Source organism: Hemicordylus capensis, chromosome 3 (assembly GCF_027244095.1).
Source record: "Hemicordylus capensis ecotype Gifberg chromosome 3, rHemCap1.1.pri, whole genome shotgun sequence".
NCBI classification, from domain to species: domain Eukaryota; kingdom Metazoa; phylum Chordata; class Lepidosauria; order Squamata; family Cordylidae; genus Hemicordylus; species Hemicordylus capensis.
In genome coordinates this window covers 20,694,974-20,907,147 of record NC_069659.1, presented here as the reverse complement: position 1 = coordinate 20,907,147, position 212,174 = coordinate 20,694,974, and the positions used below count along the sequence as shown (strand labels likewise).

At 44.8% G+C, this 212,174-nt stretch overlaps 5 protein-coding genes and 7 non-coding genes across 22 annotated transcripts; 8 read left to right on the top strand and 4 right to left on the bottom strand.

Annotated features, from left to right (window-relative positions):
• Positions 1–257: 257 nt before the first annotated feature.
• On the bottom strand, positions 258–19,467 carry MED17 (mediator complex subunit 17). Its single transcript, XM_053311980.1, has 12 exons — positions 19,029–19,467; positions 16,604–16,770; positions 13,904–14,123; positions 13,301–13,437; positions 13,135–13,219; positions 11,257–11,409; positions 10,569–10,699; positions 8,149–8,333; positions 4,871–5,008; positions 3,829–3,946; positions 2,616–2,775; positions 258–669 (listed from the first exon to the last, which is right to left on the bottom strand). The coding sequence occupies exons 1-12, from the start codon at positions 19,273–19,275 to the stop codon at positions 461–463; spliced, it is 1,950 nt and encodes a 649-aa protein (XP_053167955.1). The 5' UTR covers positions 19,276–19,467; the 3' UTR covers positions 258–460.
• Positions 19,468–20,769: 1,302 nt separating this feature from the next.
• On the bottom strand, positions 20,770–44,434 carry C3H11orf54 (chromosome 3 C11orf54 homolog). 4 transcript variants are annotated; one of them, XM_053309927.1, is made up of 9 exons: positions 44,279–44,434; positions 41,524–41,613; positions 38,498–38,596; positions 34,203–34,276; positions 32,773–32,874; positions 30,998–31,174; positions 29,526–29,675; positions 23,752–23,868; positions 20,770–21,798 (listed from the first exon to the last, which is right to left on the bottom strand). In XM_053309927.1, the coding sequence occupies exons 2-9, from the start codon at positions 41,579–41,581 to the stop codon at positions 21,625–21,627; spliced, it is 951 nt and encodes a 316-aa protein (XP_053165902.1). In that variant the 5' UTR covers positions 41,582–41,613; positions 44,279–44,434; the 3' UTR covers positions 20,770–21,624. The 4 variants fall into 4 exon arrangements, with proteins under 4 accessions (XP_053165902.1, XP_053165900.1, XP_053165903.1 ...); XM_053309925.1 differs by having other exon boundaries at positions 44,180–44,286; XM_053309928.1 differs by having other exon boundaries at positions 44,144–44,280.
• Positions 44,435–44,501: 67 nt separating this feature from the next.
• On the top strand, positions 44,502–62,285 carry TAF1D (TATA-box binding protein associated factor, RNA polymerase I subunit D). 3 transcript variants are annotated; one of them, XM_053309931.1, is made up of 14 exons: positions 44,502–44,580; positions 47,924–48,076; positions 49,598–50,018; positions 51,239–51,414; positions 52,084–52,129; positions 53,692–53,753; positions 54,942–55,282; positions 56,876–56,925; positions 57,500–57,568; positions 58,563–58,596; positions 59,620–59,679; positions 60,154–60,213; positions 61,444–61,530; positions 62,059–62,285. In XM_053309931.1, exons 2-7 carry the CDS (start codon positions 47,943–47,945, stop codon positions 54,982–54,984), a joined length of 882 nt encoding a protein of 293 aa, XP_053165906.1. In that variant the 5' UTR covers positions 44,502–44,580; positions 47,924–47,942; the 3' UTR covers positions 54,985–55,282; positions 56,876–56,925; positions 57,500–57,568; positions 58,563–58,596; positions 59,620–59,679; positions 60,154–60,213; positions 61,444–61,530; positions 62,059–62,285. The 3 variants fall into 3 exon arrangements, with proteins under 3 accessions (XP_053165906.1, XP_053165907.1, XP_053165905.1); XM_053309932.1 differs by having other exon boundaries at positions 44,526–44,666; positions 59,620–59,674; XM_053309930.1 differs by having other exon boundaries at positions 44,526–44,666.
• Positions 54,621–54,693, top strand: LOC128352710 (small nucleolar RNA SNORD5). Its single transcript, XR_008320604.1, has one exon. It is a non-coding gene; the product is annotated as a small nucleolar RNA SNORD5 (small nucleolar RNA).
• Positions 56,246–56,371, top strand: LOC128352703 (small nucleolar RNA SNORA40). Its single transcript, XR_008320597.1, has one exon. It is a non-coding gene; the product is annotated as a small nucleolar RNA SNORA40 (small nucleolar RNA).
• LOC128352690 (small nucleolar RNA SNORA8) lies at positions 57,015–57,152 on the top strand. The gene has a single exon (XR_008320585.1). It is a non-coding gene; the product is annotated as a small nucleolar RNA SNORA8 (small nucleolar RNA).
• LOC128352692 (small nucleolar RNA SNORA1) lies at positions 57,637–57,767 on the top strand. Its single transcript, XR_008320586.1, has one exon. It is a non-coding gene; the product is annotated as a small nucleolar RNA SNORA1 (small nucleolar RNA).
• On the top strand, positions 58,814–58,888 carry LOC128352689 (small nucleolar RNA Z40). The gene has a single exon (XR_008320584.1). It is a non-coding gene; the product is annotated as a small nucleolar RNA Z40 (small nucleolar RNA).
• Positions 59,971–60,100, top strand: LOC128352696 (small nucleolar RNA SNORA18). The gene has a single exon (XR_008320590.1). It is a non-coding gene; the product is annotated as a small nucleolar RNA SNORA18 (small nucleolar RNA).
• Positions 62,286–63,908: 1,623 nt separating the features above from the next.
• CEP295 (centrosomal protein 295) lies at positions 63,909–130,787 on the bottom strand. 6 transcript variants are annotated; one of them, XM_053308310.1, is made up of 29 exons: positions 130,552–130,787; positions 121,948–122,080; positions 118,541–118,741; positions 116,244–116,368; positions 114,177–114,270; positions 109,220–109,333; positions 107,006–107,146; positions 99,819–100,002; positions 98,110–98,268; positions 96,324–96,548; positions 94,717–94,814; positions 93,231–93,449; positions 92,452–92,552; positions 91,347–92,364; positions 89,593–89,785; positions 88,913–89,065; positions 87,424–87,648; positions 81,554–81,663; positions 80,252–80,399; positions 79,814–80,050; positions 79,010–79,164; positions 78,177–78,321; positions 76,948–77,618; positions 73,521–73,709; positions 71,689–71,809; positions 69,241–69,429; positions 68,258–68,348; positions 64,983–65,082; positions 63,909–64,202 (listed from the first exon to the last, which is right to left on the bottom strand). In XM_053308310.1, the coding sequence occupies exons 2-29, from the start codon at positions 122,065–122,067 to the stop codon at positions 64,146–64,148; spliced, it is 5,583 nt and encodes a 1,860-aa protein (XP_053164285.1). In that variant the 5' UTR covers positions 122,068–122,080; positions 130,552–130,787; the 3' UTR covers positions 63,909–64,145. The 6 variants fall into 6 exon arrangements, with proteins under 6 accessions (XP_053164285.1, XP_053164284.1, XP_053164286.1 ...); XM_053308309.1 differs by having other exon boundaries at positions 68,258–68,354; positions 130,552–130,786; XM_053308311.1 differs by having other exon boundaries at positions 68,258–68,354; positions 73,536–73,709; positions 130,552–130,785.
• LOC128352701 (small nucleolar RNA U2-19) lies at positions 80,718–80,801 on the bottom strand. Its single transcript, XR_008320595.1, has one exon. It is a non-coding gene; the product is annotated as a small nucleolar RNA U2-19 (small nucleolar RNA).
• Positions 130,788–130,815: 28 nt separating the features above from the next.
• CMTR2 (cap methyltransferase 2) lies at positions 130,816–145,097 on the top strand. Its single transcript, XM_053308316.1, has 3 exons — positions 130,816–131,156; positions 132,691–132,787; positions 140,415–145,097. The coding sequence occupies exons 2-3, from the start codon at positions 132,741–132,743 to the stop codon at positions 142,723–142,725; spliced, it is 2,358 nt and encodes a 785-aa protein (XP_053164291.1). The 5' UTR covers positions 130,816–131,156; positions 132,691–132,740; the 3' UTR covers positions 142,726–145,097.
• The last annotated feature ends 67,077 nt before the right edge of the window (positions 145,098–212,174 follow it).

Here is a 212,174-nt window from a genome sequence, read left to right as displayed (position 1 = left end):
GTAGGGTTCTGAGTTCCCCTTGTTAATCTGGCCATGAGACCCTTGTCTAAGGAAGCATACATCTAAGCAGCCTCTTGGGTGCAAAATGTGGGTTCAAACCTGATATTCTTTATGCAAAACTCTTAATCAAATATTTGCCAAGAACTTGACTTGAAAGAAGGCAAAAGATTGTCTCTAATGTTCAAATTCAATTCAACATTCAGAACCTGCAACATAAATCATATCCAGAATCAAAGGGGGAAAGGATCACACTCAGGGAGATTTAAGATTTTTATTTGAAAGCATTTTATTAGGGTTTTTTTTTAAACTGTGTAGAAAAAAGTCCATGTAATTATTTGGACCAGACAACACCACGCAGAAATACAACATCAACATTTTCCTAAGCTTCTGTGCTGCTCCTTCATTACATTCCCTTTTGTTATACGTGCATCAAAACAACTGTCCTGTGTATTGCTTCAGCCTATGAGCAGGGAGTCAGGGCAGCCATAAGGAGTTCCATTTTGTAGACAAAGTTGCGCCCTTCCATTTTGTTCCACTGAACCTCTTTGAATGGGCCCCGAAGATAGTTCCATTTGCTGTCCTGCAGCACATCACTTTTGGGGAGATCTTTGCACTGGCACCGCGGGAACTGGACCATTATCTTGCTGCCGCTTTCCGGACCATTGCGGACTGCAAGGCAGAAGAAGCACAGAAAGAGATACATCAGTATGAATACTTGGTTGGTTCTACCTACAATAGCATAGAAATCAAGCACTAATCGCCTCTGCACAGTATGCTACTATATTTTGGCCTTCCAGTGCGCATGTGTGTATGTGCTTCCTTATTAAAATATTTTCACCCTGTTTCATTTTCTAGCTCCCTGCTTCAGCAATTAATTTTTTGTTTGCAGGAAAGCAACAGTAGCCAAGAGCCAAAGAACTACGTACTTTAGGTACACACAAAATGGCGACTAGTCTTGATGGCTATAGGTTGCTTCCAGGCTCAGAGGCAGGATGAATACCAGTTGCAGGGGAGCAACAGCAGGAGAGAGGGCATGCCTTTATTTCTTGCCTGTGTGCTTCCAGAGGCATATGGTGGACCACTGTGAAAAACAGGAAGTTGGACTAGATGGGCTTGGACCTGATCCAGCAGGGCTACTCTTATGTTCCGTGTATCTAGCAAACGTTTTGATCTCCCCACTCCCCAGCCTTTTAACAGCAAACCCACATACCATATCACAATGTTTTTAAGTCACTCTGGATTCAGAAAAGGCATATAGGCCATGAGCCCAGCCCCAAAATTTGGGCCGTTGGTACCATCTCAGGGGACAAATGCTCATAGCAATATTTGGCAATGTCTAACCCCCAAGAGTTCCAGATCAGCAAAGGGGTAAGATAAGGCTGTTTCCTTTCCCCTTATTTATTCAACTTATATACTGAACACATACTGAGAGAAGCTGGATTGGAAGAAGATGAGTGTGGTTTTAAAGTTAGAGGAAGAAACATCAATAACTTGCACTACGCTGATGACACCACTTTGATAGCTGAGAATGCAGATGATCTGCAAGCTCTAATAATGCAAGTCAAGGAGCACAGTGAAAAAATGGGACAATGACTAAATGTAAAGAAGATTAAACTAATGACAACAGGCACAGCAACCAGGCTCAGAATTGATAATGACATTGAAGTGGTGGATAGCTTCTGCCTTTTAGGATGGATCATCAACAGTAAAGGATCCAGCAGTCAAGTAATACACCACAGACTTGGTAGGGTTGCAATGAAGGCCTTGGAAGGGATATCTAGATGCTGTGATGTGTCTGTACCTACAAAGATTAGAATCATTCGGACAATGGTTTTTCCTGTGACACTTAATGGCTGTGAAAGGTGGACTTTGAAGAAGCAAGATAGAAAAAGCATTGACACTTTTGAACTTTGATGCTGGAGAAGACTTTTGAGGATACCATGGACAGCCAGGAAAACAAACCAATGGATCACAGAACAGATCAATCCAGAATTTCTCAAATGACCAGGCTCAAACTATCATACTTTGGACACATTATACAAAGACCCAGCACCCTTCAGAAGTCCATAATGCTGGGAAAAGTTGAAGGAAAGAGAAGAAGACAACCAGCGGCAAGGTGGATGGACTCGATTATGACAGCAATGAATGCACCACTGAGAGACCTTAAAGGCCCAGTTGAAGACAGATCATCCTGGAGAGAATCTATCTATGTGGTCGCTAAGACTCAACACCGACTTGACAGCACTTAATCAATCAATCAACCTCCAAGAGATGGAAATAGGTGATAACTTTCTTGCACTTATAGCCTTCTCTGTGTTATCACTCCTCTTTTATCCTTACCCCCCAAAGATTATGGTAAAATTGCAGTCACTTTTGCACAGAGGAAAGAGTTAGGGTAGCAATGAAAAAATTGTTATACTCTTCCTGACAAAAGAAGTACCTCTTTATTCTGGAACCTTTGTTTCAGCATTCCATGGCTGCAAAGTGCACCCGCTCTTTGTTCGGGGGCGAGGTCCAGACTTTCTCCTCAAAACTGACATTTTTAAGCATGCCATGTGGCCCCTCCCAGCACCTTCACAATACATAACAGGAGCTTGCAGAGGTTCTGAAACTACCTGAAACAGAATAGTCTCCATTTGGCGATGCCACAGTTATGGCGGACGCATTGCCAATGCTCTCTACTGGGCCCAGACCCACATGGTTGCTGAAACTGAGCACATGCCATCCCATCACTTTGGCCAACTGCTGAACTGCATGCACTTGATGCTGCGACATCTAGAAGTTAGGAGGAAAAAAAGATAATAATGAAAGCTGGTGTGTGTTTCCACTTTGCTTATTTTCCTTAGCTTCTGCTATGTTTTCTGAATACTCTCCCATTTCCAAAATATAGAACAGTTATTTTATTAACTGGTAACAGAGAGTAGCTCACAAAAACTTACTCTTCAAACCTTCATTAGCTGAAGGGGTGCTCACAGGGGTGCTCCACATGATTACTGCCAAGTCAGTAAGGTACAGTGTGTGCATGCTTCCAGCGGGCGTGTTGTGTGACGCCTCCAATTATTGGTTCCCCACCTACGTTACCAAGATCTTCCCAATTTAGGAACATAAGAAAGCTGCCTTATACTGAGTCAGATCATTGGTCCACCTAGCTCAGTATTGTCTACACTGACTGGCCACAGCTGTTCAAGGTTTCAGGCAGGAGTCTTTCCCAGCCCTACCTGGTGATGCCATGGACTGAACCTGGGACCTTCTGCATACAAAGCAGATACTCTCCCACTGAGCTATAGCTCCATCTGCCTGACTCCTGTCACCAAGATTTGAAGTTGGGTAGACAACTTTGGCAAACTCTTGGTAACACAGCATGGGAGCCAGTGGTCAGTGGCTTCATACAACACGGCTGCCAGGAAAACACACTCACCAGAAACCGAAGGTTCCTACGGTACCTTACTGATATGGCCGCAGAAGTGTGAAGCCACCCATAGTGGAAAGCATCATTTAGGTCTAAACGTGTGTCTAAGGACATTCTTGGCAGAACCAATCCACACCCAACTTGTGGGGAACCCTCACTTTTAGCTGAAAATAGGTTTCTATTGCCTTCCCTCATCTGCTTTTTGTTTTGTTTTTTGCTATCTGTCACTAGTTTTTGTTTTTTTTTAAACACCTCTTTCTGCTGTCACATTAGGCTTTCTAACTGCTTCTTTAAAAAGATAAAAACATGTCCAAAACATATGCCTGGAATCAGAGATATTTCATCAAAAATAATCCCCACCCCCTGTGGCCAGAAAGTCCCACAGAACACACACCAAGAGGGAATCTCCTGGGAATTACCTGGGAGAGAAGAAAATCTTGTAGCTCTTGTTCTTGATGGGACAGGGTAATCACTCTTCCATCCCTGTGTACGACTCTGATCTGCTCAACACCAATATTCAGCTGCAGCTGAATTGACCTTTGAAAGCAATAAGATATTAGCACAAGTTGAATTCCACCCAAGGGGATGGGGTAAACCCCCAAAGAAGTCGAAAGCACACTTGCTTGGTGCAGCAGACTGCAGTATGACCTAGTTAAAAGCCATCCTTTGGCACGCTCCCTTCACCATCATGCTCCTCAGGGATAGGGAAATGCCCATAATTTCCCAATTATAATATGCTCCCTTGCATTGTATACAAGGCAAACATTTAAATTAAGCTGGAGGAAAATTGTAGTTTCCATTTGTTATATGCATCACCAGACATGGAGTTGTTAATCTTCCCCATTTCTTTGCCCCGAGTTGCCTGGACAAGGAGTCACTGCTAATCAGTACAAATTCTATAATATGAATTGGCAGGAAGCAGAACACACAAAACTGTTTTCTTACTAGGAGAATTAGGAACTGGTTGCACTTCTGTTCTACAGTGCACAGTACTCTGAGATGGGGAAGCAGGCAGATTACTGACTGGAATGATTATCCAATCATTCAAAGCTGCTTTGAGCCTACTGCTTCAGAGGGGTGGGGGCAAAGAAAGAGGCAGCTCCGTGAAGCAGGTGTAAAAATGCCCACCCACCCCCGCCTTCCCCCTAAAATGTATATCTCCATATGTTGTATGCATCATGGACGGAGGCTGTTATTAAATGAAGAAAAAAATGTGTTACAATTGGAAAATTACAGTAATCTCACAATGGGTCGGACTCAGCAAATGAACACTGAAGGCACCTTTGCAAAAAGTGTGCACTCTTTCTTACAATTTTCCATTTCATAAAAGGAATTTCAGTTCCTGGATTCCAGGAAGTGCTATGCAAGGAAGATAAAATACCAGCAAATGACAACGTTGCTCAGCAACTGAGAAGTTACTGAGACATCCAATCACTAAAGAGAGACTATCTTCACACTCACTTGCATATCTGCTCGTAACCTTGGGAGGTGATTAGAACTTTGACACTCGATTCATAGACATCGTTTATGTTGGACCAGTGGGCCTGGATTTGTGGATCCTCAATACGGCTGGCAAGACTGTCAATCGTACGAGCAGTTCTAGAACAAACAAAAGCCCAGAAGGTTTCATGGTAATATTTTTCTGCACCGCCAAGAAAACGTTTAATAGGTGCTGTCTGCTCAAATTATTTACACACAATATAAACGTGTTACTAGTATAAACAGGTATTGATAATGTTTAAGATAAACAGAGTTGACACATCATAAATGCTACTAAGGACTCTGGATGCCCAGTTGAGCATGTATACAAAAACATTGATTTTCAATATAAACTCCATTTTCAAAAGTCAGTATTACTAATTTATTATTCAACACATCAATCAGCACCACCTGTTATTGTACAAACAGTAGAGCAAGAAATGCAGGGAAGATTTATGAAACATCCCAAGGAAAAGCCAGCAACATCCATCAAACATATTGCAAAGGAAACTGGAGAGGATGTTTCAGTTTCTCATATGGCTAGCAATCATTAATATTTTATAGTTAAGCTTCTTAGCCAAAAGGCACAGGTAAATATCTACTTGCTCTTCCATTCTAGATTTTTCTGTATGGATATCAGGACTGTTGACCTTGCCCCTTTACAAGTAGTAGGGACTTGATAAGCGGTGCTCAACTTCAGCCCTCCTGCAGATGTTGGCCTATAAGTCCCATGATCCCTGGCTGTTGGCCACTGTGATTGGGGATTACGGAAGTCATATTCCAAAAACAGCTGGGGGGCCTAAGTTGAGCAGGCCTGGCACTAGAGACAAGGCCTTTTTGATTGTGGCCCCTCAACGCTGAGACGCCCTCCCTGTAGAGCTTTGCCATGCTCCCTCCCTCAGTGTTTTTAAAAAACAACTAAAAATACATATTTTTTAAGAGGCTTTTTAATGTTTCACCTGTTGCTTATATCTAGTAGGTTCTTTAGTTTTTACAATTCTTAGTTTTTTAAAATAAGCTTTAATTTGAAATTTTAAACTCTGAAATTCTGATTGTGGTTTTAGCTTGGCTTTTTAACTGGTTTAGCTTAATTTGGTTTTTTAAATTAGTCTGATTTTACATTGTAACTATTTTACAAATGTTGTGAGCTGCCCTGAGCAGTAGTGTACTAGGGTTCGAACCAAACTGGCTCGCACATCCCTAGTCTGCTCTTTTTATTAATTCTTGTCTTTTTGTTTTTAGTAGACTAAAAATGTATACACACACACGCACGCCTCTCCCTATCAACTTTGCAATGCCTGGACCAATATGAACCAAACTGGGTACAGTTGTAGGGACACCACAACAGCATAGTTTGTGATGATGTCATCCACCCCAATTCAAGATAGTGGACGTGTGAACGTTTGAGGCACAAGTGGGATAACTTGTGAACTGCCTAACTGATTTGGACCAGATTTAGTCCAGCTGCATGGACAGTGAAAGGAATGTAGGCAGATCAGTTACTACTAGAGCTACTTCCTGTTACTGTGTTTGGTTTTCACTGGGCAGTTCCAGACTAGTTACAAACATTATGGGCAGCATCCAGACCTAAGTCCCATCAACATTAATGGCACTTAAGTTAGTCATCACTAACTTGTCTTATTGATTTCAATGGTGCTTCATCACTAACTTGTCTTATTGATTTCAATGGTGCTTCATCACTAACTTGTCTTATTGATTTCAATGGTGCTTCATCACTAACTTGTCTTATTGATTTCAATGGTGCTTAATCATTGAAATCAATGAGACAAGTTAGTGATAACTAGAGTGGCTATGCTCCCCAAAATTCCAGGTTTCACCCAGATTTTAAGCATCTCACCCAGATTGCTTAGCCCACCCAGATTCGCCCAGATTTCAGCTTTCATTTTTTTAAAAAAAGCTAAGCTCTAGCCCTTGTAGAAGTGGAGTTATGGAACAAAACGTGCAGTCACTATTCTGCTCAAAAATTATTTTCAAACCTATTTACATAATATGCAAAGTAGGCACCCGGATTTGGAAAGCCAAAATATGGTAACCCTAGTGATGACTAACTTAAGTGCCATTAATGTCAATGTCATGACTAACTCTGGATGCTGCCCATAATTTTTGTAAGGTGCCTTGGCTGTTATTAAAACAGACAGATGTGATATAAGAGTCCATAATAATACATAAAATATATGACTCATGACCCATTCCAAAACTCCAAATCAACCACAAGCCCTTTCTTAGTCCCATATTGTCTCTGGAACTCAAGGCCACCAACTTAGAAGAACTCAGAACACAACAGCTCATCACAACTCTCCCTTTGGGGAACCACTGGCTGACATCCAGGCTAAGCTAGTCAATAGTACTACTCACAGGTTACTTTAAAGCAGGGCTGTGTTACTTCAGCCCTCCAGCTGTTGGACTACAACTCTCATAATTCCCTGTTACAGTGGCCAATGGGGTGATGGGAGTTGTAGTTCAACAACAGCTGGAGAGCTGAAGTGGTGCAGCCCTGCTGTAAAGGAACACTTAATTTCAAATACGGCTACTAAGCAGTAATCAGCTGTGGTGGCACAGCAGGGAAGCAGCTTGACTAAGGAGCAAGAAGCTGTTAGTTTGAATCCACATGGTTGTGCTTCCCAGACTGTACCTAGTAAATTTATATTTGTAGTCACCTATATAGGGCAGCAGCGGTATAGGTGCTGGAGGCGGATGCTCAAGGCATCCTCACATACCGCGCAGGAGATGGCAATGGTAAACCCCTCCTGTATTCTGCCAAGAAAACCACATGGTTCTTTAGTCACCAGGAGTCGACACTGACTCAATGGCACAATCTTTCCTTTACTAAGGAGTAATCTAGGCTGGATGTCAGCCCATGTGTGTCACCTGTGTAATATCTAAGCGACACCAGGGATTCTCAACGTTGGGTCCCCAGATGTTATTGGACTTCAACTCCCATAATCCCCAGCCCAGTGGTGTTTGGTTGGTGATTATGGGAGCTGAAGTCCAATAACATCTGAGGACCCAATGTTGAGAATCCCTGTGCTACACTCTTCTATCCAAGGTATCGACAGAAACCAATGTTGTTTAAGATAGAAGGTGAACAATTGCAACTTCAGTTATTGACATTTAAAGGAAATGACTACCAGTTCCGCCGGGGTACAAGTAGCTCCCTACAGAAACCTGCTTACAGAAGTTTAATTTTCAGTGCATTTAATTCACAAAGATAACCATGTCTAAGGAAGATACTGAACTACCTGCGTCTCAGAAAAATGTGTTTTGCCTGCTTTATGATTTTCTCCAACAGCCCCTCACTTGGTTGCAAGGAGTTGATTTCATTTTTATCGAAAGCCTGAGGTCCTGCCAGTCTCATTCTCTTATGGCCAAAAGGTGCGCTCGCTGGGTGAGGCATCATGGTGGAACTCAGGGTCTGTTTGTGGAACTGTACAAGAAAAAGCTGTTAAGGAAGCTAGAGGTACGACCTCAATAACTGCCCATTCTAATCTCAAACTGGAAACTGAACAGAGATGATCACTGTGACCTGAACACCAATTGTACACAACACATTAAAAAAAATACATCTGATGTTTACTCTGATAAAATATGGAAGCAAGCAGTCAGCTACTGATCTGTTTCCAAACATGGTTTTGGCAAGATTATCAAGCACAGAGTACATGGGTCCTGAAAGCTAGGATGTTCTGTTTAAATTATGTCATCTAAATGTGGTCTCCAAGCAACTGATTCTCCTTGGATTCAGAATAAATGGAACTGAGAAGAACAAGATGTAAAGGAACATTGTTGCTCAAAGCCTTGGGGTCTTTATTCCATTACCTTTGTTAAATTCTGATATACTGCTGAGAAGTATCCTCGTAGGCTAAATACAGGGATTCTTCCCGTATGGGGGAAAAAGCATTGCCTCCTAGAGTTTCTGATATGGAAAGAACACAAAGTAATATACATGCATCTGCAGTCTAAGGAGAAGTTTCCAAGACACACACCAGAATCAGGAAAAGCTAATGGAACAAAGACTTAAGCAATTCTAGTAAACAGTTTCAACATGAACTGTTGCTAAAACCCAAAGAAGCCCACTTGCATAGCTAGGAAGTTGTAGAGATATGGGAGGGAAAGATCTTCTTACGCATGACCATTGTATCACAAGGAAGGGAAGTTTAGTGTCTGTGTCAGGATCTCAGCCATGAAATGCTATGTAATGTGGTGCCTATGCAGGCCCCCATTCTGCTTATGAATTGGTAGCTAGTGTAGAGCATTGTTCTCTCTTTCTTCTGCTGAGCTCCTTGTTTTGGTTAGTGACAGAATTAGCTGCATCGCCTTATCAGCGTTCTTTGCAAGAACCTTGCCTATTATAATGTCACGCTGTGCACCTGTGTTGGCCATGCGTGTCTATTCGCCAACAAGTGAAGCTTATTTGTAATCAGGGATAAAAAGCAACCCCTTTAGAGTGCTAACTGGATCTCCCCACTGGACTAGTGCGCAAAGTGCCATGGGCCCCGCCAGAGCCACATCCCCTACTGCAACATGATCCCCAGTAGTGTGTGCTTCTGAGGGATGTAAGCCTTTTGACCCTTTCTCTTTCGCCGATTAAAATGACATCTATTCACCTTCGACCTGTGTGCGCGCGTGTCTCTCTGTCTCAGACAAAAGCAAAGAACTACGCCCCTGGCGCAACAAATGTGGAGTTGTTTCTCAGAAACACAAACAAGGTTGTAACATGGATAGAATGTGCTCTAGCATTTGATGGTACAACTCCTGCTGGCACAAGAAGAATGGAAGCAAGGATTAGCTCTGCCCTGGTGCCACAATTCACCGGCACTGAGCTAGAAAGAGTGTTTGCTGGATTATACTGATTGCTATTTTGTCTAACTGGCCACTACTGTAATAGAAAGTTTACATCTTTCTTTTAGGATACCCTGTTTTTGTAGGGGGGCTTTTTTTAATAGAGCCATAGTATCCAAGACAAGCCACTAAAAAATGCAGCCTGGATAACAGCATCTTTAAAAATAAAAATTACAACAGAGAGACCTTCTATGGAAAACCCTACAGCTCTTAAACAATTGCACCGTGAACTTAAAATTTCCCTTAATGAGGAAAAAATGTATATTATTAATCTCTAGAAAACATTCTAGCAGGACCCAGACAGAGTCACTTTAAATACCAACAAAACAAGGAGCCCAGCTTTTTGATGCTTTTGACAGACACACCAATCTGTGAACCAAATGTTGACTAAACAGTCTGTCTCACACCTCTTCTCATACTTCAGAGTGGCCATCTGCCTTGAAGTGCTACTTACAAGTTTATCTATTTGCAATTGTTACTATTTTAACACATGTAATAAGAGTTGAAAACTTGAGGGCAAGGTGCCTCTAAACACCAGTTGCAAGGGATCACCAGCAATAGGGAGGGCATGCCTTCATCACCTCTTGCCTGTGGGCTTCCCAGAGGCATCTGGTGGGCCACTGTGTGAAATAGGTTGCTGGACTAGATGGGCCTTGGGCCTGATCCCACAGGGCTGTTCTTATGCCACTGAGTAATGGGGTGTAGGTATGCCTGCTCTAAATCTTGAAAGTGCCAAGTTCCGAGATCCCCTGAAAAGACACTAAAAAGGAGGAGAGTTTGGATGCAATCTTTAGTACATACTCAGCTATCAAAAGTGCATTACCTCTCTGATCAGCTGGTGCAAATTATGTTCTAGAGCATAAAGATGATCTTCTGGACTTTGCTTCTCAGAAGCAGATTTTTGGGATTTCTTGTCATTTGAAGAGTGACACAAGGAAATAGACAACTGTAAGCCTACAATGGAAACGGGGAGAAAACACTGCTTAATTCCCCATACAACCTATAGAAGGAGTTCCCAACCCGAGGTACTCCAGAGGCTGCTGAACGACAACTCTCATCACCCTCAGCCACCATAAACTGTATGTGTGGGTGAAGGGGGTTGTTTAGCAACATCTGGAGTATCACCAGTTGGGAACCCCTGACCTATAGCAACAAGCATAAATTGGTTTTTTGTTTTCTGTTTACTAGACATTTTGGGAATTTTAACTTAAATAAAAAAGCAGGCAATTAAATAAAATACTAAATTATATTATTTCACTCCATAACCCCTGTACATAATTACTTAATCCTTAAATATATAAAAAAAGGAAACATTCACCCCAGAAAACAAGCAACCATCAGTGGCTTGGTCTAGAACAATCCTTTTGGGACAGAGGACCATCTTCTTTTATGTAAAGTGCTTTGAGGATTCTTGTTGAAAAAACATATAAATATTCTTAACAGCTGCAATAGCAGCATGGAATCGATCTGCCAAATTCACCACCACCTTTTCTTTTTCTTGAAGTTTTTACCTGGGAAAGGCTGGGAAATTATTTGGTTCTTCACCACTATGTGGGGAATTTGAGATTTAATTTGCACAGCTTCTCGAGAGAGCTGGGCAAAGATTTCTTTACACAAAAGGACATTCTGCGCAGTCTCTAGCTTGGTTTGCCAATGTGGAGCCCCTGAAAGGGAAAAAAATGTTTAAAAGTCACTAAAAATAAGAGAAGTAGTTGATTTATTTAATATGTCAGTATTTATCATATGACGCAGCCAAAGTGACAAAGACAGAAAGGGCTGATAAAATGCACCAACAACCTGAATCTTCTTAAGACAACTCAAGTTATCACACAAAGGTTAACACTATCTATACAGATCTGGATTAAGAGGGAGCCAATGTTCTGTCTGCACTAGCCCTATGTGATTTCTAGACAATCACCCTACAGCAGAGATCTGCGTGGAAGCAATTCACAAGAATTTCCCCCCACCAAATAATTCCATTTCAAGGGGGTTGCTTGACATTGCTGAGAAAAATGACAGTGCCAGTCTCTTCTTACAAACATAATCCACTGGAGCAATTCCATTTCATGTCCTAATAACTGGTGAGGTGGCCAAATCTGCAGATGGCAGCAAAATATTTAGGATAGTGAAATCCCAGAGATTGCAAGGAGCTCCAAAAGGATCACTTCGAACATAGGAAGCTGCCATATACTGAGTCAGACCATTGGTCTATCTAGCTCAGTATTGTCTTCACAGATTGGCAGCGGCTTCTCCAAGGTTGCAGGCAGGAATCTCTCTCAGCCTTATCTTGGAGAAGCCAGGGAGGGAACTTACAGTGCTCACACATCAAGTCTCCCATTCATATGCAACCAGGGTGGACCCTGCTTAGCTAAGGGGACAAGTCATGCTTGCTACCACAAGACCAGTCCCTCTCCCTGGGGGGGAGAGAGAACTGGGGGAGTGGGCAACAAAATAGCAAATGCGGTTCAATGCTAGCAAGTGTAAAGTGGCTGGGGCAACCCCCCCAGTTCACATATATGCTGATGGGGTCTGAGCTGTCGGTGACTGACCAGGAGAGGGATCTTGGGGTTATGGTGGACAGCTCGTTGAAAGTGTTGACTCAATGTGCAGCAGATGTGAAAGAGGCCAATTCTATGCTTGGAATCATTAGGAAGGGGATTGAAAATAAAACTATATTATAATGGCCTTATACAAAATTATGGTATGACCACATTTGGAGTACTATGAACAGTACTGGTAACCCTATCTCAAAAAGGACATTAGAGAACTGGAGAAGGTGCAAAAGAAGGCAACCAAGATGATTGGGGCATAGATTACCTTCCTTATGAGGCGAGGCTATAACACCTGGGGTTTTCCAGTTTAGAAAAAAAAAGATGACTGAGGGGAGACATGATAGAGGTCTATAAAATCATGTATGGTGTGGAAAAAGTTGACAGAGAGAAATTCCCCCCCCCCCTCATAATAACATTAACCCATGAAACTGATTACCAAGAAATTTAGAACCGACAAAAGGAAGTACTTTCCCCACACAATGCATAATTAACCTATGGAATTCTCTGCCACAAGATATGGTGACAGCCAACAGCCTGGATGGCTTTAAGAGGGGTTTAGATAAATTCATGGAGGAGAGGTCTACCATCAGCTACAACTCTGAGGGCTATAGACCACCTCCAGCCTCAGAGGCAAGATGCCTCTAAATACCAGTTGCAGAGGCATGCCCTCAGTTCAGCTTCTCAGAGGCATCTGGTGGGCCACAGTGTGAAACAGGATGCTGGACTGGATAGGCTTTGGGCCTGATCCAACAAGGCTGTTCTTATGTAAAGGACTGAACTATTTTCAGTGTCAACCAGTTTTGAGACATAATATCTGAAGAAATAACGTAACTGTACCTGGCTTGGATTTTGGAAGAGCTCTTTTAAACAGATTTACTGTACCAAGATCCCCTATATCTGAAGCTTGTTTCTGAATAGACACCTGTATTTTCAAAGAAGAAGATTGGGTTATTGGGTATACTGTGAACATTCTAACAAAATACAGATTATTATCCAGACAAACCTTAATATAGGCAGATCCCTCTAAATCGCTTGGGATTTGAACATCCAATGGACAGTAATCTTCAGGAATCTTTTTATCCAGATCAATGTCTGTGTTTTTTATTACTTCAAATGTGCCATGATGCGGAAACAGAGACCCTAAAGAGGAAATGTTGCAACAGATCAGTCTCAAAACCGCATGGTCTACAATACATGCATCTGAAAGAGTAGACTTTGATATTGTACTTAACCATATAGGACTCCAAATTTAAGATGACCCCCTTAAAAACAGAGGTTAAATATAGGTTACGCCTGTATTTATCTGAAAGGATGAGAGCTCTGAATTTCTAAAATCAAAGAACATAGGAAAAAAACTAGTCTTGGATTCAGATAAATATACTATTTGTCATGTTTGAACCACAGAAATAATAAAAACACAAAACAAAATGCCAACATTCTCCTCTCTTTCCATGCTTTTTGGAAGGGCTCAGAAAGAGACACAAAGGCCTAAACACAAGACCAAAGGTGGTATCAAAGGTATGTTATTGAACAAAGGCTACAGGAGATGTTGGAAGGCATATTACTAGATCCACAAAATTCTAGGCCAAATCTTTGCTGACCATACCTGCACTTTTATAACTCAAGTCCCCCAGGATTTTGTCTCCCACTTTTCTCAGCTTCCAGTGCTGTCGTAGTCTTAGTAATTCAGAGTTGAAGTCTCTCTGCCGCTTGTTTTCCTGGCTCTCTGCAACTGATTTTGATAGCCTTTCTGCTCCTTTCATTAGGATTTGGGCTGCTCCAGCTAATGACTTCTTCTTGGACATCAACTGTAAAACTTGAGGATTCTGGAAAGGAAGAGACACCTCAAAATCATAAGAGATTCAAAATGAGATCTTGTCTACTCACAGAGTTTTAAAACCTCAAGCATAATAGAAACTTGAGTTGTGGCTATAATGGTGGTGACCAAAAAGATTTCCAAAATATGAGTCAGTATCTTCTTTTGCAAACTTGAGCAAGTACAGTTTCCTATGTCATGAACCAAGTTTATCTGTCCAAAGGAAGCTGGTTCATCTCTGCCATGAATGTGAACTAAACTACATTTCAGCGGCAATCCAGACTTCCTCTCAACATGCACAATGGTAGAGACATTCTCTCTAGAAGTTAGAAAAACATGTACAACTTGTGGAGCATGAGAGGAGATGAGATGCCAGGCATGTCTATAGCAGAGTGGGTATTTAGCATGGGGAGAGTAACTGGCCCTATCCATCCCCAGCACAGTATCTCCAGTGACTGTTGCTGGTGTCTATCTTGTGTTTCTTTTTAGATTGTGAGCCCTTTGGGGACAGGCATCCATCTTATTTATTTATTATTTCTCTGTGTAAACCGCCCTGAGCCATTTTTGGAAGGGCGATATAGAAATCGAATAAATAAAATAAATAAAATAAAAATATAAACACCCCAAAGCTGCAATGTTTTATATAGGTTTTTTAATTTTAAAATAGAGATTATATTTATATTAATAGCTGTACTTTCTGCATTTTAATTGTATATTGTTTTAATTCTATCATAAACTGCTTTGAGATAGTTATAATGAAAAGTGGTATATAAACCCAATGATAATAAAATAAAATGTGTCATTCTAAAAACTTTCTAGTGACTGTAACATAGCAGGTCCACACAGTCTATTCATAAACTTAGGTTGTATTACAGAATTGCTACTAAATGGAAAGGCAGGCTATATGCTGCCTACAGTTAGCGTGGAGACTTTGAAATTTTGGCAATCAATTTAATTCCCAAACTATTTTAGCAATCACCCCACTGATATTCATAAGATTGGATGGAAGGAAGGGAATTGTGGACTGTAGCCATGGTCAACAATCCACTACTCCTTTATTCCAATCTAATCTTATCAATGTGTGTGCAATACACAAAGGCATAGTGGATTAACTGGGCAGATCAAATGAAGAACTGGCATAACAACCCACTATCTCTTTATCCCAGTATGATTCTATTTCTTTCAACAGGGCTACTATGAGCAGAGGGGAAGTAACTTGCCTAGGGAGCAAGAGGTTGCTGGTTCAAAGCCCCGCTGGTATGTTTCCCAGACTATGGGAAACACCTATATCGGGCAGCAGCGATATAGGAAGATGCTGAAAGGCATCATCTTCAGTGTGGGAGGAGGCAATGGTAAACCCCTCCTGTATTCTACCAAAGAAAACCACAGGGCTCTGTGGTCGCCAGGAGTCAACACCGACTTAATGGCACAACTTTACTTTACGTAACAACGCAGAAAATGAGCTGGAAACAGTAAGGCACCTGGGCAAGCCAGTGGCCCACTACAGCCATTATGCTTAACAATGATTGACTCTCATAATGGTTTGTTGCTGCAATGCTGGTTATATATGTCAAGCATATAGTGAAAGTATGGTTTTGCTTCCTGAGAAAATACAAAATTTTGGGGCGGGGGACAGGGAGATACTTGGGAGACCTGCTTGCTTCCTTCTCAGCTGAAGGGTTGGAGAAGCAGGAAAACTGCCATAACCATGGTTTGCTAAGTATAGACAAAACACTCTACCTGGGTTAAATGCAAGCCATGGTTTGCAGATTTACTTCAAACCATGGATTTACATCCTGGTTTGCAGCCAGTGGGTGGATTCAGACATCAATTGGAACCATGGTTCATTTTGTCAAAAGGTGGTAGGGAGCGCTTGTATCTGTTTATTTCAAGTAGTCAAGTAATCCAAACTCAAAATTTGAGGTTTGTTTGTTTGCCCTAACCATGATCTTGCATGATGTCTGAACTGCTCCTGAAAGCAAGAGTAAAAAAACCTGCTTACTATGTGTGTCATTCTCTACAGTTGCTTATCATTCATAGATCAGAGGGAGGAGGAATTTATATCCTTGATAAGCAACTATAGAAAATAATTTGCTATATGCTCTCATTACAAATAGGAAGTCAAATGTATTATTAAGAGAAGAGAACACTTGGTCAATATTGGGGAATATCATTTTATTGACAAAGTCTTCAACATAGAAAAATTAAAAAATTAACAGTGTGAGCCCAGAAGCTGTAGTAAAAGGGACAACTTGAATGCAACCACCACTTTGATCAGAAAGCACATTTGACCTTGAAATTACTCTCTTCCACTTACATCGGCAACATTTTCAGTTGAAACACTGGAGATTAAAACGCTTGCTTAGGAACGTACTTTCAGTTCACAAAGCTTTCAAAGTGAAACAAGTTAACTGAGTGGAGTGTTAATTTGTTTCAATAAGTAACGATAATAGTACTTTAACCAGAATAAGCTAAGAGAGGGGCTTGTACCTGCTTTTGGGAAAGTTGCTCTTGCACAACTGGATCCAGAGTCATAAATTTTTTATCTTTTACAATGCTGAGAACATCGTAGAGCACACACATCTCGGTCAAGGCACTTCTCAGGTTATTTCGCACTGAATCCCAAGGCCAGAGAGAAGGCTGAAATTTTACCAAACCTAGATAATGCAAACAAAGGAAAAGCACGAGAAAGACTAAACTATTGCTGGAACAACTGAAACATGGCTATTCCTTTGTCACCAGGTTCTGCCACAGCTCTGGAGAAGATGTTCAGTGCTGTGGCACCTCTTCTTTGTCTGTTCTCAGACTCAATGGATGGTGGTTCTAATCATTAACAGGGTCCCAATGATCAGCTGCAACTAAAATTTATTGTGGCTGGGGATGGTGGGAGTTGTAGTTCAGCAACCTCTGGAGTATGAGGAGCTCCTAAACTGATAACCAAATGTCTTCCTGTTTCCCCTATATAATTTCTACCACATTCTGTACAGATAATTTTGTTTTTAAAAAATACCCCTCCTTTTTGCTTGCGTAGGATCTGTCACATCACCAACGGATGGCTTCCAGCAGGAGTTTTCAAACTGTGATCTGAAACCCTGTAGTTTCTTGAAAACTCCACAATGAAAATAATAATAATCAAAAATAGAAGACAGAATGCCCTGAAAAACAATTTGCTCATCCTGCTTGTTTCCACTCGTAACGTGTAGCTGCAGGAGAGAGCACTGGGTGTCTTGTAGTTCATGTATTTGATTTACACAGAACAATGATGACCATAAACCTGCCTAGTATCTACACAAACTGCATGTGTGCTAAAATATTATCATAGCCCAGAATCCTCTGCAATGTGTTTCTGGGTGAAATAGAAAGTGCTGGTTATTACATAAAAAGCGCTTAATGGCTTGGGTCCAGGCTATTTAAGAGAGCAACTCCTTTGTCATGAACCCTGCTGCCTGTTACAATCCTCTGGAGAAATCAGGTCATGGTTGCCAGCAGCTCCTCTGGTGGTGACTCAGGACTGGGCTTTCTCTGTGGTTGCCCCAATTTTGTACACCACCTAGATATGTACATATCAGGCAGTATAAAATATGATAAACAAACAAATAATAAGTGTACTTGGATTATTTGCTAGAGCTGGAGAGGTTCCTCAGCAAGCTGATGTGGAAGAGTGTTCCAGCCATCAGGTAATTCACCTGCCCAGATGGTATGTGTCTTGGTTTTGATACTTGGTTCACTAAAGCAATGTTTTGAAGGGAGTTATTTTTGTTCCTTACAAGGCAATCCACTAGACTACACCTCTTGAAGTGTCAAAATGCACCAATTCACCCCAGAGAATCCCCTCTGATTCCACTTACTGATCAGGTATTCTTAAACCCAAGTTGGCAATTCTGAGAAAAGAGGAGCCAATAGCACCTCTTCCTGCACAGATTAGCAAGGAGTGGTCCACATGTGCAGCAGAATGAGACAGCTTACACAGTATCACTTCAAACTGCATGTGAAGGGATCACATTTCTGAATGATTCCTTGTATAAAAAGCCAACTCCACCTTTAAAAATGTGCTTCCTTTACACAGGACGGGCCAATGGACTCTCTGATTTATGGAGGCGTTTTGCTGGGGCTACTATTTTGTTTTGTTCTATACTTCAATTAAGTTTGTTGTTATTGTGTTTTCATAAGGTAAGCCATGTTGTGAAGCAATTGCAGGAAAATAAAGTAGAAAATTTTAAGAATATAGTTATGGATAAACATTTAAATATACGAGTTCCCCAGCCTCACTCCAAGCTGCCCAGTTATTAGTCCCCCTTTCTTCTAAAGAGTTCTGGCTGACAGCCACACTAAACTGCTTATGAGTAATTCACCTAAAACGAGACCATTAATCTGACTCATTAATGCCAATGGGAGCAATTAAGTTTCGATCAGAGGTTCCCAACCTGTAGTACTTCCAGATGTTACTGAATGGTAACTCCCATCAGCTGCAGCTAAAATTTACTGTGGCTGGGGATGGTGGGAGTTGTAGTTCAGTAATTGGACTTCAACTCCCATCATTCCCAACCAAAGGTCTGGGGGCTGGAGATTAGGGGAGTTGAAGTCCAATAACATCTGGGGACCCACACATTGAGAAACCCTGCCCTAAACTGTGGCTGGGGGTGATGGGAGTTGTAGTTCAGCAACATCTGGAATACCAGAGGTCGGGAACCCCTGGTCTAGAAGTCAGTCTGCACGCACGCACGCGCACACACTCACATACCGCACCTTTAATTCTTACAACAACCCTGTGAGGTATGTGGGGATGAGAAACGTTGACTGGTCCAGGGTTGCCCAGTGAGCTTTGGGGCTAAGCGGGGACCCGAACCCGACTCTCCCCAGAGTGCATCCCGCCCCCTTGACCGGCCGCCCCCACCCCCGCTCTCCTCCTCCTCACCCTCCTCTTCCTCGTCGTTCTCTCCGCCGCCTCCGCCCGGCCACTCTCGTCCTCCGGCCCCGGCGGGCTCGTCCTCCTCGGAGCCGGAGCTGCCCTGGCTGAAGTCGATGCGCTGAGCCAGGCGGGCCAAGTTCTGCGACATGGAGAGCGGCTGCAGGTAAGTCTCGCTCCCGTCCAGGCCCACCTCCTGCACATGCTTCTCGCAGGCCGACTCGATGCTGATCCGCACCGCCGGGACCCCCGCCATCTTCTCCGGCGCCCCAGCAGGACTCAATACGGCAGGAGAATACAGAGCCGGGGAGTGGGTGGGGAAGGGAACTCACCAGCAGCACTAGCGAGCGTGCGCGTGGGGAGCTACGGCGACCGCTAAGGGACACACGGGGCAGTTGAGTTCTGTGCGTATGCGCACGCGCCCTGCTGCCCGCCGAAGGCGGAAGTCTGGGCTCGGGATTCAAAGAGAGGCGGGATCTTTGGAGGCCTGTCTTTAGACCCAGCGGTCAGGGTTGGCTAGTCTAAGGCCCTCCAGCCGCAAGTGGACTACAGCGCCCATAATTCCTTGCTATTTGTCTTTGTTCCTGGGTATGGTGGGAGTTGTGGTTTCACAGCCGCTCTAACGCCTTTGGCCATCGCTCCTCTAGAAGATTAGGGGGTAGTGGAGACAGTAGTAATAGCATGTATTGCATATCTGCTCTGTGTTCAAAAGGTACCTAGGGACTTCTAACGCCAGCTGTTCAAGATGCAGAAAATCCTCTGGTTGTGGGTGAAGAGACAGTGGGACCTGGGGGTTTTGTGTGTGTGTTTTGTATTAGTTGTGAACTGGACGAGGGAGAGATAATATGCAGGACTAAACTTAACAAGGTGTACCGATAGCCTATCAGCCCCTCACTTTCTGGAAGTATAAAGGCAGCTTGCTTTTTAGAATTCCACAAATAAATGTAATTGGTAACACCCTCTTCCCTATTTCTCCAGTGTGTAAACTGCTTTCTGAGCTTTTAGTTGAGAAAGTGGCATGTGTACTTCAATTAAATGGGAAAACAATAAGTAGGATTCTTTTTAACATCTGAAGTTACACTCATTCCACAGGGATACAATATGTGGGCTGCCACCCTAAACAGAGGTCCATTAAATTAGTGCAAATTAGTTGCGCTAATAGTAACTCATGCTGTTAGTCTGAGCTGTATTTTTCTGTGGGCACAGTGCTATGCTACTAAAGTAAAGTGTGCTATCAAGTCGATTTCAACTCCTGGCACCCACAGAGCCCTGTGGTTTTCTTTGGTAGAACACAGGAGGGGTTTACCATTGCCTTCTCCCACGCACTATGAGATGATGCCTTTCAGCATATTCCTATATCACTGCTGCCCAATATAGTAGCAGCAGCAGGGATTTGAATGGGCAACCTTCTGCTTGTTAGTCAAGCATTTCCCTGCTGGCTACTACAAGGGGCAAATTACCTGAAGTTGTCTTCTCTTGCCACGTGAGGCTACTATTTACTGGACTGGAGAGGGACCCAAACACCCTAGCACAGAAGTGCCAAATATGTGCTTCCTGTAACATGTAGTTTATTGTTTAAAGGGGAAGCAAACCTCATACACGTTGAAACTATAAATTCTCAAGGAGAAATTATCTGAGCATCTCTGAGTGACCACCTCACCTTTTCCATACTTGATTAGGAAGCATAGTTTTTGTTTTTTACACTACAAGAACTATTACTATTTTTTAAAAAATCACCAACAACCCCAAACATAGTGTATCAAATTTATTTTTGTAGTATCAACAGTCAGATCAGTTTGCTAACTTCTGAATTATCTTGATTGCAGCAAAAAGATTACAACTTAGTGAATCAATACTTTTATCTGCATCTTGTGAGAGGACATCCTGCTGAGGGAATACCCACCCTTGATCCCAAACTCTAAAGTTAAAAAGAAGGAAATGGAAACTCTTATCACAGTAGTGATGTTCACCTCGTTTCACTGCTCTAATTCTTCCTCACAGTGGTGGAATTCAGCAATTAAGCCAAGAGTGCCAGGGAAGCTCCCAGGCAACACAAAAGCCTTGATTAACACTCATAAGGTGTTTCTGCATAAATTATGTGTGCCCATTCACAACAGATTCCCACCGACTCCTATAAAGATCTCTTTATATAGCACCATCCATGTGTATTGTGAAGGAGGTGGTGAGTGGCAGCTGCCTGCACACCCCACTCTACTCCATTAAAAGGAGAAGGCAGAGAGGTGCTTGGCTTATAGCCTCTATCCTCCACTCAGAATAGCCTGCCACTAAAACAAAGTGGTAGTGGTGGTGATGGAAGGGGGATGAAGACCAAAAAAAAAAAAAAGGGTGATTATTTGGCTCCTGATGTGCTCTCTCAGACTAAATTCCATTGTATTTCCAGCTGCTAGTTAATCCAAACCCACATCGAATGCCATTTTTTAAAGTATATGCAAAATAAGTGCTATCTTACTGTGGTGAATAGATTTAAGTTTGTGTGAAGGATATTTCAATAGCCTTAGTGAAAAAGCAAAATTCCAATAAATGACTTGGCTTTCTGTTCTGCTGCTAAACAGGCCTTCCTCCCCTGACGGAAGCCCATGTCGATTCAGTCACGCCCAACCAAATGTGTTTCCTTGGGTCTGTCAATTCGAAAGAGATACTCGGCAGGCATAAAATATCCCAGGTACTCTACGATCTCTGGAGTAGTGTCTGTATGATAGTGGCCCCCTTCACCATGATGGCTGAAACAGTGAGTGTGCTCCACACGAAGATCAAAGCCCTTGGAAATAAATTAAGAACTAGATTGAATTCAGGCCCTGAGCCATGGAGCTCTACAAAACAGTCCGTTTATATCAGGGCCTGCATTGCCTCCCATGTCATGAGAATATAAGAGCCCTGCTGAATCAGGCCCAAGGCCTAGCTAGTCCAGCATCCTGTTTCCTACAGTGGCCCAACAAATGCCTCTGGGAAGTCCACAACCAGGAGATGAAGGTATGCCCTCTTTCCTGCTGTTGCTCCCCTGCAACTGGTATCCGGAAGCATCCTGCCTCTGAGCCTGCAGGCAGCCTATAGACATCAAGGCTAGTTGAAAGACCTGTCCTCCATGTATTTGTCTAAGCAGCCCCACTTGAAGCCATCCAAGCTGGTGGCCATCGCCACATTTCATTAGTGATGTGCCCAGACCGGTCCGGAGGCCATTCTACAGGCTTCCGGACCGTTCATGAGTGGTTCGACAGGACTGGGGTGGGGGTTCATTTAAGTGCGGGAGGAGAGTATACTTACCCCTCCTGCCGCTTTCCCCCCTCCTGTGCACGTATTTTAGTTAGCAATTGGGGTGGTAGGATACCTCCCTGCCGCCCCTTCCCCTGCTTGGCTGCAAAAGGCTTCAGGAAGCCTTTTGCGTGTGTGCACATCGCATGGCGCAGAGACGTGACGTGCGCACGCGCAAAAGGGAGGTATCCTGCCGCCCCAATTGCTAACTAAAATACGTGCGCAGGAGGGGGGAATGCGGCGAGAGGGGTAAGTACACCCTCCCCCTGCCCTTAAAGGAACCCCCACCCCAGTGCCGGACTGCAGCTCCGCGGTTCCGTGCACATCACTACATTTCATGGCAGAGAATTCCATAGGTTAATTATGCATTGTGTGAACAAGTACAATACTTCCTTCTGTCAGTCCTAGATTTCCTGGCAAGTTTGAGATGGTTTGAATGGTAACTCTACTAGCCCATGCTAAATGCCTGGGGGGAAAGCATGGATGTGCATGTCTTGTCTTACTCCAACAGACACACTGCCTCCTAATTGCACTACTTGTGAGTCATCTAAATCCAAATTTAATTTGCATGTTTAGGAGCTATTTGCATGAATTCTCCCTCCAAACCCGCACAATTAGGAGGCAATGTACTAGCCTAGGTGGGGAAAGTGGAGATACCCTCCCCCCCATGTTGGATTGTTTCCCAGGCATTTAGGACAAGTAACTTGAGAGTATCTTCTGAATCACCGATTCTCCATACGTTTGTTTCTCAACACACCAAACCCCGTTAGCAAAAATCTTAAGAGTGAAAAAACATGAGCAAAAGCAGCAGATGATGCATCTGTTTCTAGGTTATACCATATCAGACTGTAGATGGCCGGGGGTGGAGGGGATCATATGTCTGAATGCCCTCTCATAGATAACACTCCCTACACATACATAGCTATTTTGTCACAGAGAAGGTTCTATCTAAGTTAGGCTTTTCACTGTCTACCACTTTTGTACAAGCTAGGATTTTTTATGTAGGGGAATATTAAAACTTGCAATGCTCTCACCTGTAGTTTTAAATGGCACGGTGATGCAAATGTAAAAAGGGTCAATTGTACATACAGGTCATGTGTACTGTGCTCCTCCATCAGTCAGAACCCCAGCCAATCAGGGCAGGGCATACACTTGTACATGTGAAGGGCACCTTAAGTGATGAATGTGCGGCTGCTAGCGGTATGTGGCCAGTGGTGTGGACGTCTGTTAAGTGCAGACCTGCTTCCACCTCATGTGTTCATGGGATGCATTGTGGGGGAGTGACACGCTTGTGAAAAGGGCCAGTTTTGCCCAGCATCTGCATGCCTGAGGAGACCACTTCACCCTACCTCATGGAATAGGTTGCCCCCAATTCCGCCCCTTCGCAAGGAAAGAAATGAAACTCAAGCGTTACACAATACTGCAGAAGGATCTTCCATCTCCTACCCACAAATGGACTTACTGGATCTCGAGAAACTAACACGGGCTGACAAATCAGCGGAGCCTTCATTTCAAAAAACTTGAGCCAGTTGTTCACTTCCCCATCAGTGTTCAAAGGACAGGCAGAAAATTCTGAGGGCTGGAAGAAAAGAAAAAAATGTTACCAAATGTGAGTAAAAGAAAAAAAGTGAGAGCACTGGAGCAAGAGATAACATTGTAAGTTGTTCTCCCTATTGGTCAAAATCCTTAGCAAAGAGTCCTTCAAACTGGGCATTACCTGGAGCATCCCCCATTACTGGCACATTCCCACATTTTTAAACATAGATCCAGGCAACCCCATAGACTAATATCTACGGTTAATCCAGAGCAACAGGCCAGACGATGTCAGGCACAGGAGGGGAGGAACCCTACAAGTGGAAAGGAATAAGAGGCAGACTTATATAAGAGCTTGCCCTAGAACATACTGAGAGCCAAAGAACCCAACAATTAAATTAAAATGTAATAAGTTAGACTAGGATATGGAAGAATATGCAGATTATAGAGTGGAAGCCTGCAGGCTGACAGAGATCCCTGTCTCTCAAGGGGAATTTTGTGCATTTCCCCCCTAAAACGGCACCCATCTGATCAGGCCTGTCCTTAGGGTGGGGTGATCGCTCCGGGCCCCACGCCTGGAAGGGCCTCACAGCAGCATGCACACCAAACAAGCAGCCTGCCTCTCCACTTGCTTGGCAGCCTCCTCATGCCCTCCTCGGCTCCCATGGCAGCAGCTGCCATGTTTGCTGGGGGGCGGGGCTGCTCCTGCTCTTCTTAGCCTGCCCTGCGCAGAGTCCATGCCTGGAGGCACGTGAGTCCTGCGTGCCAGCAACACAGAGGCCATGAGGGAGGGAGGCAGGCTGAGGCGAGAAGGAGTGCTGTGCTGGGGAGGCTTGGAGCTGGCAGGAGAGGCACGGCAGCAGGCAGAGGCTGCCCACCACACAGGAGCAGCGGACAGCAGCGAGTGGAGACTGAGCCCAAGCCGGTAAAATCATTTCGTCTCTGTGCCCTGCTGTGTGTGATGCTGTGGTTGCAGCGCTTTCCTGCTCCTGGCGCTCTGAAGAGAGAGGGCTCCTCCGTCTCCCTTCAAGGGCCCTCCCAGCATTGAGGAAAGTGCAGAGGGAAATGGCTCTTGCGTGGAAGGGAAGCTCTTTCTTCAGAAAAGCAGCTCCTGCTGCTGAAGTGAACTCTGGACAAATGCTTCAGTTGCTGTGCAAACTAAAAGGAGTCCTCCTTCCTGTCTCCCGCTCCCTGGAGTGCCTCATGGAGTTGGGGAGAAAGGCTTCCTCCCTTGCCAAATACAGGTGAAACTCGGAAAATTAGAATATCGTGCAAAAGTCCATTAATTTCAGTAATGCAAATTAAAAGGTGAAACTGATATATGAGACAGACGCATTACATGCAAAGCGAGATAAGTCAAGCCTTAATTTGTTATAATTGTGATGATCATGGCATACAGCTCATGAAAACCCCAAATCCACAATCCCAGAAAATTAGAATATTACATGGAACCAAGAAGACAAGGATTGAATAGAACAATATCGGACCGCGGAAGAGTATACAGTGTACTGTGCTTGATTGGCCAGCAAACTTGCCTGACCTGACCCCATAGAGAATCTATGGGGCATTGCCAAGAGAAGGATGAGAGACATGAGACCAAACAATGCAGAATTGCTGAAGGCCGCTAATGAAGCATCCTGGTCTTCCATAACACCTCATCAGTGCCACAGGCTGATAGCATCCATGCCACGCCGCATTGAGGCAGTAATTGCTGCAAAAGGGGCCCAAACCAAGTACTGAATACATATGCATGCTTATACTTTTCAGAGGTCCGATATTGTTCTATTCTTCAATCCTTGTCTTCTTGGTTCCACGTAATATTCTAATTTTCTGAGATTGTGGATTTGGGGTTTTCATGAGCTGTACGCCATGATCATCACAATTATAACAAATTAAGGCTTGACTTATCTCGCTTTGCATGTAATGCGTCTCATATATCAGTTTCACCTTTTAATTTGCATTACTGAAATTAATGGACTTTTGCACAATATTCTAATTTTCCGAGTTTCACCTGTAATCTCTCAAAGGCTAGCGGGCAGTTTCAGCTCCCTGCTGCTGACTGGGCTTGCATGACACAGAGTGGCTGAGTCCCTCCTAATGCAAAAGGAATCCTTTCACGTTGCTGTCTGCGATGCTCCTCTGTGACACACACACAGGTACCCTGTATGGTTACGTCCAACATTGTCACCTCCAAAATAAGAGGCTCAAATAAGCCCGGGGGGGGGATGTGTATTTGTTTTTTCAAGCTGCTGCTTGGGACTTTGAGTGCAAAGGACTCACAAATGAGTCCAGGGGCAAACGAGGCTTCAGAACAAGCCCCCTGTTGCCTGAAGAGTGGGGTGAGCAAATTCTGTCTTTGGCAACGCATCTGCTCAAATATGGCTAAGCAGACGTGTATGGGTGGGGAGAGGGGCCGCAAGCGGTGAGCAGCCTGCCTTTCCACTGGCTTGGTAGCAGGCAGGCAGCCTCGCGAGCCGCCTGCTATGATGTACTGAGGAGGGGGTCGCCAATCTGATTCGCCCACAGCCCCGCACCCCCCTAGGGATGGCCCTGCACCTGACAGGCAGCTGTTCTCAAACCTGGGTCCCCAAATATTGTTGGACTACAACTCCCATGGCCTTTGGCCACTGCAGCTGGGGATGATGTAGTCCAACATCTTCTAGGGACCCAAATTTGAGAACCCCTAAGGGCTTTAAAAACATAAACTATGGGGGGAGAAATTCTCTCCTAGTGAACTTAAAACCCCTTCTCCAGTAGAGCACCCTTTTCACTCTGTCCCCCTTCCTTGTTCTGAGGATGTGGGCTCCTCTGTCCCTCTAAAAACACCCTTTTTGCTGTGTTTGGTTCCACCCAATGTATTGTTCGGAGTACCACAGACCAGGCCTGCAATACCTAGGAAGAGATGGAAATGGGCCACCCTTTAATGCTACAAAGGTCAAGAAGAGGCGCGCCTTGGCGACACCCAAGCACACGTCCTATGAAGTCCTTACTGCCAGAAGGTGCACATCCCCTTGCGCCTGACCTTCCGATGTAGGCTTAAGACCTTTCTGTTCCCCAAGGAGGTTTGTGTGGTGAAGGCTAGTTTTTGATCTGCAGCATAGATCTTCTGCTTGTGAGGTTTTAGCTGCTTTTTCCTGTTAAATTTTCTAGTTAAACTCTTGACATTTTTTAGGATTGTTTCTTATTTTATTTATTTATCAAATTTGTATGCTGTCCCACACCTCCGTCTCTGGGTGGCCCAGAGCATTGGTTGCATTACATTGCATTGGTTGTTTTTCTGTATAATTTTTGTTAGCTGCTTTAGATGCATTTATAAAAGAAAATCAGGGTATGGTGTGTGTTGGGTTTTTTTAAAATAAAAAAATTTATCAGTATCAGGGGGTGGGCGGTTGTGCCCAGGGCCCTCAGAAAGGCCCCCTGCTGATCCCTGAGAGAACCTCTTTGCCCATTGTGAAGGAATGAGGCCTAGAGACCTCTTGGGTTTCTGTAAATAAGCCCCTGTATTGTGTAGTGTATTGATATTCCCAAACCTCTTCTCATAAATAAGCCCTGATAATTGTGTTATATTCTTTAAAACCTCAGTATTGTTGTAATTAGGATTTCTGTGCTTGCACGAAGGAGGTGCAGGGTCAAAAGTTCATTCTTGTTTCACTTTTGGTTTAGCATTCTGACAGTTGTTTTGGGGAGGGAAAAGGGATTTCAAGAAATGGAGGGGATTTTTGTTTGTTCTAATTGGATGGTTTAAAAAACTGTTGGGCCAGAGAAACTATATATTGGGAGTGTTTTGAGAGGGAAGACTGAGAAGTCAGGATAATCTGCTGGAGCAAGTCAGAGCTAGAGGCTGCAGAACAGGAGAGGGGTGAGGGTGTGGGGAGAGAGAGAGAGTCCTGGAAGTCAGCATAAAGAAAGTCTGTGTTGGAGCAAGCCAGAGCTGGAAGTTGCAGAAGAAGCAGTCTGCAAGTCAGAGTTCTGGAAATCAGAGTCAAGTCAAGTCTGCTGTAGTGGGAAAGCAGAAAGTGAGCAGCCAGCACGAAATGAAGCCTAGCTGAAATCACTAGAAGAAAAGGGAGAGCCAGGCTGGATTGAGCCCCGGATCTGTGCTGTAATTACAACAAGAGACTACCCAGCAAGCCAGAAGCTGAAAAGAAAGCACAGAGGACTTAAGAGTAGGGACCAGTATAAAGTCAGGTAGTGGTTGCATTTTTCTAGTTTTTATTTTTCCCTGACCTGCTCTGTTAATAACGGTTTTGAATTTGTATTTTTTGCTGCAGAAATGTTTTCATGGAACCAGTTTTTCTAAAAGTAAACTTTCTGGTTATTAAAATAAAATAAAATAAAATAGAAGCTTGTTGCTCTGTCTCCACCCCATGCACACTACTAAAATTTTGGTAATTTTTGAAGAGCTGTTGCAGCCACCATTGGGCAACCAGGTTCAAAGAACTCGGGCCACGACCAATCAGGGTCTGTGAGCGTGGCCCCAGACAGGCCCCCTGTGTCTGATGTTAGACATGGGGGGAAGTATTATTTTGGTCCCAAATGGGGCTACATGGAACTGAAATCTGCTCGTGCTGTGTTGGCAGTGCGCCGGAGTAACTCTCCCTGTCTTAAAGGCAGGGAGAGACACTCCTGTTCTTTCTGCCAATGCAGGGGCCTGGCTAGCCTCCCAAATGGGACCGTGTGGCCCTGTTTGGAAGGGAGATCGGCCTGCGCTGCATTGGCAGTATGTCTGGAACGGCCCTCCCTGCCTTTAAGGCAGGGAGAGTTGCTCCGGCCCACGCTGCCACAGCATGGGCCGATTTCCCTTCCAAACAGGGCAACGTAGCCCTGTTTGGGAGGCTAGCTGGGCCCCTGTGTCTGATGTTAGATGTGGGGCCAGAAGGCCACGGCAGCCGTACATGGACCACTGCCAGCCTCCCTATGCTGCTGCTTGTGACCCACCCAGGCTGGAGGGGGATCACAGGGGGCACTATGCTGAGTACATGGAGCCACATAGGAAGTTGCCTTATACTGAGTCAGACCATTGGTCCATCTAGCTCATCAGGGCTAGAGATCATCAGGGTTTCCAGACAGGGGTCTTTTCCAGCCCTTCCTGGAGATGCCAGTGATTTAGCATGGGACCTTCTGCATGCAATGCAGATGCTCTACCACTGAGCTATGGCCCCATCCTGCCTGAGAAGATCTGTTTGTGAGACAATATACCATGGGACTGCTGTCTGAAGAACACTGTAGCCCACAATACAGAAGCTGGCCATCTCTATCCTAAGCCAGTCCCCTACAGAAGTCCCAGACCATGCTCTAAATGAATACTATACACCAACATCATATCTTAGTATCACCACAAACATGAGGAGTGACCAAATGCTATTGTGGCTTGTTTGATATTTAATTAATATTTTGTGTATATAGATATATCTCCACCTTGGGGTATTGGGATGAAAAGTGGTATACAAATGTTAATAATAATAAAGCCAGACTAGTCAGTATCTGAATAGGAGATCACTTGGGAACTTTATGCATGCCACCATGAATTCTGTTGAAAAGGTCGGACATAGATGTAATAAGTGAACAATTTCTGTATGAATGAATTATGTATTACAAAGTTACGTACAACAAACAAAAGGACATAATACATTCATACAGAAATGCAAAACATGTTCATCATGTACTCCCAAAGGAAAGCATCCTTTATCAAGACCAACTTACCATGATATGAATTTTTGCTCTTCCTTTCTGAATAATAAATGTTCCTCCCATTCCAACTGGCTTGTCACCATAATATTGTTCTAAGACTTTCCTTATGCAGGATATGAAGTTCTGCTCCCCAGTTCTTCTATGTGCTTTCACTTCAATAACCTTAAAAATATTAGTACACAATGATATGATGGTAAGTACTTGATGTGGAAAATTTATTCCAAGGCATTTCAACTTAAAATCCTTTTTCCAGGAGCACAGGAAGCTGCCTCCTACTGAGTGGGACGATTGGTCAATCTAGCTCAGTACTGCCTGCATTGGCTGGCTGCAGCTCTCCAGGGCTTCAGGCAGGAGCCTGTCCCAGCCCTACCTGAGATGCCAGGGAGTGAACCTGGCACCTTCTAGGGATGTGCATGAACCTGTTCAGCATGTTTGTGTGCACAAGTGCGACATGTGCACACTACTTCCTGTCACTTCCGGTCTGAGGAGTGGACGGAGCAGCAGGGAGGTACGCTGCCGCCCCACCGGACCGGTTTTTCAGCGGGCGCCAGCAGGGGAAGGAGGAGTGCACCCTCCCCTGCCCTTAAAGTTATCCCCCCACCTGCTGGTTCCATGCACATCCCTAGCACCTTCTGCCTGCTAATTATTATTAATAATAATAAACTTTATTTGTTGGCTGCCCCATAACAAATTGTTCTCTGAGCTCATAACACAACAGTTAAAAAAAATCCAATTAAAACACAGAACACAAATTACAATATATGAAACAGAAAATACAATACAAAACATTAAATTAAGAAAAAATAAAATAAAAAGCCAGAGTAAATAGAAAGATCTTCACCTCACATCTAGAAGAACAAAGTGAAGACACCAGGCAAGCCTGACTGGGAAGGCTATTCCTTTTAAAAATATATTATTTTTATTGTTTTAACAAAAACAAATAGAAATAAGAAACAGGAAAAAAAGAAAAATGGGAAGGCTATTCCCTAGGTTGCCACCAAAGGCCTTCTCCCTAGCTGCCACCTGCCTTTCCTCATTTGGCAAGGGCACTTGGAGCAAGGTTTCTGAAGACCTTAAGGTCCTTGCAACATATGGGGAAGGCAGCAGTGATCACTCTAATTTTTTTCATCTCTGTGCAGAATGAGTTTTGTTCCGAGCAGCAGTATCAAGGCGGTGTGCGCGCATGCATTCAGAATGGGGCCCTCCTGATTCAACCTGAGTGGGATCTAAATTGAACTGAGTGGACATCCAAAACCTTGTGAGCACATGCATGTGCTCACGCCTTAGAGGGAACAGTGGAAGGCGCTCTCAGGGAACCTGGTCCAAAGCCTTTTAGGGCTTTAAAAGTTAATCCCAGCACTTTGAATTGGGCCTTGAAACAGATTGGGAGTAAACAGATGCTCCCTCACTAAGCAATGGCCCCATCATAAACACATTACACCTGCTTCATGGGTTCTGAAGTAAATGCAAATGAGACCACGCACCTTTCCAGCAAGGCCTTCGCTGGCATACAGATTAGCCAGCAATCCAAATTCGCAATCTTTATATTTGGTGCTGTACTTCTCCAACAGGCACCCGTTATCCTCAGGATTAATCATGGCAATGTAACTTCCGTTGACGGCTGCTTTTGTCTCGTTTTTAGCTTGAACAACAGGAATAAGCTAGAAAGAGAAGGCACAGAGGTGTACAGATGAGTTCCCTCCAGCTAGCTTTGCAATTAGTTAAAAGTGCCACGAGTCTTAAAAAAAACAACCCACAGGTGAAGGCCTTGTTTTCAAAAACATCAAGGATAATCTAGAAGGAGTCAGGCATTATTTTTTAATATAGAACCATCTATGGGCATGGCACTTTCTACAGAATGAGAAAGACAAAGTCTCTGCCCCAAGGGGCTCCCAATTTAAAATCAACACTCAAGAAACCATGGAGGAAGGGGAGGGAATTGGAGGCAGGGATAAGCTGGGAAAGAATGTGCGATTATTTCATTTGCACTTAATTAGCCTGTGTTAAAGGAGAGTAAGGTGATGAGGAAGCTGGCCCAATGGCTTCAAGAGAAAGTTGGGTTTTGAAGAGAGATTCAAAGGAAATAAGAGGTGGCATTGTGGAGGCATTCTAGGAGTCCTTCCCAGGCATAAGTGGCAGCCAAGAAAGTTTGGAGGGCGTATTAAAAGGCCATTTGGCTAGACAGCCCCTATGTGCGATCAAGGAATGCACCGAAGGGAGCATGAGGACATCCATGGAGGCTCTTTGTGCCCCCCCCCCACCCTTTAGGTGTGTTGCCACCAGTATCGTTTGAACTGGCCCTGTGTGAATGACAACACAGATTGTCTATGCATTGAATGTTGCGGGTGAATAGGGCTTAAGTTAATGGCCAACATCACATCTTGAGGCAGCGGATTCCATACATTAGTTATGTGCAGTATGCAAAGAAGAGCGTCCTATCCCGATTCTCCTGATAATCCACTTTACTGGAGGACTCCACGTTCCGGTAGTGCAAGAGAGGGAGAAAAACGTTGCTCTATCTATGTTCTCCATAACCATGCAGAGTTTTATGAACCACTATCCTTTTCTGACCCCGCTCCCCCCACCCCGCCCCGGGCTTTGACTTTTTTTCGTATTAGAACATCTCAGGTATTTTATCCTTTCCTTGTAGGGAAACATTTCTGCAAGCTCTCTCTTGAGAAGACATGGCTCCTGCCATCACTGATGTTTTGTTTTGATTGCATGAGGAAAGGCTAAAACATTTAGGGTTAAGTTTGAAGAATCTATCCCAGGGCTGAAGTCCAGAGCATAATCTAAGGGTACAGGATGCAGCTACCTTGCTGAAGCTAAGCAGGTCTTGATGTGGCCTGTGCTTGGATGGGAGACCCACATATGGCACGTTTGGGGATGGGGCCGTAGCTCAGTGATAGAGCATCTGTTTTGCATGCAGACGGCCCCAGGTTCAGTCCCCGGCTTCTCCAGGTAGGGCTGAGAGAAACTCCTGCCTGAAGCCCTGGAGAAGAAACTCCCAGTAAGAGCAGACAATACTGAGCTGGTCTGACTTGGTATAAGGCAGCTTGCTATATTCTCATGGTTCTCAGCCTTGGATTCCCAGATTTTGCTGGACTACAACTCCCATCATCCACAGCTATGATGGGGACCAAAGGTTGAGAACCCTTGCTCCATAACCCTGAAGACCCAAGGCTGAAAATCCTTGCTCTAACCACTATACCACACTAGCACTCTTCTTTCAGTCCAGCATATCCCAATGTTTGTTTACCTCAGCATTGCCACCAACAATTCTAGATGAAACTGCTCCAGCTCCAAGAAAAAAGGCTCCAGGCAGCTGTATCTCTTTTGCCACTGTGTTCAGGTCATAGACCTAAATAGGAAAGATGAATTCATGTTATCATAGACATAATCCTTCACTGCTGGGCAATCCTCCATTCACTGCCAGAGCACATGGTCTGATGATGCAGCAATCTTGCAGAAGCTAAGCAGGTGTGGGTCTGGTAAGATCCTGGATGGGGGACTGTCAGAGAACTCTACAACTGCCTAGAAAAGGCAAGATACAAGATGTAACAAGCAAAGCATGGCTGACATCTAGACTAACGTGCAAGTACGAGGAGGTTTCACCAGCTAGCTTCACTACATTGGGAGCTTGCATTCCAGACTAGTGATGTGCTGGTCTTGTGGTGACAAGCATGCACTGTCCCCTTTGCAAAGCAGGTTTGCCTTTTGATGGGAGACTACATGTGAGTGCCACCTTAAGTGGAGCAGCGGGCAAATGCTTGACTAATAAGCAGAAGGTTGCCGGTTCGAATCTTGGCTGGTATGTTTCCCAGATATAGGGAACAACCTATATCGGGCAGCAGCAATATAGGAAGATGCTGAAAGGCATCATCTCATACTGCGTGGGAGGAGGCAATGGTAAACCCCTCCTGTAGTCTACCAGAAGAAAGCCACAGGGCTCTGTGGGTGCCAGGAGTCAAAATCGACTTGACGGCACATTTTACTTTACATGTGAGCACAGTAAGATATTCCCCTCAGGGATGGGGCTGCTCTGCTGGATCAGGCCTGAGGCCATAGAGGCCTACCAGATGCCTCTGGAAAGCCCACAGGCAAGAGATGAAGGCATGCCCTCTCCCCTGCTGTTACTCCCCTGCATCTGGTATTCAGAGGCATCTTGCCCCTGAGCCTGGAGGTAGCCTAGAACTATCAAGATTAGTAGCCAATGATAGGCCTGTCTTCCATGAATTTTCTAATCCCCCCTTTAAAGACATCCAAGCTTGTGGCCTTCACCATATCCAGTGGCAGATAATTCCATAGATGAATTATGCACTGTGAAAAAGTACTTCCTTTTGTCGGGCCTAAATTTCCTGGCAGTCAGTTTCATGGGGTGACCCCTGGTTCTAGGGTTGGTGTGGTTCTAGTCTTATGTTGTCCCATCAAGTAGGGGTTCTCAAACTTGGTCCCCAGATGTTGGACTACAACTCCCATCATTCCCATTTAACCATTTAACCATTGTGGCTGGAGATGATGGGAGTTGTAGTCCAACAACATCCGAGGACCCAAGTTTGAGAACCCCTGACAGAAAACATTTCATTAGGTAGCAAGAGAGGCTCTCCCGAAGGAGAAACAATAACACGTTATAGCAGCATATATATTTGGGGCAGTAGTACTAAACAGCCAAGGATGTTAACTATTCACCTTATCTTTTTGAACAAGAGGCACAAGGTTTGGAACACCACCCACATCTGCAATTCTAGGCTTGCCACATATACCTGCAAGAAGAACAAAACACAGGGTGAATTACTCCTTCAGAACATTTTAAAGACATTCCTTCACTGTGAAATACAGAGTAGACCAGAAGGTTTTGTTTTTCTACTGGCTTACCTGTTTTCAGACTTCCTGCTTATCCAGGAACTCTTCATACTTACACAGCACTCTTTGAGTGTTCAAAGTGCTTCACGTGAATTATCTTGATGCGATTCTTATTATACTCCCATAAAGGAAGTAAATATTATCCTCATATTGTAACCAAGGAGCTGAAGCTAAGAAGGAGTAGCTTGCTTAAAGCCAACTAATGAGTTTATGACAGACAAAAGATTTGAAATGGGCGAAGTGCTGATTTGCACCTCAGTGCCTTAGCCACCAGATTACACCAGCTTGCAAGTCAGCTAAGGAACCTTTCTACATCAGCTGTGTTACTATCAGCTGAGGATTCTGGGCCATAGGGAAAAATAGGAACATAGGAAGCTGCCTTATACCAAGTCAGACCATTGGTTCATCTAGCTCAGGATTGTCTACACAGACTGGCAGCGGCTTCTCCAAGGTTGCAGGCAGGAGTCTCTCTCAGCCCAGTCTTGGAGATGCCAGGGAGCGAACTCGGAACCTTCTACATGTAAGCATGCAAATGCTCTTCCCAGGGTGGCCCTATCTCCTAAGGGGGATATCTTAGTATTCACATGTGCTCCCATTAAAATGCAAACCAGGGCAGACCCTGCTTAGCAAAAGGGAAAATTCACATTTGCTGCCACAAGAGGTATATATTCAGTTATCCAGGACATTCACCAGACCTGCTGGGCTTCATGGTTGTCCTCTGAGAACTGAATGTGCCCCTCAGAACAGACTTGACTCCCTTAAACTAAGACTCCCTTATTATTATTTTAATAATAAATAAATAAACCCCTGCTAATCGGGCAAAGAGGCACCTATTTAGTGTGGTGATGCTGCTTATTTAGCAGGGGGAGAGAAACTGGCCCTATCCACCCCCAGCACAGTGTTGCTGGTGTCTAGCTTACATTTCTTTTTAGACTGTGAGCCCTTTGGGGACAGGGATCCATCTTCTTATTTATTTATTTATTTATTTATTTCTCTTGGTAAACTTTTGTTGAAAAGTGGTATATAAATATTTGTTGTTGTTAAAGCTGCAGAATGCAAAGGAAATGTGATAAGAGAGAGCAAGTATCTTCCAGGGAAGTTTGTCTTGCTTCTTTCAGCAAATTTGGGCTTGCCTTTTGCCAAATATGTTTTAGTGCTTTGGTTCCTCATTGGCCATTTCACTTCCTGTTCTGTATGTTGTTTTTAGTATTGCTGTCCATATTGCTTTTATTGTGTAATTATTTCAGTTATGCCTTCTGCACTTCCATCTAATGGAAGAAAGGTGGGATAACAACATTCAAAATCAACCAATAAGAACATAAGAAAACCCCTGTTGGATCAGGCCCAAGGCCTATCTAGTCCAGCATCCTGCTTCACACACTGGCCCACCAGATGCCTCTGGGGAGCCCACAGGGAAGAGCTGAGGACAGGCCCTCTCTCCTACTGCTACCCCCCTGCAACTGGTATTTGAAGGCATCTTGCCTCTAAACTCATCATTCACTGCCAGTTAAATGCAGCAATGGCCACTAGCTTAGGGGGCTAAGAGATCAGAACAATCAAGAAGCTGCTTTCTTTATCCTGAGTCAGACCACCTATGCATCCAACCCTTGACTCTGCTCCAACTGGCAGCAAATCTTCAGGGTCCTCAGGCAGAGGCCTCAAAAAATCACAGAGACCGAACCAAGGCTTTCTGGATTCAAACCATGTACTCCACCACTGAGTTACAGCCACTCAGTTATGGATGAGTTATCCTTCTATCCTGAAGGATAGATTTATCAGTGGCGGATAGCCATTGCTACTGAAACTGAACATCCAGGGGTAGTAAAGGTAAAGTGTGCCATCAAGTCGATTTCAACTCCTGGTGCCCACAGAGCCCTGTGGTTTCCTTTTGGTAGAATACAGGAGGGGTTTACCATTGCCTCCTCCCATGCAATATAAGATGATGCCTTTCAGCATCTTCCTATATCGCTGCTGCCCGATATAGTGCCAGCAGGGATTTGAACCGGCAACCTTCTGCTTGTTAGTCAAGCATTTCCCTGCTGCACCATTAGGTGGCTCCAGGGGTAGTACACCTCTGAATACTTATTGCTGGAAGACAAACAATGAAGGGAGGGTAGATTATTTTGTGCCCTGCATTTCTCAGAAACATTTGGCTGGCCACTCTTGGAATCAAAAGGATAAATCCTTTTGATCTATCATATATCATATCATATGACAGAGAGCTGGTCTTGTGGTAGCAAGTGTGACTTGTCCTTTTAGCTAAGTAGGATCCATCCTGGCTGCATATGGGTGGGAGACTTGATGTGTGAGCACTGTAAGATATTCCCCTCAGGGGATGGAGCTGCTCTGGGAAGAGCAGAAGGTTTCAAGTTCCCTCTCTGGCTTCTCCAAGATAGGGCTGAGAGAGATTCTTGCCTGCAACCTTGGAGAAGCTGCTGCCAGTCTGTGAAGACAATACTGAGCCAGATGGACCTATAATCTGACTAAGCACCTTTTAAATATGCTTACTAAGCACCTTTTAAATATGCTTACTAAGCACCTTTTAAATATGCTTACTAAGCACCTTTTAAATATGCTTACTAAGCACCTTTTAAATATGCTTACTAAGCACCTTTTAAATATGCTTACTAAGCACCTTTTAAATATGCTTACTAAGCACCTTTTAAATATGCTTACTAAGCACCTTTTAAATATGCTTACTAAGCACCTTTTAAATATGCTTACTAAGCACCTTTTAAATATGCCAGCTTCCTATGTCAGCATGTACAATATCTTTTAGGAGAGGAGAGCTTGTCTTGTGGTAGCAAACACGACTTGTCCCCTTAGTTAAGCAGGGTCTGCCCTGGCTGCATATGAATGGGAGACCTGATAAGTGAACACTGTAAAATATTCCCCTTAGGGGATGGAGCCCCTCTGGGAAGAGCAGCTAGGTTCCAAGTTCCTTCCTGGCTTCTCCAAGATAGGGCTGAGAGAAATTCCTGCCTGCAGCCTTGGAGAAGCTGCTGCCAGTCTGTGAAGACAATACTGAGCTAGATGAACCAATGGTCTGACTCAGTATAAGGCAGCTTCCTATGTTCCTATCTTTGTTCTAATCTGGTAGGGCTTTCCTTGTATTTTCATATATAGGTGCAGAGGGCCTTCTTAATAATCTAGAAATGGTTTAAAGTCTCCTTCCAGACATGAATATATTCCAACACGTGCAAATTAACCATATAAAAAAGAAAGGGGGAAATCCACACTAAGAAGAATGAGGTTTTGATATTTTTTGCACCATCTGCTGGCAATCTACTACTACTACTACTTATCTACTGCTTTCAACAGAAGCTTCCAAAGCAGTTTACATAGAAAAACAAACAAACCTATGAAAGAACTGTCTTTATTCAGGTCAGAATAAAAGGAGGACGAAACAGTTGTTTCACACTTGTTTCATGGACTGCAGCACACTGGTTGCAGAAGGCACTAAGAATATAATGCAACTCCCTTCTTCTGGGTGTGGATTCCCCATTCCCCACATCCCGCATTGTCATTTGTGCCAAAGTTAGAATGTATGTCAGCTTCTGGAAGAACCCTTAGTAGGGATGTGCAGAACCTGTCTGGTGGTCCAACGGTTCGGTCTGGGGGTTCGTGGGTTCGTGATCGAACTGAACCACACACCAATGGTTCCGTCAGACCAGAACCGGACCGCCGGGTCCGGTCCAGCAGGTCCGTGACCCACCCCCAATTTTAAAACGTAAAACAAGTACCTGTAGCCCCTTCGGGGGGCTTGCTGTAGCCGTGGGGGTGGGGGTTCCATGTGGGTTCCCTCTCCCCCCGCCAGCCTTCCTCATCACCGCTGCGGCTGGGTAAGCAAAGCTTTTTTGGCCCTTTCGGGCCGCCGTACAAGCAAGCGGCCACCATTTTTGCGGCGGCTGCACATGCGCAAATGCCCTCTGCGAGGCAAGCATTTCCCTGCTGCGTCATTCTGATATTACCCATAAGAAAAACCAGAAAAGGCTTCCCCAGCTTTTTAAAAAGAAAGAGCCATAAAGCCCACTTTCCTTTCATATCTTAGACAACAGAAACTAGACGAATCAAGAACCTATGGCATGTTTGCCCCATAAAACATTTCCATATTGTACTACCTTTAAGTGGAAATCTGAAGGGTTCTTGAGTCAGATCAGGGCAGTCCACCACAGAAACGTGGACTTCTGCAAAATTTTCTTTGAGTCCATCCTGCAGAACTGGAAGAAATAATTTAAGAGTGTAGGGAAAACCCCCGCACCTTAGAACAGTTTATGCGAAGCTGCACGAAAGAGCCATCTCAGCAAGGCAAGGCTATTGCAACAGACACCCCCAGTCCCTGCTTCCAGCAGTAAAATGGTCTCTTCCCATTCGGCACAGACCTTCTGATGGGGCAGTCCTTCCATGAGGCAGGGTCAGGGTGAGGTGGTTACCTCAAGAGCAAGTGCAGGGAAGAACATAAGGGGTGGCAAGTGCCAGGTTCCTGCCACTATGGGTACCACCCCATCTTCCGCTGCCCTTCCTACCCCATTGAGGCATGCTGCTTATGTTCCCCTCCTTGCCCTTCACAGGCAAAACAGGAAGCTGCCTTATACAAAGGCAGACCATTGGCCGATCTAGCTTAGTACTGTCTACACTAGGGTTGCTCAACTTCGGCCCTCCTGCAGATATTGGCCTACAACTTCCAGAATCCCTGGCTATTGACCACTATGGCTGGGGATTATGGGAGTTGTAGTCCAAAAACAGCTGGTGGGAGGCAAAGTTGAGCAGGCCTGGTCTACACAGACTGGCAGGGCTTCTCCAAGGTTGCAGGCAGGAGTCTCTCAGCCTATCAGGAGATACCAGGGAGGGCACTTGGAACCCTCTGTGTGCAAGCATGCAGGTGCTCTTCCTAGAGTGGCCCCATCCCCTAAGAGGAATATCTCATGGTGCTCACATATGTAGTTTCTCATTCAAATGCAACCAGGGTGGACTCTGCTTAGCAAAGAGGACAATGCATGCTTGCTACCACAAGACCAGCTCTCCTCTTCCTTAACCAGTGAAGAACTGACCAATTTAAAACTATTTATATATTTATGTGGCGATGTGCGTGCTGCTGCCACACAGGCTGCAGGGACCGGTGCCACAGCCGTGTGCGGCCTTTTATAGAGTGAGTGCTGTGCCAGAAAGGGTAAGGTGAATAAAGTGTGCCGTCGAGTTGGGGTCAACTCCTGGCGACCACAGAGCCCTGTGGTTTTTCTTTGGTAGAATACAGGAGGGGTTTACCATTGCCTCATCCCGTGCAGTATGAGATGACGCCTTTCAGCATCTTCCTATATTGCTGCTGCCTGATATAGGTGTTTCCCATATTCTGGGAAACATACCAGCAGGGATTCAAACCAGCAACCTCATGCTTGCTAGGCAAGTCATTTCCCCACTGCGCCATTAGAAGGCTCTGCCCAAAAGGATAAAGGTAAAGTGTGCTGTCAAGTCAATTTTGACTCCTGGAGCACACAGAGCCCTGTGTTTTAGTTTGGTAGAATAGAGGAGGGGTTTGCCATTGCCATCTCCCATGCAGTACAAGATGATGCCTTTCAGCATCTTCCTATATCACTGCTGCCCGATCTAGTGCCAGGGGGGATTCAAACCAGCAACCTTCTGCTTGTTAGTCAAGCACTTCCCCACTGTGCCACTTAAAGTGACCTCAAAAAGCAGGTCCTACCAGAAAAGGTAGGACCTGTTTTTTAAGGGAATAGCTCTTTGCCCCGCCTGCAGCTTCCTGAGCTGGTTTGAGCACATCCCTACCTCAAATTCCTGCCTTGGTGGTACAGTCTAAGAGTGCTTGCATTTGACTGCCACTGCACTGGCAGCATGGCCTGAGAACGCTGAGCACCCTCTCTCAGATGGGGGAAGCATCATATTGTCCTTCACTTGAGCAGCAAAATGTCTTGGACCGCCCCTGTCTTCTGGGATGAGTGGAACAGCACAGGAAGATTACGCAAGTAGCCAACTGATCAAACAACTCTGCTTTCTTACATGGCAGGTGATAAAGCAAGAGAAATAGTTAATGCTTTTCAATTTAGTGAAAATGTAGGTAAGGTGGAGGGGGGAAATCCACATCTTGATTAGCAGATCCGAATGTTCAACTCATTCAGAAAAATAGCAAAAAGATTAAGCAAGGCACAATGTAGAACAATGTTGTTTGAGAACTCTCCCCCCGCCCCACCATACAATCCGTTATGTATTTTGAAGAATTGGTTGGTTTGTGCGAAATATACTTCTAGATGACCTACAGATACCAAATCCTGCATACACAATCCTGCCACTGAAATTAGCTGAATGTGCTATTTTTCTCAATGCACCAGAATACGCTTGCTGAAATGTTTACATATTTTTTAGAACAGAAGAAATTCCGAATATCATACTTTCCTGTTACCTACAGATGTCCAATTTTGCATAAACAATCCTGCCACTTAGATTAGCTAAATGTACTACATTTTACACTGGAATATGTTGGGAGAGAGGTTTATTTATTTTTTGGCATTTTAAAGATGAAATTCTGAATATATTATCATATTTTAAATGATATGATAATAACTAGATCAATAATTCCAAAACATCATGCCCAAGAGAAGCAAAAGATCTTTCTTAGATTGAAATTTACTAGGATTGGAATTCACGTATGGCCACTATTCAATAAAATGAATAATGTTTGAAGTTGAAATTCTACAAATTTCAAACTGTTCTTTTACTTTCCTTTTGCAAGCACATTAATAAGAAAATTCTATTACATATATTTTATTTCTTGAACTTTCCTATAAGTGTAAAGTGTGCCATCAAGTCGATTTCAACTCCTGGTGCCCACAGAGCCCTGTGGTTGTCTTTCGTAGAATACAGTAGGGGTTTACCATTGCCTCCTCCTGAACAGTATGAGATCATGCCTTTCAGCATCTTCCTATATCACTTCTGCTCAATATAGTACCAGCGGAGATTTGAACCAGCAACCTTCTGCTTGTTAATCAAGCATTTCCCTGCTGTGCCACTTAAGGCGACCCCTTCCTATAAGTGTAACCTACCCAAAAACGATTTTGCCTGATCAATGACCGGCCTCACCTACTACTTTTGTATATTACAACATTTTGTAATATTGAAGAATCACAGTACTCACCCTCAGCAAGCTCTTCCAGAGTCGGTACATAAAAAGCAAACTTCTCAATTTGGGCCATTTTTATTCCATGCAGCAAACTGAACAGCCAAGCTACAAAGAGATCAGAGTACACCCCAAAAGCGGTTACAAGTCTGTTAATGAACACACTGGCTTAGTGATTAAACAAAGGCTGGGTGAGTTTGCACAGCTCTTTATGGTGGAGTTTTTCCGGGTCACCTTTAGTTACAAAGGCACTCTGGACAGAATTTGCATCTCTGTCCCCTCCACGGCTTTTGTCTCTTTCCCCCCACTATTTCTCTTGGATGTCATTAAGACACCACAACTCAGATCTGCTAGGAAGTTTGCCAGTTCAAAATAGGTCATATACAAGTTACTCAGGATCTTTTCAATTGCTCAGCAGCCATAGGACATAACTGTATTCCTCCAACCAAAACCTTGGGGGTGTATAAGAACATAAGAGCCTTGTGGATCAGGCCTAAGGCTTATCTAGTCCAGTACCCTGTTTCACAAAGTGGCCCATCAGATGCCTTCGGAAACCACACAACCAGGAGATGAAGGCATGCTGCCTCTCTTGCTGCTGCTCCTCTGCAACTCGTATTCGGAGACATCTTGCTTCTGACACAGAGGTAGCCTATAGCCATCAGGTCTAGTAGCCATTGATTGACCTGCCCTCCATAAATTTTTCTAAGCCTTGCTTAAATCTATCCAAGCTGGTGGCTATCACCACATCTTGTGGCAGAGAATTCCACAGATGGATTATTCACTGTGTGAAATCATACTGCATTTTTTTGGTCCTAAACTGACCTGACTTCTTACTTAAGATAGGATTAGGGATCTAAGGCTGCAATCCCATAGACACTGACCAAGAAGGGCTTGACAAATCCCAGGTGTCAGGGAGCCATGGTGCCTAGAAACTTAACCATAGCACCTAGACTGGGATATTCAGAAGCAGAGTTATTTAATAAAATATTGATTTGTCCAAGGCAGACCTGTTTCTGTTCTACATTTTCTGAACAACATTTTCCCTGCCCCTCTACATTGTCTATCACTAAGACTGGTAATTTTGCCAAATGCCCATTGTTTAGGTCCTAAATTTTTTGACTAGCTCCTAGATCCAAATAAGATTTGTCAAGGCCTGGAGTAAGCCCCACTGAACTCAATGGGATTAACTTCTCAGTAAATATGCATTTTATCCAGCTACATAGCTGCAATCCTACACTCACTGTGCCTTAACAGCAGTTGACCTGAAAGGACTATCCAGAACAGAAGAATCCCTTAAGAAGTAGGAGTTTTAAATCCTTTTGGTGAAGAGAGTAGCTACACCTTGCTCTTCATCCATTTAGTTATCCCCACCTGCTTCTTGTCTATCTAAGACCTTTTGTAATTGGGAAGGAAAAATTTACTAACTGGGAACATATGAAGTTGTCTTCAGCTTATTGGTGCATTAAACTCAGTACTGTCTGCACAGAACTACCTGAAGATACTAAGAACTGAATCTTCTGCATGTAAAGGACATCCCTACCACTGACCATAATTAGGATTTTCGAGATCTTCAAGTCCAGCTCTCTACTCAGGGTGGGGATCTGCTAGCATCAGTAATAGAAAGCCAAAAAGGCTGTTTGAAAACATCACTTTAAGGGTTTGAAAAGCATCCCTTACTGGCAAGGTGAAAGGATCTCAGTACATAATTTATGCCCCACCTCTCCACCTCCAGGATTGAGGTGCTCACACTGGCTTTTTTTTTTAAACTAATAGAACAATAATGAACTTTGCTAAAATCACAACCAAACCCTACCCCCCCAAAACAGTATTAAAAGATAAAGCGCCAAAACCAAAATGAAAAAAAAATCATATGCAGCAAACATTAAGTGTTATCCAGAAAAGAATACCAAACACTAATGCAGGGTTTCCCAACTGTGGTTGGACTACAACTCCCATCATCACCAGACACCATGATCGAAGGCTGGGGATAATGGGAGTTGTAGTCCAACTCTTATTAATCTATCATAATTATATACCATCCCATATAAAGTCTCTGGGTGGTTTATAATTCACTGCTGTAGGGGAAAGAGTCTGTTCTCAGGGTTGCCGGTTTCCTATCTTTAAAAAATGGACCATTATCAGAAACACAAAAAATGTAACTGGCAAATTCAGCTGCTCTCTGAAGTGTTGCTTCCTTTCTCTTCGCTATGGAACCTAACTGCTTGGCACTACTAACTTTACTAAATACAGTAAAGACGGAATAAAAGATAAGACACTTCACGTGCTTTGCATTTCCTATTTTTCCAGCGTTTCATAACAGCACTGCACCGCCCACAATAATAATTAGTCTGGTGATTGCCATCATATCCCGCTAGCCGTTATCAAGGTCCTACAGCGCAGTGTCCTGGTTAAGCGCTGGACGCAGCTCAGGCTAGAGATCTGGGTTCAAATCTCTATTCAACTACAATCTCCGCGGTTCTCTCTCTCAAGAACCATGTTCACCCCCTTGAGCTGGGATAAAAGCCTGACAAAGAACGAAATCGCGGCTCAGAACCTCTGCGTGTCCTTGAAATCACGCACACATGCCAAGGTAACTTAAGGAAAGTAATCCGAGATCCAGTCATCCTACTACACTTACTTGAGAGTAAGTCCCACTAAAGTCAAGGGGACTTACTTCTGAGCAAGCATGCACTGGCTTGACCACAACGTCGGCCGCTCACTACTACAGGTCTCAAGTCATGCAAACCATGCCCTGAAACCATTGCACTATTACCTTGAGAAATCCGAGATGGTCTGTCTGCAGAATGGCATTCCAGACAGTCCAGACCACACCTCCCCTCCGCTACTTCTCCCAGTCAAAGCAACTTTGTTTTCCTCCTCCAATAAGCTTCTCGCAGGTGCTCAGCAGCCAATTACAGAGAGACATTATGCCTCTCTCAAGATGGCGTCCCGCACCATCAGCCCCTCCCCGCTTTCCCCCATCCAAACAGAAATCTCGCGAGAGCACCGAGCCTACTTAATTGCTCCGGTGGCCGTTATGCGGCCTTGTTGCGTCGCGCGGGTGAGAGAGAAAGGGTGAGTTTTCCGGGTGTGGAGGACTGCCTCGAGAATCCGTTGGCATCCGCGTAGTTTATGCCGCGGGCAGAGCGAGCAGCATGGCGGTAAAGATTTTGGAGATTCTCATCTAGCTTGTGGCTAGGATATGGGGGGTGGCGGAGTGGGGGAAATAGTGGGGCAAAGAAGCATGATCGCTTCTGTGTGTGTTTCAAATTAGGGCCCGTCGGTCTCCTTGTTATATTTTTCTTCTCACTAAACCTAGTGGGTGGGAAAAGTGCTAATAGACTTAAAGGGCGGCCCCTGCTTGAGAGAAGCTGCAACTTGGGGAGAGCTGGTCTTGTGGTAGCAAGCATGACTTGTCCCCTTAGCTAAGCAGGGTCCACCCTGGTTGCATCTGAATGGGAGACCAGAAGTGTGAGCATTGCAAGATATTCCCCTCAGGGGATGGAGCTGCTCTGGGAAGAGCATCTAGGTTCCAAGTTCCCTCCCTGGCAGCATCTCCAAGGTAGGGCTGTGAGAGATTCCTGCCTGCAACCTTGGAGAAGTCGCTGCCAGTCTGTGTAGACAATACTGAACTAGATGGACTAATGGTCTGACATTTATTTATTTAATACTGCCCAAAACTTAGTCTCTGGGTGGTTCACAACAAGAAAAAACAGAAGTAAAACAGCAGTTAAAAACAAAAACAAGCAATTTAAAACACAACAATTAATTTTTTTTAAACCTTCTAAAACAACATTAAAAACAATCAAAACAGTATCAGTTAAAAGCCTGGGACATGGCAGCTTCCTATGAGGCGGCCAACCCTCCAGAATTGGCCCGGGGTATCTAGGAATCAGCATTCCTCTCCGGCTGTCTCTGGAATGCCATGCTGGAGCTTTTAATGGCTTGATCAGAAATATTGGGAGAAGGGGAAAGATCATCAGGAGTAGCTTCTGGGGAGGAGAGCTGGCCTTGTGGCAGCAAGCATGAATTGCCCCCTTGGTTAAACTGGGTCTACCCCTAGGCAGCTTTCTATGTTTCTAACCTTAGCCTCAACTGGCACAACTCCTCTCATCCCCAACTTTTCTGAGAGGTGCAGTCCTGTACTTATTTTCTTAGGGGTACCGTTGCCAACCTTTGAACCGGCCCTTATAACTAGGCATCGAACAGCAGTTAGCCTGAAATGCTGCACATGTGGCTTTTGCAGATCATGCTAGCGGAACAAAAGCACCTTTTAAAAATGGCGATTCTCTTTATTGAGCAGGGGGAGCAACTGGCCCTATCCATCCCCAGCACAGCATTCCTTCAGTGGCTGTTGCTGGTGTCTAGCTTGTTTCTTTTTTAGATTGTGAGCCCTTTGGGGACAGGGAGCCATTTTATTGATTGATATTTATGTAAACCACTTTGAGAACTTCTGTTTAATATAAATGTTAGTCATATTTTTACCATTTAAAACTGAAGATGCAAGTGTGTGTGAGAGAGAGAGAATCCTGTTGGGACTTATATCCAAGAAAACCTGATTGGGTTGCTATTTTGCAGCTTTGGAAACTAACAGAGGAGTGTAGGAAGCTGTCTTATACCTTACACTGATTTGCACCTCAGTGCCTTAGCTACCATATTTCACTAGCTTGCAAGTCAGCTAAGGAACCTATCTACATCAGCTATGTTACTATCAGCTAAAGATTCTGGGACACAGGGAAAAATAGGAACATAGGAAGCTGCCTTATACCGAGTTGGACCATTGGTCCATCTAGCTCAGTATTGTCTGTGCAGACTGGTAGCAGCTTCTCAAGGTTGCAGGCAGGAGTCTCTTTCAGCCCTCTCCTGGAGATGCTGCCAGGGAGGGAACTTGGAACCTTATGCATGCATGCAAACAAGCAGGAAGGTGCTCTTCCCAGAGCAGCCCCATCCCCTAATGGGAATATCTTGGTATTCACATGTGTAGTCTTACATTAAAATGCAAACCAGGACGGACTCTGCTTTGCAAAGGGGACAGTTCGTGCTTGTCACCACAAGATCAGCTCTTCTAACTAACCACACTCCAGTTGGATGTGTGTAGGCATTTGTACCCAGCTTTCCTATAAATTGTGGTCAAGGCAGCTTACAAGTTAACTCTTTAAAATGGCAGTAAATTTAAAAACTCTTCTAGCAGTAAAGCAAACTTACTGTGCTAGAGAATCTTCACCGGAAGGAATTGTCGTTAGCAAGCAAGCAAGCTAAAAACGTCGTCTTGGTGCACCCTATAAGAGTGCATTTGATTAGAGAAGCTTATATTTTTGAATCTTCCCCTCTAGTGTCTCCTATCCCGGAATAGACCTGATGTGCTCAGTTTCCGCAAGGTTGCTTCATTATGTCCCTTTAGACCAGGGTTTCTCAACGTGTGGGTACCCAGATGTTATTGGACTTCAACTCCCATAATCCCCAGCCCCAGTGGCCTTTGGTTGGGAATTATGGGAGTTGAAGTCCAGTTACATCTGGGGACCCACACATTGAGAAACCCTGCTTTAGACCATGCACCAGGTTGGAGTTGATTAAGATTGAGGTTTTTTGGTGTCGCGTACAAGGAGTTGATTTCTGCACATAATGGCATCCCTCTGGAGTAGCTAGTAACTGTAGCAGCTGCTTGGACACAGACCCTAAATAAAATTGTCCTTGAGGCTGCCTATTCATAGTACTTCCATTCTCTTGGCTGTGTGGTAGTTGGCTTGCTTTAGTGTAAAAGGACAGTAACTCAATGGTAGAGCATCTCCTTTGCATGCAGAAGGTGCCAGGTTCAATCCTTGGCATATACAGGTAGGGCTGGGAGAGACTCTCCTCCTCTGAGTATGTATATACTGCTCTTCAGTCAAAGTTCCCAAAAAGGTTTACATGGAAAAACAAAAATAAGATGGTCCCCTGTCCACAAGGGGCTCACAATCTAAAAAGAAACATGCAGATACCAGCAACAGCCACTAGAGGGATTCTTTGCTGGGGTTGAATAGGGCCAGTTGTTCTCCTTGCTAAGTTTAAGATTTGTCTAGAATAAATATCCGAGAGGCATTTGTAGATATACATTTCCAGCCAAGAAGGGCAGGAGGAAACCAACACAAGACAGAAAGTGGTGAGAATCTTGGGACTCTTGTCTGAAATCCTAGAGAACTGCCAGTCAGTGTAGACAATATTGAGCTAGACAGACGAATAGTCTGACTCTGTGTTAAGCAGTTCCATGTATTCAAACTGGCTTTAAGATGGTTTGAGACTGACAGTGGAATCTGTTGCGTGTTTTCTATGAAGTCCCACAAAGCTCAATGAGGCCTACTCCCAGGTAGCTGTGTATAGGACTGCACCCTGAAGTTCTTGGCTTTAGTAAAACACTCCTGTGCCATCTTCTCCCCAACAGTGCAAACTAGAAGCTGAACATGGCTGATACTGATGAAATGGAGAGCTCATTGTTGGAGGACTTGGACGGTCTTACCAATGGCCACTCCTCCCAGAGTTTGCCACAGGTGCACACTTCAACTGGAGCTGTTCCAAGAAATCGCGAACCAGAGATGTGAGTGTGCCCTAATGTTGGTGGTTTTGTGGTTCCCTATTTCATATCTGGAATGCTACATCTAGCCATTTGATGAACACTAAGCTTCTTGGTGGGAGTGAGGGCATGTCCTCAGCTCCTGCCTGTGAGCTCCTCAGAGGCATCTGGTGGGCCACTGTGTGAAACTGGATGCTGGACTAGATGGGCCTTGGGCCTGATCCAGCAGGGCTGTTCTTATGTTCTAGCTTGCAGACATAGAGCCATTCTGCATTTGCAAAAGGTCAAGTATTCATAATCTTGAACAACCAGTGCTCTAGTCCAGGGTTTCTCAACGTGTGGGTCCCCAGATGTAATTGGACTTCAACTTCCATAATTCCCAACCAAAGGCCACTGGTGCTGGGGATTATGGGAATTGAAGTCCAATAACATCTGGGGACCCACATGTTGAGAAACCCTGCTCTAGTCATCCAAGCCTGGCCAACAGCTTTCTTCCAGGCTTCAAAAGTGCAAATCTCTTTGCTCTCCCATCTTGCTGCTGCAGCGTTATCCAGGTGTCTGTCTCAGCCGTCTAACACACTTCCTGTTCATCAGCGGACTCGTGCTAGTGTTTCCAGTTGGTGAGAGACACTATGGAGCATTTGTATGCACACATGCACTTGTTAAAGGTATTGAAGACCAGTGCCTTTTCACCAGGTTCACAATGTAGCTTTTGTCATAAACTTCAACTGTAGAGAGCACTCCGTTGGCATCATAGAGGAGAGCCTTCTACCTGTGAGGTGTCGCTACTGCAAAAGACCCAATTCTAGTGGATGCTAAAGGAGGCACCTGGAGCAAGACCTTGCCTGAAAAAGATGGGGAGTGGGGGGAGTAGCTTCATTTTGAAGAGTGAATGTACCTTCTCTCTAAAACGATTTAATATTTAAACCGCCTTGGGATTGTTTAATGAAAGGCAGTATATAAATTTAATAATAAATAAATAAATAAAATTAAAAACTTGAAACAAACTGATAATTTTAAATGTGGCCTTTTTTAGCTTTAACCGTATTAATCTTTTTACTTGTCATTGAATCTCTTTTATTACTCTTGTGAGCTGCCCTGGAAAGTAGTGTTCCAGGGGGGCAGGGTATACACTTTAAATAAACTAAAGCTTTCAAAGCGAATAAGTGAGGGATTTAAGTGCCTTCAGAGACGAACATGGGAGTGCCTTGTGTGGTCGAATGACAGATTTATCTGGCTCCGTATTATCAGCAGTTCTCCAGGCTTTCTCGGATTTTGCTGGAGATTGCAAGACCTCTTGCTTGCAGAACGTGTGCTGAGCCGCAGCCCCTGTGTCAAATGTCAGTACATGAGCTTGCCTTGTCTGAGCCGTGCTAGCCCAGAATGGTCTGTTTTGACTAGCAGCAGCATCTTCACATATTCAGCCCGGTGAGTTCCGGCCCATCACTAGAGAACGTTCGAGGTGAAGTTGCAGGGAACTGAACTCTGAGCCTTCTCTGTGTGAAGACCCCGTCCCCTGACAGTCTGCTTTTGTTGTTGCCACAGGACCGACCCTGGCTCGCCTTCACTGCAGTGTTCAAGAAAGAAAGCCAAAACCCGGAGATCAGCAAGACGTAATGGGCGATCCTCGGAGAAGACGTCCAACCCTAAAACACAGGGGGGACCTTCTACCTGTTCATCTGTGAAGTCTGGAGGTCAGTTGAAGTTGCCAAAGCCCAAACTGGACCTGAAAGCCCTATTTGACTATCACTTCAGGAGAAAATCACAGAGGCGCCGCAGAAGTTGGAAGCTGACAGAAGAAGTCACTAGACGCAAACGTCGACGAAAGTATACCCTGAGGCCACGATTCAGAATTTCAGCTGAAGAGCGAAAGAGGAGATATAGAGAGAGGGGCCTGCAGTTTCCTTTTGTAGAGAAACTTTATGGAAGGAAACATATTCCCTTGAAAATGGTGTGTCGGTATGAGGTATGTTATACTAAACGTACTTTGAACAAAGAAATCCTGTGCAGAAGGATGCTCTAGGCTTTGTTTGTAAGACAGCCCTGTTGTTCTGTGTAATGGAGCACAGGGCGTGTTGTCTGCACCAGGGCTGCTCCGCTTCGGCCCTCCTGCAGATGTTGGCCTACACTTCCCATAATCCCACGTTATTGGCCACCGTGGCTGGGGATTGTGGGAGTTGTAGTTCAAAAACAGCTGGGTGGCCTAAGTGGTCCAGGCCTTGTCTACACTGACAAGAAGCAGCTCCCCGGGGACTGGCTGGGGCTTTTCCCAGCCCCTCCTGGGATTTTTCTCTGCACTTTTTTTGCATGCCAGATGGAGGAGCAAGCGTTAACTCTTACATTTAAATTTGGTTTTAACCGAGGCTTTTCGTTGGTTTCATACTGTTTTTATAGTGTATCTGGCTTACTGGTTTTGGTTAGCTGCCCTGAGCAAGAGTGTACTGGAAGAGCAGGGTATAAATGTTTGACATAAATCATGCTCTACCACTGAGCTACAAGTCCCTCCTAGAACCGAACTACAGCCCCTTCTTGCAGTCTGAATGTACATGAGGACCTGCACTGTACTGTTCACAGGTCCAGCACTCGTGGTTTTGTGTACCCAAGGTCGGGAAATTAGTACTCAACCTCTGTATATGGGGGGGGGCAGGATGGTGGGGAAGGTTAAACCTGTGTACCTGTGGGTCGGGGTGGTGGTGGCTGGAAATGACCTCAGAGGTCATTTCTGGCTGCCATTCTGTTTTCGGGAGCCATGTTATAGCTCATTTTAACAGAAATGGGGCCAAACCAGGTATATTTGACCAATTTTCGGGATGGTGGAGTACATGGTAGGGCACTCCAGGGGGTTACCTCTTTTTTGGAGGGGACGCATATGTTTGGCCTGGGAACCTGTCTGGGAACCTGTCTGGGAACCTAACCCCCTGATTCCCATAGTCCTCATGAGCCATCCTTCGTGAATTCACTATCCACCCCACCCCTGGCAACAGAACCCCTGTGAATGATGGGGTTCTCCTGTACTGCCAATACCGCTAACCTCCTGCCTGTTGCAAATATTTAACTTTTTTTTTTTTTTTGCGGTGGCTGCATGGGGCAGCTTATGGGTGTACAATTCCAACAAAGGAAATTGATTGGCTTTCAGCAACTTCTGTTTGGGTTTTGTCTGGCATAATTTAATTTCCTTTTTTGAAGGAAGCTGCCCTGAAAGGATTCTTGAAATACGTTAAAATGCTCAGATTTGAACACCAGCTCAAAACATCTCTGACCCAGCTGAATGCTGGAGATGATCTAGAAAAGGAGTGTCTAGAGTCAAGGAAGCACAAATATTTGGATGAAGATGGACCTCTTTCACCTATTGAGGAGGCAGAGTATGCATATTTTAGTTCTTATAGTTAATACTACTGTGGTTGTATCTGTGTACTCCAGCAAGTTATACACATGCTGATTTAGGCTTTCTCTCCCCAACTTTGGCAGGCTTGTACCAGTAATTGGTCAATATCACAAGTTTTTGTTTGGCCTGTATTTTCTGGTCATGTACAGAAATAAAGATTTTGGTTTCAGTTTGCTTGGATTGAAATGCTGGAAGGAGCATAGCTATTAGCCAGTCAATATCCCCCAAATTAATACTGGGGTGGGAACCAAACCCTAGAAATAAGCTTGGATATGTGTCATACACATTTGCTCTGGCCTCCTTATTTAAAATGAGTTGACAAAAAGATAATACATTCCAAGGACTGGAATTTTTTAGTGTGTCTAGGGTTTGGTCACAACTTGTAGGGAGGCAAATGTGAACATTCATGATTGTGTACAGTAATGAAAAATGACCCTTGCATTTAGGTTAATTATAGAAAGCAGCATTGAAAGAAAGACAATCCTACAAGATCATCCTCTAGATTTTGGCTGCTTGTTTTGGTAGTGCAACACAGACAGGCTAGGTGCAAGTTAGGACCAAAGCCAAAGAGGAAAAAGTAGACATGCTGCATGCTATTAACAGAAGTTACAGAGCACTAACTCAACTATGTTTTGGTGTGTTTTAGTGGAAGTGACCAAAATGATGATGAAGAAATTGGTGCCAAGATAGTGGTAAGCCATCACATCACTTTAATGTATAACCATGATTTGAAACGTTAGAGTGGAGCCCTGGGTGGATTGCCTAGTACTAATTCTGGTCCTGAACCAGTGTGTTGCTGCATCATAACCTCCCAGATCTTCCTACTTCCAGGACAACACAAGAGTCCCTTAGCTTAAATGGACTGTGATAAGTGGGAAAATATTTATATATCCAAAGAAAACTTTTAAAAAGTTTTTTAAAGGGCAATTCAGATGTTAAAACTGAATCCTGACTACGTGTCAAAAACCAGTGCTTCTCTGCTGCCTGGAGCCGAAGGCATCTCTGATAGGGTTGTCCTTCCCACGTGTCCCCAGGCAGGACTAATTGCAAAGTATTACAAACCTTAAGAGCCTGAGACGAATAACCCTGCCCAGTTCTTTTAATCCTGCTGCACTCCTAGGCAGACCTCCATAACTTTTGCTGCTCTGCCCAGCTGTCGCCCATCTACTTGGCCTTGCTATGGGAAGTTCTGGACACTTATACCCAATCCTATACAACTTTTCTTGAAGTAGATGCCATTCTGTTCAATGGGAGTTCTAAAATAAAACGTCTGGGCTTGCCCTAGCCTTCTAGAAGTAGTTCTTGCTTGTATTGGCACAGTGTCAGCTGGACACTAGAACCTAATCTAACCCTCGGCCAGTCCCCCCCCCCCAATAGTCTGTTAGTAGACAGTAGGGAGTGTAAAACTGGTTTGAGTTCACACCTGTCTGGCCCCGGAAAAGAGGAGTGCCCCTTCCTCTAAACCTGACTGGCCTGGTTGGGCATGGACTGCGCACTTGAAGTAGGCGTGCTATTGTGTTGTTGTTGTTGTTGTTGTTAATTATTATTATTAATTTGATTTCTATACCGCCCTTCCAAAAATGGCTCAGGGCGGTTTACATAGAGAAATAACAAACAAGCAAGCTGGAACCCTGTCCCCAAAGGGCTCACAATCTAAAAAGAAACATAAGATAGATACCAGCAACAGTCACTGGAGGGAATGTGCTGGGGGTGGATATTAGGGCCAGTTACTCTCCCCCTGCTAAATAAAGAGAATCACCACATTAAAAGGTGCCTCTTTGCCCAGTTAGCAGGGTTGGCATGTATGCAATTTCCCGTTGGCATGTGTGCTTGTTCAGAAGAGAGATAAGTAGTATTGATTTCACCACAGTCATCCCTTGCCAATTGTGAGGGTTCTGTTCTGGGAAAACGTTGCGGTTGGTGAATTTGTGGTAGACGGGCCATTGAGATCAATGGCAAATAGGGTTAGGGGAATCAGTTGCAAAAAGACTGGAAAATACAGTAATAAAAACTATCCCCCCCAAATCACCAGGAGTCAGTAAGAGGAGTGAAGGGGGAAATGACCCCCTGACCCCCCAAAACTGCAAAAAAACCCCACCCCAAATTGGAAAAACCTCTCCAAACCGCAGATACTCAGGGCATGGTTGATGAGACCTGCGGAAACCTGCGGTTGGTGAGGGATGACAGTATATTGACCTTCCCTGATACTGCCATCATTTTCTGGTTCTTTGCGAATACTCTTTCTCTTTCACAGGACAACAGCTGTTTCATATTAAGTAGCAACATTCCAAAGAAGAAATCCAAGAGAAGGACAAAGTGAGTGGCTTGTTTGGTGAATGTGATGGAGGATGAACCAATCTGAAGCTTCCATATTGGATGCTGCTTTGGCAGGGATAGGCTGGGCAGCATTCATACCCTGGGAAGTGAAGGCAGTAGAAGTGGAAGAAGCCGTGGAAGACAAGGAAGCCATGGCTCAGGTTTTCCTGCTTGTAGAACTACAAGAACTACAGAGTTTTGCCCTCAAGTAATACATTGGCAGTAAAGGTGCATCTTCCCCAGAGCACATGGCATATTATCAAAGTTGCTTCAGCCATACGGTGTGATCCAGTCTCTCAGCTGAGTTGCGCAGCTTCCAGGCAAGAGGTTGAAACAGCAGGAGAGTGCATGATTGCACTCCTAAGGCCTGCAGGAACAAGCACAATTGCTTGCAAGTACTCACTTCCTACTTGGTACCTCGGATGAAAGAACAAAGTAGCTTGTAATCAGTCTTTCTAGTTTCAGTCACATTTGAGCAGAATGGTGTAGAAGATGGGTGGGATGTGGGTAGACTTAGAGGCTGTTAGCTGTGGCAGATGCTAAGTTTTAGTTAAGACCTCCTTTAGGAAGGCCTAGACAACTGCAGCTATACACAGTTTTACTAGAGCTGATGTTGATGATCTGCTGTTCACATAAGTTAGCCAAACTTTGCTTGACTTGATGAGTTCTTCCCATGCTGTGATTGCATGTATGTTAATTACTTTGGTCTGATTTGCTGTGCAGTGGTAAGGTGAGCTTGAAGCATCTTATGATCCTAACTACTAAGCACTTCTAGGCATGAAAGGGACTAGATTCTTAATATGGCTTTGAAAAATGATCAAGCCTTGGAATGGCTTATATATGTCTCCTCTCAGATTCTGCACCATAGTTCATGTGATGATTGTTTCAGTTCAACTGCTGAGTGATTCAGAAATGAACTAAAATTAACACTCTGATCAGAACCGAGTGCAGAATTAGTGCTGCTTTCAGCATTACTGAGACACACACTTTCTGGTACGTGGCAACCTCCCTTAAGGGTTAATGTGAAGATATACTTCCAGTAAAATGTTTGGAAACAGAACATAAATCTTCACAATGAAATAGGTATCCAGAATGAATAAATGATGGCATATCCAACACCTATATTAATTGGCTTCTAGAGATGTCCATGATGTATAACTGATGTGTAACATTGCTCTTGCTTTTCAGTACCAGCAGTTGCAAACAACCATCATGTAGCAGTGCTTCCTGAAGGATCAAAAACCACGTGGGAGCAGCGTTCATTTATAGGCATCAAATTGTAGCAAGTTCTCAGTGGAATAATTGGTTCCCTGAAGAACCTTTTCAATCTTGGTGGCATTGAATGGAATGTCTTTAGCTTGGAAAAAATCCACATAAAATCTTCTGTGGTTGACTGTTAGCTCTAGGCTAACAGCTTCGGCTCAGACCCTGCTGTTCAGCTTGTCTCTTGGTATGGAGAACAGTTAAGTTGTTGACTTCCTGGACATGTTGGAACCGATGAACAGGTTGGCAGCCCAAATCTCCGTTTGGTACGTAAGGCTCCTTAGTGACTTCTACACCATCTTCAAATCTAAGCTATTGATACTGTGGGAAATCTGGCAGACTTAAACTCCTGGCTCTCAGATACGCAATTATGATCAGTGCCTTCTCAAGAGCCTCCGGCAGGGACTTGTGGTTGGGCTAAGGATGGGACATGGACTGGGAATGTGATAGGGACAAGAATTGTCCAGGGCTTGCTGGAAGGGACAGTCCCACAAATGTGTCCCTTACAGTGTCTCCCTGTTTAGCAGCACATGCTTAAGGGTGAGTGTCCTTTAAATGCTCACCAAACCTTTCTACAGACAAGACATGGGTCTAGCTTGTCCTGGCTGGGGGAAAAATTGGCTTCTAAAATTGCTGCTGGAAAAATGTTTTGTACATTAACTGAATAGACATGAAGACTGCTGGGAGCATCTAGGGTGTGGTGTGGTGCAGTGTGGTCTGGATGCTGCTGTGCCACAGAAATCTCTGCCTACTTCTCAACTTCCTTTCAGCTGTAAAGGGGGAAACCTGCTGGGTTGGCAGCTGGTGAAAGATGCAAGTCCATTACAATTCCAAAAATTCTGTACCTTCTTCTGGCCAACAATTTTGTTACTGTGCAGCTAGTTTGGACTGTGGGGAAGGAAGCAATGTAGAGTTTGGGCAAGAAGTGCTGAAACAGCCAGCCCTTGATACTTTCAGTCATTGTCACCCTGCTCCTGCAAACATGGCTCCTCTCGGCACATACAGTAAACAAATGCAGGGTAGGAGGTAGCAGGCTTTCTCTTCTCTCCTCCCATTCATTCCTGCCTGCTTTTTCAGGGTTCCTGATCAGGTGAAGCACCCCCTATATGTGTTGCAGATGTGCCTTTGAATGAGTGTGTGGTGGTGGAGCATATCCCCTCCATGCAGAATGGAGTCTTGTTTGGTAGGGGGTTCAGGGTGGGGGGACATGCAGTTCTCCTTCTACCCTAAGCACAGCTTCAGGTTCTGGCTAGTCTCGTAGACAAAAAACCATGGAGCAAGTGCTAAGAGTCAAATCTTCCTTTGCAACCCACAGCTGATCTGTATTAGTTGTGTTACTTATAGGAAGAGACATGCTTGGATGAATGAGTAGAACAGAACGGTGTTGAATGCCCTGCCACTTGCATTGGGCAGCTTCAGGCTTTCTGAAATCCTGCTAAGGCTGCCAGCCTTGCTGCCCATCCCAGAGTAAGTGCAGCATGTCTTATCAATGGGAGGCAACCTTGGGCACTCCCGCTGTTGAACTACAACTCCCATGAGCCCAGCCACAACAAATTGGTCTGTGGATAATGGAAGTTGTAGTTCAGCAACAGCCAGAGTGCCAAAGGCTTGGGTAGATGGGCAGAAAGCTTGCTCTCCAAGGAGAGGCAACTGGAACTAGGTAGTGATTAATCAGTTGTAGCAAGTAATAAAGTAAGCTGGTTCTTTTTACCAGTCCCCGTGGTAATTGTATATCAGTATCCTACATGTTAACATGCAAGTCTATTTTATGGCCTCAAGACAACTTCCATGAAACAAAATTTGTCTTTAGAAAACTCAGGATCTTTTTCTCCCCCCCCCCCCCCACTTCTTTCTTTCAGAACACTGAAAATGCATGTTGGTAAAGGTCTTAAGAGATGGTTTGGTATAGGTAGGTACAGTCATTCATTTTTCTATTATGCCTTTGCCTATATAGTGCCTTGATGTATTCAGTGGGGAGAGGCATGGAATTAAGCCAAGTGCACTGTATGGTATCTGCAGCCAGCAGTTTATCCCTGATGGCATGTTCAAAAAGCAGTGCAATATTAAGTCGGCATGTGGCATCGTTGGTTCTCAAGCTGCTGTGCTTGCTAAACCTGGTATTTTGCTGAAACAAGTAGTAGCAATTACCTGGCGGCTTTGTAAGGCATGCTGGATTAATTGCAGGGCGTTCTTCTTGGTTCCCGAGTCATTCCTTTAAATCATCCTTTAGATGGATACAAATGTAACTTTTCCATTGGGAGTGGATTACAAAGATACTTGACCAGGTCTGGTGCTGTGATCAGGGCTATAGATTCATGGCACTTCAGAACAGGTTATAATTAAATGAGGGTATATATGCGCCTATATTTTATAAAGTGAGAACTTTATGCTTGAGTCGGCTGCTAGTTGGTACATGCCATTGTAATAGTATGCAGTCTAGGGTATCCATGAAAAGCTCACAGGAAAATGTTTCTCTCCTGAAGGACTCTCCATGAAATGGTCTCGAGAAATGAGGTGTGGTGATAGCTGTTGGAAGCAACTTCTTTCTGAAGGTAACTTCTCAGTATTTTTAGAACCTACAAGAGAAGCAGGCAGGTGTCAGCCGAGTGAGTTCAGCCTCTGCCTCGTTAGCACAGTAAATGGGCACAACTCATTGGTGTCTGAATTGAGCAATGGGGCTACAGAAACACAGGTTATGCTTCCATCACTGTAAAACAAATTACTCTGGTGACAATGAGACCTGTAACAAACATGTCCTGGAGGTTTGCCTGCCAACGGAAGGTTAGGCTATACCAGGGGTTCACAACCTCTAACAAGTGTACCCCTTCTGTCACAAACATTCAGCTGTCCCATAGAGATTTGCCTGCATGCATGCAGTGGACACCTCACTGAAGACGCATCTGCTTCAAGCCAGCAATCCTTAGCTGGAGAACAAATAGCACAGCTGCAGCTTGGGGAGGCAGGAGGGCTCAGAGAACTCCAAGGTGGTCCCTGTTCAGGACCCCAAGGCTGTATGATATGTTGGAATATCTCTAAGCAAACTTGTTGGCATATCCAATAGAGAGGAGAGGAGAGCTGGTCTTGTGGCAGCAAGCATGAATTGTCCCCATAGCTAAGCAGGGTCTGCCCTGGTTGCATCTGAATGGGAGACTAGGAAGTGTGAACACTGCAAGATATTCTCCTCAGGGGATGAAGCCGCTCTGGGAAGAGCAGAAGGTTCAAAGTTCCCTCCCTGGCAGCATCTCCCAAGATAGGGCGGATAGAGATTCCTGCCTGCAACCTTGGAGAAGCCGCTGCCAGTCTGTGAAGACAATACTGAGCTAGATAGGCCAATGGTCTGACTCAGTATATGGCAGTTTCCTATGTTCCTAACAATCACAAACCAACTATCTACGCAGATTGGTCTGCTCACTGTACAATAGTAGGGAGAAGGTATAGGATTGGGAGTTGATGATTTGCATTGCATATGACCAAGATGTGATTAGAAAGATGTTCATGGCAATTAGGGCATTACTTACCGTAACTGTTAATCCTTTGTTTTTCCAGAAATCTAGATGCCATGCATCTGTCTCCTGAGTGGGTAAGAAATTGATCTTTCTAAAGCTTTATTGCATAACTAGTGGAGAAGCTGTTGGGACTGAAAATGCCCTTATAGGCTACTGTTTATCGAGCCCATTCAAGGGGATTGTGCAGATAGATCCCACGAAATTCCTTTGCAAGAGGCTGAATCTTAAATAAGCCATTTGTATCAAAGTAGGAAAGCAATGACTACTTCCTTTATGAAAGCTCTGGTAAGGAATTGTTATGATGATTGGCAAGATGTTCAACTGCTCTGAAAAGAGTGAGTGATAAAACAGCCATTCTGAACAAATTGATAAAACAGCATGTTAAACCTGCTGGATGTTAAATTGTTCTTACTGAGCAAAGGGAAAATTCTGAAACTGCATTTATTTTACATTGTATATGTTAGAAATTGCGGGGAGGGGCCGGGGATCATACATTCAGAGTCCTTTTCCTTGCAGGCAAATACCAGTATAGCCTGTATTAAACATGTATTTTTAAGGGGGGGTGTCTTAAATTCAGAGTTGTCATCTTCTGTTTGGGTAAACAGGTAGTTACTGAGTACCTGTGTTGTGTAGTAAATGTCTGATTAGAAACGGGGAGATGAGGTTCAAACTTCCACTCAGCCATGAAATGAAGTTCATTGGACGGCACTGGGTGGACCATTCTCCCAACCTAGCCTACCTCACAGGGATGTTGAGAAGAGATGGGGGGCAGGGGGCAAAGCTTACATGCCACCCTGAGCTGCTTGGAAGAATGGAGGGAGGGATACAAATGTAACCACTAGCTCTGAGTTCCATGACATGTTTGACAGGGTATCCTGTAGAAAGAGGGAATGGGCAAGCTAGATTGTCCCTTGTTAGCTAAGCATAGGGCATGTCTCTGATGTACCAGTCTCAGGCCTGAATTCCTTGCGCTACTTGCTCTCAGAGGTCAGTCTCTTTGGAGAAGGGCTGAGTAGTTAGTCAGTGATGTGAGGTCTCCAGCAAGCAAAATAGCATTTTGCTTTTGCTCTGTGCTAACTGACAACTGGCTCTTTCAGGTGAAAAGTAGGACACAAGGGAAATGAAAAGCCTCGGACTGTGGAAACGTGCATGGTGAGGTATGAACCCTTTGTATTGGCTTGAATGTTTTTGGTGGTGGTGGATGGAGAGCATGTAGCAGGCAGAGCAATATTTTAGCACATTTAAAATGAAGATGGCTCTTGCTACACACAGACAAGATGACTTCGTATTAGGGCATAGTAGAACCTACATACTATTAAATTGTATATGTACAATCTAACATGTAAATTGAACATACAACATTCCAGAAGGGTACCTGTGTGGGGGGCAGCTGACATTACCATTGTGTGACATCTTAAAATGTGAAAACAGTATTGGAGAAGCCTAAGGTTGAGGTCTATCCCGATGGACCCTTGCTGTAGGTTCTTGTCGTTGGAAATGCCTCACAGAGCAAACTTGTGGTTTCGCTTTACCCACTGAACTATATGTTGATCTGTGGGATAAAACTGCAAGACAACATTGGCTAATTGAGCTTGTTTTAAGAATGGGCATTAAGGAACTTTTTTCTGCAGGCTGATGGCATTCCTGTTGGTGTAGCTGAAAAACACTTTTTCACCAAAAGCAAATACTAGGTAAGCCTTGACTAGAACAAACTAAGCAAGAATACCTACAACCTTTAACATGAACATAGATTTTCTTAGATCAAGCAGTAAGGATAACTTGCTGCTGGCTTTGGAATGTTATGAAGATTATTTTAAAGAACCTAAAATTAAGACAGTTTCCTGTCATGAAGATTCATGTTCTGGCTTATACATTTGGGAGTCGTGAATTTAGTAGCTTTTTAATAGATGGTTCTTCTTGCTTGATAGTGGGAAGATAGACCTGATGTCTGGAAAGTATAGACCCTTTAAATACAACTGATTAATAACAGCCCTGCTGGATCAGGCTCAAGGCCTGTCTAGTCCAGCATCCTGTTTCACACAGTGGCCCACCACATGCCTCTGGGGAGCCCACAGACATGAGGTGTGGCATGCCGTCTCCTGCTGTTGCTCCCCTGCAACTGGTATTGAGAGGCATTGTGCCTCAAAGGCTGGAGATGGCCTATAGCCACCAGACTAGTAGCCACTGATAGACCTTTCCCCCATGAATTTGTCTAAGCCCCTTTTAAAGCCATCCAAGCTAATAAAGCTTTCATCTGGTGTAGAAGGCAGAGGGTTGGGCCTAGGCCACAGAGACTTGGGTTCAAATTCACTCTTCTTGATGATTACTAGGTGACCACCTCTGGCTGGTTGAGAGGATAATCAGAGGTGCATTTGCTACCCTAAGGTCTGAAGGAAGTACAGTACACAAATGTTAAATGTCAGTGCCTTGTATTTCCCCATGACCTATCAAAAGTATATTTAATCACTGTTGGCCACAGCTACAAATGAGTCTTTCATCCTCAAGACCCCATGCCTTGTCAGTTTAGCACATCAAAGCGGATACCTAACACATGGCAGTGTTCAGGGGCTGTTGGGAATTGTATGCAAAACATGGCTCATTCTGACACTTGCATTACTACAAAATGTGGTTTTCAACTTAAGGACTTAATGACATAGTACATTACCTGGTCTCTACCAAGGCTGCTATGAAACATCATTTCTGGTATGCTGTGGACGTGACCACAAAGTAACTCCTTCAGATTTTTTTTATAGTGCTACTCTGGTAGCCTCAAATCTGTTGGAAACAGCCAGTGCTGGCAGAAAAGGTTTAACACTCTAAAGAAGCTTCCCCGCACTTGTCTTTCTACATTGGTAGAACTGTATTTTCTAAACCTTGTCTTTCTAGAGCTTAGTGCTAACTGTGCCAACCTTATTTTCCAGCTTCTAATGGCTTGAAGTCATGACCAGAAAATCCACAACTCTGTCTAAAGTGGGGTTTCCTCACAGGGTGTCTATCTAGTGCTAAAGGTAAAAGACTGATGCCATCTGGGCCACTTATGGAAGGTCGTTTCAAAGAGGGCTGTATGCTGTTGAACAAATGGCTCTTAACGCATTGACCTAATATGGAAGTCCTCTGCAGGATACTAGGGGCACTTTGTGTGCTCTGCGGTCTATTACAGAGGAGACACTTTGTCATCTTTTCAGCCACAGTATGGAAGTCTGGGCATAGAGCAGTTAGAGTTTATATTTCTCTTTCCTACCTTGGTGTTATGAGACCTTTAATGAGCTGGGGCATAAAAGGATGCCCATAATAGAACAGGATGGAGAATCTTCCTCCCTGCATCTCATCTGTTTTCTCTACCATTTGTGCAGGTAGGGAAGGTGGGGAGAGAACTACACACTGCTACTGTTAAACCATGCAAGTCTGCTGCAGCTTTAGCTTTCCTCCTTGTGTGTTGGGGGGCAGATGTGTGAAGAGGGCTCCAGAATATTTGAGCTTAGGTGATGCTCAGTATATATACTGATTCTAGAATTTTTTTAACCTTGTTTTTTAAGGTATCTGACCTGAGGAGGCTAGAAGAATAACTTGGAATCAGTTGGCGTTGCATTTCTCTACTACACTGCTGAAAATTTCAGATGTTCTAATGACTAACTACCTGTATCATGTCTTTATTACTTTTAGTACTTAACTGTCCTTGTTAAACTGTTAATTCTTTAAAAACTGTTAAAGAAAGTGTTGTTGGGGTACTTTGTTTCCTTTATATAAAGCTTAACTGCTCATACTTCAACTGCATTATTATTATTGTTATTATTTTATGTTTTATATCCCGCTCTTCCTCCAAGGAGCCCAGAGCAGTGTACTACATACTCAGGTTTCTCCTCACAACAACCCTGTGAAGTAGGTTAGGCTGGGAGAGAAGTGACTGGCCCAGAGTCACCCAGCTAGTTTCATGGCTGAAAATGGATTTGAACGCAGGTCTCCCTGGTCCTAGTCCAGCACTCTAAGCACTACTTTAGGATCCTGAACAGCTGTGGGAGATGCTTGACCTATGCCAGGACCTCCAGCTGCTCTTGGAATACAACAGTGGTTATTAGCCAGAATGATGGTAGTTCAGCATCTTCTAATCTTTCACCTAAACTAGCATAGTTTGTGTTCTATGAGAAGACATCATCTCAACCATGTGAAAAGACTGGTTAAGTATCTGCTTGTAGAGGGATATATGCATGCATGGAGGAGCCATACTACATCTAAGGGCTGCTGTCCACTAGCCATTCTATTCATGTTTGGGAGTAACTACCCTTAACCTCAAATAGCCTTGTAAAAGCCTTGAAGTGACTAGTGCAAAAGCACGGACTTTAGAAAACCTCTACATAATCTCTTTAGTATAGGTATGCCCTATGTTTTGCAGGACAAGCTAGTTTAAAGAAATTAAATAGGCTCTCATGGCAGAAGTATAAAGGCAAAGGCTACAAGTCTTGATTCTCTCCATTTGTTGCTCTCCAGTCTGTTTAGTACAGGGCTGTTCAACTTTGGCCCTCCTGTAGATGTTGGCTTACAATTCCCATAATTCCTGGCTATTGGCTACTGTAGCTGGGGATTATGGGAGTTGTAGTTCAAAAGCAGTTCAGATTTTATGGTTTAAGATTGATATTTGAATGATACTTGGTTTGTAAACCACCCAGAGCCATTGGATAGGGTGGTATGAAAATGTAATAATAAAAACAGCTGGGAGTGGTGTCTAAGTTGAGCTGGCTTGGTCGTAGATGGCAGGTTCTCTGAAGCAAGAGTTGGATCAGTTGTGGCTACTTTCCCTGGTATGAGTAGAGGCATGTTCATAGCCTGAGCAGAGGAAGAAGCTATAACTGGCTATTCCTCTCCCTTGGTTAGGCAAAAAGACTAAAGAGGGCAGGCTAGTCCTATTCTGCTTTAAAGGGAGATCTAGCCAACTCCCAGCAGATTCCTTTCCCTTCAGGGAGCCTGAGGGAGGAGTATGCTTAGATTCAAGCTGTACCAGCAGCACAGGATGGAACAGAGGCCCATGTCTCTCTCTCTCTCCTGCTATAGATTTATATTTATTTATGTTTTATACTGCTTTTCTGTCTTTATAAAGGCACCCAAAGCTGTTTAGAATATTTAAAAATGCAAGTTACAGAAGACTAAAAAAAGTTGTCTCAGGCTGTTGACCTTTTCAAGAGCTCCCTTGCCTGGGTGCCTCCCTTCATGCCTTCCTCTTTGGGAGGGACTGCCCCAAAAGTCCTCAAAGGCCAGAACTGGTCTCTATGGAGTCTGATGTTATGCTCTCCCCTGGCCTGGGTACTAGTCCCTTCCCCCTCTTCATGAATCTGGGGGTGGTAAGAGGGCTGGGGGAACCCATTAGGCACAAGGAAGCCACAGGAGCTGGATACAAATTAAAGTTTAGATTTTATTAAAAGATAAGGTTGTTGAGCCAGGGCATATTACATGTAAAAAAACACTTTACAATCATTAAGTCATAATTGAAGAAACTCAACACATACCTATACAGCTTTGATCTGTTACCCAACAGTTAGTTGTAAATGTAAACCACTGTGCTTAATCTTACATAATTGTACAGTTACCCCTCAGTGCAGTTTACCCTGCACTAGGAAGTTATCTTCAATTCTCAAAGTGCGGGAATGCTTTTCAGTGTCCTCTTGGCTCGTAGTTTTTCAAGTGTTCTCTGTAAAGAGAAGGAAACAAGTCAGTTCCTATCTAGCAGCAGGTAGGCTAGATAAAGCATGAGTCAAATTTGACAAGGTCAAACACTGTAGATGGCCCACAGTCTGCTTGTGCACATTCTTCCAAGCCTAGTCATGCCCCACTTCATTGCTGGCCAGTCCCCACTGGTTGCAGCGAGCCCCCTCTAGAGCTGTATTTTGGGTACCAGCACCTCATCCATTCTGCACACCCTCTTCCTTCTCTTGCAACAGCATGTACCCTCCCTAGAGTGTTGAAATTGCTCTGCATGCTTCTGCAGCTTCTGAAAGCCACCTTCGAGTAGTGGGCTGTATTTTTAGTTGCTGTCACCTCCACATTGCGTGACCTTGTCCTACTCCAAACACCTGACTTGAACTTTTGGAATACAACCCATTTATAAGTTGGGGGACTTTTGTTACAAGAACATTTGGCCTACCAAATGGCTTTTCAGACTTCCCATCCCATAGCTCTGCCAGCACCTAACAGCAAAATTCCTTAGCCCGATTTTCATTTTAACTTTTTTTCAATAGTCAGCTGGAGGATCTTGTGATATCATGGGTAATCTTACATAATTGTAAATCTGCAGTTCTGCAGATACTTAAACCACATGCTGGTGCAGAACTTGATGTAAAACACACATTTACAAGGAGGAAAAAGGCACTGTCCCAGGAATGGGTTCTCAAATATTCCCTCAATGGAAGGGTAGAGATGCCGGTAAAGTTACAAACTGAATGGGGAAAATGCAATGTTGCAGACAGTTCACCTTTTGAAATTCCCTTGCCCTTTCCCGGTTTCTGGCATAAGTTTCTTGTCTGTCTTTCTCTTCCTTTCTGATTTTCACTTCAGTTAGATTATTATACAATCTGGAAAGGCAAAAAGGTGCTTACATTACCAGAAAACCAGACAAGAGTCTTTGCACATTGAGTGGCTTGGCAGCAGAACAGCAAATGATACAAACACGAGACTTTTCACAATGTTCCTTTGCTTTGAAGGCATCCCAATTTAATTGACTCATGGTGGGGTGCTGCTTCACTTCAGTCTATGGCCCTCTTTAGCTTTGCTTTGTTACCTCCCCCTCCAAATATTTGCAAGGTTGGCCAGGAGATAGGCCAGTTTTCTGTAGCTTTGCTCCTGGTGTTGGAGCAAGCAGCATCTTCTGGTACCTTTATTTTAAGATTTCCCCCCCTCAATTCCCCTAGAGCACTGGGTATTGCTGCCTTTTCTGAGGCTGCAGCAATGGCACCAGTCTTAGAAAAGACTACAATTGCCAGGATTGGGTGGGGGGGAGAGATAATTTTAATAAAACCACTGAAGGAGCACCTCATGAAATATCAAGTTGACCTTCAAAAGCAGTGTGGGATCTGGTCTAAGACTTGTTTTTTCCTTATAGCTCAAGCAGATCTTTGCTAACAGAAAAAAGTATAATTATCTGAGGATATGACTACAAGAAAAAGCTTTCTGTGAAAGGATTGTCAGAGGTATCTTTCTTATAAGTTCAAACTGGTTTGAGAAAAACCTTTTTTGGCTCCCAATTCAGCCTCCATCTCTGCAGACTTAAGGGGCTTCTTGCCCAAGAATGGTGTGGACAAGTTAATGTGCATAATCCTGCCTACTGGAGTGAGTGGGAGGTACCACCCACACAAGGATGCCCCCACTCAGAAGGAGAATCGATGCATATAAAAAGTAACTTCTTGCATGTGCTGATGGAGTCTAAATTACCTATGGCTATCAACAGAATTATAATGAAAAGCACACTGAAAAGGTCAGTTCACAAAGGCAAATCAAGTGGTAAGCAGTAATATAATGCCATTATAAAAATCTACTGTGCAGCCATGGCTGCTGTATCAGTTCTAGCCAACCCATTCTACAAATCCTGAAAGCTGGGAAAATAAAGGAAAGGCAACTAGAATGAAAAAAGGTTAGAGCATTTTCCCCATGAGGGAAGGCTAAAATAGGAGTCTATCTGCTTATAAAAAAGAAAATGTTTCCCTCTCTATGTTTGGGGTGCAAAGATCTACAAAATTCTAAGCAGATGAGAGAGCAGAGAACTCAAATCATGCAATGAAACTGAGCACCAACAGGTTCAAGACAAAAAGAATAACTCACACCACATGACAGCCACCTAAGTGAGTGTTTAGAAGGCCTGAGCAAATTTGTGATAGATTCTGAATGCTTTAATCACAAGCCTTCATGTGCCAAGATAGTGTAGCCAATATCTGAGACTCTGAGAATGAAGTAGTAGTAGTAGTAGTAGTAATAATAATCTACACCAATGAAAGAAAGCAGGCCTACAAGAAAGAACAAGTCAAGAATCGAGCAGAAAAATGGAAAAAGAAGCCCCTGCATGGTCAGTATTTGCATAATATAAGTGGAAAATCAGACATCACCAAGACCTGGCAATGGCTTAAGAATGGCAACTTGAAGAAAGAAACAGAGGGTTTAATACTGGCTGCACAAGAACAGGCACTAAGAAATGCAATAAGAGCAAAAGTCAAAAAATCCACAACAAACAGCAAGTGCCGCCTTTGTAAAGAAGCAGATGAAACCGTGGACCACCTAATCAGCTGTTGTAAAAAGATCGCACAGACTGACTACAAACAAAGGCATGACAAAGTAGCAGGGATGATACACTGGAACATCTGCAAAAAATACAAGCTGCCTGTAGCCAAAAATTGGTGGGACCATCAAATTGAAAAAGTGGTAGAAAATGAAGATGTAAAAATATTATGGGACTACAAACAGACAAACATCTGCCACACAATACACCAGATATAACTGTAGTCGAGAAGAAAGAAAAACAAGTTAAAATAATTGACATAGCAATACCAGGGGATAGCAGAATAGAAGAAAAAGAAATAGAAAAAATCACCAAATACAAAGATCTACAAATGGAAATGGAAAGGCTGTGGCAGAAAAAGACCAAAATAATCCCAGTGGTAATTGGCGCCCTGGGTGCAGTTCCAAAAGACCTTGAAGAGCACCTCAACACCATAGGGGCCACAGAAATCACCATCAGCCAATTACAAAAAGCAGCTTTACTGGGAATAGCCTATATTCTGCGACGATATCTATAACAATTGACAATAACGTTCAGCCATCCCAGGTCCTTGGGAAGGACTTGATGTCTGGATAGAACAAACCAGTCAATAACACCTGGCTGACTGTGTAAACAAGAAATAATAATTCGATTTCTATACCGCCCTTCCAAAAATGGCTCAGGGCGGTTTACATAGAGAAATAATAAATAAATAAGATGGATCCCTGTCCCCAAAGGGCTCACAATCTAAAAGAAACATAAGATACACACCATACAAACATAAGATAAGTACTTTGTATTTATAAGCACCCCGTCTCAGTTGTGTGCATGTGTCTGTGTCCATCACTGTTAAGGCGTGCACATGTATGCACTGACATCTTATTGGATGTCCGCTCAGTTCATTTTAGATCCCGCTCAGGTTGAATCAGGAAGGCCTCATTTTGAACACAGGTGCGCAGCACACACTGCCGCCCAGAACAAAAGACATTCCCCACAGAGATGAAAACAATTAGAGGGACCCACTGGTGTCAATCCCTCAGAAGTGAAGTGTTAGCCATTTCAGATAGTCACAACACACAGTGCAATATAGGAGGCCCTCGATTGCCCTGGGAGTTATGTTCCACAGTACCACTGTGAATGCCCAAACTGTGATAACTGAAGCCTTGTGCCTATGGGAATGGTAGGGTTAGGTTTCTTAGTACATTAAAAATTACAAAAAAGGAGGGAACACAGAAATGAGAGGAGTATAGCACTGGCCTCTGGCCTCCAACTTCTCCAGTAATGTCCCCCAACACAAAAACCCCTCCATATTACACAAAAACACACCCTAACATGGCTCTACACTACCTCCAAGCCAGAAATACCACTAGAAGTGTGAAAAACATGCATGGGAACTGCAAATGGCATAAAAACCCCACCCCTGCAATAAGCTAAATGGGATATATATAGCTGAAACTGCTGATAATTGGGGGCCTCCTGTATCTGCCAAACACATACAGTACCTTGAAGTACGCTGGTATTTTTGTATCTCCGATGTCTTCCTGTCATCTGCAGAGTATATTTTTACTTCTACTTTCTTCAAATGACTAACAGCTGCTCCTTGGATTTAATCAGAACACATTAAAAATAACCTAGTTCATGAGATCGAGTTCAACATGCAGAATCTTTCCACTATTATGGTATTTACCCAAATTTAATATGAGGTTTTCCCCGTTATTTCCTGTTAAATTTGGGGGTAGGGGCTCTTAAAGTCAGAGTAGTCTTTCTCTTGGTTAAATACAGGCATAACCTTGTCTTAAATTCAGAATCACCTTCTATTTGGGTATATATGGTACTTATACAAAAGATCTTGTATCTCCACATATGTTCATCTGGTACCTTTGCTGCTATCTTTTAGGTGCTTGGCAGAGTCTGTCCTGTTCTTTCAGGCTTTTCATGGCATTGCATTAATCTGAGTTTCCTCCCCTGCCCCCTTTTAAATCTGGATGCCGATTTTAAAGTTTGTAGATCATGTTTATTATTGTTTTTTTGTATTTGCCTGTTGTTTATTGGTTTAATTACAGATTGTGAGCCACATTGCAGCTTTTGAAAAAGGTGGGATAGAAATTTCTAATCATAATGAATAAATATAAACACACATAGGGGACCATTGTCCTTCCATGCTTTCTTCAGCTGCTCAACTTCGGCCCTCCTGCAGATGTTGGCCTACAACTCCCACAATCCCTGGCTACTGGTCAGTGTGGCTTGGGATTATGGGAGTTGTAGTCCAAAAACAGATGGGGGGGGCAGAGTTGAGCAGACCTGGTCTATGGACTCCACGTTGTTCAGGATAAGCGATCTCTTTTACAAAGCAACTCAGTGTATGAAAAAAGACTCCAGAGCAACTACTGTGAGCAGAAAACCATTCCAGTCAATGTTTCATTGCTTGGTGGATGTCCCCTCCCACTCAACAGCTTAAATTTATGTGGTTGATGATAAAAGTTACCAGCAGTTGGAACGTTCTCTTTTGGTTTATGAAGATGTCTTTTCATCTGATGAGATGCCTTCTCCTGAGGCTTTTCAGAATTTCGCTCTCTGCTTTTCAGTTTCTCCAGTCTCTTAGAGGATCTCTCAATGAAATCTTTCTTCCGCTTCAAAAATGCCTCCTGCAAGCTCCCAGAGGCAGATGTGAACTCTGACAACATTAATTGAGGGTGGAAGGAAGGGGGTGGGGGGAAGTGTTTAACTCATAAGATCTTTACTTGTAACAATATGATTGCAGAAAGCTTGAAACCAATTCTTACTTTTAAAAGCCCACAAGAACATTACTGATTCCTCAGAATACTAGTTGCAAGGGAGCAACAGCAGGAGAGAGGGTGTGCTTTCATCTCTTGCCTGTGGGCTTCCCAGAGGCATCTGGTGGGAACTTGGCTAGATGGGCCTTAGGCCTGATCCAGCAAGGCCCTTATGTTCTTAATTCCACAAATCTTTAATAAACTGACACAATAATTAGAAGAAACTAATAAAACTACAACCTGAAGTTTGGGCTTTTTTGGTGACCATAAGTACAGTTCAGCTGGATCAGGCCCAAGGCCTATCTCATCCAGCATCCTTTTTCACACAGTGGCCCACCAGATGACTCTGGGAAACCCAAGGAGGTGGCTATAGCTCTCAGGCTAGTAGCCATTGATAGACCATGAATTTAAACCCCTCTTAAAGCCATCCAGGTTGGTAGTCCACCACACCCTGTGGCAGAGAATTCCACAAGTTGATTATGACTTGCCTTTGTTGGTCCTTAATTTCTTGGCAATCACAAGTTTCATCGGATGACCCCTGGTTCTAGTGTTATGAGAGAGAGAGAAAAACTTCTCTCTATCCACTCTCCACACCAAGCATGATTTTATTGACTATAAGTCAAGCACAGTACAGAACCTTTCACATATATTAAAAAATGAATGGAGAATTGCAGTTGTTTTCACCAGGTAGATGTTGCCAAAATAGCAACCAAGCAAATGGTAGAACATGTTGGATTTAAAGTGAAGGGGTGGTACTGCTCTGTTCAAAATCTGCTTGCATATATTGATCCTGGGCAGAACTAGCAGGATCTACAGGTGAAACTCGGAAAATTAGAATATCGTGCAAAAGTCCATTAATTTCAGTAATGCAAATTAAAAGGTGAAACTGATATATGAGACAGACGCATTACATGCAAAGCGAGATAAGTCAAGCCTTAATTTGTTATAATTGTGATGATCATGGCGTACAGCTCATGAAAACCCCAAATCCACAATCCCAGAAAATTAGAATATTACATGGAACCAAGAAGAAAAGGATTGAAGAATAGAACAATATCAGACCTCTGAAAAGTATACAGTGTACTGTGCTTGACTGGCCAGCAAACTCGCCTGACCTGACCCCATAGAGAATCTATGGGGCATTGCCAAGAGAAGGATGAGAGACATGAGACCAAACAATGCAGAAGAGCTGGTCTTCCATAACACCGAAGCATCCTGGTCTTCCATAACACCTCATCAGTGCCACAGGCTGATAGCATCCATGCCACGCCGCATTGAGGCAGTAATTGCTGCAAAAGGGGCCCAAACCAAGTACTGAATACATATGCATGCTTATACTTTTCAGAGGTCCAATATTGTTCTATTCTTCAATCCTTGTCTTCTTGGTTCCATGTAATATTCTAATTTTCTGGGATTGTGGATTTGGGGTTTTCATGAGCTGTACGCCATGATCATCACAATTATAACAAATTAAGGCTTGACTTATCTCGCTTTGCATGTAATGCGTCTGTCTCATATATCAGTTTCACCTTTTAATTTGCATTACTGAAATTAATGGACTTTTGCACGATATTCTAATTTTCCAAGTTTCACCTGTAAATATTAGTCCTCCTTGTTCCATTACCACCTTGCGTTTGGGGCAGTATATAAATGTTCTAAACAAACAAACAACCCTTCTGCTGAATGCAAATGCAGCCACAAAGGGAAAACCATGCTGATGATTGCTCAAGGGATGAAACCAGTTTGGTGTACTCTGAGCACGCGCACATACACACTTTGTTAGTTGTTGCGAGGGTGTGCAAGCATTTATGTGCATGAAGGCATGCACCCTCCCCCCAGAAACTGATTTGGCTAATATAGGCCTTTTGGAAGACATCTCCATGGCTTTGTGGCCTGTACATGACCTAACACAATGCTATCAAACACAGCTGGGTAAATCTGTTTTAGTGTGTTTTTATTATTTTTGTTCTGTTCCTTTCGCTTGTCAGTCACCTCAGGCCGTAGTTTTGGCAAGACAGGTGGGATATTAAAGTTTTAAAATAAAAACCAAAATTCATCACCTTGTCTCAGCTAGTCAGATTTTAAATTGCTATGATGCTTAAGTATTCAAAGATTCTGCTTTAGCTCTTGGGTTTATTCTGAAGTTATTGCATATGTACCTGTTGGCTTGCATTTTTTACTCCAATCTTCTTTGGGGTTTTGAGCTATTACTGGATAGCTTTCAGGCTGAGTGGAAATGTCATCATCCACTTCGAAATTTAAAGGTAAAAATCTTCTCCTCTGTAAACAAGAAAATTGGCTTTAATAAGTAGTGAGCTTCTAGGTGGTGCATTAAAAGATATTAAGGAACTCCCAAGAAGACTGTTCCATCATTGGTACGCAAGCAAAAGAGAAGAGGTCCAAATAAAAGCAGCAATTCAGAAGAAGAGTTTGGACCATTCGATGTATCCCATCTTAACACAGCTTCACTTCAAGAATGTGCTGAGTGATCTGAGAATTGGAGTGAGCAAGCAGGCACTGCTTTCCAGTAGTTTGACTGGACATAGTACGTAACCTCACAGAGTTTCCCAGAAACCACTGCATGTATGTAAAGGAGAGGAGAGCTGGTCTTGTGGTAGCAAGCATGACTTGTCCCCTTAGCTAAGCAGGGTCTGCCCTGGTTGCATGTGAATGGGAGACTTGATGTGTGAGCACTGCAAGATTTTCCCCTCAGGGAAGAGCAGAAAGTTTCAAGTTTCCTCCCTGGCTTCTCCAAGATAGGGCTGAGAGAGATTCCTGCCTGCAACCTTGGAGAAGCCGCTGCCAGTCTGTGAAGACAATACTGAGCTAGACAGACCAATGGTCTGACTCAGTATGGCAGTTTCCTATGTTTCCTATGCATGTCAGTGTGCTAAGCAGTGTACCACAGTGGTTCTCAAACGGTGAGATGAGTCCCCGGGGTGCACGTGTGCACAAAGTTCCAGTGAGAGAGAAGATTCTCAGGCAAACAATGCCTGCCTCCCACGGGCAATGAAGACACAGATGCACGGAAGAGATTAAGGCCTTCCCACCCCCAGCATCCAGCTTGGGTTCGTCGGGGGTTACTTCTTTTCTCCTTTCTCCATCATTACAATCTGATTTTGCTGCTTTGTTTTAATGACGTTTCCCTGTAAGCACTTTTAGAAAGGGTCAGAGCTTTCCCAATAGTCCTATGCTAGCAACCTTATTGGAATTATGTTTCTCAGGACAAAAAGATCCCTTTAACACCTTGGACAAACTAAAAATTATTTTCTCCTGGTAAATTGCCCTCTACTTTAAGTTATAGTTTATAATATGTTTGTCAATCTTTGTACACTTAACAGTTGGTATATTATGCCACTTGGAGTTGATGGGGTGGGGGCAGGATTTGGGTTGGTCACAGGGGCGGGACTGTAGTAATACCATTTCCTATGATACAGACAGACCTTCCAGTCTATGCTCTGTATTGTTCTTGGAAAAACAACAAAACATATTTTAACAATTCCTCTGATAGCAGCAGTTTGGGCATTTACCCCTCCTTCCTCTTAGCAGGAAGCTGAACGCACTGTAGTGGAAGGATCTCTGCAAGCTCACCTACTGTTGGATGGTGTTGAGTTGAGCACCCAGAAGGCAGAGTGTGTTTAGAAGGGGGAGATGGAAGTTTTAAAGGTTGATCTACAGGACAAGCAAACACACTCATGCCGGGCCAAAATGCTATGCTCTAGCACCCTTTCTCTGCCTATCTTAATTCCTTATTAGAGGTGGATTCTGCCTTAATGAGCCACATGGAATTGGGGAGTTGGAAGGAAACCTGGAGGTCTTCTAATCCAATCCCCTGCTCAGTACAAGAACCTGCTGCAGCATCCCTGGCAGACGGCCATCCAGCCACTGAAACTGCTCTAGAGGGGGTGTAGTCTTGCGAAATGGTTGAGAAGGTGTGCAGACTCAAAACCATATTCCCAAAATAAAATGGGTGCTGCTGGAAAATAATTACCATCAAGAGATTTACCTCGGGACAGCTTTTAACTTCAGAATGGTCACTGTATGATAGGTTTTCCGTTTTCTCATTTCTGTTGTCTGCTTGGTGAAAGAGGTCCAAATCCGATTCAGCAGTGCTGATGTCATTAGAGCTTATCATAATCAATTCAGATTCTTCCATAATGCCTCGCCCTGTCTCAGTCTCCTGGAAAATAGGTTACAGGAAGCGACATCAGGTGTTGGGTTTTTTAAAAAAATAACAATCGTTTCTAACAGATAGCAACTATTGTCAATCTGCCAAAGTCAAGGATTGTTGGCAGGTTTGATAAAAATCAGATTTATTGTTTTTAAAAGCACAGATTTTAAATCTGTTTTTAGCCTACTTTTCAGTAGGCTTAAGAGATCACCCGGCATTCTTTGTGTCTGCCCGCCCACCCACCCGCCTCATCAACTTTGCAATGCCTGGACCAAAATGAAGCAAACCAGGTACAGTTGTAGGGACTCCTCAATGGCATAGTTTGTGATGTCATCCACCCCAATCCAAGATGGCAGATGCATAAACTTTTGAGGTGCAAGTGGGCTAACTTGTGAACCACCTAACCGATTTGAACCAAATTTGCTACAGCTGTAGGGACACATAGGGATGCCCTAATGGCATTGTATGTGATGATGTCATCCACTCCAATTCAAAATGGAGGCTGCGTGAACATCGGAGGTAAAAGCAGGCTAATTTGTGGATGGTCTAACCAATTTAAACCAAATTAGGTACAGTTGCAGTGAGTGACACACACAGACACCTGAATAGCAACGTTTGTGATGATGTCATCCACACCAATTCAAGATGGCGGACGTGTAAACTTTTGAGGTGCAAGTGGGCTAACTTGTGAACCGCTTAACCAATTTGAACCAAATTTGCTGCAGCTGTAGGGACACATAAAGACACCTCAATGGTGAAGATTGTCATGTTGTCATCTACCCCGATCCAAGATGGCTCACATGAACATTTGAGGCGCAAGAGATCTAACTTGTAGACCTCGATTTGCACCAAATTTAGTCCAGATGTAGAGATAGTGAAAGGAAAGTAGGCTGATTAGTTCTGATTAGAAAACAACTTGTTTTTATTTAAATTGATTTTTTTTAATTCATAAAGAACCTAGATCAAAGATATCATCATCAATACTAATATTCATAGTTATATCCTATTAACATGTTAACAACAGTATATTGGGATGAGAGATAACAGACTTGATCATTCCTATTCTGAAGATGGTGTACATGCAGCATACACACACAGTCAAGCCCTTGCTGCCACCCCGCCCCAAGTGCAAAAACAAAGAAGGTCAATGAATGGAGGATTTGGGGGTGTGTGTGGAATAGATCTGAGTGGAGGAGGAGTCTGGACATAAATGCACAGGATAGGGAACGGCAATAGAGAGTGATACCAAAAGTGAACAGAACACATTCATGCAGTCCCAAGGAAACATTTTGAAGTGTTTCCTCCATTGTAGAAGGGAAACACCTATCATAGCAAAAGGCCATAAAAGAGACCCCATTTTGGAATATTTTAATGAAGTTCCTGTACTTGTGGGCAAGATGGTTATGGTGGACAGCTCATTGAAAGTGTCGACTCAGTGCGCGGCAGCTGTGAAAAAGGCTAATTCCATGCTAGGAATCATAAGGAAGGGGATTGAAAATAAACATGCTAATATTATAATGCCCTTATACAAATCTATGGTGCGGCCACATCTAGAGTACTGTGTACAGCTTTGGTAACCGTATCTTAAGAAGGATATTGTAGAACTGGAAAAGGCGCAGAAGAGGGCAACCAAAGTGATCAGGGGCCTGGAGCACCTTCCTTATGAGGCTAGGCTATAGCATCTGGGGCTCTTTACCTTGGAAAAAGGGCGACTAGGAGGAAACATGATCGAGGTGTATAAAATTATGCATGGAGTGGAGAGGATGGCCAGAGAGAAATTTTTCTCCCTCTCTCACAACACTAGAACCAGGGGTCACCCCATGAAACTGAAGGTCGGGAAATTTAGGACTGACAAAAGTACTTTTTCACACAGCACATAATTAATCAATGGAATTCCTTGCCATGGGATGTGGTGATGCCCACCAGCTTGGATGGTTTTAAGAGGGCTTTGGATAACTTCATGGAGGAGTGGTCTATCATTGGCTACTAGTCCGAGGGCTATAGGCCATCTCCAGCCTCAAAGGCAGGATGCCTCTGAGTACCAGTTTGTAGGGGAATAACAGCAGGAGAGAGGGCATGCCCTCAGCTCCTGCCTGTGGCTTCCAGCAGCATCTGGTGGGCCATTGTGTGAAACAGGATGCTGGACTAGATGGGCCTTGTGCCTGATCCAGCAGGGCTGTTCTTATGTGGCATGCGTGCAAAATGCAAACAGTGCAATGATGAAACACAAGGCCTGGTTGCCCAAATCAGGCAGCATTATGAGAAGTGTGTACCTATTATAGTGGGCACCTATCTTCTAAAAATGAAACCTACAGATATATCTGAATACGTATCTGAATCAAAGGTTATATTAGGCAATAAGAATGTACTTTTATAGAAAATGATTAAACAGAATCTTCCTGACTAGTAAATGTCATCCACCACAATTCAAGATGGCTGACCTGACCATGCATAGGCTCATTTGACATGCGTAGCGGTCTCCAAAATGGCCATTGCCACAGGGGTGAGGCCCCGAACGGGCTGAAGACTGCATGAATCAGGCAATTTACCACATAATAGAGACTGGTAGGGGGAAGGGGAACCTCTGGAGGATCTCCCCCACCCCTGTGGCCTCGGAGAAGACCCCCGAAGTGGGTAAGCACCCAAAAGAAAATGATCGTGAACCCCGTCCCCTCCCCTCATCCCCCCTGCGAACAGCCGGTGGGTCTGGTAACGAACCAAACTAGGGTGGGGGGTTCGGTTCGATACCAGACCATCGAACAGTTCAACGTCGAACCTTCGCACATCCCTATTGTGAAGATGGCAATTATCAATTAAAATTATAGTGAAACGAAAGTTAATTTTTTGCCACGTCTCTGGGGGCTGTGGCAGCTTCGGCAGCACTTAAAACACTGATAGTGTTCGAGGCTGCTGGGTAATTTTCTGCCTCACTCTAGAACAGGACTGCACAGCCTTGGCACTCCAGCTGTTGAACTACAACTCCTATCATCCCTGACTACTGCCACTATGGCAGAGGATAATGGGAGCTGTAGTCCAACACCAGCTGGAGGGCTGAAGTTGTGCGATTTAAAGTGATGGCAACTAACAGTAAAAGACAGCAACCAGCAGCCAAGAATGCCATCGGCACTTCAAGTACAGCTGAAGCCGCTGCTGCCTCCAGAGATGTGGTGCAGGGGAAAAATTTTCTAACAGCCCTAACCCAAACAGTTAACCCTTGACAGGCAACTCCAGGTTTTAATTCACTCACCCATACTGGTATGCTGATTGGCAACACACTGGAGTTGGAGTCTTTCGCTTGCGTCGTTTTCACATTTGGCTGCTGCAAAGCATCTGGCACACAGCCACTTTGTTGTACAGAACTTTGCACAGGACTGAGAGAGGCTTCAGAGTTCATTTCTGGAGGCAAACTTAGGATGGTCTCCCTTCTTGGAGAACTCTGTCCTCCTACAGCATGCAAAGTGCATCGCGACAGCACCATTTCCAAATCCCCATTCACCATCACATTCTCAGTAACCATTTCACATTTCCTGTTGGTTGACACAACAGGTAGTTCAACAAAGCAAAGGTTCTCCTCTCTGGATGCCAGGTCCTCCATCCTGGAATGGGTTGGCCCAAGAGCATTTTTCACTGCACCATGATCTGGAAACAGCTGATAAAATGAGTTCTCGTTTTCCACTGGACTCAGACTTGGGCTACGAAAGTTTTCAGTGGGAGAATAGGGATGGAGGTTCGCCTCATCTCTTTCTAGCGCCCTACGTTGCACATCCTCAGGTGAACTACACACATCACTCTCGGCTGATTTTCTTATTTCAGGGTTTTGTTCAGACACAATGCTAAGGTCACCAGGTTCATCAGCACTCTTGCTAAAGTCACTGAAGGCAGACTCCACAGGCAGGTATTGGAAAAATTCTTCAGCACCTGTTGAAAAATTAGTGTCAAAAGTCTACTCAAGTGTCAAATACACATTCAGGTCAAAGCAACCTTAAAATTTCAATAAAGAACACACACAGATATATAATTAATTCCACTGCCACACTGTTGCATTCATTTCTTAGAGACACAACTTTGGAAGAGGATTAGGCAGGAATCAAGGTTGTCTCTGAATGCTGGACACAAACATCACAGAAGGGATGCACTACCATGAAGTATGGCCATACAGCTAAAAATGAATTCATCAAATGCTTGCTCTGCCACGATAAGAAACATTTACCATTGCTCTATCTTTGCAATCAGATCTGCTTAGAAAGTCAGCTATTATAATTTCAGTACAGTAAGATCACAAATTAAATTGAACTAAACTGAATTGAACTGAACCCTTGGAGCCTAATTAATAGAAATGAGGCTAATCACGTTTGCTAACAAAAGGGGATCTCTGTGATACACACACACACACACACACACACACACACACACACACACACACACCACCTAAGCAAATTTTCTCCCCTATGAAGATCAGCTATATCAAGAAATTACCTTGGATTTGCTCTTTTGCTTTCTCATCAGCCTGTTCTGTTTGCAGAGGACCACTTTGTTTTCCCATACTGAGGAAAGAAAGGCTATTGTGCCTTTCCTCCAAGGTGGATGCTAGTAATTCATGACTCTTGGATACATCTGAACTCTAGAGATAAGGGAAAAGATTTAAAGCACAAGTGTGTGGAAATTTAAAGCATGTTTGATAAGTTTTAATGATTTAGACATTCTAACATCAGTGTCAGATAATTTCTGTCAAATGGCAAGTTACATCTGTGCTGAAGCAAACTTGCATGGAAACTTGCATGACTGAGTAGGGATTTAAATCTTGGTCACTTTCCGGGCAGCCCTGGATTCTAAGATCTCAGGAAAAGGTTATGTGCAGATGTCCCCGTGCCTCTGCCTAAGATGGAAGATGCCTCTGAATACCAGTTGCAGGGGAGCAACAGCGGAGAGAGGGCATGCCCTTACCTCCTGCTTGTGGGCTGCCCAGAGGCATCTGGTGGGCCACAGGATGCTGGACTGGACAGGCCTTGGGCCTGATCCAGTAGGAGTGTTATTTTGTCCTTATGTGCTCAGCCCTGTCACCACCGATCTCCTGTCTGAAAGCAAGGAAGTCCAGCACCTGCTTCCCTGACAGGATGGGCACAATTGTTTTCCTGTTACAGCATAAGGCCTGCACTCAACAGATCCAATGTTGGGCATTTGGGGCAGGGCACAGGAGCACAGCACCCCCACGCCAGGTCCAGGATATAGGAGACTTTGTGTGCTAGAAGTAGGGCAGAGGATCCAGTCTTAAAATTATAAAGCAATGATTTCCCTCGGATTTTAAATACCTGGCCAAGGTCTTTTATGCCACGAGTTATTTTGCACTGAGAAAGGGATGAGAAGGGATTGACATCAGGATTTGGTTCCAAAGGCTGAAAATGCTCACGATGGAAATTTGGAAAATTTCTTTTAATATCGGAAACATCAAGTCCAACTGCTGGATCTAGAAAAGAAGTTCAGAGGGTCTTTTGAGCAGTGTAAATCTCACACACACACACACACACACACACCCCTTTCTCTCTGCTTGGCTATAGTACAATACACACACTGTTCAGCTTCTTTGGTGTTTTGGATTGCTGTTGGCTTCAGGATGGTCTTTCAGTGCAAGCCTTATTCAGTTCAACAGGGCTTGAGCAGCAAGGACTTAACAGGGCTGTGCCAAATGATTATGTATCTAATGAACTGCTGATCAACAAACAAACTATACTATGAAGTGAAGTGACTACAAACCCACCCAGCCCCACATTTTCACAGCAAGCCAGCCTAGCTCTAGTAGTCAACAATTGGAATCAGTTTTACACTACGGTATCCTTGCAGTTCACAAATTCATCCTCCCTATCCCCTTTAGCAGTATAGCCTCAAGGCTGTGCTATACAGACACACTTTCTTCAGCCACTGCCCATTCATTAGAGGAACCAGACTGGTATCTTCAAAGGCTCCCAGCCCAGCTATAAACCAGAGAATGTGTTACCTCCTAAACAAGACGGGAAACGAAATTTAGTTTCATAAATACAAAGTTCCTCCCTCTGAATGCTTCTGAATTTTGTTCTCCGTTAAATAAATGAATGAATGAACGTATATGTATATATTACCAATGGAAGATATGTTGCTTAATGATGACCAGCTCAAATCTCTTCTGTATTTGTCTATGATCTGCTGAATTTTATTTCTTTCGAAGAATGGCGTTTCTCCAAAAGACAGAGAGGGATCAGGAGCATCTGAGGAATCATCCTGATTACATCTCGAAACTGAAAGATCCCAAGAAGTGTTTGCCTTCTCTTTCAGAGATAAGCTGATATGCCTAGGATCTTCTTTAGCTGAACACAACCCTGCAAGACACACCACAAAGCAACTTTACAAAGAATTCATTCAAATCAAAAAAGTTAATGCTTCCAAACACAACTCAAAGAGCTGTGCAATTAGTTTTAACTACTGGAGGGAGGAAGATCTGAATTTCATTTTTGTAAAATTTATGAAATATATAAACAGAATACTAGCCCAGTAAGTTTTCAGCTTGTAAGAAAATTTACCTGTACTGGCAAGACTTCTGTCTGGATTTTCATTGGTTATAAAGCTTTCCGATGAAATAGTAAATGAAGATAAATAGCTGCAGGCTGCCTCTTGTGCAGAAGTCAATGGACTTATCAAATCAGGGGACCGTACTGCAGGAAGTGTTATCTAGGGCAAGAATACATATAGATATAATACTAGGAATAAGTCTTGCATGAACTAAGTGCTTTGGATTACAACATATTTTGTTCTGAGCTCAGATCAAGTGTAGAAACCTCCATGATTTCAACTGTCAGGAAATGTGTCAGGTTCATCATTGCTCAGTGTTCATTCATGTTCGTTCGTTCGCTCTCTCTCTCTCTCTCTCACACACTCTCTCTCTCTTTCTCTCTCTCTCTCTCTCACACACACACACACACACACACACACACGTTCCTTTTACTCACCAGTTACACATGCCATATTCTCATTCAGATTTGTATTGCTTCCCAGAACAATATATAGATCATGCACCATATAGACCAGCTGATCTTTCTGGTGCTCAGATTTGGCTATTTCTCATCACTGAGCCACTGAATAAATAAGAGGCTCTCAGAGGAACAATGGAGCAATACAGGAAAAGCTTCCACAACAATTTACTAAAAGAAAACAATCAGTGCCATTCACACAACCTCAACCTTTTACCGTGTTTCCCCGAAAATAAGACAGTGTCTTATATTAATTTTAGCCCCCAAAAATGCACTAGGGCAATTAGCGGTACATCAGAAATTACTGCTAGGTCTTACTTTCGGGGTAGGTCTTACTTTCGGGGAAACAGGGTAGTCTTGTATACAATTTAGAAACATTTGTGCCTTTTAAAAAATGTAAAACAACTGGAAATACAATCTCTAAATGTCCAGGTGATTCTTTATTGGGTCAGGACATCTGAAGGAAATTTTTCAGTCTGAAGATGGAGAAATTGCAAATTTGTTTTCAAGGTATCATTCCATCTGTCTTTTTATCTGGTACAGGAATTCATGTGCATATTAACCAACCCTGTATTCCCCCAGTGTTCCTGTCATCTGAAAACTTTTTGAAAACCGAGACAAGTATGACAAAATTCTAGCGTAAAATGTAGATGCACACTGAGAGCCATTCAGACCTCCTTATGTATCATAAAATATAAGAAGTTGAATAAATTTCACATTTCCAAGTGAGTTTCACACACACATTGCTAAGCAATAGTAGTTAAACACACAAATATTGGGGGGGGAGGGGATGGGGGGACAGATTTATTTAAAATAAAATCTGCATAACATGTTATAAGCTCCCGTGTGACTAACCGCACTAGTTGATCTAAGTAATGGGTCAGAAAACACAGCTGTTCTGCCTCCAGTATCAGCAGTGGTACTTGGTAAATCTCGATCCACATGAGTAGGTTCTCTGGGATAGACTGAATACAAAAAATAAAGCAGAATTACTCATTCGGAAAACAAATAAGCAAGTTATAATGTGTCTGACTGAGTTTTAAATGGAAATAGCCGATTATTCCATAAGCCCTAACCACCTGCTGATTTCTGCTGAGGTTTATATTTAATCGAAGAGTACATGCTCTACTCTTAATTCAGACTACAGTTCTCACCTGAAGACCATATCCTTCATACACTCTAAAGTTAATCGCTTTAGAAATACCAGCTATTCCTCTATAGCAGACATTTCCAACTAGGAGTACTTGAACCCCTGGTGTTACTTTGACAACCTTGTAGGGCAGGGGTGAGGAACCTTGGCCCTCCAGCTGTTTTTGGACTACAACTCCCATAATCCCCAGCCACAGAGGCCAATAGCTAGGGATTATGGGAATTGTAGGCCAACATCTGCAGAAGGGCCAAGGTTCCCCACCCCTGTTGTAGGGGATACATAGAACCCTCCCACCTCCCTGATTCGCCTGGGCACTACACTACTGCCTTGCTCTCCAGGAGATGGGGAGCAGTGTCAGGCAGCATCTCTCTCTCCTCCTCTCCGCGTGACTGACAGGCTATACGTTCAGGCTCAGCCCTCCTCTCTCTCTCAGCCTGACTGACAGGCTCTGCAGCCATGGGAATGCTGGCTGATGTTCATTTTCCTTGCTGTTGAGTCTGCCAGTAAGGCTGAGGGAGGGGTGGGCTGAGTCTGAGCACCTAACCAGTCAGTCACGTGGAGGAGGAGGATGGACAGATGGAGTCAGGTCAAGGGGATCCTGAGGAGTCCTGGCCATGAAATTCCAGAGGATGGGAGGAGGAAGGAATCACAGTATAGAGCTGGAGGAAGTTTGTTTTTTGTATTGCCTGATTCCAAGGCAGATATATTTAGCTTGCATATTATTTCCCAACAACTCTGGCAAGATTTTTTTTTGGGGGGGTGTCCCACAATTCTTGGCATATATAGGGTACCTGAACTGAAGCTTGGATAAAGAAACGGTATATAAGTTTAAAAAAAAAAAAAAAAAGGTTGAAACCCTCTGCTCTACAGAATGAGAACTTTCAAAGGACGCAACTTGGATGCTCTACAACAAACAAAACACAAACTATTCCTGACTAAAGTGTTTGGAGGAAAGTGTTCCATCCAAAATATTATGTGATACACCGGGTGAGTGCTGTTGGCTGCTGCTGCATGCCTGCTCCTGCTTCCCCTGTAAGACTGCTGCCTCTGTGAACATCTGTGGGGGCTGTGTGCAGGACTGGGGCCAGGGGTGAGTGACTCAGCAGTTCCTGGGGTCACCTGCCCAGTTCTGGGCCTTTATAGGAATGCTGCCTGTGGTGGCAGGTCCACCACCAAAGGGGGTCACCCCTTTGGGGGAGCCACTTCGGGGGATGGTGAGGGCCAGGCTATTTGACTCAGAATTCCTCATGGTGTGTAAAGGTGGGTGCGTATTTTAAATCGGCTGCTGTTTGAAATCCTGGGTGAGTTGAGTTTCAATGTGACTGGGTCTGTCTAGAGATAGTGAGACAGGGGGTGGTGTATCCACCGATTATGGGGCAGCTATCCCAGTGGTGGTGGGGAATAGAAGAAGTAACATTGACAGGTCAGCAGGCCGTTGCAGGGGAAGGGAAATCAGAAACTTAATTGCTATTTCCCCTTCTGGCTGTCCTGCCAGCTCTTTGACCTTGGAAAGCAATGCCAACCACACCTTTGTAATGCCAGGTCAGTCCAGAACAAACCTGAAATCACACATGATTTTATTCTGGATGAAGGGGCTGATCTGGTATGTATTACAGACACTTGGTTGGGGGAGGCTGGTGGCCCAGTCTGGTCCCAGCTTCTCCCTCCAGGGCACTCTGTTGAGAAGCAGGGGAGGGGACATGGGCAGGGAGGTGGAGTGGCAGTGGTCTACAGGAACAGTATCTCCTTTGCCAAGATCCCTGTCAACGTGTCTGACTATACTGAATATGTTTACACAAGTTTGGGGACTGGGACTTCTGTTGGTGTACCAATTGCTGGAGTCCCTAACTGAGCTGACAGACTTGGTCTCGGATTTGGTATTGGAGTCTCCCAGGCTTGTGGTGCTGGGGGACTTCAATGTTCACTTTGAGACCAATTTGTCTAGGGCGGCTCATGAGTTGATAGCAGCCATGACAACTATGGTCATATCCCAAGTGGTCTTAGGACCAACACATATTGCTGGTCACACGCTTGATCGGGTCTTTCACTCTGAACAGGGTGGTGTTCCGTTGGTGGGGGACTCCTGTGATTTACCCATTGTCATGGATGGACCACCATCTGGTTAAGGCTGGACTCACAACCATGTCCCCCCTCTGTCCGCAGGGGAAGGGGTCCCATTAGGATGGTCCGTCCAAGAAGGTTATTGGATCCAACAGGATTCCAAGAAGCCTTAGAGCTCTGCTGGTGACTCTGTTGACACTCTGGTGGAGAATTGGAATAATCAGCTCACCAGGGCAGTAGACACGATCACTCCTAAGCATTCTCTCCGACCTGTTTCTAAACTGGCTCCTTGGTATACGGAAGAATTACGGGGACTGAAGCAGTGAGGTAGATGACTAGAGCACAAGTGGAGGAAGACTCTACTTGAATCTGACAGATTTCTACATAGAGCACATTTGAAGATCTATGCTCAGTATCACGCCCACAAGTTCACGTCTGGAATTGTTCAGGGTTGTGAAAGGGCTAATGTGTGCCCCTTCTGTCTTGAATCAGTATTTGGAACCAACAATTACTCGCTGTGATGTTCTTAATGAGGTTTTTGTGGACAAAATCTCATATTTCGGGCCGACTTGGATACAAACTCCACAATTATTACAGAGTCTGATGCCGAGGTGTCCAACAGCTTCTTTTATGTGATGACCCTGGATCAATTTCAGTTTGTGACTCCTGGGGATGTAGACAAGTTGCTTGGAATTGTGCGGCCTATCACCTGACCTCTTGACCCTTGCCCGACATGACTCATGCTATCTGGCAGGGAGACTGTTGTAGAGGGCCTGGTAGAGATTATAAATGCTTCTCTGAGGCAGGGCAGGATGCCTCCTTGTCTTAAGGAGGCAATCATTAGACCGCTTCTGAACAAGTCTGCCTTGGATCCCTCAGAGTTAACTAACTACAGGCTTGTCTCCACCCTTCTATGGCTGGGCAAGGTGATTGAGAAGGTGGTGGCCTCCCAGCTCCAGGTGGTCTTGGGGGACACTGATTATCTAGACCCTTTTCAAACTAGCTTTCAGGTGGGCTATGGTGTGGAGACTGCCTTGGTCGGCCTGATGGAAGATCTTCAATTGGGAATTAACAGAGAGAGTGTGACTCCTTTTAGATCTCTTGGCAGCTTTCGATACTAATGACCATAGTATCCTTCTGGGACGTCTGAGGGGATTGGGGGTGGGAGGCACTACTTTGCAGTGGTTCCGTTCCTACCTCACGGGCAGAATCCATATGGTGTCTCTTAGAGACTGTTGTTCTTACAAATCTGAACTTTAATATGGTGTCCCTCAAGGCTCCATATTGTCTCCCAACATTGTTTAACATCTACATGAAACTGCTGGGAAAGATCATCAGGAGATTTGGTGCAAGGTGTTATCAATATGCTGATGACACCCAAATCTTCTTCTTCATGTCAACATCATCAGGAGAAGACATAACCTCCCTAAATGCCTGCCTGGAGGCAGTAATGGGCTGGATGAGGGATAACAAACTGAAGCTGAATCCAGATAAGACAGAGGTACTTATTGAGCAGGGTCAGAATTCAGGAGAAGATTTTGATCTGGCGGTTCTGGATGGGGTCCTGCTCCCCTGGAAGGAACAGGTTCATAGTCTGGGGGTGCTTCTGGATCTGAACCTTTCCTGGTGTCTAGGTTGAGGCAGTGGCCAGAAGTGCTTTGTATCAGCTTCAGCTGATATGCCAGCTGTGTCCATTTCTTGAGACGAACGACCTCAAAACAGTGGTACATATGCTTGTAACCTCTAGGCTGGATTACAGCAATGCGCTCTGTGGGGCTGCCTTTGTATGCAGTCCGGAAACTGCAGTTAGTTCAGAATGCAGCGGCCAGGTTGGTCTCTGGGTATAGGAGAGACCATATTACTTCCGTGTAGAAAGAACTACACTGGCTGCTGATATGTTTCCAGGCAAAATACAAGATGCTGGTTATTACCTATAAAGCCCTAAACATCTTAGGCCTTGGGTATTTTAGAGAATGTCTTCTTCATCATGAAGCCCACTGCCTGTTAAGATCTGAAGAGGTCTGTCCGTAGTTGCCGCCAACTCATTTGGCGGTTATTCAGGAACAGGCCTTTTTCATTGCTGCCCCTGGACTTTGGAATGTGCTCCCTGTTGAAAAGAAGAGCCTCCCCATCTCTGGCAACTTTTAAAAAAGCACTGTAGCCACACTTATTCACCTAGGCTTTTAATTAGATTCATGGTTTTAATTTTTAATGTTGGTTTTAAATCATTTTAATGTTAATGATGTTATTGTTTTAAATGATTTTAATTGTAAATCACCCAGAGATGCAAGTTTTGGGCAGTATAAAAATATGTATGTTAAACATCATCATCATAGTAGTAGTAGTAGTAGTAGTAGTTCTAGTGCTGGCTATGACTGACAGACCCATAGTGGCTTGGAAGCTAAATAAATCTCAGCTGCAATCTACAGAGAGCATGGCATCCTTGCTCCAAATCCATGTGTGGTTATATAGAGCAGTATTAGTGGGGGCTGTCCCACAACTTTGCAACTGCCTACCAGAAGAGCCTAGGCATGTTCTAGGAGCAGTGTAATCAAGCAGCTGTCTGTGGGAGGAACTGTGTGGTGGGAATGGACTTATCTTCCTGCCTGGACAATGTTTTTGCTTCTGGCCTCAGGTTTCATTATCTGGAGAGTAGATGCCTCTGGGGTGGGACTCTGAATTCAAGATGATCCCCCTATATTTAACAGGAAAGAACTGGGGGGGAAGCCACATCTTGGATTGGGGAGGGTACAGTATAGTGGCTGATATCTAGTGCAGCATTAGGAGGACAGAGCAGGAAATATGCTCTTGAAGAAGGCTGCTTCAGAGCTCAGTCAGAGTGATGGAGCATTCACACAGAGGGAGGGGAAGCAATTTGCACTGTTCTTCAAACCCTCCAAAAGTACTTCTTGACTTTCAGAACATCTCCCTAAGGGCTACATGACTGTCACTGACATATTCTTAGAAGCTAAGACATACTTTTGGAGGGAGGGGAGAGCAGCAAAAACCAACCTTCCCTACCCTTGCATGCATGATCTGCTGCTCAGCAACACACTGGCCGAGCAACAAGGCAGCCTCTCTGAGAAGGCACAGCTCTGAAAGAGTCCTGCTCTGCTCCAACGCTGTGCTGGATGTCAGCAAGGGTTCTTTTGCTCTAGAACACAAAATCTATATGTGAACCTCAGCTGAGACTATAAACAAGCTTTATTCAATTATGTAAGCAGCTTTCGAGACCTCAGCAGGAAAAAGGCCAAGAGCTTGTTCATGTTAGCTTTCCATGGCTATTAAGCAGAAACAACATTTTAACGCACAATAATGTCCCCAGTATTTCATTTATAACCCATCTTCCATGATATAACTCAAGGCAGCATATATAGGGTTCCCATGTAGACTCTCATCCAGACACCTCCAAACCCAGACAATCAATATGGTTATGGTCATTATCAGCATCTTCTTTTCCAAATGATGCAGATTAAAACTACCAACAAAATGCTCATAAGGTAACCATTCTCACCTTGGTTCTGCAAGCCACCAGCTTCCATCCCCAACTTCTCACACCATGATCTACTTAAATGATCCTGGCTGAGTGTGCTCTCATTAGAACTTTGTTTTCTGGAATCAGCTATAATTCTTAGTATGCCTGTTTCTTCACGGAGAGATTCATTTAAGTATTTGCTAGACTGCAGCTCAACAACATTGGAAGACAGGAAGGTATCTCCTGTTAAAGATTCTTTGTGACCTGAAATTAGTTGCCAGAAGAAGACACTTGTTTTAGTAAGAGGATAATGTTGAGAGACAAAGTACTTGCTTCAACTTTGGAGATGTTTTACTTCAGTTAGAAATGCATTTATTTGTCAACGTTCTCTCGTTGATGGTAATACCATCAAAATATGATGGTAATACCACAAAATCTGGTAGGGCTGAGAAGCATAGGAGCTTCTTTTTGAAAGGAATTTCTGTCTGTTGTCCAAACCCCACCCTCCACCCTGCTTTTGCTTTTTTTAATTTTTAAAGAGGGCATTGGCTTTTTACAGAAGTGAGAATGACTAATATTTTCTTTTAATCCTGTTTCACATTTGCAATTGCAGCAGTTTATTGAGTTGGCAAGCCTGTCCTTAAAATTTCCAGTTTGTTCTTTCCCTACATTTCCCTACACTTCTTTCTGTACATTTTCCCTCTATCTTAACTTGCAACTCTGCCATGGCCTAGCCACACCACAAACAACAATCCTACTATCTAGCCTGTGTATTTGCAGAATGTGACTTTAGTCTGTTGAAACAGAAAACTAAAAGCCAAAATATTTTCAGAACCAAAAGCAAGTAATCACTGGGCAGTGTCAGGCAGACAAAAGACATTTTCATGAGATGAAACTGAAATGAATATGTGATTGGTAGGTAACTCAATGTGTGTGAGGGAGTCAGTAATTCATTTTCAAGAGACTGTAAATGCAGGTGGAGCATGTTTGTGATGAGGTTTTTAACCATGTTATTTTTGTAAAATGAAAAATTAAGCATTTTATTTACTTTTTAAAAATTTTGATTTAAATCAAATAAAACTGATTTAATTTTTTTTAAATCTGAAAATACTTCTTGCTATCCACACTCGAAAAGCGTGAAGAAAACATGAACTTAAAGGAACTAGCACAGTTGCTGTGCAAACCAAGGACAATCCAATAAACCTGACCTTTTCCTAAGGAATATCATGAGTATGACAGTCATGGGAATGACATGGGATATGATGGGCCATGACATGTGTCACGGGTATGACATGAAGGAATGATGGCAGGATCAGAGGGGGGGAAAGCAGCAGTAGACCGCTTATAGGCTGAATCAGCCAATTTTAGAAGCATGGTCCCGCAATTCAATTGTCTCTGCCTGGTCTAGGAAAGGTAGGAAGATATGGGATTCTATGGCATAGTGGCCACTACAAAATGAGGAAGGGCCATGCTGCACAGCAAAAAGGAGGCAAGATATTCCAATTAACACTACGCTTTTAGAAGTTACCTGGAGTAGAAAGCCTGCCACTCCTTGGCGTGTCAAGCTCTGGGATAGCACTAAGTTCATGCTGTTCCAAATCAAGTCCTAGCTTGACTTTTGCCAAAGGTGGTTTTGGCGGCCGCCATTTCTGTTCTCTTCCCCAAACTTTTTGAAATATCTCTGTAATGTAAACAACATTCAGGGAGAAATAGTATAATCACTGAGCTATGAACTAAGTAATCCTCAGTTCAAATCTCACCTCTGGTGAGACTCACCACATGGCGATGGGCAAACCACCCACTCCCCCAGCCTCTACATTACCATTACAGAATTGCTATGTCCCCAAACATTTAGGCATGTCCAATGGCATTTTTAATTCCCTCCCAGCCACATGTCAGACTACTACATATGTGTTTCATACCAATGCTATGGCACAAGCAACCTCTGAAAGTCCCCCTCAGTTTCGAACAGCAGCCTGCTAAGCAAGTATGGGGAAAACATGTGAGCAAGACAAGACCCACTGGGTGTGCAGAACTGGTTGTGTGGCTCTTTGGATCCCAGTCATAATGTGAAGTACACTTAGCACTCAAAGGACTCTATAAATGCCAAGTAATTATTTTTACAAACTTCTTCAGCTTAGTAAATTTAAAGGGAATAAAGGTGGGGGGAAATACCTAAGAAAGAATGTCAATATTCATGCCACTTACCAGCCTGCTCAGCTAAACCAATATTTTGTACCAAATAATTATTTTCAGCATGGATATTTGTGTCCCAAAACTCAACCTCTCCTTGGCTGCTGTCGTCTTCTGCTTCTGCTTCTTTAAATAGCATTGCTAAGAAACTTGAGCTGTTAGTCTCTTGTGCCTTTGTTATCTCTTTGCAAAGGGTGGACTGTTCTGTCTATAAACAGAAATTAAGAGTGGCAAAGATAAACCACTAGTTTTTCAAGCAGTTTTAAAATGTTGCATGCATACAAGAGAATGAGAGAGAGAGATTACATAATGGATACAAGCCACCTCCTTAGTCAAATGTTTGGCTCATTTCCTCAAGAGTACTGTCTGCTTTTGAACTTTGGTGCTGGAGAAGACTTTTGAGGATACCATGGACAGCCAGGAAAACAAACAAATGAATCATAGAACAAATCAATCCAGAATTTTCACTCGAGGCACAAATGACCAGGCTCAAACGATCATACTTCGGACACATTATGTGAAGACCCAGCTCCCTTGAGAAGTCTATAATGCTGGGAAAGGTTGAAGGCAACAGAAGAAGAGGACGACCACCAGCAAGGTGGATAGATCCAATTACGACAGCAATGAATGCACCACTGAGACCCCCGAAAGATGAAGTTGAAGATCCTGGGGAGAATCTATCTACGTGGTCGCGAAGAGTCGACACCGACTTGACAACACTCACTCACTCACTCACTCACTCACTGTCTGCTTGCTCTGGCAGTGGTTCTCTCAGGCACAGGTGAGCTCTTTTTACTGGAAACACCAAAATTTAAACCAGAGACCTCTAACATGCAAAAGGGTGCACTTTACTAATGACACCCTTCCCAAGGATTTCAAAGAGAGCAACAAACATGAAGCATTTCTGGGTGAGCAATCCAGAATAAAAAGTTAAGTTTAAAACAGGATTGCAAGACTGTTTCGACATGCATATACTGAAGAAGGGAGGGAGCATTTTTACCATATGGCAGAGATATAGCAGGCTGCAAACACACACACATGCCCCCACCCTAGAGTCCTGAAATAGAAAAATTTGCAAATTTGGGGTAGATGGAAGGTTATGAAATATTCTTTCAGAATGAATGGAATATTTTTTAAAGCAGTCTTTTGAAACACCATTACAGCCATCTCACACTGCAGTGAATCTTAAATCTAGGGTTCAAAGACAGTGTTAGTGACTAAAGCATTGCATTTGACTAAACAAGCATAAAGTCTTATGACCTTATGTTGGATTTTTTTTTCAAAAGTTGCACTGCCACCAACTCTTGCTCCAGATTCCTCCATCTTCTGCACCATATGAAAAAGGAATGAACATTGGAAGAGACAAGATCAAAACATACATTTTCTGAAAGAATCATCCAGCTTCCTTCTGTTCATGCAAGCCTCCCATTTCCTGAAGTCCATGAGACTAAAATGAATGTTTGCAATCAGAAACTATTGATCTTTCAAACACAGATTCTGATTAGAGAAAAACTTGAGCTATATACAGTGCTAATACGTTCAAGGATATTATTATTTATAGGGATGGAGCAGAATATAAAAAGATATTGACTCAGAACAGGACTGGGCAATTCCCCCCCCCCCCCAAGATATCGTATTACAACTCCCATCATCTCTATTGGCTGTTGTGGCTGAGGATGATGGGAGTTGTAGTCCAACAACAGCTGGAGAGCCAGAGCTGTGCAGCCCTGGTTTAGAATATCTCTTTGTCATGCACTTAGAAAGCATACCCGTTTGAGAAAACCTTTCAAAGCCTCTTGCTGCTCCTCCATTTGTTGTTTCAACCGGGCATGCTTCTGCATAAGCAAGTCCTCCTGCACCTTCTGCCGAGAAAGCAGAGCTTCCCTTTGCTCATCCAGCTGGTCCTGGAGTGCCTTCAAGTGTTCTTGCTGAGCTTGGATGCTCTCAGAGGAAGCCAGAATTCTCTCCCTCAGTTCTACCACATTAGAACAACTGGGCAATAATCCATCTTTAGTTGCCCAGGATTCCTGGGTCCTTCCAGTCTCACTATCTAATGAGGTGGGCAAAGAAGAGAGCGGCTGAAAAGGAGGAAAGTGATCTGGGCCAGAAGTAGGCGTTTTCCTACTCTCTGTCAGTATATGCTGCTGTTTTAAGGATGTTGGCAGCAGACTCTTTTCTGCTAAAAGTGCATGAGATACTGACTTCTCAGGATAGAGTGCTTCCGAAGGCAAAGTGAATCGGATGTGCTGTGTGCGAGCCACTGGCTGAGTTGTAACAGACGTATCCTGTGACTTGGGCAACAATGATCCTGGAATCCCATGAAACGCCAATGGCTGTGTGGCAGGCATCCCTAATACACCCAGTTTTTCTTTCTCCTCATGTGAAAAGGAATCCCATATCAACTGAAAAGGGCCTTGATTCTTCTGGGAATATGCAGGCTGGACCTGTCCCACACTGTTGTCATCAAGCCTCTGCTCTTTTTTGTTTTGTTCTGATGGCTCTTCCATTATCAAAGGATGTTCTGAATGCTCAGGTGGCTGTGCCTGCACTGCTTCTAGACGAGAGTGCAGAAGCACATTCTTACATGGCTGAGATGCGAGGTTAGGTCTCTTCAATACATCAGATCTTTGTAAGTGCAGCGCTGGTTCAGGAGTATAACTCTGGTGTGTGCATCTTTCAGCAGGATCTAATAATGCTGCAGCAGCCACTGATGGGTATCTTTGTTTCAGCGTCTTCTGATGCTCCTGTAAACACCTTCTGGCTTCTTCAAGTGACTCTTTGTGCATCCTAAAAACAAAACAAACACAAAAGTATTATCTGAGCAGAAGAATAAACAGGCAGTCCCACAATCTAAATTTCGACAGCAAAAAGTACCTGTTCCGCATTAGAAGACGTTGCTGGTAGTCACGAATCATCTGAATAGGGTCATCCTCTCTAGAGCGGTTGGCCATCTGTGGCCCTGTAGCCATTTCAAACTGAGAAATGAAACTAAATATCAACAATTATGCAAAAAGAAAAAAGTTATTCTCTACATTAATTCTGGGAAGCACAGTTTTTGGTTCAAAGCTAGCAACAGTCACCAGGTACCAACATTTATAGAAGGTGGATCCTGCAGAGCTTCCTACCACTTGATACAGTGCACCTGAGTACACTATATGCCATTTCCAACTGTAGCTACCCCTCCCCTTTCCCAGCTAACTCAAGTTATGTCATTTCTCTTTTCCTAAGACCTACTTTAAAGATACATACACATTTGAGGGTATTTTTCACATTTCCCTGCAATTCCACTATTTATGGTCTATCTTTTGTCAAAGCCATTTCCTAGATTGCTTTTATGCATTTTTACACAGAAGGAAATTACAGCCCAGCGCACAAATTAGTCATACAACTTTAATACATTTTATGAATTAAAACACAGAATAGTTTAATTTTGTGAAGCCACACATTCAGGTACAAATGGTCTCTCGGCAGTAATTGATTAATTAACTGTCTCTGACCATTAACTGAATCATTATTTCCGTTTTACTGCTCAATTCAACCACTGCATTAGAAAAACCAGCTTTATGCCTGACAGTGTAAAAATAATGCTTCAAGTACAATGCCATTTAGCATGCCAAATCAACTTGGATTTCAAACCAAGTTTTCTCCCCTACCCTATGTTCTGCTTCCAGCTGCTGATGCACCACAGAGCTGTCACCATTCATCTGTAGCGGTTGGTGGGATGGCTGAACTCTCTTTTCTTGTTCTCTCTTCATTTCTTCCTCCTGATGCCGCATTTGAGTCCTCAGATCAACCTCCAGCCGTATCTTCTGCTCCTCAATTTGCTGAAGTAAGGCCAGTTGTTGCTGCTTTTGGTGCTCTAGCCACTCCATCTAATCAAAGGAACATTAATTCCTTGTGTAAGTGGTAGGAGGAATCAGTGGTCTCAAACAATGCATAGTGCACCGTCCACTAAATGAATTATTGGGGGGAAAGCTAAGATTTTTGGGAAATTGCCCATTCCAATAAAGAGCATTTAACTACAGCGCTGTGTCAATGTGGGCATATATGACAAAACATGGCATGTTTGGATATCCATCAAGAGATTCATGTAATCAGTGAAACCTGCATTACAACTACCTGCACTAAACTTGCTATAACAGCAGCACTTACAGGAGATCCACAAGTTTAAAATGTAGCTTTGCTATGTGTGAAAAAGGAAAACTGGTGTTGATTACAAAAATGGTACTGCAGGGAATTGATTGCAGTTAGATTTAGACTACGGTTAGAGCAACAGATTATTCATAGTACATTCAGGAAAAATGCAGAAAACCTGAAGTCAAATTTAAATTCCATAAGACTCACAACCTGATTTCCATACTTTCCTAGCTTTGTGACCTCCAAACTATATAAATGTCAACAGCTATTTATGGCAGTTAGAAGGAAAATCCTATCAATCCCATAAATGTTTCTCTTCTCCTGACACCTCCTATGACAGAAGTAACATGCAAGCCATTGCAGGCAGCAATGACCATTTTTCATTTCCTTGTAAGGCGTGTGTGTGTTTTAAATTTGTTTGACCTGCTGTTTTTTTCTCTTTAAATTTGTCTGACCTTAAACCTTAATTGGTTTTAGCTGAGCTTGCTGGCATTTCAGCTCCTGCATTTTTGAGGTCAGATACTAAACACCCACTTTAATTAAAGATTTACAGGCAATACAAGCAATGGAACGTGCACAGTTGGAACATTTCTTCCTGCAGCTCAAGCAGAACCAGAAAAATTGTGATCATTTCAAGTTTAAAGGACACAATTTTTAACTTAAGTTAGCAAAGTTGTGAAACTAAGTAGTGTTATGTGCAAGGATCAAGAAATGTTGGCTCTGTTCACCAGCCAGACAAAAATTTTACTCGTCAAGCTATGTTGGTACATTACTCGTCAGGATTTTTTTCCACTCATCACAGACAAGTAGACTAGAGCCCTGGTTATGTGATATAGCTGTTTGGAGACCATAATAAAGTAAATTTGTTTTGACTTAGGTTAAATGTTTAAAACATTATGTCAACAGGCAATAAACATTACAGAAAAGTTTTAAAATAATTGCATCAGAAGGTTACAGTGCAATTACAGCATTCAGGAAGCCAAGACTGAAGAACAGTTATACCTGACTTGGTCTTTCTGCTTCCTTTCCAATTTTAGTTGCTTGTTCTTGTAGGTGACTTGGAACTACATTACCAGCAACAATAGTTTGATCCAATATTTCTGGCAGGCATAAAAAAAATGTATTTTTAAAAGATAAGCAAGTATGTACAAAATGAATAAGCATTTAGAATACTGACAGAAAAGGAGAATTTCATAATGGAGGAAGTGACAACAACAGGTACTGTACACCTGAATTCTGTTCATGGACCTTGCTAAGGCAGACCCATTGTAATAGGGCATAACAATTTCTGGCAGGAAATGCCATCCTCTTTCCTTATTTCTTCCCACAAGAACTAGGCTGCTACACATATGTGAAAATACTGCAGGAATTTTTATTTCACAGTGTCAGATTAAAACCATGTGATCGTTGTTCAGAATGCGAATACACTGGAAGATGGAACCATATGCTAAATGAGATGCTTAGTCAAAGCATCTAACATTTTTGTTTTTGACATTACCAAGGGGATTAAGCCCCGTTCAATAAGCAAAATGTAATCAACTTTCCAATTCCAAAGGCAAAAAGAAGGATACAAATATAATAACAAAAAACTAAGATAAGGCAATTAATGTTTAACTGGGCAAGACTACATCATCAAAGGTGCTTTTTCTCCACAAGAATGCTTGGGCAACCTTAAGAAGCAAACAGGGAGTTTATCTGCCAAATCACAGCAAGTACACTTAGTGTAATCTAGTCATTCACATCCCAAACAATGGGAGCTCTGTAGCAACTTGCAAATCACAGGGTAAACTAAAGATGTTTCATACTACGAACAATTAAGGTAGGAATTGTTAAACACAGAGTGTTTTCCATTTCCTTTTACCCAACATCAATCAGAGGACCTGTCTTATGCCAGGGGGATGGCTGGAGTAGAAGACCTATGAGATTCTTTTCTAAATGCTTCAGAAATGAAAGTCAGAGGTGGGGAGGAATACTGAAAATCTGGGGTCATAATCATGCTTGAATGCTCCTGTTTTGGTGATCCAAACCAAGCGCCGCAATTCAACCTTAAGTGCTGAATACAGTAACTTAGTCTTAGTTCTTTTGTTAAGAGTTTAAATATAAAATCAGCTTGTAGTTTAGCCCAATCTCTCTTATGCACCACCACTACATCAAAAATGTTTATTGCCTGGATTATATTTTATTACTCAAAGGTTTTTTAGGCAATTTTTCTAGGGAAAATATCCAAAGCAGTTTACAATTAAAACCACATTTTATAAAAACAGATGCAGATAAAACACTAAATAGAAAACATTTTAAACCAACAATAGTTACTGTATATTGGCCAAGATCCAAAGAACTGCTTAGGCTCACACATGGGGGTTGTACTAGCCCAGTGCTGTGACTTTGTTTTTTTTACCAGCGCACGAACACTCACATACTCCACCATATCAAACTGGTTTTAAAATGAAAGGTGGTTTCAAGAACAGTCTGCATAGAGGGAATTGCTGTTTGAGAAAATACTACATTCTCGTGGGCTCATCTAACTAGTTTCACTAGGGGAGGGGGGGTGGGTTGGATCCTGGCTATCAGTTTCAGGTCCTGAAAGCTGAAAATCAAACAAAATATACCTTTGGCTTCAGAAACAGGATCACCAATTGGTTCTTCCTCAGGTTCCGATTCACATAATCGTCTCTCTGCACTACTAATTGTTCCTGACTCAATTGTCCCAATCTCACTAACAGTCTCTGGTTGACAGCCTGATGTCCAGTGGCTTTTTTGGTTCCTGATCTTGTCTAGCAATTTTTTAAGAGCTGGTTTTGCTTGAGCCTGGGGAGCCTTTTTCATTTTATTACCTAAAAGGGGGCGGGGGGAACACATTAAAAAATGAGTGCAAGAAACTTTACTCATATTAGCTGTACCACAGAAATATACTGTTTATTAAATGTTACAACTGCACAAGCATTTCACCCCAAAATAAGATCAGTTACAAAATTCTGTCTGCAAAAAAACCCACATACAACACACACACCCCACAAAACTATATTTCGCATGAATTTGCGCTAATTCTTTGAAAGCCTTTTTAGCACAGAAGGGCAGGAGAGAGATATTAAAATAAATTAAGTTACGGCACTGCCCATGGAATTTTAAAAGGGCTTCCCCAAATCCACAATAGGTTTTGCTAAGTCTCCATGCCTGTGGAGCTCAATATCACTTGGCATCGCAAATTATATATTTGGGTAGATTATGTATGATTTAGAGACTTATACATTTTCAAACATTTGTTGGCAGAAGAACTGAACTTAGCAGTAAACATTTACACATGTAAACCCATCATTGAGCCGGGTATCAAGATCAGTGAGACTCGGTTTCTGCAGCAGAGCAGGGAGAGCGGGCTAAGCCTGCTCTCCCGGCTCATGATCAGAGCAGGAGCCCTGGGTGGCCAGATTGGCCGCCCACACGATTGCCAGCTCCGTGACGGTGGGGGCTGGGGAGCTCAGGGGCTGCACGGCCCCCGGAAGCTCCAGTATGCCCTGCACAAGTGTGCAGGGCATACTGGGGATACCCCCCGGAGCCGGGAGGCGGCTTTTCGCCTCCCCTCCGGGGGTCTACTCATGAGTAGCCACAGCTACTCACGATCGGGAAGCCCGGGTTTGCCGAGTGCTTGCTTGGCAAGCCCGGGCTTAGGGGAGGACTACAAAAGCAGGCTAGCCGCTTGTAAGCCACCGGGCTCGCCTGTGAGCCCGGTGGTTTACACGAGCAGCAAAATCGGGCTAGGCTCTCCTATCCCGATTTTTGCTGCTAGGCTCTCCTATCCCCATTTTTGCTGCTCGTGAGAATAACCCCATCGTGTTATGTGACAAGGATGTTTTACAAGCCCTTAACTTCTCTGCTCTTAGGCAGGTTGTAAAGATCTTTCTGTTCTGCAAGGTTTTTAACAGATTGATCAGAACTGGATTTCTGATCTAACTAATCTTGAATTTTTATGGTGTGCTTTTATCTTTCTACTGTGACTTCATGTATTTTATGGTTTCAACTTTGTCTGTCAGCCACCCTGGAAGGACTTGTTTCTGGTACATATTTTTAAATAAATAAATAAAACAAATCCTGTGTCATGCCATGTGCCCCCTTTCCCTCTAGTACATGTATGGTTGGACTTGATTGTTACAGTCTCCTGAATGCTGCTCCTGTCGAGGTCTCAAGATCTAGTGACAACCTGAAAGTTACATTTATATGCTAGCATTTGGTAAGATATGTTTGAACATCCACCCCTCTTCCTATCAAATCCTTTGACACCAATTTTAGATTCTACAGACACTCCCCCTAAAATAAATTCAGTGGTGTATATGTTTGATACACACAGTGCTTCCTACTGAATATCAATATACAAAAATCAAGTTTAGAAGCTTCTCTTACTATCTGGCTCATTGTCTTTTACTTCATCTCCTGATTTCGGTGGCATCCCACATACAGAATCTAGCTCCTGAGAGACTTCCAGTTCTTCATCTTGAGATCGATTAGAGAGGGCTGGCAAAGGCTGTGGGTCAAGGTGCAAAACAAGATCTCCTTTCATTTCTATGTAAAGAAATTAAGCCACATGAAACCATCACAAAACATTCTGTACACCAAGTTTGAAATACAGCAAAAGTATACAGTAGACTTAAACATGGACATTTCACATTATGCAGTGCCAGGAAAAAGGACAATATAAAATGACAAGATGCTCAAATTATGGAAGGGTAGGCTGAGGGGAAAAACAATCCTTTCTTTCACCATTGATGGTTAACACTTTCAGAATATCTTATGGTGAGGCATAAATGAAAACCCTCAATCACATGCTAACTATAAATCCCACATGAACAATGTGATTCCCAGAACTCACCCTAAACATCATGTTTATAACAAAAATTAAAGGTATCATCCATCTAAGTCACCCTTAGAGATTCTAAATTGGAATGATTATAATAAAGCTTAAGCTAAATATGGGAGCATTCATTTGAGCAATGAGAGGTAATGTAGTGACTCCAGAGTTGTCTTAATTACAGCCATCTTTCGCCAGTTGCAGATATGAGTATCCACGACTGAGAAATTGTGGCAGATCTCATCTACTGCAACATGAGTATCCACAGTTTGGTGAGATTTTTTTTTTTTGAATTTTGGGGCTCAGGAGGCGATTTCTGGGGGTCAGGGGGTGATTTTTTCTATTTTTAACTGTCTCCCTCCATCTTTTTGCAACCGCGATTCCCCTAACCCCATTTCCCATTGGTTTTAATGCCTTGTCAACCGCAAATTTGTCAACCGTGAGGTTTTCCAAGAACAGAACCCTCACGGTTGGTGAGGGACAACTGTACTACAATGGGAAAATTTCACAGTTCTAGTAGCAGGCTTAAGAAAACATTCCCCCAATCCATGCCGCTGCAGAGCCACCTTTTGTCAAGGAATGTGCTGTGGGTTCTGATGCAAGACCCAGTGAAGAGGCTGGAGACTGCACAGAAGCAGTTTTGGCAGAAAACATTTTTGATCTTCTAAATCAGTGCCTTACAAACTTGTGGCTTTCAAGGTACCCTTGCCCCAATTTGTCTGCAGGGCAACCCCTAAACATCTGACAGAGGAAAAACACAGTTCATTGCAAAGGTTTCTAGAGCATGAATGTATGAAGCAGTCTTCTTCTGAGCCAGATCATCTAGGTCAGTTTTGCCTATGCTGGCAATTGCTCTCTAGGATTTCAAACAGGAGTCTTTCCCTGGTTTTGGAGAAGCCAGGAATTCAGCTTGGGACTATGTGTGTATACAAAGCAAATGCTCTGCCACTTAGTTATGTCCATTCCTCAATATGTATCCACAGAAAATTGTGTGGGGCATGTTTTAGAATGCACACAATTTACGTGGGGCACTGGTCAGGCCACACCAATACTCTATAAAAATGGGCTGTGCAATACAGAACATGCCTGCACATTTCTCCATGGCCACATATTACAGGGGAGGATCAGGAGTGGTGGGCAGGCTTTCAGGGAAGCTTGTCTGCCATACTGATATTTTCACTCAGCAACTCTAAAAAGCTTCCAGGGAACTTCTATGGACTCTCCAGAACACAGCTTGAGGGCCACAGCCCTGAATGATGCTTACTCTTATCTGCAGTATACATGTCTTCAAAAGCACACTCCAGCTCCCTCTGCCAGTCCTCCTTGATTTCCACACGCTTGTAGGCTGGTTCAAACAGTTGAGGTGGCATCTGTGCAACAATCTGTCTCCTGCGTACAAGGTCCATATGTTGCATCTGTTCAAGCTCTTGCATAAGCTTTTCCCTGTCCTTTAAGTCAGAGAAGAAATCAGTTAATAGTCTGTCATTCAAAGACACCTAGGTTATGTGACAGAACCAACAACACACCTTTCAGCTGCTATGATGAGTACTTAACGTTGCATACTATCTGTGAAATATACTTGGATAGCAGGGTGCAAAATAAATGTAAAGAGAGCACATTTATTAATGTGGATGAAGGCTTCACTGAATAGACCCCAAAGCTGAAGAGAGCTGAAGAGAGCTTATAGACACAAATAAAACAGGTTGCTTACCTGTAATTGATGATCTGGTAGAGATCCGTTGAAATCCATAAGAATGGGTTCTGTGCCTGCACAGGAACGATGCAGTAGCCATGCCCGAGCTAGTCAAAGCGCCAGGCCACGCCCCCACGCTAGAGCGTGCTATTTAAGGCATGCCCGTGGTGTGAAGTCCCTCGGTTCTTGGATGACCGCCGAGGACGACGACCATCCAGGTACGTTGGTGAGTTCATACAAGGTAAGAGACATCATCAGGGCTGCACACCTGTAAGGACATAGATTCAGCACTACTGCAGAGGGGAGGAAGGGAGGGTCTTATGGATATTGACGGATCTCTACCAGATCATCAGTTACAGGTAAGCAAACTGTTTATCTGGATCGAGATCCGTCGATGCCCATAAGAATGGGTGTTTAGCAAGCTTCACCAGGAGAATGGGAGCAGTAGTAGCTATTGTAACACCCTTTTAAAGATGCTTCTCCCAAAGGTCACCTCTGCAGCAGAACGTACGTCTATGGCATAGTGCTTCACAAAGGGGGACTCTGAAGACCAGGTAGCTGCTTTACAGATGTCCTCAAAGGTCACCCCAGAGAGGTGTGAAGCCGAGAAAGCGTGGGCCCTGACGGAGTGGGCTTTTATTGCCTCTGGTGGCGTCTTGTGCTGAAATCTGTAAGACAATAGTATCAGTTCCACCAACCATCTCGACAGCCTTTGATGGGAGATGGATTCACCTTTGGTGATGCCCTTGTAAGACACAAACAGATGGGAAGTCTTCCAAAAGTCCTTAGTTCGTGACACGTAGTACAAAAGTGCCTGACAAACATCCATGGCATGTAGTGTGTGTTCAAGGGCAGTGGTTGGGTCTCTGAAGAAGGCAGGGAGGATGATGTCCTGATTGAGGTGAAAGTTGGATACCACTTTTGGTAGGAAAACAGGATCCAGGTGCATGCGGACCTTGTCCTGGTAAAAGATCGTATATGGAGAATCCACTTGTAGGGCCGACAGCTCGCTCACATGCCGAGCTGTAGATACGGCAATTAAGAAGGCCGTCTTCCAAGATACTAACTTCATTGTAGTGGTGGCCATGGGTTCAAAAGGATCCTGGGTAAGAGCTGATAGAAGCAAGGACAAGCTCCAAGGTTCTATAGGTGACTTGACTGGAGGATATACGTGTGACAGTCCTTTTAGGAAGGCTTTGCTCAATGGGTGAGAAAACAGAGTTTCCCCCCCAATCCCAGGATGTTGTGACGATAGGGTGGCCAGGTGTACTTTTAGTGAAACATCGGCTAGTCCCTTGCTTTTTAGAACGGTGAGGTACCGCAGAATCTCCCTCACTGTGGCCCTTTTGGGAAGGATCCCTTTCGATTGTGCATAGATTTAAAACTGATTCCACTTGCTTTGGTAATTACGACGTGTTGATCTCTTCCGCTAGTTAAGTAGGATACGGTTCAGCAGGTTATCTGCAAGGAGGTCAGATGGAGAGTGTGGACGTCCTTCGTCTTGAGTATCCGTCCTTCGTCTTGTGAGATGGAGTATCCGTCCTTCGTCTTGTGTAAGGAGATCCAGGCTGTGAGGCACGTACTGGTAGAAGTTCCTGGACAGTCTGCGTACCTGTGCAAACCAGGTTTGCCTTGGCCACCATGGAGTCATCAAGATGCCGTTGGCTGATGCTGAGAGTAGGCGCGCCACTACTCTGGGTATCAGTGGAAGCGGTGGAACATGTACGGAGTCTCCCGCGACCCATCCAGTTGGAAAGCATCCCCCAGAGAATGACAGTCGTGGCCTGCTCTCGTGCAATAGCGGGCCAGATTCGTGTTCGTGGAGCATGCAAATAGGTCTATTGTAGGATACATCCATAAGTCGAATAGACGGGCTAGTACATCTGTCTTCAGCTCCTATTCATGCTGTCGGTCCTGAAGGAAGACCCGACTGAGATCGTCTGCTAGGGTATTTTCCAAGCCCTTGATGTGAATTGCCATCGGGGTTACCTGATGCTGAATGCACCAATGGCACAACTGGACACTTAGAGCACAGAGGCTGCGGGACACCGTCCCACCCTGACGATTGATGCAGGCCTGTGCCGTGGTGTTGTCTAGTTGGATCTGGACATTCTGTCATTGAATGATCGGTAAGAACGCGTGTAGTGCTTGGAAGACCGCTAGGAGTTCCAGGAAGTTGATGTGCAGAAGGGCTTGACAAGGGGACCACTTGTCCTGGATCCTGTGGCCATTGCAATGCGCACCCCAGCCCTGCAAAGGATGCATCTGTGGTGAGCCAGACAGGTGGAGATGGAGGTTGAAAGGGAACCCCATTGAGAAGTTTTCGACGCTGTGCCCACCAAGAGAGTGAATGGAGGACCTGCGGTGGTATCCTCAGGCGTCTCCATTGGCTGTCCTGTGCTGGATGGAAGACAGACAGGAACCAAAGCTGGAGTTTCCGCATTTTCAGCTGGGCGAAATGGATGACAGTGTTGGAGGAGGCCATCAGTCCTAATAGGAGTTGTATGCTTTGGGTCGGCTGCAGAGGTTGTAGTCAGAAGAGTGTTACCAGTTCCTGAATTCAAGAGAATCTGTTTTCCAACAAGAATGCCCTTTGTCTGTCGGCATCCAGGACTGCTCCTATGTAATCGATTACGTGTATAGGTTGCAGGAGGGACTTTTTCCAATTGACTTGGATACCCAGGTTTTGGAGTAGATCCAATACATAACGGATGTGAGAAAGTAACTTGTCTCTGTCTTTTGGTGTTAAAAGCCAGTCATCTAAATACGGGTATATGGAGACCCCTTTGGTCCGTAGATGTGCAATCGCTGCCGCCATCCATTTTGTAAATACCCTCGGGGTGGTGGACAGTCCGAAGGGGAATACATTGTACTGGTACACTTGGTGGCCGACAGTGAAGTGCAGGTATTTCCGATGACAAGGTCTTATATTGATATGAAAATAGGCGTCTTTGAGGTCCAGCGTTGCAAACCACTTCTCCCCTTAGATGAGGGGAAGGATCTGCTGCAACGCCATCATACAAAATTTTTTGATGCTGATGAATTTGTTCAGGCAACGGAGATCCATGATGGGTTGAATGCCCCCATACCGTTTGGGAATTTGAAAATAACAGGAGTAAAATCCATCTTGCCTGGATGCGCAAGACACCAGGGCTAGGGCCCCTTTCAACAGCTCTTTCACCTCCTCTTGCAAGGCCTGCGAAGGTGGAGTAATCCTGATCTTTGTGAAGTGGGGTCGTGACTTGAATTTGATCACGTATCCTGTTATGATTTTCAGGACCCATTGGTCTGATGTTATATGGTGCCATGAGGGGGCATGGCTGGCCAGCTTGATGGTAGGCTGGGACAGAATGATGGGAGGATCTGTCAAGGCCGGTGGTATTGCCCCCGAAGGCAGGAGGGAGTGGGAAGTGTCAGTGGGCAGTCTTGTGTCTCAAAGTCGCTTCTGGTTGTCTTGGATTTTGGTACGCTGAGCTTGAGAAGACTTTGATTTAGGGTGGTAGGCCCGTTTATGGTACGACGAGTAAAGCTTTCTGAAGTCTCGCTGATCTTGTCCCCTATAGGGGGGTCTGTATCTCCCATAGTTGGATCGGAATTTAGAAGGTTGTGACACAGTAGCATGTGACATAAAAGTCTTAGCAGTGAATTTTGATTTTTTAAAGTTGTTCCATTGTTGAATCTGTGGTCTCACTGAAGAACCCCGTGCCGTCAAAAGGTAAGCCTTCTATTTTGCCCTTCATATCTTGCTGGAGGCCCGTTGACCTTAACCAGGCGTCCCTCCTTAGAGTGATGGCAGCTGTCATTGCCCATTATTCACTCTCTGCCAGGTGTTTGGCGATGCTGAGCTGCCTCCGGGTCATCTTGCCACTGCAACAAAAGTCCTTGTCGCTGCAAAAGTCCTTGTCGCTGCAACAAAAGAGACTGGCACTGGATCCGTCTGCATTGATATAGTACGCATCGACACTGCTGATGTCTGGGATGCATTGTGGGAGACTCTCAGAGGTTCAGTCTGGGTTGCCATTGAAGTAGTAGGAAAAGACGGGGCAGGTGCAGCAGAAGATGCAACGAGTAGCCAGGGCCTGCCCCATCATGAGCATATGGTGCTGCTGGGGACGATGTTCCCAAGGCAGAGTGGCTAAAACCACAGCGGCGCCACATCAGGGGGGACTGAAAGCGGGTTGCAATCAGTGACGAAGTCCCATGAGGCGATGCAGTTGACGCTACGTGTTGTGGTTACTCGGCATCCGTAGGCAAAAAGCCTTTGAATGTAGATGTTGAGCGTTTGCTGGACGAAGAGTCAGGAAGTGAGAGGAGAGACCAAGATGCTGATGGTAGAGTCTCTTCTGCATTGACACTGATGACCTCAAAAGATGCTGGGGAGGCTGATACCGGAGGGATCACCTGCAACGACTTGGTGAGAATCGGTGTGTGCGGTACCGGAGCCCTAGCCGTCGATGGGGTGGAAGCCAGAGGAGTCAGTGCCGGTGAGAGCAACCTCGCCAACAGTATCGATGTAGACATTGGCATCGAAGCAGAAGTTGACAAGTCTTAGTCGATATCAATAGCCATCAACGCTGAAGGATGCAGTGTTTCAGTGCTCAGCGTCGAGGCTGCTGCCGATTCCTGCGGTGGCCATGTCGACGTCGATCGGAGTTGAACAACTTGCACTTCTTTCCAAGATGGGGTCCGGTGCTCCGTCGATGTCGAAGACTTCCGACGCCATTCCAGAGGGGAATCAGACCGGTCAGTTGCTGGACGCTTTGCAGATCTTTGGCGCTCCTCTGATGAATTCAGGGGAATAGCTTTTTTCGAAGTCGAGTGATGTGTCGACACCGAGGATTTAGCTGTCAATGTTGATGGTGTCTTTAATGACAAAGACTTTGTTGACATCAACCCATCCACCTTGGATGATTTCGCCGAGTCATGTCTCGACGTTGAAGACGATCTTGGACGATGCTTGTCCGACGTCGACGGCGGAGGGGCCGAAGTCGATCTTGGTGCCATTTTTAGAGCTGCTGCCGATGTCAATGAGCATGGAGTGCTGGGTGTCGAAGGGCTCAAAACGTCATTGTAGATAGCAGCCCGAAGACGAAGTGCCCGATTTTTTTGTGTCTGTTTAGAAAACAAGACAAATTTTACATGTGGAGACATTATGCTCCTCACCCAGGCACAATAAGCAGAGGTCGTGAAGGTCTTTTGAGGGGAGTTTCGCCCTGCAGCCTTCACACCACTTGAACGATCTTTTCTCGTCAGCCATTATTCCAGAGAGCAGTCAAGTCCATGCGAGGGTCAAAGTCCATAGGATCGTCGCTTGCCAGTCCGAGTCAAAGTAAGCACCAGGATGTCCGTCAACCGTTCCGAGTCTAGAAATCTTCCTTGTTCGTAAACCAGTCCATAGTCAAAACCAATAATCCGTCAGGCAATGAACTCACTCAGAATAAGAGGAACTTTCCAACTTTCCGGATGGCAGACTGAGGTCCAAACGCTAAGGCAGTTGGAAAAGAACTGAGGGACTTAGCGCCACGGGCATGCCTTAAATAGCACACTCTAGTGCGGGGGTGTGACCTGGCGCTTCGACTAGCTCAGGCATGGCTACCGCATCGTTCCTGCGCAGGCACAGAACCCATTCTTATGGGCATCAACGGATCTCAATCCAGATCATGGAGTAATATTATTCATTTCATTAAGTCCAAATGAGCATGGCATCATTCTAAATATATAGTTTTAAGGGTTCTGCCCCTGTTTCAGATGACTTATTCTAAAAGTAGATTTGTATTAGTCATATATCATTATGAAGTGGCAGCTACAGTTTTAAAGATTTTCCTGTATAATTTCAGGAGATATACATTGTTAATTGCTACTTAAAGTGAAATATTAATGGTTTCCTTTCTCCACAACATCAAGTGCATTAAAATTACATAAGTATTCTAAGACAAGCATTCTTCTTCTTTAATAACTTTCTTAGGACTCTGTTGAATTAGAAAGAAATGAATCATTAATGTAGGAAGCAGATTTTTTTTTTTTTACCAAGCTATGGAGCAGAGAGAACAATTCTGGATTTGTTTCTGACATGCCAAACCATCAGGTGTAGAGTGTTCTTAGAATCAACAGGACATCAGGCCTACAGAAACACCCTGTAGTTCGTGAGGACCCTATATTTTTTATGTCTTACATATTACCCTGGTTTTTTGGTTGCAGTACTTCCTTGTTTTTACAGACCAAATGTAAAGTAATTTTTCAACAAGGTTCACTATCACACTATAACATGTATAAACAAACACAAGCAAATGTATTCTCTGAAAGCAGGTGATGTTTAAAAAAATAATACTGACTTTTATAAACTTTAGTGTATTAAAAACCTAATTCTGAAGTACTTGCAAGATACACAGTGTGGTTAACAACCATTTCTTCACCCATACGTTACAGTGTTTGCCTTTCATCAATCTTATGGCCTCAAATGCTAAACTTTATCTGCCCTAGAGCCTGAATTACTGCAGAATGGCTTTTTAAATTTGCAACTATATTTCATCTTTGACAGTGGAAAGAAGATTATATGCTGTGAACCCAAGAATAAGGATAAGCACAATGAACATTTTAAGGGCATGAACTTTAAATAATGTGAATGTGTTATTCTAGTATATCTTCTAAGAAGTTAGAAGATTTTGCTTTGAATTCATTCACTCTACTGTCCAATTTGCTATTTTCCATTTCACTGCTTCTCATTGGAAGTTTGGGCACAACTTTTTTATTTTGCTTACTCGTGCCAGACGAACCATCTTCAAGGCATGCTTTCCTCTTAGGTGGGCTTTTTCTTGCTGCTCTCTCCTCTCTCTTTGGCCTTCATTCTGGAGTCCTTCCTGCCGTATGACTTCCTCTTCAGCAAGCAACCGAGCATCTGGCTGACAATCAACGAGTAAAAAGGTTAGCAATACCTGATTCTATGGTGCTCAAAATACACTCGGCAACAAACATGTAGTACTGTAGGTAGATAGCAATCAAACTCAGATAGATTGAAGGACCACTTCCCCACCCAACAGCCATACCCCATCCCCTTAAATGCTGATTCTGCTGAAATCAGCCTCAATTAAACACTTGAGTTTGGAAAAGTACATGGGTTTTTTAAAAATAGCTCTAGCAAGCAATCCAATTCTTTGGCATGCAGTAACGGTTACCTTTTGACCTATAGTTTTTATCCTTCAGAGGGCAATAATTGAAGTGAAATGTAGAAGGATTGCCACAGGACAGACTGGGACTCTGAAGGACATGATAAGGGCTCAAGCACTATGTATATTTTCTCTACTAAAACAGATAATGCTTAATGAGAATCTGCTGCTAAAAGGTTACATTACACACAACTTATACACAATTTCTCTTCTGAAAAAAGGAGAAGTGATGCATACTGGGGCAAAAAAACCTAACTTCACATATACACTGATGGGTCTGAGCTGTCAGTGACTGATGAGGAGAGAGATCTTCGGGTCGTAATGGACAGCTTGCTGAAAGTGTTGACTCAGTGTACAGCAGCTGTGAAAAAGGCAAATTCTATGGTAGGGATCATTAGGAAGAAGACTGAAAATAAAAATGCTAATATAACACCATTATACAAATTTATGGTGCGGTCACATTTGGAGTACTCTACTGTGTACAGTTTTGGTCATCGTATCTTAAGGAGGACATTGTAAAACTGGAACAGGTGCAGTAGAAAGCAACCAAGATGATCAGGGGCCTGGAGCACCTTCCTTATGAGGCTAGGCTACAGCAACTGGGGCTTTTTAATTTGGAAAATAGGTGACTACGTGTAGGCATAGTAGAGGTGTATAAAATTATGCATGGAATAGAGAGAGTAGGCAGAGATAATTTTTTTCTCACATAACACTGAACCAGAGGCCATCCCATGAAACTGATCACCAAAAAATTTAGGACCAACAAAAGGAAGTACTTTTTCACACAATGCACAATTAGCCTGTGGAACTCTCTGACACAAGATGTGGTGACAGTCAACAGCCTAGATGGATTTAAGAAAGGTTTAAATAAATTCATGGAGGACAGGTCTATCTATGGCTACTAGTCTGAGGGCTATAGGCTACCTCCAGCCTGAGACAAGATGAGGGAGGGGGCGAGCAAGCAGGCAAGCAGCGGGAAGGGGGTGGCTGACATTGAGCAATAAAGCAGGGGCTGTGGCGGAGGACAAGGAGAGCAACAAAGTCCTAGCACACAGATGCTCTGTGCGGGTTCAGCTAGTAATAGGATTCAATAGGTATTGTTGAATTGGTACTGACTATCAATGTTTAGCCTTCATCTGGAAAGGGTGTTGCATTGCATTCAGCACAGAGACTTTGAGCTAGTTCTGCAACAACCTTGAGGTTTACAGTCGTCATAGCAAGCTGCTTGCACTCTTCTTACATCAGTGGTTCCACAATGTTGTGGAGTAGAACCAACCACTTAGAGGGTCTATTTTCTTGCCTTTTGCTAGCACTATGCTAGCCTGGATCCTGCTCTAGGACTTTAAATGTTTGCAGAAGAAAAAATTCCAATCCTTGTATTTGATTTCAAAGTTTTATTGCTGTAAATACATGTAAGTATTACATATGTGAATTCCTTACTAATAACAAAGAATATATTGGCCATCATTCAGGAGTAAATTGGGGTTCCCATGGTTAGTTAAATGAAATCCAAGATATTTACTCTGTGTGTGTGTGTGTGTGTGTGTTGTGATTTCATGTAATGTGTTTTTACTTGATGTTTTAATGCTGTGTTGTGAGCAGCCCAGAGAACAATTTGTTATGGGGCAGCTAATAAATAAAAGTTGTATTATTATTATTCCTTCACAATGATAGTGGAAACCTTATAAGATGACTCTGTTCTGCATCATGGGCCACTGCACTGCTATTACATAGAATATGCCAGAATTTAGGCTGCATTAACAGAACCATAGCTTCCAAGTCACGAGAAGTATATTTCAAGTCAATCACCTGATCAACATCCATTTCTCGATCCACGTACGGGTCAAAGAGATGATGGCGAGTAACTGAAAAACTGTCCACATCGCAGACTTTCGCTGTAGGAACACTCTTCAACTCAACATTCTAAGAAGTTGAAAGCATACGTTTTTGTTAACAGCCTCCAACTCCTCCCAATTCATACCAAACAGAATGAGGAAATCTGTACAGGGTTCCCTACTCTATAATGCAAAAACCAAGCCAGATCTATAATGCTACAAAGCTCTCACCAGTACACTATGGCATTCATGCAAAAGTCCTGTTCAGGCATTATTAAAACCACAGTCACCGCGTAGCCACTGTACACAGGGATGTCTGCCTTCACACCGAGGTGCTCTTAAACCACACCCGATCCTGCTCTTCATACATACAAAATTTATGTATTCCCTCATATTCCCTCCCTCGTATCCCTCATATTCTTGGGAAAGGCTGTTTGGACAGTTAAATAGTTGACCATTACAGCTGAGACCTATCCTAATAAACTATCTAATAAACAGACAATAAGCTCCCTAAATACTGTAAACAGCCAACCAAAACAGTATGAAGATAGAAGGTCAGCAGGGGAAAGGGCACTTCCCAGTGTATTGCACAGAGTGCAACATGTATGACTATTTGCCCCATGGGCAGAAGTCATGGGTGTGTGCTTGGTGCAAGGAGCTCCTGGCTCTCAGGGAACAAATCCGTTCCCTTGAGACCAAGGTGGCGGATCTGGAGAAGCTCAGGGAGACAGAGAGGCATGTGGACGAGACCTTCAGGGATGTGATAGAGGCATCGCACTCCAGGGCTGGTAGCTGCTCTGCTGTCAGGGAGAATGAAGGTCTTGGGCAAGGACGACATCGGTCTGAGGAAGAGCGTAATGCTCCTTTAGAAGGGACCCCTTCCGTGGATGATGAGCCCATATCCTCTCGCACGGGGGATACTCCTCTGGGGGGTGGGGGCCTCCTTGTAGTTGGTGATTCGATCACTAGAGGGATAGAGAGATGGGTTTGTGACCCGCGTGTTGACCACACAGTGACTTCCCTGCCTGGTGCGAAGGTTGCGGACATTATGCAGTGTCTAGACAGGCTCCTAGGCAGTGCTGGGGAGGAGACAGCTGTCGTGGTGCACGTCGGCACCAACGATGTGGGGAAATGCAGTTGGGAGGTCCTGGAAGCCAAATTTAGGCTGATAGGTAGCATTTTGAAGTCCTGGACCCCCAAGGTAGCATTCTCAGAAATGCTACCTGTTCCACGCGCAAGTACAGTGAGACAGGCAGAGCTGAGGGGTTTCAATGCGTGGATGAGACGTTGGTGCCAGGAGGAGGGATTTAGATTTGTTAGGCACTGGGACACATTTTGGGGCAAGCAAGGCCTGTACAAAAGGGACGGGCTGCACTTGAACCAAGATGGAACCAGACTGCTGGCGCTTAAAATCAAAAAGGCTGCAGAGTAGCTTTTAAAAGGACACCTGGGGAACAGCCGATGGGAACTGGGCAGTATCCCATTTGGCAAAAGCCATCCTTTAAAGTGTGAGGCTGCAAAGAATTCAGATAAAACAGAAGGGGGACAGAGCAGAACCGCATAAAGAGCAGACGGGAGCCTGTGCCAGCAGGTCAAAGAGTCAAAAGAATAGCATACATCAGGGGAGAGATTCAGCGTATAGGTGCTTGTATGCCAATGCCAGAAGCCTCCGAGCCAAGATGGGTGAGCTGGAGTGCTTGGTTGCTAACGCAGAAATAGACATAGTGGGCATAACAGAAACATGGTGGAACAGTGAGAATCGGTGGGACACTGTTATCCCTGGGTATAAACTCTATAGAAAGGACAGGGAGGGGTGCCTTGGAGGAGGGGTAGCACTGTATGTTAAAGAAGGGATAGAATCTAACAAGCTAGAAAACCTAGGTGGACTGGAGTCCTCCAAAGAAACCCTGTGGGTGACTATACAAGGCCGGAAAGGGAACGTGCTACTGGGGACGTGCTATCGCCCTCCGGATCAAAATGTTGACAGTGACTGGGAGTTGCAGGAGGAAATCAGGGAGGCGTCAAGGAGAGGCAGGGCTGTAATTATGGGTGATTTCAATTACCCACACATAGACTGGGTAAATTCACATTCAAGACAGGACAAAGAGGTCAAACTTCTAGATACGCTAAATGACTGTGCCCTAGAACAGTTGGTCATGGAACCGACCAGAGAGAAGGCGACCTTGGACTTAATTCTGAGTGACACCCAGGACCTGGTGCATGATGTCAGTGTCATCGACCCTTTAGGGAACAGTGACCACAGTGCCATCAAATTCAGCATACATGCAGGGAGAGAATCACCAAGGATGTCTAACACAGACATTTTGAATTTCAGAAGAGGAAACTTCTCCAAAATGAGGAGTATGGTGAAAAGAAAGCTGAGGGGGAAATTCAGGAGAGTCACTTCGCTCCAGAGTGCATGGAGTTTACTCAAAACCACAATACTAGAAGCCCAGTTAGATTGTATACCCAAAAGGAGGAAAGGTACCACTAAGTCCAGGAGGATGCCAGCATGGCTAACAGGTACCGTCAAGGAAGCCATAAAAGGGAAGAAGACTTCCTTCCGAAATTGGAAGGCCTGTCCAAACGAAGAGAAGAGAAAGGAACACAAACTCTGGCAAAAGAAATGCAAGGTGACAAGAAGGGAGGCAAAAAGAGAGTCCAAGGAACATTTAGCCAAAAGTATCAAGTGGAATAACAAAAACTTCTTTAAGTACATCAGAAGCAGGAAACCTGCCAGGGAGGCAGTTGGACCATTAGATAATGAGGGAGTGAAAGGGATTATTAAGGAGGATATGGAGGTTGCAGAGAAGCTGAATGAGTTCTTTGCATCTGTTTTCACGGCAGAGGATACTGAGCATATACCTGTTCCTGAACCAGGCTTTTTAGGGATGGAGGCTAGATGGCTGAGTCAGATAGAAGTGACAAGGGATGATGTTCTAAACTGTCTGGAAAAACTGGAAGCTAACAAATCACCAGGGCCGGATGGCATCCATCCAAGAGTCCTCAAAGAACTCAAATGTCAAATTGCCGACCTTCTTGCTAAAATATTTAACTTATCCCTGAAATCGGGCTCTGTACCAGAGGACTGGAGAGTAGCAAATGTAACACCGATTTTCAAAAAGGGATCCAGGGGCGATCCGGGAAATTACAGGCCGGTTAGCCTAACATCCGTTCCAGGCAAATTGATGGAAAGCATCCTCAAGGACAAAATTGTAAAGCACCTAGAAGAACAGGCCCTGCTGGGAGTGAGCCAGCATGGTTTCCGCAAAGGTAAATCTTGCCTCACCAACCTTTTGGACTTCTTTGAGAGTGTCAATGAGTGTGTGGATCAAGGTGATCCAGTTGACATAGTCTACCTGGACTTCCAAAAAGCTTTTGACAAAGTTCCTCATCAAAGACTCCTGAGGAAACTTAGCAGTCATGGGATAAGGGGACAAGTACATGTGTGGATTGCTAACTGGTTGAAAGACAGGAAACAAAGAGTAGGTATAAATGGAGAGTTTTCACAATAGAGGGAAGTAAAAAGTGGGGTCCCCCAGGGATCTGTACTGGGACCGGTGCTTTTTAATTTATTCATATATGATCTAGAAGCAGGGGTAAGCAGCGATGTGGCCAAATTTGCGGATGATACCAAACCCTTCTGGGTAGTGAAATCCCAAACGGATTGTGAGCAGCTCCAAAAGGATCTCTCCAAACTGGGGGAATGGGCAACAAAATGGCAAACGCGGTTCAATGTTAGCAAGTGTAAAGTGATGCACATTGGGACGAAAAATCCCAACTTCAAGTTTATGCTGATGGGATCTGAGCTGTCGGTGACGGACCAGGAGAGGGATTTTGAGGTTGTGGTGGACAGCTCATTGAAAGTGTCGACTCAATGTGTGGCAGCTGTGAAAAAGGCCAATTCAATGCTAGGGATCATTAGAAAGGGGATTGAAAATAAAATGGCTAACATTATAATGCCCTTATACAAAACTATGGTGCGACCACACTTGGAGTACTGCGTACAATTCTGGTCACCACATCTTAAAAAGGACATTGTTGAACTGGAGAAGGTACAGAAGAGGGCAACCAAGATGATCAGGGGCCTAGAGCACCTTTCTTGTGAGGCAAGACTACAACACCTGGGGCTTTTTAGTTTAGAAAAAAAGACGACTGCGGGGAGACATGATAGAGGTCTATAAAATCATGCATGGAGAGAAATTCTTTTCCCTCTCACACAACACTAGAACCAGGGGTCACTCCATGAAATTGATTGTCAGGAGGTCTAGGACCAACAAACGGAAGTACTTTTTCGCACAATGCGTGATCCACTTGTGGAACTCTCTGCCTCAGGATGTGGTGACAGCCAACAACCTGGATGGTTTTAAGAGGGGTTTGGATGACTTCATGGAGGAGAGGTCTATCAATGGCTACTAGCTGGAGGGCTGTGGGCCACCTCCAGGCTCAAAGGCAGGATGCCTCTGAGTACCAGTTGCAGGGGAGTAATGGCAGGTGAGAGGGCACGCCCTCAACTCCTGTCTGTGGCTTCCAGCGGCGTCTGGTGGGCCACTGTGCGAAACAGGATGCTGGATTCGATGGTCCTTGGGCCTGATCCAGCAGGGCTGTTCTTATGTTCTTATGTGTGGAGACAAATGCGGTACTCTGGCCTGGGAGAGATCCTCCCAAGGATTCAGAATGCAGAGTGAAAAGCACAATCACACATCACTGATCAGGATGGATAAACCTGACTTATAAACCACGGACTTAAATAAATTGTTATTAGGAGTCCCTCAACAAACATGATGTACTTACTGCTCCTGAAGATCATATAACCCATATATAGACCACTTTTAAAACCTTAAAATATTTTTGCATTAGTCACTGTGTTAAGAGATCCTATTTTAATTTAACCTTCAGTGCCTTCAAGCATTTTTTGGAAGAATACTTACATCAAAAGGGTGGGGTGGAGGCGGAGGCAGGCTTGCAATTTTGGTGGCTCTTTCTTTTTCTACGTCCAAAGCATGCTTCCGAGCATTTGCTCTCCTTTGAAAGCAAAGAGGAAAAGAAAGAAGACATTCCAACTGGACTTTGCTTAGACTCAGTCAAACGCTCAGAACAGGATAAATATTTTTATTAGCCATCTATTTACTGAATTTCAAGAAAAAAAACTTTAGCAGGCAATATAAAGATAGCTAATTAAAACAAAGTTTTTAAAAATGGATGAGAAGCAAAGATCAAACACAGTTTATCACTGTATCTCCCAGAGTATTTTGCACGTTATTTGGATTAGTTTCCCCTTGTTATGCAATCATCTCAATCCTAATGAAGAGGGAAACTATGTCTATAAGCTATGGCCCTTAGACTAATATTGAACATTAAATGCTAGCAGACTGCAGTCCTTTGCAAAACTACTTGAGCATTAAGTCCCACTGGAATCAGCAAGACTTACATTAAAAATCCATATGGTGGGACTACAGGAGTTATCTTTACACAAGCACAGTGACTCTAATTCTTGTTTCCCTATAGCTGTCAGGACACACATTTTTGAACTGGAGAACCAATACCTACAAACAGAATTATGCAAGATTAATGAATGTCTAGGAGAAGCTATTGTTCCTCAACTAATTGTATGTACTCAGAGCCTACTGACTTAGGCCAGAGACCAAAAAACAACCCAATTTGCTCACAGCCCAGTCCACAGCACAATTAAGTCAAATATTTGGACTGAAACTAACTTCAGCATTAATTTTTTGGAAAGAACAAAACCGACTTAACCCACTCTGGGTTAAGTGACTTCTCACTGGGAGGCATGTCATTTAACATAAATCATGTTGTTCTCTTGTTCCTAAAAGCACAGTCCCTAATGTTTCTCACAACAGTGTGATCAAGTCTAGTGGATAGAGCCAAATTACAGAGACTTGAGCACAAACACCAACTCGATCACAGATTTCCCAACAAGCTGGGCAAGTGGTTGTTCAGAACCCTATGAGGCCAGGTTGAAGGAATGGGTACGTCTAGCCTGGAGAAATTGTCCAAGAGCCCATGCCAAAATACTTATGCCATAAGGTGTGAAAAGTTTGACTAGCCAAACATCTTACAAACATTGTGGCATCTGCCTATGTTATGAGCAATTGCTGGGATGTTTACAGGGTGGCAGCACCCCCAAACCCCATTTTGGTGTCAATAATTACACCTATGAGAGAGAGCATACAGAATTCCAGATGTCCAATCTGATTGACGATGCTGGGGCTTGCCCCCAATCTGATCCCTCCAAAAAGGGATAATGGGAATCATTAATTACATGATAAGGTGCATGTCTAAAACTGGCACCAGTGATTCAGTTATAAATTAACTTTGCTTAATTTACCTGAATGCAAGAGTAGATTTTTTTTTTTTAACCTGAATGCAAGAGTAGATTTTTCCAAAGCTCTTTGATGTTAAAAATCAGGGAATTGCCTTAAATTCAGAGTGGTCTATATTTCCTTTTGAGTATATTTAACCTGCATTTTTAAGGGGATTGTCTTAAATTTAGAATCATCTTCTAATCAAGTTTTCTAATGTACAAAACTTGAATTAAATTAGTTTCTCTCTTGGTGGTTTAAATGAAAGACTTAAATCACCTTGATTCATCAGTCCAACCTGGGGCAAAGTCTTGTTCTGTGCAGTTGCAGAAGGCAGGACGCAATCGAATGGTGTTGTTACAGCAGGGTTGATTTTGGCTGAAAATTAGGAGGAACTTCTCAACTATAACAGCAGCTCAACAATAGAGCCAGTTATGAGAAGATGGTGACTTTCTCCCGCTGGAGGCCTTCTAGCAAAGGGCTAGAGAACCACCTGTGAGGGATGCTCTAGCTCCAGATTTCCTGCAACAAGCAAGAGGTTGGACTAGAGGGCTTACAAGACCCCCGCCAATTTTATAATTCTGGTTTTCCAGAATATGTTACACACATGCAAGAGTCATTTTCAGGCATTCAAACAGTGAACGTTCAGTTTTATATACAGGTTACAAGTGTTACCATATTTGCTCTCTTAGCAACTTCTGTTTGTGGTTTTTCTGTTGCTTCAAGGCTTCCTTGTGCCTCTTTTCTGCTCTTCGTTTCCTTTCCTCGGCTTGCTTTGCCAGAGCCTCCACATCAAGTTTCTTTGAAATATAATGCAATTCAGGTTAAGCACTTGACAAAGGACCAAGTTATTTCTAATACCAAAAAGGTTGTTTCAAATAGCTACATTTACACACACACACAAAATCTATCTTCTTATTCAGTGAGACTCAAGGTCAACTTTAAAAAGCTGAACCACCCCCTTCCCCAGCTTTTGAAACCATTTCCAAAGCCTTCAAGCCCAGTCCTAGGAGCCATTTTGTCAACATGCCAGCCCAGAAGACCACACACTGCGGGGCTAGTGCTGGCAAAAAGGGGTGTTTCCACCAGGACCTGCTGTCTCCTCACTGCTAATGAAGCAGCAGCAACCAGCCCAGAAATGCAAGTCTAATGACGTGGCTCTTGAGAATATGAGAGTGGACAGGCCTTGACGAACAGTCAGGAGCCAGGCTGCCCTGCTCCACTAGTGGGTGGGACAGACTCTCCACCTTGCTGGCTCCCTGCTCCTCCTCCTGCCTATGTCCATCGCCTGCCTGAGTCAAACAGATGGGACAAGGAAGAGGAGGGAGCAACCAATCCTGCCTTGCTTGCTTGGAGAGGTACAAACAGGCGGAGGAGTGAGCAAGCACAGTAGTGGTGGATTCCTGCTAGGGATGCACACGGAATCAGTTCAGCGCTCTTTTTCTGGAGCACTGAACCAGTTCAAAATGCTGGCATTCCAGCCGGTTTGGAGTCAGGGGTGGTTGCTTTAAGGTGCAGGGGGGGTGGCCTTACCTCCCCCGTGTTTCCCCCACCAGTACTGCTGCCAAAACCGCTGACATGGGGTGGCTGAGTACCTTCTTGACGCCCTGGCCGGCGTGATACCGGAAGTGGCTGGCGTGTGTGTGTGAGATGTGTGCCAGTCACTTTTGGTATTACGCTGACCAGGGCAGCAAGAAGGTATTCAGCCACCCTGCATCAGTGGTTTTGGTGGCAGCAGCGGCGCTGGGGGGGAGGAAGGGACACCCTCCCCAGGCCTTAAAGCAACCACCCCACCACCTCCCAGGAGTGCATGGAAGTGCTTCCATGCACATGCCTGCTCCTGCTCCTCCTGGTTGCATCAGTACATTGCCTGCCTGATGTGACGAGGAGGAGTAAGCAAATGATACAGGGGTCAGTTATTCCTTCCTCTTCCTGGCTGCATCTGTCTGGCTGAGGCAAACAATAGACTGAAGTGGCCAGGAGGCGCAGCAAGCAACCTACCTCCACTTTGCTTGCTCACTCCTGCTCCCATATGCACCTGTCCATCGGCAAGCTGACATCCAAGAATTGTAGAGTCCTGAGATATGATCACTTCCAGCTCTCGGACTGCATCCTGTGGGACTATGGGTCCCAAACGGACTAGATATATTAGTGCACACCTGCAGTGATTATTTTGTGCCATAAGAGCTGGAACCGAGCCTTTCCCTCCTTGAAAAGCTTTTGAAGTCTTACTTTAGAATCAGTGGAACAAAGCCAAGATTATAAGAACTGGACAAGAAGACAATAATCCTATTCTCATTATTTGAAAGTTACTCTGAAATCTTTGGGATTTATTCAGGGAATGTACTGCAGATTGAAGTATGCAAGTTTGCCTTTTCCAAACACTAGCTTATTTAGCTGGATGTTAAGTATTCAGAATGTCAATTAGATTGATGAATATTTTGCACAGAAAAAAACAGGTGATCGTTTTTTCAAGCAAGACTGCATCTTTGCAAAATCCAGTGTTCTACACCATTTCCCCATCTCCTCTTCCTAAGATTCTGACAATCATTACAAATTTAAAATGCACTTATTTGTAATTAGCCACTTCCTCAGTATAAGTGTTTCATGTTTGCTCACCTCCACGATCTAAGATTTAATACACTTCAATTATCAATAGATTAAGTAGCCCAGTCCCTCAAACAAAACTGAAACTTGTAGCATGGCTGAGCATTCCCATCACTTTTAAACCCACCCACCATGAACAATTTGTTTTAACTTGCACACTATTCACATTATATGTGTGCATGAGCATCAAGATAAATCTAGAAGAGTTTAATTTTCCATATATGCAATAATGTGAGAAAGCAGCAAGTCCTGGTAATTTCTTATGCTTTATTAGCACAATTATATATATCTTAGAACAACATTAAATCAGTAACTAGATGCAGACAGCCTTGACTCTGACAGTACCACACCAAGCATTTACCTACATTCTCCTTTGCTTGTCTGTGCCCTTCTCCTACAGCTCTTAAGCTTGACAGATAAAGCTTTTCCAAGGTTTTAATCTTCTCATCTTGTGCTTTCTGCCACTCTGCCTTCAGTTCTTCTGCCAACTGATGCAGCTGCTGATCTCTTCGCTGCTTAACATCTTGCCTTATCTGCAAAGCAATGTTCCTCTCCTGCTCCCTAACCTGGAGAGGAAAAAAGTTGCATTTGTCAATGATTTAGAATGATATAGAAGATTCTATACTGCTTTCTAGGTAATCATTTACTCGAATTCATAGATCTCCTTTCTAAAAACCATTTGGAATGGGTCATGTACCTGCTTCACAGTGATTCTACAATGACGTAGAGGCCTAGCACTTGTGGAATGAGGAGCATCGGCGACAAGGAAGGAAAGGACAGAAATAACCGATAATGGGTACCTCTCACATCCTGATTCAGTTGCAATTCTGTAGTAGGGTGGGTGACACTCTTGCAGAATGTCATGTCAGCACAAGAAGCATTACACTTCAGAGCATGACCTGAGTACATATGTGGTTGTGCCAGAACTCCTTGTTCAGCCTTGTTGATACCTATACAAAAATTACCAGCTCACAAATTACCCACAGCAACATTAGTCAAATCTTGTCCCCAATCACTCACCAGGTCATCACTGACAACCTAGAATTTGGGAGGAGGTGGCAAGTGGTGCTGGGGCAGGGTGGGTCTTTTTATTTTAAAAGACCTTTTTGCTGCAGAAGTAGCTTCAAACAGCACCTGGAAGGACTGAGAACCATCATAGCAGGCAGGTGCTGCCAATCACCATTTTTGTCTATAATGAGCCTGCTAAAATAAGAATAAATGGGTGTCCGCCATTTTTGAACATGTTTAGAATGAAGCAGGAAATAACCCAGGGTCATTTCCTGCCTCATTATAGACTTTTTAAAAAAGTGATTGGCAGCACCTGGCTGCTATAATCAGCACCTCCATGTGCTTGCTGTTTGGAGCTGCGTGTGTGTGTGTGTGTGTGCGCAAAAATAACAGATTAGCCTCACTCCAACATCACGGAGAAGCAGAGTACTGTTTTACTTTGCTAATTCCCCATGCAAATGATGTATTTCATGAAGTCCCTAATCAATCTGTACATTTCATTCATTCATTCATTCATTCAATTTCTATACCGCCCTTCCAAAAAATGGCTCAGGGCAGTTTACATAGAGAATGAATGAATGAATGAATGAATGAATGAATGAATGAATAAGGTAGAACCCTGTCCCCAGAGGGCTCACAATCTAAAGTCACTGGAGGTACTGTGCTAGGGGTGGAGAGGGCCAGTTACTCTCCCCCTGCTAAATAAAGAGAATCACCATGTTAAAAAGGTGCCTCTTTGCCAAGTCAGCAGGGGTTTAATCTACATTTAAATTCTCTTTTTAATAAATGTGACCGCTTGTTCAGTAGAAGCCTACCTCACCTCCTCTTTTGATTTGGTTCTATTCCTACTACAGAGGATAGCCCTCGGAGTGATGGTCCCAAAACTGGCACACATTTAGCTATAGCCCCAAAGTATATCTTAGATGCTATAAATGCATAATTGAGCTGCAAATCAACATGTTTTAGTGATCAGATCTGTACCATTGTTTAAGAAATAAGTGAAGATGTATTAGATTTAATGATTTAAAGCAGTTTTTCATCCTTGTGATTTAAAACAATCCACCCTGATATAAAGTAAGGAAGGAGATTAGAGGCAATTGTTTTTGAGAAAGCTAAAAGCAATTTGAGGTATTGCATTGCTTTTTATGGTTCAAACATTTTGTCTTACTTGTTTCTGATCAAATACGCATTAAAGACGAAAACTTGCCACTGCCAAAAGTTCTTTGCACTACCAGGGGACTCAAAGGACATTAGAAGAGTATATGAAATCAATTCCTTCCAGGGTTTTGAACTAGGCTGCTCATTCCCCTGTCACTGGGGAAATAAATGAAAAAAAGCCGACCCCGCACAGAGCATCTGTGCGCTCTTTGGGGCCGGCTACCTCTCTCTCTACACCCGTCTCCAGTGGGGCCGAGTCCCGCCGCCTCCCGCGCGGTCGCCAGCGGGCCGAGTCTCATCCTAGTCCTAAGAGCTACCACGCTCTTCCTCTTGATGAGCTGTGCCGAGTCCCGCCTTACATCCGAGGCCGAACTGGGCCTGCCAGCCGCCGCCTTGCATGGCTGGGTCCACACTGCCTTGCATCCCCGGCTGGGCCGGGCCAGTCCCGCCAAATTCTCCTGGGTGCGCCAGCCAATCAGGCGCCCCCGCAGCCCAGCCAATCAGCTGGGCTGCCGGGACGCATTTTTCCCTGGCACATCCAGGAGAATTATATATATAGATGACGAAAAATCAGCCAGATTGGGGGGGTGGGGAGTTCCCTACCATGCTTTGTTGGTCCCCTGAGTTGCACTGTGCCCTGAAAATCAATGTTCTTTTCAATGTTCTTTTTAAAATTGAGCCATTTTGAGGCTCTGAAACACAAAATGGCAGCCAGAAATAACTTCCACGGTCATTTCTGGCCACCCCTGACCCACGGATACTTAGGGTCAGCGTGTCCTCCCCACTTTTTTTGCATATGCCGAGGTCAGATGTCTTTTATCCGACTGTGGATATGCGAATCTGCAGATATTGAGTTTGCACTGTATAGATATATACATTTTTTAAAATGCTATAGTAAACACTATAGTATACAAGAGCCACCTAATGGCGCAGCGGGGAAATGACTTGCCTAGCGAGCAAGAGGTTGTTGGTTCGAATCCCCACTGGTATGTTTCCCAGAATATGGGAAACACCTATGTCAGGCAGCAGCGATATAGGAAGGTGCTGAAAGGCATCATCTCACACTGCATGGGAGGAGGCTATGGTAAACCCCTCCTGCATTCTACCAAAGAAAACCACATAGCTCTGTGGTCACCAGGAGTCAACACCAACTTGAGGGCACAACTTTACTTTATAGTATACAAGATTGTAATTGAAATTATCTAATATTTTTCATTGCCTCACATAAAACATTTTCATACTACATAACGATTAAAAAGCATTTTGAGAGCACAATCAGCAAGTAGTGATAACATTTTAAAACCAGGCCTGGAAAAGTATGTAATAATTCTAAAATAAAAATTATTTTAAAAGAGGATTTTTATCCTCGTTTTTCCATTTCTAGATGGCAGGGAGACAAGGAAAAATGATTCTTCCCCCCCACCCCCGCCTGAAGGTTTCTCCATAACTTTGCATCTTTAACCAGGGACAAGATCATATAGCAAGTTATCAGGCCTTGGATTTTAGTCTGATAAAAATCTGGTGCAAGAGAATCATTCCAACAGTACAGTAATTATCTTATTCAGCTGCCAGAAGAAAGACCTTTCCCAACAAAGCGAGTGCACACCTGCTGCAGCCGTAATTTTCTTCTTCTTTCATGTTCTTCTTTCAACAGCAGAGCCTCTTCATTAGGACTAAGTCTAAATCCTCCAGCTTTGGCTACTTTCCTTTTCATCTTTGGATACATTTAATATTCTCTCCTGATTTGGCAAAGCAATAAGAAAACAGAAAAACACTTTGTTTCAATGTATCTCAGTGAAGCCCATTTTGTGCTCTAATGGATGTCTATAATAGGGACAAAAAGATTACCATATTTACCCGAATACAAGACAAGCCTACATTTAAGACAAGCCCCTTTAAAAATAGAGGTCAAACACAGGTTATAGGCTTATTTACCCAAAATCAAATCAAATCAAATCCTTTATTACAGTCATAGACCAGTACAATAGTAATACATACACACAGACGACCAACAGAGTAAACCATAAAAGTCATATTAGCACGCTAAACCTCAAAACAAAACAGCTAAATTGAATTAATAATGAACTCCTGGCGAATCTTGCTGGCTATCAAACAAAACTTAGCCACATTATAAGATATTAATTCATTCTGGTCAGCTAGAAGATACTCAAGATAGAAGAATCCATACGACCTAGCTAACAACTTATAAAAGGAATTATGTATTTGTGCCATAGAACTCAGTAAAAATTGAGAATAAAAGAGCACATGAGCTGTAGTTTTGATATCTCCTGAATTACCATGTCAAAAACATTCTTTTTGGGGATTTTAAAATATCTCCCTTCCAGAACTGCTTTTTGCAAAACATTGCAATGTACCAGCATCAAAGCTCTCCGGTATCATGCCACTGTAATCAAGTTAAGATTTCTAGCAGGGTTGGCCAGAATAATATATGCACAAATATGGAAGAGTAATGAACTGCCTTCAAAAAAAGATTGGCTGATAAAAATTTTGGAACATGCGGAGATGGCAAAACTTACAATATTGATAAGAGACCAAAATTTAGAATGCTTTAAAGAAGATTGGAAACCATTCTTGTTGTATCTAAAGAACTATTTTCCTACTATGGATCTTACAGCAGGGTTTGAAATCTAGTAATAATACAGCAGGGTTTGAAATCTAGGGTAGATTAAAATTGTGTTTGTAAGGTTTAAATTTATGTTTTGAATTATTATTATAGCAAGGGTAAATTTTATAGCTGATGATTCACGAAGAGGTGTGAGTGGGAAGTCCATATGTGTTTATCTGTTGTGAATGTTAATTTTAAGATTATTGTTAAAATTAATAAAAATTGAATTGAAGAAGAAGAAAAAAGATTTCTAGCAGGGTTAAAACTTGAAACTTGGTTACCCAAATAGACTCCAGCAGGAATTGAGCCCTGGTCCATTTGTTGCTCCATATTGTATATTCGTTGCCCGAGGTTTGACCTGGCATTTTCATACCCCACAGATATCAGTACAGAAGGAGAGAAATTTAGAGTCCTCTTCCTATTTACCCCAGAGGAGTAAGACTCTGAATTTAAGATGACCCCCTGATTTCTAACATGAAAGAACTTGGGGGAAAGCCTAGTCTTGGATTCAGATAAATAAATACAGTACTTTTCTGACAATAAGAATGATATACAAGTCAAAAAAATCTAACTTCCTTCTACTTTGAGCCATTTCTCTACAAAGTGTGTAAAATGAAATACAAAACTAGTCACTCATACATTACCACCCAAGGTCTCTGTTAATCTTTCAACCCTTAAACACTGCATAGGACCAGTGTGGACAATATTCTGAACTGCCCATCCTAAATACATAGCATGTGTATATGTCTCTACCAGCATTCCCTCTAACAGGGAATTCCAGATGTTGTTGACTACAACTCCCAGCATCCCAAGGTGCAATGGTCTTTGGATAGAATTATGGGAGTTGTAGTCAACAATTCTCTGTTAGAGAACACTGGTCTCTATTATTCACCTGGTATGCCTCCTCCTAATTGTGTGTGTGTGGTGGGGGGAGGCTCATTCAAACTGCTCCTAAATGTGCACTACATGGAGTTATTGAGCTCCACCACCTGTTAAGCCTCACCATGAGCCCTGCCACCTGTTAAGATCATCTGAAGAGGTTCGTCTGTGGTTTCCGCCAACTCATTTGGCAGCTACTTGGGTACGGGTCTTCTCTGTTGCTGCCCCTGGACTTTGGAATGTGCTCTCTGTGGAAATAAGAGCCTCCCCATCTCTAGAGACTTTTAAAAAGGCACTGAAAACACATTTATTCACCCAGGCTTTTAATTAGATTTGTGGTTTTAAATGATTTTAATGTTTAAATGATTTTAATTGTTTAATTGATTTAGTTTTTATTTTAGTTGTTAATTGATTGCAATGCTTTTATTTTGATGTAGCCATTTTTGGAAGGGCAGTATATAAATCAAATAAATAAGTTCAGAAGTGATCTGGATGACTGCCCCCATGATTAGGAAGTGACATGCTAGATTGCCATGGGAAGGGGTGAGATGTGCACTTACACATCTCCCATGTGTCTAGGGTGGAACAATGGTCATTTCACCCAAACCAGCCCAGACAGTCATTTGCATCTTTTAAAAAATCGAATACTAGATATGCAGCGTTCTGCAAGCATATCAATTAATCTTACGAAAAAGATATAACTACACAAGACTGCTACTCTTTCATTTCAACTAGTGGAATGTACACAAAAGTAACAAGTAGTTCTGGTAAAAATGAATCTGCCTACTTTTCTTTCACCATCCCTACAACGGGACTAAATCTGGTCCAAATCGTTTAGGCAGTTCACAAGTCAGCCCACTTGCTTCTCAAACATTCACGCATCCGCCATCTTGAAGTAGGGTGAATGACATCATCACAAACTATGCCTTTGAGGTTTCCCTATCAGTATTCCCTCTAACAAGGATTCCCAGATGTTGATGACTACAACTCCCAGCATTCCCAGCTGCAATGGCCTTTGGATGGGGATTATGGGAGTTGTAGTCAACAACATCTGGGAATCCCTGTAAGAGGGAACACTGGTCCCTATGTGTCGTTACAACTGTACCAAATTTGGTCCAAATCAGTTCCCACTTGCACCTCAAACTTTCATACGTCTACCATCTTGGAATGGGGGTAAGACATCAACACAAAATACACCACTGTGTGTCCCTACTTGACCCTAGAGCTATAGCAAATTTGGTTCAAATAGATTAGATGGTTCAGAAGTTAGCTCTCTTGAATCTCAAATGTTCATGTGTCTGCCATCTTGAATGGGGTGGATGATATTGACCATAAACTATGCCACTGAGATGTCCCGAATTTTCACTCGCTACACCTGTACCAAATATGGTTTAAATTGGTTAGATGGTCCACAAGTTAGCTCACTTGTGCCTCAAATGTTCACATGTCCACTATCTTGAATCAAGGTGGATGACATCGTCGCACACTACACTATTAAGTTGTCCCTACAAATGTACCCAATTTGGTTCATACTGGTCCAGGCATTGTGAAGTTGATGGGGGGGCACACAAACACACATGGACAGAAGGACGGACGCACACACACACACACACACACACAATATGCTGGGTGATCTCATAAGCTTACTTTCTTCAAGGAAAGTAGGCTAAAAATGAGAACATAAAATGAATGTGGTTTATTTGTCCGCTTAACATTTTGTTTTTGAGATACACAATCTGTTCTCCAAATTCGCCTTGTAATTATAAAGACTAGAATCTTATTTTATTGTTCAATTGAGTTGAAGCTCTTACAGGAGACTGTAAAGATCACAAAGCATATAAAAGCAGCTCAAGGCCATATTTATAGCCACTTGCTCACTACTTCAACATAGCTACACAAATATTTAGCTACTTGAGTGAATAAATACCCACAAGACTTGAAATGAATGTGCATTTTTAAAAATAAAAGTGTACTGCAAATCTGCTTCAGAAGGAAAGTGCTGCTGAGGGTTCACAAGACCTCCAGCAATGGATACCACCCCCAAACCTTAATCAATAAGCAACATCTCAAGATCTTACTTAATTCTCTTTTACATACACAGTACTTTAAAGCTCCCTAGCCTTAATTGTGTCAGATGCCTTGTAAAGACAAATACTGAAGCAATCAGCTCCTCCAAAACATAATTTTCTCTGACTTTGGTACCTTGAGGCAAAATATAATTTTTTTAAAAAAAATCTGAAGGCTACAGAACAGAATGGCAAAAAGAAAACACCCATGATGATTAACCAGCCCTGACACTCATCATATTCATCCAAAATAAGCTCTAGAATATAATAAATTCCAAAGACCAACCTCAAATCTTTTTCAGGAAAAAAACAAAACAGCAGCATAGTTGCCATTGCTGCCTTAGGCAACTACACAGAAGCCAATAGCCAAAGGCTGTTTCAAACCCCTGCATCCCCAATTATTTTGAACAGCTATTTTGAACAGGAGCCATATACCTGCAATTGCAAGTACTGTATAAAAGAAACACATCAGGAGCCACAATCACACACTAGGTGTTCTAAAACATTCATTCACATACATTACCTCAATAAAGCACTACGGACACTGAAAACAAGTGAACAAATAGAAACATGCTAATAAGGGAACATGTAGCCTGATTGTACACTTTACTGAGAGAAGTACTGAGGAATAAAGATAGCAGAATTCCAAGACACCTTTAGACCAATACATAAAGCACCAGCTTATTTTGAGTTGCAAAACCGTTCTTCAGGGCAACTGGGCAGCATGCGTGCTGCTCTAAGGGTGCTCTTACGAAGCCTTTACTAACTACGACAGGGGCAGGGGCGGCAGCGAGGAACGCTGCCTCCCCAAAAACTTCACTTTACGCTACAGCGCCGGAGGGGGAAGAGCGGCGGGAGGGGTAAGTTCTACCCCCCCCACCCTTAAAGGGAGACCCCCCCTCGGTGCCGGTCCGGACCGTGCACATCACTAATACAAATTAACAGGCATCTACAAATACCCTTCCAGCTTACCTGTGGCAAATGCCCCCAGCCCTCTGGCAAGCAGGACAACTAGCATCACATAGAGCTTGTCCTCAGAGGTCTCCTTCCACTTCATTTTTTGAGAAGATAAGGAACAGCAGGAATCCTTTCTGAGCAGTAGGAGAGGACTCCCACTGTTTCTTACCCTCTCCATATCCTAGTGCCCATGACAGAAGACTCACTTCTCTCCTATGTGCTCACAAAATGATATGAGGAAAGAGATGGATTGGTGGCAACCACAAACAACATCTGACTAGCAAGTTAAGCTTAAATGTGTCAATCCCTGCAGGGGCATAGCAAGGTTCCTGACAGCCAGGGGACAAATCGGGGGTCTCTTTCACACGTTTGTGCCCCAGTGCCCAAGCCACACACACCCCTGCATCAGAAGTCAGACCCAAGGGGTGGGGCTACCTAACCCTCTCCCCGCAAAGCTTCCCCTCCGCTGGCTCACCTTCTGTGTAGAGAGGGAGGGTGGCCAGCAGTGCTGGTTCAATGGCGTGGAGCTGGGCTGGGAATGGAGTTGCCATCTTTTGCTGGGGACAGCGGCAGCAGATTGGGGCTGGGCAGCATGGCTGCGGCAGCCAGGAGCATTGAGGGAGGCAAGGGGCGGTCCGCTGCCTGGGAGGAGGAAGGAGAAAGGAAGCCCAGCCCCAGCGCACTTCTTCTCTTCCCATCACACTCGGAAAGAGCATGCGTGGCCCAGCTGCAGAGCACCCTTGTCCAATGGACCCTATGCCCATGTTTCGGGGGCTTCTGAAACCCAGGTGGAATCACACACACCCCGCTTGTTCAATGGAAGCTACACCCCTGAATCAATGCAAGTAAATATTATTAATTCTTGCCTTGGGAGCTCAGCCTAGTCTCCTCCATGATATTTCTTTATTTATACTTATATACTGCTCTTTGTCCTAAGACCCCAGGGCAGTTAACAATAAGATAAACAAATGAATATTTCCACAGGGAAGAAAACCTATCAAACTCTTCAACATGGATGTCCACCAACCGGCTTACTTGGATAAGGAAGCAATTATTAGAGAGTGCTAAGTATCATTTTACTACTGAAGACCGTATTTAGGCAGGCAAGTAATCCTGAATAGTTGTTTTACTCAGCTGTTCTGTGCCACCATCTGTCTCTCCTTGTTTTCATATATTTGTTGTTTGTGGATTTTGAAGTCAAATTTAGTGTATTAATTATTTTAATTTTCAAAGTACTGATCTTGTAAGCTGCTTTGGGCATTTTTGTGGAAGGGGCAGGGTTAAAAACTACACAGATGTGCATGTGTATATATTACTGTTAACCCATCCTTCTACTTAAAAGCACCCTAGACATCTTACAAAATGTGTTGTGTATATACATTCATTTCATTTCTGGTCAGCCACTGTGTGAGACAGGATGCTGCATTAGATAGGCCTTGGGGTTTAGGGTAGAGCTCTTCTGCAAAAAGCCAAAGAATACCAAAAAGAAACCAATATGTGCTTTATTGGCTACAGAAAAGCCTTTGATTGCATCGACCATGTCAAGTTGTAGAATATCCTTAGGAAAATGGGCATCCCAGAACATCTCATTGTTCTCATGAGAAACCTATACACAGGACAGGAAGTTACAGTCCAGACAGAACATGGTGAAACAGACTGGTTCCAGATCGACAAAGGAGTAAGGCAAGGCTGTATACTTTACCCTTATTTATTCAATTTATATGCTGAACATATACTGAGAGAAGCTGGATTGGAAAAAGATGAGCGTGGTTTTAAAGTTGGAGGAAGAAACTTCAATAACTTGTGCTATGTTGATGACACCACTTTGATAGCTGAGAATGTGGATCATCTGCAAGCTCTAGTAATAAAAGTCAAGGAGCACAGTGAAAAAAATGGGACTAAGACTAAATGTAAAGAAGACTAAACTAATTACAATGGGCACAGCAACCAGCCTCAAAATTGGTAATGAAGACGCTGAAGTGGTAGATAGATTCTGCTTTTTGGGATCGACCATCAACAGTAAAGGATCCAGCAGACAAGAAATACGCCACAGACTAGCCCTTGGTAGGGCTGCAATGAAGGCCTTGGAAAAGATATTTAGATGCCGTGACCTGTCTATACTTACAAAGATTAGAATCGTTTGGACAATGGTTTTTCCCGTGACACTCTATAGATGTGAAAGCTGGACTTTTAAGAAGCAAAATAGAAAAAGTATTGACGCTTTTGAACTCTGGTGCTGGAGAAGTCTTTTGAGGAGACCATGGACAGCCAGGAAAACAAACAAATGGATCATAGAACAAATCAATCCAGATTTTCACTTGAGGCACAAATGACCAGGTTCAAACTATCATACCTTGGACACATTATGCAAAAACTCCGCTCCCTTGATAAGTCCATAATGCTGGGAAACGTTGAAGGAAAGAGAAGAAGCTGATGACCAGCAGCAAGGTGGATGGACTCGATTACGACAACAATTAATGTAGCACTGAGAGACCTTAAAGGTCAAGTTGAAGACAGATCATCCTGGAGAGAATCTCTCTATGTGGTCACTAGGAGTTGACACCGATTTGACGGCACTTAATCAATATTCTGCAGTACAGCTAGCATTTGATTGACACTGGCTGTACTGACAAAGAACTTAAGGTGCACTCGTGCAGCAAGAGAGCAACCTAACAGAATTTATTCTTTGTAAGGGTATATTTTGAAGTGGTACAGAGGGCTTCCCGGGTAACGTAAGAGCATCAAAAATTGCTGCTGCACTGGGGCAATTAGTTGGAAAGTTGTCAGGCTGCTCTCTTGCTGCACCAATGCACCCTTGCTCTGTATGCCAGCCACTGTTTTTATATATCACACTGGCTGTATTCCAGAAGGACTCTACCTTAAATCCCCATGAAGACCATGGACCCTTGAGTAAAGGGGCCAAGAAGAGGGGCTCCCTCCATCTGTTGATGAGGGACACTCCAGCAAGGTTTGTTCTAGTGTGCAGCTGGGGACATTTTGTGCAATGGGAAAAAATTGTGCAGTGAGAACTAGGTTTCTGTGCAGTTGTAAAGAAAGAGTTTAATAAGAACAGAGCTGCAGAAACAAATGCAGGGAAGTGAAAGAAATAGAAAAATAAAATTACTATCTTTTCACAACCTCCATAGTTTTGAGTTGATTGCATATGATGTAGCTGGGATCAACTACTTGAGTAGTCAAAAACATTGAACTCTTTTAATTTTATATATAAACAACAGTTACATAGCAGTTAAAAGAAGTCTCCACGATAATACCATGTGCCACATCTCCTTTCACATTATACCAATCACTTCCCCCACCCCCACTCCCCAATCAGAAAAGGTTTGGGAGCTGCTCACGGATTGGGGATTATGCAGCGGGGGAGAGGCAGGGTGAGGCGTAGAATAAACCCTGAAGTCCAGCAGGTCCCAGATAAGTCTAGCCCACATGAGTAAGAGATCGCGCTAAGGAAACATCCACTTAAAGCAGAGTTTCTTTTTAACCCTGGGTCCCCAGATGTTGTTGGACTACAATTCTCATCATCCCCAGCCACAAAGATCGTGGCTGGGGATGATGGGAGTTGTAATCCAACAACACCTGGGGACCAAAAGTTAAGAAACCCCGACTTCAAGGGTAGAGAGATAAGACTAAACAATAAATAATAACGAATTAAATACTAACATACCTCCCCTTCACTTCTTAGGCCTGCACCATCAGAAGCACTGACAAGTCGAGCCTACCCTCCGCTTCTTCCAACAGCCCCTTCAGCTTCTGCCTTGAGTCGCCGCTCCCGACGTCACATCCGCCTCTTCAAACCGCCCGCCTGTGCGCGAGCGGACGTTCGCCGCGGCCAAGAAGACGGAAACACCAAGCAGCGGGAAACCTAGCGGGCTCTCGCGGAAGGGAGCAGCTCTACGCATGCGCGTCTGTTTTAAAAGGCCACACCCACCAGGTGCCCAGCTTCGCGAAGTGCCCCTGCTGCTTGAAAAGGGAGGAACTGGGAGGCTAACCACGCATGCGCGATAAGAACACTATTCCCCCGGCCGCGCCTTGTAGGAGGAGAATTGGAAGCGCGCATGCCCAGTTGGAGATGGTCTCAGTTCAGGGCTGATTGTTTGAAGTCGTCGTTCGTACAGAAATAAGTTTTTTCTCTTAGCGTTGTGCTCACGGTCAGGAGGAAACTTCTTCTGAATGGGTTCTTAAAGTGAAGGGGGGGCGGGTTCTGTTGCGTGTTAGTGACTGCTAGAGGATCAGAATGTATGGGTGTGTTCTCCTTGCGGCTGAAATAAGGTGGGTGTGTGAGCTTGTTCTAACGTGGCAGAAGGGTTGGACTTGTTAACGTGATTGCTTACTGCATATTTTTGTTGTTTATTTCCACTTCCACGTTCCTTCCTTTCTGTTGTCTTTTCTGTGCCGGTGTCTGGATTGCAGTTTTCTCAGGACTGGGCCCTGTCCTCTTGTCCTTTATAAAACTCCATGTACGCTGGTGCCATTGTGGAATGCACTCCCTACTAAAACACGATCCTCCCCATCTATGGCGATTTTTAAAAAGCATTTGAAAACCCAAGTCTTCATCCAAGCTTTTTTGGCTAAGCCAAAAAACCTAAGTCATTTTAGCTTGGGTTTTAATCTGTTTTGACTTTTAAATTGTTTTTAAGTATTATGTGTGTTTTAACCTGTATGTATGTATTTATTTGATTTCTATACTGCCCATCCAAAAATGGCTCAGGGTGGTTTACACAGATAAATAATAAATAAAAATAAGATGGATCCCTGTCCCCAAAGGGCTCACAATCTAAAAAGAAACATAAGATAGACCCCAGCAACAGTCACTGGAGGTACTGTGCTGGGGGTGGATGGGGCCAGTAACTCTTCCCCCTGCTAAATAAAAGAGTTATATTATTGTTAACTGCCCAGAGATGAAAGTTTAGGGTGGTGTACAAATTTGATAGATAAATAAATAAGAAGTTTTATGGAAATAATTATATGCCTGCAGAGGACACACACACAAAATGCCCTTGAACATTTTGTACTGCAATTATGCACAGTGCAAAGGATTCTGGGCATGGGAAAGTGTTTTAAGTTGGACACTTGGTTCGTTGGAGGTACTAGCTGGGAATATTGAGCTCCTTTATTGTCCTGTGTGAACTTGCAGTGTGCCCTAGAGGAGGCGTTCCCAACCTGTAGCACTCCAGAGAATGCTGAACTACATCACCTTAGCCACAATAAATTGTAGCTGGGAATGATGGGAGTTGTAGTTCAGCAATTTCAGGAGTACTACAGGTTTGGGAGCCACTGCCCTAGAGTATGTCTCATTCTCCTTGAGGCTGCACACTGGAGGAAAGATTAGTACTGATGGGAGAATGGTTTTTAAGGGAGACTTGTCTGCCATTACTAATCTTTCACTTAAGAACCTTCTCCTTGGAGGCCCTGCACACACCCTTCAGCATCTGAAGGGCTCTGGTTGGTGGTGTGGGACAGGGTCTTCTCTGTCTTGCTTTTTTCTTACTGTCTCTTAGATACCAAGCAAAACTAATCCTCTTCCAGGTAGCTTTTGGGTTGCCTGTTCAGTGTTTTTTCTCCTCTTGCTTCTGCTGCCTTGATGGATGTCTGCTTAATAATTTTCATCTGTCGTATGTGTTTATATGATATTGCAGTATTTTTAAAATGTGTTGTGTTAGCTACTTTGGAGGCAACACTTAATTGAAAGGTGGGTTATAAATATCTTATTTAATAAGTGATACACTTCTAAGGAACACTTTAGTTTCCTGGAATATAATTTGAAAATCACTGCTTCTAAAAAAATAACCACTTTCTCTTCCAGAACACCTGGGCTATACACCAGCATCAGGTGGGATCTGGCCCACCTACAGCATGTGCCAAAAGGCTGTGAACAGAAATCACTGCAATACCTCTGACAGGTGAGTTAGTTTTTGTTTAAAGTTGAAAGCCTATGCATAGTATTTTTCTGGTTATTTTCTTGGAAGTAAATAGCACTGAGCTAAATGAACTTACTCCTGAATAAGTGTGTAATTCAAGCAGTGAAAAGACCAGTGTTTACTCTTCTAGTCTATTAGGGCTGGGGGAGCTACAGAAATGTATAACTTATTTTCCCCCTGTGTAGGAGCTCCTCAGGAAGGGTTTCTTTGGTAGGCTCCCAATAGATCTGGTAGAAACCGGGTGTTGCCATTCCGTGCACATGACCCTACTGAGCATGCTCGAGACAGAACCGGATCACGTGACTTGATTTGCAGCCGAGGGACGTCCCAGCCCCAGTTCCAGTTCTGTCTCACTCATGATAGGACTGTTGGAGAGAGCTCCTGCTTTTTGCATAGTGTTTGTTGTGTGTGTTTTTGGCTGTTTGGCCTCTCTTCTCCCTCTTTTCCCTACTTAGTCTGTGTGAGGGTGGGAAGAGAGCTGTTCTTTCTCCATTTGACCACAAAGGTAATTTGCAAAATTTTCATCATCATTAGTTCTGAACTGGTCTAATTGGCTTCTTGAAAAATGTTTACTTTCTTTTCTGCCTTTTGTTCTCCTGGGCTTCGCTCCGATGGAGCTCGCCCATACTGAAGCGTTCTTACGGGGCTTGCTTTCGGAGCCATCGCAGCTGCCACAGAACCTGGGCAGCTCCTAGCCTGCGACCTCTCAATCGGCCGTTCTTGCCGGCTCCAGCAGTGTCCTCCGCGACTGTTTCTGCTTCAGTGGCTCTGGCTATTGAGGAAGGGACTTCGGGGCAGCGCTCTGGCAAAGCCCCCAAGAAGTCCAAACATGGAGGAGGGCGGCCATCCCCAAAAAAATAAGAAGCAGAAAGAAATGCTTCTCAGAGGCGGGAGTGAGCATAAACACCTTAGTGAGCGGCTGCTTATTCAGATGGTGTGCCGCAAATCGAAAGCTACCAAAAATGGCAGCACAAGACAAAGCCCAGCTTTCACATAAGAGATTGACTCTTAGAGTGGGACGACCAGAGCCCTTCAGGCACCCCACCAGCACTCGCTGCCCCGCCCTACGAGGGCTTAGTGGTTGAGGGGGAACCAGCTGGTCCGCGCCTCCCCTCCCCCCCCCACACACTGCCTGACTGCTCACCCGCCTGTCCGCTGCTGAGGGAGACTCCAGCTGACCCGCAAATTGTGAGTAATGATCCCTTTTTGCCCAGAACAACTCAATGGCTAAGGGATTTTTTCAGGTGGGAGTTCCTGACTGAGCCCCCTGCGGCTCTGCTTGTGAGGGCATCGGACCCGATCCTTCCTGGTCCCGCGGGATCTCCCTCCACCCTTCCAAGGGCGCTCTCCCCCATTTGTGATCCTGTGGCTCCAGTTTTGCCACCTCAGGTACCTGTGCACAGGCGGGCTCACGGGAGAAGAAGCAGTGACAAGCTTTCCTCATCTTCCCCTTACTCAAGCCCCTGTCGCATGGCCATTCCTTTTTCTGAGCATGGCTGCTTTTCCACTCAGCCCTTGCCACACAGGCGTAGAAAAAGACACAGGCTTTTCATCTTCTTCCTCCTCCTCTCCCCGGGGAGATGGGGCCCAAACAACCCAGAAACCCAAAATTGCCTCTCAATCCCGATCCCAGGGATCCGTCTCTGGCTTTACCTGCCCCGCTTCCTCCTCTAATTCCACCCACTGCCCTGATGAGATCGGCTTCCCCGGCGGCACCTATCCGCTCTTCAGATGATGATTCCTCGCACTCATGGCCACAGGATCCCGATGTTCCCATCGATTCCGCTAAAGAAGAGGGAAAACTTTTGGAGGAGGAGGTGATCCCTCCCATTTCTAACTCTACCAGACTTTCTCCTCTACAGATTTTGACATCCTGTTAGCCAAAGCAAACCATCAGTGATGTAGCTCCATCTGAGGTCCACTCCTACCCTTGATCAGAACATTTCCCCCGCCACTCAACCTGTGTCTGCAGCGGTTCTCTTCCCTCCCCTGTTCCGCAGGGTCATGTCCGCGGAATGGCAGCACCCGGTCTCTACCAGATCTATTGGGAGCCTACCAAAGAAACAATACCAGCTATCCCAAGAAGTTTGCAAGCTGTTGGCCACCCCTAATGTTGACCCACCACTGGCCAAACTGGTATCTGGGGCTATAGTGCACTCAGAGGGACAGGAACAGCTGAAGTTCCAAGAGGACAAGCATTGTGACACTCTCCTAAAGAAGGTCCATGACGCTATGGCCACATCTATTAAGGTTGCTACCACTAACTGTATTTTTGCCCAAGCCTCGGTCTTATGGGCCAAGGAACTGGTGGCGATGGTTCCTCCTGAACTCCCTAAGCTCTGGCAGGACATTAATAAAATGGCAAAGGCTGCGGCCCTGGTGGCGGACTCTAGTTTGGGCTGCATTCAGCACTCCTCCTGGGCCATGGTGGTGGGCATTGCCATTCGCAGATCGCTCTGGCTTAAAAGCTGGAACGCAGGCGCCAAGTCTAAGCTGGCTCTAACCTCTGCACCCTTCGCAGGTTCCGACCTATTCGGCCCCGCCTTGGAACCAGTCCTGATTGAGACCAGGGACAAAAAAAAGGCCATGCCCTCATCCCGCAGAGATACACGCGTGGGTTTTTTGTTTTGTTTTTTGGTTTTTTTTGGTGCTCCAGCTCCTTTTGTCCCAACAGGCAGTTCTTTAACCAGCCTTATTACCAACCCCGGGACTCCTGTCCTCAGGGTCTCAGAGGTTCCTCAAGGGTCTCCTCATTCGGTCCCCCTCAACATAGACAATGATACCACACTTGTGGGCGGCAGGCTGGCGGACTTCTGCACCACTTGGATGTCCACCACGACCGACGACTGAGTGGCAGACACCATCTCTAATGGCTACGCCATAGAACTCACATCCAAACCACAGCAGAGATGCATCCCCACATCGAAATCCAACAATCCAGTCAAGCATCAGCGGATGCTTCAGGCAGTTCGTCACCTTCTCCAGATCCAGACAATCGAGCATGTACCATCTTCTCAGAGATGTCAAGGCACGTACTCTATCCTTTTCCTAGTTCCAAAGAAGGACGGTTCTTGGAGAGTGGTCCTCGACTTGAAGTCATTCAACCTCTTTGTACGGAAAAGGAAATTCAGGATGGTGTCACTTCATACCATCAAACAGACCATACACCCCCGGGATTATCTGGCATCAGTGGATCTTTTGGAGGCCTACTTGCACATCCCTATCAGACCCAACCACAGGGTATATCTACGCTTTGCCTACAATGGTCCCTGCAGTGGTTGCTGCTCCCTTATCCGTATCTGATCATGGCTGCATCCAGACAGTCCATCCCGCTACCTCAAATCATGAAGCAGTCCCTTCTCTGGTGGCTGTCGCCTGCCCTTCACGGGGGTCTTCTGGTGGAGGAACTCCTCCGTGAGGTGGTAACCACAGACGCCAGCCTCTTGGGGTGGGGAGCTCACTGTAAGGGCGAACTGGCACAAGGTTCATGGAATGCAGAGGAAACCAAACATCTCTTCAACTGGCTGGAACTTCAAGTGCTTCTCCAGTTTTGCCACCTCCTTCGTGGCCAACATGTTCTGATCAGGACGGACAACGTGACCGTCAATACTCACATAAATCGCCAGGGTGGCACAAAGTCCAAGCTGCTCATGCAGGAGTCCAACCTCCTATTTCAGTGGGCAGAGGCCAACCTTCTGTCGGTCATCTCAGAACACCTGAAAGGAGAAGATAACGACCTTGCGGACTGGCTCAGCCAGAGGACCATCGACCCAGGGGAATGGTCTCTTCATCCGGAAGTCTTCAATCAGCTCACACAGACACTGGGTCGCCCTCAGGTAGATATGTTCGCCTCTCCAGGCAATCACCAGCTCCCCTGCTTCTTTGCCAGATACCACTCTCCTCTAGCGGAAGCAACAGATGCCCTCCTCCGTGGCCAGACAGACTCCTTTATGCCTTTCCTCCCACGGCCATCATTCCCAAAGTCACCAGGAAACTGATTCTAGAAAGGGCAGAGCTGATCCTCGCTAGTGCTTCACTGGCCCTGCCGGATGTGGTTTCCGGATCTCCCAGACCGTCGGGACCTTCTGCATCAAGGGCCCCTCCTGCATCTCGACCCCCAGTGGCTACAACTGCCCGCCTGGAGATTGAAAGCTTGAAGCTAGAGGCCCAAGGCTACTCCAGACAGGTCCAGAATACCATCCTGGCCTCTCGTCGGCAGTCAACGAATAGAGTATATCAGGTCACGTGGTCTGCATTTCTCCGCTGGGCTAAAACGAACAAGGAAGACCTGCTGACTGCTGGTGTCCCTGAAGTCCTCGCCTTTCTTCAGTCCAGTCTTGACCTGCACCTCAGACACCCAAGCATCAGCTCTAGCATCGGTCCTGCACATCTCTTCTACGAGTCCAGGCCAAGCGGGACTCCACCCACACACATCCATGTTTCTGCGAGGGGCAACCAACTTGGCTCCCCCTCCCCTGAGACGTTTCTCATCCTGGAACCTGAATAGGGTTCTGAATGCCCTCACAAAGGATCCGTTTGAGCCACTGTCCTCCATTCCAGTCAAAACATTGTCTCTCAAGATTCTTTTCCTAGTGGCCGTGATGTTTGCATGCCGAGTCTCTGAACTAAGCACCCTGTCTGCTCGCTGTAGTCCTCCGCCTGGATCCTACCTTTCTACCCAAAGTAAATTCCACTTTTCACAGAACCCGTCATTGTTCGACAGTCATTCTGTCCTTCACCAGTCCACCCAAAAGAAAAATTATGGCATAAGCTGGATGTGCATAGGGCTCTGCACACCTATATCTGCCAAACCAAAGAAATAAGAAAATCTGACTCGCTCTTCATTTCCTTCCACACCCCATCTTTGGGTACGAGGGTGTCTAAAGCTACCTTAGCCAGCTGGATTAGATCCTGCATCCTGCTTGCCTATGCGGCTCTCAACCTGCCTCCCCCTGGAGGCATCACCGCCCACTCCACCAGGAGCGCAGCGGCCTTCGCAGCTCACGTCCCATTGTCGGAAATCTACCGAGCAGCCACCTGGTCATCCATTACGCTGTTCATCCGACACTATAAAGTGTCCTTCTCGTCAGAACAGGCTGCCTTCGACCGCACAGTACTACAACAAGTCTTATAATTCCATTATAATACAGCCTGTGTTACATCCTACCCACCCAGGGACTGGTGTTTAGCAGCTTGGGTACATCCCTTCCTGAGGAGCTCCTACACAGGGGGGAAAGGAAAAATGGCTTACCACGAAGGGTTCTTTTTCCCTGTGTTAGGAGCTCCTCAGCCCCGCCCAGATGTACATTCTTGTTCTGTATTGGGGCTGGGTGGGTACCTGTACTACTACTGGCCCTTCCTTAGGACGACTGCCCGTAGTGAAGGCAGACAGCTCTCAGGGCATTAGCTCATAGGCATCATTTTGCTGCTCCTTCTTTCTCTTTCTCAGTCTCCCAGTGCGTAACCTGCCCTGATCTTCCTCTTGTTTTTTGCTCTAGCTAACTCTTTCTTAGTACGTTTATTTGCCACGCAGTAGTCAGTACATGCCAGCAGAGCTCTCTCCATTGGACCCGACTCACTTCGCTCAACAGCCCTTGGAACTGGGGCTGGGAGATCCCTCCGGCTGCAAATCAAGTCACGTGGTTCAGTTCTGTCTCGAGCATGCTCAGTATACAACCCTTCCTGAGGAGCTCCTAACACAGAGGAAAAGAACCCTTCACGGTAAGCCAATGTTCCTTTTATTTTATTTTATTTTTTACATTTTATATCCCGCTCTTCCTCCAAGGAGCCCAGAGCAGTGCACTACATAAGTTTCTCCTCACAGCAACCCTGTGAAGTAGGTTACGCTGAGAGAGAAGTGACTGGCCCAGAGTCACCTAGCTCTCTGCACCACGCTTTTATAATCTGTGATTGGTTTTTGAATGTTTTATTGAAATAGATAGCATGTCTGTCACTCCAGCTGGGAAGCAGAAATGTTCCGTGTCTTCTATTCTATAAATAAACTGTTCTTCAATTTCCAATCATATAGTAATAAACAATGTTTGCTTGCCTCTATCCATATTACACTACAGTGGTCCCTCGACTTACGTATTTAATCCATTCCAAACGCACGTTCGGAGGTCAAAATTTTCGTAAGTCGAAGAGCACACCACGGAAGTCTGGAAACATTCGTAAGTCGAGGAAACCGCATCTAAAAATTCGTAGGTCGAGTAAGCTGAATCTAAACCGGCAACTACTTCCGGTCTTTTTTGTCGCTCGTAACTCGAAAACATCGGATGTCGAGTAGTTCGTAGGTCGAGGGATTACTGTACTTTCTCCTCTTCCCTAAGTTGTCTTCCCCACTGGTAATGTTTAGATTATAAACTCCTTGGAGCAGGACCAGAGGTGTGGGTTTTCTGGACATCTTTGAATTGGATAAAAAACACTGGAAACACACACACCCCACATCTTTGGGCAAGACACTTGTTGGAAGAGCAGTGTTTTATTTCCATGCTCTGTGAAACACCTTGGACACAGTCCAGCCAAAGTTAAGCATGTTGAAGTTCCACTGGTTTTAGCTAGAGAGAGATAAGCAAATATTTGAAACAATAGGCTTTAAAGGGCTTAGTTTTGGCTGCATTATGTCCCATGTATAATGATGGTGCTATATCAAAAAGGAACAGTATAACTGAGTCAAGCTAACTTAAAAAACAACGGAAGCGGCACTTTGTTGATGGTAGTATTGTGAGACTGTGACATGGGGATTGCTTAAACTAAACCTCATATGTTACATTCTTTCCCTGTCAGGGTGGACATTTTCTCCTTCCATTTTGGAATTATTTTCTGTTGCTTACGCTCCTGTTGCTTTAAGCAGAAGCAGCGTGCCAGTAATCCCTGACCCACAATGCTTTGATGTAGGGTACCAGTCCAAATGCATCTAGCTCAGTGCTTTTCCCAACCTGGGGACCTCCAGATGTTGCTGAACTACAGCTCCCATCATCCCAAGCTACAATTTATTGTTGACTGGAGGCGCCCAGGTTGGGAACCACTGACCTAGCTGACTGTTTGTTCAAACATCTTACTGACCACCTTCAGATTCAGCCAAAGCTGTGTGGGAGCTGCTTCCCCATAGTGTGATCTCTTGGTACTGGGGAGTCTGTTTTTCTCTCTGTTTGTCTTGCATGTGTGGAGCAAATCACTTGGATCTGTATCTTTTCTTTACTATCTATTTATAATCTTCTCTTGTAGAACCCAACATGGCCTCATGCAGCAAGATTCTTCTCCACACTGTTTTATTTCTGTAGAATATGTGTGTATATATACTGCTTTTCAACAAGAAGTTCATAAAATGATTTGCACATTAGAAGAATAAATGGTTGATCTGACAGGAGGTTATAAATATTTTTCTGCTTTGTGAACTTTTTTGTGTGTGTGAAACATAGCTGAGGTGGGTGGGTGTAGCTTTAAGTTCTTTCATGCATGCCATGAGATGATTTGGCCTTAGAATGGGTCTCACAAAATCACCTCATGGCATGGTGGGGGGTGGGAAATGATGCAATAAGTTGCCCCCTGCCTTCACTGGTGGTTAGATTGTTCTTCTGATTTGATCCCCCCTCCTTCTTCTTTGCAGAGTTTGCCTCGGTCTGAAAATGAACAAACAGAAGGCAGCTTGCGCTGAGCAAACCACAGCCTTTGACCAGTTCAGTCCTGGTATCATCGCTGAAATTGAGAAGCTGTTTGAGAAGAAATTCTTGTACACCAAACCGCCCAATAATGAATGGCAGCTCCCAGATCCCAGCCATGCTTTTACCTGCGACCACAAGGAGTTTGGTGCCCTCGTTGCCCTAAAGGATTCATTGAACGAAGTCAAGAACCTGCTGAGTGATAAGAAACTGGGTGAATGGCATCAACACACATCCTTCACTAACAAAGCAGGGAAAATCATTGCTCATCTTAAGAAAACTGCAAATGCTGAGTTGTGCACTCAGGCTTGGTGCAAATTCCATGAGATCCTGTGCAGCTTCCCTCTTCTCCCAAGCGACGCTCTCCAAAATGGAGAGCTCAACTCCATCCACCTATGCGAAGCTCCTGGAGCCTTTATCACCAGCCTCAACCACTACCTAAAGTCTCACCGTATCCCTTGCGATTGGAATTGGGTAGCCAATACCTTGAACCCATATCATGAAGCCAACAATACCCTCATGATGATAATGGATGACAGGCTTATTGCCAACACCTTGCCCTGGTGGTACTTTGGCCCTGACAACACGGGGGACATCATGACACTGAAACATCTCACGGGGCTGCAGCACTTCATAAGCAACATGGCCAGCGTTCACCTGGTCACCGCGGATGGGAGTTTTGATTGCCAGGGAAATCCAGGCGAACAAGAAGCACTTGTTTCCGCCTTACACTACTGTGAAGCTGTCACTGCCTTAATGACCCTGGGACTTGGGGGCTCCTTTGTTCTGAAGATGTTTACTTTGTTTGAACACTGCTCTGTGAACTTGCTGTATCTGCTGAACTGTTCTTTTGAGGAGGTTCATGTTGTTAAACCAGCCACTAGTAAAGCTGGGAACTCTGAAGTATACGTGGTTTGCCTCCGCTATCAGGGCAGAGAGGCCATCCACTCACTCTTGTCCAAGATGATGCAGAACTTTGGGACAGAAGTGGTCGAGAAGGCCCTCTTTCCCCAGCATTTAATTCCAGCATCTTTCCTGAAAGTCCATGAAGATTGCTGTTCCTTCTTTTACAGGCACCAAACAGAGACCATTTCTGAGAATCTCAGACTCTTTCAGTATATGGGCGAGGTGGAGCAGGCAAGGCTCAGCATTTTCCGGGACTGTGCTGTGGAGTTCTTCCTGAAGAGGTTCCAGATGAAATCGATTGCTCGAAGTAACTGGCTGGTGAAGAGGCCCCATGCTGGCTGCAGCATGAACTCCAAATGGTGTGGGCAGAGGAACAAATATTTTTGCACGTACAACGAAAGGAAACTGCTGGAATCTCTGTCCTGGGAAGAAAAAGTGGCAAAGGGTTGTCTGAACCAGTGGGCCGAAGAGCACTCCCTCAACACTGTTGGGAAAAGCTGCATTTTGGAAGGGAGGTCTTGTGATCTGGAGTGCCGCTTATGGTATATCTTGGAGGGGCAAAGGTTGCCAGGAGTGAAATGTTCACCCTTCTGTGATGGTGAGGCCTTGAAGAGCCTCAACGAGGCTCTTGAAAAGTCCATAGTCGGAAAAGTGAGCATTGGCTCCCTTGCAAGACTGATACAGCAAGAGTGCCCATCTTGCCACATCTTTACAGAATCGTCCATACTCTCCCAATTGTCTGATCTTATGGAGTGTTGTAAAGGGTTTCCCAACGATGGTTGCACCAAACAAACAAAGTGCCTGGTTGTTGGCTTGCCATCATTTTGTGGTGCCGGACTCCAGTCTGGCTTGGAGGTGAAGCCCCTGGAGACAACATTGCTCTTGACTTTCACCTGTTCTTTACTTCACGATGGAGAACCAAAATATCAACAAGAACTCCTGGAATGCCTCTTGCGCTCATTTTCTCAGCTTCAGCTGGGGGACGCTTTGGTTCTGCCTGTGCTCTCATGCCTTACCCGCTTCACGGCTGGCTTAGTCTTCATACTGCACAGCTGTTTCCAGCGCATCTCGTTTGCTTGCCCCACAGCAACCCAGCCTCTGGAGACCAGTGCTGTCCTGCTGTGTGCTGGATATCAAGGGCTTCCGGACCCAGTTTTCCAGTACCTGCAACAACTGAACAAGCTCATGGGCACTTTGCTTGATTCGGACTCTCCACAGCAGGTCTTGCAATTTGTGCCGATGGAGAACCTTTTGAAGGGGCTGCTGTTGGAGTTCCTATGGGACCTAAACACTGCAATTGCAAAAAGACAGTTGCATTTGATTATCCAAGTTGAGCAGCAGCAAATCACATAAACTTTTTAAAAATGTTTAAAATAGCAAGTTACCATGGCCCCTTTAAGTCGAGTAACTCAGTGCTTTATTTTTAAGATTTATTCCCTAAATCGTAGGGAGGTTCTTATTTCTGATTTTGAGACACAAGGCCTCTTTTCCTCTATTGCACATCATGGCCTGCTGTGTACATTTTTGCAGGCAAGGATCTGTGTAATTTATTTTGCAGAATCATACCAGAAGTGTTGGAGAAAGAGCCCGTTGCTTTTTGTAAGCCCAGTCCAAATTCACCTAGCTCAGTCTTTCACAACCTGGGGGCCTCCAGATGTTGCTGAGCTACAGCTCCCATAATCCCCAGCTAAAATAAATTGTAGCTGGGAGTGATGGGATTGTAGTCCAGCAACATCTGCAGGCGCCCAGGTTGGGAACCACTGAGCTAGCTGTCTGCTTGTTGGAATATCTCACTGGCCTCCTTCAGTTTCAGCCACAGCTGTGTGGGAGTTCCTTCCCCATAGTGTGATCTTATACTACTGGGGAGTCTTGTCTTTCTCTCTGTCTTGTGTATCTGTGGAGCAAATCACTTGGATCCTTCCCAACTTATTGAGGCCCTGCTGGAAGAGCAACCACTGGTAGGTAAAGTACATGTTTGCATCATACATGCACACTCCCCTGTGGTGTAGAATTGTGCCATTGTTGGGTGCAAATGAAGAGAGCAGTTATGGTTGTTTGGAGACTAAATCCATCTCTTCTACTGGCATTGGCCAGGTTTCACATGTACTTTCTTCCTTCCTCTCTCTTTTGAACTGAGGAGCTATTATGTCTTATTGCTGTACTGTCAAATGTGCTCTCATTGAAATAATCTCATGGGAAACATTTGGCATGGTCCAGTTACAGAAGGTCTTTCTGCTCCTGGATTACCATTCTGTGTTTCAAACAGCCCCTCTCTGAGGCTGTCTTGGAGATATTCATTGGTCACAAGAGCCAACTAAAATTGACCCATCCGAAAAGATTGCATAGACGCTTATTCAGGGCTGTACAACTTCAACCAGCTGTTGTTGGATGACAACTCCCATCATCCCTGATTACTGGCCACTGTGGCTGGGGATGATGGGAGTTGTACTCAAATAGCTGGAGAGCTGAAGTTGTGTGCCCCTATTATTCTAGTTGTAGGAGCTATGTTGAGTAGCATATCATGTGAATTTGTGCCATTGAGAAACATGATCCTCAGGCACACTTGGTGCATTGGGTTTTTTTAAAGTTTTCTATTTGCCCTTTTCTGATTTGTCACGGTGGGCTTGGCATGATTGCGCAAAGACAGGGATTGGAGTCTTAACTACAGTGTGGGCAGTTCCACTGGAAGAATGTGGAGTGACTGTTCAGGCCATCTTGGTATGTGAATAACAAGTAATTATTGTGTTGGTACTAAGCAGCAAGAGCTCTCTGATGGTTCGAGCAGATTTATTATGGAAGCAGCATTCAGCCTGGCCACCTATCTCCTGCCCAGATGTTAAGTGAGGCCTGGAGTTACTTATCGTACGATCCCTGGAAGTTTCTTTCTCAGGATTTGTCCAAGAGACAAAAAGGAGCTGTGCCAAAGTAAAATGCTTGATTTGAGGCTTAGCCTAGAGTTCCTGATGAACTGTGTTCATAATGTGTACAATTTGGAGGCAAATGTATATCTGGCATTGATTGCTATTTCCAGAGAGCTGCAAGATGGGGGAGGGTGGAGAACATAACTTGCAGGAGAGAACTGAAGGGGGGGTATTTTCCCTTGCAAATCCTCCTTATCCAGCCATTCCCCCTCGAATGTTTCCCACACTGTGGAAATGAAAAACAGCTGGAGGAGGGTGATTACAGGGGTTTAGAGTGGTGGAAGGGATCAAGCTACCCCTTACCATTTTACCATTCTTTGGCAGCAATCAGGGTTCTCAAGCAGTATTCCCTGTGATGGGGCTTCTCAGATGTGGACTACAAGTCCCATCATCCCCAGCTGCCATATCCCTGATTTTTTGGGGGGGATGAGTTCTCATTTTACAAATATATTCAGTGTATCTGGAGGGCTCCAGATAAAGTTAAGTTGGGCTGATAATCCTTGCTTTGTGTTGGATTTCATTTATTGCCCAAATGATTTTCTTCCCTAGTTTGCACACTTCTGGTTCTTTCTCTCTCCCTCACTCCTTGGCTCCCCCCACCCCACCCCAGCTATCAAAAGCGCGGTTGACATTTTTCTGGAATAAATGGCGTGAAGGTCACTTCTCCATGTTGATCTCTGAATTGACTGTTTTTATTTCGCTGGACCTTCATAAATTATGAGCACAAAGGAAATTTCAGCTGCAGAGAAGAGTTTAAAAAATAAAACCTTTTGTGGATTTTGAAAATAAAAAACCTATTCCGTTTCTTGTGTGTTTGATTCCTAACGAACACAGAAACTAAGTGGGGTTGTGGAGAAGGCCCAGACATTTATTTATTTATTTATTTATTTAAAATATTTTATTTATTTTATTAATAACTAGCTTATCCCACACAGCGCATCTGCCCACTAGTACTTGATTGCTCCCCTCACCCCCTGCCACATCACCCCCCGCTCACCTCAGAGATCTCTCCACCCTCACCTCAGCTACACTCCTGCTCCTCCTCCTCCTCACCCCTCTTGGTTACAGCTGCAGCATTGCTGGTGCCTATTGGCCAAGCTGCAGCCCCCTATCCCCAGAGACCTCCCCACCTTCACCCGAGTTCCTGCTCCTCCCCACAGGAGCAGCAGCAGTTGACCAGGCCCTTCCTTGCTGTCTCCACCACAATGGCTGTTTGTTCCCCTCAGGCCATTGACAGGCCCGGGCCTATCCCTTCCCTGCCTGCCTGCTTCCGCCAATGGCCTCATTAGCCCTAAACAGCAGCAGTGGCTGACTGGGCCTTTCCTTGCTGCCAATAGGCACTGCCATTGCTGCTCGCTCCCCTCAGGTTTGCGCCCGTCCCTCACTCTTCCTTCATTCTCTCTTCCCCTCCTTTTTTTCCTCTCTCTCCTCCACTTGTTCTTCTCCTCTATTGTTCCTCCCCTCCCTCCCCCCCCCTTTCTTTCTCCTTTCCTGAGTTAACAGATCCTGTTCATCTTGTTTCCTCATCTAATTCACACAACAGCAGCCTCCTTCTCCTGAAGGGGCTCTTTCCTCCCTCACGTCCCCTCTTTGCAGACCCCTGCCCACTATCCTTTTATATTGATTCCTCTCCAATCAAGAACATCTTCTGACCAGTAACAGTTGCATTCCAACTGACCTTAACCATCACAGGCTCCTCCTCCCTATCTGCATATGGAATCCCCACTGCCAATCAAGTGCTTCGGCTTGTGAACTCTCACAAGAGCTGTCACACACAGGATTAGCCACGGGTATGCCTTAGAGAATTATATAGAGAGACTAGCTGACCCTGCACAAAGTATCTGTGCAGTCGTTCACTGAGCCTGTGCCATCCCCCCCGCTGCAACTCTCTCGCTTGCTCTCCCCACAGCCCCCCCCGTCTCTGTCCTCCATCTTTCTATCTCTGTCTCGCAGTCCTTGCTTCCCCCTGCTGCTGCCAGGGACTGTCACCCACTCACCTGACAGCCTCCGAGCTCCCTGCCACTTCACAGCGCAGCTTAGCCAACTATCTGCCTCCCGCAGCCCCCAGAATCAACTGTCCAGCTCCCAAAGCCGCCCCCAGCCTCCGAGCCCCTGCCAGTTCACGGCGCCCCCGAGCCAACTGTCAAACTGCTTTCCAGCTGCCCCACAAAGCTCCCTGCTGCTCCGGAACTCTCTCCCCCTCTGTCAGCCAATCGCCTCCTTTCTGCCACGTCCCCACACGTGGCCCATCTTGGAGAATTAATAATATAGATATTTCCAAGCAGACATGCTTGGAAAGTCTTGACACTTTTTAGTTATGTGTGATAGTGGTGGGTGTTTTTCCTAGTCTTACTACAATCCTCTGTTAATATATATTTATATCCCTCTTCAGCATTGCCTTGTGATATATGTTCACATATCTGCTGTGCTCAGAGGGGGGCAGGGCTGTCTAGCTTTTGTGGGACTTGAAATGAGAAGAGTTTGCAGGGCTCCCCCATGATGAATCAATATTGTTCTAGCCTTCCAGATCATAAAAAGTCTCAGCTGTGCTTGGGGAGGTGGGGCAGTCAGCTAAGCTCAGGTCCCCCTGGACAATTGCCCCCCTGCTTCAGCCATCACTACTGCTCAGTCTGAACAAGTGGTCCCTTTACACTGCTTAGTCTGGGCATTCCTGTAGTCCCTTTTTCTTTTATCCCTAGACCAGGTTGTGAAATGGACTAGGTTAGAGGTTCCCAGCCTGTGGCAGGCCAGATGTTACTGAATTACAGCTCCCATGATCCCCATCCAGAATAAATTGTACCTGGGGGTGATGGGAGTTATAGCTCAGCTACAGCTGGAGGACCACAGGTTTGGGACTCTTGGACTAGGCTGTGAGAGGAACATAGGAAGCTGCCTTCTGCTGAATCAGGCTATGGATCCATCTAGCTCAGTATTGTCTACACCAGGGCTGCTCAACTTTGGCCCTCCTGCAGATATTGGCCCACAACTCCCATAATCCCTGGCTATTGGCTGCTGTGGCTGGGGATCATGGGAGTTGTCCAAAAACAGCTAGGGGGCCTAAGTTGAGCTGGCCTGGTCTATACAGACTGGCAGTGGTTACGTCATTAGGGAAAGGTTGAAGGCAGGTGTCTCTATCAACCCTATCTTGGAGATGCCAGGGAGGGAACTTGGAATCTTCTGCATGCAAGTATGCAGACGCTCTTCCCAGAGTAGCCCCATCCCCTAAGGGGAATATCTTGCAGTGCTCACACATATGGTCTTCCATTCAAATGCAAACCAGGGTGGACCCTGTTTAGCAATTCATGCTAACTACCACATGACCCGAGTCAAGTGAGAGTTGGCACCCAGTGATAGCTGCTCTGGAGGAGGCTGGCTGAAAGAACTTCAAAAATCCTAAGCACATGCATAGCAATTTCAAACTGACATGAGCCTGTCCTTGTCTGTACAGAGGAATAACCCCATAATCGAGAATTAAGAGCTGAGAAATCCCACAGCAGCCATTAAAGGGATGCTCCTTCCATTATAATAATATGCATAATTACCTGCAATAAACAGGCCACTTAATTCTCAATCCACTCTGCCTACAGCTGTTGGGGAGTCTTTCTCAAACTATTGTTTCTGGCATTGTGTACTGTTGGGGCCGATGGGCTTCTAAATTTAGATAACCTACTAAATGCAATTTCAAAATGTGTGAAAGAGCAGATGTTTCCTACTTCAATCACCTTTGGATTGGTGTTCTTTGGCGCAAAGGGAGTTGCAGATCTACTGCGTCTGCATTGTGTGGTTTTAGGTAAGTGGAGATGCTGTGCTGGATATGATGAGCTGGGATGATGACTCGTGAATGGGCTGTCCACAACAGGACTGCACAACTTTGACACACACACACACACACCCTGGGCTGTAGTTGGACTACAGCTCACATCCTCTCTGATTGTTGGCCACTAGGGATGTGGCCCTTTTACAGACTGCTGAATCAGTTCGGTGGTCTGGTGTTCAGCCAGTTCGGCAGAGGGAGGGTTACCATTAAGAAGCAGGGAGGGTGCTCTTATGCCCCTGCACTATTTCCAAAATTGTTGGCTCGAGATAGCAGCATACTTTCTTGCTGCCCTGGTCAGCGTTGTACCAGAAGTGCCCACCCACCGCCCAACCAGCCAAATGCCAGATCCTGCACATCCCTATTGGCCACTGTGGCTAGGAATGATGGGAGTTGGCAGTCCAACAACAGCTGGAGGGCTGGCGTTTTGCAGCCCTGGCCTGCAATGACTGCTTGTAGCTCAGTGGGGTTGCAGATGAGTATTCCCCAGCTCTACCCAGAGATACTAGGGACTGAACCCAGGGACGCAAATCATATGCTCTTCTACTGAGCTATAGTCCTTCACAAAGGAGGATAGGTCTCCCAAAGGATATATATAAACCATAGGCCAGTTCAGGTGACATCCTGCATGCTGTTAAAAGCAGCAGCAAGATTATATGGGGGTGGGAAGTGTGCATTCAGTTGATCCTCCATGCATTTAAAAGGGCTGGTTGGGCTACCTGAATTAGCCCTACCATGGCTAGATTGAGCCTCCGTGTACAGAAGCAGTATACTTCAGAGTACCAGCTGCTGAGGACAACCATTGCAGGAGGGTTGTTGCCTTCATGACATCCTTGTCGGTTTCTCAAATTGAACTGGTGGGAGTGTGCTGATGGACTCGGTGATGCATTGGTCTGATGCAGAGGACAGAGCTTCATCTGTTAAGCAAGGATGAAGCCATATTAGGACACCTACCAAGAACTGTGACTAGCAGCCATGAGGAAGGCTCAAACAACAGGGAATCAGTATGGTTAGCTACCTATCGCCTTCCTCCAAGAAGCGTAGGACCGTGAACAGCCTACCAGAACTCTGGCATGATGTTGCCTCTCACTCTTGCATCACAGGCCTCCTTGAAACACACCTTTCCTGTGGAGGCTTTGGCACTGCCTCTTTTTCCCTATCCCCTACTGTAACTGTTTATTTTTTTCTTTATTTTCTTACATTTATGTCTTGCCTTTCTTCCATCGTGGATCTCAAGGCAATACCCAGGTGATTCGAGGGTGCTCCCCCATCCAGGCACTGGTCAAACCAGCTTAGCTTCCTTCAACAAAGTGGTTGTATCATGCACCCTCAGATTATGCCCTAGGTCCAATTAAGCCAAAACATGTGTAACTGAAATTAGCGCATATGTGCTGAATTTTGGAGTGTAGGTTCACAGGGGCTGGGAGGGACCTGTCCTCTTACACTTGGTAAAGTACTATGCACACTGATGGTGCAATACAAATGACTGATATACTATGCAGCATCCTGTCTGCCTTGTAACAGAATGTGTGCACAGTCGTGCCAGAGTGCTTTCGCAGAGAATGCAATAATTGTATATCATGGCTGCTCATTGTACAACAATAATGTGCAAAATAATGACTGTCCATTGTGCAATTCTTTCATTTTGCACAAGTGTGCTCTTGTATGTCTGTGCGCACATTCTGTTACAAGGCAGGTTGAATGATGTGTGGTATATTGGCCAATATTATTTATCGTTCTTCTTTCCTACAGCAGCGCACCTATGAACCGAATAAAAGAAACAGGTGAGCGGGCCTCATTACTTCCAGCTGCCACAATTATTTCTCTTTCCACTGCTCTGCTCTCATCTTTGTACAAGTGTTTCGTTGCTCTGTTTGCAGATCTGGAGTTTGCCCAGGATGTAGCAAAACTACTCTTTAAAACAAGTCCATATGGACACATTCCAATGTGTTGTAGGAAACTTTCCTGAACAGAGCAGCAAAGAGAGCATTTGTGCCAGAACTTTACTCTCTTGTGAACATCTTCAGAAGCATCTCTGTGGTACATAGTGCAAATAAAGCCGACAACTTGAACAGCTTTTTAAAATGAGCCCTTTTCAGAATACATAAGATATACAGGAGATTTGCGGCCAAAAGACTTCCTATCTTGGAAGTAGCCAAAAAATTCAGCGATCTGTATAAATCCCTCAAGAAAACTGGAGACACAAAAATATATTGATCTCCTTTTAAAAGTACTGCGTGTTGTTCCATCTTGGATGGGTAATCGTTAAAGGGTTTCATGGAGGAAATGCTTTAATTAGGAAAAGGTGGTGGTATTTGGCACACAGAGAGAAGGCAGTTCTAAAGCTTATGGGTCATCTGGGAACAGAGGCGTAACTAGGGAAAACGGCGCCCGGGGCAAGCATTGAAATGGCGCCCCCCCGCCCCCCCAACATACTACATTATACTTAGGTTTTTCCTCACAAGCGCCCGCCACCGCCGCCAAGCCAGGCCACTGACTGGCCACCAGGCGCCAGCAAAGCAATGGGGGGGGGGCGCAGGCAGCATGGAAGGGACCACTCGTTGGGGAGGGGGTGCCGACACACTCCCTTGACTGCTGCAGCGCTGCTGCACTGAGCAGGAAACATTTGTATTAACAAAAAAAATAAAAAAATAAAAAAATAAAAAAAATTGTCATGGCGGCGCCCCCCACGTGACCAGAAAAGATGGCGCCCGGGGCACGTGCCCCCCCTGCCCCCCCTATAGTTACGCCTCTGTCTGGGAAGGTGAAAGGAACTCTGGATTCAAGTGCTGGAGCTAAGTGGTGAAATTGCAAGAGATTGCAGGATAGGAGAGACAATGGAGACAAAAAGAGAGGCAGTGTCAGTGATTAGGTTTATGACAAGTATAATCTGCCTTCAAACTAGAATGCTTTCTCTGCGGGACAGACACCACCAGTTGCTCATCCACAATCTATGTGTACTGCAATCTGTTTCTTTGACGTTTAGAAATCCTAAATAAGACTGAGGACATAGCTCACAGGAAGCTGCCATACACTGAGTCAGACCATTGGTCCATCTAGTTCAGTATTGTCTACCACAGACTGGCAGCAGCCTCTCCAAGGTTGCAGGCAGGAATCTCTCTCGGCCCTATCTTGGGGAAGCCAGAGAGGGAACTTGAAACCTTCTGCTCTCCCCAGAGCGGCTCCATCCCCTGAGGGGATGATCTTACAGTGCTCACACTTCTAGTCTCCCATTCATATGCAACCAGGGCAGACCCTGCTTAGCTAAGGGGACAAGTCATGCTTGCTACCACAAGATCAGTTCTCCTCCCAGTGGAAGAGGGTCTGCTCTGCACGCAGAAGATCCCAGATTCAATCCCTGGCATCTTCAGGTAGGACTGGGGGAAAACCCTTCCTGAAACCTTGGAGAGCTGCTAATCAGTGTTAGGGATGTGCACGGAACCGCGGCCAGGCGGTCCGGAAGCGGCGGGCTTGGCACTTTAAGGGCGGGGGGAGGGTGCACTTACCCCTCCCACCACATTTCCCCCACTGGCGTTGTTTATTTCCAAAAACCTTCAGGGCAGCAGTGTACCTCCCTGCTGCCCTGTTTCCCTCATCGGCCAGAAGTACCGGGCGCACATGCGCGCCCGTCTGCCATGCACGCTTGCACACACAATGGAGACGTGTGTCCGGTACTTCTGGCCGTTTCTGGCTGATGAGGGCAACAAGGTAGCAGGGAGGTACACTGCTGCCCCGAAGGTGTTTGGAAATAAACGATGCTGGCAGGGGAAATGCTGCGGGAAGGGTAACTGCACCCTCCCCCCACCCTTAAAGTGTCAAGCCCGGGAACTTCGAACCAGCCCCAGCATTCGAACCAGTTCAGAGGCCTCTAAAATGGCCTCCAAACCGGTTTGTGCACATCCCTAGTCCGTGTAGACAATACTGAGATGGGCCAAGGGTCTGACTCAGTATAAGGCAGCTTCCTATGTTCCTGGATGCACACAAACACAGTAGCTTGAATGCAGTGGAGCCCTAGTGTGAGTGAGCCCTAGTGTAAATGCCCACCCCCATACCAGTTGCTGTGATCCCAAACTGCATTTAATGATATTTTGGAAGGTCTGTCGACCCAGTGGTGTCATCAGAGAAAAATATGGGGGTGGCCCCCAAAAAGAAGAATTGCATTTTACGACAGGGTGAACTTTCTCCCACAGATTAGATATTTGAAACAGAAATAATGTATTTCACATTAACATTTTTAAAATTTTTATTTATACCTTGCCCCTCCAGTACACTACTGCTCGGGGCGGCTCACAACATTAATAAAATAGATACAATGTAAAAAAAAAACTAATGAAGTTTTTAAAAGTTAAAAGATTGCCATCCTAAACATATTTTTGCAGTTCTGTGATTTTTACAGACTGCAAGTTTATTTCATTTTCCAGCTTGTGCTCCAGCAATAGGAGGACATACCACTTTTCGAGGGGGGGGGGGTGTTGCCTCCCTCATTCCCTCTGGTGCCCCCTGTACCTCAACGCAATAATTGGAGTAGGTGCATGGTAGTCTATAGAGGTATATCTATGTTACTCCCTGACCCCCCCCCCCTTATTCTCACAGTAAACCACTTAATAAATAATAAATAAATGTAATAGAGAAATAATCAATGAGTATGCTGGGTGTCTAAACAGGAATTGAACACAGGTTCCCCTAAATCCAGATCCTGTCAATCTGTTGCATCATGCTGCCTGTATAGGTTACAACTCCCATGTAAAGGCTACTGAAAATTACTTCCATGTGGTTGTGCTGCAAGGAATCTGTTTTTTAATAATTCAGAGGAGGGTGCCCCTCCCTCCCATCAACCACCTTCATTCTTCTCAATTTATCATGGTCAAATCAACGGCACCGATAACAGAAGCGATCTTTCATGGTGCATTCATTAATTTACCTCTGAGACAATAAAAATGCCAATAAACATTGGTATTTCTGCCCAGCATTTTATTGCTTTTAACAAGCTACTCTCTGATCCTTTAAATTGTTTCTTCTAATAGTTGGGTTCCCTGCTGTCAGGGCTGATTTCACTGTGAAGTGTGTTAGTCTAAGCAATGTGGACACTTGAGTTAGATACACTTTTGGGCAAGACAGCTCCGGATGAAATCTTTGTACAATATAGATTTTATTTGGAATGCATCCTTTCCCCAGGGAGATTCACGAAGGGCAAATTCAAGAGACTGATGTTATCGCTAATTTGGAAAGACTGGCAAATAGTTGTATAAATATCTCTCCCACTGCGGGTGTTGTATGCATTAGCTAGGCAAGGGGAAAGGGGATTTAGCAGGGGCAGATCTATAATGGAGCAGCTGTATTCCATGAACACGGGACGCCAGGGACCTGCAGTGGGGACCCTGCCACAGGCCCCGCCATGCACCCCGCCCCGCCATACACCCCGCCAGGCACTTCAGGGGTTCCTGCCCCTCCACCTGCCTCAGCATTCACTGCTTGCCAGCTCAGGCTCCCCCTGCCTGCAGCTGGCCTCAGCTGTGCTTCTATGGCTGGCCTTAGCAGGCCTTCACAGCTCTGTCTACTGCAGACACTGTGGTTGGCTTGCTACCCTTTGTTAGGGATGTGCAAACAGATTCAACGCAGAACATGTTTAACATCGAACCAGTTCGGATCGACTGTTTGTGGTCGAACTGAACCAGCCCGTTTGCAAGTTGTTGGTTTTTTTTTTTTTTTTTAAATTATTATTATTTTAAGCTTACCCCCTCCAGGGGAGTTGTCCAAGGCGGCAGCAGGGGGAGGTGTCCGTGGAGGTCCCTCCCATGTGCCAGCCTCCCTCTTTGGCCAGTTTTTGGCCTTTTATCTTCTGCGCAGTGGCCCTTTGGGAGGCTACTGTGTCTGCACAATGGGCCTCTGCATGGCCTGGCATGATTTCTGAAATAAGAGGCCGGCGGGGGGAAGGGAAACCTCCACAGAATCTCCCCACCGCCATCTCGGACAACTCCCTCAGAAGGGGTAAGTGTGTGTGTGTGTGTGCATGTGCAACACCTTGCAACACCTCCCCCACCCCCCGGTGAACTAAACTGGGAGGAGGGGTTCAAGGGGGTGCCGGACTGAACTGGCCCAGTTCAGTTTGGGTCCAGTTTGTACATGAACCAAACTAGACCAGCCGGTTCTGCACACACCTCTACCCTTTGCTAGCTCTGGTGTGTTGTAATTATACCCAATATACCACACCACAGCTGGCAAAGGTAGAGGCCAGTAGCCAGCCAAAGTGGATGCAGACACAGAGGCGAGCAGCAGTGGTGGTGGCGGTGGCAGCGGCAGCGGCAGTGGCAGAGCAGTGGGAGAGCACAGGGGGCGGTAGCCAGCCACAAAAAATGGGAAACGAGCTGCCGCCAGCATCACCATGCCACTGGGATTAAGGAGAGGAAGGGGTTTCATGAGTGGAAGTCAGTAAGTAAAGTATGTGACACAGTGAAGTAGTTGTGTCGTAGAAGTGCAAGCGCTCCACAACAGACCCCGTGGCCATGTCCAGCCCAACAGCCAGAGAAGCCGAGAAGTACCGGTGCTTCGTCCCCGTGCATCCCCTCTCCACTACACCCCTGATGTGAATAAAGGAAGGAAGGAAGTGGAGGGTGGGGGAGAAAGGGAACGAGTGCTTCAACAGCAGCAGGCCTTGCAATTCCCTGTGACTCCCCACTTCTAAAAAATGGCTGACATCCTGACTAAGGAAGCAGCAGTGCTTCTGAAGCGTTCCCAATTAACACTGCACCAGTGCTAGGGTGTGTGTGGGGCGAGGGGAGTAGGGCAGCCTATGGTATTGTAGTACTTGATGCAAGGCACCAAATGCCGCATTACCCCATCACCCTGGTGGGGGCCATCCCCCTTTCAGAACTGACCCTTGCAAGCTTTGAAAGTGGCTTGGAAGGCAGGATGGAGGGAAGATTGCCAGGAGCCTCCTCTTTTCTCCTTGGGCTCCTTGCAAAGCTCCTTGTGAAGCTTGCAAAAGCCAGATTGGTCCCAAAGAGCTGCTCCAATGTGTGTGTGTGTGTGGGGGGGGATCTTGCCACCCTGCTGGTGCCCCAATAATCTTCTACCTGAGGTGACAAACCTCACCATGCTTAATTAAAGGGCCACCGCTGGGGGTGGGGTCTCAAACATTTCCCACTTTCCCAGCAGCCCTCCGTGCCACCTGGAAATATGTCACTGAGGGCTGCATGAGTCTCAGGGACATTCTGCTGTCAAATCAGCTGAAGCTGATGAAAAGTGCTCTGAGCCATAAACTCCAACTGAGATACCAAGGTGAGGCCAGGATCCAAGAGCACTCCCAAATTGTGAACCTGTTCTTTCTGGGGGAGTATAAATCCATCCAGGACAGGAAGATCTAACCCTCAAGTTCTGATTCCCCCCAGTGAGCACCTCCACCTTGTTTGGATTCAGCTTCAATGTATTATCCCTCATCAAGCACATTACTGCCTGTAGGCAGGCATTTAAGGAGTGAAAGCCATGTCTTGACAATGATGGCAAGGAGAAATAGATTTGGGTGTCATTGGCATTCCCTCCACCAACACTCCTGACAACCTCGCCCAGCGGTTTCATGTAGATATTTTAAAAAGAATTGGTGACAGATTGGAGTACCTTCTCTTCTCTCAAATCTCCTTAAAGACTATCTTTCCCCTTAAAATTTTGGGTGAATTGTTTACGGTCTTATGTGTCTGTTTTATAGTCTGGTGTATCCCGCAGGCATCATGGAACAGTCTGCCTTATGCAGTGGTGGGCTTTCCATCACTGGGGGGTTTCAAACACAGACTGGATAGTTATCTATCAGGGAAGCTGTGGCAATTTCCTGCAATGAGCAGGGGGTGACTAGAAGACTTCTGAGTTCCTTTCCAGCTCTAAATTCCAATGATCCATGAGCAGCTTACAGCATTTTTCTGAGTGCTAGTAATCTGTCTCCAAGGGGCTCACAATTTAATTCTCTTTCTCAACTGATGTGAATCCTTTCCTCCCCGCACTTGGTTTCCCAGCATGTAAATTGGAAGCTGTATGGGGCAGGGCCCTATCAAATTGCTTATGTAACTCTGTAAAGTATCATGGAGAGGGCTGCTGCTGTGTTAATATAACAGAGGTCCACCTGGTTAATTTCAGTTAAATTTTACTCCGTTTGCAGTTTAAAGATCATTGCAAATGCACATCAGGAACATGAACAAAGCAGTGGTGGTGGATAGGGCCAGCATGGTGTAGTGGTTAGAGTGCTGGACTAGGACCGGGGAGACCTGAGTTCAAATCCCCATTCCGCCATGAGACTAGCTGGGTGACTCTGGGCCAGTCACTTCTCTCTCAGCCTAACCTACTTCACAGGGTTGTTGTGAGGAGAAACCTAAGTATGTAGTACACCACTCTGGGTTCCTTAGAGGAAGAGCGGGATATAAAATGTAAATATATAAATAAATCCCCTGGGCCCTGAGGGAGTGGCCACTCACTCTTAACTTCCTCCTACCTGACATCCCTGACTCACTGACACACTGTTGGTTCCAGATCAGAGGACTCATCTTGGTTTCAAGTGAAACAATACCTTTCCAGGATAGATAGATAGATAGATAGATAGATGTTAATATATGTAGTTCTAAGGCAGGGAAATGCACAGATGCAAGTGTGTGTGTGTGTGTATGTGTGTGTGTGTGAGTGTGTGTGTGTGAGAGAGAGAGAGAGAAAGAGTGTGTCTGTGTGTGTGGGGGAGTGTGTGATATTATTTATTTGCACAGGAGTGAAAGAAAGGGCATGCTGAGAATGTTCTGTTTTTCACGATGTCCTCCCACTTCTTCAGCAGCAAAACCACGGGGTGGGGGTGGCAGGGCCCCCTCTTCTCTTTTGTTTGAGGTTCTGCACCAATCTTGCTATGCCCCTGATGCATTTGCATTTATTTTCTTTCAAGGGTGGGAGTCAAGACTTCATTTTTTCTGTGTGTTTGCTTTTGGGGAGGGAATCAATACATGGTAAGCTATATGTGGAAATGTTTGCAAGAACTGTTTGTGAGAGATGTCCATCCCCACTCGCAAAACTACTGACCCTAGAATTCCTTGTGGCAACAGAACAACTATTAAATACTAATTTGTTAGAGTTGCCAACCCACGAAGATTGACCTGGAGTCTCCAAGAATTGGTATCAGTCTCCTGGAGCTTTTTTACACAAGGCTTTGAGTTTGCATCTCCTCCGGAATGGAGGGTGTGCAATCACATATCAGCCAGATTTACCCCCAAAGTCCCTGTGGCATCGAGTCCTTCCCAAGGACCTGGGATGGCAAATTTTATTATCAATATTGTTGCTGTTATTATAGACATCATCGCAGAAAATAGGCTGTTCCCAGTAAAGCTGCTTTTTGTAATTGGCTAATGGTGATTTCTGTGGCCCCTATGGTGTTGAGGTCCTCTTCAAGTTGTTTTGGAATTGCACCTAGGGTGCCAATTACCACTGGGATTATTTTGGTCTTCTTCTGCCACAGCCTTTCAATTTCAATCTGTAGATCTTTGTATATTATTGTTATTGTTTATTGTTTACTGCAGCTTTACTTTGGGGTGGATGGGTGTGCGTTCAGCCAGATGTACCCCGAAGTCTGTGCAATATTTCAGAGAGCACTTCACACACAATTTGCTGTCTGAAAAAGCTCCTGGAGGCTTTATAGACAGGGCTGTTACCCTGAATCTCCTTCAGAAGAGACTGTGTGCTCACACACCAGCCAAACTTACCCCAAAGTCCCTTCGAGATCCTTGGAAGCACTCCACATACAAATTGGGCTTTGTCTCCCAAATTCTAGCTTATCTTGATGTATTTCCAGGATTTTTAAATGCTGGTTTAAAGTGACCTTTTCTGAAAAGCAAAGAGGGAGAGGCACTGACTAGAACCATTAGCATGATAAGAGGGATACTCTCTTTAGAAATGCAGATATAGCTTTTTAGAAATCACCCACCCACCCCTGTCCTTGGCTAGAAGGAAAAAATGGAGGCATGCGATGTGAACTTGCATCAAAACAAAACCCGAGAGAAGAGAGCAGAGCAAAACCCGAGAGCAGCTTCCCTCAATGCTGTGAGTGTAATTTGAAGTGCGTTTGCTCAACATTTACCCCGCAGCATGAAGTGCAAACCTGGAGATTTTAATGGCTTTATATTATGAAAAATATTGTGTGTGGGGTGGTGGCAGTGGATCTCCAAGAGCAGCTTCAGTCCAAGCTGGCAAACCTGTGGGGAAGATGGATGTCCTAAGAATAGGGTTGCCATATTCTGGCTTTCCAAACCCGGGTGCCTAATTTGCATATTATGCAAATTGGCTTGAAAATAATTTTCGAGCAAAATAGTGACTGCATGTTTTGCTCCATAACTCCACTTCTTCAAGGGCTAGAGTTTAGCTCCCCCCCCCCTTTTTTCTTTTAAATGAAAGCTAAAATCCGGGCAAATCTGGGTGGGCTAAGCAATCTGGGTGAGATGCTTAAAATCCGGGTGAAACCCGGAATTCCAGGGCGGGGGGGGCATGGCAACTCTACCTAAAAACGGCTACTAGTCGGAGGGCCACCTCCAGCCTCAAAGGCAGGATGCCTCTGAGTACCAGTTGCGGGGGAGTAACAGCAGGAGGGAGGGCATGTCCTCAACTCCTGCCTGTGGCTTCCAGCGGCATCTGGTGGGCCACTGTGTGAAACAGGATGCTGGACTAGATGGGCCTTGGACCCGATCCAGCAGGGCTGTTCTTATGTTCTAACATCAACAACTGACAGCAAACAATTTTCCTTTGCTGTGGGCACTCACGATTTCTTAGGTGGCTCCAGCAGACAGATAAAAAGCATCATTATGCCTTAACAGGGCTCATACTGTGTGGATGTACTTATGCTCTCCTGCTTAGTATCCATTTTAGCCTTAGAGCTTCCTTAGTGCAACTTGATTTCTCATCTATCTGCAGAAATAATGAGGCAAACGAGGGTTAAAAGGATCTATTGGAAGCAGCAAGACACTTTTAGCTGTAATAATATATCCTTTGAGCAAAAGAGAGCCAGGGCTGCTTGTTTTCAGGTTTTCTCTGCATCTCTCGGTAGGCCTGCATGCAAATGAGCCCCCTCACGGAGGAACTGCGCCACTTTGAAGTTTCCGGAGGTATTTGTTACATCCATTCTGTTCTTCCTAATGGGAGTGATAGTAAGAAAACACGCCAGAGGGGGGGTATAAATGAAAGCCAGCACATTCCAATGTGTCACTGCCAAAATTATTAATTATAATATTGATTGATTGATTTGATTTGATTTGATTTGATTTCTATACCGCCCATCCAAAAATGGCTCAGGGCAGTTTACACAAAGAAATAATAAATAAAAATAAGATTTAAAATCACCCTGTGTGCTAGCTATATCAGTGTTGGTGGGTGCCTGGGAAGCAGCTGTACTGAGGACACCATGGTGCGCTAGGCCCCTGTGCCACTCCAAGATTGCTGGTAGGCAATGAATGGTGGACAGAAGCTCCTCCCACCCACCTCATCAGCAATTGCGGGAGGGGATATTTGATAGTGGCAGTGGAAGCTCCACCCCCATTCAACCCCAGCAACACCAATCCCTCCAGTGGCTGTTGGTGTTAACTAGGGATGTGCAAAACGTTTCGGGTACAGAACAATCTGTATCCGAAACGGCCAATTTTGGGTGATTCGGAGCCGAACCGAATCACCCCCTAAGATTTCCGAAAAATTTCGGATCCGAAACGAATCACCCCTGTTTCGGATCCGAATATTCGGATGTTTCGGACCTCCATTTTGTGGCCAATAAAGGCCTTCTTCCCCCCGCTCCATTTTGAGCAATGACATCTATTTGAATTTCCTGCCTTTTTGCCTCCCATTGACTTCAATGCAAAAAGGTGTGATGTGACGTCTGCTTGAATTTTGGGTCCCAGGGGCAAAATCGTGGGGTGGGTGGTAGTGCCTAATGGATGGAGGCTACCACCCCAATTGCAGAGTGATTGGGCAGAGGGCTGATTTTTGGTGAATTGTTGAAGTTTATGCGTCTTTAAGGTTTTCCCCCATCAGGTATAATGGAGGGTGTATCGCTTCACGTTGTGGGGAAAGGGGTGGCCTAGAGCAGTGTGGGGTTGGTGGTAGTGCGGGGTAGGGGCAAAGAAGCAACCTGAATTTTTTCAAAGGATTTGGGCAGAGGGCTGATTTTTGGTGAATTGTTGAAGTTTACGCGTCTTTAAGGTTTTTCCCTCATAAGGTATAATGGAGCTTTCAGCAGCCCCATAAGTGCACTTGGGGGGTGCTGGGGTGGCCCAAAGCGAGTGGTGGTGTAGTGCACATAGGGTGCCAACCACCCCCATGTGTTTCTAACCCATGGGGTACAGGGTTCTGTTGTTTCTGAGGTATTCTGAGTGTGGATTCTATGATAGCAAATTAGAGTGGATTCATGGTGTCTCATTGAAAATCTCATTTGCTATCATAGAATCTACACTCAGAATACCTCAGAAACAACAGAACCCTGTGGTTGGCACCCTATGTGCACTACACCACCACTCGCTCTGGGCCACCCTAGCACCCCCCAAGTGCACTTATGCGGCTGCTGAAAGCTCCATTATACCTTATGAGGAAAAACCTTAAAGATGCGTACACTTCAGCAATTCACCAAAAATCAGCCCTCTGCCCAAATCCTTTGAAAAAATCCAGGTAGCTTCCTTGCCCCTACCCCACACTACCACCAACCCTACACCTCTCTAGGCCACCCCTTTCCCCACGACGTGAAGCGATACACCCTCCATTATACCTAATGGGGGGAAACCTTAAAGATGCGTAAACTTCAGAAATTCACCAAAAATCAGCCCTCTGCCCAATCACTCTGCAATTGGGGTGGTAGCCTCCATCCATTAGGCACTACCACCCACCCCACTCGTTTGGCCCAGATCCCACGTTATGCCCCCAATCTGCCCCAAAGACACTAACACTTCAAAAATTCACCAAAAATCAGCCTGCTGCCCAATCCCCCTGAAATGTGGGTGGTAGCCTCCACCCATTGGGCACTACCACCCCACCCCACTCTTTTGGCCCCAGGACCCATTTTTTAATCTGAATTGATTTGGATTTGGATTAATTCGGATCCAAATCGAATCAGGGGTGGTTCGGATGGGCAATATTCGGATACAAAACAGAACGGGGGTGTTTGGGTTCAGATCCGAATTGAAACACTGAAAATCTGAATTGCACACCCCTAGTGTTAACCTTATATTTCTTTTTTAGATGGTGTGTCCTTTGAGGACAGGGAACCATCTTATTTATTATTATTAATTTGAAATGTGGTATATAAATATTCATCGTAGTCATAGTCATAATAGTAGTAGTATAGGAGAAGGAAGAGGAGGAGGGGAGGGGAGGGGAGCAGTGTTTCCTCTAACAGGGATTCCCAGATGTTGTTGACTACAACTCCTAGAATCCCCAGCTGCAATGGCTTTTGCTTGGGGATTCTGGGAGTTGTAGTCAACAACATCTGGGAATCCCTGTTAGAGGGAACACTGGAGGGGAGGGGAGGAGAGGGGAGGAGCACGAGCACTACAGCATCCTTCCTCCATTCATAAGAACATAAGAATAATCTTGTTGGATCAGTCCCAAGGCATAATACAGTATCCTGTTCCCCACAGCAGCACATCAGATGTTGTTATGAGCAATTGGGTGCGGGTCCTCGGTCCCAGGGCTCATGGGGTATTGCACTCTTTCAGCTATTAGAATCCCCACCCAGAGCCTGAGGGGTCTTCACCAAACTGGGGAGGTCTGCCCAGTCAAGGGGGAATTGGGAGTGGTCTTCCCAGCCTCAGTGGGGGCCCCTGCCGATGCAGTTGATTGGACTATAGCTCCCCTCTCTTGAACTAAGGGGTGCTGCTCCCAACCAGGGAGATTCTGCCCAGTCCAAGAGACTGACGGGGCTTCACCAATCAAAGATCTCTCAAGGTATTTCACCTTATTGGGGTGGGGGGCAGGTGGTTCTAGCCTGAACATTAGGGGGGAAATACCAGTGGATGTGTGAGGAGAACCAGAGAACCAGGCCAAAGTTGTTTTTTTAAAGTTTACTTGTAGAAATATGCTCAGAAATACAGTAAAGAAAAGGCTCTGGCAAGCAAAGGCTAAAGCTCCTAATCTAGTCTAAATCTGTCTAGCAAGGATGGGAAAGGCTGGAAGGTGTGGAGGGGAATGGAAGAGGGGAAAGGGTGCACGAGGGGGGAGGAGTCCATTACCCAGTGGCAGGGAACCAGCAAATGGCCAGTTAGCTGATTCTCCCAGCATTCAAGAAGCTAGAGTGCAGTAAAAAGATGGGGGTGTACGAAGCTAGGTTGTGAGGAACACTGCAAAGTTGGAGAGGGTGAAGATGGGTCTATGACAACTTGCTGTGGCCAACTCACCACCGGTCAATTGAATGCGGCCAACTCGTCACAGAGACAACTCGCTGCAGGGACACCCTGCAAGCCTGTCCTGTCACTTTGGCTTTTGATTCAGAGGGCACAAGCGGGAGGGAGGTGAGAGAAAGCTAAATTTCCACCTACCACTCACCAAAGCATGTCTTTCACATTCTGCAGTGGAAGGAAGAATCTCTCTGCATTCCAACCTGTGGGGTTGTGTCTCATGAGAAGTGAAATGTCAGGTGCGAAGCCTGCACAGAGCTTTAGAGCAGGCAAGCTGCCATTTCCCTCCTCATCTTGCCCCTTTGCAAGTCTCCCCAAAGCAGCAGCATACTTTGCTGCTGAGTTCTCTTATTAAAGCAGACTACCTCATGTGTATCCCAGGCATATTAACAGAACACTTGGGGGATCTGGTATGCAGCTGAATTCTGAACTCTTTAGCAAAACTCTTAGGAAGAGATTTCCTGGCCAAGGTGTGTATGCGTGTTGTATTGGTTTTTTAAAAATTATCTGCAGTTCTCCCTGCGAGTTGTCCCTGCAGCGAGTTGGCCGCATCCAATTGACTGGCGGTGAGTTGGCCGTGGCGAGTTGTCCCATTCCCGGTGAAGACATGTCTTCTCAACCTCCTCTCTCATGATCTGGCTTGGACCCCAGAGCATGATACTTTCCCTCACCTTTGATGGTCCTTTGAGGGGCAGTTAATTCCCCTGTCTGTCAAAGGTGCAAACATGCCAATCTTGACATCAATGGTCTTAGACGTTATTGTCTCACCATCACCCTCCAGTGTTGGGATGTCTCTGCATTCCAGTCTTTATCTCCAGCACTTCTGTGGCTTGATGTAGGCTGTCTCAAAGATTGTTGCCACCTTCTCTCACCTTGACTGATAAGCATCAAATGCCATAATGGTTGTATTCTTTCTTGGCCCCCTGGTCATTTTCAGTTGCCATTGGCATAGGTGTGGGAGGAGGAGACTGGGTGTGAAGGGAAGGAGGGGAGGGGATTACAATGGAGCTCTTTCTTATACAGAATGCAATTGCCAGGCGCGTTCCCAGACAGTAGGCTTCACCGTTGGATTAAGGAGGGTGAAGTACTGCCAGTTACTGATATTTCAAATTTGCCTAAAACAACAACACAAAAAGTGGATTTCCCCCGCTGGACATAGATTGGGCTAAGCTCCAATAAGCAATGAAAAACCCGAATTGTGTCTGGAGTGCTCCCCGATAGCTCGCAGGAATTTCGAAGTAAAGCTGGACAATATACAAACACACACTTGCCCTTCTGTGGTTAATGAAAGTAAAATCGCCACCTGGGAACTCTCCAGGTCTTTGCAAATTTGCCACAATCCTATATAATAAAACCCTAAGGTACCTGCGTCCGTGTCTCTGGCGGGTGTTCTGCGCATGCGTGGCGATCTGCGCATGCGTGGCGATCTGCGCATGCATGGCGTGCGCGGAACCTGCCGCGGGCCGAGGCGGTGAGGCGGGTGGGCGGCGAAGCGGTGGTGGGCCCTGCCAAGGGCCGAGGCGGGCAGCGGGTGGGCGGCAAAGCGGCGGTGGGCCCTGCCGAGGGCCGAGGCGGGTGGGGTTCTTCTAGCGCCCGTTAATGTAACGGGCCTAATGACTAGTGATATACATAACATAGTAACTGATTTTCTTCTAAGCTATGGCCCTAATACATGAAATGCAACTAGCAGGGGATATGGAATTCTATTCTTCTCTAACTTCTCAAAGTCAGAGCTTCGAATCAGCAAGTTTGTTCACGAGTCTCTCAACAAGTCCAAAGTTCAATATTCTTGAAGCAAGGTCACCACTGTTTTCTTTTGGAATGAACGATGCTTCTATTTAGACTGAACACAGGTGAATAAAATCATAACAGAGGGTAGAGGAAAGGCCTTGAGGACTGGGGTTCATAACAGTGTCTCTGAGAAGCCCACAACCAGGAGGTGAAGGCGTGCCTTCTTTCCTGCTATTGCTCCCCTGCAACTGGTATTCAGAGGCATCCTGAAGGTAGCCTATAGCCATGAAGACTAGTAGCCACTGATAGGCTTGCCCTCCATGAATGGATCTAAGTCTCTTTTAAAGCCATCCAAGCTGGTGACCATTACCACATCCTGTGGCAGAGAATCCCACATATTAACTTTGAGCTGTGTGAAAAATACTTCCTTTTGTCAGTCCTAAATTGTCCTGGCAGTCAGTTTCACGTGAGTACACCTGGATCTAGTGCTGGGAGACAGAGAAAAACTTCTGTCTGCTCTCTTCACAGCTTACATAATTATCATGTCTCCCCTAATCACATTTTTTCCTAAACGAATTCTTGGATGGTGACAGAAGATAGGAAAAAGCAGAGCCGCCATGGCTGCTGAGTCCCCGGGAGTTGTAGTTGCTCCTCCTTCCACCCTCTCGCTACTCCTGCAACATCATAAGGGAAGCTACAACGGGTCCAGAATGCAGCGGCTCACCTACACATAGGTGCCAGAAAATATGACAGGGTAACACCTCTCCTGCAGTCATTGCACTGGATGCCTATTTGCTTCCAAGTTCAATGTAAGGTCCTGGTTTTGACCTTCAAAACCTTTTGGGGTTTGGCGCCCATCTATCTACAGACCTGCCTCTCCCATCCAGTTAAATCCCGTCCAGTTAGATCATCTCAGATGGCCCTTTTGTCAGTCCCTGATTTCCAAGAGCTTCGGGGCTCTAGGACCCGTGAAAGGGCCTTTTCGGTTGCTGCCCCACTTCTTTGGAACTCTCTTCCCCTTCAGATTCATTTAGCCCCTTCCTTACTGATTTTACTGATCCAAGACTGATTTTACTGATCCAAGAGCTTTGGGGCTCTAGGACCCGTGAAAGGGCCTTTTCAGTTGCTGTCCCACTTCTTTGGAACTCTCTTCCCTTTCAGATTCGTTTAGCCCCTTCCTTACTGATTTTTAAATCTCTATTGAAGACTTTTCTTTTTTGCTAGGCTTTTGCTTTTGAGAGGCATTTATTGCCTCTCCCATCCAGTTAAATCCCGTCCAGTTAGATCATCTCAGATGGCCCTTTTGTCAGTCCCTGATTTCCAAGAGCTTCGGGGCTCTAGGACCCGTGAAAGGGCCTTTTCGGTTGCTGCCCCACTTCTTTGGAACTCTCTTCCCCTTCAGATTCATTTAGCCCCTTCCTTACTGATTTTACTGATCCAAGAGCTTCGGGGCTCTAGGACCCGTGAAAGGGCCTTTTCAGTTGCTGCCCCACTTCTTTGGAACTCTCTTCCCCTTCAGATTTGTTTAGTCCCTTCCTTACTGATTTTTAAATCTCTATTGAAAACTTTTCTTTTTCGCCAGGCTTTTGCCCTGTAGTTCACCTATTTGTTTTTTCTTTTTTGTTAGTTACTTTAGTTTTTAATTTAGAATGTAATTTTTAATGTTGTCTTGTTTTGCATGTTTTTGTGCAGCACCCAGAGTCTTTGGAGTGGGCGGTATATTAAATGTTTCTAATCAATCAATCAATCAATCAATCAGGGCACTTATGATTATGATAAATCATAATAATGCGGGGGATGGGTGGGCTGGGCTGGAACACCTCCCTTAAAAGGGAAAATTAAAGGGTCTGGGGTTTTTTAGTTTAGAATAGAAATTCCAAACATTGGGTCTCCCAGCTGTGTTGCACTACAGCTCCCATCATCCACAGCCACAGCTGAAAGCTGGTAATGGGAGTTGTAGTCCTACAACATTTGGGGATCCAAGGTTGGGAATATTTGGTTTAGAAAATAAGGGGGGAACTGGCAGAGGTTTATAAATGTCTGCATGATGTGGAGAATAAATTGGATAGACAGACTTTTTCACTCTCCTTTAGAACATTAGAACTTGGGGTTGGTCAATGGCATTTATTGGCAAGAGAATCAGGACAGAGAGCGGCAAGCACTTCCTCACCCTAAACATAATTAGTTTATGGAATTCATTGCCAGAAGATGAGGCAATGGCCACTAACTTAGATGCCTTTAAATTATTTATTTTTTTAACTATAAATTAGGGGTGTGCAGAAATCAATATCTGCAATTTGATTTGAGGTTGAATTGAATCACATACACCCTAATTGATTAATCAAAAGCAGCTGACTTGGCCAGCTGCCCCAACGAATCACCCCAATTCAAACTGAATCAATTTGGGCAAATTTGGCACCATTTTGAGGCTAACTTTGTTTGAAAAATGGGCCTCAAAATGGCTGAGCGAATTGATTGAATTGATTCAGGCTGAATCAGGGGTGAGGTTGGTTGGTCTACCGATGGTGGGTTGGTCTACCGATCCCAATTGGTAGAACAGCTCTCCTGGTTTTCTGGGTAGACCAGCTATCCGAGGCAGGCTGACTGTAGCAAAGAGTTGGCTTACCCATTGATCCCATTGGGTAGACCAGCTCTCCCCGGAAAACCAGGAGAGCTGGTTTACCAGTTGGGATTGGTGGGTAGACCAACCCTCCACGCTGGACTTCGTGTGGTCAGCTCATCTCAGAGAGCTGGTTTACCCACTGATCCCAATTGGTAGACCAGCTCTCCCCGCCATTTTGAGGCCCATTTTCCAAGCAAAGCAGGCCTCAAAATAGTGTCCGAATCACCCAAATCCATTAGGGTCAAATTGGCGGTGATTCTATTCTACCTCAAATCTGGCCCCTTTTCTTCAGGTTGATTAAATTCAGGGTAGAATCATTGAATCACCCCTGATTCAACCTGAATCAATTCATGGTTGAATCATTTAGCAAATCCCTATTTAAAATCTTCATTTTCTGCTTTTCAGCAAAAGTTCTCAAAGTGGTTTACACAGAGAAATTGTATGAGAAAATGATTCCTTGTCTCCAAAGGGCTCACAATCTAAATAAAACACACAAAGAAGACACCAGCAGCAGCCACCAGAGAGATGTTGTGTTGAACAGGGATATTTTAGCAGGAATTAGATATTCATGGAAAAGAGGTCTATAACTGGATGGTATCATCGGATGACTATGTGGAACCTCCATGTTCCAAAGCAGTATGTTTCTGGATATAAGATGTAGGGGGGACAGCAGGGAATGGTTATTGCTTTCAAGTCCTGCTTGTGGGCTTCCCATAGGCATCTGATGGGTGCCTGTGGGGAAACAGGATGCTGAACTAGAAAGTCCTTAGCCTGATTCAGCAGGGCTCTTTTTATGTTCAGAGAAACTGAGACAAGAGGAAATAACTGTGCGGTGTCTAATAAGGTCAAACAACCTTTGAAAGCTGAAGATGGAAGCACACATTATGTCTCTCTCTCAAATTCCACTTAAGCAGAAATGGAATCTAAAGAAGCAGCATAAAAGAAAGTGGTGGGAATGAAAAATCTTTTTCTGCGCAAATTTATGTTGGTGTTTTTTTGTTGTTCCCTCCTTGTGCCTCTCCTCTTGGAACTTGGAATACGGTGAAATACCTGTGGGTTAGGGAGAGAGGGAAATTTTGCTTCCACACAATGAGGCTATTCTGATGATCAGCCGAAATCGGGCTAGGGGAGCCTAGCCCGATTTCGGCTGACCGTGTGAGCCACCGGGCTGCTCGCAGGCGAACCCAGTGGCTCCCAGGCGGTTAACCTACCTAAGTACCCCTCCCCTTAAACCAGGTTTGCGGAGCAAGTGCTCAGCAAACCCAGTTTTCAAAATTGTGAGTAGCTGCGGTGTGGCTCCACAGCGCAGCTACTCACGAGTAGACCCCCAGAGGGGAGGCGAAAAGCCAGCTCCGGGGGTCTCTCTAGTATGCCCTGTGTGCTCGCGCAGGGCTTACTGGAGCTTCTGGGGGCCACACAGCCCCCAAACTCCCAGTCCCCGTCAGCTCCATCACGGCTCCTGCCCTGCTCATCTGCAGGGAGAGCGGGCTTAGCTTGCTCTCCCCGCAAACCCAGCCAAAGCAGGTCTCACGGATTGTGAGGCCCGCCTCAATCACTTCTAACCAGACATTGCTTCCACATAATCACTTTTAACCAGGTTTTCCTCCTACCTTGTTTCCACACAACTGAAAATTGGGAGCATATACAGTTCCCAAACCTGGGTAGAACACAGTTTTTGATTGTGTGAATGACCTCACTGAGTGACTCCCACAGGCTTAACAAGAGAACATTATTTACTTATTAAATCATGTATACTCCACCTTTCCAATAAAGAAGCCTACAGCCGCTTAGAAACACACACAAAAAGAAAAACGCCTTTAAAAAAACCACCACAACTTTCAGAACAATAACAATGCCCGCAAGCAACCCTTGATACAAGAAACCAGGAACAACAACACTAACTCACAAATACATCCAGCAGGCAAAGTAGCCTTCCCTGATGGCTGGAAATTTCCCTCTCTTGCCTTTTGAATGTGACACCCATCAGAATTAGGGGTGTGTGTGTGTGTGTGTGAAAACAGAGTTAGAAATGGCACTTTGAATCTGGAGACCAACAGATGGCTCTGAAAAGTGAATGATCTTTGAGGTTGAAGCATCCTTGGTGGGAATTGCTCTCTTTGGGAATCCTACTGTTGGATTAGCATCTGTGCTTCCTGATGGAGGAGTCTAATTGCTTCTAGTATGCTTTGTTTGTAGATTTGTGAACAAATATTGGTGGGATTGTGTACAGATTCTGCAAGAAAGTAGCAGAAACCATAAGAGATATGGCCCCTGCTACCTGAGCAAAGAGGCACCTTTAAAAGTGATGATTCTTTTATATTTAGCAGGGGGAGAGCAAATGTACCTGTCCAACCCCAGCACAGCATCCCTCCAGTGGCTGTGGCTGGGATCTATCTTATGTTTCTTTTTAGATTGTAATCCCTTTGGGGATAGGGAACCATATCTTATCTAATCAATCAATCTATCTATTGTAAACCACTCAGAGAACTTGCGTTTTGGGCAGTATAGAAATGTATTAAATAAATAGATAGATAGATAAACAAACATCTATGAAAACTGCTTTCATTGAAAAATTGTATATAAATATTTGTAGTAGTCATAGGGATAGATCTACTACCTGTTACCATTACATTTTTGTTTAGATATATGAAATAAAGTACATCCTAATCACGACTAGATGGTAAATAATAATCTGATTGCAACAGCAAGGTAGAAATTTTAGACTTGAAAGGATACAGATGGTCCTCTTTTTGAAGACTTGGGATACATGGCAAAGTTCACACATTTCTTTCTTTCTATATATTTCTCTAAGGCATACCCGTAGCTAATCACGTGTGTAGTAGCTCTCCTGAGAGTTTGCGAGCAGAAGCACCATGGTGATTAGGCAGTGGGGATTCCATATGCAGATAGGGAGGAGGAGCCTGTGATGGTTAAGGTCAGTTGAAATGCAACTGTTACTGGTCGGAAGATGTTCTTGATTGTAGAGGAGATTATTATTTGTTTGTTTGTTTGTTTGTCAAATTTGTACACTGCCCAAAACTTTCATCTCTGGGTGGTTAACAACAACATAAAACAAGTTAAAACATAGACAAAAATCTAACAACAATTTATTTATTATTATTTATTTATTTAACATATTTTTTTACCACCCAAAACTTATGTCTCTGTGTGGTTTACAAGAAGATAAAAACAAAAGTAAAACATTAGTTAAAAACAGAAACAAGAAATTTAAAACACAATTAAATTTTTTTAAAACAATATTCTAAAAACAACATTAAAACAATCAAAACAATATCAGATAAAAGCCTGGGTGAACAGATGTGTCTTTAAAGACTTTTAAAAAGTTGTCAGAGATGGGGAGGCTCTTATTTCACTAGGGAGCGCATTCCAAAGCCTCAGGGCAGCAACGGAGAAGGCCCGTTCCTGAGCTGGTGGCAAATGCAGATGGACCTCTCCTGATGATCTCAGTGGGTGGTGGTGTTCATGATGAAGAAGACATTCTCTTAAAGACCCAGGACCCAAGCCGTTTAGGGCTTTATAGGTTATGACCAACACCTTGTATTTTGCCCAGAAACATATTGGCAGCCAGTGTAACTCCTTCAGTACGGGAGTAATATGGTCTCTTCTAGATGACCCAGAGACCAGCCTGGCTGCCTCATTCTGGACCAACTGTAGTTTCTGGACTACGTACAAGGCCCACATAGCCCCACATACAGTGCATTGCAGTAATCCAGTCTAGAGGTTACCAGCAGATGTACCACTGTTTTGAGGTCGTCTATCTCAAGAAATGGGTGCAGCTGGCATATCAGTTGAAGCTGATAGAAGGTACCTCTGGCCACTGCCTCAACCTGGGACACCAGCAAGAGACTTGGATCCAGAAGCACCCCTAGACTGTGTACCTGTTCCTTTTGTGGAAGTGTGACCCCATCCAGAACAGGCAGATCAAAATTGTCTCCCAAGTTTCGACCTCCGTCTTATCTGGATTCAGTCTCAGTTTTTTATCCCTCATCCAGCCCATTACCACCTCTAGGCAGGCATTTAGGGAGGCTATGCCCTCTCCCGATGATGTTGACATGGAGCAATAGATTTGGGTGTCATTAGCATACTGATAACACCATGCACCAAAACATCTGATGATCTCTCCCAGCAGTTTCATGTAGATGTTAAAGAGCATTGGAGACAGTATGGAGCCCTGAGGGATGCCACACATAAGCTCAGATTTTTAAGAGCATCAGTCTCCAATCAACACCATCTGGAATCTGTCCAAGAGGTAGGAGTGGAACCACTTTAAGACAGTGCCTCCCACCCCCAACTCTCTCAGACGTTCCAGAAGGATACTATGGTCAATAGTATCGAAAGCCGCTGAGAGATCCAAAAGGACCAACAAAGTCACACTGTCAATTCACAACTGGAGATCATCCATCAGGACAACCAAGGCAGTCTCCACCCCATAGCCCACCCTATTAGCAGCAAGGAAGGGCCCAGTCAACCACTGTTGCTGTTTGGGGCTACCAAGGCCATTGGTAGGCAGGCAGGCAGGCAGGCAGGCAAGCAAGGGATGGACCCAGGCCTGTCAGTGGCCTGAGGGGAATGAGCGGCCATGGCGGTGGCAGTGAGAAAGGGCCTGGTCAACCGCTGCTGCTGCTCCTGTAGGGAGGAACAAGAGTGGGGCTCAGGTGAGGAGGTCTCTGGGGATAGGGGGCTGCAGCTTGGTCAATAGGTGCCAGCAACACAGCAGCCACGACCAAGAGGGATGAGGGGGGGGGTGGAGTAAAGGAATGGAGGAGTGACCAAGAGGGGTGAGGGGGATGGAAGCGACAGGATGGATGAGGAGGAGCAGGAGTGTGGCTCAGGTGAGGGTGGAGAGATCTCTGAGGTGCAGGGGGCTATGGCAAGGGGTGAGGGGAGCAATGAAGTACTAGCGCGCAGATGCTCTGTGTGGGTTAAGCTAGTTAGATTAGAATTTGTGAAGGCAGGAAAAAGGCTATCAGGATTAAGAATTATTATGAAAACTAGAATAAGTTCTTAATTATTCTGATATAATAATCAAAATGTTTGAATTGACATGTTGACATTTTCTTACAAGATATACTGCTAAATGCATTATTACATTAATATTACATTATCTTTACTTTAAGGAAATATTTACATTTATATTGGCGGCAGTTACAAGGTTCATTTACTTGATGTATTGCTTTATACTTTGACTGTTCCTTTTTGTGCTTTTGCTTTATGAATATTAATTATATTCATCTAACTTTGATTTTTAAAAATACTGAAATACAGCACATTAAAAGTAAAGGCACCTTATATTTTCATGCTCTCTCATTCAAAGGAAGCAAAATCCTGTAGTGTTCGATTTTTTCACCGTTTGGGAAGTGAGGAAAGCTTAACTCTTTCTTGCATGCATCTTTACTTCCTATTCCAACCCTTGTTTCAGAAGTAATTCTCATTTATTTAAATGGACTTATAGATTTATTTGAATATTTATACCACCCTTTGTCCTGGGATCTTAGCGCAATGTTCCAAATGACTGCACTAAATTATTTATTTACTACATTTATATCCCACTCTTCCTCAAAGGAGCCCAGAGCGGTTATGTTATCCTCACAACAGCCCTGTGAATTAGGTTAGGCTGAGGGAGAAGTGACTGTCCCTGAGTCACCCAGGGAGTTTCATGGCTGAATCAGAATTTGTACTTGATTCTCTCCAGTCCTAGTCCAACACTCTTTCAGTCCTCAGAATGGAAGAGCCAATCAGCAAGTGGCGCTGTGAAAAAAACACGAGGTCCCTATGTGGTGTGTGTACAAAGGGCAAGATTGCACTAGGAAGTAGTGTAGAAGCTTGCTGCAGTGTGTGCATAAGGAGTAAGACCATGTTTAGAACTTGTCCAAAAGCTTTTTAGTATCCCCAGCTTATTGCGGAGAGCTGGTCTTGTGGTAGCAAGCATGACTTGTCCCCATAGCTAAGCAGGGTCTGCCCTGGTTGCATATGAATGGGAGACGACGTGTGAGCACTGCAAGATATTCCCCTCAGGGGATGGAGCCGCTCTGGGAAGAGCAGAAGGTTTCAAGTTCCCTCCCTGGCAGCATCTCCAAGATAGGGCTGAGAAAAATTCCAGCCTGCAACCTTGGAGAAGCCGCTGCCAGTCTGTGAAGACAATACTGAGCTAGATAGACCAGTGGTCTGACTCAGTATATGGCAGCTTCCTATGTTCCTATGTTGCCATATAGGAAGGACCATTATTAGCACCCTTAGAGCACTTGTGCTGATGAGTGGGGCAGAAAAGGTTTTAAAACAAACAAACCTGCCCATGAAAATGTTATGAGCTGACCCTAAACATTTTTCTAATTAGGTTCACATTTTAAAGTGATGGTATCTGTGCTTGCAAATGGAGATATGAAAGGTGTGAGTTTCCTGGATACATTCATGATCGGCATCATATATTTGTTCCTTGCTTGAATTTGCTTGGACATTTTCAAATTTATAACCTCCTCATTAAATGTTTTTCAAGATCATTGTTATGGTTGCTGATGGATTTATAGGGACGAAGGCAAACACATATAAATGTATTGAATTTTCAAGTTGATACTTAATGTGATTGCCTAAACATTCATCAACTAGAGTTAAGATTGAAGGTTTTTTGCCCCTCAAGTATCCTCTGAGTTGAATTTGAAATGGCTTGACCTTTCAAAAAACCACACGCAAATGCCAAATTTTGCCAAACGTGGAGTTTGTGTGGAAGTCTGATTCAGCATACCCCTCCCCCAATATTTGCATATGAAAAGAACATACTTAAAGCATTTCAATGGTCAAACTACATGTTACAATAAGTTGTATACTTGGCCCTGTGATGTCTTTTTTCTAGTTAAAAAGCAGCCACTGGAGTGGTGAAGACAATCAGATTTGGAATTGTGTGGGGATGGGTCCATAGCTCAATGCTAGAGCATCTGCTTTAGAAGATACCAAGTTAAGTTACTAAGTAAAGCCCTGGTGTCCCATACTGGGAAAGACCCCTGAAACCCTGGCACATTGCTGCCAGTCAGTGTGGACAATACTGAGCTATGGACCAATAGTCTGACTCAGTAAATGACAGCTTCCTATGTACCTATGACTGCAGGTGAGAGGGGGTATTTCACGCAAGGGGCTCCATCACTCTGGGGGTGGTTTCTACTTAAATAGCAGCCATTGGAGGGTCCTAATCAGAAATGAGAGCCAGCGTGGTGTAGTGGTTAGAGTGCTGGACTACGACCGGGTAGACCCGAGTTCAAATCCCCATTCAGCCATGAAACTAGCTGGGTGACTCTGGGCCAGTCACTTCTCTCTCAGCCTAACCTACTTCACAGGGCTGTTGTGAAAGATAAACTCAAGTATGTAGTACACCGCTCTGGGCTCCTTGGAGGAAGAGCGGGAGATAAATGTAAAAATAAAAAATAAATGAGACTGCAGCATGTAGAAAAGGGGCATTTAACTCTTTCCTCTCATGCCATGATCCCATGAAAATCCCCTCCCTGAAAGCTGCTGTTTGCCAGGGAGGGCAATAACAATAGCCCTATTCAGACATTATATTATACCTGCATTCCAATGACTGTACACACATATATGATTTTGTGTGAATGACTATACCTACATTCATTTTAAGAGTAAACCTGGGAACAGGCCCCCTGAAATGCAGGATGTGAATAGTGTATTGTCGTACCTGTATTCAGCATAACATGTTAGTAACTGTACCTGTGTACACTGTGCACAGATTAAGTGGAACATAACATGTGAATAGGGCTACTGTCAGATTGACTTTGACTTGCTCCCTCGGTGCTCTCCAAGGTACTGAAGCCTTGCCTGGTCTCACCAGCCCCTGTGGAAGACCAGGACGGAATGTTAAGAACCAGATTCATCTGCAAGCATTCCAGCTACAGCAAGTGAGGTCTCCTCTATCACAGCTGTTGATGGCTGAAGAAAGAAGCAGAGATCAAAGTTTTATGCCAAGTCAATTTTATAAGCCACCTCGAGGGCTTTTAAACTGAAAAGTCAGGGTAAAAATGCCTTGTATAAACAGATGAAATAAGTGAATCATGCAGGCCTTCTGCAGTCCACAGTCTTTACAAAGAAAACAGAGACACTGTAATATACAGTTCCCAAATTAAATGCAGGGCAGCAGTAATCACTCATTGCAGCTTTTAGTTAAATATAAGATTGCTCTGCTCCTCACTCCCCATCCCCCACCCTATGCTAATCTCAGTATGGAAGTAGTCCCGACATACTGCAGACTTATTACTTGTAAAGTAATAGAAAATCCCTTTCACATTAGATTCCATCGGCATGTAAGTTCCCCCAGAAAACCAATTATGTAAAACTGATTGCAAGGCATTCTTTGGGTTAGAAAATTAAATCCACTTGGACTTCAGCAGAACTCCGGAGATTGCTGCCTATTTTTGATATTTCATTTCTCATGGAACGAAAGTCAGAGCATGGGAAGGCTTCTGTTTGCAGAATCAAATCCTGCATATCTGTGAAACAGATGAGGTGTGTAGGAGACAGAAGATCTAGTTCATCTCTTGCCCAAATGAAGGAATAGCCATTACAGATCAGTAGCCCCTGGAGTGCTAAACAGGGGTTGAAATTCCTAGTTAGAGCCACCTCCTCTCATTCACTTTCCCCCTAAGTCAGGACTGCACAACTTTGGCCCTCCAGCTGTCTTGGGACTACAGTTCTCACCATCCTCAGCCACAGTGGCCAACAGTCAGATCTGATGGGATTTGTAGTCCAACATCTGCAGGAGGGTTGAAGCTGTACCACTAGCCCTGCCCTAAGTATAACCCAGTCTCTTTATACCTCCCCCATCTTCTCTTGTCTTAGATTAGACTACCTTGCTGCAGGTCTGTATTAGGACCCCTGCCAGGGAACTGCATATAGCCCTGGTTACCTGCATCAGTATGGAGTTTGAATTCAATAGTGAGGACTCAACAGACAATGGCTGACATGATGCACAAGCCCTTCAGAGACAGGACGGACTTTTGCCACCACTGATGTGGACCCAGAAGCAATGGCTCTGCTTTAGAGAACCATGGTTATGCTACAAGTGTTACCGTATTTCTCCCCATTGCTGCAAATGGGGAAAAAACGGTGGTAACTCTTGTAGTACAACCATGAATTTCTACAGTAGGTCTGCTGCTGCTGGGCCCAACAGCAGCGGTGCCACAAGTCCATCCCATCTCCATAGGGTGTGTGCATCTTGTCAGCCCCTACATGTCTCTCCTCATTACCTTAGACCAGGGATTCTCCACCTTTGGTCGCCAGATGTCGGACTTCAACTCCCATAATCCCCAAACAAAGGCCTTTGGCGCTGGGGATAATGGGAGTTGAAGTCCAATAACATCTGAGGACCCAAGGTTGCGAATCCCTGCCTTAGACCCATGAGGAAGACTGTATGCTACCTTCCTTTCTTCACAGAGGTGAGGACAATCAGTGCTGGCCCCAGTGCTAGCTCAAATGCTGGTGCCTCCTGAGGCGAAGCTATGTTGCTGCTGCTGCTGCTGCTGCTTCTTACACCCCGTACACTGGCCATGCTCCGTGATGCAGATGCCATGTCCCCGATGAAGACACCCAGCTGGCCCATCTCCACCTCCCATGCATGCTGCTTCTCCCTTCTCCCAGCTGCTTATCTCAGCGACCATAGCATAAGAACATAGGAAGCTGCCATATACTGAGTCAGACCATAGGTCTATCTAGCTCTGTATTGTCTACACAGACTGGCAGCGGCTTCTCCAAGGTTGCAGGCAGGAATCTCTCTCAGCCCTATCTTGGAGATGCTGCAAGGGAAGGAACTTGGAACCTAGATGCTCTTCCCAGAGCGGCTCCATCCCCATATCTTACAGTGCTCACACAAGTCTCCCATTCATATGCAACCAGGGTGGATCCTGCTTAGCTAAGGGGACAAGTCATGCTTGCTACCACAAGACCAACTTTTCTCTCCCATAGCATGGAAGGCCCTTTTAGCACGGAGTGGAACCTGGGGTGCTCTCCATGAGTGGAGCTATAATAGGGCACACAGGTCCCAAGAACCTATGCTGCCCTGCCTCCAGGGCCACCTCACTCATCTCTGGGGCCACCTCACTTGCCTGTTCTCCTTTGTGAGGCATGATATGCCGTGTCATAGTATGCCATGTCACCCAGCCCTAGTGTGGCATCGCAGCTCCCCAGTGGCATGCTCCTGTAGCCCACCACCACTTCCGGTTCTTCCCCATTGGTGTACTGTGAGGCTCGTAGGTGCATGCCATTGCTGGGGGGAGGATGCTGCCTATGCCACCACCACTAGGGATGTGCATGGAACCGGTTCGGAGGCCCTTTTATGGACTTCCGAACCGGTTTGAATGTCCGCTGGTTCCACAGGTTCGAAGGTGGGGGGGATACCTTTAAGGACTGGGGAGGCTGTTCTTAACCCTCCCCCCATAGAACACATTTCCTCCACCAGCGCTGTCATTAAAATTGGTCCCAGGGGCGGCAGCATACCTCCTTGCTGCCTCAGTACATTGTGGACCAGAAATGTCCGCTATTCATGAGTACGTTGTGACATGCATGCAAGCAAGCGCGACGTGCACACATACAGCGGCCACTTCCAGTCTGTGACGTACTGGGGAGGCAAGGAGGTACGCTGCTGCCCCACGGAACTGATTTTAATGACAGCACCAGTGGGGGGAACACAGCAGGGATGTGTGTGTAAGAGCACCCTCCCTGGCCCTAAAAGGTATCCCCCCCCCCAAACCTGCAGTCACCTTTTCCGTGCACACCGCTAGCCACCACCACTGCCACCACCAGGAGAAGAAGGGAGCATGCTGCTCCCGTCAGCGCCACCACAAAGGGGGCTGTCTGTGAGAACATGAGCTACCTGTGCCTCCCTATGCCACTGGTGCTGCCTCTTCTGCATGAGGGAAAGTGATAGCTGTCCACCTAGTAAAGTGGTGAGGCAGAAGCCAAGTTGCCACTCTGTACTAAAAGTGCCTCCCATGCTGTGGTCGTTGTGGTAAGTAGCCCGGATAAGGGGGAGGTGGCGGGTGGCATGGAGCCAGGGCATGGCAGGCAGGCGAGGTGATGCCCGCAGTGGGTGGGGGTGGGGCAGAATGCCCACACTCACCACTCTGTGGCACAGATGCCTCCCGAGGCCATTGCCTCGCCTTGCCTCATTAGTGAGCCGCCCCAGGCTGGCTCACAATATCTCGCTGCAGGTTGCATTGCACAAATTACATTACATTTGTAATTCAAATGGAATGCATAAACCAGCTAGACTGTATCTTCAATTAGCTCTCTCTTCAGCTTCCTGTCTCGCATTGCCAACTCGCACACAAGTAGCTCAAGAGAGGCTCACAGTCACAGGTACGTGAAGATGACAATAAGCATGAAAGCATTAAGATTAGAAAGCATAGGAGCATTCAGATTTTTAAAAAGCATTAAGAGGAAAAATAAGCCTTAAAACAAATGCAGCAAAAGCCAAATGGGAAGGGTGAGATACAGGACAGCAGGATCCTAGGGAGTTGCTGCCAGTCAGTGTAGGCGGTGCTAGACGGACCAACAATCAGACTCAGGCATGAAGCAGCTTCAGATGTATGAGGCAGCTTCAGAGGTACGTGGCTGTATCTCAGATGTGGAGCATATACTCTGCAAGCAGAAGATCCAAGGTATCTGTCTACTGAGCCAGCCATCTCCAGGTTGGGCTGAGAATTATCCCTTTCTGACAGTGTTCAGCTAGATGGTCCAGGGGTCTGACTCAGTATAAGGCAGCTGCATGTGCATATACAACAGATCCCAGCGAGAAGCTGCATGGCTGAGAAAGCCCCATCATGTGCATCCATCAATGGTACCTCCAATGGTAGGGGACATGGAGGAGAGGCTCCCACAGGCTCCCACACAGGTGGGCAACTCCATCTAGATTTGGAATTTTCTGTACATTTCAGTTACATTTCACATACAGAAAAAGTGTAATTATATACACATATAGCCAATTATGCATCTACCCCTGGTGCATACAAGTTCAGTAATGCTTACGCCCTTTGATTTCAGTGGGCTTAAACATGCATAACTGTGCAGGATTTGAGACAGAAATGAAAATCAAAATCCTTCCATTTAATCCCATTTCTACATCAATTATACACCTCTTTCAGATGTTTTTGCCATAGCAAGGTGAAATATGAGAGACCTTGATCTTGACTTTTGCCATTCATGCAAAGACAGTTTGGATACATTTAATTTTCATTGTCACCACCCTATGCTCCGTTGGTATTAAGAATATCCATTTCTAAAGAGAGCTTCTAGTCTTCATGAAAGGATGAGAGTGCATTTCATGCTGCATTTCAGACTAAAGGAGCACAGGCACTCACATAAGCAGGGAGGATTTTCAGTGCTCTCCCCTTCCCTGTTAGAGGTTGTTGATTTTTACCCACAATAGGTAAAAGAGCAGAGCACTAAGGAATGGAGATCCTTGTATGGCTAAACACTAAATATTTATTGCTTAAATACACTTAGATAGGAAAGGCCTATATCTAATCTAAAGGACTACATAGTGGATAGGTAAGGAGAGAGAGAGAGATAGATGTTTCCATCTGCTCTCTAGGAGGAAAGGAAGGATTGTGACTCAGCACAGGAAGTGCTGCAGAGTCAGTTCAGGGGTCATAGAGTAGGGACAGACAGGGAGACCCTGACTGACTGTCTCTACTCCCAATGCCCCTAGTGGTCATTAGGACAGTTGGTGCAAAAGGTCAATGCACTGGAAGTTCATCTCCAACATTCCCTTTGAAGCACTCCGTATCACCTGAAAATATGTTTCTGAGGGCTGCCAAGCCACCAGGGACATATCTTTGGGTGGAAGAAAGGAAAGGAGGGGTCAGCAAAAATCACATCCTGATTTGAGTGCCCGCACTGGTTTAGTCTGGAACTCAACACTCTGCATGCACACTTCATAAAAACATAAGAACAGTCCTGCTGGATCAGGCCCAAGGCCTATCTAGTCGAGCATCCTGTTTCCCACAGTGGCCCACCAGATGCCAGGGAAGGCATGACCTGCTGTTGCTCTCCTGCAACTGGTATTTAGAGGCACCTTGCCTCTGAGGCTGGAGGTGGCCTATAGCCATTAGACTAGTAGCCATTGAAAGTCTTGTCCTCCATGAAATTTTCTAAGTCCCTTTTCAAGCCATCTAGGAACATAGGAACATAAGCAGCTGCCATATACCGAGTCAGACCTTTGGTCCATCTAGCTCAGTAATGCCTACACAGACTGGCAGCAGCTTCTCCAAGGTTGCAGGCAGGAGTGTCTCTCAGCCCTATCTTGGACATGCCAAGGAGTGAACTCGGGACCTTCTGCATGCAAGCAGGCAGGTGCTCTTCCCAGACCGGCCATCCAAGCTAGTGGCCATCACTTCATTAGTCTGGATGTCAGCCATGATTTCTTAAGCCCGCATTGCAATTTTCTTTTCTTGTGTTATGATTTTGAACAGGTTGAGTTTTATTATTTATCCATCCATCCATCCATCCACGCACCCACCCATCCAATTTCTATACCACCCTTCCAAAAATGGTTCAGGGCAGTTCACACAGAGAAATAACAAACAAATAAGATGGATCCCTGTCCCCAAAGGGCTCACAACCTAAAAAGAAACATAAGATAGACACCAGCAACAGTCACTGGAGGTACTGTGCTGGGAGTTGAAAAGGCCAGTTACTTTCCCCCTGCTGAATAACAAACAAATAAGATGGCTCCTTGTCCCCAAAGGGCTCACAATCTAAAAAGAAACATAAGATAGACACCAAAGGCTATTAAAGGCTCCTCCGGGCAGGGAGCTTGAATAAAACACCAATGGAAGAGTTGATAGGTATTTAAGGAGCATTCTTGTTTGAAGAAGGAAAAGCTCCGGCTAGTTAAATCAGAAGTCCAGACATTTGCTTTAATCAGAGGTGGGGGCCGAAGATCTCCTGTTGCTACCATCACAGAACGGCACGAAGGAAGTGACTTTTCAACATGACCTTTCTTTGGTTTTGTTTTTACAACGGTGCGAAAAGAAAGCTTATTCATCTTTCGTATTGGATGGGTGGCAGTTCTCCCACTGCTGTGCCAGACAATATGGCTTTGATTGCTTTCGCTGCCTGCCAAGACTTCCGACTGTAAAAATGCATAATCTAAAATGAAAAGACTCGTCCAAGACACAACACCAGACATGGCTGTATTGGGGGAGTTTTAAATATATATAGATGGAAGTAATTAAGGACCGGGGCTTATGAAGGAAATAAAACGAGACTACTGCGCAAAAGCTTTGATTAGCACAGCAGGGCTATATGTGCTGAGAACCATTGCCGAAACACACAGAGTCTATGCAAAGATGAGGAAAAATAATCTGATATTAGGAAAGGCTGAAACTATATGAGGCAGATGGAGGCCATTTTGTTTCTATAAAGCCTCTGAAGGAGTCTTTGTTTTCATCCAATGCATAAACGTAAAATATTTTCTATAACAGCTGCAGTTAATAGTGAGGGCACCCACGCTGATGCCTTTTGGTTATTTTGCCCTGTCGTTACGATGATAATTATGTGATTTGACCTGTAGGTAATGAAGCATGGAAGCGAGAGAGAAGAGAGGAAGAGGTAAAATGCCAGTGACTCCATTCATGACAAATTAAACCATGAGAAATACTTACTCTTATAAATACTTACTGTTGTAATCCCCATGTGGCAAGAAAAAGACAAGGCCGCTTTCGGAGGCAGAGTTACCAATTTTAAAGATGTTTTAAGAGTCTTTAACAGCTGCCTGTCGGAGATAGAGAGGCTCTTATTTCGACAGGGAATGCAATGCATTCCAAAGCCCCAGGGCAACAAAAGAGAAAAACAATCCCTGAGTAGCCACCAGACGAGCTAGTGGCAACTGCAGATGGACCTCCCCATATAATCTCAATAGATGGTGGGGGGGGGGGCTCACAATGAAGAAGGTGTTTTCTTAAATATCTTGTGCCTAAGTTGTTTAGGGCTTTATAGGCTGCTTGTAGGTGAGACCTGTCATTGACTGGACAAAGTCATTTTGCATAGATTACACTTAAATTATATGTAACAGAAAAATTGATCAATCAATCAATCAATCAATCAATGAGTTCGTTATTAATATGCTTGCAAAGGACAGGTTGAAATTTGTAGTATTTCAACTTCTAAATTATTCATTTTATTGAATAATTATCATATATGGTAAATTTGAATCATAGTAAATTTGAGTCTGAGAAAGGTCTTCTGCTTCTCTTAGGCCTGATGTCATTTTGTAATTATTGCTCTGATTATAAAGTGTTAAAAATATGTTGAGAACAATAACAGTTAAAATATAGTTATTATATTCAGGAGTTCATCTAAAAATAAAAACAAAAACATCATGTAAGCCTTTCCCCGCATATATTCTGGTGTAAAAAGTACTGTAGTGCATTCAGCTAATTTCAGTGACAACATTGTGTATGCAAAATTTGGTAGCTGTAGGTCACTGGGAATGACTTTATTTCACACAAACAATGTCACAAACAAACTCTTCAAGATATATAATAGGCTATACAGAGAAATATAGATATGCTATAGCAGTTTGTGTTTTGCTCAGAAACATATTTGCAGCTGGTGTAGTTATTATAATACAGGAGTACTTTGATCTCTTTGAGGTGACCTGGAGACCATCCTGGCTGCTGCATTTTTCACCAGCTGCAGTTTCCAGACTACATACCAAGGCAATCCTATATAGAGCTCACTGCAGTAGTCGAGTCTGGAGGTTACCAGCACATGTAGTACTGTTTAAGATGGTTTATCTCAAGAAATGGGCACAGCTGGCATTGCATCTGAAGCTGATACAAAGCACTCCTGGCCATTGCCTCAACCTGAGACACCAGAGAGAGCAGGGGAGTAGCAAGGTTGGAGTGGGCCCAGAGACAAGATTTTAAAATGCACCCCCCCTCACTGAAGTAAAATTATGTGCCACAATAGAACATCATCCTAAATCTTTTTTTTTTTTTTAAGGTTTTGTAAATTGTGGACAATGCAAGTCATTTAATGGTGCTAGAGAAAGACATGCTGTTCTGGTAGCTCCAGATTTTAACACTCACATCAGTTTCGGAGGATGAAAACAACTGAAGGAAGCCCGGGCGGGTGCGTGGCTGGAGGAGTCAGTCATGTGACTTGCCTCTGGGGGGCCCTGCAAGGCAATGGACCCCCAGACAACTGTCTCCCTTTGCCCTATTATAGTTACGCCCCTGAGAGAGAGGTTTAGATCCAGAAGTACTCACAGACTGCATATCAGTTTGTTCTGGGGCTAATTCCTTCACTGAGCAGGGACCGCCACGGTCCCTTCTGTTTCTACAATGCTGTGCCTGGTTACAACAACAACAACAACAACAAATACTTATACAGTCATCCCTTGCCAAATACAGTTTTACCAACTTCAGTTTTGAGTATATGTGAATAGGAAATTGTGACAGGTCTTACCAACCGTGACCCGAATATCTGCAGTTGGTGAGGTGGTTTTGTAGTGATTTTTTTTGCAGGGGGGGGGGAGTTCAGTGATTTTGGGGGACTCAGAGGTTCGATCTGCTCATTCTTTTTGGTGACCCTTGCTGACCTTGCTCTCCCTTGCTAATTTAAAATGCCTTTGAGTGATTTTGGGGGGGGGGGGGTTCAAAAAATGTCCAGAGTTTTGATCTGCTCATTCTTGTGGGTGACTCTTGGCAATATTACAGGATATTTTTGTGATTTGTAAAGCATTCTCTCCACTTTTAGGACTTTTTGTGGTCGTGGTTCCCCTAACCCCCTGTTTCCCATAGACTTTAATGCCTCACCAACCATGAATTTGCCAATGGGGAGGTTTTGCCAGAATGGAATTTTGCTAGAACATAATCCTAGCAGTTGGCAAGGGATGAGTGTATTCCATTTTTCAACAGAAGTTTCCAAAGTGGTTTACATAGAGAAATAATAAATGAATAAGATGGATCCCTGTCCCCAAAGGGCTCACAATCTAAAAAGAAATATAAGAAAGACACCAGCAACAGTCACTGGAGGTACTGTGCTGGGGCTGGATAGGGCCAGTTACTCTCCCCCTGCTAAATAAAGAGAATCACTGTGTTAAAAATGTGCCTCTTGGACCAGTTAGCAAGGGGAAAGAAGCACCTGGTTAAGAGTGAAAGCAGCACATTCTCCTTGAGGAGAGATCATACAAGCACCATTTCCTTGACAGAAGCTCTAGAATATACTGAAGTTAGTTTGTTACAGGTACAGAAGTCATATGTGGACTTCATAGTCTTCTTCGGAGGCCCTCCTGTGGGTGACCCTGCCAAACGAGGCGAGGGTGGCTACTAGGAAGAGGGCTTTTTCGGTGGTTGCACCCCATTTATGGAATAGACTCTCCGGTGAAGTTTGCCGGGGTTTATCACTTTATTCTTTTAGGCACCAGGTGAAGACCTCCCCCCCACCCCCACTCAGGCCTTTTAAATTTTGATCTGATTTTTTAAAAAACATATTTTAAATTGTTTTGTATTGTATTTTGTATTTTCTCCCCGACCACACACACACTTTTTAGTCTGTTATGATTTGAATATGTTGTGTGTTTTTATATCATGTTTTAATGTGTTGTAAGCCGCCCAGAGAACAATTTGTTATGGGATGGTTAACAAATAAAGTTTATTAATTACTATTAATTATTATTAATATTATTATTGTTATTATACAGAATCCTTATTTTAATTTTAGATTTGCTCAGAGTTTCTGTTTGGGCCAACTCAGAATCAGAAGTTCTATATATATTTAGCAGTGCTGTGTCATGGACTGACAAAGGTTCATGGAGCTAAAAGGAGATCAAAAAAAAGATCTAGTCCTACTCCCTTCCACAAAGAATGTGGTTGCAGTGGAAGAGAGCACCTGCTTTTCACGCAAAACAGAAGGTCCCAGATTCAATCCCTGACATCTCCAGATAGGGCTGGGGAAGACCTTTCTCTGAAATCTTGAAGAGATGCTGCCAGTTGGTTTCAACACTACCAAACTAGATGGACAAATGGCCTGACTCAACAGAAGGCAGCTACATATGTCCACAAGCAAAAATCATTTAGGGTTTCCAACTTTTGATGTCAACATTCTCTGTGCCTCAGTGTAACATCTGTGGGGAGTGTGGGGGGAGTGCGTGCAGGACTGAGACCAGCTCCTGAGTGACTCAGCAATTCCTGGGGTCACCTGCCCAGCTTTGGGCCCTTATAGGAGTGCTGCCTGTGGCAGCGGGGTCGCCACCGAAGGCAGGGGCGTAACGATAGGGAGGGCAGGCAGGGCACGTGCCCTGGGTGCCACCCCGGCGGATCACATGGGGGGTGCCAAAAAGTGGCTCCCTGCCGCTGCACGCCACTGCTGGCGATCTGCCGCCTGGGGGGCGCCGCTGCACCCTCACAGGTATGTGGGGGCTGGGGGTGGGGGGGGCGCCATTTCAGGGCCAAAGCTTGCCCTGGGCGCCGTTTCCCCCCAATACGCCACTGACTGAAGGGGTCCACCTCTTTGGGGGACCCACTCTGGGGGACAATGAGAGCAAGGGCCAGACTATTCGGCCCAAGGTCCCTCGTGGGTGTGTCAAGGTGGGTGGGTTTTAACGGCATCTTTTTGGACTCCTGGGTGAGTTAAGTTAATGTGCCTGGGTCTGTTTGGGTCATGCCAGGCCTCTCAGAGGCCAATTCTGCAGGCGCAGTGGCTTCCAAAATGGCCACTGTGCCAAAGGGGAAGGCCCAAACAGGTTGAAGAGCCGGCCAAACAAGCCAGTTTGGGCTGCATTGAGGTCAGTGGGGGGAGGGGGAACATCCGCAGACACACACACACCCCACCACCTCCAACAACTCTCCCAGAGGGGGTAAGTGCCTTAAAAATTTCCCCCCCGAAAAAACAAAGTCGTGAACCCTCGAACGGTTGAGGGATGTTTGGTCCGGGGTCAGACTGAACAGGGGATGGTTCAGTTCAACCCCAAACTGTTGAACCAAACTGGTTTGACATTGAACTGGCTCGACGTCAAGCCGGTTCGCACATCCCTATCCAGGAGGTATGGGGATGAGAGGGACAGAAAAATTGTTGCCTGCCTCATCTTTTAACCTAGTAAATTTTAGATATTGACCAGTGAAGGAAAACCAATAAGATATTAAGAGCCTAACTGCAATCACAATGTAATCCTAGTGACCCTGAGCCAGTCACTTATCTCTCAGTCTAACATACCTCAAACTGCTCTGGGCTTCTTGGAGGAGGAGTGGGATATAAATGTAAAAATAAATAAATAATAGTTTTATCACACAACAGGAAGACAGGTCACTAGAATGCAGAACCCAGCAACTTCCATTTTTCAAAATGGGTATTAAAAAAACCCTCTACTAATTACAGTTTTAACAAAACAATGTGCTCTTATTGGCTCTGTTCTCTGTATGGCCTACGGCTGTAATAAATTGATTCAATTCTATTGGCTCTGTTTTATTTGTAAAACATTCTTGCTGCCTCCAGAAAGTTTTGGATCCAAGTTTTGGAAAGAAGTGTGAGCTATTTTGGAATATCAGTTGAATAATCAACCGGCACATTTTGAATGGAAGGACTCTTTATCTATTATCATCAGATAGTGGACTTACATACTTTCATTTATTCTTACAAATTTTCAAGGGGGTTCAGTTTAACTCTTCTACTCTTTGTTGCTTCTCCATATACATGTAATATCATTTCATCTTATGCGTAAAAAGTTCATTGCTTCTCTATATACATGCTATACTAATTCAATTTATATATGTTGTGTGTGCTAATAGATTTGTACACGGTTATCACTTAGCTTGTGGTCTTGTTTTCTGATCCGTGTTTCCTCATTTTTTGTACTGCCTCCAGAAAGTATGACAGATTGACATTCTCTCAGCCATATAATTCTTCCTCCACATATTAGGGACAATTTCCATTTGCAATAGGTTGTCTAATTATAGGTTGTCTAACACATTTCCCAGAATATCAACAATCTGCACAAATGAAACGTGGGTGTTATTAATAATGGGCAACATTCAGACTAGTGTTCTGCTTGGGGAAATACATTCCCTCCTACGAAGCCTTGCGGGGGAAGCATTTTTGCCGACTCCACCTCTGCAGCTCCCAGTGTGCCCTAAAAATATATCCCCGAGGGCCTCACAAACCTCAGGGACATATTTTTGCTGGGCACAGGTGGCTGCAGGTAAAAGGTTAGGTAATATTCCTAGGCTACCTAGGGAGGCAGTGCCAGGATTGGCCTTGATCAAGACGCTTCACACAAGCAGCTCTGCCCAGGTAGGTCTGCCCAAGCACGGATAGGGCTGTTCGGGTGAACAGACTCATTAAATTGCAACTAATATACTCCTCTGCCAGTTTTGATACAGGATATTTACTAGATTGTATCTAAATCTTTACTTACTTTCTTACTACAGATATTTATATACCGCTCTTCAACAAAATTCTCAAAGCAGTTTACATATAAACATAAATAATACAGAAATAAGATGGTCCCGTGTCCCCAAATGGCTCACAATCTAAAAAGAAACATAAGGTTGACACCAGAAACAGCCACTGGAGGGATGCTGTGCTGAGGCTGGATAGGGCCAGTTGCTCTCCCCCCTGCTAAATATAAGAGTATCACCACTTTAAAAGGTGTCTCTTTGCTCAGTTAGCAGGAGTTTGAATACTTTGGATACAGGGGTTTTGAATCTTTGAATCTTTGATTAATATTCACCAAATATCCTTACTGCTTGATTGTTTTAAACTGAATTTTGTATATGTTGTTAAAAGTTTCTTTTGAAATTTGTGACTGTTTTTTTTACTGTCTGTGAACTGTCTCGAGACTTTTGTAATAGGCCGCAGCAGTGACAGGTCAGTAAGGGCAGGAGGGGCAGTAACCCCACCCCCACACCCCACCCCACAAAAACAAACAAGATCATAAAGGATCAGACTAACCCGCAGAACAGGGAGGTTCTTCCAGCCCCTCATCTCTGCCTGTAACTTCTTGTTTTGGTCTTACTGGCTGGAACAGCTGCTACTCAAGCTGCTCCCACCCATCTGATTCCTAGGGGGCTCCTCCTGGCACTGCCCCCCAGGAAAAATGAAAATAATGGGTTTAAAATGCACTTCCTGTTTGCTTCAGGGAGCATATTTTTTAATACATTTCCCCCTTCTTCCTGGGGGCAGTGCCCCCCCCACTCCAATGCCCACCAGCTGCTATTGATAGGCAGTATATAAATGTACCAAACAAACAAATAGTTGATACTTGCCTTTGACACCCAGTGGGGCCATTCACATAACCTACCAGGCAGGTGGGCGGGGGGAGGAGGCTTTCCAAGCCTTGCCTCCCCCCGCGCCTGACAATCATTGTCGTCTTGTGGGGAGCATGTTCCACACTCCTACACAATCAGCCTTGCAGTGTGGAGCAGGGCAGATCGATCTGAGGCTGGGACTCATTGTCCTAGCTCCCAGAAATCCCACATGTGGGGATCCTTCCAACGACGGGCAGGCACCCATCAGTGCTTCAGCACTGGCTGAAAGCAGCCGGCACTGACACACGATCCACTGAATGGGGTTAAGGGAGAGTGTGTTGCCTTAACTTCATTTAAGCTTCTTAGCTGGGTTTGCTGCAGAGGTGCTGCTGCTGGGATCTGCACAGCACCCAGCGCTTCCCACGGGCAGCCACGCCTGGGCTTAGCTGCCCTAGGCTGCTCATGAGAACAGCCTCTGTGTTATAGGAGCCCCTGGTGGCGCAGTGGTAAAACTGCCACCCTGTAACCAGAAGGTTACAAGTTCGATCCTGACCAGGGGCTCAAGGTTGACTCAGCCTTCCATCCTTCCGAGGTCGGTAAAATGAGTACCCAGAATGTTGGGGGCAATATGCTAAATCATTGTAAACCGCTTAGAGAGCTCCGGCTATAGAGCGGTATATAAATGTAAGTGCTATTTAATTTCAATATTTGTTGATATTTGACAGTATTTGAAAGCTGCTGTGATATTACCATTTGACAGTATTTAACTGATGCTATGCAGAGGTGTTTCATTTTTTACTTCATGCAATGATATGTAGTATTTGACAGATTACATGCAATAGTGTTGAGTGCTTGACAACTGACAGCTTGTGGGATTCCATATTTCATGCCTGCCAAAATCAAAACAATCAAGAAATGCCAATAGGCCTGAAGCATTTGAATTACTAGTTTTGAGGGGAGAAAGTTCAGCATTTCAATTCAAATCTTACATTAAAATCTTTGCGTTTGAAACTGAAGTAGCATGAAAATGCTGGCAAAATGAAGATATCTGCAAACATTCATTTCAGTTCTACTTCATCGTGTCATTTCTTGGCATCAGAGATGAATCAAGAAAAGTGGCTAACGATTAGGTAGCTCTTTCCTTCACTTTTAGCATGATTAATTAACACAATCCTTAAGTACACAAATAAGATCTTGGCAAAACTTAATTGATGATGTTCGCAGAACTAACTTTGTAAATAAGCCCTCTATCCAGAGGTTATATTAGGCTGAAGTTCTACATACAGGGTCATCATTCAATGACTACAAAATAAAGAGATGACTCGAATGTGTGAAATGGCCTCCAGAGATCAAACACTGCCAATGGCGCTTTCATCAGAGCTTACATAACAATTAATGCACAGAAGGTCATAGAACCTTAAAGACCCATCTTTTTAGCCTGGCTTTGAATGATATCTAGCTTAAATTTTATCTTAATGATATCTAGCTTAAAATCTGATTCAAATGTTCTTATTTTATTTCAGTTGTTTTATATGTTTTAATGTAAAAGTGCCATGAGCCACTTGAGGCAGGGTGGTATCTAAATCAATCAATCAATCAATCAATCAATCAAACAAACATGCAGCTTCTAATTGAATGATGGGTTAAGAGGCAATGTAGGCTGCTTGTGTGAATCAGTCTTGAAAGAGTGTGAGTAGCACAGGATGGACAGATAGAAGCCTGTGTGTCATCTCAGGTACAACTGTATCACATTCTTAAAAACTAATTAAGAAAACACTCAGAAGTTTAAAAACTGAATTCATATCCGCTTCCTTTCTGGTTACATAAAAACTCAAGAAGAGCCTTACTGGATCAGGCCCAAGCCCTATCTAGTCAAACATCCTTTCTCACAGTGGCCCACCAGGTGCCTCTAGGAAGCCCACAAGCAGGAGATGAAAGCATGCCCCCCCCCACTCCTGCTATTGCTTCTCTGCAACTGATATTCAGAGGCATCCGGCCTCTGATCCCAGAGACAGCCCATGATAGCCATCAAGATGAGCCATGGATAGACCTGTCCTCCATGAATTTGTCAAAGTCTCACTTGAAGCCATCCAAGCTAGTGGCCATCACCATATCCTATGGCAGATAATTCCACAGATTAATTATGCACTAGCTGGCCCAGGCACAGAGCATCTGCACCTCTAGTTCTCCCTTTTTTCTCCCCCCTCCTGTCCCACTCGTTCTCAGCTCTCCCCCCCCCGGTCGCTGCCGCTTTCTCTCCCCACCAGCCGCCACTGCTTTCTCTCCCCCCCCCACAGCTGCCTCCCCCTCCCCCGCCGCCATTGCTGCTTTCTCTCCCCCTCCTGGCAACTTGCTCACGAACTCTCGCAAGAGCTGCCACACACGGGAATAGCCAGGGTAAATATATATTTTATTTATTTATTTATTCAATTTCTATACCGCCCTTCCAAAAATGGCTCAGGGAGGTTTACACAGAGAAATAATAAATAAATAAGATGGATCCCTGTCCCTAAAGGGCTCACAATCTAAAAAGAAACATAAGACAGACACCAACAACAGTAACTGGATGTACTGTGCTGGGGGTGGATAGAGGGATTACTCTCCCCCTGCTAAAAAAAGATAATCACCATGTCCACCCTGTCCCTGTCCACCCCCAGCACAGTACCTCCAGTGACTGTTGCTGGTGTCTGTCTTATGTTTCTTTTTAGATTGTGAGCCCTTCGGGGACAGGATTCCCTCTTATTTGTTTGTTATATCTTTGTGTAAACCGCCCTGAGCCATTTTTGGAAGGGCAGTATAGAAATCGAATGAATGTTAAAGGGTGCCTCTTTAGCAGGGGTAACTATTCATTCTCATTCTCTCTCTCTCTCTCTCTCTCTCCATCCTATCTAATAAAAGGCTTGGTGTCCGTCCGTGGACGGACACCAAGCGTGTGTCCGTGCCTCCCTGGCCTCTTCTGGGCATGCGCGAAGCGCATGGCCAGAAGGAGCCAGGGAGGCAGGACCGCCAGCACCCGGCGGCCATCTTGGGCGGCCAGAAGCGGCTGCCCCGAAGAAGCCGGGTAAGCGGCGGCGGGGGACACTGGCCGAGGAGGCGGCAGAGCCATGGCCGAGGCCTGGCCGTGCCGCCGCTTACCCGGCTTCTTCGGGGCGGCCGCTTCTGGCCACCCAGGATGGCCGCCGGACGAAGCGGCAGACAAAACAATGCGGCGGTGGGCCCGGGCAGCGGTGGGCCAGGCCGGAGCCGCGGTGGGTGGCGGGCCTAGCCGGAGCCGCGGGCGGCGGTAGGTGGCGGGCCCAGCCGGAGCCGCGGGCGGCGGTGAGTGGCGGGCCCGGCCGGAGCCCCGGGTGCCGGGGGGTGGCGGGAGAGGGAATGGCGGCGAACGTCTGGAGCGCAGAGCTCCACTAGCGCCCGTTAACCAACGGGCTACAAAACCACTAGTATATATATATATATCGTATACTATATATATATATATATATATATATATATATATATATATATATATATAGTGTGTGTGTGTGTGTATACACTCTATCTATCTATCTATCTATCTATCTAGTATTTCCTTTTGTCACTCCTAAACTTCCCATTTCATGGGGTGACCCCCTGGTTCTAGTGTTGTGAAAGAGGGAGAAATTTTCCTCTCTATCCATTCTCTTATACTGTGCATAGCGTTATAAACCTCTATCGTGCCTCCCCTTTGCTGCTGCCTTTTCAGTCTAATTTTATTTTCCTTCTCTGCCCCCCCCCCCACCAATCTATTGTCTCTTTGTTTGGAAGAAACCTGGATGTCCCTTTGTGTTGAGCTCACCAGAGCAATAACCCTGCAGAGGCCGGCCTTGTTTCATTTGCACAGGTGACTATATGAACTGAATCCATCAGCAAAAACAAAGTTTTCCTTTTTGTCTATGGCATGGTTCTTGCTTCAGGAAAACAGGCCACTTCACAGTTGTAAGCCGTTGAGCAATTGGGCTGGAGAACTAAGATGCAAGTTCTTGAATATCACACTTACTGCACAGTGAGCAATATCCCGTTCCCACCATGCAAAGTTGCCTGAAGTCATACTTAGCCAAGTATAATATTCTAGAGAGCTGCATTCAGAGATCCAGCAGCAGGCTAGTTCAAATCAATATGTGAACTGCAGACTCACCACCATCTTTTTTGTTTCTCTGCTTTTTGGCTTTCCAGGCCTACCCCAACCACTCCTTATATCCCTGGACCTTTGCAATTCCTGCAAGTCCTTTTTAATTTCAATACCAAGAGGTCACATCTGTAAAGAAGTGGGGGGAGGCCTGCTTTGGGGGGCAGTCATGCTGCCATTTGTCCCCATTGGAAGAAATTAGAATAGATCTGTGTTCCGGTGCAAGAGATGAAGAGCATGCAACCATCCATGGCAGTGATGTAGTCAAAAATCCAGAAGTGCAGGTGCTCTCCATGACAGCCCCATAGCTATGCCCACCATGAAAGCCACACCTACTCCAGTGGCCACACCCCTCACTTAGATAGATGCAATAACTGGTTCTGTTAAAAGAAGTCAAGGATCATGTAGACTCCACAGAATGTACTAGAATGAATGACAGTGAATGTCCACTGAGATGCACAGGTCCCTTCCAAATAGCCCTGGGAATGCACAGAATTTCTGAATGGCCGTTGGCCATCCGGAAATTCAATGCATTCCATGGCCATTTGGAAGGGACCAGTGCATTTCAGTGGGCATTCACTGTCATTCATTTTAGGATGTCCTGACACTAATCCACTGTAGGACTTGCATGCTATTGGTCCCAGGTTCAATCCCTGGCAGCTTCTCCAGGAACAGCTGGGAAAGACTCCTGCCTGGAGAGCCACTGCCAGTCAGTACAGACAATACTGAGCTAGATGAAGCAGTGGCCTGACTCAGTATAATGCAGCTTCCTATGTTCCTAAAAGAGAAGGAATTGGAAATAAACTCTTCAGACAGCAAGAGCAGCACATTATTTCCAATATAGAAAGCCAAGGGCTTTGAGACCCTGCTGAGATCCTGGAAGGGAAAAAGTACCTGGACTGCATCCCTGCCTGATCCTGCAGCACTACACCACTGACCCAAGGGGTTAAAAGGCAACTCAACAAAAAGGTTTGCAAACCAGTGAGGCACTGTAGGAAGTCTGGACTCACGTCATAGTTGGTTCCTGAAAGCTGTGTCTGAAACTGATGTCTTAACTAAGAACCTATTCTCCCCACAGGAAACAATGTTATTCATGAGGGTTTGGTTCTTGAACCAAGGTGGTGTGCCAGTCACAGACATGCAGAGTTGACAGTGGAGAATCCAAAGTTGCTCCCTTGACACCCACTTCCTTCCTGGCTGCTTCTCACATTTACTTCTGTGAGAGGAAAGGAGTGTTGGAGATGGTGTTCCAGTGCCTCAACCTTTTGCACCAACTATCCTAATGACCACTAGGGGCATTGGGAGCAGAGATAGCTAGTGAGGGTCTCCTTACCTGTCTCTTCTTTCCTCTGTTTTATGACCCCTGCTTTGACTCCTCAGGTACTTCCTGTATTATTATTTCTTGTTTACACAGTCAGACAGGTGTTATTGACTGGTTTGTTTGATCCAGACATCGAGTCCTTCCCAAGGACCTGGGATGGCTGAATTTTATCATCAGTACTGTTGGTTATTATAGATATTGTCGCAAAATATAGGCTGTTCCCAGTAAAGTTGCTTTTTGTAATTGGCTGATGGTGATTTCTGTGGCCCCTATGGTGTTGAGGTGCTCTTCAAGTTGTTTTGGAATTGCACCTAGGGTGCCAATTACCACTGGGATTATTTTGGTCTTTTTCTGCCACAGCCTTTCAATTTCAATTTGTAGATCTTTGTATTTGGTGATTTTTTTCTATTTCTTTTTCTTCTATTCTGATATCCCCTGCTATTGCTATGTTGATTATTTTGACTTGTTTTTCTTTCTTCTCGACTACAGTTATATCTGGTGTATTGTGTGGCAGATGTTTGTCTGTTTGTAGTCGGAAGTCCCATAATATTTTTGCATCTTCATTTTCTACCACTTTTTCAATTTTATGGTCCCACCAATTTTTGGCTACAGGTAGCTTGTATTTTTTGCAGATGTTCCAGTGTATCATCCCTGCTACCTTGTCATGCCTTTGTTTGTAGTCAGCCTGTGCGATCTTTTTACAACAGCTGATTAGGTGGTCCACTGTTTCATCTGCTTCTTTACAAAGGTGGCACTTGCTGTTTGTTGTTGACTTTTCTACTTTTGCTCTTATTGCATTTGTTCTTAGTGCCTGTTCTTGTGCAATCAGTATTAAACTCTCTGTTTCTTTCTTCAAGTTGCCATTCTTAAGCCATTGCCAGGTCTTGTTGATGTCTGATTTTCCACTTATATTGTGCAAATATTGACCATGCAGTGGCTTATTTTTCCATTTTTCTGCTCGGTTCTTGACTTGTTCTTTCTTGTAGGCCCGCATTGTTTCATTGGTGTTTAATAGTTTCTCATTATTGACCATTTTAAGTGCATCTTCTTTACTGTCCTTTATATATTCTGCAAGGCCTCTTCTCCTCTACTGTTTGATGGACTTGCAGCATTCCTCTTCTATGACCCCTGCTTTGACTCCTCAGGTACTTCCTGTATTATTAATTATTATTATTATTATTATTATTAATTTATTTCTATACCGCTCTTCCAAAAATGGCTCAGGGCAGTTTACACAGAGAAATAACAAACAAATAAGATGGCTCCCTGTCCCCAAAGGGCTCACAATCTTTAAAAATTGACTGTAGTGAGTCAGTCCTCTTCCTTGCCTCCTAGAGAGAAGATAGAAACATCTCTCTCTCTCCCTACCTATTTATTAGGTAGCTGATAGACAGGACTAGGTCTTTCCTATTCCAAATGTATTTCACTAATAAACCTATTTAGTTTAGACTCTACAGTGATCTCCATGCGAGTTACTTAAATAGCTGCAACAACTAAACTCTGCACTCTGTAACTGGAGTGCTAGCTTCCTTGGTGCTTTCCTAAATAATCACAAACCCCAACAGGGAGCCCACTGGGTAGCTCACCTCCTCCTCCTCCTCCTCCTCTTCAGGAAGTGGTGTGTGGGCTGAGAATGGGCCGGGCTTGTTCCCTCTCATCATCACAACACAGCAGGTAAACCTGGAGGAGGAGGAGCGGAAACAGCAGCGGTGGTGGCTGGGGGAACATCTTGGAGGGGGTGAGACAACCAATCCCTTCAGCAGGGCGGCTCAGCCTCAGCCCTCCTGCAGAAGTTAGCCTACAACTCCCATAATCCCTGGCTATGGGCCACTATGGTTGGGGATTATGGGAGTTGAAGTCTAAAACCAGCGGGTGGGGGCAAAGTTGAGCAGGCCTACTCTACAGCCTCAGATGCAGCACTGGCTGCTGCCACCAGGACTGCCAGCCTTAGTGGCAATGTGAGCCTGACCCACCGTAGTCACCACCACCACCTCCTCCTCCTCCTCCTCTTCTATCCATGCACCAGCAGGCATCTAGTGGAGCCCCTCCCCTCCTGTGACTGGGTGTTTCTAAGTTGAAACAAGGGGGCAATTTACACATGTCTGAAGTGCTGTTTGTCTTAACTTGGAGTGTCTTAAGTCAAGGGCTGCCTGTACTGCGAGAGTGTCTCTTGTCACTCATGCAAAGTACCCCACTCAATATCTGGCAGACACTTTCAAGACATCTCAATAGATCTGCATTTGCGCACAAGAGAGGAAGTACATGCCACCACTCAAGGGGTAAAAAGGCAACTCAGACAGCAAAGCACTACAGCAAGAGTGTATCTTCTTGCCACTCTCGCAAGCCCCCACCTCCCGATATTAGGCAAGCCCCTTCAAACGACTTCCACCCAGCAATCACAAAAGCCATTGATGTACTGTCTGAAGGGAGAGTTGTGTCTTTCCAGGTACATAATACTGCAGTTTGTGTTCAAAGATAATGCAGGGCCTTAAACAGAAGAGCAGCTTTGGGGAAAGATGAGTGGATTATGTGCAAGAAATGAGGGGGGAATGCACCTTTTGATTGCACAATAAACTGAGCAGCTGGAATACACACACCCCTTTGAGTCGGAAGGGCACAAGAGACCATCTGTAAGAACACCCATTCATATATGCACACTATTCTGTTCCAGGCTGGGCCAGGTTGACATTATGTTAGTACATAATCAGTGTTCCCAGATTATGTAACAGGGATTCTCAGATGACGTTGACTACAACTCCCATCATCCACAGAAACAATGGCCAGCAACATCTGGGAATCCATGTTATAGGGAACACTGGTCTCCATCATGGCAGGAATCCAGGAGCACACCAGACCTTGGACAGGTCCGAGGGCAGGGGTCGGCACCTCAACCAGCACTGAGCAGTGAAAAAGGAGCTGGGCACGGCAACGTAGAAAGGATGTTAATCTAGAGAAGGGATTCTCAACGTTGGGTCCCCAGATGGTATTGGACTTCAACTCCCATAATCCCCAACCAAAGGCCACTGGGGCTGGGGACTATGGGAGTTGAAGTCCAATAACATCTGGGGACCCTACATTGAGAATCCCTGCTCTAGAGCACAAGGGGAGCCAACCTTGGCTCTCCAGATGTTTTTGAACTACAACTCCCATCATCCCCAGCCACAATTTCCTGAACTTTCTGCTTTATCCCCCAGTTGAACAGACATACAAAAAGGTAAGACCAGAAGCTGATCACTATTCCATCACCGCCCTTTGCCAGGGGTAGACAACCTTGCATCCCAGCTGCTGTTGACGTACAATTCCCATAATCCCCAGCCACAATTTGTGGGAGATGACCGTGGTGGCCAGGGATGACGAGGGTTGGAGTGCCAAGGTTGCCTACTCCTGCCCTATACAAGAATAAAAACAATAATAAAAACAACAACCTTACAGGCAGGAATCAGCAAGGGGAGACCCAAGGGCCACATCTAGTCCTCTCAATACCATCTGACTCCTGAGTCGAACCTGCCAACGCAGGAGGAGGAAGTGTGGAAGGGGAATGGCAATTATGTCAATGGGGCCTACCTGTGCAGTGCACCTTCAAGCAGGAGCAACCCCAAGTAATGCACTGCCTGAGGTGACATGCCAAATGCTGCCTGGCCCCATGACCCTTGTGGCGGGCCAGCCCCCTTTCAGAACCAACCCTTGCAAGCTTTGAAAGTGGTGCAGCGATCATGGAGGAGGGAAGGTGGCCAGCAGCTTCCTCTTCTCTCATGCTCCTTGAAAACTTTGCAAGGCGTGTGAGGAGTGGCATTCCTTGCAAACTCTGCATGAGTCAGATCGATCCCAAAGAGCTGCTCTGATGACGGGGGCAAGGGGGGGTGCATTTTGCCACCCTGTTGGTGTCTCAACCGCCTGCTGCATGAGGTGGCTGCCTCACTTCGCCTCATGAAAGGACCGCCCGTGATTTAGAACATGGGCCACCCCACCACTCTCCATTCCATCCTCAACATGATCATCTCATAAGACTAGTAAGACTAGTTTCAGCCAGAAGTCCAAGAGAGAATAAAAATCAGGTCAGAAGCAGAAAACTGCTTGAAGCAACCAAGAGATTTATATATCAGGCGGTATAAAAATATGATGATGATTATTTATTTATTCAATTTTTATACCGCCCTTCCAAAAATGGCCCAGGGCGGTTTACACAGAGAAATAATAAATAGATAAGATGGCTCCCTGTCCCCAAAGGGCTCACAATCTAAAAAGAAACAGAAGATAGACACCAGCAACAGCCACTGGAGGTACTGTGCTGGGGATGGATAGGGCCAGTTGCTCTCCCCCTGCTAAATAAAGAGAATCGCCACTTTTAAAAGGTGCCTCTTTGCCCAGTTAGCAGGGGTGGGTAAATAAATAAATAAATAAATAAATATTAATGATTCATTAATGTGTGGTGAGTTAAGGCAGAAATAGGGGTTAGTTTAGCTCTTTTTGGTATAAAACGTAGACCCCAGCCATTCCTGCTTTATAGATGGCTGCAGCAAGCATGGATTGAACAGAAAAAACAAATGTTGCCCCAAATATCTAGTTTGGCCCTAATTCTAAGTACACATAACTGCAATAATCTCTATTTTTTCCCCTAAGGCGTACCCATTGCTAATTCCATGAGTGGCAATTCTCACCAAAGTTCATGAGTGAGCTGCTGACAGCGGGAGAGGAAAGCGGCGGCATCAGCAAACAGGCTTGCCGGCGAGGTGGGAAAGATGGGGGGGGGGAGAAAATGGTGATGGCAGGCGGGGGAAGAAAACAGTGGGCAGGTGAGAAGGAGGGGGGAGAACTAGAGGCTTGGATGCTCTGTGCGCGGCCCAGCTAGTAGCTTATTATTTCAGCATCTAGCCCTCCCTCCATTTGTCTTTCTTTCCTCTGTTGCCCCTCCTGTGTCAAATTTTACACTGTAAGCCCTTTGGGGCAGGGACCAGTCCTCTTCTACCTTGTTAAGTGCCATTCCTATTCTTATTGTGGTGCTTAGTATCAGATAGAACGGCCTGACTTTCCCCGTTGATCTGGGATCACCGCATTGCACTCCAGAACTTTCCTTCGGAAGACATAAATCATGTATCCAGCCTCAAATGACTGACTTCTTTTTAAATAAATAAATGTGGGATTAACTAACTGCCGTGCTCTCCTGCTGAGCTCTGTGCCACTGATGAATACTAAACAGGTGAAGAGCATGAAATGGTAATGACAGATACTTGTAAACTTCTTGTTTGAACATCTGTCACCAGTCAGATACCACCGATGATGGATGGTCTGGTGAATGCCTCATCCTTTTCTCTTTGGCATAGTGCTGTTAGCTGACATATTTCCATGTAATAGGTTGACACAGATATAATCAAAGTAGTGTACATTGCTCCCCTTTATACGAGGGACAAATCAACATTCTGTATCAAGGGAGACCACCAATTCCAAACCAAGAAAAGTGGACTCTTAGAGCCTGTATAATCCATGCAAAATAAGCATATCTCATATCTATTTTGGGAAAGGGCTGAAAATATTAGGATCCTCATAAATACATAACAAGAGCATCTGCAGGTGAGACTTGGGGTAATCTGCAGATAGGTTAGTTCCACAAAAACCTGAAGCAGGGGGAAGCCTAAGGGGGCCAAAAGCCTCCCAAACTGCCCCAATGCAGCTCATTGAACCAAATGTTCACACACAGATTCAGGGCCGTTAACAGACAAGCAGGTTGGTGGATCTAAAAGGCTGCCATGCAGAAGAAGGAACAGACTAGTAGAGCCAACGGGGAGGTAGGCTCTTGCCTGCCTCCCCACACATGATCTTTCACCCCACTTCGCTCTACCTCTAGCTGCGGGACTCAAGCAGCACAGCAGTCATCAGCAGAGCAGAGAGCCAGAGGAGGAAGTCCCCTGGCATCCCGCAATGCGCCATGCCAGGAGTGTGGTGCATTGAGGGATCCTCCCTCAGCTGGGTGCTCTTGCCACCTGGCTTCGTGTGTGCTCGGGCTGAGAGCTGGTCTTGTGGTAGCAAGCATGACTTGTCCCTTTAGCTAAGCAAGGTCTGCCCTGGTTGCATATGAAAGGGAGACTAGAATTGTGAGCATTGTAAGGTATTCCCCTGAGGGCATGGATCCGCTCTGGGATTGGAAAAGCAGAAGGTCCCAAGTCCCCTCCTTGGCATCTCCAAGATAGGGTTGAGAGAGATTCCTGCCTGCAACCTTGGAGAAGCTGCTGCCAGTCTGGGTAGGCAATACTGAGCTAGACAGACCAATGGTCTGACTCCGTATATGGCAGCTTCCTATGTTCCTAACCCTGCCACCAGGGTTAAAGCTGTGCTCTTAAACGCTGAGGCAAAAAGTAGGGTTAGTCAGGGCGGGAGCGCTGGAGCAAGCCTGGTGCTCCACACGAGCTGCCTGAGCCAGGCTGGGCTGCCATTGCCTGGGTTAGGCTGCTGTGAGTATAGCTTCTCTTTCTCTGTTGCTCCTGAAGGCACCTATGGCTTGAAATGACAAGGGAGCACATTTAGGTTTGACATTTGCCTGACTGTAAGAGTTGTTTGGCAGTGGAACAGCCTGCCTCATGCAATAGTGGAACAGCCTGCTTAAGGAGGTGGACTAGAAGACCTAAGTTCCCATCCAACTGTAAAATCCTATAATTCTATGACTGATTCTTTAAAAGCACCCATCTCCACGAGCCATTTTGGAAGAGTGGTATAAAAATCAATCAAACAAACCAACTTCCTTAGGAACATAGGATGCTGCCTTCTACCAGATCAGATCATTGGCCCACTTACCTCCGTATTCTCTACACAGACTGGCAGCAGCTTCTCCAAGGTTGCAGGCAGGAGTCTCTCTCAGCCCTATCTGGAGATGCAGGGAGGGAACAAGGAACCTTCTGTATGCAAGCAGGCAGGTGCTCTTCCCAGAATGGCCCCATTCCCTAAGGTGTTCATGTTATAGTGCTCACACATGTAGACTCCCATTCAAATGGAAACCAGGGCAGACCCTGCTCAACAAAGGGGAGAAAACAATTCATGCTTGCTACCACAAGACCATCTCTCCCCTCCTTCTGGGTAGAATTGCTCAGGATTGAGTTGTGAGAGAGCAAAACGTGACCAGATGAAGGTCCCTTAACTGCTGGAAACCACAGAAGGGAAACTTGTAGCAGAAGAAATCTCCCTCTCTTTGATGCAGGGTCAAAAAAGGATGGCAAACGCAGCCTCGGTGTTCTACACACGCAGGTTGGCTACCCTTCACCCCTTTTCATTTTTAGTGACAGTACAATTATATCTGTATAGCTCATTCGAGTTTTCCATGACAACAGCCTGTGTATTTCTCCATCTCCAGCCAGTGGCGTTCTTGAAAACAAAAGTACAAGAACATGAAGAAAACTCTCATAGCAACAGAACAACAGTCAAGCATTTTAAAAAGGCGAAATTAGGTAATGCGCAGAGTAACAGAGCTTGTTCACAAAGGTAATTGTATTAGTATCGACTCAGTGCAACAATATCTGATGTTAAACGCATCAGATGTAGCCTTTCTTGTTGTTATATTGAATTTCTGGAGAAGACAGCCTTTACATGGACATGTGCGGAGAAGCAAGTCCTAAGGCTTTCATTGAAATATAGAACGGGGTCACACGTAGCACTGAACTGCATGTGCAGCGGCCAAAGTCTTGGGAACGTGTGCCCTACATCTGGTCTCAAGAAGGATATGCCAAGGTTGGGCTGGTGGATTAACCCACCAGTCTTGGCATATTCTACTCTACTTGCAGTACGGAACCTGACTTCTGTCTCTCATTTCAGATCTTAGTTACAGACTTTCAAGTGTGCAGCAGAGTGTTTGGGGAGTCTGAAATATTCCCCTGTTGGTTTCTGATGGTTGTCATTTGATGTCAGATTTATCCCTTTTCAGACATTGAGGCGAGTCTCACGATCAGTGAGACCCACCTTAAGAGGGTTTGCGGGGAGAGCCAACAATCATGATTGCAGCCTTTGGCAGCCGGATCGGCCACCTGCACGACTGCCGGCTCCATCACGGAGCCAGTGGGGGCTGCAGGGATTGGGGCCGCGCGGCCCCCGGAAGTTCAAGGATGCCCCACATGAGTACGCAGGGCATCCTGGAGAGACCCCCCAGGGCCCAGGAGGCTGCTTGCAGCCTCCCGTTTGGGGGTCTACTCGTGTGTTGCCGCGGTGTGGTGTCGCGCCACGGCAATACACGATCAAAACGCTCGCTCCGTTAACCTCAGCTAAGGGGAGGGGGAATTAGCGCCGTTTGCTGCCAGGAGTTGCGCGGCTCCCATGGCCACACACGGCTGCCAAAAAGCGGGCTAGGCTCCCTTAGCCCGCTTTTTGGTGATCTTGAGAATCACCTCATTATCTTGTATGTGTATCCAGGTGTTTTTGTTTGAATGCATTCATTTTAAAAAATAAACCTGAGTACAGTCCCTCAATTGCATGATATTGACAGGAAGTGTCAGAGGTGCATCTAGGCAATTTTGGAACCTGGACCTAAAGGCCTTTGGAGGCCCCCCACCCCCGCCAGCAAGTTAAGCATCATTCCCCTCTAACTATATCTATATCCACACCCACACGCAGCATTTTTAAGATGTGGGTTCTTGAGGGCACAAACAGCAACTGAACTCACAAGAACGTAAGAATATAAAACAGGTATATTTATGCAAATATGCATTAGCAGAAACATTTCAACACATAACACATTCCCGTCCCACATACTTCTTTCCCCACTCCCCCCTCTGTCTCCAATGCAGAGGTCACGCTTGGTGCAGGTCACAGTCATGTTGGGCCACCTGGCGCGGTGCAGGCCCCTGGTACAGTGACCACACCACCTGGGACAAACTAAAGAGGATTTGGGGGGCCCCAGGGGTGTGGAGGCCTTGGGCTTCGGCTCCAAAGTCCAGGGGTAAGAGCACCTCTGAGAAGTGCCCTGCTCTCTGTGTGTTGAATGTAACATGTGAATAACTGTATGTGTGTACAGATCTGTGCATGCACACACTGTGCACAGATTATAAGCACACTGAACATCATGTGTGAATGGGACTATAGAGACTGTCCTGTGTATGTGCCATCACCGGTCAACAGGTGATGGCACATGTCAACATACCACAGTGGTTCTCTTATCATTCTTTATTAGAGATTATTAGACCAGAGACTCTCTATTAGAGACTATTTTACAGAACTGTAGTTGCCATGACTTCTTAGCTGGGAACAATGGCCATTAATTCTGAAACTGGTTTAGGTTTGTAGTGTAGACACAATCTGTGCATAGTTCTGGCTGAAACTGTGAGCTTCTTTCCTCTATCTAGAGTGTATTTAGTTAGTTGGTTGGTTGGTTGATTTCTATCCCACTTTTCGACTTGAGTCCCTAAAGCAGCCCACAGTACCGATAAGATGCAGTAAATACAACCTTCCACTTCAAGCCAAACAAGAAAGAGCAAAACCAGTCCTGCTGAAGCAGGATGAGGAGGTATCTGATCCATCGGTGCCTGCCTTCCTCCCTCTCCTGGTGACAGGACAGATAGCAGCTGATTGGGATGAAGCTCGGTTGCATATAGCAAAAAGGCAGATAGCTTTCAGTCTGGGAGACCCCAGCCTGGAAATGTATGAGTGAATGTGGCCATTCACATGACTAGGAACGTAGGGGAGTGGGTGGGTGGGTGGAAGTTTGCACAAAGCTTACCTTCCCCATGTATCGATCCATGTATCGTTGCCGGGAGCATGAACCGCACTCCCAGACAATCATCTGCTGAGCTAGGCAGCATGGAGCTCAGGGACAAAGTGTTCTGGCCTCCGGGAATCCCATAATGCACCACACACTGAGCATGGTGCATTGGGAGATTCCCCCAGGAGACGGGCGCTCTTAAGCTTCCATCTTTGTGTCTCCATGGGCTAAAGGAAGCCCGAGGAGACACATGATCCCGGAGCCTAGGCTAAAGGTGCATTGGCACCGTTAACCCAGGCTAAAAAGCTGGGCGAGATGGCTTTGCCTTGTTGGAATCGGGCCCGATCCTGGCAGTTTTCGCATGCAGCCTAACTCAGGCTGAGCTTCTCTAGCCTGGGTTAGGCTGTGCATGAGAACACCTTCAATATCTTTGTTGTTGTTCTTCCATGGATCAATACAACTTAGTGGTAAACAGTATTCAGCAAGCATCCTGTACACAGGCCATAAACATTGAGAGGCCAATAAAATGAGACAAGGTCCACCACAACAATTAAATAAAAGAAGTGACAACATCCACAGATACTGTATTTACCTGAATCCAAGACTAGTCCCCCCCGCCCGCCAAAACCAGGTTCTTTGATGTTAGAAATCAGAGAGTTGTCTTAAATTCAGACAGAGTCCTCTTCCTTTCAGGTAAATATAGTACAACTTGTATTTAACCTGTATTTTAAGGGAGTCATCTTAAATTCAGAGTTGTCTTCTATTCGGGTAAATACGGTATGTAGTTGGTACACTTCAAAACATGTTATCCAGTACAGTTACACGGAAGCAAAAATGTTTTGCTAGTTTGCTTGACAACATCAGACTACAAAGACTGAAAAACAAGCCATTATGGGTTGGAACTAATTTCTCCCTGATTCTGGCTGATTGCTATAGCATAGAATACAACAGCTGTAGTAATTCTGACCCCCATCCCTTCTAGCAGATGCTTCATTTTATCAGCTGTGGTTGATGTCCCACAATTTGCTAATCAAAGATACAGTCTTGGCTTCTGATCTTCCTCGTAGAATTGACAATGCAGTCAATAATGAGGAAGTCTCTCTGCTTCCCTCTCTCTGCAAGCCCTTCCACAAACTACTGGCTGTGGTCTGCACAGCTTAAACCAGTCCCAGCTAGCCTATAAAGACTGCAGGGTTCACAACTTAGGGGCATAGGTGCAATGGAGCAAGGGGAGACAAATGTCCCAGACCTTAGGTTGCGGCAGGGGGGGCACTGTCTGGATGACAGTTTGCTCTTTGCTCTTCCACTCTCACCTCTCTGAAGAACGTTGGGGGGGGGGGGGCGCATCTTTTTTTTTTTTTGGTCCCAGGGTCCACTCCAACCTTGCTACGCACCTGCCGACCAAAATAGGGAAACAGCACTACCAATCAATCCCCCTGCTTAGAATCACACAACATGCCCAGCAAAATCATGTGATTTTCTGCAACATTTAGGAACAGCACTTAAAAGGACTCATGGTCTTTTAAAAGGGTATGCAACACTTAGGGTAGAATGTAAAAAGAACCCACAGTCCTTTTAAAGATCTGCTAAGAAAACCACATGGCTCTGTGGTCGCCAGGACACCGACTCCACGGCACAACTTTACCTTTACAAGAGTGAAACAGGAAGTGGTAGTTGGAGCAGTGGAGATGGCCATTGCTGCTCCCTAGAGTGTCATCCTCTCCCAGCCAATGCTTGGGCCAGTTGGGGAGAGAACAGGTTGGTAGAGAGCCCAAAGGGAGGAAGGGGCAAAGTGGTCAAGCCCCTTCTCTTCCTGACTGTCGGCTTCAGGCTTTGATCTTCTGGTTGCCCCACATTATAACAGGGAAGTGGCCAGTGTACTTTTTAAACAAGTAGAAAATTGCTCCATGTTGTCGTTACACAGTCATAACAGATGACAATGATTGTGAGCTCTGGAACAGGGTAAGTTCTTAGCACAGGCAGGAAGGCATCCATTCCCTGATACAAGGAACTCTGGCCCCAGATGTTACTGTACTACAACTCCCATCATCTCCAGCCAGGCCATTGTGGGTGGGGATGGTGGGAGTTGTAGTCCAACAACATCTAAGGCAGTGTTCTCTCTAAATTTTTCCATCTGTGTGCGGAATGAGTTTTGTTCTGAGCAGCAGTATCAAGACAGTGTGTGTGCACATGGATTCAGTGGGATCTTTCTGATTCAATCCGAGCGGGATCTAAAATTAACTGAGCGGACATCAAAAAATGTGTGAGCGTGCACACATGCGCACACCTTGGAGGGAACACTGATCTAGGGCCCAATTTTGAGGATCCCAGCATTAATTTGCTAGTGGCCAAGCCATGCCAAAGCTACAGCTTGGGGCCTCATTAATTCTGAATGAGATTCGGAATAGTGGCACCACATAGAAACAAGTTAACACTTATTTCACTCAAAGAAGTTGGCCAGAGAAAATGCATTGCCCACACTATTTCATCTCTCTCATCTTCTGCTTTGGGACCAAGGCAGCAACAGTTCTCTGTCCCAAGCTCTTGATTTACACTGGTTTATAGAATGCAGACAATTTGGCTGGCATTCTGAGGAAGCCAGGAGAATTAAGTCTTTAATCATATTTATTGCAGCTAGACATAGACTGGAAAATCCTATTTGACCCTGTAGAGTGTTTGGTTATTAAGGGCCAGGCTTGGATCTGTTTATGTTCTATAATTGAGATTGCCCTGGTGTCACACAGACTTGTTGACATAAAATCTATGTCATCTTCACCTGAATGTTAAATTTCCAGCGATAAGGATAACAGGTCATCATAACATCCAACGTGGGAGAGCTTTCTTTCCAAGAAGCTCCAGCTGTTATTAAAGGACTGCCACCAAAGAGGCATTTCTTTAATGAAGTCTGAAGCCTTATTACAGCTTACAGCTGAGCAGAACTGAGCTACAGGCTCAACAAAATCAGACAGCAGGGACCTTCCTGGACTGTATTATTTTAGACTGCAGGTGGAAGATTGCATTTATGAATGGTCCTCTACATAACAAACAAATACCCTTCCCTGCATGCAGAAACCTAAGACATCAGGAAAAAAGATTCTAGCTTAGCCCTTCTCCACATGTGCTAGCTTTCTACATGAGTGACTTAATGGGAGGGTAGAGCAATGCAGTCTGAAGCTTTATTGCTCCAAATGTATTCTACCAGGTGATTTTGCTGATCCTTTTTATGCATTCACACATGTAGCAGAAAACTTACATTGAGTTTCCTAAAACTTCCACTTTTCAATACATTGGGTATATGAGATCAAAATACAGCGTGTTTATTTGCCTTGGGTGTACTTTATCCTGAAATGCTCATTCTGAGCAGCATCTTCTCAGAACTCATTAGTGCTCTGGTGACTGACCTAATCTGGTCGCACTTTGGAAAATGCAGCATGAAATTTATTTATTTATTAGAGACATTTAATATACCGCCCACTCCGAAGACTCTGGGCGGTGCACAACAACATGGAAACAGGCAACATTAAAATGCAGCACCGAGTGGCCTATCTTCTTCAGGGCTCTACTGTGCTGTTGATAGGCAGAGTCACTGGGAGTTTCCCTCCCAAAGAAAACATCGGCCCTCCTACGCATGGGCTTTCTCTTGCCTCAGCCTGTACTATATGTACATGGGAACGTTGCCTGTTTTTTGCACCACTGCAATCAGAGGTCTTGCTGTGGTCAACGGCCTGGAGGCTGGGCAGTTGCTGGTGACTGCTCTCTCAACTGTTGCATTCAGCAGCACAATGTGCAATGGCAGGAAAGGGATGATACCTGGGGACTGAGCTGGTGAACTTCTCAAGTGGCAGGATCAATGCAATTCAATTCCAGTTTTATTCAGTCTACTGCAGGCCTGCTCAACTTCGACCCCTCCGCTGTTTTTGGACTACAACTCCTATAATCCCCAGCCACAGTGGGGAATATAGCCAGGGATTATGGGAGTTGTAGTCCACCTTAAGTGGCATAGTAGGGAAATGCTTGACTAATGAGCCCCCGCTGGTACTATATTGGGCAGCAGCAATATAGGGAAATGTTGAAAGGCATCATCTCATATTGTGTGGAAGGAGGCAATGGTAAACCCCTCCTGTATTCTACCAAAGAAAACTACAGGGCTTTGTGGGCGCTAGGAGTCGAAATCAACTTGATGACACACTTTACCTTTAGGCCAACATCTGCAGGAGGGCCGAAGCTGAGCAGCCCTGGTCTACTGTATAACCAGTAAAACAACAATAAATTCACTAAGTGAACACCACATATTACAACAACATAACCAATCCCCTTTCTGCCTTCTACTACTTGTTGAGTAAGTTACATCTTATTATACAAACTGTGGCACAGAATTTGGCCACTGCAAAAGTCATCTCTGATCTGCCAACAAATATGATGCACAAAACATTTCCGATCGTCCTCATAAGAATGGCAAAAGGGATGTTATAAATATGTTACAGATCCTTTGATAAAATTTACAATTTAAAATTATATGCTCAGTTGTCTCTATTTCATACAAACCACAGGGGCAGACTCTTTCTTCATATGGTATTTTCAAAAAATTTCAAAATAGCACCATGGATGGCAAAGCATTATACCAAGGCAAGGTGAACACCCTTCTAGGACTACAAAACTTTAAATTAAAAAGATATTCAGTGGCATGATCTGCAGAGCTTTGGGAAAGACTTGCTGCAAATGCAGACCAAAACTCGGACAGTCATGAGGACAAGGGACTAAAGTTCACTCCCCCATGGTCCTGATCTCAGTTTTGCACACACCACCCCATGGCCAAGGGCAGTTCCTCCCGCCCCCCCCGCCCCCACAAACAAAAACAAACACAGGATCTGGCAGAATATCAAGACTTACCAGCAGCCAGAGAACTCCAGCCCCTCCTCCACCTGCCTGTGACCTCCTTGCTGGAACAGCTGCTAATCAAGCTGCTCCAGCTTCTGATCCCTAGTAGGTGGCTCCTGGCATTGCCCACTCAAGGAAGTAAAAACCAGATTGAAAACACAACCCCTGAAGCCAAAAGGAACTGTATTTTTTCCCCACCCATTTTTACTGCCTTTTGGGGTTGTGGCTAGGCCAGCGCCCCCTAGCAATCAGACTGGCTGGAGCAGCTTGATGAGCAGATGGTTCCAGCCAGTAAGAGCAAAACAGGAAGTTAGGGGGAGGAAGCTCTCTCCTCAGGAGAGTTTACTGGCTGTTGTAAGTCTGATCTTCCTGTGTTTGTCTTTGGGGGCGGGTAGGGAGGGGGTGAGAGAGAATGCAAGAGAAAGAGAGAGAAAAGGGGAGGTTGGATGGCAAGGCTTAGGGGGCTTGGTGAGTGAGAGAGAAAGAAATAGGCTTGGCAAGAGTAGAAATTAATAATGTGTTTTAATAACTGTATTATGCTATTGTTTTTGTTGTGTTGAGTATTTTTAATCTGTGTTGACTTACATATTTTAAATGTTGTACACAGCCTAGAGATGAACATATCAGGCGGTATAAAAATATAATAAATAAATAAATGGGGCTTGGTGTGGCAAGAGAGGTTTGGTATGTGTGAGAGAGAAATAAAGAGGTATGGCAAGGGTTGGTGTGTGTGTGTGAGAGAGAGGGGGGGGCTTGGTGTGAGAGAGAAAAAGAGAGAGGCTTGGCAAAAGAGAGAGAGAGAGAGAGAAGCCCACAATTGGCCCCATCTCTCACTATCTTTGGCTCTGTGCATCACCTGCCCTGCCTAGCGCCCTCCCCACCACCACCCGCCGCCCCATCTCAGGAGCCACCTGCTGCCACTGCCATGGCTACTACATAGAGAGAGAAATCAAGCACTCCAGGACCCAGTGGTGTCATTGTGTTATGAGGAATTCAGACCACAGAATCCAAGTCTTGGAGTTGGACCTGCTACCTTTGTGAGTGACTAGGCTGCTCTGCAGCCCTGGAATCTGTGGACACTGCCGCCACCCTACCTGTTTCCACAGCAGAGGCCAGCCCTGAATATATTGCATGAAGCTGCAATGCGATGAGTCAAACCATGGAGTCCGGCTTGCCTAACACTGTCTACTTTCACTGGCTGATGTCCAGACTTGCACTGCACTCGAGCGACCGACAAAGATGCACTCGTGAAAGGAGGTCACGGAGCGGAGCGGATGCTCAAGGCTGCCCAGTTTCTTGTGGTCTTGGTGCAGCAAGGACAGTGGATAGCTTTGCATCATCCCTTGAAGCATATGACCGAGGAAGAGGTTTCACAGGAGAAGGCGTGCCATAGGTTTGTCGAGCACACCGTTTGCTCAGGAATGCAAGGTTCTGACTTAGCGGAACCAACTCATGCAACATCCTTGCCCTGGTGCAACATGTTGGCACTAGCACAGTGTTAGTCTGGATGTCGGCCACTGGCAGCAACTCTCTGGGATAGGGGCAGTGATAACAGAGTGCCTATAGATTTGTGTAGCCCTCACTCTGTCAAATGTAAGCAAGGTCAATCAGAGGGGTGGGCCAGAAGGGCCATCTGGCTTGGGCCTCAAGCTCAAAGGGGGCCCTCAGATTTAGATACTTGACCACCTAATGGCACAGCGGGGAAATGGCTTGACTACCAAGCCCAAGGTTGCCGGTTCAAATCCCTGCTGGTTTGTTTCCCAGACTATGGGAAACACTTATATTGGGCAGCAGCGATATAGGAAGATGCTGAAAGGCATCATCTCATGTTGCGCAGGAGGAGGCAATGGTAAACCCCTCCTGTATTCTACCAAAGACAACCACAGGGCTCTGTGGTTGCCAGGAGTTGACACCGATTCAATGGCACACTTTTCCTTACCTTACTATTTTTGGAATTTGAGAAGTTTCTCAACTTGCTTTCATGTGACATCATTTTTATTATGGTTGCGGTAATAAACATAACATACAGTTATTATGGTTAGGGGCCTTGAAAGCTGGAAGTGGCCCAGCAGATCATGATGCATATCATTCCCATTCTGAAGGAGCTGTACTGACTGCTGATTTGTTTCTGGGTCCAAATCAAGATGCTGGTTTTCACCTTTAAAGCTCTTAACAGCTTAGATAAAGCTCCAGATATCTAAGGAAGGGGTTCCCAATCCAGGATCCCCAGATGTTGGAGTACGACCCCCCTTATCCCCAGCCACAAATGGACTTTGTGGCCGGGGGCGATTGGAATTGTAGTTCAACAACATCTCGAGATTCAGGGCTGGGAACTCCCGATCAAAGGGACCACCTTCTGTCTCTGCTTGCCTAACAAGGTTAAATGAGCCTCTTCGAGCGTGTGCCAAAACCTAAAACGGGCTCAGTTTACGTGTACACAGGACAGGGTCTTCTTAGTTGTTGCCCCCATACTCTAGAACACCGTTCCTGGGGATGTTCATTTGTTCCCTCCCTTACTGCCTTCTGGAATCAGCTAAAGACCATTTTATTTTCCTGAGCTTTCTGCACTTACAAGGTCATGCTGTGTTTGTGCAGTTTTGATTTTGCTTGATTGCATGTAATTATGTTTTTATGATTATGTGTTATTGTCTTAATGATTGTTTTATGGCTTTTTAATGTTTTCTGTTTTTCCTGTACAACATCTTGGGATATGCGCTTATGAAAAACGGTATATAAATATAACTACAAATAAACAAACATTAATGTCTTTCAGGTTTGCTAAAGGGTATTCCACGTTAACAACAGTTTTAACTGAGAATGCACAGTATCTTGTCTTGTGTGCAGTGGGCTTATTATCAAGTAAGTACATTTAGGATTATAAGCCCGGGGCTGCAATCTCATATACACACACTGATTAGTCCCACTGAGTTCAGTGGGACTTCCAAGTATTGTAGCCACACAGTTGTGCTGTTAGACCGTGAGCCAGGCCCACAAATTTTGACCATCGGGACCATCTCAGGGGACAAATGTTCATAGTTATGTTTGGCAGCATCTGCACCTTTAGAGATGGGAAACAGGTGATAGTAATAAAACAACAACAACAACAATACTACACCTTGGTCATCAATAAAATTACAACACATCAACTACAGAAGGCCACACTACTCGGGACTGCATGAATACTACGACAATATCTTTAATTTTTCTTTAGTTATCCTAGACCCTTGGAAAGTGCCCAGTCCAGTCAATAACATCTGGTAGACTGTGTGTAAATAGCATAATAATACACTTTATTTGCTAGCTGCCCCATAACAAATTGTTCTCTGGGCAGCTCACAACAGAGGATTAAAACATACAATTAAAACACATAACACATTAAATCATAACAGACAAAAATGGTGAGAAGAAAATGCAAAATGCAATACCAAGCAGCTTAAAAACTCATTTTAAAATTAGTTAAAAATCAGATCAAATCTGAAAATCAAAATTTTAAAAGAATTTAAAAATTCTTGCACTTATAGCTTTCTATGTGTTCCACCCCTTCTTTATCCCTACCCCCAACCAATTTGGGTAAAATTGCATAAAGGGTTCAGATAAGGATTAGGGTAACAATGAACAAATTTTTGTACTTTCACCATGACTGATTGATTGATTGATTAAGTGCCATCAGGTCGGTGTTGACTCTTAGCGACCACATAGATAGATTCTCTCCAGGATGATCTGTTTTCAACTTGGCCTAAGGTCTCTCAGTGGTGAATTCATTGTTGTTGTAATCAAGTCCATCCACCTTGCTGCTGGTCATCCTCTTCTCTTTCCTTCAACCTTTCCCCAGCATTATGGACTTCTCAAGGGAGCTGGGTTTTCGCATAATGTGTCCAAAGTATGATAGTTTGAGCTTGGTCATTTGTGCCTCGAGTGAAAATTCTGGATTGATTTGTTATATGTTCCATTTGTTTGTTTTCCTGGCTGTGTATGGTATCCTCAAAAGTCTTCTCCAGCACTAAAGTTGAAAAGCATCAATGTTTTTTCTATCTTGCTTCTTCAAGGTCCAGC

Excerpts from the sequence above, each read along its gene's own strand:
- MED17 (XM_053311980.1), bottom strand. The coding sequence starts at position 19,275 with ATGGCGGGGGTCCCGGCGGTGCGGATCAGCATCGAGTCGGCCTGCGAG. Across the intron at positions 13,438-13,903 it reads CTTGAGTTATAAAAGTGCAG|GGTCTCTGTTTCCGCATCAT; the intron begins GTATGGTCAGCA and ends TTTCCTCTTTAG. Across the intron at positions 5,009-8,148 it reads CACATTTTTCTGAGACGCAG|AACTGCTCGTACGATTGACA; the intron begins GTAGTTCAGTAT and ends TGTTTGTTCTAG.
- C3H11orf54 (XM_053309925.1), bottom strand. The coding sequence starts at position 44,267 with ATGGTTTCAGGGCATGGTTTGCATGACTTGAGACCTGTAGTAGTGAGC. Across the intron at positions 34,277-38,497 it reads CTTCAGATTTCCACTTAAAG|GTATATGTGGCAAGCCTAGA; the intron begins GTAGTACAATAT and ends TTCTTCTTGCAG. Across the intron at positions 31,175-32,772 it reads TTGTTGGTGGCAATGCTGAG|CTTATTCCTGTTGTTCAAGC; the intron begins GTAAACAAACAT and ends TTCTCTTTCTAG.
- TAF1D (XM_053309931.1), top strand. The coding sequence starts at position 47,943 with ATGGCTGATACTGATGAAATGGAGAGCTCATTGTTGGAGGACTTGGAC. Across the intron at positions 51,415-52,083 it reads TCACCTATTGAGGAGGCAGA|TGGAAGTGACCAAAATGATG; the intron begins GTATGCATATTT and ends GGTGTGTTTTAG. Across the intron at positions 52,130-53,691 it reads AAATTGGTGCCAAGATAGTG|GACAACAGCTGTTTCATATT; the intron begins GTAAGCCATCAC and ends TCTCTTTCACAG.
- CEP295 (XM_053308309.1), bottom strand. The coding sequence starts at position 122,067 with ATGTATCCAAAGATGAAAAGGAAAGTAGCCAAAGCTGGAGGATTTAGA. Across the intron at positions 116,369-118,540 it reads ACAGACAAGCAAAGGAGAAT|AAACTTGATGTGGAGGCTCT; the intron begins GTAGGTAAATGC and ends TATATTTCAAAG. Across the intron at positions 87,649-88,912 it reads TGGCAGGCTTTCTACTCCAG|GTCACAAAGAATCTTTAACA; the intron begins GTAACTTCTAAA and ends AACTAATTTCAG.
- CMTR2 (XM_053308316.1), top strand. The coding sequence starts at position 132,741 with ATGTGCCAAAAGGCTGTGAACAGAAATCACTGCAATACCTCTGACAG. Across the intron at positions 132,788-140,414 it reads CACTGCAATACCTCTGACAG|AGTTTGCCTCGGTCTGAAAA; the intron begins GTGAGTTAGTTT and ends TCTTCTTTGCAG.